At 38.1% G+C, this 212,410-nt stretch overlaps 4 protein-coding genes and 3 non-coding genes across 17 annotated transcripts; 1 reads left to right on the top strand and 6 right to left on the bottom strand.

The window, feature by feature from the left end:
• Positions 1-1,887: 1,887 nt before the first annotated feature.
• On the bottom strand, positions 1,888-92,220 carry APAF1 (apoptotic peptidase activating factor 1). 3 transcript variants are annotated; one of them, XM_045464924.1, is made up of 27 exons: positions 92,024-92,220; positions 88,195-88,369; positions 87,811-88,003; positions 86,955-87,152; positions 74,230-74,413; positions 71,255-71,367; positions 71,025-71,156; positions 68,090-68,328; positions 67,518-67,685; positions 66,673-66,804; positions 62,956-63,069; positions 61,932-62,116; positions 57,316-57,442; positions 56,311-56,436; positions 47,816-47,947; positions 42,987-43,112; positions 35,880-36,041; positions 31,635-31,763; positions 29,251-29,376; positions 26,593-26,712; positions 23,908-24,024; positions 21,511-21,636; positions 12,479-12,598; positions 11,820-11,945; positions 10,083-10,208; positions 7,735-7,881; positions 1,888-2,336 (listed from the first exon to the last, which is right to left on the bottom strand). In XM_045464924.1, the coding sequence occupies exons 2-27, from the start codon at positions 88,330-88,332 to the stop codon at positions 2,190-2,192; spliced, it is 3,753 nt and encodes a 1,250-aa protein (XP_045320880.1). In that variant the 5' UTR covers positions 88,333-88,369; positions 92,024-92,220; the 3' UTR covers positions 1,888-2,189. The 3 variants fall into 3 exon arrangements, with proteins under 3 accessions (XP_045320880.1, XP_045320882.1, XP_045320883.1); XM_045464926.1 differs by having other exon boundaries at positions 91,548-92,186; XM_045464927.1 differs by lacking the exons at positions 1,888-2,336; positions 7,735-7,881; positions 10,083-10,208; ... (9 more) ...; positions 47,816-47,947; positions 57,316-57,442 and having other exon boundaries at positions 56,312-56,436; positions 92,024-92,210.
• Positions 92,221-92,282: 62 nt separating this feature from the next.
• On the top strand, positions 92,283-113,563 carry LOC123591127 (IKBKB interacting protein). Of its 3 annotated transcripts, XM_045464930.1 has the most exons (4): positions 92,295-92,415; positions 92,605-92,826; positions 100,166-100,283; positions 105,227-107,981. In XM_045464930.1, exons 2-4 carry the CDS (start codon positions 92,651-92,653, stop codon positions 106,061-106,063), a joined length of 1,131 nt encoding a protein of 376 aa, XP_045320886.1. In that variant the 5' UTR covers positions 92,295-92,415; positions 92,605-92,650; the 3' UTR covers positions 106,064-107,981. The 3 variants fall into 3 exon arrangements, with proteins under 3 accessions (XP_045320884.1, XP_045320886.1, XP_045320885.1); XM_045464928.1 differs by having other exon boundaries at positions 92,283-92,826; XM_045464929.1 differs by lacking the exon at positions 105,227-107,981 and adding an exon at positions 112,271-113,563 and having other exon boundaries at positions 92,314-92,826.
• A 7,029-nt stretch (positions 113,564-120,592) lies between these two features.
• SLC25A3 (solute carrier family 25 member 3) lies at positions 120,593-127,667 on the bottom strand. 2 transcript variants are annotated; one of them, XM_045464922.1, is made up of 8 exons: positions 127,545-127,667; positions 127,153-127,313; positions 125,787-125,911; positions 123,247-123,426; positions 122,593-122,774; positions 121,791-121,963; positions 121,017-121,127; positions 120,593-120,933 (listed from the first exon to the last, which is right to left on the bottom strand). In XM_045464922.1, the coding sequence occupies exons 2-8, from the start codon at positions 127,307-127,309 to the stop codon at positions 120,773-120,775; spliced, it is 1,089 nt and encodes a 362-aa protein (XP_045320878.1). In that variant the 5' UTR covers positions 127,310-127,313; positions 127,545-127,667; the 3' UTR covers positions 120,593-120,772. The 2 variants fall into 2 exon arrangements, with proteins under 2 accessions (XP_045320878.1, XP_045320879.1); XM_045464923.1 differs by lacking the exon at positions 125,787-125,911 and adding an exon at positions 125,496-125,617 and having other exon boundaries at positions 127,545-127,665.
• Positions 122,035-122,286, bottom strand: LOC123592333. Its single transcript, XR_006709721.1, has one exon. It is a non-coding gene; the product is annotated as a small nucleolar RNA SNORA53 (small nucleolar RNA).
• A 38,239-nt stretch (positions 127,668-165,906) lies between the features above and the next one.
• On the bottom strand, positions 165,907-197,237 carry TMPO (thymopoietin). Of its 6 annotated transcripts, XM_045464917.1 has the most exons (9): positions 196,575-197,237; positions 187,285-187,411; positions 183,579-183,737; positions 177,771-177,868; positions 170,794-170,913; positions 170,599-170,694; positions 170,078-170,188; positions 168,928-169,016; positions 165,907-168,113 (listed from the first exon to the last, which is right to left on the bottom strand). In XM_045464917.1, exons 1-9 carry the CDS (start codon positions 196,851-196,853, stop codon positions 167,828-167,830), a joined length of 1,365 nt encoding a protein of 454 aa, XP_045320873.1. In that variant the 5' UTR covers positions 196,854-197,237; the 3' UTR covers positions 165,907-167,827. The 6 variants fall into 6 exon arrangements, with proteins under 6 accessions (XP_045320873.1, XP_045320874.1, XP_045320875.1 ...); XM_045464918.1 differs by lacking the exon at positions 170,599-170,694 and having other exon boundaries at positions 196,575-197,234; XM_045464919.1 differs by lacking the exon at positions 170,794-170,913 and having other exon boundaries at positions 196,575-197,234.
• An 11,467-nt stretch (positions 197,238-208,704) lies between these two features.
• Positions 208,705-208,776, bottom strand: TRNAW-CCA. The gene has a single exon. It is a non-coding gene; the product is annotated as a tRNA-Trp (tRNA).
• A 594-nt stretch (positions 208,777-209,370) lies between these two features.
• On the bottom strand, positions 209,371-209,442 carry TRNAD-GUC. The gene has a single exon. It is a non-coding gene; the product is annotated as a tRNA-Asp (tRNA).
• Positions 209,443-212,410: the final 2,968 nt, after the last annotated feature.

Here is a 212,410-nt window from a genome sequence, read left to right as displayed (position 1 = left end):
AAAACAAATCCTTATATATACAAAATGCAATGTAATTTCCATTACAAAAAACAAAGCAAGGGAAAATGCTTGAAAATGCTCATCTGCAAGTACAAAACAAAATCCTCCCCTTGACTGACCACTTGAGCTGCCATGAAACATATGGCTCCCTCATATTGGGTTTCTCTTCTTCCCTCAAGTTACCTTGTCTTCTCATCTTTTTGATATTGACTTTTTGTCATTACCTTTTCTTCCCATTTTTCTTTTTATTTGAAGACAAGGGCCAATCAAAGGTAAAAGCCAAATGTCTGTTCTATACTTTAACAGTCAAGTGGCTTTTAATTCCAAAAGTTAATACGTTATAGTCTGAGCTATAGTTTCTAAACATTGTATGCAAATCAAACTATGGTTTACTCTAAGTACATCATTTACATAATTTTTTTCATAAAATTAAGATCTTCACATCACATTTGCTGAAATCACAGTAAGCCTATAAATTAGTACCTCAACCCATCATAAAAAACCAAACAGCCGAACCTCCTTAACAATGTAAAAGATTGTATTCATTATACTTATGACTGCCTCAAATGCTAAATAGTAATATCTAATCTAAAATACATCCGGAGTGGTCTAGGCCCCCTATCTATACCACATCTAATACAAACCAACAACAGAAACTGGCTCACTGCTTACCTGTTAATACTAATATTCATTTGATTTACTTTCTGCTGCAATAGCAAAATTCTTGAATTTTGGTTATTCTTATGTGAACCACATCTATTAATTTATTGCCATTTCCCTTAATAATGTATTGTCAGGCAAAAATGCAGCTTTAATGCAATTAAAATTCCTAATCAGGAAGTCAAAAAAGCTAGTTACTGATGCTGATATATTTTTTCTCTGTTAAGAGCTACCGTTCCTGATTAACCTTGGAGGGAGGGAGGGAAAGAGGCAGGAAGAAAGGGAACAGAAGAGAGGAGGGAAGAATACCAGCTGGAAGACAGACCAGTTTCCAGATTCACGAAGACTCTTCTGTTACTACATAGAAAAGCATAGAGAATTCTCTCGAAATTCATCTGAGTAAACAGATGCCATTCATCTGAGTAAGCAGACTTGGAAGAAAATGATTTTTTACTATTTTATATTTCTTAGAAAAATTCTGCTAGAACATAATGAAAACTGGTCCTCTCCAATTATTCTAATTTACAAAAATTCAACTGTAAAAAAAGAAAAGAAGAAAGTTGAGGATTAAGCAACGTTGAGTTCAGGGGTGTCTGGGTGGCTCAATTGGTTAAGTGATGACTCTTGATTTCAGCTCAGATCATGATCTCACAATTCATGGGACTGAGCGCCTGCATCAGGCTCCGTGCTAAGTGTGGAGCCTGCTTGGGATTCTCTCTCTCCCTGTCTCTCTGCTCCTCCCCTACACACACACATGTGCGTACGCTCGCTGGCTCTCTCTCTCGCTCTCTCTTGAAATAAAAAAAAAAAAAATTTATAAAGGAAGGTCAAGTTCAGTCAAGTAACAAGTCTGGTTAAAAACCAGAGCAAGCAAGACAGCACCCAACTCAAAGATTAACAACTGGAGTCCAGTGGCGGCACAGGGCTGCCATTAGCTAGTGAGAAAAAGGTAGTCCTATGATTTTTGCTTCACAAGAACTTTTGAAATCCAACACTCACTTATCTAGTGAATTTAAGGAAATGCTGCAAACTATGCACACAAACATAATATTTTTAAAGCAAATTTAAGGGGTGCAAATAAGCTCCAAGATTGTAACTGGGAGAACTATACCCCTTGGGGTAATGTGGTTCAGAAAGCAGGCCTGCTACCCTGAGGCACAGCCTGCATAATAATAGCATTAAAATACATATTTCCTTCAAATTATTCTCATTAATTATGTCAACCAATTTGAATGCATCAAGAGAATTTTACCAACAGTATAACAAGGTACATATTTACATTTTCATTTGCATCTTAAGGACAAACTGTTAACAATAATGATGATGATTATGAAAAACAAGATTAAAGGTGTGTTCGTTTGGGAAAAGGCTACATTAATATTATTCACCCAACCACAAACACTTTCATAATGAATGCAGTACTGCAAAAACAATTCACAGCTTTATAAAAAGTCAAAATACAGAAGTTTCAATAGCATTTTTTTCCAATTCAAAATTAAAGAGTTCAACTACATTATTCCTTAACTACTTTACTCTAACATCTGTAAAATATATAAAATACCAAGATTATCAACAGTCACATATGTTTTGAAGTCAGGAGACACGTGTATTTTCTTAAGATTGGTTCCATTTGTGTAGAAGGTCTGTGAGGATTCCCCAGTGTCAACACTCCACCACTGTTCAGAGAAAAACAAAATTCTCATTAGACTGGTAATTACTCTGTGTGACAACTGCAGTTAGTGCCAGCCAGGTCCTTCACCCTATCATCTCCCCACTCCCAAACTTCAGCAAACTGTAGGAAAAATGTCTGAGGTTTAATATTAACAACCTAGTCACTATTTCCTGATTAATCCTGGTGACTGCCCCACAGTTATGCAACACCTAACCCCACTGCAAGGTATGCTGGAAAAACGTGCAGCCTACAGAAAGCTACAAACACAAGGCTATACAAAGTAAACTATGGCCATGACTGCACTGAACTCTGCTGCCTGCATATCTTTCTCAGTAGAATGAACAGAATAACCCTGTTTTCTTTAAAAATGCCCCTTTGCAGGGGCGCCTGGGTGGCTCAGTCGATTGAGCATCCGACTTCAGCTCAGGTCATGATCTCACAGATCGTGAGTTCAAGCCCCGCGTCAGGCTCTGTGCTGACAGTTGAGAGCCTGGAGCCTGCTTCGGATTCTGTGTCTCCCTCTCTCTCTGCCCCTCCCCCACTTGTGCTCTGTCTCTCTCAAAAAAAAATAATAAACATTAAAAAAAATTAAAAAAAATAAATAAATAAATGCCCCTTTGCAGGTGTGCCTGGGTGGCTGAGTCAGTTAAGCCTCCGACTTCGACTCAGGTCATGATCTTGCAGGTCATGAGTTCAAGCCCCGCATCAGGCTCTGTGCTGACAGTTCAGAGCCTGGAGCCTACTTCAGAATCTGTCTCCCTCTCTCTCTGCCCCTCCCCCGTTTGCACCTTGTCTCTCTCACAAATAAACATTAAAATTAAAATTAAAAAAATTAAAATGCTCCTTTGCAGACACAGACTTGTATTCTGATAGACACTGAGACTATTTCTTATTATAGGACACCAGACAGAATGTTCTCTCTACTGAATCTTCATTTTTAAATTTTTTTTAATTAAAAAAAATTTTTTTAATGTTTATTTATTTTGAGAGACAGAGAGAGACAGAGCACAAGTGGGGAAGGGGCAGAGAGAGAGGGAGACAGAATCTGAAGCAGGCTCTGAGATGTCAGCACAGAGCCCAAAGCAGGGCTCAAACTCATGAAACGTGAGATCATGACCTGAGCCAAAGTCGGAGCTTAACCGACAGAGCCACCCAGGAGCCCCAGCTTAATCTTCCTTTTAATCAGGATGATTCAAGAGCCTATGACCATGTTCCTCTATATAAGAGTCTATACATTTATTTGCTAAATAAATATTAAACATCTTAAATGCATGCAGCAGGTGCTCTGGCCAATCCTTCCTTTCTCCTCCCGATCACTGAATTTGCTCAAATTATAACAGTGCTTACAGCTATTTACCAAATGGAAATATTCATAAAGCTTACCCATGTATCTCACAGCTAAAATGAGGGTAAAAGAGACAATGAACATAAACACCTTTTGAAAAGGCGTCAGGTACATCAAGATTCAGAGTATCATGAACAAAATAATGGTGTCACTCATTTTTGTAACTGGGGGCAGTGCCTAACATTCTGTGCTTGACTGGGTAAACTATTCATGTTTCCTCAGTAATAGTAACTGGTAAAAGTATACCCCATGGACTTTAGTAAACCTCACTAAAGCAACTTGTAGTAACTTGAAATTTTCCAGAAGTGGCGATTTTGCTTTATAAAATAGCAATGTAATCAAGACTGCACAGCATACATTCCACCTACTTGAGAGAAAATTCATTACTTTCCATTCTCCTAGAAACAAATCACACAGATAGTAAGGCCCTTAAAGATCAGCTAGATCAACTGCCTCATTTACAAATACGGAAACCAGGGTTCTTAGAGAAGAAAGGCCTTGTCACCTAAGATGATACTGCTAGCAGGTGGCAGAAGCAGAACTGTTTCTGGTACCTAATCTAGTGCCACTACCTTTCCCTCTACTGAAACAAACCACTCTGCTTAGAAACATTGTATCAAGCCACTAAGTTGAATATTGCCTAAAAAACAATGACATTAAAAATAGCTAATATAGGGGCGCCTGGGTGGCTGAGTCAGTTAAGCGTCCGACTTCGGCCCAGGTCATGATCTCACAGTTCATGAGTTCGAGCCCCGCATCAGGCCCTGTGCTGACAGCTTGGAGCCTGGAGCCTGCTTCGGATTCTGTGTCTCCCTCTCTCTTTGCCCCTCCCCAGCTCATGCTTGCACTCTGTCTCTGTCAAAAATAAACAAACTTAAAAAAATTTTTTTTAATAAAAAAAATAGCTAATATAGGGAATTTTTAGGGCAATGAAACTATTCTGTATGATACTACAATGGTAGACACATGTCATTATACATTTGTCAAAATTCACAGAATGAACAACACCAAGAGTGGTACTAATGACATGCCAATGTAAGTTCATCAATTGTAACAAATGTACCACTCTCTTGATAATCTATGGACAGTGGAGGAAGCCTGTGCATGTGTGGGGGCAGGAGGTATATGAGAACTCTGTACTTTCTGCTCAATTTTGCTGTGAGCCTAAAACTGCTCTAAAAAGTAAAGTGAATTTGAGGCGCCTGGGTGGCTCAATCAGTTAAGCATCCAAGTTGGGCTCAGGTCATGATCTCCTGGCTCGTGAGTTCAAGCCCTGTGTCGGGCTCTGCGCTGACAACTCAGAGCCTGGAGCCTGCTTCAGATTCTGTGTCTCCCTCTCTCTGCCCCTCCCCTGCTTGTGCTCTGTCTCTCTCAAAAATAAATAAAACATTAAAAATTTTAAAAAAAGAAATAAAGTGAATTTTAAAAAATATCTAACATTTACTCAAGGTACACTATGTGACTCTATGTAAGAGTGCTTTACATGCATTAACTCCTTTAACCATCCCAACTCTATGAGCTAGAGTTATTATACCCATTTTTACTAATAAGAAAATCAAAGCATAGAGAGATTAAATAATCTCATGCAAAATCACAAAGCTAATGGGTGGCAGAGACAGGCTTTGACTTTGGGCAATCTGCTCTGGCTCACTCTCCTATTACATTCTCTTTCCTCTATATAATGGCACACCTGCTTTTATCACCATGTATTCCACATTTCAAACCAGCTTTCTTCTCGTAAGTGTGAATTAATGTCGATTTCCTATCATTCTAACTTATGTATTCTCTGGCATTACACAAGTAAACAGCTACATTATATTATTTTTTAACTTTATGATAGAAATAATTTTGAGGGTTGCCTGGGTGGCTTAGCTGGTTAAGTATACAACTCTTGATCTCGACTCAGGTCATGATCTCATGGTTTGTGAGATCGAACTCCGCGTTGGACTCTGGGCTGATAGTGTAGAGCCTGGTTGGGATTCTCTCTGCCCTTCTCCCTCCCACTCGTGCTCTTTCTCAAAATAAATAAAAAAAGAAAGCATTTTGAAAGTTAAGAGCTTTTTAGCTACTGGATATCTACTTTATCCTACTGACATTCGATTTATATAGCTTAGATTCTTTAGTAAACAGACTCAAAAGGCTCATTCCTTTGGACACTACAGCAGCTGTTCCTTTTTACTTCTAATTTGCTCTGTGCTTTTGATAGTCTCATTAACATGCTGAGTAGATGCAGGCTGGGCTATATCATAATCAGTTTAACCATGCTAGTAATCAAACCAGAGGGAAGAACAGCTTGACTGTCATTTAAATATACAGACTGAATGTATAGGCTATGGGTTCTTACTCCCTTAAGACATAGCCTCTACAGTACAGACATCTATTCTGTTGCTCTATTTCAAGGTTCTCCAAGAACTCTGGGAATCCTGTCATTGATTGCTATCATACCTTATAAGCCAGATTCATGATTATGTGACAGCCTTCTCTGGGACCCAGAGTATCAAATGACATGGTCTCTAGAAGCTCAGTGTCAAAGTTGAGCAGTTATGTTTTTCAACAGGTACTGGACTCAAGGCCCCCTGCTTCCAACCCAAAGATCACAATGCTGCTCCTCCAAGCATCATCCTCAGAGCAGACTAAGAGTCTCAGTTTATCTTTACATTAAAGGAAAATAGATGGTGACAGTTTCAAGATCCCTCCCAGTAACTAAATAAACTATACCAAAAAGGTATAGTTTAATGCAACATTTTATAAATAGCAGTGCATTCTCAATGCAACTCAAAAGTGTTTGTAACAAACATCCTCTCACAGAGCTAAAAACTGTCCTCTTTCTTATAAGGTACATTTTTATGTTGAGTAAAACTGTAATTATGTGGGTCTCATATAACCAAAAAATTAAATTCATTTATTCAAATATTTTTGAACACCTATACTGTGTTAGACAATTAATCAGAATCATTTCCTACACTTGGATTTTTTCAGTAAGAAATAAAAGTATTATAAGATCTAATTTATTAGGGATCTATTTTAAGTGGTCAGTACAATATATAGTATCTTCAACCCTTTCACAAGTGTACCACCATTCAAAAGACTCACTTCAAGCATCCCCCTCCCTACGAAGCCTCTGCTAACTCCATCTTTATGCATACATGTCCCAGAACCCTCCTATACTTTACAGACTATTTATTCACTATCTGCTTTCCCCAGACTATACGTCACTGAAAGGCAAAATCAAGTCTTAAAACACTGTGCCATATAGCAGTGTCTTAGCACACAGTGGGCACAGAACACATTCGTACCGAGTGGATAAATACATGCAAGCACCAAAAAAGGACCCGGAGGCACCACAACACACGCAATGAACATCAGTTTCCTCATCTATAAGCCAAGGATAATGAAATTTAAGCTTACAAAGCTGGCTTATGAGATGATGTAAGTAAAGCATTTTGTAGGCTATAAAATAAAGCAATACACTGTTGCTACTATTATTACAAATGCTACTAGTAGTACCTAAGAGATTTCACAGGGTGTCTGGGTGGCTCAGTCAGTTAACAGTCCGACTCTTGGTTTCTGCTCAGGTCATGATCTCGCAGTTCGTGAGTTCAAGCCCCACATTGGGCTTTGCAATGACAGTGTGGAGCCTGCTTGGGATTGTTTCTCTCCCTCTCAAAATAAATAAATAAACTTAAGGGGAAAAAAAGGAAATTTCACAAATTTTTTTCACAAATAATTCAAGACTTTCAACCAAAATAGTTAACCATCAGTGGAAAATAAAATTAAGTTAAACACCCAACTTTCTAGTCATTCTGATCATCTAAGTATGGGGCAGTATGAGAGCTGTGTACAGAGAACATCCCTAACACTGTCATCAAAACTTCCAAGAGAACTGAGGAAAGTAGCCTTGCAGATCTGTCTCATCTAGGCCAAATGAGGATAACAGTCACTGCCCTTCCATTCTGCTGGGTTGTATGAGGCCCAACTGAGAAACAGGAAGTGAAAATAGCTTGGAAAGTAGTACACAGGCTGTTCTTTTCTTTCACAGTCTTTGAGGAACTCTTACCTTAAGATATCCTCCAGCAGAGACAAGCATCTTGCTATCTGGTGAAAAGCAAAGGTCAGTCACCCAGCCTCCATGGGTAGCAGCTCCTTCTTCTACTGAAATCGGAGCGCATAAATGAAGCAGCTCACCATTTGAGACATTCCATATCTACACAAACAAAATACACAATGCATTAACAAGGTCACCCAGAAGTTTTATATATCTATCCGTCTAATCTGGAACATATTTGGAAATCTTTCTCAAAAATATAATTACAATTCAGTGATACCTTAGGAATTTTTTTAGATTGCATTCTCTTCTGTTCAATTTTTTAAATGCCACTCACTATAATAAAAATGTACTTATTATTATAAAATAATAAAATATTTATCATTAACCATATTCCAAAAAATAAAACAAGAGAACTTAGAACAATTGGTCAGAATACTGTGATCCTTTTCATTTAATAAGAGAATAATGGGAGAAGCAAGGAGTAAACAAAAAAGGCTTAACAAACTATTAAAAAAAAAAAACAGAATTCTAGGGCAGGATCTACCATGAAAAATGCTGACAGAGGTCATTCAAACACCTAAAGTCATTCAAACATATTTAAACACTAAGTGCCTTAAGGTTTTACGTGTGTGTGTGTGTGTGTGTGTGTGTGTGTGTGTGTGTGTGTACACATACACAAAGATACAAATATAGATAAAGATTATTTTACTAGATCCTTATGAACAACCCAATCACAGATGCTAATATTTCCATTTATTTCCAGTGATAATTAATACATGGGCAGTACTCTAATAATAAATGCACAACAGAATAAGAAAAAGAGGCATAAACAGCAAAGGAAAATGACCAAAACCATCATTTGTAAATGTTTTCCTAGAAACATTTGATCTAAGAAAATCAAATGGACAGACTCATTAGAATTTAGTAAGATAGCTAAATATCAGAGATACATATATACAGAGAGAGAAAAAAATTAACAGCTATATTTTAAATAATCAAGGAAAAAAATTTTTGTTTAATGTACTAAAGAAAAAATTTTAAATGACATGCATTTAAAGAAAGAGAATTTGGGGCAGCTAGGTGGTTCAGTGGGTTAAGTGGCCGACTACGGCTCGGGTCGTGATCTTACAGTTCTTGAATTCAAGCCCGAGCCCACATCAGGCTCTGTGCTGACAGCTCAGAGCCTGGAGGCTGCTTTGAATTCTGTGTCTCCTCTCTCTCTCTGCCCTTCCCCCAACACACGCTGTCTCTCTTTCTCTCGAAAATAAACATTAAAAAAATTTTTTAATTAAAAAAATTAAAAAATAAGTTAAAGAGAATTTGTTTCCTCAAGCGTTTCTGAAAAATGAAATACTCCTTCATAACCTGTAAAGGAGCCCTTTTCATCTAAGATGAGAGGTCAGAGCAAAATGAATGTTCCCAAAGCAGCCCTGCCACTTCAGTTGACATGGCATTTATTAGAACAGTACAGAGAAGATTGGTTACTTAGCCCTCAAGCAGGAGAATCTTAATTTTCCTGGAAAGACCATCTGATAATTCCTCTATTCCTGCAAACTGAATACTCTCTCATGAATTTTAAATCTTCCTTTGTAAAAAACGAAAAAAAAAAAGACGTTCTTCAAATACACTGGTTACTAAAACAGCCATCCCAACACCCAAATTTTTCCCATCAACTGCCCAATCCTTCTAACACAACCAGAGGCAGGCAATCCCATGAGGACTGTAATAGGCCACACTATAAATGTTGACTATCCAATGGATATAGTTCCATTAAGTGATTCTTTCAGTGCTCAAAAGAGCAGAATTTGCAATTCATTTATAATCTACTTAATGATTTATAAAATTATTTTATTCAAATTCTGCCACTATAAACAACCTTTGGTTCAGGTCCAAGAATCCCAATGAATCATTCTCAAGCTAAAAGCAGACAACCAAGTGCAAACAGCTCAGGAATTTGCATCCTCACATTCAGAGACTGTATTCTTTTTTTCTTCTTCTTTTTTTTTTAAGTAGGCTCCATGCCCAGCACAGAGCCCAACATGGGGCCTGAACTCACGACCCAAAGATCAAGACCCGAGCCAAGATCAAGATTTGGATGCTTAACTGACTGAGCCACCCAGGTGCCCCCACAAACCCTAACTCATACACTTCATTCTAACTAAAACTAATTCTTTCCTGCAGAGGAGCGCAGCTGTGAACACACTGTGCACAGGAAATAAAGCAAACAAGGTCTCACCCATCCAGAACCCCAGGGCCTGTACTTCTCAGTCACATTAACAAAGGTCCCCCATGTGGTACAGAGCACTAACCAAAGCTACAGAAAGAGCAGCGCTTTTTCATGTCAGCAAACACCCTACCCTGATTTCTCCATTGTCATCTCCAGTCGCCAACAGGGTACTGTCCACAGAGAAGGCAGAGCAGCGCACACAGCCTTTGTGGCCCCTCAGCTCATGAAGAGGGGAAAGAAGTTCAAAACTCCAAATCTGGAAAGCAATTAAGATTGTTTAAGAATAGTAAATACACTCAAAATAAGTACCTGCAAACCCTGTCTTGGGGCTGACTAGCCATAAATTCAATCATATAGAAGTTCTAACATTCAACAGTTCAATAAATTTTCATTAGAGGCCCAAGTCTCAACTTGCAACATTGTTTTTTCCTTATCTTCCCTTTAATTACTTATGTTAACTTAAGCTCAAGGACCAAAATCACAGCTTTTTTAACTTTAGACGTAAAAGGAATAGCAAATCAGTTAAGAACAGTCTACAGAGTAGAGCCAACTTGAGTGTGAGTCCTGGCTCCCTTGTACTGACAACTCATATAAGTTTCTCTAGCTTTCGTTTCTGCACCTGTACAATTGGGTAATAGTACCTATGGTGTGAAGATTAAGTGAGATAATAGTGAAATTCTAGCACAAGGCCTAATATATGACAAGTGTTCTTTAAAGATCACTATCTTACTGTCTTGGCAGCCAAAATACTGTTTTTTTCTTTCCAATATTCTCTGTGGTTCAATGTCATCACCATTTAATAAGAATGTACTGTAATTGCCATGTTCCAGACACCGTGAGCTAGTGAACTGGTGGTATAAAGATGAACTGGATACCCTCCCTGTCCTTGAAAATTCTATAATCAGGTATACAGACTTACGAATCATTATGTGAATAGTTACATGAAGTAAATGCTCTAAGAAACTGGAGTAATCTGGAACACTGAAGGTAGAGCAGCTAACCCTGCCTGACAGGCAGGAAAGGGTTCACTGAAAAGCGGACATCAAACCTACCTCTGAAAGAATGAGTCATAATGCTTCGAGGTAAAAAAAGAGAAGTTGTGTCATGCCAAAGTGAACTGAGTGCACAAAAGATGCAGGTAAAAGTAGCCTGGCACAGAAGGAACAATGCGGCAGAAAGAGACGGTCAAGGGCAAAGGAGTCTGGCATAAAAACCATCAAGTCACAGAAGGTATTTCAACAGGAGATTCAAGCAGTAGTAAGAAACATAAACTGGAGGAGGCACAGACCAAAGAAAGGTTCACCAATGAAGGAGGAGACCAAATCTTATGGAGTGGGATAAGGAGGAGAAGAATGAGCCAAGAAACACTGAGAAGTAATCAACAGAACATGAAAGACAGGACAGAGTCCAGCCAATTCCAAGGTTTGTAGTTTGGAAAAATGGGTAATGAGGTCATTAACAAAGATGGATAAAAAAGAAGAGAATGGATAGTCAATGTCCCCAACCAGGCAGCATTTCACTGGAATGTTATTTTCCAAAGTATCAACTTACATTAATTGCATAAACTTTTACAATGGATACGCAATTAAATGTAAATCCCTTTCAGTGCTTTTTCCCGCCTTTAATATATGGTAGAAATTGCATTTTATCAGTAATAGATAAAAAAGTCATTAGTAAGGCAGAAATCAAAAGTCCTCAATGTTATTCATTTAATCTATTTGACACACTAAATGTCAATGGGCATCTGTCAAAAACCCACAAAACGGGACAGGCACATAGACACTTACTATTTTATACATCATTTTGACTCATAATAAATAACCAATACCTAACTTTTATACATGCATATTTCAACTAACTGACCTACCTTTGCAGTCTTGTCAGCAGATGTAGATGAAAACTTAGTAGCATCAGGAGAAATATCACAAGAAAGTACTGTATCTTGGTGACAGACAAAATCTTTTTCTATTCTTCCAGTAATAATACTCCACACCTTCAAAAAGAAATACAGAAGTTGACACTTTTAAGAACATTTTGAGGGCACCTGGGTGTCTCAGTCGGTTAAGCATCTGACATTGGCTCAGGTCATGATCTCACAGTTCGTGAGTTTGAGCCCCGTGTCAGGCTCTGTGCTGACAGCTCAGAGCCTGGAGCCTGCTTTGGATTCTGTGTCTCCCTCTGTCTCTGACCCTCCCCTACTCACACTCTTTCTCTCTCCTTCAAAAATAAATAAACATTAAAAAAAAATTAGAAAAAGAACATTTTGTATTACTGAGCATAATCATCTAGAATATATTATCTATAAAATAAGAGCTTTAGCACAATGGTTGTTCTGACCTCTTTAAGTGCCCTTAAACACACAGATGAAGGTGATCGCAGTAAACAGAAAACAGCCATGAGAAAATAGAAATTTAAAAATTTAGGTAGTTACTTACCACCCATCTGCTTTTAGCTATCACAATATAATCATTACAATATCAGAATACTTTAAAAACAAAAACAAAAAAACCTTGTGCTTCAAATTACCTTCACTGTTCCATCAAATGACCAGGAAAGCAGTCTTGAATTTTTCAAGAGCCTAAAGTCTTTCACTGTTTCCTGATGGGCTTGTAGAAAGACATATTCCTCTGATTGCCAATTCCACACCTGATTATCAAAGAAGTAAGTCTGTTATAACCCTCTTCCCATGATATCCCATTGGAGGAGTGGGGTAGTATGTGCTCAATAGCCTAACATCTTTTATCCTCATGGCATTTCAGTAAAATAAAGAAGAATACCGCTAAGTGAAATTAGTCAGGGAAAGACAAATAAATATCATATGACTTCACTCATATGAGGACTTTAAGATACAAAACAGATGAACATAAGAGAAGGGAAGCTAAAATAATATAAAAACAGGGAAGGGGACAAAACATAAGAGACTCTTAAATATAGAGAACAAATAGGGTTGCTGGAGGGTATGTGGGAGGGGGGATGGGCTAAATGGGTAAGGGGCATTGAGGAATCTACTCCTGAAATCATTGTTACACCATATGCTAACTTAGATGTAAATTAAAAAATACATAAATTATTAATAAAAAAAGAAAACCAAAGAAGAATACCAAGAAAAAAATAGGGTGTTCCCATTTTAGAGACCGAGAAAAGCTGGGATTAATTACCTTAAGTGACAAAATAAAATACATTTCCTCCTAAATAAAACTCATTTTCCGTGACTGGGTGGCTCAGTCAGTTGAGCATCTGACTCTTGATTTCAGCTCAGGTCATCCCAGGGTCATGGGATAGAGCCCCATGTTGGACTCTGGGCTGAGTGTGGTGCCTACTTGAGATTCTCTCTCTCTCCTCCTGCCCCTCTTCCCTGTTCACACTCTCTCTAAACAAATTAAAATAAATCTTTAGAAAAAAAATCACAAAATCACTTTCTTCAGTTTCTTGGAGAGCAATTAATTACACCAGAAGATAGAGAAAAGCCGCAATATGCTAGTGAGCTCTCCATCCGATTAAATTTTCCAGAGAAAAGTATCCCCGTTACATATTCACAGTTTCCTAAGCCCCGCAAGTTAGGCCAAGACTGAAGATTATAGCTCCACTAACAAACAATCCTAAAGTATATATGGAAGCAGAAGAAGACCCAGAATAGCCAAAGCAATCTTGAAAAAGAAAACCAAAGCTGGAGGGATCACAATCTCGGACTTCAAGCTATACTACAAAGCTGTAATCATCAAGACAGTATGGTACTGGCACAAGAACAGACACTCAGATCAATGGAACAGAATAGAGAACCCAGAAATGGACCTACAAACGTATGGCCAACTAATCTTTGACAAAGCAGGAAAGAGTATCCAATGGAATAAAGACAGTCTCTTCAGCAAGTGGTGCTGGGAAAACTGGACAGTGACATGCAGAAAAATGAACCTGGACCACTCTTACACTACACACAAAAATAAACTCAAAATGGATGAAAGACCTAACTGTAAGACAGGGAGCCATCAAAATCCTCAAGGAGAAAGCAGGCAAAAACCTCTCTGACCTTGGCCACAGCAACTTCTTACTCAACACGTCTCCAGTGGCAAGGGAAACAAAAGCAAAAATGAACTATTGGGACCTCATCAAAATAAAAATCTTCTGCACAGCGAAGGAAACAATCAGCAAAACTAAAAGGCAACTGACGGAATGGGAGGAGATATTTGCAAATGACATTATCAGATAAAGGGTTAGTATCCAAACTCTATAAAGAATTTATCAAACTCAACACCCAAAAACCAAATAATCCAGAGAAGAAATGGGCAAAAGACATGAATAGACACTTCTCCAAAGAAGATATCCAGATGGCCAACCGACACATGAAAAAATGCTCAACGTCACTCATCAACGGGGAAATACAAATCAAAACCACAATGAGATACCACCTCACACCTGTCAGAATGGCTAACATCAACAACTCAGGCAACAACAGATGTTGGAGAGGATGCAGAGAAAGAGGATCTCTTTTGCGCTGCTGGTGGGAATGCAAACTGGTACAGCTACTCTGGAAAACAGTATGGAGGTTCTGGAAAAATTGAAAATAGAACTACCTTATGATCCAGCAATTGCACTACTAGGTATTTACCCAAGGGATACAGGAATGTTGTCTCAAAGGAGCACATGCACCTCAATGTTTACAGCAGCGCTATCAACAATAGCCTAAGTACGGAAAGAGCCCAAATGTCCATCGATAGATGAATGGATAAAGAAGACGTGGTATGTATATGTGTGTATACACAGGCGCACGCACACGCGCACACACACACGAATGGAGTATTACTCGGCAATCAAATAAAATCTTGCCATTTGCAACTACTTGAATGGAACTAAAGGGTATTATGCTAAGCAAAATTAGAGAAAGACAAATATCATACAACTTCATTCATATGAAGAATTTAAGACACAAAACAGATGAACATAGGGAAGGGAAGCAAAAATAATATAAAAACAAGGAGGGGGACAAAACATAAGAGACTCTTAAATATGGAGAACAGAGGGTTGCTGGAGGGATTGTGGGAGGGGGGATGGGCTAAATGGTTAAGGGGCATTAAGGAATCCAGTCCTGAAATCACTGTTGCGCTATATGCTAACTAACTTGGATGTAAATAAATACATACATACATCCATACATACATACTAGCTCCACTGAAGTTACTGAGTCCTACGGGCCCTAATGCCTGGGAAGGTCAGCTGACTAGAGCAGCTTCAAACCAAGTCACAGAATGTCTAAGTTTTAGAGATATTAAATATCCCCTTAATGCAATCCTCAAATTGACAAAGTGATACAGTACATTATTTTCCATATGGAGCTCCAGGAAGAATTCCTCAAGCACAAAAGGAAGAGAAGAAATTGAAATGATGGAGACAGTGCATTCAAAATAGGCTTGAGGTAAGGTATGTGCTGGAAGTATGATTCACAACCTGAGAAAGGCTTTTCAAATAAAGGCAATGAATGCTTAAGTTAAAGCACAGGAACAGGAAAACATGGAAAGATTATGAGGACCAGTTTATAGCTCAATCTGGCTGAAATACAGGATATGCAGAAGAATCAGAAAAATAAGGTTGGGAAGATATTAAAAAAATAATAAGTCCAGTGGGCTTGATGAAGTTGGACTTCTGAGCTGTAGGCAATCAAGTAGACTAGAACAGATTTTTCTTCTAATTTTTAACATCAGGAATAAAAAGATAAAGAAAAATCAGTAACCACCACAGGTATGCACATTAGTGATATTCTGGGTCAAGTTTTTGACTGGTGAAGGTTCAACAGTAGAAATATCTTTAGGCTTTTCCTGTCAGGCTTAGGCAAAACTATAAAAGAAATGACACTTCTCTTATCCCCTTTCTTTACTCCTTTATCCTCCACACTTAAGCAGCCACCCCGCCCCCCTCACCACCGAGCCCTGGCTCTCAGATCTCTCTCTCTTGTCTCCAAGTGCTCATTCACAGAAGGAGGATATCAGGAGCAGGGTATCTGTATGAGAGCAAGAGGACCCTAGAAGAGGAGTTAGAAATGAGAGGAATTTTAAAGAGAATGTATTAGGAATTTCAGCATTTTAAGAACTCAAGGAGACATGTTGAGGAGGAGGAATAAAGAGAGGTTTCTCTGGCTCCCCAAATCATATCAGAAAAGAAAGGCACCCTGTGTGACTAAGCATAAAATACACCTAGATCATTTCCACTAGGAACTTTCTGGGTTGCTCCTACTTTCTGGGCATTACTGCAATTGAGAATCAGTGACTACTATTAACAGCTCTTCCTCAGTGACCAGTACTGCCATTCCCAGCTGTGTCTGATTCAATGTTCAATCTTGAGTTGGGTTCTTACTGCTGCCCTCCACGTCAAGAAATCAGAGATCCTTCCTGAGCAGATAGAACAAAAAGTTTGACAATGACTGAGGAAAGATTAAGAACAGCCTTAGCGGTTTGCTGCAAAAGCTTTCTGATAAGGCAGTGATGACAGGGACACCTTTTTTACTGGACTCAAACACACTGTACTAACTGAATTACCTTATATAACAGCTAAACTTTCACCAGCATTAACCAAATGTATTGAGTTTGGGGATGTCCCTACCATGAGCTATAATTTTTGCAATGTATGTACACTACAGAATATTTTCAGCTATATAAATGGTAAAATTTAAATTTTAAAAATGCTGAAGAATCTTCTTATACCTGTAAGAATTAATATAGTGTCATAGCTCAGGTGAACATGGCTGCTACTTGGGCTATATTTATCTCAAGAAAAAGGATCAAAAACTACCAAAGGTAGACCTCAATTTTTACAACGCTAGGTGCTATAATCAATCAAGTGAATTGATTTTTAAATTTTGGAAATAACTTTGGTTCAGCTCAACAGAGATTTACTGAACTCCTGCTAAATTCTAGGCACTGGGGATACAAAAATGAATCAAATAAACCTCCAAGATGATAACTATGTGACATGTGTGGATTCATTATATAACTTGATCATTGTAATTATTTAACAATGTGTATATATCAAATCATAATGTATGTCCAAAACATATACAATTTTGTCACACCTCAACAAAGAGGGCTGGGGCATAAACTTCCAATTAATTATTTATTAAAAAGTTAAAATAAAAACCCAACCAGTCAATTCTTCAAAATACCCAGCAAGAGTTTTGTTACATGAATATATACTAAAACATTTAATTTTTTTTTAATTTTTTTTAACATTTTATTTATTTTTGAGACAGGAAGAGACACAGCATGAACAGGGAGGGTCAGAGAGAGGAAGACACAGAATCCGAAACAGGCTCCAGGCTCTGAGCTGTCAGCACAGAGCCCAACGTGGGGCTCGAACTCATGGACCATGACAAGATCATGACCTGAGCCAAAGTTGGCCACTTAACCGACTGAGCCACCCAGACGCCCCTATACTAAAACATTTTAAATGTAAGAAGTATTCTGGATAGAGCAGAAAAAGAGGATGAAACACCACTAAACTCATATTTCTAAAATAATCTAACTCTGAACCTAAAAATATTCCTAGAAATTATTTCTCTCTCTGGCTGAGAATACCTGATGTTCAAGCAGGTCATTAAACCTATGATTTTAGCTTCTGACAGAAAAAGTATACAGTATACAAGGTCTCAACAGAACCTCATCAGATGTAGTTTAGTTTCACCCATTTCAAAGCAATCTGGAGAGGAAGAAAGGTGAATATTACACTGAGTTTCATAGCTAATGCTAATAACAATATCATGGGAGCCTATAGTAACTTTCTGCACTGAAACCAAATTTCATTCCAATCATATAGAACTCACAAAGACATAACATAAAAATATTTTTTTTCAAAATAGTTTTTATTTATTTAAGTAATCTCTATCCCCGATGTAAGACTTGAACTCATGACCCCGAGATCAACAGTCACATACTCTTCCAAATGAGCCAACCAGGCACCCTGTCAAAAGAGTTTTAAATACTGTAAATATTGCTAACGCAAGAAACACATGTTAAATAAAAGAGCATACAGTAACTTCTATTGAACATATGTATTTGTATCTCCTTCACTTCTAAAACCCTACTACAATGACAAGCTAAAGGGAATAGGAACAAAAATGTTGGAGCCTGAAAAGCAGAATGATAGAACCAAGAGCAGAACCAAGAAATAGAGAATAGCAGAACCAAGAAAACAGAATCCTAAAAGCATTAGAGAAAAACCGAAGCAACAAAACTGACAGTACAGAATTCACCAATTGCTCAGAAACTTAGGTCACTGAGTACATCCAGAGGTGGGAATGAGGATGGGCATAGGACCAGAACTATTAGGAATTCTGGGAAGATGGCAACAGTGCAGGTGAGTTTTGGTTTTTTTTAATCTCCCTGAAGCCTCCATTAAAAGTGGACAAAGCAACTGCAATACCAAAACCAAAAATGCACAGACAACACTGACAACAAGACCCTGTTAACTGACAAAGTATTCCCATAAACCCCAAGATACAAGTGAGTAGGGACAAACTGAGAGCTGCAAGACTTGCATCCCAGCATCTATGTGGAAAGTATAGAGAAGTATGGAGAGTCTGACAAACCTAAAAAGAGAATTCCAAAAGAGCCAAGTACATTCACTGGAAAGCTCAGTGGACCAATGGGACAGCAGCAGCAGACACTGAATGCAAGGCAACTATGGTCCAGTCTGGAAGGGATGGAGCAGTCTGGAAGGGATGGAGCAGTCTGGGACCTATGAACGCTCAAAATTAACCAGGATAATCCTATACTAATGAGGAGAAACTGCTGGGAATAGAATCCAAATTGAGTGGAACAAGGATTTTGGCAGCAAAGGAAAGTGAAGGTGTAAAAAAAAAAAAAAACAAAAAAACAAAAGGAAGAGGATAGAGCAAAGCATGAAAACAACAGAAGGAGAAGCTGTAGAGCTATAAAGCTAGAAACGTGGGCCTTACCTACTCCTTCAAAAAGTTCAGGAAAACTAATTTTGTGTAAAAAAGAAAAGAACCATCATTGAATGAAACAAAGTTACTATGAAAAAAAAGAGAGAGAGAGAATCAAGTGTAGAAAATGCTCCTACAGACAATGGGAATAGACCAGAAAGAAGACTCTACATTAAAGGGCACCAGCACAACTGAGGACAGAATTATAGTTTTTTTTTTTTAATTTTTTTCTTTTTTCAAAGTTTTTATTTATTTTTGGGACAGAGAGAGACAGAGCATGAACGGGGGAGGGGCAGAGAGAGAGGGAGACACAGAATCGGAAACAGGCTCCAGGCTCTGAGCCATCAGCCCAGAGCCCGACGCGGGGCTCGAACTCACGGACCGCGAGATCGTGACCTGGCTGAAGTCGGACGCTTAACCGACTGCGCCACCCAGGCGCCCCCAGAATTATAGTTTTGAGAACAGAGGGATCCAGTGAAGGTTTACACACTAAATGACGAGACCCTACAGCTACCCCCTAGTTCTCCTCCCCACTTAGCTCTAAGAACCTGTCAGCCAGATTTATAACCTCCAGGCAGAAAGACCAGAAGTTTCTTCTCTAGTAATCTGACAAGTACATGACAAAACACCTAAAGATACTGACAACAAAGATTCCCCATCCAGACTACTTTTCAGAAAAGGTCTCAGTCAACATGCAGAGCTTTCAATCAGCCTTTTAGTGTCCACCTCTGGTAGCTAGTATCACCACACAGCTGAAGAAGACATTTAAAATAAGAGGCCAAAGCAACCACACAGAAAAAAAAAAAAAAAAAAAAAACAACTTGGAAGAAATAGCAACTATGCATGAAAATGCAATTTTGAGGAAAAAATTATGTGTATATATATACATACATATATATATATATACATACATATATGCATATATGTGTGTATTATATGTATAATTTGTACATTATTTATATATCCACCCATCCTCAAAGAAGGTATTACATCTCTGAAACAAGAACACAGTGCACTTCTAAAGAAATAAGAATGGACTGTTCAGCATTAAAAATAGTAGAAATAAGGAGCGCCTGGGTGGCTCAGTTGGTTGAGCATCCGACTTTGGCTCAGGTCATGATCTCGCAGTCTGTGGGTTCGAGCCCTGCGTCGGGCTCTGTGCTGACAGCTCAGAGCCTGGAACCTGCTTCCAATTCTGTGTCTCCCTCTCTCTCTGCCCCTCCCCTGCTCATGCTCTGTCTCTCTCTCTCTCTCTCTCTCTGTCAAAAATAAACATTAAAAAAAAAATAGTACACATAAAAAAGTCAATTAAAGGCCTGGAAGATAAAGCTGAAGAAAACTCAGAAAACACAGCACGGTTTAAAATCATGAAATGCAGAAAAAGAAAATTACATGATCAGTCCAGGAGATCCAATATTTGAATAATGGTTGTTAAAGAAAAAGAAAGCATATTGGGGTGGGGAGGAATCAAAGAAAAATTTAAGTTTACTTGCATTAAAAAATGTTTCCAAATTGAGAAGGGACCACAAATAGGCAAAACAATGGATAAAACAAATACACACCAAGGCACATCATCATGAAATTTCAAAATTCTAGGGACAAAGAGAAGATCCAAAAATCTTCCAGAGAGAAAGATTGGGAATCAGAATGGCTTCAGACTTCTCATATGAGCTTTGGAACCTTGGGAGAAAATGGAACGTCTTCAAAGTTTTAGGGTAAAGTAATTGCAAACTACATCCAAAGGTAGAACTGTCCTAAATTGCATTAAGGCAGGAAGCACATTCATAGTACACTCAGTCTACTTAGTTCTGATGACACTAATGACCAAAACAAAATTTTATTTTAACTGTATTAGAATAATGGGGTGATAAAAAGGGGTGTGCCTATGTCAAAGGTAGCACAGGTGGGAGAAGAAAAAAGCTACATTTTCATCTTAATTTTCAGAAGATAAGTTCTCAAACATAGAAATTAAAAACATTATAAGCTTGAGATATGGGGGCATGAAGGTAAATATCAAAAGAAGTATCTAGAAGCTAAAAGAAGTGCTTCTGGAGAATGAATAATGGGGATGTCTGTTTTCCATAATGAGCTCTGTAATACTATTTAAGTTTTAAAAGTATGTACATTGGAACTTTGATAAAAAGAAAGTTAATTTTTAAAGAACATACAATAGGCATAAGGCCTCCATATCCACAATCCTTCATTATGGCAAACTATTCTTTTTTTAAAGAATTTCATCCCTATAATATACATCTTATTCTTAAAAGAATAAAATTATTTCAGATTTTACAACTTTAAAGAAAAGAGAAACTACATAAATGTGGCAAAAAAGTTTATTTATTGATGCAAATCCAAATATAAGGCAGGTGGGAGAACTCAAATGACTCCTTGATCTTCAAATTAAACAACCTTCCAGTAGAGGGTTCCCAAGTCAAATTGCCTGCCTCACCCACAGAAAAATATGAAACGTGAATGGGTTTTATCTAAATCTATGTACATAATCTGAATGTATCCCCAAAGTAATATGATCTTAAAGAAATATTTAAAATGCACACCAGATATGAGCCACAACCAAAGTGTTCCTTTGCTAGAGTCAGCATGACATACGTTGGAAGTTAATTCTCCTCACCTGAATTGAAGAATCATCAGAGCTTGAAATAAGAGTTTTCCCATCATCTGTGAACTGGATGTGCCGTACAGTTTTCTTGTGCCCAATCCTGGATTGGAAGATTCTGTTGTTTAGGAGTTCTAAAATCTTCAAAATAGAAAACCACAGAAAATCAGCACCAAGAAATTCAGCAACACCCAGGCATTACACCCCAAAGATATTAAATTTAAATTAGATACAGAAGGGTATAGAATTTCCATCTCATAGTGCTTTCATTTTAATTAAAGACACACAAATGAAAGAACATACATATGCACAAGTGTATCCACACACACACACATGCATGCACACACACACCCTAAAATAAAACTCACTGGAATGACCAGATAGCAGTAGGAACCAGTGGTCCTTCTGAGAACTCAACTACCCAATTCATCAAACAAGTGGCAGCCTGAACTCAGCCTCCAAAAAGAAAAGGACATGTAAGATGGATGAGAGAGAAGAAAAAGTCTGGATGACTGACAACACAAGCTCTTTATAAAACACCAGAGACAAGGAAAGAGGAGGGTAATGAGAGAGACAGGAAACAGACAAGAGAATAAAGAGTAGGTTTCTAAAGTATATCAAGAACACATAAAGGATCTAAAGATGAATATGCCTAATGCAGAGATTAAAAAAGTGGTAACAGAACTCAAAAACTAATGACTATGTCAAAAAGGCTTTCAAGTGAACTGACCAAAAACAAAACAAAAAAAGTAAATATGGTTCTCTTGCCCAAATTAAAATGCCTCAAGGAAGCCTAAGGAAAATAGAAATGATGCTAATATAGGAAATGGTAGAAATTCAAGCCTAACCTGCATGTCTGATAAAATGCTCCTTTTAGAAGGCAAACGGGAACTGTGTGAGAGCGTTCCCCAATGAGCAGAACAATCTTAGCACTGCTGTAGGGAAAAGGCAGGCAAGCATCATAGCACAGCAGCTCAGAGACCAGGGCTTAAATCCTAGCTCTGCCACTTACTGATTTAATCAAAGTTATGGAAACTTGGAGTTTAGACATCTGTAAAACAGGAATAACAACATCTAACATCCAAGTATTATAATAATTCCATGAGAGAATCTGGTTGATAAATACCTAAAAATGGTAGCCTTTATTATTTGATGATACTAGACTCAACCACATGAAAATGCTATCTTACAAGTTAAATACAGTCAAATGTTGGTAATCTCATATGATTCATTTTATATTATTTATATTATTTGATGACTCTGAGGACAGGGATATGGATGAGGTACATGTGTGTTTTGTGAATTATTTCCTTAAACTAAGGTTTATTTCAAGATACTCAGATCGTAAAAACAAAAAGAATGTAGTGCTGGCTTGGCAACAAGGTAAAAATAAAAGAGGAAGCAAGGATCCTTCAAGAATGAATAATAATATACACCAGTTTGAAAGATGAGACCGAGAGGGAAGACTAAGGTGCACTCATAAATGGAGAACCATCCCTTGCTTAAAAAACATTCATAATATACTTTTTTCAAAATAGCACTCATCTTCATGATAAATAATTTTTCACAATAATGAAAAAAAACACCTTAACTCTGAATCCATGCCACAATGGCCACGACAAATATATAATAACACTGGCATCACTTTCTAAAAGCTTCTTCCTTCATTTTGTGTGTAAACATATAGTCTCCTCTTTGTGGGGCAATATGGACTAGAGAATATTTGTGTAATTCCTTATGAAAATAAATCCAAAGTAAAATAAATGTGGCTTGTGCCACAATTACTAAATTAAGAAATAATTCCAAAAAGCTTGGATGAGAAAAAGGTGAGAGAAGGAGCAAATGTTCTTTGGAAAACCATTACACAGCTAAAGACAATGTGCTTTGTGATGAAATCATTTTATTACACATTTTTGCATTTTTTAAGTTATTTGGTCTTCTTTAATAGGATTTCAGGATTTCAGGTGGTGAAGAGGTATACTTCTAATACCAAAAGAGTATCAGAAGGGTTGGTGAAACAGGTAAGCAAAGGACAACCCTGCACAGACATTTCCAAGGAACCTTATCAGTACCAAAATGGAAACTTACACCAAAGGCTGAGTTGCTAAGGAGAGAAAAAAGTGCTATTTACATGGTCAGCTAAATCTCTGACAGTGTTTGATATTCTTGGAGAATAGCAAAACAACTAGATAGACCATAAGAACACAAAAAGACAAAAAGTATGAGAAACCATAGTAAAGGCAATCTGAAAAATATATCACCAACAGGATTTTAAGATTTTAGCCTAGCAGAAGAATGACTGATATACCACAAAAAGATTTATTTAGTATAAGTCTACAATGCCAGACACACAATTTTAAATAAATAAGTCTCCTGCACAGAAGGATTCTGAAGACTAGAACAGAATAATACCTCAATGGCTCCATCTTCGCCTCCAAATGCAATGTACTCAAGATGTGGACTTAAGCAACAGCAACTAACTTGAGCTTCTGTCAGATAATCAGTCTGACCTGTTTTTCCATTAATGAGCTAATGAAAAATAAGGCACAATCAGTTGTTAGGCTGTAAGAGCAGTTTCTGTTCTTTAGAACAGAGACTTCAATTGAAAACATAAAGTGAAACAGAAAACAACCAACAAGATCTCCCAGGGGAACAACAAAGCCCTATCCTAGTCTCAGCAGCTGCATTTAGCACTTCACGCTTTCATTTCATTTCACTTTTGTGGTTCAAATACATTTTCATAAAATAAAATGAGCTTTAAAAGGTTTAAAAAGCAGCTGCTGTGCCCACCACCTGAGACACATGAATTTATAATCCCACAGCTAACTCTGCACCCTGTTTTCCATTTCTTTACAAAGCCCACTTTAGTAAGGCTATCATTTGCTAAAGTATACTTTTCTGATATTTTTCAAGGGGGCTACTGAAACGGGACTGAGATAGACATCATATAAAAAGCCAAATTCAATTTAAAATGAGTTTTAGGAGCACCTGGGTGGCTTAATCGGTTGGGCAACCGATTTTGGCTCAGGTCATGATCTCACACTTCATTGAGTTTGGGCCCCACATCGAGCTCACTGCTGTCAGTGCAGAGCCTGCTTCAGATCCTCTGTCCCTCTTTCTCGATGCCACTCCCCTGCTCATGTTCTCTGTCTCTCAAAAATAAAACATTTTTTAAAAAATCTTTAAAATGAGGTTTATATCCCCTAATCACTCACAAAACAGTTTAAATTAAGATTCTTTCCTTTGTGAAGCAGAGGAGAAGGGAGCTTTGGAGAAGAACCCATAAGCATAATATGGGTGACTGGACTTATAATGCTTAATCTAAGATTAGCTAATTTTATAATACATACCAATGCTAACAATTACTTTAAGTCTTATTAACAAAGATGGCTTATTGCTCAACTAAACCTATTTCTCAAACTTAAATCAATTGTCTGCTACCTCTCTCTCTTACAACCTAAAAGTCTTAAATCATTTTTCACCACCATGAACTAATGGTCATATTTGTTTCAGGCACAAAGATTACAGGGTATCCATCAAGGTAGCCTTTTCTTCACAATGACATTCAAAATAAAGACTGAATTGCTAAAAGCTGAATTTATCTTCTTTCTCTCAAAAATAAATTTCCATATTTTTCTAATAGTGACTAAAACATGTTTTGTTCACTTAAATGGAACTATATTTGTCAGTTTAACTATCCCCTAAACTCTCCCATAATCACTGACAGAGAATGAAACGATACTTTTATAGCTGTATGACTTCTTTCTGAAGTCTCACAGTTATGACAACTATTAAAGAAAGGTTGCACAAATTTAATAAAGGTAATATAAGCCTGAGGACACTGAACTTGACAAGAAAACTGCAACAGAAAATATCCCAAGTCTGCTAAAAATCAGTAACGAGGCATGCACATTCAATTTCACACATCAATTTATCCCAGAAATACAGGGCATTAGGAGCTCCCCATCAATATATTAAGGATGATAGTGTAGCTTGTAAAATACAGAACAAGCCATACTAATGGGTGCCTCACACCTTGACTCTGACCCCCGACAGGAGACAAGGAGAAATTACCACATGCCATAGACTGTTTACTCCCAGATATCTGTCTCCTGAATCTGGATTCCACCTTCACCCTATAACCAGCTCAGACTTCTCAAGATAAAAAGGACCATATAGATGAAGAAAGTGAGGCTCAGAGGAAGTGTATAATTTACTCAAACATCACACAACTGACAATAAAGCCTAAACTGTACGTGGGTCTCCTGAGTGAACAGTCACTGTTCTTTCCATCACATCAAGCTGGGCTTTGCAGCTCCAAAGCTTGTGAAGCTCTGTCTTACCCTCAGTCACTCCGTCTCAAGTTCTCCTCCCGGACTCCATGAAAATCAAGGAATGTGATTACAGATACCAACAGGAGAGGAATGAAGTGAGGCAAAGTTCACTTTTTAAAATTCTAAATATTAAGCATATTTAAGCCTCAGCTCAAGACCCACATATTTATTCAACTAATACTTACTGAGCACCTATTAGATATCACACATTTATGCCTGATTCCCAAATTCAAAACTGAACAAGAAAAATGTGAATTGGAAGTTCAATCAAAATTTTTTGGGGTGCCGGGGTGGCTCAGTCAGTTAAGCATCCGACTTCAGCTCAGGTAGAAAACTCATGTTCATCAGTTCGGGCCCCACATCAGGCTCTGCGCTGACAGCTCAGTTTGAAGCCTGCTTCAGATTCTCTGCTTCAGATTCTGTGTCCCCTCTCTCCACCCCTCCCCTGCTTGTGCTCTCTCTCAAAAATAAATGAATAAACAGGTCGCCTGGTTGGCTCAGTCGGTAGAGCATCCAACTTCGGCTCAGGCCATGATCTCACGGCTCATGAGTTCGAGCCCCACGTAGGGCTCTGTGCTGATGGCTCAGAGCCTAGAGCCTGCTTCAGATTCTGTGTCTCCCACTCTCTCTGCCAACCCACTCGTATTCTGTCTCTCTCTCTCTCAAAAAAAAATAATAAACATTAAAAAAATAATAATAAATGAATAAACATTAAAAAACACACACACACAATTTTTCCAATTGTTTTCTAAAAAATACTCACCTGCAGATGTCTTACATTGTCAACTGCAAGAACCATCACTTCATTTTCTTGAAACACAACATCTATTTCTTGCTTTAACACTATAGCAGAGTTCTCACATACTTTCTTTGTCTCCCAGAGCTAAATAAAAGATTAAAAAAACTAAAATAAGATAGTCATACCTTTGAAATATGTAAAGAGAAGCCTTAGTCTTAAAGCAAGATACAAACCATGCTTCACACTCAAAATACATATGATGCCAGGAAATTTTCAATTATTAGATTATAATTCAATAAATACTTATTAATTATATGCTACATGGGAATGCAAGCTGGTATAGCCACTCTGGAAAACAGTATGGAGGTTCCTCAAAAAACTAAAAATAGAACTACCCTATGACCCAGCAATTGCACTACTAGGCATTTATCCAAGGGATACAGGTGTGTTGTTTCGAAGGGACACATGCACCCCCATGTTTATAGCAGCACTATGAACAATAGCCAAAGTATGGAAAGAGCCCAAATGTCCATCAATGGATGGATGGATAAAGAAGATGTGGTATATATATACAATGGAGTTACAATGGAGTATTACTTGGCAATCAAAAAGAATGAAATCTTGCCATTTGCAACTACGTGGATGGAATTGGAGGGTATTATGCTAAGTGAAATTGGTCAGAGAAAGACAAAAATGATATGACTTCACTCATATGAGGACTTTAAGAGACAAAACATATGAACATAAGGGAAGGGAAACAAAAATAATATAAAAACAGGGAGGGGGACAAAACAGAAGAGACTCATAAATATGGAGAACTGAGGGTTACGGGAGGGGTTGTGGGAGGGGGGATGGGCCAAATGGGTAAGGGGCATTAAGGATTCTACTCCTGAAACCATTGTTGCACTATATGCTAACTAATTGAGGTGTAAATTTAAAAAAATAAAAAATGAAACAAGATAAAAAAAAATCTTTTTTCACTAAAAAAGAAAAAAAAAATTATATGCTACAGTGAGTAGTAGTTAGTATTAAGAGTAATGAGTGCCCGACCATGAATTCTAGTTCCACCTAAAGTTGTGACTTTGGGAAGGTTACTTAATACAGTGCTTCTCACAATAAGAACTCCTGCCAGTCTTCAAACTGATACCAAGATAAGGACCTGGTACTAGAATTTAAATCAACTATATCACTAACACACCATTAACAGTATGCTTAGTGATGTGACTGATCTTTTTTTTAAGAAGACTTCTTGATGAAGAAAGAGGTAAACTGATTTACATTGTGGCTCAAGTTTATTGAGACTGGCACTATAAGCAAAACTGATTTAACCTTTCTGTGACTGTTTTCTCACCTGCAAAAAGGACTGCTATCAGAACTAGCAAATATAAGAGCAGCACTTCTCACAATGTCTAGCATACAGTAAATACTAAAAAAAACTTTAGCTACAATGTATATAAAGTACTATATTAGATGCCACAGGATCCCTGGCCTCAAAGGCCTCGTAATTTAAGATGTGTAGGGGCGCCTGGGTGGCTCAGTCGGGTGAGCGTCCTACTTTGGCTCAGGTCATGGTCTCGCAGTTTGTGAATTCGAGTCCCGCGTCGGGCTCTGTGCTGACAGCTCACAGCCTGGAGCCTCCTTTGGATTCTGTGTCTCCCTCTCTCTCTGCCCCTCACATTCTCATGCTCTATCTCTCTCTGTCTCTCAATAATAAATAAATATTAAAAAAAAATTAAAAAATAATAAAAAATGTGTGAACAAGTTAGAGGAGCAGTGGAGAACTGAAGGTGAGACGTAAAGCAAATCTGTACTTAACACTCAAAGCAGAATTTGGTTAGTACCATAAGAAAAGGACATAGAGTTATATGGCATTAAAGGGAAGATACATTCTCCCAAATGGATTATTAGGAAGGGCTTTGCAGAAAGCCTGGGGGGAATGTGTAAGACTGTTAGGATTCCAACAAGGAGAGAGACAGGGAAATAGAGTATTCCAAACATAAGAAACCATAAAAGCAAAAGAAGCAAGGAACTACAGGGTGTTGGGAAAATGTGAGCAGTCCAGTATAGGTTACCTGTAGGAATAAACCAAAAGAAAGACTGGAGCAGAATGAAGCCATACTGTAGAGAATTTCAATATAAACTTAGGACTACCTACTTACTTTTAGTAGTTTTTAAGCAAAAATGACATGGCTGTATTGTACATGAGGAAAATAGCTTGGAAGCAGCATGTAGAAAACCAAGAAAGAAAAGACTGTGGCACACACTAATACATTAAGAGAGACAACATGCAATGATCACCTAAATTTGAAATGAAAAGGTAGAAACAAATGACAGAAAATGGAAAGGCAGAATCCATTAGAATTGGCAAATAACTGGATGGGGGAATTTAAGATGGAGGAAAGAGTCAAAAATTAAGTCAATGTATTATCTAGTAATATATTTTTAAATGAATCAAAATAGAGTATAATCAGTGGACTTCAACATTTGGCCCATGATAATACTCAATGAACACATATGGAATGAATGAGACTGTTATAGTCCATGTAATAGCACTTTTCAAGGATAAATATGAATCTAGTAGTTTCTTGTTTTACTGCCCCCAATACTGTCCATCAATTTTCTTAGTTTCTAGGAGGTTTATGATCAGTAAATGTCTAGAATGAAAATGTCAATATTTCTCACCCTGATTGTCTGGTCATCAGAAGATGTCAAAAATGATGATCCATCAGGAGAAAACATCACACAATGAACCCAACTTAAATGTCCTCTGCAGTCAGCCACTTTTAAACACGAGTCCATGTTCCACAACTACAGAATAAATATATAGGAAATCACATTCATAAGCATTTTGAACATATCAAGAATATTGAAAATAGCAAAAGTAAACCAGTATCCACTTCTATGAATATAGTCCAAAATAAACTAGCAAAAATACAGAATGACTTGTGTAAAAATTATTCATTGCATCTTATTTTTAAAGATTAAAAATTTGCAAAAATTGCAAACCCAAAGGATCATCAATATGGAACTGACTGGGGCGCCTGGGTGGCTCAGTCAGTTGAGTGTCCAACTCTTGATTTTGGCTCAGGTCATGATCTCATGGTTTGTGCATTCAAGCCCTGCATTAGGCTCCGCATGTCAGTCTCTGTCTCTGTCTCCCTCTTTCTCTGCCTTGCCCCTGCTCATTATCTCTAAATAAATAAACACTAAAAAAAAAAAGAGAGGACTAAATAAACTACATAATGGAATATTATATAGCTATAAAAAACACCCAGACAATGACTAGTCGCCGAGATAGATTTACAGAAAATAAGCAAAGAGCATATATACTTCTATGTAAAAAATATACATATTACACTATATATGTATATGTATATATTTACACACACACACACACACCTGGACACACACACTATACTGTGTAAGAGATGAAAAACACATACCGATATATACATGGATATAGACATGGAGATTTTGTTTGTACAAAATACATACAGATATCTGCTTATATACACAAAAAGAAACATTGGAATGTTAAACCAAAAACAAAAACAGCTACCTATTGGCAGGAGTTAGAAAAAGGGATAGGGATAGAAATGAAAACAAGACTTCTCTGAATATAGCTTATTACAAAACTTTGATTGGAACCATGCATTTTATCTATTTTTTTATGTCATCAAAAAAATAGACTATTTTCCACTGTCATCTAATTCTCATTTCAACCAATGGCAAAACCGTACAATAAATGAATACACTAATTGTACATGTACACACTTCTGTTATTCATGGTTATTATCAATTGTAAATGTCTGCCACCCTGGCTATATTTTGTCCTGAGTTCTTCTATAAATTATTCAAATATATTCCAGTCTAATGAAGTACCATATGTGCCCGAGTTCCTCTCATTACACTCTGAATGACAGACCCACTTTACGATTTCAGAATAAGCATGGACAAAACAAGTACTTCATCACATGCCCAGTGGGTTTCAATCAGTGAGTTCTATGGTTACAAATTAATTGTATGAAATTTTCTTTGCCTTATCACTAGAGTCCAAGCTCTTGTGGACATACAAAGCTAAAGGCCACAAATGAAAATGGTTCCATAACTAAGAAATCTCCATTGAAAATCCTTCCCTTTTCCCTTCTAGTTCTACCCCATCATTTATTAGAGCCCCCATTTTAGGAAAAAGGACAATGTTTCCTCGAGCTTTCTAATAGGAAAGGGTAGGGATTTTAGAAGTGACAGAAAAGGCTGAAAGAAGAGTTGCTCCTCCACTCCTCCTAAAAATCCTGACAAAAACCCACAAAGAGGAAATTTCCAACCACATCTACCTTGAGGATCTATAGATAAGGTAAAAGATATAGCACATCTGAATTTTTCAATTCAAGGACTCTGCTGACAAGAACACTGCCCACAGCACCCTACTTCTTCCCATCATTTCAAATAGGACTGGAGCCTGCCCACACTCACTGCCTCTGCTTCCAATGGGAAGATTCTTGGCAGGGAAGTTCTTCAGTGTTAGTTGCATTGCTTCTGTACTTGGAGGTAAGTAGACCTTACAGAGCTTACCCACTCACTCTCACCTATTATATCTCCATGCTGAAGATATCTCCATGCTGAAGGGCTATAGCTCAGAAACTCTCCCCAAAATCTTCACAGTAAGGGGCAAGATTGTCAAGCTCACTAAAAATTGCTGAAATAAGCACAGAACACTAAAGAAGTGCTTGCAGTAGTCAAGCTTCCTTTGAGAAGACTCTGTGAACCAAGTGGATTTGTCTATTTTCCAGATAAAAGCCCATACCCACCTTCTTAGACTGTCATCACAAGGGTCTCCAAATCACCTGATGGTAAGACCCACTCAAGAAATAAATAGTAACAAAGCTTGGAAAAACTAATCCATCTTTGGAAAACAAATATAAGGAACTCACTGTTTTTGAAAAAATTAATACAGCCACTCACTTATTTCTCAAACATCCTCAGTAGTTAATGGTTTAAGTAGCCCATTCTTTGGCATCCTTGTACCTCTGGAGACTCAAACTTCACAGAGTAAGTGAACTACTCACCTCTACACAGCACTGGGACAAAGCCACCACTGCCAAACGATTTTGTGGGGAGAAGTCACAGTACTGGATGGTGCTATGATAGCCTGTATGGATTTCTGCCAACAGGCCACTGGCATGAATGTCAAAAAGCTGTCAACATAAAATAGGTTATCTATGAAAATAAAATACTTTTAAAAATAAGCTATATTCAAACTGAATATAAATTTATAAGTCCTGACAAAACACAATTACTGATAGTTAACAGTCATAAATAAGATATAAATCAATATACACATACTTTTAAAATACTGCTCATCTTGTAACATGTTTCCTATAAAGAAAAATTTATCAGGGCACCTGCGTGGCTTAGTCAGTTAAGCATCAGACTTCAGCTCAGGTCATGATCTCATGGTTCATGAGCTTGAGCCCCACATCAGGCTCTGTGCTGACAGAAGCCTGGAGCGTGCTTCGGATTCTGTCTCTCTCTCCGTCTGCCCCTCCCCACTCGCTCAAGTTCTCTCTCTCTCTCTCTCTCTCTCAAAAATAAACATTAAAAAAATAAAAAAATAAAAAATAAACATTAAAAAAGAAAAATTTATCATGGATGATGTCTCAAGCTGGCCTAGGGAGAAATAATACCGTTGTGAATAAATGAATGGACTAGCCAAATTAACATACAGAGAAGTTCTCCTGAATGCTTGTTTATTCAAAACCATTTCTATTTCTCTTCAGTGCTATCAAATTATTCCATTTTGATCGTTTTCCCATTTTTGAATTAAAAAAAGATATTTTTGTGTAATGCTTCATTTCAACTTTTGAAAAATTTTTAAATGTTGAATATACTCTTCTGAAGTTTTTGCTAAACGACAAAAACATTCATAGCAATATACAGTATTGTGATTTAAGACCAAGGTATAGTCTTTAGGAGGGAAAAAAAAAGCTTCCAGCGGGAGTCATAAATATTCATACAGCCCTGCAAGTATGCACAGATGGTAAGCAGCACAGCATCGGGGGCCAACAACAAAAGATAGTAAACCATATTTAAAACATAGTTTTCCAGGATAGATTGTTCTTAAAAATTAATGGTGGAGGGTGACAGAGGAAACTTAGCATGTATGAAACAGGCATCTGTCCTATTACCACCAATTACTAAGTGGTAAAAAGGTAAAGCCCTAACAATTGGAATAGGCCAACAAAAGAGTTTGAAAGAAACCAGGAGGAGGAGAATGGAGAAACCAGAGAGTAAGAAATAGGGATCTACATGTAATTAAGGGTAATTTTAGGGTAGTTTTATTTTAGCAGGTAAAATAAAAACCTCGTCTAGATTTTTAAAACAAAAACATATTTCATGCAATATAAAGTTGTTTTCTTCTATCACTGGAACAGATCTTTTAAAATGTTCAAATTCTGTTTAACACCACTAGTCATTAAGGAAATGTAAGTCAAACAACCATTAGATACCACCACTTCACACCTAATAGGATGGTTATAATTTTTTAAAAAATGGAAAATAACAAGGTTTGGCAAGAAAAAAGTGGAACCCCTGTAACACTACTAGCGGGAATACAAAATGGTGCAGATAGTTTGGTGGTTCTTCAAAAAAGCTAATTTAGAATTACCCAGTAATTCTATGCCTAGGTGTGTACACAAAAGATTTGAAAGTAGAGGCTCAAACAGATACTTGTACACCATGATCACTGTATCATTATTCACAACAGCCAAAAGGTGAAAACACCCAAGTGTCCATCAACAAATGAATGCATAAACAAAATGTGGTATATCCATATGATGGAATATTATTTGACAATAAAAAGGAATGAAGTTTATATATGCTACAACATGGATGAACCTTGAAAATATTACGCTAAATGAAATGAGCCAGATACAGAAGGACCAATATTATATGATTCCACTTATATGAAATATCCAGAACAGGCAAATTCATACATTAAAGGTTACCAGGGGTTGGGGGCAGAGAGGAATGGGCAGTTACCAGTTTCTGGTTACAGAATTTGTTTGGGGGTGAAGAAAAAGTTTTGCAAACAGTGCTGAGTTACACAACACTGTGAATGTAATTAATATTACTGAATTATACATTTAAAAATGGGCTAAAGTAGCAGATTTTACATATATTTCACAACAAAAAATTTTTTAATCTTCAAATCTTATAAACGCAATGGTTCCTTTTCTGTTCCTACAAATTTTAACAAACTTTAAAAAGTTTGCTATTTTTTTCTTCAATTGCATGCTAAAGGAGTATAAACTGACATGCAACCAAGATCGAAGGGTCACAGATCAATGACTAGATCAAAAACAATATAAATGGGCCCTCAGTCAGTTTTTATGTAAATATACAGTATATTTCAGTTATATTCTTTAAAATTGTACTATCTCAGGGGATTTGAGGAGCTCTCAAGAGACTTAAGGCCTCTTCCTAAGCTAGCACTCTCACCAAGAAGAGTGCAAGATCAAGAAGAAGAAGAGTGCAAGAGTGTTCAAGTGCAAAAATCATGAAGCCCAATGGCGAGAAGCTGGACAAGTTCAAGTGCGACATCTCCCAGGCTCTCCTTGAGCTGGAGATGGACTCAGACCTCCAAGCCCAGCTAAGGTAGCTGAATATAACAGCAGCCAAGGAAATTGAAGTTAGTAGTTGCCAGAAAGCTATCATCATCTTTGTTCCTGTTCCTCAAATGAAATCTTTCCAGAAAATCTAAGTCTAGCTAGTCTGTGAATTGGAGAAAAAGTTCAGTGAGAGCACACTGTTTTTATTGCTGAGAGAATTCTACCTACGTCAACTCGAAAAAACCATATTAAAAATAAGGAAAAGTGACCCAGCAGCCACACTTTGACAGCCATGCATGACACGATCCTGGAGGACTTGATTTTCTCAATTGAAATTGTGAGCAAGAGAACCATGTGAAATTGGATGACTCATAAAGGTTCATTTGGATAAAGCACAGCAGGACAATGTGGAACACAAGGTTGAAACTTTCTCTGATGTCTATAAGAAGCTCACACGCAAGGATGTTAATTTAGAATTCCCAGAGTTTCAGTTGTAAACAAAAATGATTAAATAAAACATTCACATAAATAGATAGATAGATAGATAGATAGATAGATAGATAGATAGATAGATAGATAAATGATTAAATTGCACTATCTTGGGTGTGGAGAATAGGAAGAGGTTGGTAAAAGGATACGAACTTTCCGTTCAAGATAAATTGATCTGAGAATCTAATGTATAACACGGTAACTACAGTTGATAACACTGTATGGTATAACTGAAATTTGCTAAGAGTAGAAATTAAATGTTCTCTCACACACACACACACAGAAGGTAAATACATGAAGTGGCAGATATGTTATTTAACTCCATGTGGGGAGAATCCTTTTACAATGCATACGCATATTAATTCACACATGTATACCTTAAATATCTTACAATTTCGTCAACTGTACCTCAATAAAGCTGAAAATAGAACTGTAGTATCTCTTATCAAGTCTTTTAAAATTACTATTAGAATGAAATGTCCCTGAGCCATAAATCAGAATATCTATCTTTCCAAATCCATGGTATAACTTGGGACAAATTATTTGGCTGCTCTGAACCTCAGCTGCCTCATTATTAGCATAGGTATATTGTAATCTGCTGCATCTCTCGGACATTTATATCAAGAGAAACATGTGAGAGCACCCTGAATACAAATGTAAGCTATTACTACATTTCCTTGTCATTCACTATTTTAACATATTGTCCTCATTTACATCATAGAAATCTCACAATATTCTTCAGTTGTTAAGTTTTTCTATCACAGTCACCAAATCATAAATTTGAGGAGTAAGGAAGCACTTTGAAAATCACCTAAATCAATGTATTCAAAATTGTAACAAAAAAAAAAAGTGATACAGAAAGTATTCCATATTTTAAATCTATTTGAGAAACACTGGACTAACCAACATAAATTATTTTTGTATTATAGGACTTATGGAGGCCTTAGGTATGTTAGTATACACTGAGTGACTCTAATAAGGAAAGGAATACACATTTCTCAAACCTGTGTGACCATGGAAACCTTTCTGCACAAAGCCAATCAACATCCCCTAGAACACAATTCTGAGAACTAAGAAGTTAGGGAGCCTACCCAAAATCATATAGCTATACTTTATTATTTATATCAATAAACAGTATAAAATGCAAAAATCAATAGATGTTTTCATTTTCTTTAAATCGGGCTAATTTTGGCTTGTTAAAATACGGATACTTACAAAGATCTTATTTTTTGCTGCCACCATTATCCTAGCACCATCAGCAGACCATGAACAACATTTCACTATCACTTCCATATCCTCTTGAGGCTCCTCTGAATTTAGGAAGAATTGCTTCACATTAATGCTTTCCCTCTCGTTTGCTGATTTCACATCCCAAAGCTTCAGATTGTAAAAATTAAAAAAAAAAAAAGTTTAAGTTTGTTTTAATCTCAAATCACACATCTAGAATTCTACCGGGATTAAATGTCACACAAATTATTCACTTTTTCTAATGAACTGTTTTCACTTATGTGTGACTTTTTATAAAGCTTTCAAATTAAGTACTCCAGTTTCATTCAGCACCTTCCTAAAAAGAAAAAAAAACTAGAAGCACTGCCTGAAATGCAAAATGCAGAATGTAAAACTAAATGCTAAAAAACCCTTGCATGGTGTGGAGGAAGCTAAAGATTAGGTGGTGACAATAAGAATGAGAACAGGAAGAAAGGTGAGACTCACGACTTGCCACTGCTGCCCTCTGCTGTGCCAGGCATGAAGTTTGCTTCCCATCTATCTACTGCATGCACAACCTGGACACCACACAACGCCCAGTCTAAGCTAAGTTATAAACGTAGCAAGAGTATCCAGGGACATAAGGAAGTCCCTGAAAATAAAAACAAAGAATATGCTAAAAGGAAGCAAGGCACCTTATGTGTTTGTGGGGCCATACACTTAAGCGGCACAAAAGACAAAGGCCTTCAAGAAGACCCATCTCCACTCCCCTGGGCCTTAAACAGCAACCGAGCTTCACAGAGTGATAATGACTACCATGCCCAGACCAAGGGTTGGTCAAGGACGACAAAAAAAAAATTTTTGTTTAATTAAAAATTAAAACAAAAAAACAAAAAACCTGCTTCTTAGGCTTTAACTCAGCTTCCAAAGAACACCTCCAAAGTAAAACCAGATTTGTTTCACCAAGCACATTTTTAAAGCTCACGTTTAGAGGGGTGCCTGGGTGGCTCAGTCAGTTAAGCGTCTGACTTCAACTCAGGTCATGATCTCACGGTTTGTGAGTTCGAGCCCCATGTCGGGCTCTGTGCTGACAGCTCAGAGCCTGGAGCCTGCTTCGGATTCTGTGTCTCATTCTCTCTCTGCTCCTACCCAACTTATGCTCTGTCTCTGTTTCTCAAAAATAAATAAATGTAAAAAAAAAAAATTTAAATCTCAAGTTTAGAGGCACATTATATACACTAAGGAATATAACCAATACCAAAACCTTTACCCTTGCAACAAATGTGGATAAAGTGGATGAAGTAAAAGACATCAGATAATAAAACAGCCTTCCTTGGTACTTAAAGAGGAAAAAAAAAAGCCTATACATAAATGCCAGAAGTTTCAGTCACATCAACTACATATATGAGAAATCACATTGCTTCCCAAGCCACCACTGCCGGGATTTAAAAAAGAAAGGGGGCACCTGGGTGGCTCAGTCGGTTGAGCAACCGACTTCAGCTCAGATCATTATCTCACAGTTTGTGAGTTTGAGCCCCTGTCGGGCTCTGTGCTGACAGCTCAGAGCCTGGAGCCTGCTTCTGATTCTGTGTCTCTCTCTCTCTGCCCCTCCCCCACTCATGCTCTGTCTCTGTCTCAGAAATAAACATAAAAAAAAAGAAAAAAGAAAGAAAGTAAGAAAGAACAAACCTAACAAAACCCAATTTCATTAAACCTGTCTAAACTACATTCTGCATCTGGACCTGACTTCAGCTCCTATCCAATGAATGATGAAATTCCACACATCGAGGGACCAAGTAAATACAAGCATTTGATTTTGAGCAAGTCACTATACTGTATCAAGGGCCCATGTGCACCCTGGGCTTTGTGTGGTTTACGTGGCAATTTTAAATAAAAGTCACATTTTGAAACAGTTTATCAACAGGGCCTGAAAAACACATGCTTATCAACATGATACCCTGCAAAATGCTTAAAAGATTACAGAGCCATTTGGGGCAGGAAATAATTTTACAGTTCTTCATCCTCTCAGAAGGCAATGGCTTTGCGAAGACTTTGACCTTGAGATGCTGTTATCCAACATCATTTTACAGGACCTCTGCTTACTACACGTCACTGTATCAGCATGAACTAGCTAACGATACTGCCTTAATAGCACTGTGGGAAAGCTGCCACAAACACGGCAGTTCTCACCAAGAGTGCAATAATGTCTCTCCCCTGCTGCTACTGCTCTGTGCTCTACAATCACATTTTGAAACTCACACATGATATCAAAATCCTGTCCCTGAAGACTTTTAACACTTTTTTTTCTTTCGAGTTTGGAGAAGTCTTACTTTGATTTGAAGGGACACAAAAAAGGTTTATCATCGTGAACACATTAACCACTATGCTCATCATTTGGAAGATTACATAAATAAATCATGTATAGATACCTCTCTCTCAAGGAGTTTACAGGCCATTAAAGGAGGTAAGACAAGCCCATAAGTGACTCTAAGACAAAGTACATCGGATGTGTCATTTGAGAGGAAAAGATAAAGCACAGTGGAAACGCTAGACCCAAACTGTGGGCTTGAGGGAACAGTTTTTGCAGAGGTGGACATCTCAGTCTCCTCCCTGAAGATTAGCCTACAACTTAGGATGGAGAGATTTTCAACACTAAAAAGACAAGAGGAACACTCTATGGCCTAGACTCTAGGCTAAAGGGTCAGCATAAGCTAAAGTGACACATAAAATGGGATAACAAAGATCATGAAAAAGGAGAAAAGGTTACAGTTTGGGTGCAGCACCAGGTGCCTGAACACATCTGGACACAACCCTCATCTGTTCTCAGAGCACCTTTACCATTTCCACAGCTTGTCTATTCCCTTACCACTTTCTCCAACTGGAATTTGAACAACTTCAGGCCAGGAAATATTTCATGTTTTGTTTGTTTTTTTCTTTTTAGTATTTAAAACCCAAATGCCTCGTGCAGTGTATGACACATATTAAGTATTCCCTAAATAATCAAAAAATGCATTTTAAGTGAAAAGACAGATTCTTCTCATGTTTCAAGCATAGGTGAGTAGAAACAATAGTGTTACTGAAGGAAATAGGATTCAGATTAAAGATGTAGATAGAATACAAACATTCATCTTCATACCCTCCCAAAACCACATAAAACAACAGTAAAGAGAACTTTTCTCCATAGGCATAGTTCACAAGGCAAAGGAGAAAGGAGGAAGAGATAATAGCAACAAAACTATAAAGGGTAAAAAGCAAAAAGGCAAGCACTAAGGAGACTCCTAAATACTGAGTCCTGAGCTCACCACAGGGAAAGCCAAGAAGCAGCCCAATTCATACCACAGAACTCCTAAAAGGCGAAGGAAGTGTTGCGCTGGGTACCTTCTAAGGGTAGAGCTAAATCAAGAGAAATCACTACAAATCCCTTGAAACCCCCTCCCAAACTATGCAATCCAGGTTGCTGTGTCCCTACTTTGGCTGAAGAGCAGAGGTTTTTTCTAGACCCATCACAGTTGAGAGCAAAGTCATCATTCTGAAAATTGGGAAATTAAAAGAAAGTCTATATTCCAAATTTTGAGGTCTCTACCTCAACATCGTCTCAGAACTTGCCAACCAGACTTATACCCTAGAGGTAGGAGACTAAAGATTTTTCTCTGAATATCCAACGAGATCAAGACGAAAGATCTAAAAAGTCTGACATTAGAAGTTTCCCAGACAACCCTTCAGGGAAACTCATAATAAGCAAGGTTACAATTCCCTATCAGCTTTTTGGTGCTACACTCCTAAATAGGAGCAGGATTTATATATCTAATACATATACAGATCTTCCTCAACTTAACCATGGGGTTATATCCCAATAAACCCATCATAACTTGAAAATATCATAATTTGAAAACGCATTTAATATGCCTAACCTACTGAACACCATAGCTTAGCCTGGCCTACCTTAAATGTGCTCAGAATACTTACATTAGCCAAAAGCTGGCAAAGATCATCTAACAAAACCTATTTTATAATAAAATGTTGAATATCTCCTGTGATTTATTAAATACTGTAGAGAAAGCAAAAAAGAGAATGGCAATACAGATATAGAAAGGCTGTATCAAGTGTATCACCCTTGTTCACCCTTGTGATCTCGTGGCTGACTGGATGCTGCGGCTCCCTGTCACTGCCCAACATCACCAGTATCAGACTGCATATCGTTATCCAAGGGAAAGATTAAAATTCAAAATTCGAGGTACAGTTTCTACTGAATGTATATCACTTTTACACCATCATAAAGTAGAAAAATCCTAAGTCAACCATCGTAAGTCAGAAAACATCTGTAGCTATACCCAAGGATCAGATAGCTGACGTATACCTCTAAAATACAGACAGAAACTGAAACCAACAAAGAAAACAGCAACTATACAGGAATATGAAATTAAAAAAAATACTATTCACAAGGGCACCTGGGTGGCTCAGTTGGTTAACATCCAACTCTTGATTTCGGCTCAGGTCATGATCTCATGATTCCTGAGATTGAGCCCCACATTGGGCAGTGTGCTAACAGTGCAGGGCCTGCTTGGGATTCTCTCTCTCTCTCTGTCCCTCCACACTTGTGTACATGCTCTCTCTCTCTCTCAAAATAAACAAACTTAAAAAAAAAGATGCAGCTCTTAAAATATATATTTACAAAATAAAAAATAAAAAACTGTTAACACCACAAAAAGATTAAAGAAACTCCATCTATGACAAATATAGTATAAAATCAAAAAGGAAACTGATCATAAGAATGAGTACTTTAAGATACGACAAGAGAAATTAAAAATCCAATAGAAGGATTAGAAAATAAAGCTAGAAAATAAAGCTAAAGAAATCTTCCAGAAAGGAGGGCAAATAGACAAAGAGAAGGACAGAAAAATAAGAAAACAACCAAAAAAACAGACAGCCATTCTAAGAAGAAAAAGCAGAGAAAAATTACATCAAATAATTAAGGGAAGACTACAGAACTGAAGTATATGAATTTCCAAATTGAAAGAAGCCACCAAGTGCCAAGCACAATAAATGAAGACAAACCCACACCAACACAGCACGTTATCGTGAAATTTTTAAAAAGAAAAAATACGGGGCATAAAGAGAAGATCTTAAAAGAATCTCTCAGAAAAGGGTTGTCTTAATCCATCCAAATGTGTTCTGAAAAACCTCCTCTGATATGGATTGTCCTAAAGAAAGAGACAGTATTTAATATTTGTAGATAACATGTCATAGAGGTCAAAATCTATTTACTTGAATATTCTACCTAAGAATGCTCCCAACATCTAATAGCTAGAAAATTCTTTAAAGTAGAATTCTAACCAGAAAGGGTTCCTAGATGCCCTGAAGTAATTTCTACAAAACAAGTTATCTTCAGCCAACAAAGATAAATCAAAGATTCAACCAGAGAATCACCATCAAGAGATTTCTGTAACTTTCTGTAACTTAGGAGTTACCGATCAGCATTAACAAATCTTCTCTAGTGATTCTAACAAAATAGTGCCCAGGAGGGTTCAAGCATCTCTCTGGAAAAAAATATGTCAAGAAAATTTACTGAGTGTGTGTTTTGAGTACAATTCTGTACTATGAACTGCAGAGAGTACAAGATACAAGGTCTCTGCAGATCATAAATCTATATGCAATCTTATCAAAGACATGAAAATGATTGAACTGAACAGCACAACATATTTACAAGTGGAAATGAGAAGATCAACTGAACAGTTCCTATCAATATACATAAATATAGATAGAAAGATGGGTTGTGCACTCAGAACCAGATACATGGATGTTATAAGAGAACACTTTCTGAAGAAGTGGGTTTTTAAATTTTTAAAAAATATTTATTTATTTTTGAAAGAAAGAGACAGCGTGAGCAAGGGAGAGAGGGCCAAGAGAGGAAGACACAGAATCTGAAGCAGGCTCCAGGCTCCGAGCTGTCAGCACAGAGCCCAACACAGGGCTTGAACTCCAAACCATGAGATCATGACCTGAGCTGAAGTCGGACACTTAACCGACTGAGCCACCCAGGCATCCCTGAAGGTTTTGCATAAAGGTTTAAGGGTCATTAAAAAATATGGTTAGGGGCACCTGGGTGGCTCAGCAGGTTAAGCATCTTTCTCTCTCAAAAATAAATAAACATGTAAAAAAAGGTTTTTTTTTAATACGGTTAAATGAATTGGAGGCCAAAATTCTGCCGAAAAACTACTGAAATATATATATGAAAACAGTACCAGACATAAGCCCCCAAATTATCTTGCCCAAAACAATTAGTGTTAAGTGTATTAGAAGAAACAAACTGAACAGGAACAGAGGTGGCAGAATGATGAAAGGTAAAGAGACTCAGAGGTGCACCTGATAAGCCTGGTTTATCACAATTTATAATGTGGTACTTTTGTGTTCCAGCTTAAAGTGGCAAGATGAAAACAGAGGTAAAGTTATTCTAGCAGTTCTGTACCAGAATTAGGAGGGATGGAGAATACATCTTAGAAAGCTGCTATCAGACATAAGGAGATGACAGCATGAACCAGAGGAAACACTATAGAATGGGAGGGGGAAAAGTAGACAAAAAGATGAGGAGGTCAAATATAGATTGGACTTAAGACCAAAGGAAAAAAGGAGAATCAATAAAGAGGAGGCTAGAATGATGGTGGAGACAGGAGTAATAAAGAAAGTAGGATTTGGATCTTATTTGAGAAGGTAAAAATGTAAAGAATTTAGTTTTTTTTAGGACTATAGATTTCAGGAGGCTGAATAAACTTTTTTTCCTAGCTCTCAAAAACAGGAAAATACAAAATAAAAGGGAGACTAAAGAATAAATAAAGCAGGGCCTTTACAAATTCGACCCCACAGGTCTCAATTTTATGAAGTCTTAAATAGAATATATGCTTAAAAAATTAAGATTTCAAATTATATAAACTTTAAAGCATAAGGCAGTAAACCATTCATAAACAATCATTATGACAAGCAATTAAAGTTATATTAAATATGCTCCTGGAAATTAAAGAAGCTCTTCCTATAGAAATGAGAAAAACAGAAACCTATCTCTATAACCAAATCATAAAACTACAAAATTACAACCAATTTTAGTGATAAACAAAAGCATACCTTTAATGTTCCATCAGCTGAACAACTAGCCAAAAGCTTATCATCTGGTGAAAATCTGCAGTGATTGACTGAATTTGTGTGGCCAAACATGGTATTCCGACACTCTTTTTGGGTCAAATCCCACAGCTATTTGAGAAAGATAAAAAGATAACTACAAAACTAGTACTGAACAAGGAAGTTAGAAACCACATAACATTTTTTCTTCCCTCCCATTTAAGTTTTTTCAATTACAGAAAAATGTTCATAGTAATACAAAGGTATCAAATACAAAGGTGAATTGTGATTACCAAGTAATGGAGCCGCCCTTAGATCAGCACCTACATCTATTAAAGGACCAAAGGTTATGTAAATAACTAATCACTGCCCATTTTAACAAAGTAGTTTGGAATCATTACTATTTTTACTTAGATCTATAATAAATAATTTGTAAAATAAAATATCCCCAAACTTTTTTAGATGCTAGGTTACCCAAATGGTCATTTCTAAGATTTCCCCATGCAAACCTTGAGTATACTAGCTAGGCTAAAATCTATTAATGCTCTAAAAAATGACTAAAAAAATTCAAAGATAGCAAAGATAGACATAAATACATTTGACAGGACATGTAACAGGCTTGAAGACCAAGTAAATACCTCTAGGAAGCAACCAACCAAATTCAGAATCCACAGGACAAATGACTAAAGTTCTCATCAATGGCATAAGAAAAGAGGAGGAGAAGGGAAACTTCTACAGATAAAAAGGGATTTAAGACATAGAACAACTGGGGCGCCTGGGTGGCGCAGTCGGTTAAGCGTCTGACTTCAGCCAGGTCACGATCTCGCGGTCCGGGAGTTTGAGCCCCGCGTCAGGCTCTGGGCTGATGGCTCAGAGCCTGGAGCCTGTTTCCAATTCTGTGTCTCCCTCTCTCTCTGCCCCTCCCCCATTCATGCTCTGTCTCTCTCTGTCCCAAAAATAAATAAACATTGAAAAAAAAAATTTTTTAATAAAAAAAATAAATAAAATAAAAAAAAAAAAAGACATAGAACAACTAAATGTCACCTGAAATTTATATTTTGATTCCAACAAACTCATGGTAGAAAGGTATGTTTTTAAGAATAATGGGGAACGGGCCCCTAACTGGGTCAGTTGATCTTGGGGTTGTGAGTCCAAGCCCACACTGGGTGTTGAGATTACTAAACATAAATAAACTTAAAAAAAGAAAAGAATAATGGGGAGAAGTAAGCACAAACCAGGTATATTACAAAACCATTGTTAATGTTAGGGGTAATAATGCCATGGTATGTATGTTTAAGACCTCAGATACGCATGCTGAAGGATTTTGGGTGAAATGACATAATACCTGGGATTTGTTGCAACGTGCCCCAGCCACCACCCCCCCCCCAAAAATGGGGATGGGGGACCGGGGAGGACAATAAAATAAAATTAGCAAAATACTGATAATAGTACAGTTAGAGCTAAACAATGGATACCACAAGGGTTCATTATTGTACTCTTTCCTTTTGGATATGTTTGAAAAGTATATAAAATGTAAATTAAAAAGGGGCTCCTGGGTGGCTCAGTCGGTTGAGTGTCCAACTTCGGCTCAGGTCATGATCTTGCAGTTTGTGAGTTCGAGCCCCATGTTGGGCTCTGTGCTGACAGCTCAGAGCCTGGAGCCTCCTTCGGATTCTGTGTCTCCCTCTCTCTCTGCCCCTTCCCCGCTCATGCTCTGTCTCTGTCTCTCAAAAATGAATAAACATTAAAGAAAATGTTTCTTTTTAAATGTAAATAAGAAGGACTAGTCATCTCTGGTGATTTATGCTAACTATATTAAACACAGAAGAAGAACTCATTCATCCCCATGATTAACCTTGGTAAAAATCCTTTGCAAATGACCAGTGAGATAGGTCCTATTCTTCACATCCATCTCCATCCTAGACTCCTTTTTATCCCAGTCCTAGGTAAATCCAATTTTTCAGATAAGGCAAGTTACATGGGGGCAGCTTCAATTTTACATATAGTTTTTTAAAGATTTCATTTTTGGGGCGCCTGGGTGGCTCAGTCGGTTAAGTGGCCGACGTCGGCTCAGGTCATGATCTCGCGGTCCGTGAGTTCGAGCCCCACGTCAGGCTCTGTGCTGACAGCTCAGAGCCTGGAGCCTGTTTCAGATTCTGTGTCTCCCTCTCTCTGACCCTCCCCTGTTCATGCTCTGGCTCTCCCTGTCTCAAAAATAAATAAATGTTAAAAAATAAAAAAATAAAAAAATGAAAAAAGATTTCATTTTTAAATATTCTCTACACCCAACGTGGGGCTCAAACCCACAACCCTGAGATCAAGAGTTGCAAGCTCCACCAACTGAGCCAGCCAGGCACCCCCAGATTTACATATTTTCATTGGCTTCTCTCAGTTCAAGAGACACAAGAAGTGAGTTCTAATTGTCTACATGGTAATACAGGTGTGGTATGGCAGATCTTAAAGCATAACTTGTCCTTAATTAAAACTGTTGACTAACCAATAGACCCCATAGATCTCTCTTTGTTCTCACATCCTAGAGGTTTTTGTCTGTAATTAAAATGAGGAAATATTAACTTCTTCACCCTCTATAATATTAAAAAGAAACATCAAAAATTAGTCATAACAAAAGGTCTTAGGTTTTTAGAGCTGGGATTGTTCAAATAGAGCAAAGCTTTTCTTAAATAGTACAATAGTCTTATTTTTTAGAGGTGGGTTTATTCAGTAGGGTAAAGCATATCTGGGTAAAAATGAGCTAAGACTGTAAGACTATGTTAGTCTGTTATTTTAACCCAATCCAGTGTTTCAAACTGAGCTGTGCAGGGCCCTGGGGATTCCAGGAACGTGTCTGAAAGGAACTACTGGGGGAAATAACCTGTGGGTATAGGGGGGACAACTTTCAATATTTTCTAAAGTTGTTCAAATACCTTAAACATCAAACAGAATGTATGAGGTTTTCCAAACTGAAATGTTTTGCTGAACCTTCCCAAAAATATAATGTCCCATTACAAAGATAGTGTGACATTAAAAAAAGAAAGGGCACAGGGCACCTAGGAGGTTCAGTCAGTTAAGCGTCCAACACTTGGTTTCGGCCCAGGTCATGATCTCATGGTTCATGAGTTCAAGCCCCATGTCAAGCTCTGTGCTGACAACATGGAGTCTGCTTAGGATTCTCTCTCCCTGTCTTGCTGCCCTCTCCCCGCTCTCCCAAGCTTGTGCACTTGCTCTTTCTCACTCTCTCAAAAATAAACATCAAAAAAAAAAAAAAAAAAAAAAAAAAAAAGGGAGGAGGAGGACGAAGGGCAGAAATCAATCCAAAAAAAGACTCTAAAAGAAGTTAGTGAATCTTTCTGGGACCCCAGAAAATTCAATCTAGCTATATTTAATATGGCACTTAACAGGGGAAAAAAGAGCCTGCCTGGAATTCGCTCTCTCTCCTTTCTCTGCCCTTCCCCTGCTTGCTCGCGCATACGTGCTCTCTCTCTCTCAAAATAAACTCCAAAAAAAAGATAAAATCTTTTATAATTTATAATTATAAAGCATTACCAAACATATATGAAATGAATATGTTTTTGGTTTTAGCTTTTTTTTTTCCTGTCAGCATCTCTTTTTCTTCCTCCTAATAACAGAACCTCTCTTTTTTTTTTTATTTAAAAAAAATTTTTTTTCAATGTTTATTTATTTTTGGGACAGAGAGAGACAGAGCATGAATGGGGGAGGGGCAGAGAGAGAGGGAGACACAGAATCGGAAACAGGCTCCAGGCTCTGAGCCATCAGCCCAGAGCCTGACGCGGGGCTCGAACTCCCGGACCGCGAGATCGTGACCTGGCTGAAGTCGGACGCTTAACCGACTGCGCCACCCAGGCGCCCCCAGAACCTCTCTTTTGAATCAAGCCCCTCTTATTATAATTCAGTGGAGCTGACCTCACCTCACTTGTCCCATTTCTACATGGCTACACTTGTGATCCTTGGCCAATCCACGGATTCCATCCTACAGGCCACTAGGATTATTTAACAATGAGCATATAAGCCAAACAAAGTCAAATAGTCTCCTTTAAAATGAAATCTATGGGGGGCGCCTGGGTGGCGCAGTCGGTTAAGCGTCCGACTTCAGCCAGGTCACGATCTCGCGGTCCGTGAGTTCGAGCCCCGCGTCGGGCTCTGGGCTGATGGCTCAGAGCCTGAAGCCTGTTTCAGATTCTGTGTCTCCCTCTCTCTCTGCTCCTCCCCTGTTCATGCTCTGTCTCTCTCTGTCTCAAAAATAAATAAACATTAAAAAAAAAATTTTTTTTAATGAAATCTATGGGATCTGGGAAAGAGTAGATCCTATATGTATGTATGTATATATGTATGTATGTGTGTTGTATATATATAATACACATATGTGTATTATATATATCACGTATATAATATATATATGTGTGTGTATATATATACACATACACACACACATATATATAATATGACTTCCTCTGTGACTATAAACTATAAGACCCATGTAAGCCTGGAGGTGAGAACAGCCATATTTCCTGCCACACTGAAAGAACAACGCCTAAACCAAACAAAGAGGGAAACAAAGTCTAGAGATAAGAGGTAGAGTCTAAGAACATAATTTAAACATCTGGAATCAGCTATGCTTGAAGCCATGCTCCCTCTAGACTCTTCACTTACATAAACCAATAATATCTTTTTTTTTTTTTTTTTTTTTTGCTTAATCTAATATGGAAGTTTCTATCACTGCAACCGAAAGAACCCTGATTAATACATGAGAAAATCAAAAGAAATGTTCTAATGCATCTATCAAATTTGTCTATGTAATTCTCATTATCCACACTTACTTTGAGGAAACAGTCACTTGACGCAGTGGCTAAGAGAAGGTGATGACTGTTGTTGGTAAAGTGGCAGCAATTGACTTGCTCTGAGTGCTCATCATAGATATGTACTAGTTCCCCAGTCATAGAATTCCAAATCTAAAAAGAATAGAGAAAATAAAATTTACAACTACCCCTTATTTTCAAAGGGAGAACAGAGGAGCAAACAAACATCACCTGTTTTGTGGCAGATTTTCCCAGACATGAGGCTAATGAACACCTCTGCCTTCTCTAAAATACGTATTTTTCCAGGTTTAAAAAAAAAGTTACTTGCAAGTGTATACATGTGACCTTTCTATAGCATAATTAGAATCTCATGAAAACATTACATTCTTCAAGGGCAAGATTGCACATGTTCATATGAATGACAGCAGGCAGAGATGTAAGTGCTATAAAAACTATGGAAGGCGCACGTGGGTGGCTCAGTCATTTGAGAGTCCTACACTTGATTTCAGCTCAGATCATGATCTCATAGGTTCAGAAGATCAAGACCCAAGTTGGGCTCTGCGCTGACAGCAAAGCCTGCTTGGGATTCTCTCTCTCTCTCTCTCTCTCTCTCTCTCTGAAAATAAACAAACTTTAAATAAATAAGAAGTATAGAATAATGGACTTTAGATCAGAAGGATTAAGTCCAAGACCTGGCTCTACCATTTATTATTTGTGTGTCCTTAAGTCCTTAATTTATCTGCATCACAGTCCAATCTTCTATAAAATGAGGATACTTATACCTGTCCTACACAATTCAAGGTATCAAATGAGATAAAGGATGGGGAAAACTGAGAGCTTTCCCCTTAAGGTCAGGAACAAGACCAGGATGTCCACTCTCTCCATTGTTATTCAACATCGTTTTGGAAGTCTTAGCCTCAGCAATCAGACAACACAAAGAAACAAAAGGCATCCAAATAGGCCAGGAGGAGGTCAAACTTCCACTCTTTGCGGATGACATGATACTTTATATGAAAAACCCAAAAGATTCCACCAAAAGACTGCTAGAACCGATCCATAAATTCATCAAAGTTGCAGGATATAAAATCAATGCAGAGAAATCGGTTGCATGCCTATACACCAACAATGAAGCAAAAGGAGAATTCAAGGAATTGATCCCATTTACAACTGCATCAAAAACCATAAAATACCTAGGAATAAATCTAACCAAAGAGGTAAAAAATCTATACACTGAAAACTATAGAAAGTTTATGAGAGAAATTGAAGAAGACACAAAGAAATGGAAAAAGATTCCATGCTCCTGGATAGGAAGAACAAATAGTGTTCAAATGTCAACACTACCCAAAGCTATCTACATATTCAATGCAATACCTATCAAAATAACACCAGCATTCTTCACAGAGCTAGAACAAACAATCCTAAAATATGTATAGAACCGGAAAAGACCCTGGATAGCCAAAGCAATCTTGAAAAAGAAAACCAAAGCAGGTGGCATCACAATCCTGGACTTCAAGCTGTATTACAAAGTCGTAATCATCAGGACAGTATGGTACTGGCACAGAAAGAGACACTTAGATCAATGGAACACAATAGAAAACCCAAAAATGGATCCACAAACGTATGGCCAACTAATCTTTGACAAAGCAGGGAAGAATATCCAATGGAATAAAAACAGTCTCTTCAGCAAATGGTGCTGGGAAAACTGGACAGCAACATGCAGAAAAATGAACCTGGACCACTTTCTTATACCATACACAAAAATAAACTCAAAATGGATGAAACACCTAAATGTAAGACAGGAAGCCATCAAAATCCTCAAGGAGAAAGCAGGCAAAAAACCTCTCTGACCTTGGCCGCAGTAACTTCTTACTCAGCACGTCTCCAGTGGCAAGGGAAACAAAAGCAAAAATGAACTATTGGGACTTCATCAAAGGACCTCATCCTTTGCACAGCAAAGGAAACAATCAGCAAAACTAAAAGGCAACAGACGGAATGGGAGAAGATATTTGCAAATGACATATCAGATAAAGGGTTGGTATCCAAAATCTGTAAAGAACTTATCAAACTCAACACCCAAAAAACAAATAATCCAGTGAAGAAATGGGAAAACACATGAATAGACACTTCTCCAAAGAAGACATCCAGATGGCCAATTGACACATGAAAAAAATGCTCAACATCACTCATGATCAGGGAAATTCAAATCAAAACCACAATGAGATACCACCTCACACCTGTCAGAATGGCTAACATTAACAACACAGGCAACAACAGATGTTGGCAAGGATGTGGAAAAAGAGGATCTCTTTTGCATTGTTGGTGGGAACTCAAGCTGATGCAGCAACTCTGGAAAACAGTATGGAGGTTCCTCAAAAAATTAAAAATAGAACTAGCCTACAACACAGCAATTGCATTACTAGGTATTTATCTAAGGGATACAGGTATGCTGTTTCAAATGGGCACATGCACCCTAATGTTTTTTTTTTAATATGAAATTTATTGTCAAATTGGTTTCCATACAACACCCAGTGCTCATCCCAAAAGGTGCCCTCCTCAATACCCATCATCCACCCTCCCCTCCCTCCCACCCCCCATCAACCCTCAGTTTATTCTCCGTTTTTAAGAGTCTCTTATGGTTTGGCTCTCTCCCTCTCTAACCTTTTTTTTTTTTCTTCCCCTCCCCCATGGACTTCTGTTAAGTTTCTCAGGATCCACATGAGGGTGAAAACATATGGTATCTTTCTCTGTATGACTTATTTCACTTAGCATAACACTCTCCAGTTCCATCCACGTTGTTACAAAAGGCCTTATTTCATTCTTTCTCATTGCCACATAGTATTCCATTGTGTATATAAACCACAATTTCTTTATCCATTTGTCAGCTGATGGACATTTAGGCTCTTTCCATATTTGGCTATTGTTGAAAGCGCTGCTATAAACATTGGGGTACAAGTGCCCCTATACATCAGCACTCCTGTATCCCTTGGGTAAATTCCTAGCAGTGCTATTGCTGGGTCATAGGGTAGATCTACTTTTAATTTTTTTAGGAACCTCCACACTTTTCCAGAGCAGCTATACCAGTTTGCATTCCCAACAGTGCAAGGGGGTTCCCATTTCTCCACATCCTCTCCAGCATCTATAGTCTCCTGATTTGTTCATTTTAGCCACTCTGACTGGCATGAGGTGATATCTCAGTGTGGTTTTGATTTGTATTTCCCTGATGAGGAGTGATGATGAGCATCTTTACATGTGCCTGTTGGCCATCTGGACGTCTTCTTTAGAGAAGTGTCTATTCATGTTTTCTGCCCATTTCTTCACTGGATTATTTGTTTTTCGGGTGTGGAGTTTGGTGAGCTCTTTATAGATTTTGGATACTAGCCCTTTGTCCAATATGTCATTTGCAAATATCTTTTCCCATTCCGTTGGTTGCCTTTTAGTTTTGTTGATTGTTTCCTTTGCTGTGCAGAGGCTTTGTATCTTCACAAGGTCCCAATAGTTAATTTTTGCTTTTAATTCCCTTGCCTTTGGGGATGTATCAAGTAAGAAATTGCTACGGCTAAGGTCAGAGAGGTTTTTTCCTGCTTTCTCCTCTAGGGTTTTGATGGTTTCCTGTCTCACATTCAGGTCCTTTATCCATTTTGAGTTTATTTTTGTGAATGGTGTAAGAAACTGGTCTAGTTTCATACTTCTGCATGTTGCTGTCCAGTTCTCCCAGCACCATTTGTTAAAGAGACTGTCTTTTTTCCATTGGATATTCTTTCCCGCTTTGTCAAAGATGAGTTGGCCATACTTTTGTGGATCTAGTTCTGGGGTTTCTATTCTATTCCATTGGTCTATGTGTCTGTTTTTGTGCCAATACCATGCTGTCTTGATGATTACGGCTTTGTAGTAGAGGCTAAAGTCTGGGATTGTGATGCCTCCTGCTTTGGTCTTCTGCTTCAAAATTACTTTGGCTATTCGGGGCCTTTTGTGGTTCCATACAAATTTTAGGATTGCTTGTTCTAGCTTCGAGAAGAATGCTGGTGCAATTTTGATTGGGATTGCATTGAATGTGTAGATAGCTTTGGGTAGTATTGACATTTTAATAATATTTATTCTTCCAATCCATGAGCACGGAATATTTTTCCATTTCTTTATATTTCTTCAATTTCCTTCATAAGCTTTCTATAGTTTTCAGCATACAGATCTTTCACATCTTTGGTTAAGTTTATTCCTAGGTATTTTATGGTTCTTGGTGCAATTGCGAATGGGATCAGTTTATTTGTCTTTCTGTTGCTTCAATATCAGTGTATAAGAATGCAACTGATTTCTGTACATTGATTTTGCAGCCTGCGACTTTGCTGAATTCATGTATCAGTTCTAGCAGACTTCTGGTGTAGTCTATCGGGTTTTCCATGTATAATATCATGTCATCTGCAAAAAGTGAAAGCTTAACTTCATCTTTGCCAATTTTCATGCCTTTGATTTCCTTTTGTTGTCTGATTGCTGATGCTAGAACTCCCAACACTATGTTAAACAACCCACACGCTTCTAAAACTCAAACGGGAAGAAATAGAAAGCTTGAACACACCCATAACCAGCGCAGAAATTGAATCAGTTGTCAAAAATCTCCCAACAAATAAGAGTCCAGGACCAGATGGCTTCCCAGGGGAATTCTACCAGACATTTAAAGCAGAGATAATACCTACCCTTCTCAAGCTATTCCAAAAAATAGAAAGGGAAGGAAAACTTCCAGACTCATTCTATGAAGTCAGCATTACTTTAATTCCTAAACCAGACCTAGTAAAAAAAGAGAACTACAGGCCAATATCCCTGATGAATATGAATGCAAAAATTCTCAATAAGATACTAGCAAATCGAATTCAACAGCATATAAAAAGAATTATTCGTCATGATCAAGTGGGATTCATTCCTGGGCTGCAGGGCTGGTTCAACATTCGCAAATCAATCAATGTGATACATACATTAATAAAAAAGATAAGAACCATATGATCCTGTCAATCAACGCAGAAAAAGTATTTGACAAAATTCAGCATCCTTTCTTAATAAAAACCCTCGAAAAAGCTGGGATAGAAGGAACATACTTAAACATTATAAAAGCCATTTATGAAAAGCCCACAGCTAATATCATCCTCAATAGGGAAAAACTGACAGCTTTCTCCCTGAGATCAGGAACACAACAGGGATGTCTACTCACCGCTGTTGTTTAACATGCACCCTAATGTTTATAGCAGCACTATCAACAACAGCCAAAGTATGGAAAGAGCCCAAATGCCCATCAATGGATGAATGGATAAAGAAGATGTGGTATATACATACAACGGAGAATTACTCAGCAATCAAAAAGAATGAAATCTTGCCATTTGCAACTATGTGGATGGAACTAGAGGGTATTATGCTAAGTGAAATTCGAGAAAGACAAATCTCATATGACTTCACTCATATGAGGACTTTAAGAAACAGAACAGATGAACACAAGGGAAGGGAAGCAAAAATAATATAAAAACAGGGAGGGGGCGGGGCGCCTGGGTGGCGCAGTCGGTTAAGCGTCCGACTTCAGCCAGGTCACGATCTCGCGGTCCGGGAGTTCGAGCCCCGCGTCAGGCTCTGGGCTGATGGCTCAGAGCCTGGAGCCTGTTTCCGATTCTGTGTCTCCCTCTCTCTCTGCCCCTCCCCCGTTCATGCTCTGTCTCTCTCTGTCCCAAAAATAAATAAACGTTGAGAAAAAAAAAATTAAAAAAAAACAAAAAAAAACAGGGAGGGGGACAAAACATAAGAAACTCTTAAATATGGAGAACAAGCAGAGGGTTGGTTACTGGAGGGGTTGTGGGAGAGGAGATGGGCTAAATGGGTAAGGGGCATTAAGGAATCTACTCCTGAAATCATTGTGGCACTATATGCTAACTAACTTGGATGTAAATTTAAAAAAATTAAAAGTTTTTTTTTTTTTTTTTTCAACATTTATTTATTTTTGGGACAGAGAGAGACAGAGCATGAACGGGGGAGGGGCAGAGAGAGAGGGAGACACAGAATCGGAAACTGGCTCCAGGCTCTGAGCCATCAGCCCAGAGCCCGACGCGGGGCTCAAACTCACGGACCGCGAGATCGTGACCTGGCTGAAGTCGGACGCTTAACCGACTGCGCCACCCAGGCGCCCCAAAAAGTTTTTTTTTAATGAGATAAAGGACATGCTAAGATTTCTGACTTGAACTTATAAATAAATAAGTAAAGACAAACAGCTCAGTGAAAAAAATAAAGGCTTCTGATTCTGAGGGAAACCTAAGCTTTCAACCCTGGCTCCATTACTTATCAGTTGATGTGAGCCTGGACAAATTACTTCATCTCTGAACTTGTTGCCTCATCTGTTAAATACTTACTTTACAAGTTGTAGTGAGAAATTGATAATGTAATACAACAAAGTATTCAGTATAAAGCTTCACAAGGTGTTAAATTCCCAAGTAAAAGAATAATCATTTTAGTTACTGTGTAAGACAACCAAGCAGTGTGTTCTATCTAACAACAAATGAAAGAAATAAATTATCTAATCTTCACTGGGCTCTGGATTTTTCAGAGGTACTAATTTGCCTCTTATAGCATTTTGTTTTTAATTTTTAAGTAAGCTCCATACCCAAATAGGGCTCAAACTTACAACCCCGAGATGAAGAATCATGTGTTCTACTGATTGAGTCAGCCAGTCGCCCCACATTTTATCTTATCAAAGCACTCCCCAGAGGCCCAAAAAGTTTATTTTTATTTAATACACATTTCTGCCTCTTGTTTTGTTTTTGAGTACTTAGAAAGCAGAAACACAGTGTTATTTCCTTTTACTCCATTTGGCTCTGACTGTGGAACTACATGGAATGGCCAACTCCAAGTCTGACTCAGAGTAGAAGCTATGGAGTAAACTCACGAGTTGGTTGTAAAGCCACCTGGAGTCCATTCTATCAAGAAGTAGATTTTTCCAAGGCCTGAATTTAGTCTGAACACTCCAAAGTCTTCTTCAAGTGGATCCAGACCCTAGGAAAACTTCCAAGCCAATTTTCTTGCTCCCAGGTCCACTAAGACCCAGTTACACACCTAACCAGTTACGACATTCTTTAAAAAAAAAAAAAGAAAAAGAAAAAGAGAAAAAGAAAAAAAGAAAAAGAAAAAGACTGGGGCTTCTGGGTGGCTAAGTTAGTTAAATGTCCAACTTCGGCTCAGGTCATGACCTCACAGTTCGTGTGTTCTATGCAGACAGCTCAGAGCCTGGAGCCCGCTTCAGATTCTGTGTCTCCTTCTCTCTCTGCCCTACCTCACTCATGCTCTGTCTTTCTCTCTCTCTCAAAAATAAACATAAAAAAAATAAAATTAAATTTAAAAAAAAATTTTTTTAAAGTCTGAAGTGAGGATCCCCCTCCACTTATCAGAAAAAAACATTCCCCTGGACTTCGGTCTCTCCTAAATTCCACATAAATGCTCTAGCAGAAAGCCAAATTTAGGAACAAGAGACAAGAAAGAATAAAAAAAAAAAAAAAGAAAAAAGAAAAAAAGGAAAAAAAATAACAAAGATAAAAATTAACCTGTGTTTACTTTTTTTTCTCTATTTACTTTGTAGACTAGTAACTGAATTGCTAGTTTGTTCATGCATCTAGATTTGCAGTGAATGTAGTTCATAAAGGTTAAAAAAAATTTTTTTTTAAAAACCTGGGGGGCGCCTGGGGTGCTCAGTTGGTTAGGCGACTGACTTTGGCTCAGGTCATGATCTCACAGTTTGTGAGTTCGAGCCCCACATCGGGCTCTGTGCTGACAGCTCAGAGCCTGAAGCCTACTTCAGATTCTGTGTCTCCCCTCTTTCTATCCCTCCCCTGTTCATGCTCTGTGTCTCTCAATAATAAATAAACGTTAAAAAAAAATTTTTTTTAATTAAAAAAAAAAACCTGGGTTGCCCTTCACAGACTAAGCATTTTACAACAGGAATCCAATCTCAGACAATAATTTTGTGCAGCAACACTTCCAATCACAATGCATTCAAAGATTCCAATTGGTATTTATCCCATAGACTGATCAATAAATGGCAGACATATTCATTAATTTGTAATTGTTTCTCTTAGCTGCCTGGTAAATATCTCAGGCTGAGAAACCTAGGCATTTTGCTGGTGCTTAAAAATAAGGACTATTAGGGGCACCTGTTACACATCTGACTTCGACTCAGTTCCTGATCTCAAGATTCATGGGCTCAAGCCCCGCATCAGGCTCTGTGCCAACAGCTCAGAGCCTAGAGCCTGCTTCATATTCTGTGTCTCCTTCTCTCTGCCCCTCCCTTGCTCACGCTCTCTCAAAAATAAACAAACATTAAAAAAAAAAAAAAAAAAAAAGATTTTTTAGACAGTGTTAATTTACAGTTGAAACTGGTTTGCCTCAAGTTAGTAATCAATAGGCAAGTCTTTTATCCCTACTTACCCTAGTCCCTCTAGTATGGAAAAAGAAAATGAATTCTGTGGTAATTACAACTCGAGAGAAAAATACTTCCCTACCTTCACTTTTTTATCCACTGAGCAGGTTGCTATGAATCTGTCATCTGCAGAGAATGCACAACAAAGCACTTCATCCTCATGAGCCTTGATTTCCAGAAGTTTCTCTCCTGTTTCAGCTTTGAACACCTGCACAAGCAAAAATAAAATCTTTTTACCATAAACCACCGGCCACCATTCAATAAAAATCTTCCTTTTAAAGATCTTATTCAGTATTATTTTGCAATAGGAATGAACGTTGGCAAAAACAGTCCAAACAGCAGAAATATCCGTCAGAATTTATATGCCTGAACATAGAGAACTATCCCTTGTTAAATGTTTTTAATATCAATAAAAAGAGCTAGCAGAGTATAGCTTCAGTTCTTGAGATTAGTTTGGCAAATTCTTTTTTTTTTAAATAATGAAGTACACATATAAAAATAAGGTTTCCAGTCATAATCTTATAAAGACTAAACCTAGTCTGAAAATCAAAGTTTTAACTAATTTGATCCTGTTTCCTTCCAAACCAAAAGGTACAGTACAGATTTAAAGAAAAGCATTCATTCATGTATTCTGAAAAGAAATGAGAACTTAAGAAATTCCTTCAAACACCTTAGAAATAATCTAGTCCAATTCCTATTTACAGTCAGAAATCTATGCCTGAGCCTGTACTAAAATAGGTATTTTATTAAATAACTTTATTAATCAAAGCCCAGTTCACTATGCCAGGGAGTCCTTATGTCTTTTAACAATTTTCATTTCCTCATTACCCCTAGCTGGTACACGGATGACAGAAACTTATTGCTAGGGTAAAAGGTACTTTCATGCCACTTGGCAAATTTAAAATAATGAAAATGCACAACCCTATCTTTTAAATCTCCAGAGAAAGTTTTCATAAAATATTCCAGAGAGTTAGATTTCTCTATTTCTAATGCATAATTTTCTTCAATTTTAGTATTTAAATATATTCTAATATGCACAGTATCAGGTACATGCCTCTTCCAATTTTTCTCAAGAGATTTGTTTTACCTGTAAGGTTTTATCAACTCCACAAGAAGCTATTCTTTGACCATCCTCAGAAAAGCAAGCATGGTAAACAGCATCTGTATGGGGGCGGACAACTAAGCGGGAAAGATTCTTGTTGTTTTTTTTGTTTCTACATACAAGGAGAAAATGAACAGAAACCCAATAAGTAAAAGTAATTTTTTTCAATAATGAAGTAAACTGTCTTTTAACGTTGTGTTGCCAAAAATACAAAATTCTTAAAATTAAGTTACCAACTTGTAAATGACAGCATAGATCTCCTGAAGGAAAAAAAAGCATAACAAAAGTGGCTTTTTAAGAGAAATTCTACCCTCTATCAAGCAACCTGTCATATGTTGCAAATGACAGAGTTGGGAGAAATCTAATCAAATACATGATGTTTTCTATTTTCCTTTGATATATTAATGATAACATGTGTAGAGAAAACATTATATAAGAATACTCTCAAAAAAATCTCCATTTTTAAAAGGAAAGAAGCCATACTAAAGTACAACACTACACCCACTGTTAGGATGATGTACTTTAAAACTGTTCTTCTCTAACCACAATTAGGTATAGAGAAAAAAAGATCAAGCAATGTCGTTTTATTTATATTTTAGTCTACTGAATACTATTCCACTAGTATAGGTAGTATGTTATTTCTCATGGGCTAAAGGGGTAAAAGAACAGTGCCACAATTTCATACACATATGCCCCAGTCACCTTGAATACAATTAAATATGTTAAATGGCATCACGCTTATTTTAATAGTCAGATAAACCTAATGAATAACCCTACTTCTACTACTTATTAAGTGTGTAAACTTAAGCAAATGACCTAATACATTTCTATTTTCTCATATGTACAATGGGAGTAAGGGTACCTGCTCCAAACAGTTTCTGACACCTAAGGATGCCATTGTTATTATTCTTTAAAAAAAATTAATCACACAAAAGTTAGGCCAAATGAAATAAGGGAACACAAAAGGTAAATCAGATTTAGACCTTACTTAGAAAGTATTATAATTCAGGAGGTGCCTGGGTGGCTCAGTTGATTGAGCGTCTGACTACTGCTCAGGTCATGATCTCATGGTTCGTGGGTTCAAGCCCCACATTGGGCTCGCTGCAGTCAGCGCCCAGCCCATTTTGGATCCTCTGTCCTTCCCTCTTTCTACCCCCTTCTACTCACACTCCCTCTATCAAAAATAAACATTTGAAAAAAAGTATTATAATTTACTAGAAACAACAAAACAAGTAACTGTAATATAATAAGAAGAACTAGAGTAATGAGAACCTGGAAGAAAACCAGGTAAGTTACTAGCAAAGTTTATAGGATTAGATTAAAAATACTCTTCTCTCTCCCCTTGATCTAACTACTCAATTCCCCAAAAAAGGGTCAGAAAGTGACCTGTCCCAGTGATGGGCATATAGTGGATGGCCAAAAAGTATTAAAGAAATAACAAATGAATGCATGAACAAATGATTTCTCTGAAAGCTAAAATTAAATTAAATTTAAGCTGCTATCCACCTAAACCATTCTACAGAAAAAGAAATTTTCTAGTACAGGAATAAGGCATTCTTTAACTATGATCTGGTCAAACCCACTTAAAAAATTTAGCTATGAATGACTAACGATTCTGTGAGAGAACACCATGGGTTGAAACACAGTTGACAGAATGGGGAAAAAAACCAACAAAAATAAAACAGCAAGAAACATTAAAAAAAACAAACTCAACAACGCAAGAGAACAAGAACTAACCCTATGCCCATTTGATTATCAGACCTTGTATTAAAATTCTATTTCAACCACTCACCAAAACACCAATGCCGTCAATCCTCCACAAATTTCTAGTGCGTACCAACTATATGGGCCAGGCAAAATGCTAAATGCTATTCTTAGTAATTAACTATTAGATATTAAACACTTTCTATGAATGAGGTACTGCTCTAAGCACTGTGTGTGTGTGTGTGTGTGTGTGTGTGTGTATGCACATAGTCATTTAATCTTCTCAATAATGCTATGAAATAGCAACATTAGGTGAGAGAAGTTGAATAAAATTCCCTGGTTATATACAACTAATAAAGCAGAGCTGCATTTCATGCCCAGGCAATCTAAAGCCAAAGTCTGTTATTTTAACCTCCAAACTATTCCAGAGTACAGAATGTATGGACTAGTAACAGAGAAAAATAGGCAATCACCATAAAGTGAGACAAATGCTATGATAAAGTGTGCAAGTATTCTAGAATACGGACAGGTCTACCCTAGCCTCAATGAGTTAAGAGACTGCTTCAGAGAGAGAGTAAACTTCTTCCCAGGAAAGAATTAAAAGAATAGTTAACTCCAGGAAATGGGAAGGTGAGAAAAGATGGGGAGTCTGTCTTTTTTTTTTTTTTTTAAGTTTATTTTGAGAGAGAGCGAGTATGCGTGCAAGTGGGGGAGGGGCAGAGGGAGAGAGAAAGAATCCCAAGCAGACTCCACACTGCCAGCACAGAGCCAGATGCAGGGCTTACACTCATGAACCGTGAGATCATGACCTGAGTTGAAATCGGACGCTTCAACAACTGAGCCACCCAGGCATCCCTGACTTTTCATTTTATATCCCTCTAGTATTATTTGATTTTTAAAAAAAGCACAAACACTGATTACTTTAAAATAAAAATAAAACCAACAAAAAATTAAGATTTAATTTTAAAAACACTTTTTAATGCTTTTGTGGAAACTTCCCAGAATTCCTCACCAATCCAAGTTAATAACCCACTTCTCAGTTCTATATTATACACATTTCTGTTGTTGCACTCATCACATTATGTTTAATTATTTGCTTCAACTTTTTTCTTCATTAATAGATTATAAGCTCCTTCAAGAGAGCCTTAGCACCTAGTAACAGTGCTTAATATTAGCACATTAGACAAACTCAAATATTTGTTAAACTAAGCTGAATTAGGGCAATCACCCATGGCAATCTGACTTATTTGGAAAGAGGGCCCAGGACTAATAAATATTGCAGATCAACCTAGAGTTCTATTCAGATATAAATTATACATGTGAAAAGTCAACCATTCACATTCATTATCTCTAGCTATAAGAGAACAATGGCATATAGAAAGTGCATAGAAAATAAAATGAGACAGGGGCACCTGGGTGGCTCAGTCATTTAAGTGTCCGACTCCTGATTTCATTTCAGGTCATGATCTCACCATCGTGAGATAGAGCCCCAAGTGAGTGTACAGCCTACTTGGGATTCTCTCTCTCCCTACCCCTCCTCCACTCATGCTCACACTCTCTCTTACTCTCTAAAATAAATAAATATTAAAAAAAGAAAGCTAAACAGATCCAGGGTTTTTTTTTTATTAAATTTTTTTAATGTTTATTTTTGAGAGACAGAGATAGTGTGACAAAGTGCGAATGGGGGAGGGGCAGAGTGAGTGAGAGAGAGAGAGAGAGAGAGAGAGAGAGGGAGAGGGAGAGGGAGAGGGAGAGGGAGAGGGAGAGGGAGAGAGAGAGAGAGAGAGAGAGAGAGAGAGAAAATCCGAAGCAGGCTCCAGGCTCCAAGCTGTCAGCACAGAGCCCAACGTGGGGCTCAAACCCATGAACTGCGAGATCATGACCTGAGCCAAAGTCAGACACTTAACCAACTGAGCCATCCAGGCACCCCTAAACAGATCCAGGGTTTAAATCCCATTCAACTATCTACAGGAGCTTAATCAAGTCTCAACATCTCTGCAATTTTCTCATTTGTAAAATAGAGAATATTTATAAGGTTTGAAGATAAGTAACGTGCACATATCGTGTGTAACAGGCATTAAATAGACGATAGTTTACCCTTTCATTTTTCTAATTGGTAAGATTAAGGCAAGAGTAAAACTGAACAGCCTCTTTTAGGAATAAGAATCAAAATTCAGTGGAAGTTTTATTAGTGCTATGTGAAAAGCAAGTGTTAATCACTATATATCCAAGATCTCATTTCAATCTTCACAAAAATAATACCTCAAAAAACTGTTATCTCTATTATATATGAAAAAGAAAAGCAACCTGTAACTTATTCAAAATCACAAAAACATATCAGGTTTTATTTTTATTTTTTTTTAACGTTTATTCATTTTTGAGACAGAGAGACAGAGCATGAATGGGGGAAGGTGAGAGAGAGAGGGAGACACAGAATCTGAAACAGGCTCCAGGCTCTGAGCTGTCAGCACAGAGCCCAACGCAGGGCTCGAACTCACGGACTGCGAGATCATGACCTGAGCCGAAGTCGGACGCCCAACCGACTGAGCCACCCAGGTGCCCCAAACATATCAGGTTTTAGAACCAATGTCTGCGGTTTCAAAGCCCATATTTTTCACTAATGTACTATGTTATAGTAAGTAAACCATTTGATGTTAATATTTTGTATAACTGGTCAAAATGCCTATAGGCAAGCATCTATTTCTATGGACTCTGAAAATATGTATTTTTCCAATGCTTACTTCTCCAGAACTTTTCAGTAAGTAAGAATGCTTATTAAAAGTTCCAGCTTTTTCCAAAGTAGTTACATCTTCCTGGAGTGAACTTATTCACTACCTGAAAAATAATGACATAATTAGCACTCTGCTCCCCTTTGGTTTCTCTCCTAACCTACTTACATCCACTCCAGGTAAAGCATTCCATTATCGACCTCCTGCTTGGCCTGCAGCTTAGCTTGCTGATAAACTTCTGAAGTTTCTGGTTCACAGAGACCCAGTTGAACAATATTAGGAAATGGCTGTCGTCCAAGAAGGTGTCCATTTAATGATAAAAACTCTTGGAAATTTTCACAGACTGCATAATCCTACGAACAAACTGAAATCTCTTAGAAATATAACCAGAACCAAGATCTGACATTTTTCTGTTTCTGTGATCTTGTCAGTTTAAAAGCTTAAATGAAGATATTCTCTATATGAGCTAAAATTAAATAGCCAACCATTAGGTAATAAATACCTGGTGACCCTCTTTAAACTTTTAAACAAAGTGTAACAATGGAATACTATTTGGCAATGAGAAAGAACGAAATATGGCCTTCTGTAGCAACGTGGATGGAACTGGAGAGTGTCATGCTAAGTGAAATAAGTCATACAGAGAAAAGACAGATACCATATGTTTTCACTCTTATGTGAATCCTGAGAAACTTAACAGAAGACCATGGGGGAGGGGAAGGGAAAAAAAAAATGGTTAGAGAGGGAGAGAGCCAAACCATAAGAGACTCTTAAAAACTGAGAATAAACTGAGAGTTGATGGGGGGTGGGAGGGAGGGGGAAGTGGGTGATGGGCATTGAGGAGGACACCTGTTGGGATGAGCATTGGGTGTTGTATGGAAACCAATTTGACAATAAATTTCATATTAAAAAAATAAAATAAAGTGTAAAAATCTCATTATCCAACTATTACTTTCTTAATACATTGTTTTGTAAAAAATAGCACTGAACACTTCACTTCCCCAACTTTCAAACCTCAATCCCATCCACATTCCCAACAGGCTAGGAAGGAAGCAAAATAATTAGAATAATCAAGGATCAAAAAAAGGAAATTATCTCTGTTTGCCCCTTCTGTGCTGCTCATCCCCACTATTAAAACTAGAATTAAATGACAAAATGAGATGCCCTTTAGGGACTTATTCATACTAATTTATACCTTTTCATCCAATATATGCCTATATTCCACAAACTCATGAATCAGATGGGCAGGGCCTACGAGTTCAGTTTTTGCTTTAATCCAATCCAGGGAAAACATTAAAGCACAAAGTTCCTTTAAAAAAAAAAGTAAGAGAAGGACATTGTTAAAGACATCAAAGAATTTTAACTCTACCACTTTATAACTCTATCCTAACACTACTGAACGAAATTTAGCAGATAACTACAACTTAAGGACAAAAAAGGAAGTTTTTTAAAAAGAACCAAAGAAACATTAAAAACTTAAATATAAAATAGAAAGCCTCAAAAAATACTACAATATACAGGCAAATATTTTTGTAACCCTAGAATGAAGGAAATGGTTGTAAGCATAACACCAAAGCAAAAATACAAAAAAAAAAAGAGAGAGAGAAAGAAGTGCACTTAACTACCATAAAAATTCAAACCTTTAATATAGTTGTAAACAATATAAAGAAAATTTGACAAAAAATAAAAATATTTATTTATAACACTTATGATGAGGGCTCAATATTATTATTTTATAGAAAATTCTAATAGAATAAGATAAACACCTCACCAGAAAAATCTGGTAAAGGCAATGCACAGAATAAAAGGTCAAATGGCCAAAAACCTCACCAATAATCTAAATGAAACAACAAAGATTCAGCATTTTTTTTAAACATTTTTTTTTTTATGCTTATTTATTTTTGACACAGAGAGAGAGCATGAACAGGGAAGGGTCAGAGAGAGGGAGACACAGAATCTGAAGCAGGCTCCAGGCTCCGAGCTATCAGCACAGAGCCCGATGCGGGGATCGAACCCACGGACTGTGCGATCATGACCTGAGCCGAAGTCGGACGCTCAACCGACTGAGCCACCCAGGCACCCCAATTCAGCATTTTTTTTAATATCAAATTTCTAAAGACTAAAAGTAGTAATAAGAGGATTAGCTGGAATCAGAGGAAATGAACACTCTCACATACTGTTGGCAGTGATGTAACTCAGAGCATCCTTCTGGGGGGCAGTTTGGTAATCTACGTTAAAATTCAAACTGCAGGGGCATCTGAGTGGTTCAGTCAGTTAAATGTCCGATGTTAGCTCAGGTCATGATCTCATATACGGGTTTGAGCCCCAAACTGCGCTCTGTGCTGACAGTGCAGATACTGCTTGGGATTCTCTCTCTGTCTCTGTCCCTCCCCCACTTGTATTTTCTCTCTCAAAATAAATAAATAAACTTTAAAAAAAATACAAACTCTACATACCATTTGACCCAGAAACTATGCTTATAAAAATATGTCCTGGGTCACCTGGGTGGCTTAGTCAGTTAAGTATCCGTTCATGAGCTCACGGTTTGTGGGTTTGAGCCCTGAAAATCAGGCTCTGTGCTGACCGCTCACCTGGAGACAGCTGCAGATTCTGCGTCTCCATCTCTCTCTGCCCCTCCCTCACTCTCGCTTTCTCTCAAAAATAAACATTTAAAAAAAATTTTTTTTAAATATGTCCTAAGAAAATAATCAGATAAGTGTCTTTCGGCAATCTAATTATCTATAAGCCAATTGGTCACTATACAATGAAACAGTATGAAGCTTTAAAAATTTTGTCACTCTATGTGGCGCCTGGGTGGCTCAGTCATCCGACTTCAGCTTGAAGTTAAGCATCCGACTTCAGCTCAGGTCATGGACTTGTGGTCCGTGGGTTCGGGCCCCGCGTCAGGCTCTGTGCTGACAGCTCAGAGCCTAGAGCCTGCTTCAGATTCCGCGTATCTTTCTCTCTGCTCCTGCCCCACTCATGCTCTGTCTCAAAAATGAATAAATGTTTAAAAAAAATTTTGTCACTTACATAAATTGACATAAAAAGATGACCATGAAATGTAGGTTAGTGGAAAAAAAAAAAGATATGACTATTTCATTTTTTTTTAATGTTTACTTATTTTGAAAGAGGGAGGGAGGGAGAGAGAGTATACCAAGCAAGCTCCACACTGTCAGAGCAGAGCCCAATGTGGGGCTTGATCCCACAAGCTAAAAAAGATCATGACCTGAGCCCAAATCAAGAGTCAGATGTTCAACTGACTAGGCCACTCAGGCTCCCCAAGACTATTTCTATTATGATCCTATTTTGGTTTTAAAGAATAAGTACATGTATCTGAGCAGAACAACTTAGAAAATTATACAAAAAAGCATTAACAATTGCCATCTTCATTTTCTTTTTAGTTTTCCTAAAGTTTTCCAATGAAAAACATTAAATATTAGAAATTACCTTTAAAAATCAGGAAAAAAAGTCTAAAATGGTGAGAAAAAACTGAATCCTGTCACACTATCAGACATGCCAAATTTTAAAAAGATGCACTGACCCAATAATCCCACTTCAAAAAAATTTTTGAAGGAAATAATGTAGGTACAAAGACAAGCAAGATTGTTCATTAAAGCATCATAAAGGCAAAAATCTGAAAACGTAAATGTGCAATAATTAAAGCAAATTTGGCACAGATATTTATCAGAATATCTCCATTCCAATGCAGATTATTAAGTGTAAACTGTATTTTGCTAGGTGAAAAAAAACAGGGTACAACAATACACCCTTTTTTTAACCAAGAGATAACATACCTAAGCATAGACAAATTACTCAAAGTACATACAGTTTTCCAAAATGTTAACATTTTGAATTAGTTGAAGTAATGACTTCAAATATCATCTATGTGGTGATAATACCCAAATGTTATCCATAATGTTATGGATATGTTAAATTAAGTTATATTAAAATTATGTTAGTCTATAATTTTTCCTCAGAAATTCATATTCATATATCCAACTACATATTCATTATTTCCAGTCAGATGTCTTAAAAGTATAAGAAGCAGTATATTCAAAATGAGTTCCTAACACTCCCTTCAGCCCCTGACAGACATCCGAATCTCAGTTCATATCAACTCCATTCTTTCTGTTGTACAAGTCTGGAGTAATCTTATAATACACACCAATTCCATCAACAAATCATGATGATTCTGTACCATCACTTTCTCTTTCCATGCTTTTTTCTTTCTCTGAGCACTTACTACTCCCAAAATAGCATAAATTTATTTGTCCACTATTGGTCTCCCTAGAAAATGTAAACTCAACGAGAGCAGGGACTTTGTGCCTATGGTATATCCTCACAATGAAAAACAATAACAGTACCTAACAGGCACTCAATAAATATTTGCTGAATGAATGTACTTTCCCATTCTTCATTCCTCTCAAAGTTTAAAATCCATACTGCCCAAAAAAGATAGCTACTGGTAAGAAAAGAGTGAATTTTTAGGTGGTTCATTTACTAGATTTACTAAGGTACCTTTTTAAATCACTGTAGGTAAAAAGAGTAACAAAAACAAAAATACTTACATAGACTTTAATCTTATTTTTACAGGTAAAAGAAAATTCTAAACATAGGATGAAATAAAAGTGAGATAAAAAATAGTAATTTTTGGGGCGCCTGGGTGGCGCAGTCAGTTAAGCGTCCGACTTCAGCCAGGTCACGATCTCGCGGTCCGGGAGTTCGAGCCCCGCGTCAGGCTCTGGGCTGATGGCTCAGAGCCTGGAGCCTGTTTCCGATTCTGTGTCTCCCTCTCTCTCTGCCCCTCCCCCGTTCATGCTCTGTCTCTCTCTGTCCCAAAAATAAATAAACGTTGAAAAAAAAAAATTTAAAAAAAAAAAAATAGTAATTTTTAAGTGGGTCATCTTACTTTGTGCATGTTAGCACTAGCCATGTGGTAAGCCAGAAAATTGTACCAATACATGCAGTCCTCCTGATCTGGTGAAAGAGTATGTGGCTGGTGATGTCTCTGGAACTGAGTGATTAATTTCTTATGTAGATCCTGAAACACAAATGAAACATTTTAGAGGACAGAAACAATTTCATAACCTAAGCATCACTATAGCTTACAAAGCTATTTAAAAATGTGCAGAGAATCAACCAAGAAAATACTTAATTACAAAAGGAAAAGATAGTAGCTTTACACTGGAGAAACTAGCAGGTACCACTTTAACCAAGTGATCAACATTAACATCACTGACAATAAGACATATCGACTTCCTAATATGATGCACTGAAGACACAACATAACTTTTGTGGTATTCTTGACAAAAAAATATAACCTAAATATAGTCAGGAGAAACAATCAGACAAACCAAACTAAGAGACTCTATACAAAATAACTGAGTAGTACTCTTCAAAAGTGACCATGAAAGATAAAGAAAGCCAAGAAATTTTCATAGATTTGAGGAAACCAGGGAAACATGACAATTATTATGCAATATGGGGTCTTGATCTGAACCACAAGAAGGGCATTAGTGGGAAAGCTGGTGAAATCCAAATAAAATCTGTAGGTTAGCTAATAATATTCTGTGATTGTTAATTTTTTGGTTTTGATAACTTTATTATAGTTACGTAAGATGTTAACACTGGGGGAAGCTAGATGAAGGTATATGCATAAAACTCTCTTTAACCCTAAAGACAGTTTTGCAACTTCTATAACCCTAAAATTTCAAAGTTAAAAATTAAAAAAAAAATGCACAGAGACGCAAGTACCTGAAGGTGGTTGCGATTCTTTTCTATAAGGAAATCTACTTGAAGATCATGTAAATAATAACAAAATGATTTTCCATTCCGATCACAGAATAAGAGAGACTTATTAACAAACTCCTGCAGTATGTCTTCAACTTCTTCAGTTTCCATGTCCCAGAGAATACATAACACCTGGGGATCATTTTAAGCATTTAATGTATCACAAAAATACAATTACCAGGATTGCAGATAAAATGTTAACACACATAAACATACCCACAAATCATATCATAAAGCCCTGAATAACAGCATCTCAATTTCATATGAAGAAGCTCAACTATTTGTCAAGATAGAAAAGAGAGATAACAAAGTCAGATGCTTCTCCAGCTTCACTAGAACTGAGAAATAGGAAACTAATCTGAGTCCAACACCAACCTCTTGATGGAGACTAAGAGCAGTAGGATTTTTACATTCCCCACACCTCCTCAGTGACATGGGTCTTAACCTTCCAATATCCTCTATAACATCCTTGGTACTATATCAAAAGTTCCATGTCAAAAATACCCAATGATGAGGATTGCTGGTCCTTCTATTACCTTTGTAGGCACCTTAACATCCTTCTGAAGGATGGAAAGATCTGTATAATAATCTTTGATGTCCTCTCTGAGCATTTCAACGCTTATAGACATGGCTTCATCCAGAGCCTCATAATCATAAAATGAAGATTTCCTTATTCTCTTAAATTGCTTATTCTGAAGTTGCCTAAGGTAGTAATCCCAACGGTTGGGAAAATCACGTAAAAGTGCACCAATCAAAGACACTACAAGAGGAGAACCTAAAAATAAAACAAAACAAAAAACAAAGTCACTGGGTTAATACTGTGTCATTTCAAAATTACCACTAAGAGTCACATTATTCTTAGAAAACAATTTCTGCTGCATGTTACCCAAAGCCTTAAAATATTTATAAAACTTGGATTCACTTTATGTATTTATTCTAAAGAAGGCATTAGAAATAAGAAATATTTCCTTTAAGGATATCCATCACAGCATTATTTATTTATTTTTTATGTTTCTAATGTTTATTTTTGAGAGAGAGACAGAGTGTGAGCAGAAGGGGGGGGGGGGGACGGCAGAGACAGAGGAAGACGCAGAACTCAAAGCAAGCTCCAGGCTCCTCGCTGTCAACACAGAGCCCGATGCAAAGGCTTTGAACTCACAAACCATGAGATCGTGACCTGAGCTGAAGTTGGACATTTAACCAACTGAGCCACCCAGGTGTCCCTCAACATAGCATTCTTTAAAATAGTGAAAAATCTGGGGGCGCCTGGGTGGCGCAGTCGGTTAAGCGTCCGACTTCAGCCAGGTCACGATCTAGCGGTCCGTGAGTTCGAGCCCCGCGTTAGGCTCTGGGCTGATGGCTCAGAGCCTGGAGCCTGTTTCCGATTCTGTGTCTCCCTCTCTCTCTGCCCCTCCCCCGTTCATGCTCTGTCTCTCTCTGTCCCAAAAATAAATAAACGTTGAAAAAAAAAAAAAAATTTTTTTAAATAGTGAAAAATCTGGGGCGCCTGGGTGGCTCAGTCGGTTAAACTCACGGATTGTGAGTTTGGGTCTCGCATCAGGCTCTGTGCTAACAGCTCAGGGCCTAGAGCCTGCCTCTGATTCTGTGTCTCCCTCCTCTCAGCTCCTCCCCTGCCCACACTCTATCTCTCTCTCAAAAATAAAGATTTAAAAAAAAATTTTTTAATACTGAAAAATCTTTTTTTTTAAATGTATTTATTTATTTGTGGGGGGCAAGGAGGAAGAGAATCCCAAGAAGGCTCCCTCCGCACTATCAGTGCATGCAGCAGATGTGGGACTTGAACTCACAAACCATGAGATAAAGACCTGAGCCGAAATCAAGAGTTGGTCACCTACCCAAATGAGCCACCCAGGTGCCCCTGAAATAGTGAAAAATCTTAAACAACAATAGAGAAATGACTGAATAAATTGAAGTTATCACAATATTATGCCACTAATAACTTTTTTAAAACATACTTAATGACATAATATTCAAGATTTGTTATATGAAAAAAGACAAGATTCAAATTATGTATACCATTGTAATCTGAATATTTTTTTCAAAGTTTTATATGTCCTACAAGACTGAAATACTCTTGTGATGATAATAATTATCAGGTTTATGGATAATTTCTCTTTTTTCTTTATCATTTCACACATCTTTTAAATGTTTCAAAATAGGGGCGCCTGGATGACTCAGTTGGCTGAGCATCCGACTTGGGCTCAGATCATGATCTCGCAGCTTGTGAGTTCAAGCCCCGCATCAGGCTCTGTGCTGACAGCTCAGAGCCTGGAGCCTGCTTCAGATTCTGTGTCTCCCTCTCTCTCTGCCCCTCCCCTGTTCATGCTCTGTCTCTCTCTGTCTCAAAAATAAATAAATGTTAAAAAAAAAAATTAAAAAAAAAATTTTTTTTAAAGTCTTGAAAAAAATTTAAAAAATAATAAATGTTTCAAAATGGACAAACATCACCTTCACAATTAGAATACAAATGAAGTATTCTTTTCTAAGATATTTTTTAAAAGTCAATTAGCTCAGGGGCACCTGGGTGACTCAGTCGGTTGAGCGCCCAAATTCGGCTCAGGTCATGATCTCACAGCTTGTGAGTTCGAGCCCCGTGTCAGGCTCTGTGCTGACAGCTCGGAGCCTGCAGCCTGCTTAGGATTCTGTGTCTCCCTCTCTCTCTGCCCCTCCCCTGCTCATGCTCTGTCTCTCTCTCTCTCAAAAATAAATAAACATTCAAAAAAAAATTTTTTTTAAGTCGATTAGCTCAAAACGAACTATCTGATGGCAGAATGAAAAAACAAGGTCTGTTGAAGCATTAACAACAGTGGAAGAAATAATCTTAATAACTGATAGGACTATTTAAAATTTTAAATTTCTGTATGTCAAATAAAATACTACAAATGAAATTAAAAAGCAGACAAAAAACTGGGGAAAGTATTTACAAAAAATGGCAAAGAGCTAATAGCTTCAATAGAGTGCCAAAAGTCAATTAAAAATCTGCTATCACAAAGAAAAGTAGTCAAGGATAATTTCTTAAAATGCAAATATTCAATAAACAAGTAAAAAGTTTAACTTCACTTAACTTCATAAAAAATGCAAATTAAGAGAACACCATGTTACATACAAAATTAGAATACTATTTTTATAAAATCAACCAAAAAAAATTAAAAGTCTGATTCTCATATTTTTTTATTCTTTGACAAAAGTCATGTCTTTATCTAACGTCTCCCACTAACATATCATGGGTGTTCATTAAATATTATTTTAATGAATAAATGAATACCAAAATATTATTATCTATTTAGGGTATCAAAGAGAAACCTAAAATACTCTAGGTTCTAGAATACAATATTCTAGTAAAGTTTCTGGATGTTCATGTGCTAAATTGTCATACTTATTAGCTTAATTTACAAAAGGATAAAATTATTATCTCTACAACCCTCTCATACACAAAATAAATAACCATACCTTTACATTCTTTTATAATACTGTGAGCTTGTTCTGGCAAATCTGCTTTCTTCATATTAACAAAAAGGGATAAAATTTCAAGTCCTTTTTCTTTTCCTAAGCCACTCTCCACAGAGACTACATATTTAGGACCTGTAACAAAATCACACGATATAAGTAATTTGGTTAAAATATATATAAATCTAATTGAATTAAAACATAAAGGTAGTAAAAAGCATATTAACCCTTACCCATTACTGAATCTGTAACACTCTTGTCTCTGGTTGTAATAAGAATCTGACACTGATTGTCAAAAGCTTTTAATACCCAAGGATCCCAAACATCATCCAAGATCAACAGAGACCTAATTTTAAAAAAACAGAAACTTGTATTAAGTCACTAATGACATTTATTTAAAGCTTCCTTCTAATGTCTTTTAAAATTTACAAAATAAAAGATATGTATTTCATGGCTCTTCCCCTTTGCTATATTCGTTTCACAATATACTGATACAAATAAGGAAAAAAAATTAGACTTTCCTCTCTTCCAACCCAAAACAATGAATGCATTTTATTATTTTCTTAAGTTTACTTATTTATTTTGAGAGAGAGAGAGAGTGTGTGTGCACAGGGGAGAAGGAGAGGCAGAGAGAGGGAGAGAATCCCAAGCAGGCCCCACACTGGCAGGCTCAGTCTCATGAACTGTGAGATCATGACCTGAGCCAAAATCAAGAGTTGGAAACTTAACTGAGCCATGCAGGCACCCCAATGAATGTATATTAAAGTTAAGAAACCTATAAAAACAGAACCGTGTAGGTATTAAAAAGTGGTTACCAGGTGCCTTAAAAGAAGTTTCCAAGTAATGAGGTTTTTCTTTTTTTTTAATGTTTTTTTATTTATTTTTGAGACAGAGAGAGACAGAGCATGAACGGGGGAGGGGCAGAGAGAGGAAACACAGAATCTGAAACAGGCTCCAGGCTCTGAGCTGTCAGCACAGAGCCCGACGCGGGGCTCGAACTCACGGGCCTCGAGATCGTGACCTGAGCTGAAGTCGGCCGCTCAACCGACTGAGCCACCCAGGCGCCCCGGTAATGAGGTTTTTCTAATTTAGTCTTTAAGTACCAAAACCAAATGAGAAATGAGCTCAAGGTTAGCATTAGAATCAATCATATAACAATGACCATTTTAGCCTTTTTTTTACCTATGAAACTAGCAATTTCATATGTTCTAACATAATGCACTAGCAAGAATATTACCTTTCATTTGGTACACTAGTGGGGGTCTTTTCCATCTATAAGTCAGTTTGTTTATTCCTAATGAATCTCTGTGCCAATTCTTAATTGGTTTCTCCAAAAACTTTTTTGAACTCAGCAGAACATACAGAGAAAAAAATACAACTAAAAGCTGATAGGGTAATTATACACTAGCATTTTTATACTAATGGCACATCACTTCTGTGCATTACAAAAAAAGACTCTGGGTACACACACAGCCTGGCAAATTGCCAAAGTATAAACCACAATGACGTTGATAAACAAAACGAATGACAGGGTGCCTGGGTGTCTCAGTCAGTTAAGCATCCTACACTTGATTTCAGCTTAGACCATGATCTCTCAGTTGGTGAGACTGAGCCTCATGTCAGTCTCTGCACTCACAGTGCAGATCCTGGTTGGGATTCTCTCTCTCTCTGCCCCTCCCCCACTCATACACATCCACACACACACTTTCTAAAAATTAAATTAAAAAACAAATTTTAAAACAATTTAAAAAATAAAACAAAATGAATGACTTTATAAGCTATGGCCTGATACAGGTGTTAGCATTTACAGTATTCCTAAACAGAAATCACTTTTACTTTCATAGGGAAGGGAAGCAGGACTAGGGAGAAGTTACTACACAAGAAAAGAGTATTAGTTAGTGGTCTCAATCCCATTTCCTCCAGGAAAATAGATACCAGTGACTATCAAGGGAAGAGGGCAATAACAGAGGGATCTGGAAGAGAAAGAAGCCAGAGAGAAGGGAGCTTGTCCTCTGTATTATGCATCCATTAAGAATCAACTACGAGGCTTTTCCCAAATTACTACTCTCAATATTCTGATATTAATCCCCTTACCAATTTAAGAATCACTGCCATACTCACCACTGTTACATATGAAAGTGTACTGCATCATCAGCTACACTGCAGCATTAAAAAAAAGTTCAGAGCCATTACCTAATTCTCACCCAATTTACTGCTGAACTCTCAAGGAAGGCTTTATTCATCATTGTATTTGCAACACTTGACCCGGAACCTGGCAGAACACTCAATGTTGGTTAAATGAACCAATGAAAGAATGGTTGTTAGATCAGGGAAATCAAAGTGATGACTGAATCCCAGCTGGTTAACTATTGATGATTATATTGTTAACATAAGCAGCAACCAAGCTATTGTCTCCCTTCTGGCTAATGAAAATTGCAAAACAGTTGATAACAGCGCCTGGCACATAATTATAATCTTATTTATTGAATGAATTATTTAAATAAACAAACAAAACACATTCTTGAAGTACATGGAAGTAGAAAAGTTAGATATACATATATCCAAAAATTAATACAACACAACAGAAGGGTCCCATTAAATAAATAACCCTTTTACCAGGTGCCTGTATTTATTCGGTCTCTTGTTCAATGTTATCCATCAGAAACAACAGATTCAGGAGCACCTGGGTAGCTCAGCTGGTTAAGCTTCTGACTCTTGATTTCAGCTCAGGTCATGATGTCATAGTCATGAGATCAAGCCCTGCATCTGGCTCTGTGCTGGGTGTGGAGCCTGCTTGGGATTCTCTCTCTTTCCCTCCCTCCCCCTCTCATTGCCCCTCCCCTGCTGGCACACACACTGGTGCACACATATGCTCGCTCTCTAAAAATAAACATAAAAAAATAAAAAGACTGGATTCAAGGTAAGAAGCTTGCATTTTCTAGCAAAGATCACTAACCAACTCACCTTCTTAAGAAATACTTCTTGAGCACCCCAGTGGTAGATAAGAGACATAGGTAGAATGCAAAGAAAAGTAGCAATTTTTGCCCAGTGGCAGCCACTTTTGTTTTAATACAAGACAAAGAACAGCAGAAAAGCAACGGTTCATTCTTAGATCTCTACTGAAGAGCAAGAAAAGGGTATGATGTTTTCAAACTGTCAGCAGTTAAGTCTCATTGGGACTTCATACATTAAATTTGTCTATCTGTACCGTGGGTGTTTACGCAGCATCAGAATGCGAAGGCGGTCTTTAGCCTCTTCAATATTGAGTGGAAGCCTCTGGGAGAAACTCTCATCCTGATCCAACCGTGCACAAAGATTCTGCAGTTTCATCAGAAGCCCAGACTTGTCTTGTTTCCCAACTGAAACCCAGTGCACACCCCCTGGGAAACAACCTAGGAAAATAAATAATAATAATAAACTTAAGGCCTTTGAACAGGTGTCCTCCTTTGAAAGATTTTGGTGATTAGATTTGCTCCAATTTCAACCTCATCCTATCTTTAATTTCTCTTGATTCAGTGTACACATTTCATTTGTAGAGTACTGTCGAGCTTTATAACCTGAATCTAAGAAGAGCTGAAGATGTGAAGAAACTGAAGTATGAAATAAATCTGTTTATCGGTAAAATCTTACCAAACTAAAATTTAGTTTTTGTCCTATGTCATCAATGATCACTGTAAAACATAATTTCTCAAACTCAGTACTTTTGACATTTTGGGCCAGATAATTCTTTATTGTAAGGAACTTTCCTGCGCATTGTAGGATGTTTAACAGTCTCCCTGGCCTCTACCCACTATATGCTAGTAGCATTCCCCCTCCCTGATTATGACAACCAAAGATATCTCCAAACATTGTCAAATGTCCCCCTGGGGGCAAAATTGCCTCTGACTGAGAACCACAGATATCCAGGAACACATAACTCACTCATTATGGTTCTCGTATAGAAACTTAAAGTAAGAAGTTAGGTTCAAGTCTGGCTCTACTGCTTACTAGCTATGCTATCTTTAGCAAATCACTTAACCTCACTTTCATTTGTTATACTGATGTACACTAAGGTATTATTTACCTTACCTATTTCAGAGTTACACTGAGAAATTAATAACATGTAAATTTGCTATATTGTTAACCATAAGGTATTATAACAGACAGGATTACTAGTGATATGGATCTGAGAGCACCCTGCAAATATTAAGCTTTGAAGTAGTAGGCACCATATAAGAATGGAAATTATTATTACTGTTACTTTCAACTGTTAACATCATTATCATTGTTAATTAAGCCACAGTATATCTTACAATACATATTTTTACTTACATAGGTATCAGGAGCCAAAAATCTTAAGCCTTCATAGACTATACTTAATCAGCTCCGTGTATAGATTAAAAAAAAAAAAAAAATGCAAGAAGGGTCCCTATGTGTAAAATATGGTGAGCAGTAGCATTAGACCATACCAGTGGCATTAACCATAAAGATTTATATTAGGTAATCATACATAGTATAAGAAAATACAAAAAATAGATAAAGATTAATAAGTTATAACATACCAAAGGGCAATTTTTGTTTACTGGTATTTACAAATAATTAAGTACAAAAATCACTATTATAAAACCTTAATCATCCAAAAGAAAGATCTGTATAAATGCAAAGACCTACTTATGACAGATATTCTAAGGGTTCTACATATTAATCTATTTTTAATCCACATCATAAACTATCAGGAAGATACTTATTTTCCCCATTTTATAGATAAGGAAACTGAGGTATAGGAAGATTGAGTAGTTTGTCCAAAGTTACACAGGTTAATAAAGTAGAGCTGGGATTCAAACCTCCAGCACCACTGCTCATTCTAAACTATTCCGCCTCAAGGATATTTACTGCAGCACTATTTTCAACAGAAAAAAGCTGGAAACAACCTGCAATGTCCACCCTAACCACCTCTTCCCAAGCCTGAGGCAGGACCAACTGAGGAAAGAGAAAACCTTACATATAAATGAAGTTTGGAATATTAAATAGGCCTTGATATTTTAATTATTGAAATTAGATTGCTGGAATGCAAACTGGTGCAGCCACTATGGAAAACAGTATGGAGATTCCTCAAAAAGTTAAAAACAGAACTATCCCATGGTCCAGCAATGGCACTGAGTATTTACCCAAAAAATACAGAAACACTAATTCAAAGGGATACATAGCAGCATTATCTACAATACCCAAATTATGGAAGCAGCTCAAGTACCCATCGATTAATGAATGGATAAAGATGTATATATACACAATGGAATATTATTCAACCACAAAAAAAGAATGAAATCTTGGCATATGCAATGACACGGATGAAGCTAGAGAGTATAATGCTAAGAGAAATAAATCAGAGAAAAACAAATACCATAGGATTTCACTCATGTGGAATTTAAGAAACAAAACAAATGAGCACAGGGAAAAAGAGAGGTAAACCAAGAAACAGATTCTTAACTATAGAGAACAAACTGATGGTTACCAGAGGAGAGGTGGGAGGGGGGATGGGTTAAATAGGTGATGGGATTTATTTGGGATGATGTATGGAACTGTTGAATCACTATACTGCATACCTGAAATAAATATAACCTTGTAAAGAATAAAGTTAGTTACTTAAAAAAAAATTAAAAAAAAAGTACACTTGTGATGAGCACCAGATGATGCAGAATTGTTGAATAGCTGTATCATATACCTGAAACTAATCCAACACTGTATGCTACCTAACTGGAATTAAAATAAAAACTTAAAAAAAAATTAGATTGTTTTTAAAATTTGAAGTGACCTGGGGACTCTGAACCTGTACAAGGTGAGGGAAAGAATCAGTCCCAAGGAAGTTTTGAACAGGCAACACGGGAAAAAAGTTGTTTTTTGATTACACCCTATAAACTTCAATGCAATAATTACACATCCACTAACTAAACCTAGCAAAATTGCCAAGGTTTATTGTTGGGTGATTTTCTTCAGCAAAGAGGAAGGAAATTATGGTCTGGATGAAGCAATGTGGAATAAGCAAGTAACTGTCTGGATGAAGCAATGGGGAGTAAGCAATTAGATCCCATCTCCTAGCAGAGAAGAAGCAATCAGCTTTTACCCAAGTAAGGAGAAACTAAAGAGCCAAGAGCATGTGCTGTGAAGCAACTGAATAATGGGCAATAAAAACCTAGGTCTGAGCCTAGGAGGGTGCTAATGGGATAAATAGTGAGGATATTATGGAATCAAAAAGAAATAAGTCTTGATAGATCAGAAAACTGTAGTAGTGAACTTGAAGAACAGAATAGGTGGAGGTGGGCAAAGGGTAGAACAGGTTTAACGTTAAGATTTCAAAAGTAGTATCATTTCCGGTATTGGCAAGGACAAGGGTCCAGTCTGTGATCAAAGAAGCAAATGGCTAAAGGAAAATAAAGACAACGGTCACTGCAGATAAAGAAATCAAGAAACTGAGAGGCCAAGGTTTTGGATGACTCATCTATATAAATGTCAACTGATCTTACTAAGAGTGTCAACAGAAGAAGAGCTTAAATTTATAATTAAGAACTCCAATCATCAATGAATGAGAACAATATCATAACTGGGAAGGATCAGAGAAATGAACTTCAAAGGACAAAGACTTTAGCTGGAAAAGGGAGTATTAATGGTCTGGATGAGGCAACAGAAAGCAAGGACAACATCAAACACTTCCTAGTGCTTAAGTATATAGGGTGTAAAGGGAAAAAAGTTGCCAAACCATGGAAGGTAGCTATGGAGAATGTGGTATTGGGGGGGGGGGGAGGGGGGGAGCAGTGGGGGAATGCCCAATTTTAGATAAGGCAAGGAAATGAACATTCTCAGAACAGGTTGATAAGAGAGAAGAGTTTCCTGATCACAGAGGAGAAAACCTAGGGGATAAGACAGAAAAGCTTGGGAATGAGAGGAGGAAACCTAGATCAGAATTGGCAATGTACTAACTAGTAACCGCATGAGAATCTAAAAGATAACAAATGACCGGGAGATAGAGAATTCTGCAGGGAACTAGGGTAAAGACAGTGCTGTGAAGCATGGTTTGATTATCAGTGAAAGCTTCTGCAAGCTTCCTTAGACTTCCCTCAGTATAAGGCTACATTTATGAAATAGTAAATTCCTGAGGTTTTCCTTAGTGTTACAGCTGCATTCTGTGTGTGCACAGGTTTGTAAATGTACAGGAAAAAAGTTTTGGAAAACTTCACTGTAAACTGTTAACCACAATTACCTCTGCTAAAGGATTTAGAATTTAGGAGAAAGGAAAAAAAAGCAAGTGAAAAGAATTTTTACTCCTTTTTAAATGAAAATACTACTTTTGTAATTTTTTTAAAGATTTTATTTGTAAGTAATCTCTACACCCCATGTGGGGCTCAAACTTACAACCCCAAGATCAAGCATTACATGCTCTACTGACTGAGCCAGCCAGGCACCCCTACTTTTGTAACATTTAAAACAGATTTTAAACTACCTGTTGCTCCTAAGGTTTTATGTTTTGTTTTTTTTTTTAATGTGTGCATTCCATTTAAAATTTCTTAAAAATCGAGGCACCTGAGTGGTTTAGTTGGTTCAGCGGCCGACTCTTTATTTCAGCTCAGGCCATGATCTCAAAGTCCACACTGTCAGCACAGAGCCTACTTGGGATTCATTCATTCTCTCTCTCTCTCTCTCTCTCTCTCTCTCTCTCCCCGCACCCCTCCCCCCCACGTTGTGTACATGCACACTCTCCCTCTCTGTCTCTCTCTCAGAATAAAGGAACTTAGGGGGAAAAAAAAGTCATCCCAGAGTAAAAGACAATGGAAAGTGTCCAGATGTAACTAGCTAATAAATTCCTCAGATTTAAATTTAAGTACCTATTACCTAGACCAAAGGTCTTTCTCTCCTAAAGACAAATACCATATGATATCATGTAAATGTAGAATCTAAAAAACAAACAAAAAGCACAAACAGACCCATAAATACAGAGAACAAACTCATAGAAGGGAGGGGAGTGGAGACACTGGGCAAAATGGATGACAGGGAGTGGGAGGTACAGGCTTCCAGTTATGGAATGAGTAAGTCAAGGAGATGAAAGGTACAGCATAGGGAATACAGGGAATGGTATTATAATAGCACTGTATGGTGACAGATGGTAGCTATACTTGGGGTGATAGATAATGTGTAGAGTCCTCAAATCACTATGTTGTATACCTGAACCTAATGTAACATTGTGTCAACTATACTTCAATTAAAAACAAAGTTTTTAAAAAATAAAGGCACAATATGTTCAAAAGCAAAAAAAAAAAAATCTTTCTCTCCTAAATTTAAAACAAAAACATTAGGGCATTAGAAACATATCCAAGGGGCCCCTGGCTGGCTTAGTCAGTAGAACATGTGACTCTTGATCTCAGGGTCATGAGTTCAAGCCCCATGCTGGGTACAGAGTTTAATTAAAAAGAGAGAGAGAGAGAGAGAGAGAGAGGCTTAAAAAAAAAAAAAAGAAACACATACAAGAAAAAATAAAACACTGCTAGCTTTACAAAGAAAAACAAAGAGACCAGATGACCAACTCATCTGCAAATCTCCTACCATCATGGTATAACAGTATTAATTCCACATTTCAGAAAGAATGTAAACATCTTGACTATGGGCACAAGAGGGAGCAAGTCAGCCTTGAATGAGGCTTACACCTGTAATTCATTCAGGGGAACTTATTCACAAAAACACTGCCTTTAATCAGAGAAAAGTAACCCCATCCTACTTTCACATGTGATTTGTCCTGGTAGCAATTAAAAATCTAATAGCATCAAAGAAATCTTAGGAAGGACAGAACGAACAGTAGACAGCCTCCAGATAAAACTTCCATGCTTTAAAAACTCAGCATATATACACAGCGATATCAATGGTTTATAAACATGTTAACTCCTCCAGGCACCTGGGTAGCTCGGTAGGTTAAACGTCCGATTCTTGATTTCAGCTCAGGTCATGATCTCACAGTTTGTGAGTTCAAGCACCACAGAGTCTGCTTGGGATTCTCTCTCTCCCCCTCTCTCTGTTCCTTGCTCTATCACATATGCTCTCTCTACCTCTCTCTCTCTCAAAATAAATAAATAAACATTAAAAAAAAAAAAAAAGGGGGCACCTGGGTGGCTCAGTCGGTTGGGCATCCGACTTCAACTCAGGTCATGATCTCACAGCTTGTGAGTTCAAGCCCTGCATTGGGCTCTGTGCTGACAGCTCAGAGCCTGAAGCCTGCTTTGGATTCTGTGTCTCCCTCACTCTCTGCCCTTCCCAGCTCACACTTTGTCCCCCTCCCTCTCCCTCTCAAAAATAAACATTAAAAAAAATTTTTTAAAAACACCTGTGAACTCCTATTTTCCTACCCACACCCAAAATAAATAAAGGGTTGAACATTCGAAAGGAAACTGGGTTACTCAGGGCACCTTGAGTGGTTCAGTTAACCAACTGACTCTTGATTTTGGCTCAGGTCATGATCTCACAGTTGGTGAGTTTAAGCCCCCTGTCAGCCCCCTGTACTGACAGTGCAGGGGCCTGCTTGGGATTCTCCCTCTCTCTCCCTCTCCCTCTCTCTCTCCTCTCTCTTCTCTCTCTCTTTCCCTCCCCTACTCAAGCTCTCCCAAAATAAATAAACTTTAAAAAAAGGAAATTGGGTTACCTAAAAATGTATAGGCATAAATAGTTAAGAATCTAATATTCTTTATTAATTTTAATAATTTCTTTAAACACCACCTTATAGACAACAAAAAGTCTATAAGAACCAGTTTTTTTTTTTAATTTTTTAATGTTTGTTTATTTTGTGACAGAGAGAGAGCATGAGCAAGCATGACCAGGTGAGGGGCAGAGAGGGAGACACAGAATCCAAAGCAGGCTCCCAACTCTGAGCTGTCAGCACAGAGCCCGACATGGGGCTCAAACCCATGAACTGTGAGATCATGACCTGAGCCAAAGTCGGACACTTAGCCAACTGAGCCACCCAGGTGCCCCCAGAACCACAGTGTTAATAAAGTTTGTAAACTTTACAGCTATCGACACTTACAAAAGGAAAAAAAAAAGGTTTCATACTACAATTAAATGGCAAAAATCCAAGATTCCTATATTTTAGAATGGAAATGAACTCCAGTGACTAAAATTTATCTTCAGTAAAGTATCTACTCTTGAATTAGTGGATATACTAAAGCAGACTCCAAAAACATTAATGAACTAAATCTGAATAATAATACCGTATTAGAAGTACTTAAGCAAAATTCAAGAAGCACAAATTAAAAGACACAAAAATTCATTAATTTGACTATATCAGAATTAAAGATTTCTGTTAAAGACATCCAGGGCAAAGTTAATACAGACAAATAAAAAGAAGATATTTACATAATCTAAAACCAACGGCATCAAATATCTAGAATATAAAAGAAACTCCTAGAGAGCAAAGAGAAAAAGAAATCTCAATGGAAAAACAGACAAATGATACAAACAAAATTAAAAAAAGGAAACCCAAAAAGCTAAAAAGCTTCCTTAGAAATAGTCAAACTCAAGTTATCAGAGAAATGCAAATTAAAAGATTATACTTGCTGACCTAGCAAAAAATTATAAATCTAGATGATACCTAGTGTCAATAAGGAAGTGAGATTATAGGATCCCTCCTACACTACTGGTGGGAACATACAGATTGGAGGGCAATCAAATCTGATGTCACCATTTTCCATAATTTAGTGATTCTGCTCCTAGATACATACACTCAAAAAATTCTCACTTCTGTAAAAGTTCAGCCCAGCTTTAGTGGGGCTGCAAAGAGTTGGAGACCATCTATGTATCTATTAACTAGGGGAATAAACAATAAAATGTCCTAGATGCACCCCATGTAGGATAGCAATCAGGTGTAACAAATAAGATATATACCCAGCAACAAAGATAAATCTTAAAAACAGTGTCAAGAGAGGTAAGAAATAGAATAATTAACACTATAACATTTACGCAAATTTAAAATACCTGCCTACAAACAACACGTTTTACAAGAAAACATACATTACAAATATGCTTACAAAGAACATACGTTAAATACACTGGAAGGATCACCTATGGGGAGGTGTGATCGCCTATGGGGAGGTGATACAGTGATCAATATATTTGGTCTTCATCACTGTTCCTGGCACATAGCTGTAAAACCCTTGTAATTTCCCAAATAAGAGCCATAGGGACACCTTTTATAATATTTAGTTTTGTTCCCAGTTCCTGAAATAATGCCAGAGGTATAAAAGTGAAAATTATTCATATAACACACTTTCAACCACACCTGAGTTTGTTAATAAAATTACTTTCTTTTTTTTTTTTTTTTTTAATTTTTTTTTTTCAACGTTTATTTATTTTTGGGACAGAGAGAGACAGAGCATGAACGGGGGAGGGGCAGAGAGAGAGGGAGACACAGAATCGGAAGCAGGCTCCAGGCTCTGAGCCATCGGCCCAGAGCCTGACGCGGGGCTCGAACTCACGGACCGCGAGATCGGACCGCGAGATCGTGACCTGGCTGAAGTCGGACGCTTAACCGACTGCGCCACCTAGGCGCCCCAATAAAATTACTTTCGAAAAGGCTCAATATAATGGAAAAATGGGGACTGCTGCCAGGGAACCAACCATATAGAGGGTTGGAACTTCCAGCCCCATGCCCCAGATCTTCCAGACCTCTAGAGAGGGAAGAGAGGCTGGAAATTGAACTCAATCACTAATGGCCAATGATTTAATCACCTTCATTTTAATGAAGCCTCCCAAAAGGGGGGTATAGACAGCCTGTGCAATGAAGGTATAGACAGAGTGGTATACTAGAGTTGTCAGGGAAGCTCAACACCCCTTCCCACATACCTTGCCCCTACTGCATCTCTTCCATCTGGCGGTTCCTCTTTTGTATGCTTTTATAATAAACAAGTAATCTAGTACATAAAATGTTTTCCTTTGAAGCTACACTAGGGACACCTGGGTGGCTCAATCGGTTAAGCATCCAACTTCAGCTCAGGTCATGATCTCACAGTTCATGAGTTTGAGCCTCGAGTGGGACTCTGTGCTGACAGCTCAGAGCTGGGGCCTACTTCAGATCTGTGTCACCCTCTCTCTCAGAAATAAACATTAAAAATATATATATACTGAAAGTCACTCTAGCAAATTAATCAAATCCAAGAAGAGGGAAAGTCCAATCTATAGCCATTTGGTCAGATGCACAGCTAACAACCTGGACTTGTGATTAGCATCTGAAGGATGGGAGGGATGGCAGGAGGGCAGTCTTGCAAGATTAAGCCCTTAACCTGTGGGATCTGCCACTATCTCCAGGTACATAGTGTCAGAATTGAGTTAAATTGTAGAACACCCAGCTGGTCTTAAAGAATTACTGTGGAGATGAAACAGAAGAGGAGACACAATGGAAAAGTGTGTATTAAAGGAATGGGCGGAAAATGAGAATGGGAATTTTTTTTTAATATATGAAATTTATTGTCAAATTGGTTTCCATACAACACCCAGTGCTCATCCCAAAAGATGCCCTCTTCAATGCCCATCACCTACCCTTCCCTCCCTCCCACCCCCCCACCAACCCTCAGTTTGTTCTCAGTTTTTAAGAGTCTCTTATGCTTTGGCTCTCTCCCACTCTAACCTTTTTTTTTTTTTTTTTTTCCTTCCCCTCCCCCATGGGTTTCTGTTAAGTTTCTCAGGATCCACCTAAGAGTGAACACATACGGTATCTGTATTTCTCTGTATGGCTTATTTCACTTAGCATCACACTCTCCAGTTCCATCCACGGTGCTACAAAGGGCCATATTTCATTCTTTCTCATTGCCACATAGTACTCCATTGTGTAAATAAACCAATTTCTTTATCGAGAATGGGAAATTTTTAAAAGAAAACAAACATAGTAGCTAAGAGCTGTCTTATACCAAAAAAAAAAGAAAGAAAAAGAAAATAAAGAAAAGAAAAAGCTAAGTCTTACACAGACCCAATATGAAAACAGGTGTGAACTAAACAATGATTAATTCAATCCTCTATACATTAACATGAAATCTCAAAAAAGTATATGAAAGATATTAACTACATTATACACTGGACTATTGCCAGTATCTTTGACATTTTCTCAAAACAAGGTGGTTAAAACTCTGAGACCACAATTTATACCATCTGATTCCTGGGTAATTAATTCCATAAGTTATTGGTCAATTTTAACCCCTAAAATTGAAAATTCACTTCAGTAATCTAGAGTGATTTAAACTGAGTTGAGCGGCATACTTCTAACCTTTAAATTAGTAAACTATAAATATGTTTTTAAAGGAAATTCATCATAATATTGTAAGGAAAATGCATTTCTTCACACTAAAAGAACTTAAACCAATTTTTACTCTGAAATACCCTTAGTGATCAACTTTGCAGTAGAGTGAGCAAATGAATAAATAAGTATTCAAATAAAACCTTAGCCATAAGACTTGGATGGAACTGAATCCCACAAACTTCTCTCTAATGACAACAGGGAAAAACCAAGGAATTGGGCATTTTTCTAACAAAAGAAGATCAATACTGCTGACAAGGGCTGTGAAGTATACACCAAAGCAGGGTGAGTACAACAGATGTGCCCTAGCCTTCATCTTTCTAAATCTCTTAAAGGCTTACTATTTATTCCATCATTAATTTTGTCATCTCATCATAAACTCTTTTAACTGCTTATTATGTATTATAAACAAAAAGGTTATTAACAACTAGAAGTCAAGAACCATCTTTAAATTCCAATTGAAGTCACTAATGAATGAAGGCAACCAAAGACTGATGGAGCTGTCTAACTATGAATACCTTGAGAACCCACCAGATTCATTAAGGTCAGCAGTACACCTGCGACATGTCCTAAACACTCTTCTGCACAGTATGCCCTTCCCCAGTCTATTCAATACCTTCGCTACTCTCCCAACCCTACCTAGTCTACCTAGCAAACTTCTATTATTCCTCCAAACTCCAGCTAAAATGTCATGTCATTAGAGGAGCCTGTCCTGTTCATCCTCTTCCCCCAGAGAGATAATACTTCCTTCGTTTGTTCTAACTTTGTATCACATACTTGTTTCTACTGCTCCGTTTGTCACATATAATTTGTTTACGTGTCTGTCTCCCCTACTTGACTGTGAAAAAATTTCTTAGATGCACAGACTGGACCTTCCTTTTTGCCAAGCTCCATAGTAGGCTCTCAAACATTTGCTGAATACATGAATACCTGAAGCAAGAAGTCAATCACTAGATATCAAATGAATCTATAAAGCCTATCCACAGGGGCACCTAGCTGGCTCAGTGAGTCGAGCATGGGACTCTTGTATTTATTTTATTTTTGAGAGAGACAGAGTGCGAGTGGGGGAGGGCAGAGAGGGAGACACAGAATCCAAAGCAGGCCCCAGTCACTGAGCTGTCAGCACAGAGCCTGATGCAGGGCCCAAACTTGTGACCAGTGAGATCGTGACCTGAGCCAAAGTTGGACGCCCAACTGACTGAGTCACCAAGGTGCCCCATGGGACTCTTGATCTCAAGGTTGTGAGTTCAAGCCCCACACTGAGTGTAGTGATTTCTTAAAAAAAAAAAAACCTAGGGGTGCCTGGTGGCTCAGTCCGTGAAGCATCTGACATCAGCTCAGGTCACGATCTCATGGTTTATGAATTCAAGCCCCACATGAGGCTCTCTTGCTTTCAGCACGGAACCTGCTTCAGATCCTCTGTCTCCCTCTCTGTCTACCTCTCTCTCTCAAAAATAAATAACATTTTTAAAAATAAAAAAAAAAGCAAATTAAAAAAAAGACCTATCTGCAAAAACCCATTGGTTGCCATAGTCAATTCCCATTTTTTTCTTTTTCTTGGGGATTACATATAAAGTAGACAAGTTACTAAAAATTTTTTTCTTAAGAGAAGCCAGGATTTTTTTTTTCCCCTCAAGATTTTTTAAGTAATCTCTATATCGAAAATCCAATATAGGATTCAAACTCCCAACCCTGAGATCTAGAGTTGCATGCTCTACTGACTAAGCCAGCCAGGCGCCCCTAAAGATTTTTAAAGATAGACCACTGATGGAAGTAATTACAGAAATGGAATTAATAGTTTAATATAGGATGCCAAATACATGGGAGAATCACCACTAGGAGAATCATTAATGGAAATGAGTTTCCAAAACTCTCCTTCTCTATAGCACTCAACTGACAGGAACGTGTAAGTCCAATACTGCTTAAAAGACAGGGATATAAAGTGGACAACCTTTCAAAATCCTTTTTCAACTCTACAATCCCCTCAATTATTAAGATACAAGGGAACTAGATTCAATCCAGTAATAATAAGTGCCATCTAATAATGAATTTATTAGACTGGTTAGCCAAGCCTCTTTGGCTGGCTATTGGAGAATATTGGCCTGGAATTGGAGAATAACAGCTTCTCCAAGATGTTCACATCCTAACCTACAGAACTTGTAATCATAGTACCTTAAATGGCAAAAAAGGACTTTGCAGATGCAATTAAACTAAGGATTTGGGGATGATATTATTCTGGATCATCCAAGGGCCCCTAGAAGAGGGAGGCAAAAAGGTGAGAGTCAGAGAAAGAGAGGCAGTGACAGAAGCAAAGATCATAAAGAGAGAAAAAGATCTGAAGATGCTATGTACCACCAGCTTTGAAAATGGAAGAAGGAACCATGAGTCCAGGCCACCTCTAGAAGCTGGAAAATGCAAGGGAAAGGATTTTCCCTAGAGCCTCCAAAAGAAACTCAGCCCTGCTGACACCATGACTTTAGCCCAGTAAGAACTACTTTAGACTTCTCACTTCCAGAACTGTACAATAATAAATTTGTGTTGTTTTATGCCACCAAAGTTCTGGTAATTTGCTACAGCAGCAACGGGAAACTAATACCATGCTTCCTTAGCCAGCAACACATGGTAATCAAACTTACCATCTAAGAAAGAATGATCTCGAACAGTTTCTGCAGCTAAAACAGACTTCCCACAACCTGCCATTCCGTATATGATGACCCATCCTGGTTCACCATTTAGTTTGAAGAGGTTCTGCTGAATTGAGTTCACCAGTTTCTTCCTAGTAACAAAGACCACCGGCCTCTGTGGCACTCCACCTTCACACAGGACTGTCCTTACTGAAATCCAAAACAAAACAAGTATGAATGAACAGAACTTTGAAATGGTTACTCAGGTCATACCATAAAAGCCAAAGAAAGCAAGGCTGGGGCTTTAACCTCAGAACTTCCAAGAGAAGATGTAGCTAGCATACTAACCTCAATGTTCTGATTTCTCAGAACATAACAAAAACAAACATAGGCCTTTCAAGATGACTACAGATAATGGAAAGCTCCATCTGCATCTGCCCTTATACACCCTATTCCTCCTTAACTCTCCAATCTCTTTTTCTCATATTAAAGACTGGAAAGGATGGTGTAAAGGAATATGGAGTTCCTTTCAAGAACATAGATTTCTAAAGATTCTTATTCTTTCCTATGCATGAGCTCAATAAACACAGAACTGGAGAAGAGCTTAAATAAAAGCCTAAAAATTGTCTTTTTAATCCCTAAAAATGTGTATTGTTCCCTCAGCAGTAGACAGCTCCCTGGGCAAGAGGAAAATGTGAGTTAACATAGGTACAAGTAAATATATTTAAATTGGAAAACCTAACTATAATTTTTTCACATGCATTTTCAGTGAACCAGTCTCTTCAACAGACTCCATTTAAAATACGATAAAACTGCAGCAATGTAGCACTGTCATAGCAACGTGATATAAGATATAATGAATACAAACCATATGAAGTTATTCCACCAACTGAATCTTTGCCACCATTCGAAGAAGAGATGATAGGAATGCCACCATGAAGAAGGCCAGCAAGATCTTTATACCCTTCATGTATTAGAGCATTGTAGAATGATATGTAGGAATAATTATCTTTTTTAAGTATCATTTTAATTAGGAGAGCTGCTCGTTGCTGCTGAGTGGGCTAAAAAAAAAAGTAGTTTAGTATACTACAAAGAGTATGTCTGCAACATAAATTAGTGGAGACCAGTGCAAGTTCTGAAATAAATTTAAGAAAACTTTTTAAAGTCATCAAATAATTATATCAAACATTTTAAATAAAAATTGGAAAGAAAAAAAAAACTTTATAGCAAAGACTGCTTCAGAGGGCTTTACCTCATTTTTTACTTTTTCCTCCTCTGATACTGTTAAAACTCCATCATTAATCATACAATCCATGATGTAGGACGTTTTAATGTCCTTTTCCAGGGCTTCTCTATGTTGAAGCAAACAGTTTCGAGCTTTTGCATCCATCCTCTCTCAAATTTTTCTCTAAGCTGTCAACCATCAGCTATGGACAAAACATCAAAATTTTTGTCAGGTCAATAAAGATATGAAAAGATGTGCAACATTACTGGTAATCAAGAAATAAAAGATTTTTTTGGCAAAGATTTTTAAAACTGGACAAAACCCAACACTTTCAAAGGTGTGAAAAAATGAGTTTTCATATGCACCACTTGAGGAGAGTACAAAATGGATATAACTTTTCTGGAAGGCGATAAGATATAAAAGCATTTAAGGTGAGTATTGTCTCTAACCCAAAAATCTCACTTCCAGAAATTTACCTTAAGGAGACATTTACATACCTATGCAAAGATATCAAAAAAAAACCAAAAAAACCAAAAAAAAACACAAAACAAAAAAGAGTTAACAGAGCTGTGAGTTCAAGCCACAAATTGGGTGTGGAGCCTACTTAAAAAAAAAAGTTAAGAGAGAATGTTTGGGTAAGAAAAAAACATGAAAACAAAACAAAATTAAAAACAAAAAAGATGAGGGGCACCTGGGTGACTCAGCTGGTTAGACGTCTAAATCCTTGATTTCCACTCAGGTCACGATCTCACAGTTTGTGAGATTGAGCTCTGTGTCAGGTTCTGTGCTGACAGCAAGAAGCCTACTTGGGATTCTCCGTCTCCCTTTCTCTCTACCACTCCCCAACTCGTACTCTCCCTTTCTCTCAAAATAAATAAACATTTTAATAGACACACCAAAAAAATGAAAACAACCTAAATGCCCACCAAGAATGGATTTAAAAAATTAGAGTATGTATATAAAGTGGAATATTATACAACCATTTAAAACAAAACACATCTCTATGGAGTACCTGGGCGGCTGAGTTGGTTAAGAATTGGACTCTTGATTTCAGCTCAGGTCATGATCTCACAGCTTGTAAGTTCAAGCCCAGCCACCGGCTCCACATTGACAACACAGATGCTGCTTGGGATTCTCTGTCTCCCTCTCTCTCTGCCCCTCCCCTGCTCTTTGTCTCAAAATAAATAAACATTTAAAAACAAAAAACAAGACACATCTTCACGCACTGACATGTAAAGATGTTCACCACAAACTGATTAAAAAAATGAGAAACATGATCCCCAAAACAGCACAAAATATGTGTTGGTATCATATAAACATATTGGGAGATGTTAGGAAGTCTACTCAACGAAAAACATTTTGGGTTACTTCCAAGTAGCAAGATTTGGTGTGTTTCCCCTTTTTCTTTTTTGTACTTTTCTATATAGTCTTAATTTTTTCAATACACATTATCTATCATTTTTACAATTTAAAAAACTTCTTAAAAGGTGCCTGGGTGGCTCAGGTCATGGTCTTGCAGTTCGTGGGCTTGAGACCCACGTCAGGCTCTGTGCTGAAAGTTCAGAGCCTGAAATCTGCTTCAGATTCTGTCTCCCTCTCTGCCCTTCCCCTGCTTGAACTGTCTCAAAAATAAAAATAAAACATTTAAAAAAAGTTAAAAAAAAAAAACTTCTTATGATTTTTATAAACAGTGATCATACTAAAATCCTAATGTTTAGAAACTTGTATTAAACATTAAGACTAACCACAGCATTGTTGGTATTGAGCATTAGTTCTCACTCAAGGTGAGTGTCAGCTCTAGATCTTCATCTAAAACATATTTCTCACATGCTTACTCCACTGATGTTTTGGCTGTGCTAAGTATGACAAAGCAACAGAAAACATTCTTTGGTGTCATTCCTTGGAGTAAGAGGACACAAAAAAAGAATATTCTTTACAGTATAATATTCTAAGTTCCTACCAACTTTATTTCAGATACAACACAAATTTTTCCATGGGTATAAAATCCAGATCAGAATGTTTGCAAGTTTTTAAAACATTAACAGAACTCTATCCAAAGTAATACAGTGAGTGTCTAAATATATTAATTTATTCATTCAGTAAACATTTGAGCCCCTATGTGCCAAGCCCTGAAGTCTACAGAGATTAAATCATATCCCTGAAGGAATTCACAATCTAGTGGGAGAGAAAAATTTAAAGAGATAATTAAAAGACTCACAGAAGTTTTTTTTATTTTTTATGTTTTTAATGTTTATTTCTGAGACAGAGCACGAGTGGGGAGGGGCAGAGAGAGAGGAAGACACAGAATCCGAAGCAGGCTCCAGGCTCTGAGCTGTCAGCACAGAGCCTGACACGGGGCTCCAACTCATGGAATGCGAGATCATGACCTGAGCCGGGTCGGTCGCTCAACCGACTGAGCCACCCAGGCGCCCCTTAAAGAGATAATTAGAATGTGATGTTCTAAGTGCAAAAATACAGGTAAGTACAAATCATTTGGGGTGCACAGAGAGGAGGGATAATCATTAAGTGTCAACAATGACTATATAAAGTCACAACTGTGGCACTTGCAACATAGGGAAATAGAGCATGTGCCTATACTTGGCAAGGTTCACCTTGACATCACATGTCCAGCATGCTAATGTCCAGTATTAGCATGAAACTGAATGATAATACAAAGTTATGATTGCAATAAAGCTATGATATTTTTTAAACATTAATAACATTTTATGATCTCAATTTAAACAAAAACGTCCCCTCTGGGGCCTGGGTGGCTTAATCGGTTAAGCCTCCGACTCTTAGTTTTACCTCAGGTCATGATCTCTCGATTTGTTAGTTCGAGCCCTCATCCAACTCCACACAGACAATACAGAACCTGCCTGGGATTCTCTCTCTCCCTCCCTCTCTCTCTCCGCCCCTCCCCTGTGTTCTCTCTCTCTCTCTCAATAAATAAACTTTAAAAAATTTTTGAACATAAAACGTCCCTTAATTTTTAGTTAATTTTTTAGGTTATTTCGAATTGCTAAGCAAATTGGCAACCTGAAACTAATTTCCAACTTTACCCATCCCCATTATGTAAATTTTAAACACGTTTTTAAACTGTGCACAAATCATAATATTCTGAAAAAATTCAGTGTCCCACTTTTGTAACCGTATCAAAATGTAAAAACAAACTCTTCAAAGATGTTAAATAGAAAGTAAAGGGCAATTTCATCCAGGAAACTTGTAATAGTTGGCTATTTCCTCTCTCAGTAATCTCTCTTCCTGGTACAGGAGCAGGATGGTTACTAATTATTCCTTGTCCCAGTATTCTGCGTCCCTGAAATCGGCTACTGAACCTCCAAAGAACCCAGCTCGGGAAGAAAAGCGAGGCACAAACTTACCCAAACCTGTGTACCATGGTCTTACTGGAAAGAGCAGCCCTGCGGGGACAGACTGGGAAGTCAAGGTGGGGGTGGCGATCCAGGGAGGGAAGCAATGGGGGCTTCCTAAAAGGAATGTAGGGCGCGGCGCGCAGCCCCGGGGCAAGTCCGGGCCTCACAGGTGCCTACCAGAGCCTCCGTAGCCCGGGGCGCCTGAACGAATTTTCTCCCCCCCCCCCGCCCCCGCCCCCGCCCCTCCCCGGGGACCTCTGACTGGCGGAAAGGTAGATGTCACCCCCGCAGGCCGACCACACAGGCCCGGGGCGCCGAGGTGAACCCGGGTCCGAGGGCCGCCCTCTGGGTGGACCCCACCCCAGACACAAAGGGAGGAGGGCCACTCGGGCAGTCGCTCTTTCCCTTCAGCGGAGCCTGGCGTCCCTCCGGACGCCGCCGCGGCTTCAAGTCCTCGAGGGTCGCTGATGGCCGAGACTCCTCACCTTCTGCTCCCTCGCCCCTTCAGGCCAGAAATACAGCATCAGCGTCCACTTGATAACTCCTCCTCTTCGCCTCAGAACCGCGGAGCAGTCAAAGCCCGCTCCGCCCGCCCAGCCCGGACAGCGCGCGCCCGCGCATGCAAATAAATAACACTCCGAGCGCCCAGGACAGTACGCCTCCGCGCGCGCTCCAGCGGCTGCTAGTGGCCGCGCGCGCCTAAGGATGCGTCCTCCGCCCCACCCCACGGCGGGGGCGTGGCTAAGCCACGGGGGCGCGCCACCGCCCTCCCTTGACAGGGGAGGGCGGCGGCGCGCTCCACGTGGCGCGCGCTGCCCCTTCCCGCCCCCTCCCTTCGGGGCGCGCCGCGCGCGCCCGGAATCCACGATTTCTTCAGGTTTGTGGCATTAATGCTGAGGAAAGGGGAAATAAGGTCATCAGGTGCCTTAGCTGGAGGAACTAGGGGGCGGGAGGCTGGAGAAGTCTGTGAAGCTGGAGAACTGCCGGGAAAGGAGGGGACAGGTTTCTGGGCGGCGCTAAGTCCAGGAGGGGGCGCGGTCACCGCTGAGGCGTCCCGCTCACCCAGGGTGAAGCTACCTTCTCTGGGTTTGTCGTCCTCCGGACCTCCAGACATGTTCGAGGTGAAGAGCCGGAAGAAGTCGGGACCCAAGGGAGCCCCCTCAGAGCCGGGGAAGCGGAGCGACGGTGGGAAGAACCCCGAGGCCCGGGGCGGTGGAGGCGGGGGCTGGGTGGACCCCCGGACCGGCGTGAGCCTGCTGTCGCTGGGGACGTGCCTGGGCCTGGCCTGGTAAGTGGACGCGAGTCCGCCTGGGCCCTGGGTCCGGCCTCCGACGGTCGCCCCGCTCTTCCCTGGGCGCCGCGCGGTTCAGCATCCCGCTGACCTCCAAACCTCAGACCTGCGGCTTCGGTTCCTCTGCCTCAAAAAAAGGACAGCCCAACTTTTTTTTTTTTTTTTTTTTTTTTCCTTTTCGCTCGTTTCTTCCAACTCATTTTTACTTTGTATTAGTAATGTACCCTGATCACTCAACTGGAGTTGAAACTAAGGCCTGGGAACCAGTCGGCCATTTCTTAAGAGATGCAGATTTGGCCAAACTTTATTAAGCGCCTGCTATGCGTCGAAAGCTTTTCCGTTCGTGTAACCCACCATTTCCTGTCCGCTGTACATTTATTTGTCTTGGACGCCGTTGCCCCACCTTCACCCCATAACTGCCTAATGGGCAGGGTTTGCAACCGTTAAAGAAGTTATTATGATCTCAGGGCAACAAGCGGTTAATGATAACCTCAGAGTTTGGAGGATTTCTCATGTGTTGATCATCGTTCATGCGTTATGAATTTAAGGTGTCTTCCTAAATTCCAGATTGAATTTTACTACTGTGAAATGACAAAAGTGTAGTTCTGGTGTTCACCGAAAACTGAACATCTATAGTTTTTAAACCAAGCAAATAGCCATACATTGTTATAAGAAAAATGAATATTAGAAATAACCTTAAAACCAACTTATTAATTGTATTTTCCCCATTTTCTTGAGGAATAACCTGTTTCATCTTAATAACAGGACTGATGCTTTAAATTAAAATTTCCTCCACTTTTAATTGATTTTTAAAGTATTTAGAAGATAGTTATTCATCTTCAAGAGTAAAAGAATTCTAGAAGGGACCCTAGATGTCCTTTAGACCATTTTTGATGGTACTAAATTTTGAATTATACTCTACTGGTGACTGAGTTGAAGTTAAAAGATTTGTTACAATAAACTGAATGTTATTGAATGTGCTCTTTAAAAAAAAGACATTCATCTTAGCAATATGATATTTTGTTTATGTAATATTTTGATTTTAAAGACTAAATTTACTCTTGTAAATAAACTGCTCTTATGTCTTAAAATACATGACTCTCCCGCGCCTGGGTGGCTCAGTCAGTTGGGCTTCTGACCACCACTCAGGTCGTGATCCCCCAGACGGTGGGTTCGAGCCCCAGCGTTGGACTCTGCTGGCAGCTCAGAGCCTACTTTGGATTCTGTGTCCCCTTTCTCTGTGCTCCTCCTCTCTCTCTCTCTCTCTCTCTCTCTCTCTCAAAAATAAAAACATTAAAAAAAATTTTTTAGGGGCGCCTGGGTGGCTCAGTCGGTTAAGCGTCCGACTTCAGCTCAGGTCACGATCTTGCGGTCCGTGAGTTCGAGCCCCGCGTCAGGCTCTGGGCTGATGGCTCAGAGCCTGGAGCCTGTTTCCGATTCTGTGTCTCCCTCTCTCTCTGCCCCTCCCCCGTTCATGCTCTGTCTTTCTGTCCCCAAAATAAATAAACGTTGAAAAAAAAAAAATTAAAAAAAAAAAAAGAATCCTTTTTTACTGAGAAAGCTATTCAGTAATAGGCTAAAAGATACAGATCTTTCTTGACTTAGGATGGGATTACTTCCCAGTGAGCTCATGATAAATTGAAAATATAATAAGATGAAAATGCATTTAATGCACCTCACCTACCAAGTATTATAGTTTAGCCTAGCCTGCCTTAAATGTGTTCAGAATGCTTAACATCAGCAGACACTTGAGCAAAATCATCTAACAAGCCTTTTTTATAAGGAAGAATTGAATATCTTATATAACTTAATACTGAAAGTGAAAAAACACAATGGTTGTACTTGAATCAGTTGTATACTCTCTTAGTCACATGGCAGACAGGGAACTAAGGCTGCCACTGCCTAGCATCAGGAGAGAGGATCCTACCAAGTCGAGGATCAGGATCACATTGCTAGCCCAGGAAAAGGTCAAAATTCAAAGTACAGTTTGTATTGAATGACCAAAAAGTCAAAAAAATTTAAGTCAAACCATTTTAAGTTGGGGATCATCTGTACATGTTGCTTCCTTCTCTCTGAAACCTAATACAATTGGTTTTAGTTACTGAATTTATTCTCATTAATTATCCAAAGACCCATATTCATATAAGACAAATTACATCATAAAATGTTCAACTTTTCAGTAATTTGGTTACTATTCTGGGAAAACACACTAACAAATCTATAAAGGAAAACTTGAAAGGTAGACACTTTAGTGCAGGAACTTACTGTCAGTGCTCACAATAAAGACACAAGTTACATTCAAAATTTTCACTAACCTCATTTTTCATCTTTTTTCCGTTGTTTCTTGTTAGTGAAGTTTTATCTGAAAGGGTTATGCTTTAAATGCCTTGATTTTCAAAAATCGAATATGGTTACTATTTTCCTGAACATTCAGTATTGTGCCTGAAAATGAAGCTGTAGTATGAAACAGAAGGCTAAGTGGATACTGACCTTAGTGGCCCTGGAACTCCCTTTCTTGCATAAGGTCCGTTATAACAGCTTCCTTTGCTTATTTGCCTCTTTTTCATTACTAAGTTGAAACAGAGCCAGAGAAACCCTGTAAGTCCTCAGTCAGCTATCTGCCACCATCTAAGATTACTAAAGGAGCTACATAGGATCAACACCCTAAGGAAATGAACACTGTTTTGTGCTACTGGGCCCTGAATCTGAGGTGTCTGTAGACAACAATAGATAGATGAAGGAGTTGAAGAACCCTTTTGTAAGGCCAACACTAAAGTAGCCAATTAACCTGGGTCCCTTTCTTCTGTATCTTTTCCTATATGATAATGAGAAGAGGCCGAAAAACAGTAAGGGTGTTCTTCTCTTCCTGTAAGGGGTCTAATCCATCCATTCCATCTTTCATTTACTATAAACCCAACCCTGGTTTCAACAGTGAACAGATGTGGAACTTCCATCAACCGTAAGCAGTGGAGAAAGCTGATCCTTTGTACTACTATAGGCTTGTCATAGGGATGAAAAGCAGCTCCACAAAGCAGTCTGAAAGAAAGGGCCAGCATATAAGAGAATAGCTGAGAGAATGCAGTAGTGTCCTAACTGCATAAATTTGTAGAGATTAAATTCTCTACAACCTTATGAAGTCACTTTACAGATGAGACTGTAACAAAGATAAATAACTTGCCCAAGATGATTATACAGCTAGTAAATAGCACAGCCAAAGTTGCTCAGCTCCATACCTTTTTTTTTTTTTCTCTGAGAGAGAGAGCATGTGTAATCAGGGGAGGGGCAGAGGAGAGGAAGAATCCCAAGCAGCTCTGCCAAGCCTGACATGGGGCTCGAACTCATGAACTGTGAGATCGTGACCTGACCCAAAATCAAAAGCCAGACACTCAACCAACTGAGCTACTGAACCAGCTAGGTGCCCCTCAGCTCCATACTTTTAACCAGTATGATATGCTTCCTCCCTTTGATACTAATCCTTAAGAGGCCAAGATCCTAGAAATAAAAATCCCTAGTCCAGAACTATTTATAGTCCTTTTCTGACTAGAAGCTATAGCCCTTAGTAGACCCTGTCTGTCTCATCTAAACTGAGGAAGATTGGGAATAAGGGGGCCTTGAACTTCTGTTAGAATACGCCTCTGACAAAGCCCTTTGGACACTACTCTGGATGCCAATTTCAAAAATTTAGTTTTTCAGGATTGAAGCTACTTTCTGTCAGCATTGACTTCTAGAAAATCATCCTTCTCCTTAATGTTAAAATAAGTTAATATTTATAAATCATTTTAAATTTTTTAATGTTTTTGTTTTTTGGTTTTTTTGAGAGACAGACAGAGTACAAGTTAGGGAGGGGCAGATAGAGAGGGAGACAGAATCTGAAGCAGGCTTCAGGCTCTGAGCTGTCAACACAGAGCCCGATGCAGGGCTCAAACTCATGAACTATGATATCATGGCCTAAGCCAGTCAGATGCTGAACCAACTGGGCCATCCAGGCACCCCTATGAATCATTTTAGAATAGTGCCTGGCACATCTAAGTGAAAAATAAAATAAATGTATTTTAACTCAGCACCATTCAAACCACTTTTCATTTTTTTCATTACTAGCACAAAATCAGCTTAAAAAATTTTTTTTATGTTTTTATTAATTTTTGAAAGAGAGAAACAGCATGAGTGGGGGAGGAACAGAGAGAGAGGGAGACACAGAATTCGAGGCAGGCTCCAGGCTCTAAGCTGTCAGCACAGAGCCCGATGCAGGGCTCAAACTCACGAACTGTGAGATCATGACCTGAGCTGAAGTCGGACGCTTAACCAACTGAGCCACCCAGGTGCCCCATCTTTATGCTTGTTTTTACTTACATGCATTATTATTCATATGTAGCAATGGTCTTTTTTTTTTAATCCGTTGAAAAGCTAGCCATGAAAAAAAAAACTACAAATTATCATCAGAGATATTTGCACTAACATGACATAGTTTTCTCCAAGGTTTTGCTTAATATTTTAATGTTAAAGAGAAGTCCAGAAATAGCCAGCGTTAAAAGTTTTAATAAAATGAAAAGTGCTATAATGTGTTATAGTAGTGGATCAACCTTCACAAAAGTCTCTTATAATGATTTTATTCTGAATAAACACATGGATCTACAGGATAAACCCCTGTAGTAACACTGGAGTAAAGGATGATAAAACTAATCTCTGAAATTAGACTTATTTCATTAGTGTATTCTCCATCCTTGGTCTCTGTCTGATCTCAGTAAGCCTATACTCTGAAAAGAATCTCTTAAAATCCAAGAATGAAACAGCCAATATAAAAAAGAAGTCTATACATTCATCTTTGAAAATTAGGATAATGGCATTTTCTAATAACCAGAAATTTATTTAAGTCATACTGGGGGGGTGGGGCGCCTGGGTGGCTCAGTCGGTTAAGCGTCCGACTTCGGCTCAGGTCATGATCTTACAGTCTGTGGGTTCGAGCCCCGCATCGGGCTCTATGCTGACAGCTCAGAGCCTGGAGCCTGCTTCCAATTCTGTGTCTCCCTCTCTCTCTGCCCCTCCCCTGCTCATGCTCTGTCTCTCTCTGTCGCAAAAATAAATAAAAACATTATAAAAAAATTAAAAAAAAATGATAAGTCATACTAGGGGGGTGCCTGGGTGGCTTAGTTGGTTAAGCGTCCAACTTCAGCTCAGGTCATCTCATAGTTTGTGAGTTGGAGCCTCACAAACAGAAAGCAGGCTTTCTGCTCTCCCAGTCCATTTTGGATCCTCTGTCCCCTTCTCTCTGCCCCTCCCCCCCATAAACATTTAAATAAATATCATATTAGGGACACTTGGATGGCTCAGTCGGTTGAGCAACCTGCTCTTGATTTCGGCTTAGGTCAGGATCTTACAGTTTCACGGGTTCCAGCCCCATGTTAGGCTCTGCACTGACAGCATGGAGCCTGCTTGGGAGTCTGCCTCTCCTCTGCCCCTCCCTTGCTCGTGCTCTCTCTGGCTCTCTCAAAATAAATAAAAACTTTAAAAAAATAAAAATCATATTAGCACATAGGAGAAAAGTCAATCTATGTAACCTGGGCTTACTCAATTCACTGTTATCTCATAGGACAGAGATTAGCCATCATCAAAAGAAACTTATTTCATTCAGTATTGTAAACATTTGTTCAAAAAGCAAAAAGTTCATTTTAGTTTTGGACAGTTTTATAGCAAGTTAGCCTAATAATGACATTTATGAGTCTGAAACATCACCTTAGCAATGGTATGCAAACCTCAGAAGTCTTTCATCTTTGTTTCGAGTTTTGGGATCTTTAAATGTTTGTCTTTCAATGGAAGTCAATTTCATAAAACACTATCAATTAGTAGTTCTCAGCTTGACTGAATACTCAGATAATCTGGGGAGCTTTGAAGATTTCTGATATCCAAGTCACATCCTACACCACATAAGTCAGAATTTCTGTGGGTGGGATCCAGGCATGAGACTTTTTAAAAGCAGACAAGTGACTCCAATATGTAGCAAAGCTTTTGAACCACTGGTCTATGTACTATGATTTAAGTACTTTCTTCATATGGTTCTGCTCCACTGCTTTTTGATGACTCAATAAATAACACAAAGAATTTTAACCGCTGCTTTTTCTGAGCCCAAAGAATTGAGTCAAAGTAGATGAACCAAAATGGTATTAGATCCAAAGCATTTCTTTTGTGTTTGCTTATTTCAAGTCCTATACAAACTCTATTTATTGTTTTTAAGATTTGGATAACTTTTTTATGCTTCTACCCTTTGCTACTTTTATCAGATGAAGAATACAATCTAATTTTAAAATGGCATCTATCTAAAGTACACTTATGTAGAAAATAAAGTACACCTATATGACTCGTAGTGTTGAGTGTAATTAGTTGTAGAGCTTATACTCCTGGCATTGCGTTATATCACCACTTTGACAATGACTTCTGTTTTCATAGTTTTAACTATTGTTATTTTGCGACTTCTAATCATCATCTCTCTGTCCTATTCCAATTTTATTTTCTTTTCTACATTTTAGTTTAAAAATACCTTTTTGGGGGTTTGTCTGGGTGGCTCAGTCGGTTAAGCGTCCAACTTCAGCTCAGGTCATGATCTCACAGTTCATGAACTCGAGCCCCACGTCGGGCTCTGTGCTGATAGCTGAGAGCCTGGAGCCTGCTTCAGGTTCTGTGTCTGCCTCTCTCTCTGCCCCTCCCCTGTTCACTCTCTTTCTCTCTCAAAAATAAACATTAAAAAAAAAATTTAATACTTTTTTTATACAGGTAACTCTTCTACATTTCAGTATGAAAACACTTACTTTCTAGATATTACCCATATATAGCCTTGAGAAAAATAGTAGGGATCCCATATCTTGTTCTAGATAATTCATCGTTTCTTCCTCCAAAATATTTCTTGTGCATACAACTATCACACCATCTCACTCCTGAACTTAGACTTGAACAGGAATAGTTTTCACTTTCTATTAATTTGTTGAAATAAACTACTAAAGGCTGTCACCACTCATACCAGAATTTATGTTGTCCTTACTGGAAGTATAAAATGTTCCTTCAAAATTCAAACTTGGGGGCCTGGGTGGCTCAGTCAGTTAAGCATACAACTCTTGATATCAGCTCAGATCATGATCTCAGGGTTCATGGGATCAAGCCCCAAGTCAGGCTCTGACTTGTATGTGCTGACAGTACGGAGCCTACTTGGGATTCTCTCTAACCCTCTCTCTCTCTGCCCCTCCCTCACTTGTGCACACACTCACAATAAATAAATAAACTTTTTTAAAAAATTATAACTTACATGGATATAAATTAGGAGGTAGTGAATTTTTTTTTTCTTTTCCAGGTTTGTATTTCAGCAGTCGGAAAAGTTTGCAAAGGTGGAAAGCCAATACCAGTTACTGAAAATAGAAACCAACAAGTTCCAAGGACTTCAAAGTAAAATCAGTTTAATTTCAGAAAAGGTAATTATTAATTGGCTTATTTGGGAAGATTTTCCCATTTTTCTTCCCTACTACCACACTTCTACCCCAGTTCATAATTTCCTTTTTCCTGCCTTTTAGACCATTACTGTCTTAACTCTCACTGGTTTTCCTACATCTTTACATTCTCCCCTTCAATCCAATTTAGACTCAGATTATTTTGAAAGGAAAGGATTTTTTTTAATGTAATATATGTTACTGTTTAAAAAGACGAATATTCTCATATTGATATGACTCCAAATTTCTATTTAAGTGTCTAGGGCACTGAAAATATAATTGTTCTTTAGGTAGGTACAAAATTAGAATAGGAATGGACTTTTTGGGCAAAGATCCATCAGTTGCTTTTTTTTTTTCTTCACTTTCCAGCTCGTAAATTTACATACATCTGCATATAATAATGACTAATATAAAAATAAATATTGATTCTGTAGCCAAATGAAAATTAAAATCCATGTGTATGTTGTGTTTCTTAAACCTGCAAATGCAGATGCATTATTGCTGGAATTCTTAGATATGTGAGACAGATAAAAAAATTTTAACTGCCATGCTTCTCAGGAGAAGTCAGCTGCAACCAATAAAGCATCTTGGAGGTCTTGTCTGGCTAACAGAAATCAAGCTATCACTGGGAAACATGCCTTCTTTGTTCATTTATTCATTCACTAAACCTTTACTCATGTCATAAGGTAGACAAGGACTTGTGCTTGGCACCAAGGTGAACAAGGATTTACAAAATAGACAAATGAAATGGAGGGTCTGAGTTCCTGCAGCCTCATGCACAGAATTAGTATATAATCCCCCAGAAGAGAAAAGCCATGGATGAAAATTATACACCTCTCACATAGGTCAGGGGATTCCGTAGAGGGTAACTTAGGGGCCTTGGAAAGAAGCTGCATAGGACAGCAAGAATGGGTGTTTTGACATAGGGCTCAAGTTGGAATCTGGTTGTACTTGTTGGGGCTATAAAATTATAAAATATGTAATGGGGCTCGAAACCACGAACTGTGATATCATGACTTGAGCCAAAACCAATTAGATGCTCAACCAACTGAGCCACCCAGGCGCCCCTGAAAATTTTATTTTTAAGTAATGTCTACACCCAATGTGGGACTCGAACTTACAACCCCGGGATCGAGAGTTGCATGCTCTATATATGTATATATATATGTATACACACACACACGCACACACACACACACATATATATATTTATAGAAAACAATTAGAAAAATTATGGGGAAAAAAATCCCAGGAGATAGGAACTCCGTGTACTTAAAAGCTATTGAAAATAAATTTTGAAGAAAGACTTCCTTTTTAAGTGAAAAATTTGGTGGCAATTAAAATGCATTTTGAGGCAAATTTTTAAAATATCATCATGGGATCCAAGAAATATTCAGTCTTCGCAAAACTCTTTCTCTCCCAGTCTTCCCTAGGAGTAGTTCAACAATAGCTGCCTTTTCGCAAAGCTGGTCCTAAAGGCCAGCATAATCAGTAGGAGGGGAAAACAACTAGATGTGGGCTGTCATCACAACTGTGTGACCTTGGAAAAATCACTTTAACTTCTCTTGGCCTCTATTTCATCTACTCTCATTAAATGAGAATAACAGGATTTTTATGAGGATCAGATGTGATATAATGTATATGCAAACTTTTTGAAAACTTTAAATAGTAATAAATTTAAGGTATTAAGCCCTTTTTCAAAAAATATGAAAAAACTATTAGGATACATTGACAGCCTCTAAATGCAAATTATTGTAGCATGCTAAATCTTGAGACCTTTACTATGGTGAAAAGTTGATCTTGTACTTGTTTGGGGTCTACTGGGATATAGTGCGTCCAGATTACAATGATGGTCTGATAAACAGCCTAAATAGGAAATTACCTTCGGTGAAGATAAGCTTACCTCTTCAAAATGCTGATATTAAGACAACTAACAGTATTACTGATGTACAAATATTTCTCAGAATTAATTTCTTGGGGCACCTGGGTGGCTCAGTTGGTTAAGTGTCCGACTTCGACTCAGGTCATGATCTTGCGGTTTGTGAGTTCGAGCCGCGCATCGGGCTCTGTGCTGACAGCTCAGAGCCTGGAGCCTGCTTCGGATTCTGTGTCTCCCTCTCTCTCCGCCCCTCCCGACAGCTCAGTCTCTGTCTCTCAAAAAATGAATAAATGTTAAAAAAAATTAAAAAAAATTTTTCTAAAGGATCTTGTATTATAGCTACATGTGTACATTAAAAATAATTTTTTAAAGATCTTATTTTTTTTTTAAGTTTATTTATTTTGAGATAGAGCATGTGAGCAACGAAGGGGCAGGGAGAGAGGATCCCAAGCAGGTTGTACACTGCCAGCACAAGAGTCCAACATGGGCCTCGAACCCACGAACCGTGATACCGTGACTTGAGCCGAAACCAATTAGATGCTCAACCAACTGAACCACCCAAGCACCCCTGAAGATTTTATTTTATTTTTATTTATTTATTTATTTTTTAATGTTTATTTATTTTTGAGACCGAGAGAGACAGAGCATGAACGGGGGAGGGTCAGAGAGAAAGGGAGACACAGAATCCAAAGCAGGCTCTAGGCTCCGAGCTGTCAGCACAGAGCTCGACGCGGGGCTCGAACTCACAGACTGTGAGATCATAACCTGAACTGAAGTCGGACACTTAACCAACTGAGCCACCCAGGCGCCCCTGAAAATTTTATTTTTAAGTAATGTCTACACTCAATGTGGGACTCGAACTTACAACCCTGGGATCAATAGTTGCATGCTCTATTGACTGAACCAGCCAGGCACCCATAAAAATAATTTTTAAACAAGGCTTCAGAATGGTTTTATTATATTTGGTCACACATTGTTCCTAGCTTTCACCTGGGATTGCTTCAGATCTTGACTGGGTAGGCCTAGAAGGTTTATGGCCATTCTTCCTAAATATCAACAAACATGTTTTTTATACCATAAGTTACAGGGGCTACAAAAAAGCATTAGACATGCTCTCTTCCCCAAGGAATTTAGAAGTTTTCGTATCTTCACCTAATAACATCAGTCTGTTGAAGAGTCAGATATCGGAGTCACTTCTAAGCCTTTCCTCATTTCAGACTGCTGATCTCCCCTCAAAGCATCCATTCTCCCCATGCTAATTCTGTCATGACACGAATCATAATCTATTGTCAGTTTTTGTTGTCATTAATTTGCCTCCTTTACTGCTTTTTAGAGCCAACACTGTGTTTTTTATCTCTATACCCCTGATGCCTAATAATGGAACAGAGGATAATCAAGAAATCTTTTATTTTTTAAGTTTATTTATTTATTTTGAGAGAAAGACAGCATGAGCAGGGGAGGAGTAGAGAGAGAGAGAGAGAGAGAGAGAGAGAGAGAGAGAGAGAAAATCCCAAGCAGGCTCCGCACTGTCAGCGCAGAGCCCAACGCAGGGCTGAAACTCACAAAACTGTGAGATCATGAGAGCCAAAACTGAGAGTCGGACGCCTAACCGACTGAGGCACCCCGAGGATCAATAAGTCTTAATAGATCTCCAGAATGTGATGTAAAAGATCCAAAGTGCTGTCTCCTCTGTCCTGTTATAAAGTCAGGAACCATATTATGTCTATATTTTCATACCTAGTGTGTAGCACGAGGTCTGGCACAGAGCGAACGCTCAAAAATTCTTGAATTATGTGTGCTAAGTACCAAACAGGTGTCAAATTACACAACACAATAGGTGCTCCCGGAGTTTGGGCTGTCAGGGCTAGGGCTGTGGAGGAATGCTGCACTGAGGGGTGAGATCTGGTCTGAACCTTAAAGGAAAGACAGAACTTAGCTAAGCAACAAGGAGGGAAGAATAGCATATAGAGATAAATATAGGACTTTATCATATTAAAAGTATTAGGAAACATTGTGGGTTTTTTAATGTTGTACCGTCATGTTCATGGCAGTTTTTAAAAGCTTAATTTGGCTCTAGTGTGTAGGATGATTTAAAAAAGTAACTAGAAGCAGACATTAGATAATACTTCTGGAATATTTTCCTTGATCATTGAAGTCTGGTTTTGGTGCCCCATGTAAGTGCTTCCATAATTCTTCCCCTGTCATAACACACGTAGACTTGGCTTTCTCCTCAATTAAACTAAGCTGCCTAAGGGCAGAACCATGTCTTTTATAGTATTATGTCTTCAACACTATGCTGAAATATTTAATAAGTTAATGATCATTCTAGACCTTCCTGTAGTCTCTAAGGCTGTTATCTATACGTAAGTTTAGACTAAAAGAGGTCTACAGCTTGACCCGTCTCTATTCTAGGCACATATGAGGAGATGCCAGAAACTTTACCGCAATATAGATACTTATTAGCACAGATTACTATTTGATGTGAGTTGCCTCACTGAACATGATTTTTATTCATTTTTGCCTTTGTTATAGCTATAAGATCTGATTCTGGTACCTTCTCTGTAAGAGGTCAGTGAAGAAATTTTCAGGCACAAACTCTTCCAGAATCATAGAACTTAAGAAATAAATCTATGATTAACTAGAATTCTATGATTAACTAGAATTCTGTGATTAACTAGAATTAACTAGGTTACAGTTTCTAAAAAAAGCCAAATAACTTATAAAAATGACAACTAGGTTGCTCTCCATTGGAGTAAGAAAAGAAGGAAATGTGATATACTTCAGGCTTCTTTGACATTATTTCTTTCTTGAATATCCTTCCATGAAAATGTGCAAATATTTAGATTTATAAATTCAGGTGTATGTTTTTCTACCATAGTGCTAATCTATCGCATTTATTTAAAATGTTTTTCTGTCATTATGCTTCTGATATAATTGGATATCTTAGACATATTCAGAATTTGAACTGGGGGTGTGATTGTTAAAGTGTGTTTCCCTAATATAATAGTTATTAAGTAGCTTTGGGAATTGTTTTGTGTTATAAATACAGCTTGAGTCTACTGAAAGTATCCTGCAGGAAGCTACATCATCCATGTCCTTGGTGACCCAGTTTGAGCAGGAAGTATCCAGCCTGCAAAGTACCATGCATGACATTCAAAATAGTGAAGAGCTGCTCACCCAAAAGATGCAAAGCCTTAATGAGAAATTCCAGAATGTTTCAGATTTCTGGAAAAGAAGCCTAGATGAAATGAATGTTAATACAGACACTTTCAAATCAGAATCAAAACACATACATTCTCAAGTTACTGTCCAAATTAACTCAGCTGAACAAGAAATAAAATTGCTCACTGAAAAGCTAAAAGATTTGGAAGATAGCACACTAAGAAATATTAGAACAGTAAAAAGACAAGAAGAAGAGGATCTTCTGCGAGTAGAAGAGCAGCTTGGCTCTGATACAAAAGCAGTTGAAAAGTTAGAAGAGGAACAGCATGCTCTCTTTGCCAGAGATGAAGACCTGACTCATAAGCTTTCCAGCTATGAACCCAAAGTTGAAGAATGCAAGACACATTTGCCAGCAATTGAAAGTGCTATTCGCTCTGTTCTCAGGGTCTCTCAGGATCTGATAGGGACAGAAAAAAAAATAGAAGACTTGACTACTCAGATGTTTAATATGGAAGATGATATGCTGAAAGCAGTATCTGAAATAATGGAGATGCAGAAAACCCTTGAAGGAATTCAGTATGATAATAGCATATTAAAGATGCAAAATGAACTGGATGTTCTAAAAGGAAAAGTTCATGATTTTATGGTATATTCAAATACAAGAGAAAAGGGAACTTTAGAAGAATATAATCTAGAAAATAAAGGAATTGATAATGATTTTTAAATGCACTACATTTATTTTGATGACCATATTGTTATACGTAAACTTATTGTTTCCATGCTTTTATGTTATTTTGATATGCCTCACTTTATCCTACATTACCAGCAAGTAAGTGAGATATTCACACTTGGATTATCCAGATAATCAAAGCTTACCCTTTTAAGCAATAAAATTTATTTCATTTTGGCCATTTTAAATAGAAATATTTCCAAAATAACTTCTCTACTTTTTTAAAGCAATATACTTAATATTTTTAAATGTTTTTCTAATAATTAATGGGCATTACTATGAATTTCACCTATTATATTGGACCCAAATATATTAACATAGCTAGAAGCTATTGAGGAGTATTTCCCTTCTCACTAAATGACCCTAGTTTGCTATATTTTCAAACCTTATGTCTATTTTTTATACCTTTATTACCACCTAAAGATGCGACCCACTGGCCCGAGGTTGGGTGGGAATGTGCCTGCCCTAATCAGTTCTGCATTTCCTTTGTAATTTACTGCAAGCCAAGATCCAGACCACCAAGTGCATAGGGAATTTGTCTAAAATGAAAAATAAGATGCCCAAGGAGGAACTTAAGGTGCTTTGCTATGGATTAATACGTACTTTTTGAAAACTATGGAGCCTGGGAAACATTTTTACTTTTTATTAAGGTTCTAAAATATGTTACAGATACTTGTAAGAATTTTTAAATAAAAGTAAATATGGGGGTGCCTGGCTGGTTAAGTCCATAGAGTATACAACTCTTGATCTCAAGGTCATGAGTTTAAGCCCCATGTTGGGCATAGGGATTATTTACATTTTTTTTTAATTAAAAAAAAAAAGTAAAGATGTTTCTATTGAAGTTTTTACCCTATGAATTAAGTGTGTATCCTCTGAAGTATGGACTGTTGGAATATCTTTGTATACCTGGGCTTTGTTTTTTCAAAGGTTCTATCTGTGTTACAGACTCTTGAGTTTGCTAGATACGTGGTCTCTAGATAAATTATTTTATCTACAATAAAAATATACCAATACACCTGTGGCCTATTTTAAAGAGGAAAAAGCAACATAATGAGAAATTATGGTAACTATAAGGTAATTAAGCATATGTCATTGTTTTAAAGAGCTCCCAAACTACCCATGCCAATTTGTTTTACATAGTGATTTTATTTTATTCTAACTCATATAATGGAGTCATAAGGAATAAGATGTAGACATACTGAGATGTGATTAAGGGGAGATCTAGTCAGATTTTTCAAATAATGATAATCGGAAAATGTTCAAGGTTGGGGAAACACATAAGACTCTTATTGGTGACTGATGTATCAAAGTGTCCAAGCTTGGCATTGAAAACTGAGTCAATTGCATATGGAAGGAAGTACTATTCTTACTTGTGTATTCTTGCCAATAACCAACTATAGTCCCAGTTTTATTATGTAATATCAGTGGAATTAAACACAACTTGAGGGCACCTGGCTGGCTCACTTGAAAGAGCATGTGACTGTTGATCTCGGGATTGCGAGTTTGAGCCCCATGTTTGGTGTAGAGATTTTTTAATTAAAATATTAAATAAATTTTAAAAAATAAGTTTAAATGCATGATCATAGTTATAAAAAATAAACACAAAGAACTTGAAAGCAGTCAATTGTGAAAAGTAGTTGTGGTCAGGTAGTTTTATTATGTAAATTTGCACATTTTTTTAAAAATCCCAAACAAGTTCTATTTTGAGTTTAGGAGGTCCTATGGTAGACAGCCATGGGTCATAAAGATAAGCCTGAAAGAATGCTACTATTAAAAGCATAGCATTAATTTCTGGAATCTTAACATTAAATCCCTTGACTTCTGAATGTCTTAAGTTCTTATCTGTGTGCACTGACAAAATTGTTTTTGTTTACTTTTATTTTAATGCTAATAAAATAGATTCTGAACTTCACTAGAACTTTGTTATTTCAGCTTCCAACCCAACATGTCAGATGTGATCTTCACTTTTATTTATTTATTTGGGCTATTACCATATTTGATACATCATTATTAACTTGTATATACCATAGTACTGGTTACAGAAAATGAATGGAAACAAGATGGCCATTCTGTTCTATAGTGACAGTTACAAGGGAATCAAAAACTGCCTTTCTCTAAGTATTTCACGAGAAAACTATTGGGTACATGTACATGCATATTATGTACATGTGCATATGTATATTTTCCTTTATTCAGTTTTTCCTATAAAAACCTGTCAGATTTAGATGTACCTGATTTGTCTTCTGTTTCTTACATTCATTTATATAACACAGATCCTTGAAATTTCAAGAACTTCCTGTGTATCAAATATTAAATTATACTGTTAGTCTTTCCTTTAAGGAAGATTACCATATTCTAAAACACATTTTTGTATCTTTGTAATTGATAACAAATTTTATATCAGTTAATTTCTGATAGAGTACTGGGTCCATTTTTTTAATTTAGTACAAGTAAATCACTTTTACAAAACAAACACCTAATTTTTTTAACTTCTGGATGCAAAGTTTAAAAATCTATTTATGGAGTGCCTGGACAATTCAGTAGGTTAAGCGTCCAACTCTTGGTTTCAGCTCAAGGTGTAATCTCATGGTTCATGAGTTCGAGTCCCCTGTTGGGCTCTGTGCTGGCAGTGCAGAACCTGCTTGGGATTCCCGCTCTCCCTCTCTCTCTGCCCTTCCCTCACTTGTGTGTGCTATGTCTGTCTCTCAAAATAAATAAACTTAAAAGAATCTATTTATGTTGGTTAAGCATCCAACTTTGGCTCAGGTCATGATCTCACAGTCCATGAGTTCGAGCCCTGCGTCGGGCTCTGTGCTGACAGCTCAGAGCCTGGAGCCTACTTCAGATTCTGTATCTCCCTCTCTCTACCCCTCCCCCATTCATGCTCTGTCTCTGTCTCAAAAATAAATAAACGTCAAAGAAAAAATTAAAAAATATATATTTCCTTAAATTTTGCCTAATGATTGTAAGCTGTTGACTAAGTGTACTTTTATATTTTATAACGAAAAATAAAAATGTTGATTTATTATCCATATGGCTTAATGGAAAACTAGTAAGATACAAAGTCAATGGCATTATTTTTCATCTTAACCTGATTACCTTTCTATGAATCTATAATCGTGATCCAAGATTAATATGTCATTAAAAATAATGATACTGCAAATTCACCAAACACATGAAAAAAACTCATTTCTCTATATACTTACTTCATATTTGCACAGGTGGCAAAAGCTCTGCAAATTTGCCCATCATCTGTTTTGTTTTGTTTTTTTTTAGTTCAGCTATAAAGTATTAATTTAATATGAATCAAAATGCTCCATCGCAGCTTTCACAGCAAGGGAGGAGAGAACTAGCATTTTGAGTCTATTATGTGTCAAACGCTGCTAGGAAGTCTATGTTCATCATTGTCAACAGTAACAGCTCTGTGTATTGAGTACCTACCATGACCCATATTATCACTACTTCCCACTACAACTTTGCTAGCCTTGACACCCATTATTCAAATGAGGAAATTGGGGCTTACCAAGGTTAGAAAACTTGTAGTCACACTGCTACGTCTGTCTAACTCCAGAGGCTACTGACCTCCCACTATACAATGCAACCTGCTACTGTTCAATCATGGGGAGAAAATCACAAGAAATCTGCTATCAATAGAACCATCTTGAGAATTCAAAAAACTAATTCTGCCAAATGTGTCTCTTCCATGTCACCGTTAAACAAGACTGTAAGTCACCCAAAGGTTGTAACTATGACCTAAAATTGTTTGGGCCTTGGGCATAAGAAGGAACTGATAAATGTTTAGGCAAGAGTGGGAAAGCGAGATGGAGAAAAAGCCTTCGGCCAGAATCTTCCAATCTAGGCTCTGCCACTAACTGTGTGTTCTTGGGCACTTTATTTGGGGGCTCAGTTTTTTAATTTGTAAAATGAGGGAATTATATCAAAAAATCTCTGGGGCGCCTGGGTGGCTCAGTCGGCTGAGCGTCAGACTTCGGCTCAGGTCATGATCTCACAGCTCATGAGTTCGAGCCCCGCGTCGGGCTCTGTGCTGACAGCTCAGAGCCTGGAGCCTGCTTCTGCTTCTGCTTCTGTGTCTCCCTCTCTCTCTGCCCCAAACCACTTGCATTCTGTCTCTGTCTCTCTCAAAAATAAATAAACATTAAAAAAAAATTTTTTTTTAATCTCTAAAACCCCTTCTGGCTTTACATGGTTTTAAATTTTAGAGATTAATAAAATTTCCAGGTCCTTTAGTTACAGTTCAAAGATCTTTTATCAAAGTTTTTGGAAAACCAGTTGGACCCACATCATTCCCTTGAACCATGTTGCTCCACTTGCAGATTGAGATAATACTGACCATTACAGGACAGCATCTAGCTTAGTACCTTGCATATATGATAGGAATTTGGTAAATATTTAAATTTCTGACTGAATCTTGTGAATCTTTTTGGTAGACTCTCCAACTCTTCTGTCCATTCTAGGCAAATAATTTAAACAAGCCCTAAGTAATTCTAAAAACAATTTGGTGACACAATTTCAAGACTATTCCTACACTGTGTTCAGTTAATGTTAGTAAAGATCAATAGAAGTTCATGATAAATTGCTTTTATAAGCTATCAAGTGAAAGAGAGCCTTTCTAGCAGTTTCTTAATGATCTGATCCTTATAAAAATAAAGTTCTGGAGCGTCTGGGTGGCTCAGTGGGTTAAGCATTTGACTCCTGATTTTAACTCAAGTCATGATCTCATGGGCTCCTGAATTTGAGCCCCATGTGGAGCCCCTAGGTGGGCTCTTCCCTCACAGGGTGGAGCCTGCTTGGAATTCTCTCTCCCCTCACTCTCTCAAAAATAAATAAATAATTAAAAAATAAAGTAGGCTCTTTCTGAGGACTCTTAACTGTGTAATGCTGGTAAGCTACATTTACTCTACCAGAGTAGATATGTTAATAAATAATAACCTAATAATGAAATAGAAGAAATAAGCCATCTACTTTCTTCACCCTTTGGAGGCTCTGTTTCAGCAAATACACTTGCAAAACCTTTCCCTTAAAAAAAAAAACAGTGCTTTTGCAATCACTACTTGATTTCCTTCCGGTTTGTGGTTACTCTTTAATGGCACACCAATAATAACATGTTCACATTCTAACTTCACTACCAAAAAATATTTTGGGCCACCTCTCCCCACCATTAAATAACATAGCATAAACCTACTGAGGAGAAAAGTCCTAAAATATGTTTTGAAATCAAACATATGGGCAAGGAAGGGGAATCACTACTATGAGTTAACTATTCTACATTTCAGCTTGTCATAGCTGCCAGGCAGTTATGTGGCTCAAAATGTTCATCAACTAGGGGTTGGATGGGATGGGGAAAAAATGTTCAGCAACTAATGTATCCAAGTTACACCAAAATGACAATTTATAGATATCAGTATTACAATGGATGGTGGGGAGGGAGGATGGCATGGAAATATACAAAAGTTGAGAACCACTTGTATTTGAAATCACAGGATTTTAGAACTTTGGAGATAGTTTTTTTATTCTCTGGTTGTTTTGCTTTTTACATATCTATCCTCTGCTAAACTGAGTTGAGGTCACAACCCAAGCTGTACTCATCTTTATGTCCCTCACACTTGGTATGCCTAAAATACTAGGAATTTAAGAATTAGTTAATTGAATTATTCATGGATAGATACCCCAGGAAATTATTCATAAAAGTAATAGGAGAGGGGAACCTGGCTTTTTCAGTTGGTAGAGCATGTGACTTGATCTCTGGGTTGTAAGTCCAACCCATGTTGGGTGTGGAAATTACTTAAAAATAAAATCTTTAAATGTAATAGGACAATAAAGATATGCATATGGAGTCTTGGGCATTGGTCCTTCATTCTAGCACTTGAAATAGCTACAAACTTATGTTTCAAAAATTATGGAGGCACATGGATGGGTAGCTCAGTCAGTTAAGCATCTGACTTTAGCTCAGATCATGATCTCGTATTTGGTGAGTTCAAGTCCCGCATAGGGCTCTGTGCTGGGCGTGGAGCCTGCTTCAAATTCTGTGTCTCCCTCTCTGCCCATCCTCACCTCTCTCTCTGTCTCTCAAAAATGAATAAACATTAAAAAACAAAATAAATAGCACCTAAAATTTAAGTTGAATTTTAAATATTAAGCTTTTAATCAAGTTAATTATTGTGGTGTTATATTTTCTTATAGTGTCAGAAGTCTGAAGCTATCGTGGAACAGTGGAAGTCTTTTCAAATAATTGCCCATCTAAAGCGTCTACAGGAGGAAATTTATGAAGTGAAAACTTGGTCCAACAGGATAACTGAAAAACAAAATATACTGAACAACAATTTGACAACTCTTTCTCAAGATGTAACAAAAGTACACCAAAGTACAACTTCCATGGCAAAAGATGTTGGTCTCAAGATTACAACTGTAAAAACAGATATACGACGTATTTCAGGTTTAGTAACTGATGCAACATCATTGACAGATTCTGTGCAAGAATTAGAAAATAAAATAGAAAAAATAGAAAAAGATACAGTAAAAAACATAGGTGATGTTCTTTCAAGTAGCATCGATCGAACAGCAATGCTCCGGAAGACAGCATCTGAAAATTCACAAAAAATTAACTCTATTAAGAAGATACTTTCAGAGCTAAAGAATAATTTCAACAAGCACACAGATAGGTTTTTAAGCTTAGAAAGTGACAGAGCTAAAGTTATGAAGACCGTGACTTTTGCAAATGATCTAAAACCAAAGGTGTATAATCTAAAGAAGGACTTTTCCCGTTTGGAACCATTGGTAAATGATTTAACACTACGCATTGGAAGATTGGTTACTGACTTACTACAACGAGAGAAAGAAATTGCTTTCTTAAATGAAAAAATATCTAATTTAACAATAGTCCGAGCTGAGATTAAGGATATGAAAGATGAAATAACACACATTTCAGATATGGATTAGTTTGAAATTATTTAGATTAAACTGAAATAACTTTTTTAATAACATGACCTTAGTCATGTCATAAAAATACTTATGACTCAGAAATAATGAAATTTTGGAGCAAATATCATTTTGTATTTGATTTGTGAAACTCAATAAAGGAAACCTCATTTAAATGGAGTTGAGAGGCCAGAAGGGGGAGTTCTCATGCCGTACAACTCCTTGCAGCCCTTTGCCAAACAGGAAGAAGCCTATACTTGACTACCCCAGCAGGAGGAAGGAACATTTTCTCCCTGAGGCAGCAGCCCAGCCAGTGAGAGACTGTCACAACTCAATCAATGAGAAGCCACCACATTTCAAACTCCCAGGTTACTCCAATGGACTATTTGTTTATAACAATCCCTCCCAACAGCCCCCCTTCCTCTATAAAAAGTAGTCCTCTCCTTTGTTCTCCAGGATTGCCTACCGTTTTGCCATAGCTTGCATGTCCCAAATTGCAATTGTTATTCCTGAATAAACCCATTTTGCTGGTGAAATAGCCGGTTGTTTTAAGGTTAATGGATTGTTTTGTACAGTAAAAACAAAATATTTTAAAGGGTTGAGCACTTGATTTTCCAAAATTAATATGCTAATACATATACTTGCAACTTTATATAGCAAGAACCCTATGCATACCCAACACGCGTGCGCCCACACATACACACACATTCAGACAAGTGGGGAGAAAGGATCTGCCAATCTACCACTGGGAAATCTAGATGGGGCAGGATCTGAACCCCACTTGCCCTCATTGACCTTTGACTGCCAGGGAGCATACTATGTATGGTTTGGGCCCTAACTGGAGAACTGCCTATCAGGATCAGAACTGTAGCATTCATTATCCATTTAGAAGGGAAACTAGAAAGGTCATAGCCAGCGAGCTTCAGGAAAAGAATCATGTAAGCCTTCCTGGGTCTTTCATGGCTTTAAGAAACAAGTAAAGATTATCTAAGATAGAGTAGGGAAGTGGCAGCTAGAGCAGTTTAAGGGAGAGGCATCACAGATTGCAGGGGGTCTGCCAAGCCTCAGATGGAGAGTGCTCCAAAGGAACACAACTCATATGGTGATGATGTGACCAGAGCAGCCTAAGCAGAGAAGAAAATTCTAACATTTAAAACAGCATTATGTAACTCTACTTATATGAAATTCTAGAAAATGCAAACTATAAAGGCAGAAAATAGATCAGTGGTTGCTTAGGGATGGTGAGAGGTACAGATCACAAAGAGGCACAAAGAAATCTTAAGGAGTAAAGGGTATTTATTATGATGATGGTTTCACGGGTATATACATGTGTCAAAATTCATCAAATTGTATTCTTTAAATATGTGTTTATTCTACATTATTCCTCAATAAAGTTGTGAAATAAAGTACAATAATCTTTAAAAAAAAAAAAAACTCACATACCATTAGTCCCAGTTTCAAATGCCTGGCATGAAAGGTGTGCAGATGCACAGAACTAGTCAGAGTATGTAGCTAACTTCCATGACAAAAAAGCCCAAGGCACAGGGACCAGCCATTCTAGGATAAGAATTCATAAACTCTGAGTTGACTAGCTCATGTCTGATTTAATTTAGTAGAAACATATACAGTAGAAACATAATAGAAATATAGTAGAAACAACATGAGACTTTGAAATCAGAGAGATCTGGGGTCCAATCTTGGCTCTATCACCACAGAGCTCTGTGGCTTTAAATAAATTTAGTGTATATGAACTTTAATTTCTTCATCTGTAAGTAAAGACAACAATTTCTGCTTCACAAGACTGCTGTGAATATTACCATTAACATACCTTTTTTAAAAGATGTTATTCCTTTTTTTAAGTTTATTTTATTTTGAGAGAGAGAGAAAGAAACACAGGGGAGGTGGGGGAGAGGGAGAGAGAAAGAGAACCCCAAGCAGGCTTCATGCTCAGCACGGAGCCTGATGCAGGGCTTGATCCCATGACCGCAAGATCATCACCTGAGCCGATTATCAAAAGTCAGATGCTTAACCAACTGACCCACCCAGGAGCCCCACCATTAACGTATCTGAAGTGCCTGGCACATCTAATAAAGGACAAAGCCATTAACTAATACAACAAAAGTTACATGGTATGGAACTATTTTTTTGGAAATAGCTCTACACCCCACAGGGTATCACAATAGTACATCCTAATGCAGTACAATACATATTACTTACAAAATATATGTTGACTGTTTCAATAAGGCTTCCTGTCAACAGTAGGGTACTACTAGTTAAGTTTTGGGGAAGTCAAAGCTGTATATGGGATTTTGACAGTGTATGTATGGCGGGGGTGGGGGTGTGGTGGAAATCAGCACCCCTAATACCACCACCCTGAGTTGTTCAATGGTCAACTGTATATAATTTCTTATGCTAAAGAAACAGTATGCAATTCCTAATTTAGCAGCAAGACTGCTATGCACCATGAACATTTTGGACATTTTTTCCATCCCAAAAATGGTATCCCAGAAATGTTAAACTCATTTTTCTAAGTTTCTTTTTTTTTTTTTAATTTTAAATTTTTGTTTAAATCCAAGTGGATTAACACAGTGTAATAGTGATTTCAGGAGAATTTAGTGATTCATCATTTACATATAACACCCAGTGCTCATCCCAACAAGTGCTCTCCTTAATGCCCATCACCTATTTAGCCCGTCCCCCTACCCACATCCCTCCAGCAACCTTTTTTCTCTGTATTTACGAGTCTCTGGTTTGCCTCTTTTTATCTTATTTTTCCTTCCCTTTCCCTATGTTCATTTTTTTCTTAAATTCCACATGAGTGAAATCATACATGTATCTTTCTCTGACTTATTTCACTTAGCATAATACACTCTAGTTCCATCCACGTTGTTGCAATGGCAAGATTTCTTTTCAATGTCCGAGTAATATTCCATTGTGTATATATGCCACATCTTCTTTATCCATTTGTCGTCAGTCGATAGACATTTTGGCTCTTTCCATAATTTGTCTATTGTTGATAGTGCTGCTATACACGTCAGGGTGCATGTGCCCCTTCGAATCAGCATTTTTGTATTTTTTGGATAAATAGCTGGCAGTACAATTGCTGGGTCATAGGGTATTCCTATTTTTAATTTTTTGAAGAACCTCCATACTGTTTTCCAGAGTGGCTGCACCAGTTTGCATTCCCACCAACAGTGCAAGAGCGTTTCCCTTTCTCTGCATCCTCGCCAACACCTGTTGTTTCTTGTGTTGTTAATTTTAGCAATTCTGACAGCTGTGAGGTGGTATCTTATTGTAGTTTTGATTTGTATTTCCCTGATGATAAATGATGTTGAGCATCTTTGTGTGTGTCTCTTAGTCACCTGGATGTCTTCTTTGGAAAAGTGTCCATGTCTTTTGCCCATTTTTTCACTGGATTGTTTTTTGGGTGTTTACTTTGATAAGTTCTTCATAAATTTTGGATAACCTTTTATCAGATGTCATTCGCAAAGTCATTTGCAAATATCTTCTCCTATTCTGTCAGTTGCATTTTAGTTTTGTTGTTTCCTTCACTGTGCAGAAGCTTTTTACCTTGATGAGGACCCAATAGTTCATTTTTGCTTTTATTTCCCTTGCCTCCAGAGACAGGTCTACTAAGAAGTTGCTGTGGCCAAGGTTAAAGAGGTGGTTGCCTGTTTTCTCCTCTAGGATTTTGGTGGTTTCCTGTCTTACATTTAGGTCTTTCATCCATGTTGAGTTTATTTTTGCGTATGGCATAAGAAAGTGGTCCAGTTTTCCCAACACCATTTGTTAAAGAGACTTTATTCCATTGCATGCTCTTCCTTGCTTTGTAAAAGATTAGTTGGCTATACATTTGTGCGTCCATTTCTGGGTTCTCTATTGTTCCATTGATCTATGTGTCGTTTTGTGCCAGTACCATACTATCTTGATGATTACAGCTTTGTAATACAGCTTGAAGACCAGAATTGTGATGTCTCCAACTTTGGCTTTCTTTTCTAACATTACTTTGGCATTTGGGGTCTTTTCTGGTTCCATACAAATTTTAGAATTCTTTGTTCTAGCTCTGTGAAAAATGCTGGTGTTATTTTGGTAGGGACTAGTAAACTTGTTTTAAAACATGGTGAAACGTTTCAAGCTTTCACACAATAAAGATGACTTGATTCAGCTGTTACTTCTTCTGTTCAATTTTGTTGTGTCATAAGGTATTCATAATTTAGCAAAAATCAAGTTTTCTCAGTTTTAATTGCTTTTAAAGACAATTTGAAACATATCTGACCCTCCTGGGAACTACTAGGCAATTCTATCTTGTCCTAGCATTACAACATAATTCTATTAAACTAATCACATATACTCATTCCACTGAGTTCTGCTTTATGGAGTGGACATTTTCTTAAACCAAATGTGAAAAACAATGCTCTTAAAATGTCATATTACTTCAGTATAATAAATTTTAAAATGTAAAATGAGAATCACAAAACTTTAAGTGGGCATTTTTCTTGAATTTCTAGGCTGAAATGGCTTTCTCTCAGAAATAGCTTTGAAATATATCTCTATACAGATAACAAGTGACTCTTGACAAGTTGAACACAGTACACTTGTAAATACCCTCAAATAAAATGTCTTTCTTGAAAATAAAACTCTTGTGGTGCCTGGGTGGCTGTCGGTGAAGCGTCCGACTTTGGTTCAGGTCATGATCTCAGTTCATGAGTTTGAGCCCCACATCCGGCTGTCATCGTGGTTCTCACTTTGGATCCTATCTCCCTCTCTCTCTGCTCCTCTCCTGCTCACGCTCTCTCCCTCTCAAAAATAAACATTAAAAAAATAATAATAAAATAATAAATAAGGGGCGCCTGCGTGGCTCAGTCAGTAAGTGTCTGTCTTTGGCTCAGGTCATGGTCTCACAGTTCGTAGGTTCAAGTCCCGCGTTGGGCTCTGTGCAGCTCAGAGCCTGGAGCCTGCTTCAGATTCTGTGTCTCCCTCTCTGCCCCTGCCCTGCTCATGCTCTCTCAAAATAATCAAACATTGAAAAAAATGTATTTTTAGTAAATAAAAATAAAACTCTTACAGGGAGAGCTGGCTGAACTGCATATCCTGTTTTCAAGTCCAGTCTATCTTTGGATTGGCTTAAAATATGTGTATTTCCATCCCTACAGGTTCTTCTTACATGATTGACACTCCTCCCAACAGGAGAAGTTCCTTTCCCCTGAAGCTGGGATTTAGTCTTCTGAGACTTCTGATGTCATGACAGAGTATAGTGAAGTGATGCTATGACTTCCACAGTGCTAAGTACTAAAGAAGATCCAGGTTCTGCCCGGCTCCACCTCAAAGCCCTGAAATTATGTCCAAATGCCCTGGAGCCACCATGCTGTAGATCTTAAGGAAACACTGAGCCAATAAGAGAGAGATGATGCTTAGAATAGCTCTATAGCCCAGATAAGTTAAAAAAAAATTTTTTGGGGGGGGGGGGGGCACCTAGGTGGCTCAGTCAGTTGAGCATCCAACTTCGACTCAGGTCATGATCTCACGGTTCAAGCTCTGCGTCGGGCTCTGTGCTGACAGCTCGGGGCCTGGAGCCTTCTTCAGATGGAAGCTCTCTGCTCCTCCCCTGTTCACACTCTGTCTCTCAAAAATAAAGATTAAAAAAATTAAAAAGGAAAAAAATTTTTTAAAGCTCTACATCCAATGTGGGGCTTTAACTCACAACCCTGGGATCACGAGTTGTATGCTCTACACCATTTGCAACTACATGGATGGAACTAGAGGGTATTATGCTAAGGGAAATTAGTCAAAGACAAATATGACTTTGCTCATATGAGGACTTAAGATACAAAAGATAAACATAAGGGAAGGGAAGCAAAAATAATATAAAAACAGGGAGGGGGAAAAAACATAAGAGACTCTTAAATATGGAGAACAGGTGAACTGGAGGGATTGTGGGGAGGGTGGATGGGCTAAATGGGTTTGGGGCATTAAGGAATCTACTCCTGAAATCATTGTTGCACTATATGCTGATTTGGATGTAAATTTTAAAAACATATTAAAAAAAAAAAAAAAAAGTTGTATGCTCTACCAAGCCAGCCGGTGTTCAGCGTTAAAGCTTTTAAAAAGGACCTCAGAGCTACCACCTGACTATTTAACTTTGTAAGACCCAAAGCAAAGAGTCCAGCAGAGATGCTCCTGAATTCCTGACCTGAGATTTTAAATCTGAAGCCATTAGATTTCAGCTGATTTGTTACACAGCAATACTAACACACACTGGTGAGGCCAGTTATGTGGGTTCAGACTACACCTGTACCTTTTAAGTCTGGCTCACACTGCACCCACAACCCTTTCTCTCTGCAACATTGGTAGAGTAAGTCTATAATCTTAAACAAGTGATGACATAGAGAAGTTAACACACAACTCAATGTATCTGGTTCCTAACTTAGTTCACTCACCTTACAACATGGGTTTGTAGTGAAAACATCTCTCTCCCTCAAGACTCCTTATAAGTTTTTTCCTAGGCCCCATCTATATACTTTACACAAGCGTTGTCAACTCAATCCAGATACTGGAAGCCCCAAGGTAAATTATAATCAGACTTGAAAAATGTTAGATTGGGCTGTTAACCCTTCCTAACCAAATATAAGCGGAACCTGAACAGTGGCTTACTTTCTAGGTGCTTTTACAGCTACATATTTTGTAATTTAGAAAGTCAGGTTTGTATGAAGAGAATTGTTACCTCAAGTAGTTTTGGCTTTCACGTACTTTGGTCCTTTTAAAAACTATCATTTTAGGGGTGCCTGGCTGGCTCAGTCAGTAGAGCATGTGACTCTTGATCTTGCAGTTGTAAATTTGAGCCCCACACTGGGTGTGGGATTAGAGACTACTTCCAAAAAATAAAATCTTGAAATAAAATTACAAAAAATAACTATCATTCTAACAATCAGTCTAATTTAGATTACTTTCTACACCCAATGTAGGGCTCAAACTCACAACCACTCCTCCAACTCCCCGCCAGGGGCCCCTAGATTTACAAATGAGGATTAGTTGGGGTGCCTGGGTGGCTCAACAGTTAAGCTTCCTAACTCTTGATTTTGGCTCAGATCATGATCTCAGTCATGAGACTGAGCCCTGTGACAGACTCAGGGGCTGAGCTTAGAGCCTGCTTAAAATTCTCTCTCCCTCTCCCTTTCCTTGCTCACTTGTACTCTCTCTCCCAAATAAGATAAATAAATAATAAAATAAAAACAAATGATATTAGCAAACCCATTAGGAATTTTTAAAGTATAGTACGTGTTGCAAAAATCTGATTATATGCTGAAATTTACTTCTCAAAATATAACCACAAATATTTATCCATATTTCAATTTAACTACAACTAAATCAAGTTTTTTGAAAATTCAGGTATGTTTCTTAAAAATATAGGAACTCTCTTGTTTGACAAAACTTGAAACACATGACAATTTATGAGTAGGGATCAGAGTACTAAACAAACAGTGGTTAATTTGCATTTTTTTCCTTGAGGTTTTAACACTTAATCCTTTCCATTTTAGCATTAAATCTTTAGAAACTAGTTTTCAAAATAACCATCAAGTCACAAACAAATCATGAACAGCTGGGTTTATTTCAACAGTAAGTTTGAAACTCTTGCCTTAGGCAAGAGTACTACAGTAATTCTATCAGGAATAGACAATTTCCTACACTGTCAAATATATAAAAGTTTCTCTTGCACTTTCCTCAACACTGATCAACAAGCAGATCCAGTCCACATTTGCTTTGATCAATCTACTGAGTTAACCCGAGCTTCTTCTTCAGAGACTCTGGCATCTCAGGTGGAGGAGGGCGAGGGAGCCTGAAGTAGACCTTCACAGAGTCATAGATGAACCACTGTAGCGCAGTCAGAGTGCCAATCATGATGATACGGGCAAAGAGTCCCTTCCATACACCTGGTTGAAACATAACACATGAATGAGAAATGAAATATACCTAAGTGTTACTCTTGGTTTAGAGGAGCAAAAAAGAATCCTACCTTTAAATCCAAGTCTCTGGAGGACTTGAGAAGCACTGCTACCTTTCTCTTTATTCAACACAGATACCACAGAATCAGCAGGGTGGGAAACAATTGCACAGAAGACTCCAGCTGAAAAAAGTCAAGATAAATAATCCAGCATGGATCAATTTAAAAAATTCATTAAGACAACCAACAACCTTTTCCTAATTTTTAGTTATTTAAAAAAAAAATGAAATTTAGAGTGAGACTGACAAAAGTTATATGGCAGTCTACCCCATGCAAAACAATCCTCCAAAAGTCTTTATATTCACATTTTAATCAACACTTTCTTTGTGTTAAAAATGTATTCTTGAGGGGCACCTGGATGGCTCAGTCAGTTGAAAGTCTGACTCTAGATTTCAGCTCAGGTCATGATCTCGTGGTTCCTGAGATCAAGCCACACGTAGGGCTCTGCATTAGCAGTGTGGAGCCTGCTTGGGATTCGGACTCTCTCTCTCTCTCTCTGCCCCTCCCCCGCTCACACTCTCTCAAAAAAAAAAAAAAAAAGTATTCTTGAAAAACAGACCAAAAACCCAAATGATGAGGGAGTGAAATCAATACATGCCAAAACTTAAGACATGCAAACGAGAAAACAGTTCTTTCAGAAGCTAACAAGCATTTATGAATCCTAGAAGGCATATAAAATGCTATGGGAAGACTTCTTTGGAATACTTTTTTCCTCACAAAAAGAGGCCAATAATGGAAATGATTATTTGTTCTTAATTTCATAAACATGCTCTAAATAATTCATACCTATGTAACCTGCCACAAATGTTACAACCAGTTGCTCTGGCTTTGAACATTCACTTCGGGGCTTGGGAACCACAAACTTGTACAATGCTTCAACAGTACGTTCAAAGCACGCAAATTTCATCATGGTGTATGGTATCTGTCTCATCCAGAGAGGAGCAACTCCCTTGTAGAATCTAGGAAATCAGGAGACTTATTTTACTCAGCTGTCTTTATTCACCTAGCAGAGATTTTCATTATTAACAGAAGTGTCCGCACGCCAGTCAAGTCCTGATAGCAAAAAAAAAATGGCAGCACAATTGCATGTCATTTCTATCAGAACCTAGGACTAACATGCAGGTATATTTATCTCACATGCCAATGACTCAAGCACCTTTGACTATACAACCGAAGAAGTTGCTGGATGTTTCTCTGACTGGAACTACAAGAAACAGAAAGTTTACAAGTAGAACTCAGTTCAAGATTAGCATCCACAAAGGTGGATCTAAGGAAGCATGTTGTGGCCAGACTATATGCCAATTCTTAGCTGGTAAACACAGATGACAATTCTAACAAGCTCTTCCCAGAAGTTAACAGTTAATGTCAAATATCGAGTTATCTGCAGACTGACCAGTTCTTTCTTAAGAAAAACCTGTAATTCAGGGCTCATGCTATGTATCAACTTGTCCTTGCCCCTGTTACGTTCTACTTAAGGAAGAAACAAACATTAAATAACATAATAGTTTAAAAAAAAAGTTTGGTAGGTTTACTGCTAACAAAAGCACTTCCCTTCTTATACTATAACTTTAGACAAATGTTTACTTACGCTTTTAAACCTTCTTCTTTATACATTTTGGGAGCTGCATCCCTCAAAGTGTTGGCATAACCTGGTTGGGTTTGAATTCGAACCTTAGCAGCTTCCATAGGAGCCAGGGCAATGTCAGCAAAGAATTCAGCACTGGCAGAGGCAGCCAAATACAGTGATGTGCGCCAGAGATAGGCATTCTCCTAATTGAAAAGCGTAAGAAGGAACATGTACTGCTGCTGCATTGGCTGTTTTCAATTAAGGGACAATTCAAGGAAATAGTTACATTTCAGGATGAGACTGAAAGTTTATAATCTCTCATAACCTTATCAACCATAGTACAATGTGAATTATTCTTTGAACATCTAGGTGCCAACATCTAGTTGGCCCTTGAACTACACAAGGAATCCGAGACCTCTTTAAAAAACTCAAAATCCAACTTACTTGGGAATGAGCACAGTAGAATAAAAACAGCACTGAAATTTTAAAAAATGTATTTTTTCTCATTCGGTCTCTCCTGATTTAAAGCATGTTGCTTACCCTTTTTGAGACCATTTCTTCAGTTCTAAAATAAGGTGAGCAAGACAAAAAAAAAACAAAAAACAAAAAGATCCTTTTCGGTCTTAAACTTTAAGTTAAAGCTTAGGACTTCAATTTCAAAGTTAAATTACATACCTCTCCAAGCATGTTGCTATACAAGACTTTGAAAACTTCATAAAAGCCAAACTTGCAGAGCCCCTGCATAGAGTAGCCAATGAAAGTCGGAGCCCATCCTTTAGCCAAACCACGAACACCATCCTCTTTCAGTGTAACTGAGAATCCATTAAATATGCCCTTGTACTTTTGGGGGTCCACCTTTATTTAAAACAAGAAGAAAAAAATTAATTTAACCAAAGAGCTATCACTTCTCATAAATATTAAATTTTGCTATTATTAGTCTTTCCTTTCGGTTCTATAATAAACTTCAGTAACTACACAAAAGATAGATAAATACAAGTTCACTGCATGGTATCAACTGAATATCTAGAATTATCTTTGCAAATGTAACTTTATTCATTAAGGTCTTTCAGTCAGAATTAATTTGGAGGGTTACTTAAGATGGTAAAATTCCTAGGGGCGCCTGGGTGGCGCAGTAGGTTAAACGTCCGACTTCAGCCAGGTCACGATCTCGCGGTCCGTGAGTTCAAGCCCCGCGTCGGGCTCTGGGCTGATGGCTCAGAGCCTGGAGCCTGTTTCCGATTCTGTGTCTCCCTCCCTCTCTCTGCCCCTCCCCCGTTCATGCTCTGTCTCTCTCTGTTCCAAAAATAAACGTTGAAAAAAAAAAATTAAAAAAAAAAAAAAAAAAAGATGGTAAAATTCCTAGAAAAATACATAAAACTGACTCAGATTTTTCACCATCCAACTCTACCACTTTAAAAAATTTAGTTTTAAAGCTACTGCCTAGGTAATAAGTTAAGTCTATATCCCTAATGTATGTTAGCCTGTTAAGCAGTTTATACTACGAAGTTTTATGAAGTTAAGACAAATTTAAAAAATACAAGCTGAGGGGCGCCTGGGTGGCTCAGTGGGTTAAGCATCCGACTTCAGCTCAGGTCACGATCTCGCGGTCCGTGAGTTCGAGCCCAGCGTCGGGCTCTGGGTTGATGGCTCAGAGCCTGGAGCCTGCTTCCGATTCTGTGTCTCCCTCTCTCTCTGCCCCTCCCCCTGTTCATGCTCTGTCTCTCTCTGTCTCAAAAATAAATAAACGTTAAAAAAATAAAAAATAAAAAAAAAAAAATACAAGCTGAGAAGGTACATGGACATAATGAGAATTTATCTTTTGACTTAAGAAATTAAATTCACTTCAAGAGACGTGCGTTAAGTTTCAGCAAAGGTATATTTCATATCCATTCTATTAACTAATGAGAAAAGAAAAAAAAAATCTTATTTCACTATATCTGCCAGTACTAAAATGGCTGGTATACATCACCTTCCTGCCTGCTAACATTATTTCACTTTCCTTTACTTCACCTTCCTCTCTCTTTTAGGTAAGTGGACTTCTAATCCTGTTTGGGACAAATAAATTTTTGACGTTTGATTATTTTTTTTCAATAATCCTAATTTAAAATATTCTAATTGCAAAAAACTTTTATGTAAATATACAAGAAGCTATGCCTACATAATTTTAACACTAAAATAATGAGTATTTTTTTAATGTACATAATGTTCTGCCCTGATCTTATCAGTAAACAGGGACATGAAGTTCAAAAATACACAAATGATTACCCACTCTGTCATGTAACTGCTTATAAAATGACAATTTGGGAGCATAAAGAACCGGCAGGCCTTGAAGAGGAACTCTAATCAAAACAGTCCAGAGCAGCAAAAAAAAAAAAAAAAAACAACATTTATAGCCAGGGTTTGGGATCCAAAAATCTGCCTACAATTTTATTTTTCAAAGAGAGGCATTCCAGGGCATCTGGCTGGCTTAGCCTATGGAGCATGCAACTAACTCTTCATTGCAGGGTTAAGTTTGAGCCTCATGTTGGAGGTTACTTAAAAATAAAATCTTGAGGCACACCCGGGTGGCTCAGTCAGTTAAGTGTCTGACTCTTGGTTTTGGCTCAGGTCATGATCTCATAGTTTCACGGGTTCAAGCCTCACATCGGTTTCTGTGCTGGCAGTGTGGAGCCTGCTTGGGATTCTCTCTCCCTCCTCTGCCCCCCACCCCCTGACTCAAGCAGTCTCTGTCTCTCTCAAAAAATAAACAAAACAAAAAAAAACAAAACCAATTAAAATAAAGATCACGAGTTAAGAAAATTTGGGTTTGGTTTCCTGAAGTTTCTAGCAGTTGTAATGTCTTCAAATTTGTGAAGCTCTTTAAAAGTATTTGCAATTAAATCACACACGGAAGATACATTCAATGTTGCCGTCTCAATACAAACCTGCATACGGCATTTCACTAAATCCAGAGGAACGACAGCAGTGTGTGTCAGACCACAACTTAAGACCCCACCAAAGCCACACAGTGCATAAAACTTCATGGAGCCATATTCGCAACTGTACTCTGTAGTAAAACAAGACACACCATGCATTTCAATATAAATCTCATGTTACTGGTTATCAACTTACCTCCTGGACAGTTAGGTTTCCACGCAGCTTGTTAGATGCTTATGTTTTACAACTTAAAAGCCATGCTTCAAAAATACACTTTTAGTCCAGCATGCAAAACAAACCTGCATTCTGCATTTAACCAGATCTAGAGGAACCAATGCTGTATGTGTTGTGCCACAGCTAATAATTCCTCCAAGTCCACAAAGGATAAAGAATCTGCCAGATCCATAGTCACAGCTATACTGCTCTGTTTGGTTGAAAAAAAAAATCAGGTAAACATTTCTTCAGAGATGACTAAGGCCATGGGAATGAAAGAGAACTAAGATTCCCTGGGAGATAATGGTATCACAACTGAACAACTTTGGCCACTGTTTACAATTAAGTTGAAAGATAATTTTCCACCTAGTTTAACAAGACATTTACTACCAAAATCAAAGAATCATTTAGATTATGAAGGTACTATGAGACATTACCTATTACCTATTTTGCCATACTAAATGTTTCCTACAACATTAATAGCTCTTCCAATTAAAATTAAACTTCAAGTTATTAAGTGCTAATAAAAACACATTTCAGAGTACAAACTCAGAGCACTGGACAAGTAAAAAGCTTGCAAACTTCTAAGTATACCCCAGCCACTAACCAATACTATCTCCACCTATGGATTCATATAAGTATAAAACGAAACAAATTCCTGCAGTCAAATACATTTACTACTACGCAACAGTATAAGGACTTTTTTATCCACACTGAAGACATAACGAAACACATAAAGGATTTAAAAAGTTTAGATTTTACAGGCACATGATATAGATAACATCTACAGGACTCCTATAATTTGGTGTTTGGATTCCTCTGTACATTACACTCCACTGGGATTCAAAACACACAATTAAGCTAAAGTTGAGTCTAACCAAAAAGAATCCGGAGAGAGAAGACTAAAGGGATCCCTACTATGGCCTTTTAATAGCCTATCTGGGGCTGCTGTCACCTCCTCTACCAATTACATTAAAACAAGAGACCCAATTATCTCTTACACCTTGGGTCAAGGAATATTAGACTCTGGGAATACTTATGAGAGGAAGGAGTATTTTTAATAACCAAAGTCAAATCAAGTAACAGACAACACAATTAGAAAGAACTGCAGGTGGCCTGCAGCTACGAAGGAGAGTTCACCCAATACTTAGCCCGCTGACCAGGCAGGTTACTGAGAAGATAAGACGCTAGTGACGGCCTCTATAGCTTTACTTTCTCGAGGACGTGGAGGTCACAGAGGGAACTGTGCCTAGGCCGTTCCACGCCCTTGAGAGAGGGCCAAGGATCCGACACACGGCCTAGGGCGGAAAGGGCTGACATCCTAGGGCAAGCAACTGGGCGCCGTCCTGTGGTGCAGAAAACCAAGTGTGTCCTTCTCCGTCCTCTAGGCCACTAAAGCCGAATGAGCCACGAGGAACATAACGACCGAATCGGGCTAGGGTCTAAACTCACCTTCCACAGCGGCTGCTGCCAGATTGCGGGAGCGGCGGGGCGGACCCGGAGGCCCCGCGGGGCTGCTGCGGGGGCCCGCGAGGCCATCGTGTACCAGCTGCAGGTGGGGCGCGTTGAAGGGGTTTGCCCGCGCCAGATGCGCCACAGACGAGAACATCTTCCTAAGGGAACAGGGAGCAGCGGTCAGAAGAAAGGCAAAGAGACCCGTCAGACCGCCAAAGTCACCGGCACCCTAGGACCCCGACACGGGCCTTCCTTCTGCCCGCCTCCGCGCCCTTGAGGAGGTCATGGCGGCTTCCACAAGGGAGGAGGTCGACCAGGCCTGCAGTCTAAGCAGCTCCCCACAGGGATTCCATTCCCCGCACCCACTGGAGGGAACCCGGCACACTCACTTCCTAAGATGGCGAACACACAACCGCTCCTTCGGAAAGGCTGCGGCTCACAGAGGCCGAACGTCCTCCTGGCCCTTAGATCTGTGCCCTTCGCGCGTCGTCAGCGTGACGCACGTTATGCGTCACTACAGCTGGGACACCCATTGGCGGAGAAGAGCGCCGGTGCCGTGGCGTCATCACGTTCACCTAGCAACCGTATCCCCGCCCCCGCCTGCCCCGGCACTTCCGGCCCGGCTTCTGCGCCGGAGGATTCGTTCTGCGCAGGCGCACATTCCGGGGCCGGGTTTTTGAGTGGTGTTCGGTAGTGCTCGGTGACCTCCTGTTTTTGTCTGCCTTCACCTTCAAGAGTCTTTCTTTGACGCAGGAATTCCAGACTTTTACATTTAGATGAGTCCCAGGGTGGTAGTCATTTAAACAAACAGAGAAAAAAAACCCTGAATGCTTGATGATCCATTATTTCGGTGTTGCTGTTAGAATGTTACTGCAGTATTTTGTGTTAACAACGTCTGCCATTAAGGTACTTTTTTTTTAAGTTCCATACATTGACATTACACATAGACATGTCTGCATTTTTCAATAGACTACAGGAAAGTATTTCAAAAGAAAATGTGCAACAAGAACTCTTTAGACAAGACAGCTTGGGGGTTCATCACAATAGTTTATATGACATACTAAAACATTCAATAAATTCATTTTAACACTACTTGATAAACCAGATTGAAAGTGATTGGCAGAAGATTTGTTCAATAAATTTAGAAAACCATCATTAGACTCAGTTAACTGGGGGAGTTTAGTAGTTTAAACTCCTGTTAGAATTCTGGCTCTGACCTTGTCCTGGCTCTTGATAAAGTAACTTTGGGAATTCACTTGATCTCTATAGACCTGTTTCTTAAAAAAAAAAAAAAAAAAAAAAATTTTTTTCAACGTTTACTTATTTTTGAGAGACAGAGAGAGACAACACATAAGGAGGGGAGGGGCAGAGAGAGAGGGAGACACAGAATCCAAAGCAGGCTCCAGGCTTTAAGCTGTCAGCACAGAGCCCAATGCAGGGCTTGAACCCACAAACCATGAGATCATGACCCAGGCTGAAATCAGACATTTAACTGACTGAGCCACCCAGGCACCCCTGAACTTGCTTCTTCAAAGTAGCAAGGAAGCAGGGAGCAGCCCCATCGGCTTGTACCGTTGTAGAGAGCCTGTGCTTGATTTAATGCTCTGTTGTCACCATTTTGGAATTCTTAATAATTTGTGAACAAGAGGCCTTCATTTTGCACTGAAATTACAAATTACAGATTACCTGGTCCTGGGATGAGAGTAACATCCATCTTGCAGAGTTTATGAGAACTCAATGAGACAATGTCTAAATGTGGGGATTTTAGCCAAGAAGCAGAGCTGGTGAAGGGATCACTGGATGGTAAGTTACTAAGAAGGTAGGGGAAATCTTGCTAAATTGACCTAACAGGATTCTTACTGAAGGCAGGCCAAGATAATCAGATATTACTTGGGGGATGATGAATTTGATAAGGTATTGAGGGTGATCAGATATCATGCCTAGGTGGGGTGCCTGGCTGGCTCAGTTGATGGAGCATGTGACTCTTGATCTCAGGGTTGTAAGTTCATTCCCCATATAGAGTGTAGAGATTACTAAAAGAATAAGAAAATTAAATAGATAACAAGGTTGGGAGATTTTTTGCTAACCTAAGTTACTAAGGTGACAATTCTTTTTTTTCCCTCCATTTTATTTATTTATTTATTCTTCATCATGGTAAGTGTACTCTTTTAAACCCCATCCCTTTTTCACCCATCCCCACACACACCTCCCCTCTGGTAACCATCTGTTTGTTCTCTGATGTTAAGAGTCTATTTCTTGGTTGTCCCTCTCTCTCTCTCTTTTTTTTCCTTTGCTGATTTGTTTTGTTTCTTAAATTCCACATATGAGTGAAATCCTATGGTATTTGTCTTTCTCTGACTTATTTTGCTTAGCATTATACTCTCCAGCTCCACCCATGTTGTTGCAAATGGAAAGATTTCATTCTTTTTGACAGAATTCTTGCTATAGGTGGGCTCTTGGAGGACATGTCCAAGGACAGTCCTAATCGAAAAGGAAGCTCAGAGGAGCCTAACTAAGGTCTGGTCAAGGAGAGAATCTTTGTCAACACTTTCCTATTCAGGGAGCACCTGGCTGACTCAGTTGGTAGAGCATGTGACTCTTGATGTCAGAATCATGAGTTTGAACCCCACCTTGTGCAAGGAGCCTGCTTATAAAAGAATAATAATTTAAAAAAAAACCTTTCCTATTCAGTGTACCAAGTCTGGCATTTTAATTTCATTTAATATGAGCTACCAGTGAATTTAAATTTCAGCTAAACTGTCAAAGTCCCTCTCAGCAATTTGAGCTAAAACGATGGACTGAGACACTGTTTACTGTACCCATATCAGTAAGTTTGGCTTGGTCTGGGTGCCTGGGTGGCTCAGTTGATTGAGCGTCTGACTTCGGCTCAGGCCATGACCTCACAGTTCATGAGTTTGAGCCCCACATTGGGCTCATTGCTGATAGCCCGGAGCCCGCTTCCGATCCTCTGACCCCCTCTCTCTGTTCCTCCCCCACTTGCGATCTCTCTCAAAAATAAATAAACACTTAAAAAATAAATAAAGTGGGCTTTATCTACCATTATATTCATTCTGTTCCATTTTAGTTATGACTACATATAAAATTGTCTCCAAATTTAAGAGCATAAAACAATAAACAATTATTATCTCACATTTTCTGAGGGTCAGGAATCTGGGAGAGGCTCAACTGGATGGCCTGGCTCAGGGTGTGTCATGGGTTCGCTGTCAAGTGTTGGTTGGGACTGTGGTCTCTAGGGCTGGAAGACGTGATTCCAAGCCCCCTAACTTGGCCATTGGCAGGACACTCCAGTCCTTTGTCAAATGGACCTCTCCATAGAGCTGCTTATGTCATGGCTCCCCCAGAGTGAGTAATTCAAGGAAGACAGTAGGAACCAAGAGAGAAGCTGCAGTGACCTTTATAACCTAATCTCAGAAATGACACACCAGCACTTCTGTATTTTATTGATCACAGACCAATCCAGATACAATGTGGTAGTGTGGTAGGCATCTTTGGGCCATCCTGGAGGGTGACTACCATGCAGCCAACCCAGCATTCTTTGTCTCCATCCCCATACATGTTGCCCAGGTTTCTGTCAATATAAATTTTGCATACTATTTATCTTCTAGGATCTCCTGCAATGGGTATAAAAGCTGTGAGAGGTGCTGATAATAAGTCTTGAGGAGGATCACCAGACCCTACAAGGCAACTAACTACCTCAGGATGGGTCATTACAGATTTTACAGGTAAGGAGAGACTAAACTCCTCAAGCAAAGGAGGAAGGGCTGTTAATGGCAAAAGAGGTCAGCAAATGTAGAAGTTCACGATCTTAGTGTCATCAATCTGCCCATAGGTGCCCATTACCATTCCAATATTCAGGCTCCCACTGCTGCTCAAAAACAAAAACAAAAACTAATTTTAACATGAGACCTTCAAGATTGGAAATTCAGTTGTAAATCAGGATTAGATTTTGGATTTGGTAAGATTTCTGATCCTTTACTAGAACTGAACATTTAAAGCCCTAAGCTCATCATTTCTTTTCCCGCAGTTATCCAACATAATTAGGATAAACCAACCAACTCCATTGTGTTTCTTATTTTTGTTTAAAAATTTATAGAAGCATCTACATGGTTATCCAAAGCCTTGCCTTATTTAAGCACTTGATTACAGTTGTCCATCACCATAGGTGATGATTTAAGAAACTGTTTTTCTTTTTTTTCTTTTTTTTTTTTTAAATTTTTTTTAACATTTATTTATTTTTGAGACAGAGAGAGACAGAGCATGAACGGGGGAGGGTCAGAGAGAGAGGGAGACACAGAATCTGAAACAGCCTCCAGGCTCTGAGCCATCAGCACAGAGCCTGACGCGGGGTTTGAACCCATGAACCGCGAGATCATGACCTGAGCCGAAGTCGGATGCTCAACCGACTGAGCCACCCAGGCGCCCCGAAACTGTTTTTCGTAATGAATCCCATGCACAACCAGTGTCACCTTTATCATTGACAACTGGTCATCAGAGCCTTTAAATCCAATCAGATCAGATAACCCAGAACAAATTCATAGAACCCATTTTGAAGGTTTAGTTTTTCTGGAATTACTTCCAATACCATTGTCTGTATCGGAGTTTGACCAGAGAAGCATAATCACTATGAGTCATATGAAATAAGGTTTATTTTAGGGACTAGGTCTTTAAAATTGTGGGAGCTGGAGAAGAAGTTTCCTCTGTGTCTGGGGTTTCATCTGAAATTGCAATAAATCGATAGAGCGTACAATCAGGCAGGAAAGCTGGACATGAAGTGAGGATGAGCAGGGACAAACTGGAACCCACAAAGACAAACTGGATCTCAAGAGGATAAACTAGACCATGCATCTGTTTCTTACTACCTACAATGTCAAAAATGCAGGTACCTGCAGGAGCCATGCTGCAAGTGCTCATAGGAGCCAAGGTGCTTCACATGCATCTGGGCCAGGGCTCAGAGAAATTGAAGAAGGTCCTGGAGTTGCTGAAAGAGTTCCTCATTTGGCCACTGCTCCACTCCCTGGTAACCCAGCAGATCAACATCTGTGTGCGTGGGCTGCTGTAGCGCCTCACATCTTACACTGACCTTCAGAGCGTAAGTGCTTCACTTCTGCCTTTGAAATCCTGCACAGATTTCCCTTGTGGCCAATTCTAACACAGAACCATATTTGAGAGATAAACAGAATTGGAGATGCTAGAGAAATAGGACATTCAAGTAGAACTTTCCAACAGGCGTTTGTAAACTTACTAGAGGTTAACACTTATCGATTTGAGGATCATCGCTGCATGGGCAAATCACAGAAAATCCTTACATAATTCCTACCACAGCCATCTAATAGAGGGATATAATAAATTTTGCAAGGTAGACTGAAGTTCGTTTTCCTAAAAAAGGGAAAAAAACAAGTAATATCCTCAAGCACCTTAGATATTGTCTTTTTTATTAGAAAAATTTTTTAATTTTTTAATGTTTATTTATTTTTGAGAGACAGAGACAGAACACGAGCAGGGGAGGGGCAGATAGAAAGGGAGACACAGAATCTGAAGCAGGCTCCAGGCTCTGAGCTGTCAGCACAGAGCCCAACACAGGGCTCAAAATCACGAACCCCGAGATCATTACCTGAGTCAAAGTCAGACGCTTAATTGACTGAGCCACCCACGTGCTCCTGATTAGAAATCTTGTTTGTTTATTTTCATGTCTCCATAAAGAGAATAGGGAGAAATTTATCTTTTTCTATCTGAAATAAGATAAAATGGACTTCACAATGGGGCTGTAATTTCCATTCTGAAAAGTTTTAAAAGTTCCAGTGATCACCATCCTTCTTTGGAAGGGTATCCTAGGTTGAGCCTAGAGTACCGTGGTGTAAGACTGGGGGCTATCCCTTTACCAAAGTACATCCCAAGAGTACAAAGTGGGCCCTGAGCTCTGGCGCCCAGGTAAAGACACTTGAAGTTACCCATCTTGGTGCAGGGGAATGAAAACTGTGGCAGTTCTATCTGCATATTCAGGGATATTGTATTTTATAGGAAATAAAGGCAGGGGAATACTCTTACCTAGTCTTTATCTCTTGATATTTTGAAATTTCCTTCTTTCTGCAATTAAAAGCATAAAATATGTTTTACCTCAGAGGAGAAGCATACCTAGATATGTCAGACCCTAAAATAGTCCTCATAGAAATTGCACATATAGATGGCAACTTTATTTTTTTTTTCAACGTTTATTTATTTTTGGGACAGAGAGAGACAGAGCATGAACGGGGGAGGGGCAGAGAGAGAGGGAGACACAGAATCGGAAACAGGCTCCAGGCTCTGAGCCATCAGCCCAGAGCCTGATGCGGGGCTCGAACTCACGGACCGCGAGATCGTGACCTGGCTGAAGTCGGACGCTCAACCGACTGCGCCACCCAGGCGCCCCAATAGATGGCAACTTTAGTCACTCAGTGGCTATAATCTACTACCCTGACAACTTTTTAAAAACTTTTTTTTAAAGTTTATTTTTGAGAGAGAGAGAGAGAGAGCCACAAGCAGGGGAGTGGAGGGGCAGAAAGAGAGGGAGAGAGAGAGAATCCCAAGCAGGCTCAGCATGGAGCCTACTGCAGGGCTTGAACTCACGAACCAACTCGTGAACCATGAGATCATGACCTGAGCTGAAATCAAGAGTTGGAGGCCTAACTGACTGAGCCACCCAGGTGCCCCTACCCTCACAGCTTTTAAAGTTTATTTATTTTGCAAGAGAGAGAAAGTGCAGGAGCCTGAGCAGGGGAGGGGAGAGGGAGCATGAGAAGAGGAGGGGAGGGGCAGAGGGAGAGAATCTTAAGCAGTCTCCTCATGGTCACCGCAGAGCCCAGCGCAGGGCTTGAACACACAAATCCTGAGGTCATGACCTGAGCTGAAATCAAGAGTTGGACGCTAAACGGACTGAGCCACCCAGGTGCCTCCACCCTGACAACTTTTAAGTGAGGCCTTGCGGTCACAGGTTAGAAGTTCCCAAATATGGTTTCTCATCAATGCACCTGGGGGGCTTTTTAGACACAGATGTTCTCAGACCTCAAAAGATTCTACTTACTAAGTCAGATGAGGAGTCCTGGAATCTGCCATTTTTTTAAGATCCCCAGGTGATTCCTATAAACAGCCAGGTTTAGGAACCAATAATCTAAGGAACTCAAAGCATGAGCCCATAGAACGAGTCTGACACAAGTTTCCTATCCCTAAAATGAGAGAACATCCTGAGTTACCTGGTTTGCCATGGATGTAAAGTGCTCAGTTACTACAAGGGAATCTCCGTTGATCTGGTTTGCTTCAAACTGTTCACGTTGTTGTCACACGCACAAGAACCACGTGCACAGTTGTGGTGTATACCATCAGTGCACCATACAAAATGGGGCAACTGCTTAAGTATAAAAGGAGACAGGGCATATCAGTGGTTCAAAAATGGACAATAGCCACAGGCTTAGTAACAATACAAGAAATTTTAGAGAGAAATATATATACTCAAAGGACAGCAAATATGAAAAGTAGTGAATAGGGGCGCCTGGGTGGCTCAGTTTGTTGGGCCTCCGGCTTTGGCTCAGGTCATGATCTGACAATCTGTGAGTTTGAGCCCCACATCTGGCTGTGTGCTGGCAGCTCAGAGCCTGGAGCCTGCTTCGGATTCTATGTCTCCCTCCCTCTCTCTCTGCCCCCCTCCCCCTCATACTCTGTCTGTGTGTCTCAGGAATGAATAAACGTTAAAAAAATTAATAAAAAAAGTAATGAATATAAAATGAAGGAATTAAGCTTTACTGAAAGGAGTAGAAATAGTTCCATTCAGCCTTAGAGATGTAGGACAGAGTATACTTAACACCTAAGTTTATGCAGTGGGTCATCATGAACTGAAATGTGTTGTAGTTTTGTTGTAATTCAAACCTCATGTCGCTGATGAAATATTTTTGCTCTAGATAACTAAGGGGCCTATTCACAAATGAGTACAGTTGCATTGTAGTCAACCCTAAATGAAATTAACCTAATGTCAACCCCTAAATGAAATTAAAATTTGTAAACATAAAGAAAGTTCAGGGAAAATTCTATTATATCTCTAAACTTGGAAGGGAGTCCATTGGGAATAGCTTTAGGGAATCAAACACATTGTTTAGAGAGCCATAACTTCAAATGTTAGTGGAATTAACTGACTGACTTTATTCTTCTGAAAGAAACCAAATGTTGCTGACTGTTAACACAATTACAGTTAACTTACATAACACTAGCAATTACTCAAATTTTCTATCATTTGTGTTGCTTGGAAATGTGGGAAAGAAACTTTTTTCCTTCTTTTGATTTCAAGAATGTCAATTTGAAAAATATTTAAATCATCTATCACTTAAATTACAAAGTAGGAGAAAATCAAAATAGGGTTTTGTCAACTGCCTAATTTACTTACCTAGGAAATTTATATGGTGGAATAATTTGTTCCTGGGTGTTTGATCAGACTAGATGTCTGAATTAAATAATCAATATTATTCACTTCATTATTTAAGTGGTATGGCTGAAGCTTAGGAACCGACTTTTTATTTTTAAAAAAAATATGATAGGGGCACCTGGGTAGTTCAGTCGGTTAAGCGTCCTACTCTTGGTTTCAGCTCAGGTCATGATCTCACAGTTTGAGAGTTCAAGCACCATGTCGGGTTCTGTGATGGTAGCACGGAGCCTGCTTGGAACCCTCTCTCTCCCCTTCTCTCTCTGTCCTACCCTGCACTCTCTCTCTCAAAATAAATAAATAAACATTTTTTTTTAAATATGAAAAACACCTGAAGTCTGTGTACATAGAAATATAATTACTCTTAAAAATTTTTTAACTTATTTATTCTTTAAAAATTTACTTATTTATTTGGAGACATGGAAAGAGAAGTGGGGGGAGCAGCAGAGAGAGGGAGGGAGAGGGAAAGAGAGAGAATCCCAGGCAGGCTCCGAACCATCAACCCAGAGCCTGAGCCCGATTTGGGCTCAATCTTACAAACAGTGAGATTATGACCTAAGCCGAAATCAAGAGTCAGACACTTACCTGATTAAGCCACCCAGGTGCACCAAATGGTGATTTCCTAACTCTATCAGTCCTATATTTATTATTCTACAGTAAGGAAGTGCTTTACTTCCTCTTCATTTATTCAATTATTTATTTATATTTCTTTCATTTATTTAATTATTTATTTATATCAGTGTGGACTAATGGATTCCTGTCATATTCAATGAGTTATAATCTAATACAAACATTCTTTTGGTGTTTATATTAACACAGATTTGGCCTATAAAACCCCTTTAAGCTGATCCTGTATTCTTTTGATAAGTCCCCATCAGTTTTTGAATACTTTGTTACTTTGTGGTACAGCAAGTGTACCAGATTCCTCCTATTTATTTATTTATTTACATTAAAAAATACTATTTTTAAGTTTTTACTTAAATTCCAGTTAGTTAACAGTGTAATATTAGTTTCTGGTGTACATTATAGTGATTCAACACTTTTATACCATGCCTGGTGCTTATCACAACAAGTACACGTCTTAATCCCCATCACCTATTTCACCCATCCTTCCACCCCTTCCCCCAGACTCATCTACTTTTTTCTCCCCCAGCTCTGGAATCAGCCTTTTCTCCAAAGAGCTCTGGTTCTCTTTAGAGGAGAATAACATTGGATCCGAGACCAAAATGTGCTTATTGCTCTGGGATGTTATTGCTTCTAGGCTCTCTCAGCATATATACATACACACACAAACACATTTAAATCAATCTATCGTATTTTCTTTTAAAACCATGAGTTCATGCTAATATCTCCAATTCCAAACCAGAATACCACAGGATTCATTCTAGCCTTTTTTCCTTTCCACATTTATAATTCCCTTCTCTGATAGAGATGAAACTGGTTTTCATTATCTTCAGTATATTGCCTCTTATTCGCTCATTCCCCCGAATGTAACCAACTTTCCAGTCCTCCCGGCCGCCTCCTTGGCATCAACCTTACAAATCCTGTTGACCCTGGCTATATGAAGTGAAGAAAACACACACACACACACACACACACACACAATTTTATTTATTTTTTTTTTGAGAGAGAGAGAGAGAAAGGGCGTGTGGAGGAGAGGGTCAGAGGGAGAGAGACTGAGAATCTTAAGCAGGCGCCACACTCAGCAAAGAGCCTGACACAGGGCTCTATCCCATGATGCTGGAATCATGACCTGAGTTGAAATCAAGAGTCCAGCGCTTAACTGAGTGAGCCACCCATGTGCCCCTTGCTGCAACCACTTTGTTTCTTTTTAATCTATCTATCCATCTATTGATGCCTCTGTCCATCCATTCATCTATATAATCTGAGCCATTTCAGAGTAATTTGCAGACTTATGTTTTACCTCTAATACTTCAGAATACATTTCTTTTTAAAGTTTACTTATTAATTTTGAGAGGGAGTGTGTATGCACACACACACAAGCCAGGGAGGAGCAGAGAGAGGAAGAGAGAATCTCAAGCCTGTGTGGAGCCCAACTCAGGACTCAAACCCACAGACTGTTACATCATGACCTGAGCTAAAACGAAAAGTTTGGACGCTTAACTGACTGAGCCTCCCAGAAGCCCCCCAAATGGATATTTTCTAAATCCTTGTTCCTTCACATTTTTTGTGGTTGACCATTCCATTCTAACAATGAGCTTTCCTTGTTTATTTATTTACTATTTGTTTTTTGTTGGTTTATTATCAGTGTAGACTCTGGATTCTATTACCATGGATTCTGGTTATAACACATTACTGTTATTTTGATGTTCAGATTATCCCAGTGAGGGCCCCTCCAACCTGGCTTTTGTGTTCTTTTAACATGTTCCATCACTTTCTGAGTACATCTTTACTTTCTGATGCAACGTATTCCTGGCTCACTTGTTCATTTTATGCCCTAGTCCTGGAGTTAGTCATTCCTCCTTGAATCCTACTTATTTTGGGCATTCTCAACTGCAGAACTGAACTCGTTCCATTTGCTGAGGCTGAGAAAGCATTTACCTACTTTACATTGTCTATGAGCTCATACGTTCTACAAGGGTCTGTTTTGCTCATCAGTGGATTCTCCACACCTAGAGCACCAGCTGTGCATATAAAAAGTGTTCATAAATATTTGCTGAACAGTTTACATGCTGCCAAGCCTGTCTTAGAGAAATCTATTAGAGATATGGTTTCAATTTTAAGTTCAAGGATCACTACAGAGTAGTCACATTCTTTGCATTCATTTGTTATAACCACTTGTCATGCGACAGATTCATAGCTTAAAATAGATTATGTGTCTTGCCATTTACCTTGATGTTTTTATATTATTTTTAGAAGCCAACAGTTCAGTCTACAAAAATTTTTCATTGTCCCTTTTTCAAGACTGTCCTGTTTTCAAGATTTTCTAGATAGCTAGGAGTGATTTCAATAAATGTCATTCCTTTTACTGAGAATGAGGCAGTATGGACATTTTATAAAGACTGAAGTGTTCATTCAAAGTGGATGGTTGAGTATTTTATGCTTGTTTTCCTTGATGAACTGAAACTACATTTTATCATTAAAAAAAACCCACATGAGTTATTTTAACAGAATATTTAATATGGGAATTGGTTAAACAGGCACCGGAGAACTGAAAAGGCACAAAAACACCGAAGTCACAGATAATAACCACAGAAAGCATTTACTACCCCTGCTGCTGGAGGAACACAGGAAAGAGGCAGGGGATATTAGAACTTAGCAGGCCTTCTGGAATTGGGACCCAAACCTCTGAGAAGGCACTGCCTGACTGCTGCTGGTGTCTCTGAGGGGACTCAATAAGGCTGGTTCTGGAAATGCTAGAAAAAACTGCGGACAGGAAATAACTGTTGCTGTCAGAGTGAAGGAGTGAAGATGTGAAGGATTCTAACGGGAACAACAGCAAACTCCCAACTCCCTAGTCCTGCCTTTCATTCTGTTCTAGCACCCCCTACTGGTGGAACATAAAATAGTTTTTTGCTCCTGTCAGTACTAGGGCTGAGTGAGTGTAGAGAAGTGGATTTAGAGCCAAGAGACAATCACTTGGTAGCACAACAGTTATAGAATCATATTGATACACTTATACTCTGAAATGCTATGCTATCTATAGAACATTTGAATGTGTACTTGATGGATTTTACATATATATTTAAGTAATCTCTATACCCAAAGTGGGGCTAGGCTAGAACTCACGATCAAGAGTTGCCATGCTCAGGGCGCCTGGGTGATTCAGTCGGTTAAGCGTCCAGCTTCGGCTCAGGTCATGATCTTGCAGTTTGTGAATTTGAGCCCCCATCGGGTTTTCTGCTGTCAGCTGAGGAGCCCACTTGGGATCCTCTGTCTCCCTCTCTCTGCCCTTCCCTTGCTCATACATGCATGCACTCTTTTTCTCTCTCAAAAATAAACATTAAAAAATCATAAAAATAAAAAAGTAAGGTGAATTGATAATCACTGGCTGTTTTTTAAAAAGAAGAATCGCATGCCCTTACGACTGAGGCAGCCAGGCACCCCAATTTGATGTATTTTTAAACTCAACTCTTTGTGTTTAACAATTGTTAAAGTCACGTCAAGATATATATGGATAATTTAGAAAGAATATTAAGATATAGAGCTGTCTTACTGTGAAGGAACTACATATAAAAAATCTGAATAACTCAGATTACAGATTCAAAAAGAATGTAGAATTCTGATCTCTGATTTGAGAAACAAATTATAAAGTTAGTGAATATAGTTTGATCTTGACAGAAACCTAATAAACTTGGAGACTTGCTTTTTAAGCTGCTGAAAGATTAGAAGTGAGAATAGGAGGGGGCAACAGAGAAGCTGTTATACAAGTCAGTTGACAACTACAAGGAGGGACAAATGACAAATAATAGGTAATAAAGGGAAGAACTAGAATAAAACCCATAAACTAAAAATATACAGCTGGCTCCAGTCCCACTTAAGATTAAATGCCTTTGCATGGTACATGGTTACACATACAGTTTGACCCTTGAACAATGTTGGGGTTGGGAATGCTGACCCCACACACAATCTAAAATGAGAGTATAACTTGTAACTCCCCCAAAACTTAACTACTAATAGCCTTCTGTTGACCAGAAGCCTTACCAATAAAATAGTCATTTAACACATACTTTGTATATGTATTATATACTATCTTCTTACAATAAAGTAAGCTAGAGAAAATATTAAGAAAATTGTAAGGAAGAGAAAGTATATTTACAATACTACCCTGTATTTATTGAAAAAAAAATCCTCTAAGTAGACTTGAGCAGTTTAAACCCGTGTTGCTGAAGGGTCAATTGTATTTTTGTTTATCTCACAGACATACTACTGAAAGGAGGTGCAGAGAGAGAGAGAGGAAGAATACCTTAGCTATCAAGACATATCCTGACAATGTCCATCTATTAAAAATCACAAATGCATCTACCTTTTAGTCCAGTCACCTCACTTCTAGGAACAAAACAATGTATGCAATAAGATGATTCATTGTGTTATTAGTTATAACTACAACAGATTGGAAACAACGCATAAGTCCACCAATAGGGTTAAATAAATTCAGGTACAGCCATACATGGAATACTGTGCAACTGTGGATGAATGGAGGGATAGATAGATAGATAGATAGATAGATAGATAGATAGAACTGGAAACTTTTGTACTGATGTAGAAAGATCTCCAAAATACTGTCAAATGAAAAAGTAAGATATATACACAATAACACAATATAGTATCATTTGTGTTAAAGAGGGGTAATTGTGTGTGTGTGTGTATAATGTCTCTGCAAAGATATACACACAGAAACTAATAACATTGGTTGCCTATACAGTAGAAAATTGAATAGCTGGAGGTCATGAGCAAGAGGGAAGCTTTTCACTATATCTTTTTTTTATATATTTAAACTTTTGAACCATTTATATGTATTAGTTTTTTAAATCTTTAATTTTTTTTTAGAAAAAAGAAACAAAAAAAAATGATTACCCTGATGTTTTGGATATTCCAGGATTTACTATATGTAAGTTAGTAATGTAAATGGCTCTGGTTACAGTACACTACTGTATTAATCGAAAAAAAATCCTGTAAGCAGACCTGCGCAGTTCAAACCTGTGTTGTTCAAGGGTCAATTGTATTTTTGTTTATCTCACACCCTAAAAGGGGGTGCAGAGAGGAAAGAGGAAGAATACTTTAGCTATCAAGACATATTGTCCTGGGCCGCTTGGGTGGCTCAGTCAGTTAGGCGACGACTTTGGCTCAGGTCATGATCTCTCAGTTTGTGAGTTTGAGCCCCGTGTTGGGCTCTGTGCTGACAGCTCGGAGCCTGGAGCCTGGAGCCTGCTTCGGATTCTGGGTCTCCTTCTTTCTCTGCCCCTCCCCCACTTGTGCTCTGTTTCTATCAAAAATAAATAAATAAATAAATAAATAAATAAATAAATAAATAAATAAATAAAGACATATTGTCCTGATAATGTCCATCTGTCAAAAATCACAAACATAATAAAAGAGTTATGCTGTCATTAGTAAATTATCCTAAATTGATTTTAAAATCTTGATAATCAAGTTATATTATATTGGAAACTATAAGGCATCATTAAGGCTGCTTATTTCCTATTAACTGACTTTCTATTAGTCTACCTTTATGCTCATTTTAGTGTAATGATAATGAACATAATGATTGGAATGTAATAGGTTTGTAAGAAAATTTTAAGTAAATTCCATGCCACAGGTGGGGCTCAAACTCACAACCCCAAGATCAAGACTTGCATGCTCTACTGACTGAGCCAGCCAGGAACTCCCTAACATATTTTTAATCCAGCATGGAATAATAGCAACTCAACATTGTTTTTAAAATCTTATTTTTGGGGCGCCTTGGTGGCCCAGTCGGTTAAGCGTCCGACTTCAGCTCAGGTCACGATCTCACAGACCGTGAGTTTGAGCCCCGCATCGGGCTCTGGGCTGATGGCTCAGAGTCTGGAGCCTGCTTCCGGTTCTGTGTCTCCCTCTCTGTCTGCCCTTCCCCCGTTCATGCTCTGTCTCTCTCTGTCTCAAAAATAAACGTAAAAAAAAAAAAAAATTTTTTTTAAATCTTATTTTTAAGTAATCTCTACACCCAATGTAAAACTCAAACTTACAAACCAGAGATCAAGAGTCACATGCTTTACCAACTGAGCCAGCCAGGAACCCCTAGCAAATCAACATTTTAAGTGTTATTTACAAGTGACAGACTCTACTTAGTAAAGTTCTCCAATAGTAAGAAATACAGGTTTCCTCCTCTACCCAAAAGTTTGCTTTAGGCCACTTTGCTTTTACAAAATACCTGCCTTTGTGCCTGGTTTTCCCTAGTCAAAAGAAATCCAAAGGGGATTTCTGTTTTTACAAAATGGTAATGGCTTCTTCACTTTAAGCCATAATGGTTTATGAAAGGTTTGATAGGAAACCTTTTGGATGGGGTTGGTGGCGTTCAGGGGGCAGGGCAGGGACCTGTATTACAAACTACAGTGAGTTCCACAGCAACATCTAGTGTGTCCTTCTTGTAAAATTGCTTAGCCTTGCATATTTCTGATAGAGTAGCTTGTGGCCATATGACTAGGCACTATTTTTGAAGTCTTGAAGGAAACAGCCTAACGAAAGTCTGTTTATTAATCCTTATTATCATTTTTTAGATTATAGTACAGAATGTGGTATTGTTTGGGGTTCTCATGGTACATATTGTAGCTGGACTAGAATTTACTACAGCAGGTGACACTACAGTGTAAAAGTTATATTTGATTGTTTTACAAATTTACTGTAAAATTTACATAGTTTATTGGGAAAAAATTAAAGAAGTTTTAATCCATCTGTAAATGTTTAAATTATTAAGAACTGTTCAGTTCAGGGGCGCCTGGGTGGTGCAGTCGGTTAAGCGTCCAACTTCAGCCAGGTCACGATCTCGCGGTCCGTGAGTTCGAGCCCCGCGTCAGGCTCTGGACTGATGGCTCAGAGCCTGGAGCCTGTTTCCGATTCTGTGTCTCCCTCTCTCTCTGCCCTTCCCCCGTTCATGCTCTGTCTCTCTCTGTCCCAAAAATAAATAAACGTTGAAAAAAAAATGAAAAAAAAAAAAAAAAAAAGAACTGTTCAGTTCAAAGCTGCCTCATTCAAGATACTGTAATAGGAAAATGTTATAAAAGGGACCTCTGTACATTCAACAAAAATTCTATTTGTAGGGGCTCCTGACTGGCTTAGTCAGTGGAGCATGTGACTCTTGATCTCGGGGTTGTGAGTTTGAGCCCCCTGTTAGGTGTGGAAATTACTTAAAAATATATGTTTATATATATTATATATATAATATATATAAATTCAATTTGTAGAATGTTGAGAAGCTTCTAAGAAATCACCTGAGTGACTAATAAAGGAGTAACAGACAGTAATAGATGTATGCCTTGGCAGTACTAACGTTCTATTTAGTATGATAAAAAGGTCCAAATAGGTCCAAAGTGATTCGTTTACAAAGACAAAATGATCCATCAATGACTATTTACTGATAATGCCATATAACTTTTTCCTGTTATAGTTATTTGGAATTGTCTTAGGAAAAGTGTCGCTGTTACTATGGTAACTGAAAAACGAATACCTTAGTGTTATGTGTCCAATCCAATTTAACTGAACAAACTTCCCTTGAAGCCCTTCTGCCCCCTTAACCAAAGAGAAAATTGGATTTATTCTGTTATCTGATTATGGCGGCCCTCATTCTATTAATCAAAGCTATCTACCAAATCCTCACTTAACTAAGGAATTGAGTCTGAATGTTTGGAGTTACTTGGTTGTGCCTGGTTGAACATTCCTTCGTTGTTATCACAAGTAAAAATATAAACCCTTTGGTTAGATTCGCTTTCAAAACTTCAGTCTTGATTAGTAGCTATGTGGCCTCTTGATAATTACTTACTCCATTTGGGCTATAGTTTTCTCAGCAGCTAAATGAGGATTTAATCAGCTTTCCTAGAGATCAACAAGTAGTGATGACAGTAAGCATTCTTATTTAGTTCCTAAAGTAACTATTTAGAAACTATTTTTTAGTTCCTATTGTTTTACTTTTAAGTGTAGTATTTCACTGTGGGTTTTTGTAGGCTTTTGATAGTTAACCTTTATCAGTTAAGGACCCTCCCTTCTTTTGCTAGATTGAAAATTTGTTTTGTTTTTTAAAGTTTTGTTTTTTTTTTAATTTACTTCTGTGGGGGAAGGGGCAGAGAGAGGTAGAGAGAGAGAATCCCAAGCAGGCTCCACGCTGTGAGGGCAGAAACTGATGCAGGGCTCGACCTCACAAACCATGAGATCATGACCTGAGCTGAAATCCAGAGTTGGACACTTAAATGATTGAGCCACCTGTCTCCCCTGGTTTTTGTTTTTTTAAATAATGAGTGGGCATTGAATTTTATTGAATGGTTTTTCTGTATCTTTTGAGATTGCATAGTTGAAATTATAAGGAGCAACATGCTTAAAAAGATACAGGATTATGAGTTCATGCTTTTTTGGACCAAATAAAAACAACTCACAAAACCGGCCAAACTTTGAAAACATGGTATATCATTTGTAATTAGAACAAAGATTGCACAATTAGCACAGAATAACAAAAGAATATTAAAATAACATCTTCTATGCTTGCCCCACTCATTTTCCTTAGGACACAATTTCAACATTCATTGATTCAGATGCAACTAATTTAGTTTTTTAGAATTTTAATTGTGGTAAAAAAAAACCCCACATATTTGTGATCTTTTTTTATTTTAGTTTTATTTTTTAAAACCTAACAAGTAGTACTTTTATAATTTTTTTAATGTTTTATTTTTATGTTTTTGAGAGGAGGTTTGGAACAGAGGATCTGAAGCAGGCTCCACGCTGACAGCAGAGAGCCCTATGAGGGGCTCGAACTCATGAACTGTGAGATCATGACCTGAGCCAAAGTCAGATGGTTAACCGACTGAACCACCCAGTGCCCCTTAACCATTTTTAAATGTACAGTTCTGTAGTGTTAGGTATATTCACATTGTTGTGCAATGCATCTTCAAAACTGTTTTGTCTTGCAAAATTCTGTATCTGTTAAATAAGTCTTCATTACCCTCTCCCCCAAGCAGCTTCTGCAACCACCGTTCTACTTTCTGTTTCTATTAATTTGGCTACTTCAGATACCTCATGTAAGTGGAATCATACAGTATTTGTCTTTTTGTGACTGGCTTACTTCACTTTGTACAATGTCCTCAAGTTTCATCCATGTTGTAGCATGTGATGGGATTTCTGGGCTTTTCAAGGTTGAATAATATTCCACTGTATGTACATCACATTTTGTTTATCTATTCATCTATTTTTCTGGATATTTGGGTTGCCCTCTTCTCAAGGCTATTGTGAATAATGCTGTTATGAACATGGGTGTGCAAATATCTTTTCAAGATCCTGCTTTCAATTCTTTTCAATATGTATCCAAAGGTGTTTAGATCATATGGTTAATTCTATTTTTAACTTTATGAGGAATATCCATACTGTTCCATAGTGGTTGTACTATTTTACATTCCTATCAATAGTATACAAGGGTACCAACTTCTCCAAACCCTCACCAACACTTATTACTGTTTTGTTTTCATTTTATTAAGTTTAAAATTTTTTTAATGTTTATTTTTGAGAGAGAGAGACAGAGAATGAATAGGGGAGGAGCAGAGAGAGAGGGAGACACAGAATCTAAAGTGAGTTCTAGGCTCTGTGCTGTCAGCACAGAGCCCAGAGAGGGGCTTGAACAGTGAGATTATGACCTGAACGAAGTCGGACGCTTAACTAACTGCCTGAGCCACCCAGGCACCCCTAATTTTAAGTTTTTTAATTTTAATGCTAGTATAATTAACATACAGTGTCATATTTGTTTCAGGTGTACAATATAGTGATCCAACAGTTCTATACATTCATTACTCAATACTCATCATGATTAGTGTACTCTTTAATCCCATAACCCTCCCACCTCCTAAACCATCTGTTTGTTCTGTATGGTTAAGAGTCTGTTTCTTGGTTGTCTTTTTCTCCTTTGTTTGTTTGTTTCTTTTTGTTTGTTTTTAAAGTAGTCTCCACGCCCAATGTGGGGATCAAACTCATGCCCCTGAGATTAAGAGTGGTACGCTCTACCAACTGAGCCAGCCAGCTGCCCCCGGTTGTTTTGTTTCTTAAATTCCACACTTAATGAAATCATATGGTATTTGTCTTCCTCTGACTATTCTATTTAGGATTATACTTTCTACATCCATCCATGTTGTTGCAAATGGCAAGATTTCAGTCTTTTTTTACGGCTGAATAATATTCCATCATACATATATACCACCTCTTTTTTATCCACTCATTAATAGAGGAACACTTGGGCTGCTGCTATATCTTGGCTATTGTAAATAATGCTGCTGTAAACATAGGGATGCATATATCCTTTCAAATTAATGTTTTCATATGTTTTGAGTAAATACCCGATAGTGTGATACCATGTCATAAGGTAGTTGTATTTTAAAACTTTTGAGGAACCTCCATACTGTCTTCCACAGTGGCCACAATAGTTTGCATTCCCATCAACAGTGCACAAGGCTTCCTTTTTTTTCTACATTCATGCCAATACTTGTTATTTTACATAGTGGGGTTTTTTTTTAATATATTTTTTAAAATATTTATTTATTTTTGAGAAAGAGAGAGACAGACGTGAGCTGGGGAAGGTGAGAGAGAGAGAGGAAGACACAGAATCCAGAGCAGACTCCAGGCTCCGAGCTGTCAGCATGGAGTCCAACATGGGGCTTGAACTCACAAACTATGAGGTCATCAGCTGAGCCAAAGTCAGACGCTTAACCGACTGAGCCCCCCAACATAGTGGGGTTTTTTTGATAATGCTCATCCTGATGGGTGAGAGCTGATATCTCATTAGATTTGCATTTCTGTAGTGATTAGTGATATTGAGCATCTTTTCATATGCTTCTTGTCCATTTATATATCTTTTTTGGAGAAATATCTATTCAAGTTCTTTTCATTTTTAAATTGGGTTACTTGGGGTTTTTTGTTGCTGTTGAGTTGTAGGAGTTTTAAAGATATATATTTTGGACCTTAACTTCTTTCTTTTTATTTTTTTTTAATGTTTTATTTTATTTTGTGAAAGACAGAGACAGAGTGTGAGCAGGGGAGGGGCAGAGAGAAAGGGAGACACAGATTCCAAAGTAGGCTCCAGGCTCTGAGCTGTCAGCACAGAGCCCGACGCGGGGCTCGAACCCATGAATGTGAGATCATGACCTGGGTCGAAGTCAGATGCTCAACTGACTGAGCCACCCAGGCACCCTGGACATTAACTTCTTATTAGATGTATGATTGGCAAATATTTTCTCCCATTCTGTAGGCTGCATTTTTACTCTGTTGATTATATCCTTTTGTTTTGTTTTGTTTTGTTTTGTTTGGAACTGCACCTCTAAAAGACATTGAGATGTTGTTTATTTATTTTTTTTTTTAACATTTATTCATTTTTGAGAGAGAGAGAAAGAATGCGAGCAGGGGAGGGCAGAGAGGGAAAGAGAATTCCAAGCAACTTCCACGCTGTCAGAGCAGAGCCCAACATGGGACTCAAACTCATGAACCATGAGATCATGACCTGAGCCAAAGTCAGATGCTTAACTGCGTGAGCCACCCAGGTGCCCCTGATTATATCCTTTGATGCATAGAAGTTTGAAAGTTTGGTTTAGTCCCATTTGTATGTTTTTGCCTGTGTTGCCTGTGGTTTTTGGTGTCATTTCCAAGAAATAATTGCTAAATCCAATGTCATGAAGGCTTTCCCATATGTTCTCTTCTAGGATTTTTACAGTTTTATATCTTACATTTAAGTATTTATTTTGAATTATTTTTTATATATGGTGTAAGGTAAGGGTACACCTTCATTCTTCAGTCATGTGGATACCCAGTTTTCCAAACTCTATTTATTGAAAGGATTTTCACCACTGAGTCGTCTTGGCAACCTTGTTGGCGATAATTTAACTATATGTGTGAGGATTCACTACTGGACTCTACTCTATTCCATTGGTCCATATGTCTGGCTTATGTGGATACCACACTGTTTTAATTATTGTAGCTTTGTAGTATATTTTGAAACCAGCAAGCATGAGACCTCCAACTTTGTTTTTTTTTCAAGATTTTGTTCAGGGTCTAAATTTTAAAAAACCAAGTATGTAACATTTATAATTGCTAAAATCACTTTCTCATGTTTATGATCTCCAGCACTTTTCTTTTTTTTTTTTTTTTTTTTTTTAATTTTTTTTTTTTTTTCAACGTTTATTTATTTTTGGGACGGAGAGAGACAGAGCATGAACGGGGGAGGGGCAGAGAGAGAGGGAGACACAGAATCAGAAACAGGCTCCAGGCTCTGAGCCATCAGCCCAGAGCCCGACGCGGGGCTCGAACTCACGGACCGCGAGATCGTGACCTGGCTGAAGTCGGACGCTTAACCGACTGCGCCACCCAGGCGCCCCAGCACTTTTCTTTTTTAATGTTTTATTTATTTTGTTGGTGGGGGGGGGGGGGCAGAGAGAAGAGAATCCCAAGCAGGCTCCATGCTGTTAGCACAGAGCCCAGAGCAGGGCTTGATCTCATGAACTGTGAGATCATGACCTGAGCCAAAATCAAGAGTCAGACACTAAACTGACTGAGCCACCCAGACGCCCTGATCTCTACCACTTTTTAGCTGACTTTGGAAAGCTTTTTGGACTTAAAAGAATATGAACTATACCGTAAAGAAGGTACATACAATAAATAAACAATTTCATGACCATAAAACCACCATCCTCATCAAGAAATACAACACTACCCCCAATTGCTTCCCTGCCTCTGTGTTCTTTCTGGATCACAATCCCCTCCTTCCATAGGAGGTTACCACTATTCAGCCTTTCCTGAAAATTATTTCCTTCCCCTTATAGTTTTAAGACTTAAATATACATCTTTAAACAATGTAATTTTACCTGTTTTTGAACTTTAATTTGAATCATATTATGTATTATTTTAACTTGCATTTTGTATATAAAATTTTTTCTCATTTATTTGAGAGGGAGAGAGAGACAGAGACAGTGTAAGCAGAGGAGAGAAGAAGAGGGAGAGAGAGAGAGAGAGAGAGAGAGAGAGAGAGAGAGAGAGAGAGAATCTTAAGCAGGTTCCAAGTTTGGTTTGGAGCCCGAAGCTGGGCTTGATCTCACGACCCTGGGACCATGACCTGAGCTGAAATCAAGAGTCAGAAGCTCAATGAACTGAGCTACCGAAGCACCCCTTAACTTGCATTTTTGGCTCAACATCGTGAAATTCTTCTGTGCTGTCTAGCTATAGTTCATACATTATAATATTCCATTATATAAATATACCACAATGTATCCATCTATTTTACTACTGACAGACAATTTTATTGAGTTTCCAGTTTTTGGTAATTACTCTCAGTATTATTTATACACCTTTTTTTTTTTTATTTTTTTTTAACGTTTATTTATTTTTGAGACAGAGAGAGACAGAGCGTGAACGGTGGAGGGGCAGAGAGAGAGGGAGACACAGAATCGGAAGCAGGCTCCAGGCTCTGAGCCATCAGCCCAGAGCCCGACGCGGGGCTCGAACTCACGGACCGCGAGATCGTGACCTGAGCTGAAGTTGGACGCTCAACCGACTGAGCCACCCAGGCGCCCCTATACACCTTCTTTACATGTATCTTTTTTTTTTTTTTTTAAGTAATCTCTATGCCCACCATGAGTCTTGAACTCACAACCCCAAGATCAAGAGTTGCATGCATTACTGACTAAGCCAGCCAGGCACCCCTTCATGCATCTTGATGCTCAAGTGTAAGAGTCTATCCAGGGTATATATTTGAGTAGATTGCTCATTCTTAGGGTACATGTATATTCAACATATGTCAGCTTGTTTTTCAAAGTTGTACCAACTTACAGTCTCATCAGTAGCTCATGGACATTCCCATTATTTCACATGCTTTTTTGGTGTAACACTATTTAATTTTTGGCAGATTGGTGAATGTGTAATAGTATCTGTGGTTTTGCTTTACACGAACCTAATTACTTACCAATGATGCCAAACATCTTTTTATGTTTATTGCTGATGTGTGAACTCCCTGTTAAAGACTTTTGCTCATTTTTGGCAAAAGATGGTCTTTTAATTTATTTGTAGGAATTCTTTATGTTCAGGATTGCCTTTTGTTACCCATGTATGTTGTAAATATTTTCTTTCATGTTTTGTGCTTTCTCTGTTTATGAGGTCTTCTCATGAAATGAAAGTCTTTATTTTAATGTAGTCAAAATTATGTCTTTTTGTTTATGGTTAAAGTCTATATATATATATATATATATATATATATAGTCAATATATATATTAAGTCTTAACACACACACACACACACACATAGGAAATTTGGGCATATTGCCTTGTGAAATGCTTGTATTTTGCCCATTTTTTTATTGGTTGCTTTTTTAAATTTTAATTTTTTTAAAGTTTATTTATTTTGAGAGAGAGAAAGAGAGAGTGCAGGTGGTGTGTGCAAGGAGGGGCAGAGAGAGGGAATCCCAGGCTAACAGTGTGGAGCTCAGTGCAGGGCTCAAACTCACCAACTGTGAGATCATGACTTGAGCTGAAATCAAGAGTCCAATGCTTAACTGACTGAGCTACCAAGGCACCCCTTGGCTGCTTCTTTTATCTTTTTTTTTTTTTTTTAACGTTTATTTATTTTTGAGACGGAGAGAGGCAGAGCATGAACGGGGGAGGGTCAGAGAGAGAGGGAGACACAGAATCGGAAGCAGGCTCCAGGCTCTGGGCCATCATCAGCCCAGAGCCCGACGCGGGGCTCAAACTCACGGACCGTGAGATCGTGACCTGAGCTGAAGTCGGACGCTTAACCGACTGAGCCACCCAGGCGCCCCTGGCTGCTTCTTTTAAAGATAGATCTTTAGGAGCCACCTGGATGACTCAGTCAGCTGAGCGTCTGACTTCAGTTCAGGTCATGATCTTGCAGTTTGCGAGATCAAGCCCCACATCAGGCTCGCTGCTGGCAGCCTGTTAGCATAGAGCCCACTTCAGATCCGCTGTCCCCCTCTCTGCCCCTCCCCTGCTTGTGCTCTCCCAAAAATAAATAAATATTAAAAAATGTTAAAGGTATGGGAATGCAAGCTGGTGCAGCCACTCTGGAAAACAGTATGGAAGTTCCTCAAAAAACTAAAAATAGAACTACCCTACGACCCAGCAATTGCACTACTAGGTGTTTATCCAAAGGATACAGGTGTGCTGTTTCAAAGGGACACAGGCACCCCCATGTTTATAGCAGCACTATCAACAATAGCCAAAGTATGGAAAGAGCCCAGATGTCCATTGATGGATGAATGGATAAAGAAGATGCTGTATGTGTATACATATACATACATATATGTATACATACATACACATATATATACACATATATGTATATATATACATAATGGAGTATTACTCGGCAATCAAAAAGAATGAAATCTTGCCATTTACAACTACATGGATGGAACTGGAGGGTATTATCCTAAGTGAAATTAGTCAGAGAAAGACAAATATCATATGACTTCACTCATATGAGGACTTTAAGAGACAAAACAGATGAACATAAGGGAAGGGAAACAAAAATAATATAAAAACAGGGAGGGAGGGGCGCCTGGGTGGCGCAGTCGGTTAAGCGTCCGACTTCAGCCAGGTCACGATCTCGCGGTCTGGGAGTTCGAGCCCTGCGTCAGGCTCTGGGCTGATGGCTCAGAGCCTGGAGCCTGTTTCCGATTCTGTGTCTCCCTCTCTCTCTGCCCCTCCCCCGTTCATGCTCTGTCTCTCTCTGTCCCAAAAATAAATAAACGTTGAAAAAAAAAATTTAAAAAAAAACAGGGAGGGAGACAAAGCATAAAAGATTCATAAATATGGAGAACAAACAGAGGGTTACTGGAGGGGTGTGCGAGGGGGGATGGGCTAAATGGGTAAGGAGCACTAAGGAATCTACTCCTGAAATCATTGTTGCACTATATGCTAACTAATTTGGATGTAAATTTAAAAAATAAAATTAATAAAAATTATATATGTATATTTAAAATGATATATTTAATGTATATAAAATTTCTATGTATATATAAAATACTAAAAAAAATTTTAAGGTAGATCTTTAGAAATTCTTCATATACTCCAGATACGAATCTTTATCAGATGCACATACAGCAAATATATCTTCCACCATTCTCTGGCTTGCCTTTGCCCTCTCTTAATAATGTCTTTTGGTGAACAGAAGTTTTTAATTTTACTAGAGTTCAATTTATCAATTATTTTGTTTATGGTTGGTGCTTTTTATGTCTTATTTAAGAAAGCTTTACCTACTCAAAGTTCATAAATATATTTCCCTATACTTTCTTTTAAAATCTTTATTGCTTTATCTTTCTAATTTTAAGGATAACCCATCTAGAATTTTTATAGATTGTGAGGTAGGGATTAAGTTTAATGTTTTTTCCATATGGATAGTCAGTTGACCCATACTAAAAAGACCGTCCTTTCTGCACTACACAGCAAAATATAGTCTTTGTCATCTATCAGGTGACTCTACTCAACCTGTCTGTGAACTCTGTTCTGTTCCATTGACTTATCTGTCCATTGTTGGAACAAAACCACATGTCTAAATACCCACAGTTTTTATAATATGCTATATATATATATATATATATATATATATATATATATATATTTTATAATATAACTGTTATTTAGCCGTGTGGTTGTTCAGCTTTGTTCTTCTTTGAAATTGCCATAGCTCTTCTTAGCTCTTTGCATTGCCGTCTAAATATTACAATCAGTGAAATCAAAATTTTGTGTCAATTCTCATATCAAAAAATCTGCTGGGATTTTGAATGGGAGTATATTGAATCTATAGATGAGTTGGGGAAGAACATCTTTGTGTTAACTCTTCCAATCTATGAGCATGGTATTTACTTGGACTTCTATTTAATTTCTCTTAAATAGAGAAGTTAGTAGTTTCCAGTGAAAGGTCTTTTACATTACTTGTTAGATCAAGTTCCATGTTTTTTGATGCTTTCTGTATTATTATAAGTAGCATTTTTTCAAAATTTCATTTTCAATTTTTTTCTTGCTGATATACAGCAACACAACTGATCTCAGTGCAATAACATTATATTCAGAGGTGTTGTTAAATGAACCTATTAATTCTAATTGTTTTGGTTTTTCTACAATCATGTCATCTGTAAGTAGTTTTCTTTCTTTCCAACTTTCCCTTTTTATTTATTGTCTTCTTGTTATTTAAGAACTCCAGTGCAATGATGAATAAAGATGATGATGGTAGACATTGTCTTAATTCTTGGTTTCAAATGGAAAGCTTTCAAAATTTTACCTAATCACTGATTATACCTCACAAGTTTTCCTAGTTATATCTTTAACATCACTCAGGTCAAAAATTTTCTAATTTCTATTGTACCCTTTTTTGATTCATAAGTTATTTGAAAGTACATTGTTTAATTTCCAATAACAGATTTTCTCAGTACTGTTCTTTATTGATTTCTAGCTCAAACGCACTATAGTCAGAGAATATGCTATGAAATATTTCAGTCTTTTAAAACTTTGAGGTTTTTTTGTTTTATGGCCCAGCATTATGGTCAATTTTGATTAATGTTCCAGTTCCAGTTGAAAAGAACATGTACAATAGGCAAAATTTTGACTCCTCCTTCACCTCCTCGTGTTAATTTGTGGATATGTTACATTATATGACAAAGGGACTTTGAAGATATAATGATTAAAATAGGGAGATCATCCTGAATTATCCAAATAGGCCTATCATCACATGAGCCCTTGAAAGCAGAACAAGGCAGAGTCAAAATGTGAGGACTCAGCAGTCTTTGCTGGCTTGAGGATGAAGAGGGGCCAGGTGCAAAGCGTAAGAAATTGAATCCTGCCACAATCTTGAAGGTATTTGGATGTGGATTCTTCCCCAGAGACTTCCCCTACTGAATCCTTGATTTTGGTGTTCTGAGACCCTAAGCAGAGAACTCAGCCTGGGCCACACTGTGCCCATACTTCTGACTCATGGACACTGAAATAATAAATGGCTATTTTTGTTTAAGTTATCTCTGCATCCAACGTGGGGCTCGAACTCATGACCTGAGATCAAGAGTCACATGCTCTATGGACTGAGCCAGCGGTGCTCAATAGCTATTGTTTTAAGTTGTTTAAACAATAGCTATTGTTTTAAGTTGCTAAATTTATGGTTATTTGTTATGGTAGCAATAGAAAATTAAAGCAACATGCATTCTGTCTTTGTTGTAATGAGGTGTTCTATACATATCAGTTATCAACTGTTATACGGTAAAAGAAATATAAAACTTAGTTGCTTAAAACAACATAGGGAAGCATTGAGAATACATAAACAGCTCCTACAACTCAGTAAGAAAACAATCCCCCAAATGGGCAAAAGATTTAAACAAACAGTTCATAAAAGAATATACAAATGCCCAGTAAGAACATCTCATCACACGTGTAGATGTGTCGACTCATCACTGCAGTCAAGAAACATTGGTATTCCATCACCACAGATATCTTCCTTGAGCCTTCAGTCACACTCACTCACTCTCCCCCAGCAGTCTCCCCAACACTAGGTGACTACTAACCTATTTTCCATCTCTACAGTTTTGTCATTTATAGTGTTATATAAGTTGAATCACATAGTATAAGACCTTTTGAGATTGTCTTTTCACTCAGCATGATCTCTTGAGTTCCATACAAATTGTGCAATAGTCTGTATTTTTTTCTTGCCAAGGATTCCGTGGTATGAATGGTTTAACCATTCACATATTAAGGGAGTCCCAGGCTTGTTCCATTCAACATGATGTCTGGGCCATTCATCCACATTGTTACATGAAACTGTAGATTACTTATTGCTATCTGATAGTCCACTATGTGCATTCTACATTTACCTATTCTCTGTTGACAGACATGTGAACTATATCCTAGGGGAGATATTATGAATAAAAACTATTACAGGCATCTACCAATGAAGCTAGTATTTTTTGGTGGATGTTTTCATGCTTCATGGGTAAATACCTGAATGGAATTGCTACATTATTTATTAATTTTTTCTTACTTTCATTTAAAATGAAAATAGAGGTGCCTGGGTGGCTCAGTCAGTTGTGTGTCTGACTTCGGCTCAGGTCATGATCTCACGGTTCGTGAGTTCAGGCCCCACATCGGGCCCTGTGCTGACAGCTCAGAGCCTGGAGCCTGTTTCAGATTCTGTCTCCCTCTCTCACTGCCCCTCCCCCACTGGTGCTCTGTCTCTCTGTCTCTCTCTCAAAAATAAAAGAATTTTAAATGAAAAGATTGTTTTTGAAAATAGATTAATACCCGTGAAAAATGTAATAGAGTATAATCATTTAGATTGTTCACTTTACTGATAAGAAAAAATTTCAGTAAGAAACTTGGCACATTGTTTTTCACCTGCTAAAATGTTATCATCTGGGCACATCTGAAATGCTGGCAGATAGGTGGGCTATAAAGGGTCTATTGGCCAGGGATCTTCATCACTGTCATAGAGGATTTGCAAGAACAGAAGGACAGTATAGGCTGGGAAGAGAGTGTGAACAAAAAGTGAATGGAGAAACACCATGTAGTTTAGAGAGGGAGTGAAGTTGGGAAACTCAAAGAAAGGGAACCAAGAGGCTGACAGAGGCCTTATTTCCCCTAGCTGGGCCTTGGTAGTTGTCCTGAGAACAGCAAGGAGCCACTGCGGGTTATTGAGCAAGAGATTTATCACTTTAGTAGCTAGTGTCAGGGAAGGGAAGATTGCCCTGCCCTGGTTAGCCGTTAAGTCCTAGATACCTCTGTCCCTGAGGCTCGTGGCCCCCATGTAGTATCCACTATCCTCAAGCTATCAGGTATGGGTAGGTGGGGTGTCTGAAGATCAAGGATCAAGAAGGAAAACTGGTCCCTGCTACCCTCTGTCCCCTGCCCACCAGCCCCAAGCTGAATATAATTGTCCTCGATGAGCCATCATCCTCGTCTTCACCTACCTCCGGGCAGACCCCCTTTCCTGTCCTGGGCAGCAGGCAGTGCTGGTAGCTGGCACAGTATTTGTGGCAGAGGTGGCACTTGGCAGCAAGTGAAACGAGAGGACCACAACCCCCAGCACACCTACCAGCATAGGTCATGGCCAGGCTCTGAGGGTCCCACGATGCCTTGGTTTGCCTCACTCATGGAGGCAGCTGAAGACATCAGTGAGCCTCAGCTTCTACCAGAACAGCTTTAGCTCCAAGGAGACCCCCAGATGCCAGGCAGCCCTGGAGCAGAGTCCTGTCAAAAGAATAGCTAGCGCTGGAGATGATCTGCACCTGAACCAGAGGAGTACCTGGGGAGGAGTGTCCAGGCTAGAAAAGCACCTGTAGGAGCTGTGCAGTCCATGGAGGAAACTTCCAGCTCTGGAACTGCTACATCATTTAGCATTATACGGTACTACCAGATAGCATGCCAAATAGTCATTGTGCTGCAGTTCTAGTTGCTCCATTAGCGGTCTCACACTTGATGTCGTCAGCCTTCAACATTTTCAAATGCTTATTTGGATATTCCTTTTTTAAGGGATTTTCAAGTTTTGTTAGTTTTCATTTGGGTTGTCTTTTTCTTACTGATTTGTGGGACTTTTAAATACATGTATCCAGAACATCTTCTGCCATTTCTTTCATTCGTTTACTTTTTAGCAAGGTCTTTTTGATTTATACTTCTTAAATTGGTCAGTGCTTTTTGGATCCTATTTTTAAAATGTTTGCCAACTCTAAGGTCAAGATGTTACCTTTTTTTTTTTTTTTTTTTTTTTTTTTTTTTTTTTTTTTTTGGAGCTTGACTTAACTTTCACATTTAGGTCAATGATCCACCTCAAATTAATTTTTTGTGCATAATAGGAGTTAGGGGTTAAGTTTTTCCTATGTAGAGACCTTATTTCTCTGACACTGTTTTTTTGTTTTTGTTTTTTTTTACTTGGCAATGATTAGCTTGTATTTACTGAAATAGCATAATGGGCATGTAGGACCAGCCAACTGAACTTCAGAAGCATAAAACTACACTGCATGTCTGGGTCTGTTTTTGTGAATACTTTCAATGACTCTAACAGAAGTGTTAAAAGGCTTTGTGATGTGCTGAACACAATGCCATGTGGTTCTGTTGATGCTTGGGTGAGAGAATATTTTATTGTATCTGAAATCCCACTGGGGAACTTTCTTCTAAGGCATGTTTTTTATAGTTGACACAGCATTACATTAGTTTTAGGTGTACAACACAAGTCCATATGTATGCTAAGTTAGCTCAAGTGTAGCTACTGTCTGTCATCATACAACACTATTACAATGTCACTGACTATTCCCTATATTTGTTATTTTTTAAAAAATGTTTATTGGGGCACCTGGGTGGCTCAGTCGATTGAGCGTCAGACTTTGGCTCAGGTCATGATCTCACCGTTCGTGCGTTCGAGCACTGTGTTGGGCTCTATGCTGACACCTCGGAGCCTGGAGCCTGCTTCGGATTCTGTGTCTCCCTCTTTCTCTGCCCCTCCCCTTCTCGTTCTCTTTCTCTGTCTCTCAAAAATAAACATTAAAAAAAATTTTTTTTAAGCGTTTATTTTGAGAGAGAGAGAGAGAGAGAGAGAGAGCACGTGAGTGAGCAGGGGAGGGGCAGATAGGGAGACAGCGAATCCCAAGCAGTCTCTGCACTGACAGCATGGAGCCCGACTCGGGGCTCAATCCCACAAACCATGATATCATGACCTGAGCTGAAATCAAGAGTTGGATGCTTAACCGACTGAGCCACCAGGTGCCCCCTCTATATTTATTTTTAAAAACCATCCTTTCACTGACAAATGCATGAATGAATTATGAAGTGATACATACATTTCTGCTGCAATTGCCATATCCATATTATCTCAAAATTCTTGTTACCTTTTCAGTTACCTAACTTATAATTTTATGACTGGTTAGTAATTTTTTTAGAAGTAATTTCTGTCCCCAATGTGGGGCTCAAACTCACAACCCTGAGATCAAGAGTCACAAACTCTACTGAGATAGCCAGGTGCCTCTGGTTAGTCATTCTTTAAATTATTTCTGTTCAAATAACTGATGTCATTTCTGCCTCCTGACTAGAATCTGGTATGCTGACAAAGGGCTAGTATCCAGAACATTTAAGAACTACAAATCAATATGAAAGTTGTCATTGGCACATAAGCAGACTCTATAACCCAATAGACAGAAATACATATATATGTATCCACCAAAGGATACAAAGAAATGTTCATGGCAGAATTTTTTGGTAATAGCCAAAACCTTGGAACAAGCCAAATACCCATTAAAAGTTAAATGGATAAATTATACTGTATCCATACAATGAAATGCAACAACCTACCACTACATATAATTATATGGATTAATCTCACAATGTTAAGTGAAATCCAAAGGAGTACATATAATTAATGTATGACTTTATTTACAAAGCAACAACAAAAAAATCCATGTTGTTAGCACAGTGGTTACTCTAGGTGGGGTGTTGGGGAGGCATAGAAACTAGAAGGGAGAGGAGTCTGTGTGTGTGTGTGTGGGGGGGGGTGGGATTGGTAATACTGTTTCTTGAACTGTGTGGGGCTGTATAGTCTCATTTTAGGCACAAACCAAAGCCCTTCCTTAACATATTGCCAAATCTCAAGCCACTGCCCACTATTCTTAGAACTATCTACACTTCTGCTCCTGCCATAACACTGAAATTTTCACCAAAGTCATCTGATGGTAAATTTAGTAGACATCATTTCTCTGCCCATATTTACTCCACATTACTATGGACCTACTCTTCTTAAAATGCTCTCTTCAGATTCTTAAATCAAACTGAACATTGCTGGAGGGGTGAACACTGGGTGTTATATGTAAGTGATGAATCACTAAATTCTCCTGAAACGATTACTACACTATATGTTAACTAACTTGGATTTAAATAAAAATTTTAAAAAATGCTCTTTTCAGTGACAACTGCATGCTCCTAGTCTTCCTTCATCATTCATTCCATTCCTTAAATATGGATAATCATCCTTAGCTCTTTCACACTTCCACATCTGTGGATATTACATTCCCATCACTTGGAATTTATCACTTTCTTTTCTTTTTAAAATTTTTTTAGCATTTATTCAATTTTGAAAGACGAAGAGAGACAGAGCATGAGCAGGGGTGACGCAGACATAGGATCTGAAGCAGGCTCCAGACTCTGAGCTGTCGGCACAAAGCCCAACGCGGGACTCGAACTCACAGACCAAGAGATCGTGACCTGAGCCAAAGTCGGACGCTCAACCGACCGAGCCACCCAGGTGCCCCAGAATTTATCACTTTCTATGGACCCCCAACTATTCCTAATTTCTCTAAGCTTCAGATCCTAACTGCCAACAGATGATCTTCATCTAGATTTATTCCTATAGTATCTGAGTGCTTACTACGTGTCAAGTATTGTGTTAGATGCTAGTATTTCTCATAGGGTTATCAAATTCAGTATATTCAAACCCAAAATCTATCTTCTTCCTATATTTAGTGTTCTTTTAGAATTCTTTCAGTGACTGGCACCACCTTCCACTAGGCCAACCAAGTAAAACATTTCTAGGTAATTTTAGTCCTCTCTGACCATCTTATTAATCAAGTCTATTGAATTTACCTCTGAGTGATAAATCTACTCTCTCCAGTCTTATTGCTATTCATTCAATTTTATAATCAATTTTTGGAATGATGAACATATGAAACTGAACAAAGAAGACGTCAATATGAATTCCAAAGCAGTATTTAACAGTCTCCAAATGACCAAGTTAAATATTCATATAACTTGTCAGTTTAAGATAGTTGTGGTAGCCAAACCATACAGGATGCACCCTAATCACCCCTGCCTCTTGGTCCTCACTCTTTTGTTAATACTTTCTCTGTATTTTCACTTCTCTGTAAGACCAACAGAATATATAGAAAAAAGTGATGGTGTGTCATTTCCAAGACTAGGTTATGTAAATACTGTGGTTTCAATCATGGGTGCACTGTCTCTCTTGGATTGCTCTGGGAGAAGTCAGCGGCCACAGCACGAGGGCACTCAGGTAACCTTTGATGTCTCCACCCAACAGCTGGAGGAACTCAGTAAGGAACCTCAGGCCTACCCACTATCCTGTGAGCTTGAGTAAGATTCTGCCCTAATCAAGCTTTTAGATGATACTGCAGCTCTAACTACAAAGTCATGAAACCACACAACCAAGTCACTCCCTGATTTCTGACCCATACAAATGGCAAAAATTGTCTTAAGTTGCTAAGTCTTGAGGTTACATACTAACAGACAACTTATTTCTTCTAATTAAGCCATAACCATGATATGCTAATTTCTGTTACTAAGACAAAACAGATACATTTTACACTGCCTCACAATTTCAAATTATTCAGTCACAAGATCAATATGTTAAATCCTGGACAATAAAGTCCATAGTGATTTAGTATAAAAACATTTGATTAGAATTCTATTTTCTTAGGGGTACCTGGGTGGCTCAGTGAGTTAAGCTTCCGACTTTGGCTCAGGTCATGATCTTGCAGTCTGTGAGTTCAAGCCCCACGTCGGGCTCTGTGCCGACAGCTCAGAGCCTGGAGCCTGCTTTGGATTCTGTGTCTCCCTCTCTCTCTGCCCTACCACTCTTGCACTCTCTTTCTCTCTCAAAAAATAAACATTAAAAATAATGAAAAAAAAAAAAAAAAGAATTGTATTTTCATAATTTATTCCCAATAAGCTCTGACAAATTTTTGGTCCTTTGACTTACAAAGGTTAAACATTACTAATGTCCTTCAATTAGGTAAAGAAAATAGGCAATAATATTGAAACTGCTGATAAACCTATATTGCTATTAGTTGAAACAGTCAAATGGTTTTTTTTCTTCTTTTTTAAAACTACTTTTCTGGGTGCCAGAGTGGTTCAGTTGGTTAAGTAGCTGGCTTTGGCTCAGGTCATGATCTTGTGGTTTGTGAGTTTGAGCCCCGCATCAGGCTCTGTGCTGACAGCTCAGAGGCTGGAGCCTGCTTCAGATTCTATGTCTCCCTCTCTCTCTGCCCCTCTCCCACTCATGCTGTCTTTGTCTCTCAAAAAAAAAAAAAAATAAATAAATTAAAACATTAAAAAAAACCCTACTTCTCATAAGAGTGCCTAAGACAAGTTCAAAGACATTTCTAAAACTGCATCCTGCAAGCCAAAAATTATACCCGACACAGAGGCATCAAATAAATATTTGCTGAAGTAGGTGATAAAATTTTACAATCAATTTAAAAACACTGTGAATGCTGGGGCACCTGGGTGGCTCAGTTGGTTAAGCATCTGACTTCGGCTCAGGTCATGATCTCATGGTTCATGAGTTCCAGCCCTGCATCAGGCTCTGTGCTGACAGCTCAGAGCCTGGAGCCTGCTTCCGATTCTGTGTCTCCCTCTCTCTCTCAAAAATAAACAAACATGAAACAACAACAACAAAAAACCCACTGTGCATGTAGCATAAATGCCATCAAATGTCAGTTAAACTCACGATTTTATACCAGAACAAAACAGAATTGATCTGTTGGGAGTCACCCTGCACTCAAAACTCGGGGTCTCCTTCTCTACCTCCTTCCCAAATCTTTGTGAGAGTAAGATGGTATATAAACTTTGAAAAGCACTCTGTGACTGCTAATTCAAGGTGAAAGACTGATCAAGTTGCCACTTTCTGTTGAGACTCTATTACTGAAGGGAATTTAAAAATGTTTACAATGATGAAAACCGGGAGAAGTGAGATGTCAAAGACAATATATTTCAAAACCCAGTATGAAAATGGAAAAGATTAAGAAATAGAAAATCTTCAACAAAAAAGGCAAAAATATGCAATGGGAAAAAGTCTCAACAAATAGTGCTGGGAAAACGGGATAGTCATATGCAAAAGAATAAAACTGGACCACTTTCTTACCCTGTACATAAACTCAAAATGGATTAAGGACCTAACTGTGAAACCTGAAGCCATAAAAATCCTAGAAGAGAGCACAAGCAGTTAATTTCACTGACATCAGCCACAGAAACACTTTTCTAGGTGTCTCCTGAGGCAAGGGAAACAAAAGCAAAAATAAACTATTGGGACAACAAAATAAAAAGCTTCTGCACAACAGAAGAAACAATCAACAAAAGACAACCTACTGATAGAAGATATTTGCAAATGACATTACCTGATAAAGGGTTAGCATCAAAAATATATAAAGAGCTTATACAACTCATTATGAAAAAAAACCCCAAGTAATCTAATTAAAAATGGGCAGAAGACATGAACAGACATCTCTTCAAAGACATAGACAACAGACACATGAAAAGATGCTCATCATCACTCACTCATCATCACAGAAAGGCATCCCAAACCACAATGAGATAGCACTTCACACCTGTCCGAATGGCTAAATCAAAAACTCAGTGGGGTGCCTGAGCGGCTCAGTTGGTTGAGTGTCTGACTCTTGGTTTTACCTTAGATCGTGATCTCACAGTTTGTGGGTTCATGAGTTTAAGCCCCAAGTGGGGCTGCAGTGACAGTGCAGAGTCTGCTTGGGATTCATTCTTTCCACCTCTCGCTCCTTGCCCCTTCCCTGCTAGTGCTCTCTCTCTCTCAAAATAAATAAACTTAAAGGGTAGAGGGAGAGAATCTTAATCGGGCTCCACGCTCAGCTCAGCACAGAGCCCAATGTGGGGCTCAATCATGACCAAGAGATCATGACCTGAGCTGAAATCAAGAGTTGGACACTTAACCAACTGAGCACCCAGGCACCCCACAACATGACTTACAATAGTCACATTATGGAAGCAGCCCAAGTGTCCACTGATACATAAATGGATAAAGAAGATGTGGTGTGTATATATATGTAGTGTGTGCACACGCACACACACACACACTGGAATATTATTCAACCATAGAAAAGAATGAAATCTTAACATTTGCAACAAACGGATGGATCTAGAGTATAATGCTATGTCAAAGTCAAAAATGTGAAAAAAGTGAATGTCAAAAAATACTAAATGAAAGTCAAAGATAAATACCATAGGATTTCATTCATATGTGGAATTTAGGAAATCAACAAGGGAAAAATAAACCAAAAATTAGACTCTTAACCACAGAGAACAAGCAGATGGTTCCCAGAGTGGGTGGGTAGGGGATGGGTGAAATAGGTGAAAGGAATTAAGAGTACACTGATATTTCCCAAGCAGGCTCCACGCCGTCAGCACAGAGCCTGACATGGGGCTCAACCCTACAAAGCACAAGATCATGACCTGAGCTATAATCAAGTTGGATGCTTAACTGAACCACCCAGGAACTCCATGAGTAAACTTATCTTGATGACCACTGAGAAGGCATAAAACTATCAAATCACTATATTGTACACCTGAAACTATTAACTATACCATAATTAAAATTAAAACAAAAAAGAAAAGAAAATGTGGGTGCCTGGGTGGTTCAGTCAGTTAACTGTCCAACTTTTGGCTCAGGTCATGCTCTTATGGTTCGTGGGTTCGAGTCCCATGTCGGGCTCTGTGCTGACGGCTCAGAGCCTGGAGCCTCTTCAGATTCTGTGTCTCCCTCTTTCTCTGCCCCTCCCCTGCTCTCTCTCTTTCAAAACTAAATATTGGGGCACCTAGGTGACTCAGTTAAGCATCCCACTTTGGCTGAAATCATGATCTCGCAGTTTATGGGTTTGAGCCCATCAGACTCTGCTGACAGCTCAGAGCCTGGAGCCTGCTTCAGATTCTGCATCTCCTTCTCTCTCTACTCCTCCCCCACTTGTGCACTCTCTCTCAAAAATAATAAACAATTAATTTAAAAAAATGTGGGCCCCTGGGTGGTTCAGGTGGTTAAGCGTCTGACTTCGGCTCAGGTCATGATCTCAGTTCATGAGTTTGAGCCCCACACTGATGGTACAGAGCTTGCTTGGAATTCTATCTCCCTCTCTCTGCCTCTTCCATGCTCTCCCTCTCCAAAATAAATAAATAAACTAAAAAAAAAAAAAATAGAAGGGGTGTCTGGGTGGCTCAGTCTTGGTTAAGTGTCAGACTTTGGCTCAGGTTGTGGTCTCACGGTCGTGATTGAGCCCACACTATCAGTGTGGAGCCTGCTTGGTATTGTCTCTCTTTCCCTCCACCCCACCCATCCTCGCTTTCTCTCTCTCAAATACATAAAACCTAAAAAAAACAAAAAACAAGAAAATGAAACTTAAAAAATGGGGTGTGCAAATAAATATAAATCAGAAAATATGTAAGGAAATTAATATAATTTAATCGCAAGAGTTATTTTGAAGTCTTTAAAAAAAGTCTTTTATTTGAAGTCTTAAGTTTATTTATTTAAGTAATCTGTACATTCAACATGGAGCTTGAGCTCACAACCCCTGAGATCGAGTCACATGCAATTCCAACTGAGCCAGTCAGGCACCCCTGAGATCTTTGTTTTATTTAAGGAGAAAGTGCAATTAAAAGTTGGTATACAATTCATGATAAGATAAGGTGATACTGATCAATGTATTTTAAGGTACTATGATTATGATGCCAAACTAAAAATAATTTTCAGCAAACTTTGGACTTTGAATAGAGATTCTATTATTTATGAAGAGTGCTTGGTCTTCAGTATAAACAACCATATTGCACCATAATTACATAATGTGATAAATCACTACAACAGCAAGCATATTACAATATATAAATGTATAAAAATAACACATACACATTAAATTTATACAATGTATTATGTCAAATTTATTTTTTTTTAAAGTAAAAGGGAATGAAACTTAAATGGCTGCAGAGAAAGATTAAAACTAGAAGTGAAGCTTAAAGAATCCCTAATGAAGTTTGCAACTTAGAGGCACCAAAACTGTAGAAGTAAGGCTGAACAAGAAAACTGGTATACAGTGTGTATGTAGAGTGTTAGTCTTTCATATCCCCTCTGCCATATTATATGTAATCAGACCAATTATCATATGTAATCACATCCCAGCTGTTCAAACTTCAGCAAATTTCTTAACCCCTCTGAGCATTAATTTCTTCATTTGTAATGAGAGAGTAAGAAAATATCTACTTCATAGGATTACCATAAAGATTAAGTCAATATCTTTCAAGTGCATAAAGCAGTATCTAGCACATGGTATGCATCTAATAAGCATGGTAAGCCTTTAATGCTATGTACTAATTACAGTATGTATATGTATGTGTGTGTATATTACTTTAAAAATCACTAAATAAAATCACCTTTGGGGAACACATGAATGGAGAGAGAACTTTCATCTTATGATCATAGCTCCATGCTAACTACACCTTGGCAACATCTTTGCTTCATCTCAAAGCAAGACTAACAATGAGTGTCAGAGATTTAAGTACTAACTTAGAAAAGGATGTTATATTGTTCTATATCACTATATTGTAGAGTTGGGGAGGTGCCTCTGGAAGCTTCCCTGTATCATTCTGAGTATAATGGCTATACACTGCTTACCCGTGAACAAACGAGGAGCTGATTATGAAATGATTAGAAGCAAAACATTAAGGAGCAAACTGAAACAAGAACTAAAACTCGACAATCCATAAACATCACATAAGAAATGTTATCAGGCATCTTATAGTTTGTGCTATCTAAAAAGCATTTATTACAATGACAAAACTAGAGGTTAATTACTTTTTTATTATTGAATTATATTGTAAAGTCTACATCTACAATTTAATCAGGAAGAAATGCTTTGCATTTATATCAAGGACACATTTATTCTAGTGGAATAAAACAGACACAGACAAAAGACCAAGTACACATTAAAAAAAAAAAAAAAAAAAAAAAGACTAAATATTTTACCTGGTCCTACTTTTTACTATTTTGGACCATACCTTTCCTATTAGAAAATTGATCTTACACACATATAAGTTTGATTATCTTCCCATATTTTTAATCATTAAATGTAGTTTCTCACAATTTCTAATAATAAAAAAAAGATTGAAAACTATATGGGAAGCAAAGTTTAGAAACAAGAAAAACTAGACTGCTATTATTGTACTGTAGAAAAGATGAGTAAAATGTGCCCCCTCTGTGGCTCATTTCAAAGAAACACTTTTACTCAAAGAGGCAAGCATTTCTGATCTAGGAGTAAGTTTTCCACTCCCCTGTGGGACCAGACCTACCAAATGTTTCCGATCAACTGTAAAGTAAGTGAAAAATGTCTACAAAATATTTAGAAGCTAAATATCAGAATACATATAATGAAATCAAAATTGTGTGGTCTAAATATACATATTAAGCTTTTTACTTTAAAAGTATCTTTTTATTCCAGATGATATTTAAAATAACTTACATCTTTAGTGTGCTTTATGGTCAATGACTGTGAAGTTGAAATTCAAATGAATTTTTGTTTACTTGATTCTACTAAAATTTCAATTACCTACTATTTTACTTAACCAAGTTATACATGAGGTAAGTTTTAGCTAAAAAATAAAATAAGTCAACCACAAAGATAAGTTAACCATTTCAAGAGTATACAAAAATCATAATGCCCACTTCATATTCAAAGTTTACAAATTTATGTATTAACTACTTTGTATCTAAGAAAAGTTTACTATGTCATTTCAAAGTAAATACTTTCTGCACTTAAATCAAATTTTGTTGGGAAATATTGGGCAAAAAAAACCAGGCAAATTTTGTTTTTGGTTAACAGAAGACAATGCAATAATAAACCCAAATGGAACCTAAGACCAGTGTTTAAAGTTTCTAACTTCTAAACAGACACACACTTATTTATCTAAGAAATATTTGGACAGAATGCCTCGCTGTAAATAAAAAGTACAGGTTTCCAATTACAGCCTTATAGCTAGCTAAACAGTTTCTAAAAACATGTACAGCCAGCTAACAGTTCTCTAAAACGTGTATGTTGAGCTAAAGATCCCTGCTAAAATATCAACAGCATTTAAATGGGTCTTACTGAAGTAGGACATTCATGATACTAGAAATCTTTTAAAAAGTGAGTACAATAGGGCTATAATAATTACTATTAATAAAAGTTACAGAAGAGATTATTGCTGTATGTTCCCCCATAAACACTTCAAACCTGTGGCAATTACAAAAAGTACAACCCAAGTTATGTTTTTTCTTACCAAATTTCATGTTTCACATTATCTCTAAAGTTTTTATACAGCAGAGAATTCTTAAAATCTTTTCTGTAAGAATTCAAAGTATTTAAATGTGTAGCTTCACATTATACTATGTTTTGCCCTTCTTGTTTCCCAAATACACAAAAACAATATACATTTTTCTCAAAAGTGAAATAAGATGTCCACATTAAAAAAATAAAGCCTACAAAAAAGTTCCAGAGCTAAAAAAGATTATATGGCACGAGGTGATCTCCTACTAGTCCAAAGTCCAAAACATTTAAATGAAGTCCATTTATATATCCTGCTTTGCTTTTCAATGGAATACTACATTTATTCAGGTGAAATCACATTATTTTTAGTTCTCAAGTCAACAAGTATACACAAATTTTTTTTTATACAGTTATTAGAAAAAATAAGGAGACCAAATTGAGTGTGCCAAAGAGATATCATTCAGTTGGATTTTCCAGAGCTATTAGAAAGAAAATTAATGAACGGATTTCCTTGGTTGGTTTCCATAGCTTGATAGACCAAAAACAAAAAAATGGCCACAATAACAAACAGCAAAATTTTTATCCACATGGGAATAGAGCGTCCCTTTTTTGTCTTTTCTGACTTGACATCTGCCAAGGGAACATATTTAGGAATATATTTAGATGAAAAAGATTCTTCCATCCTGAAATCACTGAGTTCTAATGGCCGGCCGGCAGCCCCTTTGATTGGTCTGCGGCAACTAGCACTGTTGGGAGTAAAAGCAGGAAGAAAAAAATAAATTTAGATAAAAGTCATGATTCTGATATGTAATATAAAATCTCATTACCACTTCCTAATTTCAAACACATTTCTTGAGATAAGAGTAGAAAACGGTCACATGTAAACAGGTCAGTCAGCCTATTTAAAATTTCTGTACATTTTTCATTTAAAATGTTGGATGTTCATTCTATTAGAAAATATTCAGAACACTGATATTCACTAAACTTGTTTCCTTAAAGGCTTTTCAGAGCCAATATATTTAGAGGATGAGAGGAAAAAAATAAGGTACTTTGGTGTGATTTGTTCAGTTAGGAAATAATTCAGGAGTTCTCTAAACACAGCCTTTTCAACTAGAAAAGGGAAACTTTTTTACTTCCTTCGAGGTTTCTGTTTATATAACAAACTGAGAATTAGAAAAAGGAGAATTAGATAGTAGGCAAATTATTTATAATACTTCAGCTTATCAAAGTTAATTCTGAAACTGACTCAACTTTCAAGAATATGAACTGGTGACTTGGAATTACACTGCTCTCAAAAGAACAGTTTACTTCTGAAAACATGGGTACAATAACCTTGTGAAGAATAAAAATCATAATTTCCCTATTATATGCTAGCCATATTTCAATTAAAAATAAAAGGTTAAAATTCTTGTAGGTGCATATGAAATAATCATGTTGTACATCCTAAGTAGATATAACTTTTATGTCAATTGCACCTCAATAAAGGTGGGAATAAATAAGTAAATAAATAAAAATACCCTAGTAGAATACACTAATAATTGTTTTAATGTATCTGAATACCTAATTCCTGTTGGTGTAGATGCTTCAAAGGGAAACATTTCCTTAAGAATATCCCTTTCTATTCTTCTTTCCTCTGTTTTTTCTCCCACCTAATAAGAAACAGACAACCACAAGTTAACAGTGTAAATGTGCAATTAAAACACAATTTAAAAAAGAAGTTTCAGAGAACAGAATGCATTCAAGTCTGCCCCAGCTTTTATCACTCCCCTTTCTAAATCCATCATTGCTCAAGTATCCATACACTTCCAAAGCTCTCCTCAAATTTCTTCACTGTGGAGATATGTTAATGTGGTAATGGGGGCGGGGGACTGCCACACATTCAAGCTAACAAAACAACAACCCCAAACCACCCTCAAACTAAAATCCAGTATAGTTAATATGGCAGCGTTAAGTTCCCCCCAATGGATTTCCCATGCTTTTCATTAATATTAAGAGTACACTGTTTCTTCTTCCGTTAAGAATTTTGTAATAAAATAACCGATGAAATACAGAAGATATCAAATTAACGTGGATCCTTAAAAGTTTTAGTATATGTGAGTCGATTCAATCTTCCTAACTTAAAAAACACAAAATGATTTTTTAAATTACCTGCTTATTTTGCTGTTTACCTTTATGCCCAGATCAGAACCACCTTCAGTACAAATTCATTAAAATTATAATGCATCATGCAGTTAGTACTTCAAAGCTTAAGTATACAGGAGTTAATCAATTCAAGCATCATACAAAGTCACTTAAAAGTCCCATTATTTGACCTTTCAGTGAAAAGATAGAATAGCCTCCCCAACAGCCCAGAAACACTTTCAACCCACATCCATAACAAAGAGAACACATTAGAAGCAGCACAAAAATGAATACTCCCTTGAAAGGTAGAACTTAAGAGGCACATGGTAGCAAGCTGATAGTATTAGCATATCATACTATATTAGTTACTTTCGACTGTCACTAATAAAAGTATGTCTTTAAAATAATATATGCATATATATATGTATATATATGTATATATATATATATATATATACACACATACACATACACACACACACCCACCCAATTAAGAAAGCTCTGCTCCCTCCCACTGCAAAAGACAAATATAAAAAATTTCCTCTTTAAAAGATCAATGATAGCATCGATCTAAATTTTATGCATTTACTTCAGCTCTTGTCAATGGTTTCTTTGGTGTTCTTCTGGGTATGTCTGAGAATTCAGTGATTGGCAGAATAGGAGCTGCATGCTTGAAATTTCCAGTCACCCTATTGACAACCTGCCAAGATTCAAATTATTCAGACTCAGAATTATCCAAACATAACAAAGACACGTAAAAAGAAAAAGATACTCTATTTCTGTAATATTCAATACTTTCTCTTAATAAAAATTTAGGCAAAAGAACCTAGAAATGAACATATTCAATGCTTCACATGTGAAGCCTTAGCACTTTTTAAATATTTTAGCAAAAAAGTTTCCTTATAATACTTAGGTAGGATTCTTGTACAAATTGATATATTTAAATTGACTATATTGAAAAATTCTAAAATTCAGAATGGGGAAAATGAGTTTAAAATATAATGTTTAAAAACACAAATTTGAGATCTGCCAAATTTACCACCTCCCCAGTTCTAATTAAAGGGTAATTTACAAAGAATACCACTTGTATAGTTTATGAAACATATTTACTAAGGTTTCGTTGCTTGAAGCCATTATAGTTTCAGCTATGGGAGTACTCTCTGAAATTATTGCACCATCTATACGAAAATGCTCTGAAGTTTCCACCTGTTAGTTTGAAAACAAAACAAAAACAATAAATATAAAATAATCACTAAAGCCCTACCAATCTGAAAACCCAATTCTAAGCAATAAGCCTTGCATCACCCTTTTCCTTGGAGTTCTTCTTGACCCTCTTGTGGATTCCCTAGTTAATGCCTGCAGAGGTCCGCCTTTTGAAGATCCACTTGTCCATTCAGTCTCAGTTATTCCAGCTTGAGAATAGCTCTATTCAAGTATCGACACATTAAAAAGTCATATTCTAACATCAAACACCTTAATAATGGCCACATTACCTAGCACAGTGAGAAGTCATGAAAAATCTCCAAATGCCAGCATTTGCAAACAATGCTATGCCCTCAACATATTTCTAAACGTACTGACTAAACCACCAATATGTAGGCATTGGAAAATGCTAAAAAGTATGGTAAAATACATTAAAGCATCCAACTACAGGAGCTTACAAATTGTAATATGAGAGGGAGAAAAGCACATAATTTTATCACTGCTCCTTCTGTGACTTGCTGTTTGCTATTTGGTTCTTGTTTCATAACTGCACCTCTTTGGCTGTCTAAACAAAAAGCAGGCTGATCATGACTATAATAAAGTCATTTATTATAACAAGCCCATTTCCTTTTAAAACAAAATAAAATTTTATAATTGTTAGCATAAATTAAACATTGTCCTTTTCAAGTAGGATTATTTAAAGGTTCAGTTTAAATTATAATCCACACACAACTATCTGAACGTAAAAGTTCCCAGGTGTCAAACTTTTCTTAGAAACAGATACTAAAATTGAGCAAGAAGAACCTGGTGGTAAGTTACCTCTTACACAAACACACAAGCCTATAATGTCAAGTGCCAAACCTACACTTCCCACTATAGAGATAGCAGTAGTGATGGACCACTGGTACCTTCCAGTCCCAGATTCCTTTCTCCCTGAAAAGCCAATTGATTTTTCCTCATTTAAAAAATAATTTAGTAGTTCTTACATAATAGTTTGAAAACCACTAGACTAGTACTTCTCAAACTAATGTGCATATCCATCACCTGGAGCTTTTGTTAAAATACAGATTATTGATTCAGCAGCTCTGGGGCAGGACCTGAGATTCTGCATTCCAAGTAGCAACTTACTCAACTTTGAAGCCACAATTACCAGATGATTCTTTTAAATTAACCAGAGAACATCTATCAATGGTTAGTATTATACTAAAGTGTACTTATATTGTCACTTCTGCTTTCAAGCTAATATTTTATCTAGATAACTGAGGTTTTTATATCCAACTCAGTGCCTATTAATTTTATTTTTTTTTTAATTAATTTTTTTTTTTAACGTTTATTTATTTTTGAGACAGAGAGAGAGACAGAGCATGAACGGGGGAGGAGCAGAGAGAGAGGGAGACACAGAATGGGAAGCAGGCTCCAGGCTCTGAGCCATCAGCCCAGAGCCCGACGCGGGGCTCGAACTCACGGACCGCAAGATCGTGAGATCGTGACCTGAGCTGAAGTTGGACGCTTAACCAACTGAGCCACCCAGGCGCCCCAGTGCCTATTAATTTTAAAGACAGATGTATTTTACTCTCATCCTGAGACAAGGGCGCTCATCCAGTAAGCATGCTTATTTAGCTGGAAACATTACTACCTAAACCCCACAAGGTACAAACATAGTCTCCTATCTAATTTTTTATTTATCTATATTTAGGATTAGTATTAAAGAGTTTCTCTTTGACTCATAATTAGAAACTCTGGGTTCCTTTTCGTGCTATCAGAAAATATGTGCTGAATGCAAACTTAAGATTGATCAAAAGACAAATGCGTAAACAAATTACACACAAATATGATAAATGTTTATTAACAGTTAAATTCCTGATTATTTGAATAGAAGGGAACAATAGTTTTAATCTGAGGTTCTCAATCCTGGCAGCATAGTATCAAGTGGGGAGCTTCTAAGAGATATCAAATGCCCCCAACCCCACCTTAGTCTAATTAAGTCAGAATCTCTTCTAGAAGGGGCTTGGGCATAGTTAATTTTTACAGCTCCTGAGGGGATTCTAATGTGCAGCCAGGGTTGAGGACACCCGGTTTAAGATACTCTAACTGACTTATGATGCTATCTCAAAGTATTTTCTTAAAACTACTTTCAATAATGCTTCCTCTTTAATAGTCAATTGCTCAATGCCAATAAAATTAGAACCAGTATTTTAAAAATATTATGGTTTGAGAGTGTATCTGGTATTATCAGTGTATATTAACTATTTTAAAACTCCCCAAAGAATTAAAAATTACATTTCTTGAAAGGGCTAATAAAACTGATAAAATATAAAGACCAGATATCTTATCTACAGCCATGAAGGTGGCATGTGGAAAAATATCCCCTTTCCTTAAAATTGGTTGTCTCCCAAATTCCAGGATTTTCCATTTGTTATATTTTGAACTGAAATAATTTATCAAAAATTTTACCAACATCTACTGAAACTTCTATGGTTAATAAAAAAAAAATTACATGTTTACATTTCTATAGTTATCCTTGAATTAAAGGTCAAGTTCCATTTAAATATTCTTTATATTCTTCTGTGGAAAGAAACACAAGAAACACCTTGGTTGCCTGTGGGAACAGCTGGAAAGGGGTGGGAATAGCTGGAAAGGGGTGGGAAAGACACTTCTCACTATAAATCATATATACTTCCTTTTGTCCAGGTTTATTAAATTCTTTGGTTGAGGACTATCAACTAATTTTATTAGTTCTTTGACTATCATCATCTAATTCAGAATTAATCATCTTCACAGAAACCTAATGGAGAACTCTTCACACACCAGAAAAAATATTCTGAAGATTTTTTCTATCAGAATCCACTAAAAACAAGTGACGATTACTGACTGAAAAGAATGAAAAACATTCCTATGTAAAATTAGTAGTTAACGTGATTGCTGTATACTGTTGCCAAAATACTAACTGCAACTTTCATCTACTTTCAGCAAGATGTTCTCCAGCAACTCCTGAATTTATCAGGAGAAAAACAGGAGACAGAAACAAAAACCTTACATTGCCTTTCAATATGCTATCAGGCAAAAAGTTATTTGGAAGACAGTAGGCAGTTGAGGCACAAAAGAATGCAGGAGCTGGGCTATAAAAAAAAGGCTATAGATCTGTCAGTAAAAATACAAGCTCTAAGCAAAAATTTACACAAAACGAAGTTATAAAAAGAAATAGTATTAATTAAAAGCCACCCTACTCTGAATAGCTATTAATTTAGGTGAAATATGAGTAATATGGTTACTCATATTAATTTTTAAAAAAAACACAGAATCCTATTCCTCCATTAGAGAAAGGTACTCTCATACAATGCTGGTGGGAGTGTGAAATGTTTTAACTCTTATGGGGGAGATTTGATAACATCGAGCAAAATTACCCAGTAACTTTACTTCTAGATTTCCCCAAGATAAATTGGCTAAAATATGAAATGATATGTGTAAGGCTGTTCATCAGTTCATCTTTGTATTATCGAAACAGCATAACTGAAAATAATCCAAATATCCACCAAAAGTAAAGTGGCTGAATAAATCCCAGTACATCTATAAAATGCAGTAACATGCAGTGGTACAGAGCAATGAGGACGATGGCCATACTGTATTCTGATATGGAGTGATCCCCAGGATATGTGTTTAGATTAACAGTAGAAATGTGCAAAATTCACTGCCTTTTATGTAAGAAGAGGAGCAAAAATAAATGTATACATCTATACAGTAGGCTTCATGCCTAGCATGGAGCCCTATGCGGGGCTTGAACTCACGACCCTGAAATCAAGACCTGAGCTAAGATCAAGAGTTGGAAGCTTACCCTACTTAGCCACCCAGGCGCTCCCTTAATATTTTCAAAAAGAAAATATTAACCAAAAGTTAACAGAAATAGCTACTTATAAATAAAAGGAACAAAGATAAAGTCCAGATTTCTGACTCTCTTATTTATGCCTAAATAAAACCATATACATTTAAAAATCTGTATAAAAGAAAAAAAATTCACTCGTGACTTTAAGCACAATATTTTGATTTTATGCCCTAATGACAAGAAAAACTGCCAAAACAAACAAACAAACAAACAAACAAACAAACCAAAAACCCAAACTACGTTTTACCTGCCTTATTGCTCCTCCTAGTAAAAAGGGCTGAAAGCAATGACAACCCAGCAGAAATGCACAACCTAGCATCCACTGTAGGTAGCTTCCAAATGTTTTCAATGAGAAAGATTAGGGTTCTTTGGAAAAAATGTCTGATTTGGTAAAAGGCAGGAAATATACATGAGCCTGGGACATCTTTCTGTGCTAGAAAACAAACTATCAAAGACAAACAGCGTCAATAAAAGGACACAGAAACCAACTCAGTAATTCCCACTGAATAAGGATGACACAATTTGAACATGGAAAAAGAATGATGAGTGTAACTGATTCATAAATGAAATATATGAAAACCATGCTAGTTAAGAAATATTTTATTGATCACCTCTCAAAGTGACTAGGGCGCTTTAATTTGAAAGTTGGCAAAGTATGCTGGCTCTCTTGTGTGAATTTTATTTCAAGGTAACTATGCAGGTCATGAAAGAAGTTTTTTTTGTTTTTGTTTTTTAAGTTTATTTGAGAGACAGCTTGAGTGGGGGAGGGGCAGAGAAAGAGCGAGAGAGAGAATCCCAAGCAGGCTCTGCACTACCAGTACAGAGCCCAACACAGGGCTCGAACCCACAAAGAGGCTAGATCATGACCTGAGCTGAAACCAAGAGTCAAGACGCTTAACCGACTGAGCCACCCAGGAGCCCCATAAAAGTTCTTTATAAAAGAATTCCAGTTTATAGATGTAAAGGAATAAGAGAATAAGAAAAATCACTACCTTATAACCTCAAACAACATAGTGGTTCTAGGCAATAATCATAAATGGCTATCATAACCATTAAATGAAAGGGTGATGTGGAACTTTAAAATGGATGGGTCATGCTTTCAACATCTGAACCTATTACTTATTTAGCATTGTTTTCCTTCTGAAATGATGCAGTATGACAGCCACACCATTTATGAAGTATTCTGGTCAAAGAAACTAAACCTGAATCTATCCAATCCTCTAGTTTGATGCTGTGCAATATGGTAACCACCAGCCACATGTGGCTATTTAAATTTCAGTTAAATAAAATTAAAATTTTAGTTTCTCAATTGCACAAGCCACATTCCAAGTATTCAATAGCCACATGTGGCCAATGGCTACCCCAACAGACAAGAGATATAAAAAACATTTCCATCATCACAGAAAGCCTAGTACACAGCTCTACCACAGGTCTAACTTCCAGTCTACAGGACATATAGGGTTACAGAACAGGAAATTAAATGACAACTGAAGAAGCAATCTGCCAAACCCAGAATATGGGAAATTCTGGAGAACTGACTTGGTTTCTTCACCAAATTAATAGAGGGGAGTGGAGATAGCTACAGGCTTGTGAGATCAAAACAAAACAAAACAAAAATCACCAAATGGTATGTGTAGCTTACTTGGATCCTGATTTGAGTAATTTAATCATAAAAGAGGTATTTCTGAAACTGGAGAAATTTGAACAGATATGAAAAAGTTAATGACTTTATTAGGTGTGATAGTATCAGTGTTATATATGTATATATGAAACAGCTATCTTTTCAAGATACATACTGAAAGTACTGACATTTTAACGTACAAAATTATGTTAGAGATTCACTTTAATATATTACAGTAAAAGCAAAATAAAACCAAAAGGAATTTAAAAAGCTAGAGGGTACACGGGAAGATGAACAAAACTGGTAAAACGCTTAAAACAAGTGACACTCTGAGTACAGGGTCCTTAAACACTTCCCTCCAATTTTCTTGATGTTTTGAATTTTGTAGAAGGCCACTACCATCTCCTAAATTTACTCTGTATTTATCCTGTCCCTCAGTTTAGATTCTCCAACTCAATTAAACCATACTTAATACCATCCTCCAACCTGCCTTTTACCTATTATCTGACCAGTCAAGCATTCTTGATGGCACTATACCATCCTGCCTTTATACTGAGAACCAAAATTCTCCATGCTGGTCTATTTCATTGTCTGTCACCAGATTCTTCCTAATTTCTCTTTTCATGTTATTTCCTTATTCTTCAGCATGTCCTTGCTGCTAAATAAAAGGGCAATAACATGTTTATTCCAGTACTGGTTTTGTATTAAAGAAAATCCTTCATTGAGTGCTCTATACATTCTCTGCAATCCCCAAGCTTATTTCTAACAAATAGTTCTGAAATTCAACTTATCAAGTACATCAAACCAAGACAGACATAGCTTAAGCAATCAAGAACTTCCTCTGAGGATGTGTGACTTTAAAATGCCAAAGAGAAGATGGAAAAGTTAAATAACCAACTAGACAAATCTTCCAGCTAGACAAATTAAGGATAAGGAAAATGACTCTACGGATAGCTATCTTGTAAAGGTCAGCCAAATCAATGCAAGATTAGAGTCAATAATTTGTTCTCTGTTAGTTCAGTTATACCTGTGCTTATTAGTTCTCTCTTTAGTTTCCTACATTTTCCTTTTGAAAAACTGTACCCTGCCTCACCCACAAGTGAAAAAGAATTTTCACCTCAAATAAGGAAAGAAAAGTATAGTTTTAGGAACTGACTAGCTTCAGAGTTGAGGGAAAAGCCACAGAAGACCAGCAAAAGTAGAAGCAAAATTAGAAATCTAGACAAAGATACAATATAAAATCCATCCTTTCCTTTAAAAAAAAAAATGCTTAGGCATTTCCAACCTTTTAAAATATTTCCCTTGAAAGTATGACTGGCTTTGAATCACACTTAGCACGGAATAAAACACAAATGAGACATTTATTAAACACTTGGCTCTTGCAGTTAAGTACAGGCTACGCTACTGACAAAAAACATGAAGTTTAGATTTCTAAGGCCATTTAATGAACAATGGAATGAACACCTCATTGAGGGCTGGAATTTGGGTGTCAACTATTAACCAAAGGCGAGGACATAAGCAAATTAGTGCTGTCAGATTATTTATACCTGAACACAGCGATCAGAAAACTAAAGATACCTGATTGTGTTCAACTCTTCTTTGCTTGAGTGTTACTGGAGTCTTTGCTCTGCCCTTTAGTGGTTCTCTCTTCTCAAGCTTGAGCTCTATTTTAGAGTCTGGAAATAACATCGGAGAAACATTACTCTCGGAACTACACAATAAACTACAACGTCATCCTCACTACTCTGGAACCTTCGTTTTAGACATTCTTATGTAAAACAAGTTTACCTACTGGTTATTACCTCAATAGACTACAACTGTTCAACTGTAATTTCTGTCTTTAAAAAGTTTACTTCCCCATTCATATTTTATTCATATTTATCTCCCCCACTCCTTACGATTTATTCTCCTCTCCTTTTTCTGGATCTAGTAGCCTAAAACATAAAGTGAATTCAAACTGCCCATGGAGGCTTTTCACTCAAAACAGCTTGGATGTGGGAAAAGGACATTAAAACACAGTTGTTACCATTCTTTTGTCCATACGGTGAAAACTACTATATGTATAAAGGTTAGCTATTAAAATTTGAAATATGGAAGAACAAAAGCTATAGGGAATTTTAAGCCTGAAAATACCTGCATGGTATCAAGCCTCTAATAATAATAAATAGATGTGGTGACATTAATACTTTAGGGCAGTTTAAAAGTCCTCCCTTCTAGGGGCGCCTGGGTGGCGCAGTCGGTTAAGCGTCCGACTTCAGCCAGGTCACGATCTCGTGGTCCGTGAGTTCGAGCCCCGCGTCGGGCTCTGGGCTGATGGCTCAGAGCCTGGAGCCTGTTTCCGATTCTGGTCTCCCTCTCTCTGTGCCCCTCCCCCGTTCATGCTCTGTCTCTCTCTGTCCCAAAAATGAATAAACGTTGAAAAAAATAAAAATAAAAAAATAAAAGTCCTCCCTTCTGATTTGATGTGATTATAAAAAACCTGGGTACAACTGAGGTTAGAAGAATCCCACTTACATAAAATAAAACTCACAGGTCATTTCTCCTCCTCTCCATAATAAAAAACATTTCTTTGAAGAGAAGCTAGTGCATATATATTAGTTAGCATATCACCACGATGCCAACAACTCAAATATATCTTTTATAGTCTTCAATGGTCCATTCACCTAGCCTTCGTTTTTTGTCACCATTTGAAGAGCTAGATTTTTTAAGTTTTATTTATTTAAATAATGTCTACACCCAACATGGGGCTTGAACTCATGACCCCAAGAGTCGCATGCTCTTCCAACTGAGCCAGCCAGGTGCCTCAGAAGAGCTAGACTTTTAAAGACTTGTAAAAATTTTAGTTAACTTCCACATTTTGTGGCCATTTATCAAAGTATAGCAAAATCAATGTCACTGTTACTACTAAAACTTCTATTACCAAAAATTTAAGTTAGATTATTTTCCTACCAGAAACAGAAATGGGAGTCAATTCTTAAACAAAAAGCTTAGTTTTGCATGAACCCAATGCACTGGTGCTAAAAAAGTAGTCAGGATAGGTATGTTTTTGCTAATTATCTAGTCTGGTACTAGTCACTCCACAGTCTACTTGCAAGTCTCCCCAAAAATAAACAGTGATTTTTACCATCTTAGCTCAAATAGTTCAATCTTTACTTAGGATTAAGGTACCAACACTACCCCCCAACCCCAAACTTCTATTAAATGGACTTATTAATATATTTATGTTTAGGATAATCCTTAGCATTATAAACCTTATATTTTATTAACTCAGAATCTAAAAATTAGAAATCACAAAGTAACGAACCCAGTAGTAGTTGAGCAGAAATGGATAAAACAATGAAGGTATCTGGTCACAGAGTAATTCTTCTCACAAATTTAAATTCTAACAGCCAATAAAAACATAGTGTTTAACAGAAGAAAAACCACAAAACAATACTTAGAATATTTTCAACTATACCACTGGAATCTCAAGAGAGTTTCAATGAAGAAATGGAAAAGGGATGTTCATCCACAAATACCTAACTTGTTGCAACTCTGAGAATAAAACACACATACAACATGTTTCTGGAGACCACACAATACTGTTCAAATTACAACTTTATTGAATTTGCAGAAGCATTCTACAGTAATACATTAAAAAAAATCACATTGCACTTAGTAGGTACATGTATACATGTACATTCCAGAAGAGAAACAAACAAAATTACTCCCAAGAAGCTGCAAAGATGGACACGTATAATAAGAATATAGTAATGGCTAGGAGTACCAAAGGGACTATACTTTGCTGATACTTAATACTACTATTTTCAATAAGAATACAAAGAAATTTGATTATCAAATGCCTCTACAGTTAGACTCATCTTACAATCATAAAAATGAAAACAGAATATACTGCTTTATACAAACAAAGTATAATATGATTTCTTATAAAAGTTTTTAAAAACTAGTAACAAATTTGCTTTCAAAATTTAGATTAAGTCTAATCATCCATGAACCACAACATAACTTGAAAGTGTTATTTAAAAAAAAAAGCGCCCCACTTTTCCAGTGTCTAGTTCATCTGACAAACTAGTGATAGTGAGAATGTACTCTTTTAGAGTTTTATTGTTTAGAGCAGTATTTTTAAAAAATGTTTAGTTTTGAAGGAGAGAGTAACAAAGCATGAATGGGGGAAGGGCAGAGAGAGGGAGACACAGAATCTGAGCGGCCCCCAGGCTCTGAGCTGTTAGCACAGACCCTGATACAGGGCTTGAACTCACAAACTGTGAAATCACAACCTGAGCCAAAGCTGGACACTTAACCAACTGAGCCACCCAGTCACCCTGTTTATAGCAGTATTTTGCAAAGCATGGTCCATGAACTGTTTACCACCAGTCCTTCATAGAAATGAGACACTTGCACTGGAATGTAAATTGGCACACTGTTTCATCAATAAAATTTTGCCACAAAAATAAACCCTGTCATTGATCTAAAAAGTGCCTCTAGATCCAAATTCTGGTGCATACTTATCTTGTCTGTAGATCAGTGACTGTCTGCAGACTGGCACTTTGAATTGCACTGATCTAGAATATTATGAAGGAATACAGAAGTAAAAAAAACAAAAGTGAGAAATAAAAAAAAAATGTGGACAAGTTCCAGAAAGTGAAAAGATATTTAGTAATATTTAAATCTGTGAAGACTCCACTTATATTCTATTTAGTGGAATTTCCTTAGTTTTGGAGAATTATAAAATCTTAAGTAAAACAGGAGAGAGTGAACTATATGAGGCAAAGATTCTTTAAATTGTTTATATCAGGCTTTTTCTATCACAGCAACTTAAAAAATAAAAAAGGCAGTACTATGTAGACAATTTTATACTGTAATTTGATAGGCAGAAGTTTGACTTTGAAAACAGCCCAATCTGGAGACTAAAAAGATCTTTAAAGAAAATCCTGGCAAAAAGCAATTAAAAGTACTTGAACTTCTTAGAAAAGCTGCTATGTTCCCCATATTAGAGATCAAATAAGGTGTCTTTATTCTTAACTTTATTAGTGTTTATTTCCACGCTTTTTAATTACTTTGTATACTTCTCCTCCAAATAATGTTCCACCTTTAAAAGGAGTAACAGCCAGCTTATTCTTAGAAGCTGGATTAATTTTACAGTCCTTCAGCCAGAGATATCGGCGACCTAAAGTGGCAGATCCCATGCTATGGGCAGCCATCTTTACTTCATCAAATGCAGCCTCACAAAGAAATGAGGCTGCATCATATGTTTTGCTCAGAATCCCAAGTGCCTGCTGCATATGACTAGGATCTGAACTAAGGATTTGTGCAGCCTGACTGATGTCTGCCTGCAGAGCCCGAACTACAAAGGCAGTATGGGTTGCAATCTGCAATGCTGATGCTGCAGCTTCATATGTTCTACAAAGTACTAAGTCCAACTGTTTATCACAAGACTCAGTAGAAGCTGCCTGAATACCTACGGGTGGAGCAGCTTCAGAAATAAGCCCCAGTATTTCATCATCTACTTTTGGAACTGATAATATCTGTGCTGCCTCTCTGGAGGAAATTGGATACTTGCATGCCAATGAAGGCAGTTGCCTGTCAATTTGCTGCCACTCCTCTTCAATTACTTTTAAAATAGATTCATGGAAGGGAAAAGATAGTTCTGGGGCATCTATTTTCTCATGTTGTGACTGCTTAGACATTTCTATGCCTAAAGTAGTGAGTGAGTGAGAGACAACAGTTTTGGCAAAAGAAGACATAACTTCAGATCCAGGTGTATTTTGAAATGCCACAAAGGAACCTGAATCCTTTTCCTCTACTGACTTTTCACTGAGTCTAGGGAATTTTCGTGGAGGAGACAGAGATTCAGTTTCTTGAAAATCAGATCGATCAATTCTCTTCCATCTGTTTTCTACATCCAGTGGGGGTGTAGAGTTTGAAGTCCCAGGCAAACTCCCTACCCCACCCTGGGCCAACAGAGAATTGACATAATCTCTGATTGCCTGAGCAAGTGGTGGAGAAATTACTTGTGAGCTCCCAGACTCTTCTAGTGCTTTCCTTTCACTGGAGAGAACTGACTGATCTGAAACATGGGACCTCTCAGGACACAATGGTTGAATTCCACTTTTCTCACCATGGTAAATATTTTCTACTATATCTTTATAGCAAGTAGTGGTGGTTTCTTTAATCAGTGAAGGAGAAGCTGCAGCAGAGACCAACATGGCAGCGAGTTCATGCTGAAATGATGCCGAAGAACTTTTCTCTAAACATCTATCATGGCTAGACTTGGAGGAAGTAAACAAATTCCCTCCAGAGGCTAACTTCTGCAACTGTTCCCTGCCAGGCAAGGTTGTGGCAATAAGAGGTTCCCTAGGTGGGTCTCCCTTAGAAGTATGAACTTTCTTAGCTGCCTGTAGTTCAGTCCTGCCCAAAGGAGGACGGGTGGAGATTTCAGGAAAAGAAATACCCTGAAAAAATCCACCAGAGGGAGCAGTTGGAAGTTCAGAAAAAGGAACAAAATCCCTAGTGGACTTCACTTTCTTGTGTTCTTTCTTCTTTCCTGTAGAGGCAAAAGAGGCAGGAAGTTTAAGCATTACTTGTGTTTAAGCTGATTTATTTTTTTGCCTCTTTGCTAACATAGTGCTGTTGAAGGAAAAAACTATATTTCATATTCTGAACAACCAATCTGACACTCTGTGCCCTGGCAGGCAATGCTTATGGAGATATAAGCAATTTGGGTCAAATTAAATAATCATGAAACTGACGAACAAGTCATATGAATTAAAACTTTATAAATATCAAGTTGTTCTTATTATAGAAAGGTCACTGTTTCATGTACTAGTTAAAAAAAATACTTACTATGGTCAAATTTTCTTAAAATAGTCTAATAACATGTCAAAATGTTTGCTTTTCATAGTTGCCCTGAGATCACATTATCTAGCAAAAACTATAAATTTAAATGCCTACCAATAGAAAACAGAGATTGTATTGTAAATACTACCACTATATATTAATTGCAAGAAATAAAATGGACATATAAGTAATAAATTAGTAAGATGAGATCTCAATAGTATAACAGAATGGAGAAAAGCAAGTAATAAGATTTAGCATTATATTTATATACATTTTTAAAAGTTCAAAATAATATCATGTTATTAGATACATATGAAAAAGTATTTAAAAATAGGTTGGAAAGATAAACACCAAATTAATGATAGCGGTTGCTTCTGTGTTGATAATACTTGGAAAGGGTAAGTGGGAAAACTTCACTGTTATTTTTAATACTTAATTCTTAGAAAAATGAAATAAGCAAAAAAATAATTTTATCTTCTTCATGGTTACTGTATCTTAGGAGTCTGAAAAAAATTACATACATTCGATTAATATCATTTAAAATTTTACCTTCTTCATTGTCACTGTATCTGTCCGAGTCATTACTTCCATTCTGTCTCATATTTTCTGCTGATGAAGAAATCGTTGGCAGAGGAGTTGACGATCTTGACTCTGTTCCCTGTTCCCTCAGTTTCAACAGTTTTTTCTCATATAGCTTTCTGGTTGTTCCTGTATGAAGGCAGAACTTGCTTTAATATCTGTATTTTCTTATTTAAGATCTTGCTTATCATATTTACCAACATTAAAATGTTGCATTCATGCTTAACTTTTTTTTTTTTTAACGTTTATTCACTTTTGAGAGACAGAGATAGAGTGAGTGGGGGAGGGGTAGAGAGGGAGGGAGACACAAAATCCAAAGCAGGCTTCAGGCTCTGAGCTACCAGCAGAGCCCGACGTGGGGCTCAAACCCAGGGACCGTGAAATCACGACCCAAGCTGAAGTTGGACGCTCAACCGACTGAGCCACCCAGGTGCCCCAACACTTTACTTTTCTAAACTTAAGTGATTAAAAATACCATATAAAGGATTCTTTTCTAAAATAGGTGTTTTGCCGAGATTTTAATACATACATGATTATGTTTCTTTTAGTAGCATGGAATACACAGATTGATATAAATCTTTTTTTTTTTTTTTTTAAGTTTGAGAGTAAGCACACATGTGTGGGGGGGGGGTGGGGAGAGAGAGAGAGGGAGGGAGAGAGGGAGGGAGGGAGGGGAGAGAGAATCCCCAACAGACTCCACACTGTCATGGTAGAGCCTGTCAAACTCACAAACAGTAAGATCATGACCTGAGCCAAAATAAAGAGTCAGACACTTAACTGACTGAGCCACCAGGCATCCCTGGTATAATCTTATTATAGATCACCTACTAAAGAGCCATGTATGACTGAGTATTTTTGATTGAAAAGCTTTAGACTTTGTACATTTTCCAGTACTATGTAAATAGCATTTGCCTTATAGAAAAAAATCATTTTTATAAACAGACTGCATTCCTCTCAATACTATGATAAAAATCCCACAAATCTCAGAGATTAATATGCCTATAAAGAGCCATTCAGTTATGGGTAAAGAAAAGTCATCTACAGTTTTTTAGTCGAATATATTTTCATATAACATTGTGTAAATTTAAGGTGTTAAATCACATTTAGATATAAGTACTTTGTGATCAAATGACCTTTTATAGAAAATGTGTGCCACAAAATAGAAATTGTATACCAATTAGACAGCAAAGTAAAATTGATTACGAACACATTTTTAACATTTCAACATGAATGACAATTTAAAGCCAAAAACAGCTTTTATTTTCTATTTTACACTAACTGTATGTCCCTCTGGTTTCTTTTTCTTTTTTAATGTTTATTTATTTTTGAGAGAGAGAAAGAGCGCGAGTGGGGGAGGGACAGAGAGAGAAGGCAACACAGAATCCGAAGAAGGCTCTAAAATCTGAGCTGTCAGCAGAGTCCGACACAAGGCTCGAACCCACGGACTATGAGATCATGACCCGAGCCAAAGCTGGACACTTAACTGACTGAGCCACCCAGGCACCCCTCTGTGGTTTCTAGAAGATGAACAAAATGATGGGGTGCCTGAGTAGCTCAGTTGGTTGAGCCTCTGGCTCTGTTTCAGCTCAGGTCATGATCTCATGGTTCATGGGACTGAGCCCTGCATCGGGCTCCTCACTGATAGTGTGGAACCTGCTTGGAATTCCCTCTCTCCCACTCTGCCCCTCCCCCACGCATGTGCGCACACTCATGCTCTCTCCCTCAAAACAAAGAAATAAACTTAAAAAAAAAAAAAAAAGATGATTAAAATGATAATACACTTTTTTTTTTTTAAAGAAACAACACAGATCTCAAAATGTTACATAAGTAGCTGCAAGATGAACAGCTAGGGAGGGGAAAGTGGAAAGATGTTGTCAAAGGGTACAAAATTTCTGCAAGATGACTAAGTTCTGCAAATCTAATGTACAGAATGGGCTATAGTTAAGAATACACCTGAAACTTGTGAAAAATGTAGACCTTAAGTGCTCTCACTACACATTCAGACACAAAATAAAACAGTGAGGTGATGGATGTTAATTGGCTTGATCATGCTGATCATTTCACAACATATACGTCTACAAAAACATCAACTTAAACACACACACCAGATAATACAACTTTTGTCAAGTATACCTCAATAAAGCTGGGAAACAATGAACAGCTGGTATACCAATATATATAATACGTATATTGATACACAATACACATATTTGCAGCATCTCCCTTTTGGAATTTTAAATGAAAAAATTAAGTATCAAATATCTGTTAGTAGTTATATTCACAGGCTTATTACCAGCTATGTGGAAGTACTATGTTAAATAAAACAAAAGAAAAACATTCTAAATTCTTGTTTGCAACTTTACCTATAGAAAAAAAAAAAAAAAAAATCTAGAGGCACCTGGGTGGCTCAGACTCTTGATTTCAGCTCAGGTCATAATCTCATGGGTTTGTGTGATAGAGGCCTGTGTTGGGCTCTACACTAACAGCATGGAGCCTGCTTGGGATTCTTTCCTCTCTCTCCTTCTGCCCCTCCCCTGCTTGCACACATGCTCTCTCGCTTGCTCCAAAAAAATTAAATTAAAAAAAAATTCAAATTTCCAGTGTACAAAACTTTACATAACTTAGAAGACCAAAATACACCTTTCTCATCTTGAGGTTACTGTCAAGACCCTCCAGAATTAAAGCAAAACCAGCCTTGCAAAATCACTGACAGTAACCAAATGATGGAAATCCAGTATATTATATTAAGTTCCAAGTTTTCTTTTAGTTTGTTCTTTAAGGGATCATTCTTGAATTCCAGTCAAAACAAGACTTTAAAAATGTTATTTAAAAAAAAATTTTTTTTTAAGGTTTATTCATTTTTCAGAGACAGAGTGTGAGAGGGGGAAGGGCAGAGAGAGAGGGAGACACAGAATCTGAAACAGGCTCCAGACTCTGAGCTATCAGCACAGAGCCCGACGTGGGGCCCGAACTCACCGACAGCGAGTTCATGACCTGAGCTGAAGTTGGACGTTTAACTGAGCCACCCAGGCGCCCCTAAAAATGTTAATTTTAATGATAACTGAAAATGGGTACTATGCTAGGAATTGATGGAGTTCCTTTTTTTTTTTTTTAAATGTTTATTTATTTTTGAGAGAGAGAGACGGTGGGAACTGGGGAACTGGGGAGAGGCAAAGAGAGGGAGACACAGAATCCGAAGCAGGCTCCAGGCTCCGAGCTGTCAGCACAGAGCCCGATGTGGGGCTGGAACTCATGAACGGTGGTGAGACTGTGACCTAAGCTGAAGTCGGATGTCTAACCAAACTAAACCACCCAGGCATCCCTAACTTGAGTTCTATTAACAAGTCTGTCACTAATTTATTAACTTGGATGAATTTGGCCAGCTGTGTCACTTCAAACTTTCCTCAATTGTCATGTAAGACTCCTATGTCTCATGAGGTAGCTGTGACATGAGCACAATATGAAACAATTTCAACAACAGAGGTAATCTTGGAGATTATCTAAGTTCATTTCTCTCATTTTATTTTCCTTATTTATAGTTAAAGAAATTGTGTCCGGTCATATAAATGATTAATGACACACTGGTCCTTAGAACCCAAACTCTAACTGCTAGACAAGACAGGAAAACAATTTGGGGCACTTACAGAAAAGATAACTTGAAATTTTACCAACTTACCCACAATAGGACCAGGATTCACTCCATATTTCACAAGCTGATCCAAAAGATCTTCATTAGTGAGCTCTGTTACATCTAGATCATCTTTATCTTCTAGTCTGGGTTTATCAGTTTTCTTTGTGGCTTTCTGTAAACAAAGTCCGGTTATCATTTCCACATGAATTAAAGTGTTCACCTATTTTATAAGTCACACTGTATACAATATAAACATGCAAATTCACCCTCCAATTTATAGCTTTATTAGGCCTTAGCAATTTTATTAAGAGCAACTCATTACTTGAAGATATTTTTTAAGTTTAATTGTAACAACTCAAATTTGTAAACATTACTATTAAAAACAGTTTTGGCTAACCTATCTAAAGAGGAGGTGGTGTCATCAAAAATTCAAGAGTAAACAGCAAGGGTTTAAAGACTTTCACCCAGATAATCAAAGATCCAATTTACTACTACTGACCACTTAAATAATCCTTAAAAATTTAAATTATTCTATAAGAGCTTACGACTTTACCATAAACATATTTCTTAGTTATATTTAAAAATGATTTCCTTTAGGGCGCCTGGGTGGCGCAGTCGGTTAAGCGTCCGACTTCAGCCAGGTCACGATCTCGCGGTCCGTGAGTTCGAGCCCCGCGTCGGGCTCTGGGCTGATGGCTCAGAGCCTGGAGCCTGTTTCCGATTCTGTGTTTCCCTCTCTCTCTGCCCCTCCCCCGTTCATGCTCTGTCTCTCTCTGTCCCGAAAATAAATAAACGTTGAAAAAAAAAAGTTTTTAAAATGATTTCCTTTAATTTAAACAAGCATATCAGAATCTATGAAACCCAGGTGAATATTCAGTAGCTTTAGTAGCCAGTGTCTGACCACGAAGGAAGTCAAACTTTTTGACTATCACCTCTTGGTACAGCTCTGTCAGCACATTTAGTTCTATATGGCTATTTCACTTAGAAAAGTTCAGAGAACATGGAACAAGCTTTGAGAGAAATTTCAAAGGAAGTTTTCAGCATAACTTAAGCAATGGCAGTATTTGCTGGAAAAATATAAACATTCCAAGGTTAAACAAGAGAAGAAAGCAGAAGTGTGGGTGTCTTCTAGGGTTATGGCAAATAGCCCTACAAAATGCCTCAGTAACCCCAGAAAGCCTCAGAGAATTGAACAAAAAATAGCTGTTTGAATAATGGCTACAAGTATCAAAGTCAGTTTAGGCCCAAATTTCTATTTTAGGCAAATGAGTCAATACTGTGTCTTTCAACTGCCTGACTCAGGCAGAATATGTGACTCTTGTTCACGGGGTTGTGAGTTCGAGCCCCACAGTGGGTATAGAGATTAATTAAAAGAAAAAATAATGCATTCTAGAAATATTTTATGCAAAATGGTGAAAACCATAGTTGTATGGACTGCTTACTTTCAATGATGCTGAGGGGGAGAAAGAAAAATCAGGCATGATTTGGCCATGTATTAGAATTTCCATTTTGGGGGTGCCTGGATGGCTCAGTTGGTTGAGTGGCAGACTTTGGCTCAGGTCTTGATCTCATGGTTTTTGAGTTTGAGGCCCACATCAGGCTCTCCGCTGTCAAGACGGAGACTGCTTTGGATCTCCTCTCCCCCTCTCTCTACCCCTCCCCGCTTGTGCTCTGGCACTCTATCTCAAAAATAAACAAACATTAAAAAATAAAAGAATTTCTGAATGAAATCTTGCCATTTGTAACAACATGGATGGAACTAGGATATTATGTTAAGTGAAATAAGTCAGTCAGAGAAAAAGTATCCCATATTTTCAATCATATGTGGAATTTGAAAAACTTAACAGAAGACCATGGGGGAAGGGAAAGGGAAAAAATAATTTCAAACAGAGAGGGAGGCAAACCATAAGAAGACTGTTAAATACAGAGAACTGAGGGTTGATGGAGGAGAGGCAGGGGAGACAGGAAAATGGGTGATGGGTATTGAGGAGGGCACTTGTTGGGAGGAGCACTGGGTGTTGTAGTAAGTGATGAATCATGGGAATCTACTCCTGAAGTCAAGCGCACACTGTGTATTACCTAACTTCACAATAAATTATATTTAAAAATAAATAAAAAAATAAAAAAATAAAGTTACAGGATTTCCAAAAAGTAATTTTTTAGCAAAATTAAAATTTGAAATATTTTATATAAAGCAAGATTATGAGAAATTACTTTTTAAAGATAACTGCTAATAAGAATAATGATATCGATTCAAGAGAAATCTTTTAACTAAAAAATGGCTGTGAAACTGATGGTACTTTCAGAAAGCTTTAATACACATATTGTGCTAGTTTAGGATCAGGCTCAAATCTTTAAGCAACTTACACATTGATATCAAAAGTTGCCAAGAATCTAAGAGTTTATACATCATAGCCTTGCATTCTTTAAACACTTTTTAAAAATCAAATAGACCAAATCTTGTGTTAGTGACCTACTTGAATTTTCCAAAAAAGTGTGGACAGGTTGGGAAGAAAAACTTCTTTGTATAACATACTTTTAAATAAAAGAAAATCACCTCCCACTCTAAGAATGTTCAAATTCTACTATCAACAAAACATTCAAAAATTTTATTTCTTACAGAAGCCTGAGGTTTTCAAGAAATCTCTTTCTTTGGCACTCACCAGTTCTACCTATTTGGTTTTTTTTTTTAACGTTTATTTATTTTTGAGACAAAGAGAGACAGAGCATGAACGGGGGAAGGGCAGAGAGAGAGAGAGAGAGAGAGACACACACACACAGAATCAGAAGCAGGCTCCAGGTTCTGAGCTATCAGCCCAGAGCCCGACTCGAACTCACAGACCGCGAGATCGTGACCTGAGCTGAAGTCAGATGCTCAACCGACTGAGGCACCCAGGCGTCCCAGTTCCACCTATTTGTAAACATACTTTATCTTCTCCAGAAAAACTCCTTGAGCAATAGTCCCTAAATCTGGCTTGTTATCAAAACCTCAAAACTTCTGGAAGTTACCCCTATTTTAAAAAGTCTTAACCCCATTCTGAGATCTAATCTTGGGCCTGAGAATCTGTATTTTAATGTGTATCTCAGGTGTTCTGGATGCAGCATTTAAGAGGGTAGCAGAAAGAAGAGGCACTGTCATATTCATAATGTATCCCAAGCATCTAAAATTTAAAAAGGACTGACAAAGGAGTAGGTAGTTGATAGCTGTTTTCTTGAATGAATTAATGAGTGTCATCTGGTGAGGGAAAAATAGGTCATTCTTAAAAACCCATTTCTAATTAAGAAATAACAAAGACTTGGGGTGCTTGGGTGGCTCAGTCGGTTGGGCACCTGGGTGGCTCAGTTAAGTGTCCAACTTGGGCTCAGGTCATGATCTCACAATTTATGGGTTCGGGCCCCGTGTTGGGCTCTGCGCTGACAGCTCAGAGCCTACAGCCTGCTTTGCATTCTGTGTCTCCCTCTCTGTCTCTCCCCTGCTTGTGCTCTCTCTCAAAAATAAATAAACATTAAAAAAATTTTAACAAGGGCTTATCAAATCAAGCAGAAAACCAACTCTTAATATTTTCTTAAAACATAATGAAAGATTACAGCTGTACAAAGAAATCTTGAGGCCAACAAACCAGCTTATGCTAAGTCAAGCAAAGCAGGAGTTCATAACAGGCTACCTGATTTTTATTTTTATTTTTGTTTATTTTTTTTTTTTAATTTTTTTTTTCAACGTTTATTTATTTTTGGGACAGAGAGAGACAGAGCATGAACGGGGGAGGGGCAGAGAGAGAGGGAGACACAGAATTAGAAACAGGCTCCAGGCTCTGAGCCATCAGCCCAGAGCCTGACACGGGGCTCGAACTCACGGACTGCGAGATCGTGACCTGGCTGAAGTCGGACACTTAACCGACTGCGCCACCCAGGCGCCCCCTGATTTTTATTTTTAATTTGTAGGGAGAAAAGTTCCAGAAATGTAATGCCATTTAGAAAAAAAAAAAAATTTTTTTTTAAACATTTATTCATTTTTGAGAGACTGAGCGCAAGCAGCGGAGGGCAGAGAGAGAGGGAGACACAGAATCCAAAGCAGACTCCAGGCTCTGAGCTGTCAGCACAGAGCCAGATGCGGGGCTCGAACTCACAAACCATGAGACTATGAGAATTTTATTCCTTTAAGTAAAATCACATACTCTTAGTTTCATTCAGTTAAAAATACTAGGTACCTAGTATGTGCCAGGCACTGTTCTCCAGTTTCTTCCCAACTACCAGATGATCTCTAACATCTTTTTCAACTTTAAAATCCAACAGTTCTTTGATATCACCTATGAGCTACTATTATTTTCATTTTTTTAAGTTTTAAGTACGCTCTGTGAGCAACGAAGGGCTTGAACACATGACCCTGAGATTAATAAGAGTTGCATGCCCTACTGACTGACCCAGCCCGGAGCCCCCAGCTACTCCTATTTTTAAATTTCTACCATTAGTAGCAAGATTAGTATAACAATAATTATTTTTATAAAATAGATTCTACGGAGCACTTAGTATGTACCAAATTGTGTTCTGAGTACCTTCCTTACATGTATTATAGAATCCTAAAGATCCTATGAAATAGATACTAACACCCCCATTTTACAAGAGAGGACACTGAAGTTCAAAGATGCACAGCTAACTCTAGCAATATAGTAACATTTGAACAAAGTATGCATACATCACTTTCACAAAGTTACCTCATCCAATTCTGAAAAAAAATATTATGGTAACATTGTATTGCTCTGGCGCTAAGTAAACAAAAAATTTCAGAAATCACATGTTTTAATAGGGATCAACTGCTGAGCACTAGACACCTTAACAAATTATCTCTTGTAATCCTCAATTAAGTAGCTACTAGTAGTTACTAGATTATTCCTATTTTCCAGGTGAAAATTGATCTGATAGGCAATGTTCATCGTTCAAGAAGGTCCCCTGAATAAGTGTCAGAGCTGGAAATTTAATGTACTATATAACTCTGATTCAGAAGTCCACACTTAACACCTTATTGTAGACTATGGTAGTCACTTTATGATTTAATTAACATACTTTTTACTGTTGTCCTCCATGTCTTTAAATATTTCTTAAGAATTCATGATCCACTTGATCAGACCATTCAAGAATGCTATGCTCCATTAGATTCTAAATAGCTACAACTGCTTTGCACCTTAGAACAAAAAGGCAGATTGCCAACTTTTTGAATGTTTATTTTTCTGTCGGCAATCCAGGTAATTTTAACACCTAAAAATGCTAGTGTCATCAAGATGCATAAAATAAAAAGTTTAAAAGAAAACTAAAACCAAAAACCAAATTTTGAATATGCAAATATTTTTGTCATATCACACCAAATGAATCTAAGAAACCATGGCTATGGCTGAAATGGAAAGGGGTTCTCCTTTAATTAAAAATATTCTGGGGCCCCTGGGTGGCTCAGTCAGTCAGGCATCTGACTCTTGATTTTGGCTCAGGTCATGATCTCTCAGTTCGGTGAGTTTGAGCCCTGTGTTAAGTTCTGTGCTGACACTGCAGAACCTGTTTGGGATTCTCTCTCTCTGCCTCTCGCTGTTCTTCCCCCACTTGTGTGTGCTCTCACAGTCACAGGATGGAGAACCATGTAGGGCTCCACTCTGGGCATGGAGCCTGCCTGGAATTCTCTCTCCCTCTGCCCCTCTCCCCCACTAGCATTCTGTCTCTTAAAAGAAATGAACATTAAGAAAGAAAAGAAAAAAAAAACAAACAAACAAACAAAAAAAAAACAAAAAAAAAAAACTCCTCATAAACCCATGTTTAAATGGAAGGCAACTGCTACATCTTTGGTCAAATCCACAGTAATGTTTGATTTATTTTTAAAATGTTAAAAGCTGGGGCACCTGGCTGAAAAAATAAATAAATAAATAAATAAAAACAAAAAATAATTAAAAAAAAAAAAAAAAAAAAAAAAAAAAAAAAAAAAACAGGTCACGATCTCACGGTCCGTGAGTTCGAGCCCCGCGTCAGGCTCTGGGCTGATGGCTCAGAGCCTGGAGCCTGTTTCCGATTCTGTGTCTCCCTCTCTCTCTGCCCCTCCCCCGTTCATGCTCTGTCTCTCTCTGTCCCAAAAATAAATAAACATTGAAAAAAAAAATAATTTAAAAAAAAAAATGTTAAAAGCTGGGGCACCTGGCTGGCTCAGCCAGTGGAGCACATGACTCAATCTCAGGGTCATGAGTTCAAGCCCCACATGGGGCGGGAGCCTACTTAAAAAAAAAAAAAAAAAAAAGTTAAAAATTTACCACTTAGGGGCACCTGGGTGGCTCAATCGGTTAAGCATCCAACTCTTGGTTTCAGCTCAGGTTCTGATCTTGCAGTTCATGGGTTTGAGCCTCACACCAGGCTCTGCACTGACTAAGGAGTGGGCTTGGGATCCTCTTTCTGCTTCTCCCATTCTCTCTCTCAAAAACTAAATAAACTAAAAAAAATTTAGCACTTAAAAAATCTGCCTAATCTACAACTCTCCAACATAATTTGACTTTCTCCTAGGTTATACTCTTTAAAAAATGTAACTATATTGTTATTACATATAAAGCTAACAATTGCCATGATATAAAATATTGTACACATAAGAGGAATGTGCCATGGAGAATAATTTCATCTATTATTATAGATACCCTAAGATTCTTTTCCTCTCAACTCAAGATATTTTTCCTATGCCTGGTAAAGTCTATCAGATTCCTAAGTTAAATTATAAGTCACTTTTACTTAATGTGCTTTAAAGCAGAAAACGATGCTACTGACCAAATAATCACTATTAACTTTTTCAATTTGTTCATGCCATTAAGCCTGGCCAAGGCTTGGGTATTTGAGCTTCAAATACCTAAGGCAGAGAAGACTATGGCTTCTATGCCTATGAAATAGTTTTCCTCTATACAGACTAAAACATTAAATGAAATATAAAGGGCTTAGCATGCCACTGGACATTGTAGATTCTATTAAAATGTTAATTCCTTTCACCCAGAATTTATTTGCATGGTGCTGATCAACTCTGATAACATGAGAAATTTGTTGAGATAAAATGTGTAAATAACAAACATGACATGATCGATTAACATACCAAAAAAAAAACCCCAACAAATTTAAATAATTATATGGTTATGGTTGGCAGGGTCTGCAGAAATCAATCTCTGGCTGTTAGAGCACTTGGTAGGAACTCAAAAGTGTTGGATAACTGAAATTTTTACACCCCCAAGAAAACAGGGTAGATTGGGACATACTTAAAAAAATTTTTTTTTAAGGATTATTTATTTTGGAGAGAGAAAGAGGCACAGTGCAAGCAGGGAGGGGCAGAGAGAGAGGGAGAGACAGAATCTGAAGCAGGCTCCAGGCTCTGAGCTGTCAGCACAGATCCCAATGTGGGGCTTGAACCCACGAACCATGAGATCATGACTGAGCCACCCAGGCGGGACATGCTTTTTTAAAAAACTGAAGTATAACTAACGTGGTATTATATTAGTTGGGAAATATTCTCTAAACATCAAAACCAAGATGATGTTTTCTGTTTAAAATGAATCCTAAAAATAAGAACAGGGGTGCCTGGGTGGCTCGGTCAGTTGGGCGTCCAACTTCGGATTGGGTCAGGATCTCAGTTTGTGGGTTCAGCCCCACATCGGGCTCTCTGTTGTCAGCACAGAGTCCGCTTGGAGCCTCTCTCTCTCTTTTTCTCTAAAATAAACATTAAAAAAAAAGAATGAATAATCCTATCATAAACACAACCAAGTACTTCCATGGCTCAAGAATACGTTTGCACAGAGACGCCATAGAGTTCTACAGAAGACTTTTTTAAGTGTGCTGATTTAAATGGAAAAGATTGCACTTCCAACAAAATCTTGACTAAAGTCATTTGAATATCTTTTCCAGAGGGGTTAGAGAAAAACGAGACAATGGATATGCTTTACTTTGAAAGTAAATTTCTCTTTATTATGGAGAAGTTGGCTTTCTTCAAATCCACAAAAACAGACATCTGAAGCAGTAAGATGCAGTTGGTCTTTTATTTAATGAATAAATATTTGACACTACTACGTGCCAGGCACTGACTTAAGACATAAGATTTTCAATTTCTCTAGAGTCCAGGCTAAGATTTTCAGTTAAACCTACATCTATTACATCTTTCTCATTCCCACCTGGGCAGTCCAGAAAAACACATCAGAGTTTTAAAAACTAAAGTTAAACAACACAACTTCGAAAGAAGCAGTACTTTTGAGTTATCAAAACTCGACACCTCTAAACTCCACAATGTCTTACAAAATTACATCCAATCACTAGTTTCAACTACACTCTCATCATGATTTGAAATGTGAGAAGTAGGCAGTTCACACAAAGCAGCATATAAAAACTCACAGAAAAGCAATTCTGAAAAGCAATTCTGAAACAAAACATGAGTCTGCCAGAACCAATCTGAGATTTACCTAGATTTAGATATTCCAAATTGCAGTTACTGACATATCAGAATGCCAAGAAATAAGTATCTCCTGGTTCTGAAATCTCTCCTTTTCTCATGCAAAATTTACCAAAAAGGGAAAAAAATACAAAATCCAAGCCCTTAGAAACTAGAATTTCCAAACATCTGAGTGTTTGTAACTGCTTAAAGATGTTAAGTGTTCATTTCAATTTAGAGTAACACTGCCCCGCCAAAAGACGCCCTGTTGCTGGACAAACAGTAACAAAAAAGAAAAACAAAAACCGTTCAAAAAGCCCTCCATATGCAAAACCATAAAAAGGCGGGAATTTCATTATTTCAAATTTTGGTTAGAAATGAATATGTCACAAATTGCCCTCCAGGGAGCGCTCTGGGCCTCGGTTACCAGTCATTTCAGTTAATAAAGCGGGAAAACGTTCGAACGTAACCTACAGCAGTTTCAGGCTGACCCTCAAGGGCTTTCGAATCCGGCACAGAAGTCGCCGTCGAAATACCACTCTTGGCGGTCAAGGAACACCGAGGTACCCGCGCGCACCAATCACCCCCGTCACAGAAGAGCAAACGCCAACTTCACACCTTCCAGACACACAGCCGCGAGCCCCGCGACCCCAACTTCGCGACTCTCCCCTCCAGCGACCTCCCCTTCCAGAGCCTGCAAGCCCGCGGCGAAGGAGGCAAAGGAGCCGAACCCTGCGTCCGCAGACCCAAAGGCCAGCCTCCCGGTTGGGCGCGGGGGCAGCCCCGCCGCCGAGGAGGCCCGAGGGGGCGCCAAGGAGGGAGGGCGGCGAGCGCGCGCGGGCGGCGGAGGTGGGGGGAGGAGGGCGACAACCGCCAATCGCCCGCCTTTGTGGCCCCGGCCGGGCGTCCTTACCCTGCCGACGGCGGCCCGGCTGCGGCCTGCGACCGCGGCTCCGGAGCCGAGGACTGGGGTGGGCTCGCGCTCCTCGTCGCTGGAGAAGTCCGGAGGCCCCTTGCTGTTGGCGCCCGCGGCGAGCGGCGGCCGGTTGCGCGCCGTGAGGTGCTGCAGGTAGAGCTGCACGTATACGTCTTTGCGCTGCTCCCCGACCGGGAGCGTCACATTGTTGGCGACCAACTCACTCTTCAACTTCTCTTTCGTCAGGACCGAGGGGTCCTCCAGGAACTCCGGCATCTCCGCGACGAATCCCTTTCCCCGCAGCCTTCACACCCGCCGCTCACGCCGGCGCGCTTGCTCCTTGCCCGGGGGCGGGGGGGACCGCGCTGTCGCCTCTGAGCCTCACGGCTCCCGCCCGGGAGGAGCGCCGCAGAGCAAAGCAAAAACTCCCACACACAAAGCAAAGCAAAAGCCGGACACAAAAGCCCACCGAGCCAAAGTGCGGACCAAGTGCGGCTAAGATAAGAGCTCCCACTAACCCCAGCCCACACACTACACAAGCGAGGAGAGAGCAGCTTGTTTCGCCCACGCCCCAAGAACGCGCGCCGCCATTGGCCCGCGGTGGGAGGAAGCCGAGCGGTGATTGGTGGGAGCCCTCGCGCGGGTTCCATTAGCCACGGCACGGTGCGAGAGGTGGTAGAAACGCAGTTTAAAAGCCGCTCGGGCGGGAGCCCTGGAGGCTTGGCCCGTTTCTGTTTCCCTTTTCTCCACCCTTCCCCTAAGACGCTGATAAGGGACAAGTAGTACTCTTCTGTGTGCGGTTTCCTTCCCCCGCCCTGCTTGAGAAGAACCTTTCCTCTCTAGGGTCGATCGCCTTCGAAGGGGCCGAGTTTCACGCCAGCTGCGAGGACCAGGGGCTGGGCCTTTCTGAATCGTAGGACACTGATTTACAGAAGAATGACCGCAGCCTTTCCTTCCCCATACACTCGCCCTGAAGGGAAAGAAAAGGAGCGACGCGTGCTCTTCGGCACTCCTCTTCCTTGATCTGTTTTACCTGTGGGGAGCGAAGGGGAGAGCAAGCAGTTAAATCCCTCTCTCTGCTTGCGAAGGCTTCTTTTGTTCCTGAAATCCAGGAAAAGCAAAAGCTTGACTCCTGGGCACTTTAAAATGCCCCCGAATTTGTGACAAAATTGTATCGTCAGATATTCTATTTGCTTCTTAGCCTACAGGTTGGGACGTTTATAAATTATTTAATTTTGAACAGATGGGGCACAACTGCATTTTTGTTGAGAGCATCTCTGGATTAGATCCTTATACCCATAAGTATCTTACCATAACTTAAACCTAATGTTAAATAATACAGCAAGACGAAGCGAAACATCTAGGAATACTTTAATGGGCAACTTAAGATAACGGAGATGGTGCATACCTAGATTTTAATCACAGAGGACCCTGGTGAGCTATAATCAGGACGGGAATCCTAATCAAACCCATGTTACTGATCCATATAAAAAGTCTCAAATTTCATGAAGTTAAAATGTCTTCCTGAAAGCAAATGCCACTGATGACAAATACTTGTGTTTCTTACGAATATGGATGTTCCAAGATGCTTTCTTCCAAGAAAGAAACTGACCTGAATCATTTCCCTAGAATTCTGACCTCCAGACTGCTTTATAAGCTGCTTAAAAAAATTTTTTTAAATGTTTATCTGATTTCTGCATGGTTGTTTAAATTTGGGTAAGTTTTTTAAAAATGCCTTCACTAAAAATGTTCCCTGTGAGTTAAGTCATTTTATTTTGCTCAAATTGAGGAGACATTGTTTAATGATGGATTCTTTAGCTAGGGGCAATTTTATATTTATTTTCTAAAACTCAGTTTTTACAGATATTTAAGCAATAGTAATAAGCTCAGTAATACAAATTAAAACATTTTAACTAGCAATTTATTTTGTACATTTTTAGGATGTTTTGTGAAAGTTATCTCATTTTCTCCCCATGGCTTCCCTGGGCACATAAGCAATTGCATTTATCTTCATAGGCGAAACTGAACTGAGAGGCAAAGGACCATGAGTTTGCACTGACTGGTAACCCCACAAATTAATTAATGCACGTGGGACAGTCCCAGTCTGCATAATCTCAGCAATGATGGGTCTATTCTACCCTAATTGAATTAGCAAATTATCCTGCTATATTGTTAACTTGCTAGGGGAAAAATTTGGCTCTGGCCTGACTGTACTAATAGTTTTTAAGAGGTAGGTTTTGCTGCTGTACCTGAAAAGGGTCAGAGTTACCAGGGCTATATAGGATGTGACCAGGGTGGGACATAGAAGAGTTCTGGGCTCTGACTGCTGCCCTGTCGTCTGAGGATACCTGAGCAGCTTGGTCCCTGAAATAGATCCTTAGAGAAGGAGGCATCACTGATCCCTGAAGATAATATTCTACCTAAATTTTTATGTGAGTAGAATACAATGCTGAAGTCACAGAACCACCTGAGAATGGGGCAATGGCTTTTTTCATAGGGTCCTTGCACCAGATATTTTTCCATTTTCTACGCAGTTTAATCCTTGGAAACAATAATTTTTCCTGCTTTGCAACCACAAACCAAAAAAAAAAAAAAAAAAAAAAAAAAAACCCACAAAAAAATCTCCTGTTGAGTCTGCAAGGTGTTTGTGTTTTCAAGTTGTTTTAAATAGACACAATACTATGCCTTACAGGCCAACATTAAAGAATGTAATCTCAAAGAACTGCATTCTAGGGGGCATGTGACTCTTGATCTCAGGGCTGTAAATTCAAGCCCAGCGTTGGGTATAGAGATTACTTTAAGAAACAATCTTTAAACAAACAAACAAACAAACAAAAAAACCCACTACATTCCAGATGCTTGAAATGAATATTCCTTGAGCAAAAACAATTTTCATTCCTTTCATTAATTAACTCTTCTTTCTTATCTCTAGACACTATCAATTGGCGGTTACTTGCAGATTCTACAACCATGTCAGTAGACATGGTTGATATCGTAAGCTATCAGACAGTGAGATTGCCTTTCTACATCACAAAGTCATGACTTGTCAAATTCAGACTTGGAATTGTCCTACACACATCAGGTATATCCCCAGAACTATTAATTTTTTAGTGATGAAGGTAGCTTTTGCTTTTACTCTGCTGTAGGGCTCCTAAGTAGAAGTTATTTTTTTCTTCATACTCCATGTATCTTAAGACCAAGAGGACAGAGCCTGGGTGGCCTCTCTGTTCCCAATGACTACTTCAAAACTATTTCTCCTCTTTCTTCCTTCAAAAACATTTGAAGTTTATACACCTGACTAAATCACCCTTTACCATCTTTATCATTTATCAACCTGACCACTCTCCCTCAGATATTATAGGCTGTTTTTCCTTGCTCTAGGTTTCTCCACCATACCTGTCTATATTCTCTGTGAATTTAACATTTTTACAGATGGACCATGCAACCAGCATTTGGCCTTTTATTTTTATTTATTTTAAGTTTATTTATTTATTTAAGTAATCTCTATATCCAACATGGGGCTCAAACTCATGACCCCAAGCTCAAGAGTCACATGCTCTTCCAACTGAGCCAGCCAGGCACTCCTAGCACTTGGCCTTTCAGATCTTTGACCTCTTCATCTCCAACAATTTGTTCCTCTATTCTATTTCATCCATCCACTCCAAGTGGTAATATTCTGAACAGTGTCATCAATAACTCTTTTACCTTCTAACTGTCCATTTCAAGCATCCCAGTTGTCAATCACTAGACTTTTCCCCTCAGCTCATTTAATATACTCTCACTGACCTATTAACACCCTCAATCCATTAAGCCCAACACTTAAACTAAAGTCTATTAATATGCTTCTGACATCATCAATACTTCCAACTCACCCAACGTAGAGTCGTTGATCAATCCTTGTAATCGCTCTTTTGCAAACATTTTCAACTCTCTTACCCCAATGTCTCTATCTTTCTCACTTGGAGGAACCTCAAAGTAGAAACCCAGTCTTGCTTGGACTAAGCCCTGCTGAAACAAACTTTTCCATTCCATTGCTTGCATCCAAGTAGCAAAGATTGCTATAGAAAAATCATACGAAAGGACTGACTGGTTTTAATTTATGACCTCATACCTCACGGGAGCACTTCAACTGGCTGGCAAAACTATTCATTCTCTGGATGAATCATTCATACTTTGACTTCTCTACTTACATCTCTCATATCCTTTCCCCCACCTGTCCTCATTTTCAGCCAGAGAACTTGCATCATATTTGAGAAACTAGAAACCATCTACAGGGAATGCCTCAACTTCAGAAGGTCACATCTGTACCCATTTGCTCTTGCATTTTTCTTGTTTCTTTTTTTTAATTTTCTTTTTTTATTTTTTAAAATTTACATACAATTAGTTAGCTTATAGTGAAACAATGATTTCAGGAGTAGATTCCTTAATGCCCCTTACCCATTTAGTCCATCCCCCCTCCCACAACCCCTCCAAGCAACCCTCAATTTGTTCTCTATATATATGAGTCTCTTCTATTTTGTCCCCTCCCTGTTTTTATATTATTTTTGTTTCCCTTCCCTTATGTTCATCTGTTTTGTCTCTTAAAGTCCTCATATGAGTGAAGTCATATGATTTTTGTCTTTCTCTGACTAATTCCACTTAGCATAAAACCCTCCAGTTCCATCCACGTAGTTGCAAATAGCAAGATTTCATTCTTTTTGATTGCGAGTAATACTCCATTGTATATATATACCACATCTTTATCCATTCATCCATCGATGGACATCTGGGCTCTTTCCGTACTTTGGCTATTGTTCATAGTGCTGCTATAAACATGGGGGTGCATGTGTCCCTTCGAAACAGCACACCTGCATCCCATGGATAAATGCCTAGTAGTGCAATTGCTGGGTTGTAGGGTAGTTCTATTTTTAGTTTTTTGAGGAACCTCCATACTGTTTTCCAGAGTGGCTGCACCAGCTTGTATTGCCACCAACAATGCAAAAGAGATCCTCTTTCTCCACATCCTCACCAACATCTGTTGTTGCCTGCGTTGTTAATGTTAGCCATTCTGACAGGTGTAAGGTGGTATCGCCTCATGGTTTTGATTTGTATTTCCCTGATGATGAGTGATGTTGAGCATTTTTTCATGTGTCGGTTGGCCATCTGGATGTCTTCCTTGGAGAAGTGTCTATTCATGTCTTTTGCCCATTTCTTCACTGGATTATTTGTTTTTTGGGTGTTGAGTTTGAGAAGTTCTGTATAGATTTTGGATGCTAACCCTTTATCTGATATGTCATTTGCAAATATCTTCTCCCATTATGTCAGTTGCCTTTTAGTTTTGCTGATTGTTTCCTTTGCTGTGCAGAAGCTTTTTATTTTGATGAGGTCCCAGTAGTTCATTTTTGTTTTTGTTTCCCTTGCCTCCGGAGATGTGTTGAGTAAGAAGTTGCTGTGGCCAAGATCAAAGAGGTTTTTGCCTGCTTTCTCCTCAAGGATTTTGATGGCTTCCTGTCTTACATTTAGGTCTTTCATCCATTTTGAGTTTATTTTTGTGTATGGTGTAAGAAAGTGGTCCAGGTTCATTCTTCTGCATGTTGCTGTCCAGTTTTCCCAGCACCATTTGCTGAAGAGACTGTCTTCATTCCATTGGATATTCTTTCCTGCTTTGTCAAAGATTAGTTGGCCATACGTTTGTGGGTCCATTTCTGGGTTCTCTATTCTGTTCCATTGATCTGAGTGTCTGTTCTTGTGCCAGTACCATACTGTCTTGATGATTACAGCTTTGTAGTATAGCTTGAGGTCTGGGATTGTGATGCCTCCTGCTTTGGTTTTCTTTTTCAAGATTGCTTTGGCTATTCGGGGTCTTTGTGGTTCCATACAAATGCATTTTTCTTGTTTCAATGGAAGAGAGAACTATCAGAGAGAACTCTGTCACTTTTACTCTGGATCTCATCCTTCTCTCCTGCTCAAGGTATTGATTTGTTGAGTCATCATCTGTGAAATTTCTTACTTTTTTTTTTTTTTTTTAATTTTAAATAGGCTCCATGACCAACATGGGGCTTGAACTCACAACTCTGAGATCAAGAGTCACATGCTGTACTGCCCTGTGAAATTTCTTAATTGGGGAAAAAAAAAAAAGACTTGGCATTTTATTTTGTTTTATTCATACAATATAAAAATTTTTTATATTATATTTTCTGTTGAAATTGGTATTAGGTTTTATTTATTTATTTATTTATTATCTTGGTATAGATTACAAAAAATCTTTAAAATTATAGCATTGATACCCAAAACCTACGGAAACAGGAAATATATTCCTATGTGAAGCCACAGCTTAAAAAATAAATCAGTGGAATTACTTTGTCAGAAAACTGTTCTGAAACTTATGATTTTTTCATAAATCACTTGCGTAACTAACTGCCTTCATTTCCCATTTTGAACTTCTTAATGTTATTAACATAGAGCTGACTTTTTTGTTCTTCATTATCTCGTTTTGCTTGGTTCTGAATTTAAAAGTGTCACCTCAAACAAAGCAGATGACAAACATTATTGACTTTTTTTAATAATATGAGAGGATGAGGTGCCTGGGTGGTTCAGTCAGTTGAGTGTCTGACTTTGGTTCAGGTCACAATCTCATGGTTTGTGAGTTTGAGCCCCGCATCGGGCTCTGTGCTGACAGCTCAGAGCCTGGAGCCTGCTTTGGACCCTGTGTCTCCCTCTCTCTCTGTGCCTCCCTGCTCATGCTCTGTCTCTCTCTCTCTCTCAAAAGTAAAAATAAAAACATTTAAAAAATATATAAGAGGATGTTCACAATACCACATTAAGTAGAAAATAAGTAGAAAAAAGTAGAGAACCATATCAGAGTAAGATCTCAGTTCTATAGAAACTGAAGTGTGTAGGGATATGTGTATATTTAAAAATATACACATAGAAAAAAACCTAAATGAATATAGACCAAAAAAAATTTTTTTAATATTTATTTTTGAGAGCGAGAGAGAGAGCGAGCATGGGGGAGGGGCAGAGAGAGGGAGAGACACAGAATCTGAAGCAGGCTCCAGGCTCTGAGCTGTCAGCACAGAACCCGATGCAGGGTTCGAACTTGCAAACTGTGAGATCATGACCTGAGCTGAAGTCAGACACTTAATCAGCTGAGCCACCCAGGCACCCCTAGACCAAAATTGTTTTTAATGTTTATTTATTTTTGAGAGAGAGAGATAGAGCACACGCACAGGGGAGGGGTAGAGAGACAAAGAATCCCAAGCAGGCTCTGCGCTGTCAGTGCAGTGCCCAATGCAGGATGTGAACTCACCAGCCACAAGATCATGACCTGAGCCAAAACCAAGAGTCAGATGTGTAACCGATTGAGCTACCTGAGCTGAAACCAAGAGTTAGATGCTTAACTGACCGAGCCACCCAGGCACCCCTGGACCAAAATGTTTGTGGTAATTTCATCTAGGTGTTGGGGCACAAATGATTTTTATTTTCTTTCTTATTTTTTCTGTGTTTCTCAAGATTTCCACATGAACACATGATTTTTATAAACATAAGTACTTTTCTTTTTGAATTAGTTTGAGAAATTGGAAAATCCCTTGGCTTATCAGAATTCAGAGTCTTTCAGTTTTGTATTTCCAAAGGCTCCATTTTATCAGTTCATCTAGAGTACATGAGTCTTAGGAAACTGATTAAAAACAGTCTCGGGGTGCCTGGGTGGCTCAGTCGGTTGAGCATCAGACTCTTGATTTCAGCTCAGGTCATGGTCTCAGGGTCATGAGATCAAGCCTTGTGTCAGGCTCCATGCTGACGGTGGAGCCTGCTTGAGATTCTCACCCCGACCCCCTCTGCTACTTTCCCCTGCTCACATTCTCTCTAGGAAAAAAAAAAATCTCAAAAGAGAAACCTAATTTATTAAACAGGTGAAATAAATGCTCGGAGCATTCTATGCCAGTGGATAAATTCATTTGGAAGGATAAATGACTGGAACATTTCTAGTGAAACAGAACAAAATCACAGGTCTATTAAGTGGGAATTCAAATATGGATCTGTATTTCAGAGCCTCTTTCCTGACATCATCCCTATCTAATGGTTGTAGAAGTTAAAATGAAGTGTTCAACTACATGGTCAACTAATCTTTGACAAAGCAGGGAAGACTTCCAATGGAAAAAAAGACAGTCTCTTCAACAAATGGTGTTGGGAAAACTGGACACAACATGCAGAAGATTGCAACTGGACTACTTTCTTATACCATACACAAAAATAAATGTAAAATGGATTAAAGACCTAAATGTGAGAAAGGAAACCATCAAAATCCTAGAGGAGAACACAGGCAGCGACCTCTTTTACCTTGGCAGGAGCAGTTTCTTACTAGACATGTTGCTGCAGGCAAGGGAAACAAAAGCAAACATGAACTACAGGGACTTCATCAAGATAAAGAGCTTCTGCCAAAAAAAAATATAAATAAATAAATAAATAAATAAATAAATAAATAAATAAAAGAAAAAAATCTGCACACTGAAGGAAATAATCAACAAAACTAAAAGGTAGCCTACAGAATGGGAGAAGATATTTGCAAATGACATATCTGATAAAGGATTAGTATCCAAAATCTACAAAGAACTTCTCAAATTCAACACTCAAAAAACAAACAACCCAGTTAAGAAATGGGCAGAAGACACAAACGCTTTTCCAAAAGAAGACATCCAGATGGCTAACGGACACATAAAAGATGCTCAACATCACTCATCATCAAGGAAATACAGATCAAAATCACGAGATACCACCTCACACCTGTCAGAATTGCTAAAATTAACACAAGAAACAACAGGTGTTGGCGAGGATGCAGAGAAAGGGAAACCCTCTTGCACTATTGGTGGGAATGCAAACTGGTGCAGCCACTCTGGAAAACAGTATGAAAGTTCCTCAAAAAACTAAAAATAGAACTACCTTATGATCAGCAATTGCACTATTCGCTCTATACCCAAAGGATATAAAAATACAGATTTGAAGGGGTATGTGTACCCTGATATTTATAGCAGCATTGTCAACACTAGCCAAACTATGGAGAGAGCCCAAATATCGGTGGTATATATATTTACAATGGAATATTACTCGGTGATCAAAAAGAATGAAATCTTGCCATTGGCAATGATGTGGGTGGAGCTAGAATATATTAGCTAAGCAAAATAAGAGAAAGACAAATACCATATGATGTCACTCATATGTGGAATTTAAGAAACAAAACAGATGAGTATATGGGAAGGAGGGGGAAAAGAGAAGAAAGCTAAACAAACCGCAAGAGACTATTAACGATAGAGAACAAACTGAGGGTTGATGGAGGGAGGTGGGTGGGGGATGGGCTAGATGGGTGATGGGTATTAAGGAGGGCACTTCTTGTGGTGAGCACTGGGTGTCATAAGTGATGAATAACTAAATTCTATTCCTGAAACCAATATTGCACTGTATGTTAACTAACTAAAATTTAAATTAAAAAAATAAAGTGTTGGATTTTAAGTTGTTTCAAGGTTATAGCAAGTTAGCAAATGGGCTATTCTAAGAAAGTACAGACGTCCAAACTTGGAAAGAAGCTGGAACCTGTGAAGTGACTGCTTTAGAGCTGTAGCAGTATAAATAATGACGTATATGTACTGCTTTACAATATTTTTCTGTATTTTATCTCATTTGATTATTTTTAAAAATATTTTTGAGTATAGGTGACACACAGTGTTACATTAGTTTCAGGCGTACAACACAGTGACTCAACTTCTCTTATACCTTATGCTATGCTCACCACAAATGTAGCTACCATCTGTCACCATACAATGCTGTTGTAATATCGCTGACCATATTCCCTATGCTGTGCTTTATTTGATTCTCTTAACAACTCTGTGAGGTAAGTGGGACCTCCATTCTGGCCTTGCTGTATAGGCCAGTGGTTCTTAAACTTTAGCTGGGATCAGAAGGCCTGGAAGGCCTGGTTAACACTGGTGGTTAAATGCTAGGCCCTGTCCCCGGATTTTTCTGAATCTGTAGGTATGGGGTGGGGCCAGAATATTTGCATTTCTAACTTATTCATAGGAAACTGTCTGGAAATAACAGCTCTAAGCCACCTTTTTGGTTTTTTTTTTTCACTCTTTGTAAAACCAGAGCTGGTCACAGTCTTGAATAATAGCTTTGCATTGCCCTCAGAATAAAATCTAAATTAGAAGGTTCTGAGTGATCTGACTCCTATTTACCTCTATAGCTTTCTGTCTCTCTCCAGCCATACTAGAGAACTAGCAGTTCTCCAAAGAAGCTGTATCAGTTTGCTAGGGCTGCCATAACAAAATGATTAGCAGGTAACATTACACGTTCACCTTTCAAGAGTATGATTTTGTACAAATAAGATAACATGCTTGATCCAAGCTAAGATCAAGCAAGTCTTGTTACAGATATATGATATGTATGCAAAGGTTGCTGGGGGAGAGGGAACATAACTTCTATTATGGACTGAATTGTATACCCTCAAAATTCATATGTTGAAGCCCTAACCCCCAGTACCTCAAAATGTGACGATATTTGGAGACAAGGACTGTTAACAGGTAATTAAATTAAAATGAGGTCATTAGAGCAGGCCCTAATCCAAACTGACTAGTTTACTTATAAAAGAAAACTTGAACATAGACATCATCAGAGGTGTGCACATGCAGAGGTATGATCATTGAGGACACAGTGAGAAGGTGGCCATCTATAAGCCAAGAACAGGTCTCAGAAGAAAACAGCCCTGCTGTCACTTCGATCTTGAACTCCTAGGCAGTCCTAGCAAACTCATATAAACCTCAGGTTGAAAAAACCAGATCTGAGGGACATTATGGACAGTGCTCAACTTATAGAAGGCATTCAAATATGTCTACTGGATAAATGTCTTAAAGTCACAAAGGAAAATTTTATTTTTCAAGGTCCTCCTTTATGAGGCTTTCTTGAGCTACTAACCAAGGCAGAGTTAATGTCCCTATTTTAGCATCTCCATACTACTCTGTTCTTATTTTCAGGGTACTTAGCCCAACATATTATAGTATTTGGGTACTTCACTCAGTGTATCCTTTTCCTCAGTGCTGAGCACAGTATTAGGCTCATCATAGTTGGTGGGCCATATCTGTTGAAATGGATGGTCTAATCTTAATCCATCCAAATAGGAGGAAGAACAAACTACACAAAGTGAAAATATAATGTCCAGCTATACTGGCTACATTAGGTTAAATCATAAGAAATTAGTATTTGATGTTTTCAAAACATTGAACAGAAAAACTCCGGGACTTTTATGGAACATAGCCAATAAAAATCTAAAAATATTTCTCATCTTGCTATTCATTTTTTTTGTACAACAAATGTTTGACATATGCCTGTAAGGCACTATTCAGTACTAAGAGTGCTGGAACTTACAAAGGTGAATAATTAAGCTTTGCTCCTTATTAAAAAGATTAATAGTTGAAAGTTGAATATCTGACTTTTGTCCCCACTCACCTGAATTAGTGAAAATATAAAGGGGCATCAATACGTCACTTAAGTCCAATGGTTTCTAGCACATTCTCTGGACATTTTTTCCACCTTCATTATAAAACATTTAGTAAAGACAAGGATATGCAGCCAGTCTTGTCTGGAAACTTTGGTGACCCTTGGCAGGTCCCTATTCCTGCGTGTGCCAGTTTGTAATAGTAGGATACTAATCACACGTCGTAAGATTGTTTATTGGCACACAGGCTAAGACATATAAACTGCCATGATATTCAAAGTTAGAAAATTTTACTCTATTGTACTTGCTTTCGAAAGGCAAAGGATCTAATACCGTTTTGGGAAAAATGGCTTGTTCATTTCTTGTGAAGGCCGTTGGGCTGATACACCCACTAATGCACAGTAGTAATGGTCCATACATACATTTCTATGCATCATGCACATTAAATGACAGAAAACTCACTTTACAAAGCAAAACAGTACAAAGCCACTAGCCTTAAGGCTCTATAATATAAAGACAGATTTGTCTTTTCGCAGACTAAGGATTACTAGGGTAACATTTGAAGGAAGAAGATTTAATCTTAAAATTAAAGGCATTTTTAAAAAATGGCGGGAATAATCCTAGGTCTCTAGAGGTTAGTGGCTTAAAAGAGTAAAAGCCTCATGACCCCGACGTGATTCGAACACGCAGCCTTCTGATCTGGAGTCAGACGCGCTACCGTTGCGCCACGAGGTCCTGCTGGGCTGTGGCTCGCGCAGTTTCTTAGGACTCAAGTATCATGGCGCTTCTCCCGGACGCATTTTTTTTCTTCACGTCTCTCCTTGCCCCTCCACCCAGTACAGATTGGAACTGGAGACTGATCCTTTTGGCACCCAAATTTTACTGACCTAACTTTTCCTCTACCTAACTTGGGGAGGAACCAAAGGAAGCGGGAGAACGTAGTTTCCCTTTCAGTCGAGTCCCCAGGGTCAAGGGAAACTGTTCCTTCCTCTTCTATAGCAAGCAATTTCCGTTCTTCCCCGCCCCTTTAGGCGCGGAACTCCGCCTTCCCTCTCCCCTCCCCCCCGGGTTGCGCGCGCGGAGTTCGTGACCTCCAGTTGGAATTTGTCGGGCGTTTCTGCGCAAGCGCACGTCTTTGCCAGCTAGCCCCTGGTAGCTAGCGCCAGTTGTATAAAGCATTGCTCTCAGGGTATAGTTTTATTTCACCGTGAGTGTTAAGCTTAAAAGTACCATTTTTAAAAGATGCGCTTACAGAGGATATTATGTATTGTACATGTCAGCAGGTTTGCACCTCATAGTTGAGCAGTTGGATTAATAAAATTTGCTGGTCTCCCCGTCGGGGAATTGAACCCCGGTCTCCCGCGTGACAGGCGGGGATACTAACCACTATACTAACGAGGAGCTGTCTGTTTTGTTCTTCCCAAATATCCCTTCAAAAGTAGAAAAGATTCCCTCCCTAGGCCACTTTCCTTTCCGCTTGCCACCCGGAAGTGTGACAATCCGGACACCTGGACCTTTGCCTGCTCTCTATCCCGTTTGGGCACCTTGGACTCTTCGTCCATGGAAAGAGTAAATTATTTAGAATAAGTGAAACAAAATGCGCTTCCAGTTTTAGTGGTGGTGAATTGTTGAAAATAATTTTCCGGAGCTCTTTATACTTTCCAGATGACTTAGGTTTCTTGTTGGAGTTTTTTATTTAATAGTGACCAAGAGGATGTGAGTTGAAGCAGAACTTTACCTTCACTTACTTATATTTTCATTCTGAAGTCGAAGTCCAAGGATATCATATGGTTGCCAGATGTCCAGGGCTGCCAGGGTTGTCCCACAGTACAGTGCCTCCTCAAACAATTTGTAAGCTTTTGTTACACCAAAGGGCTCATGCATTGGACCAGCTGAGGCCAGATGAAATCCTGTTAGCTGATTTTTTTTTTTTTTCTGTATTTCGGTCTCTTTCCTGAGGCGTCTACAGTTTACTCGAAAATGACAAACACGTAAGTGGTAAAATAATAATACATTTAAGTAATTCAAAACAAGGATGTGCCATTAATTGAACATAGGGTTAGGAAGGTGTGCTAATTTGTACCGTCTTTAGCTTGTTCATAAACAGGATCAAACCTGTTCTGAGGAGGACCTTACACATAAACTTTTGACATTATCTTTAATGCAAATTCACAGAGTCTCAGACATGACTGAAAGTTTTCATTGTAGAACTTAAGCTTACATGTCTTAAGGAATCCATTCCTTGTAGTGTACTATGAATTACTACTTTTTTTTTTTTTTTTTTTTTTTTGGTCATAGGTTACAGGGTGTTTTCCATCTGATGAAAGGGATTATTTAATCCAGCGTTTTGAAAAATAGCAATTTCTGAGGCCTGTTTTGGCATATTTTTTCCACTTTTAAATACACCAAAGGCCTCAAAAAACTTCCGCGGTCTGTGGCCTCCTCCTACTTCTGATTTCAAATAACTTTTGTGAAGTCCAAAGGGCACTGTGATAACTATGCTGACGGCTTTTTCCTTGTAAGATTGAAGGGATTTGTCCCAGGTCTCTCAGTTGGCAAAACCGCCTGTCTTCACCCCTCCCCCACCTGGTAGGAGAAGAGGCTTAATCCTGTCCCTTCAGAAGAGACATCATCCTCTCCACCTAAGCTGTGATAAAGCTAGGCCAGTGTTCACACATTGTGTTCTTACTTTTTTTTTTCCTCCCTAGGGAAATGAAGAAGCAGCCTGAGCCAGCAGAGATCATGGAGCAGGAAACTCAGCACCTGCTGTCCATTTCCCTAAAATGGAAAGGAAGAGAGAATAATTAACCTGAACAGGGTAAGGGAGCTCAGAGATTCCTCACTGTCAGCACTGGTGAAAGTAAAGGTTAAAATCTGACTGGCAGTAGAGAGAGCATAGAACTCTCAGGAGGTGAATAGTATGATGACAATCGATGTTATTGAATGTTTCAAATCTTGATCCACCTAAATAACTGGTTGTCTAGCTTATCACAGCTTGTAGAACCATTTGTATTCATCTCTTCAACAGTCCTGTGAGGTCAATAAGGCAGGTGTTTTATCCCTATTTTACAGGTGGATAAAGAGAATTTTGTAGAGTCACACAGATAGGAAGTGGTAATAGGCTAGGAATCACCCAAGCCTTGACAGCAAATCTTGTGCAAAACTCATCCTGCTGCATAGTTCCACATAGTTGTATGTTAATAAATAAGTGTTATGGAGAGAAAATCTTACCACTAGTGTCAACATATGTGTCATGCTTGTTCCTGTATTAATATTCACTAATCTCTAATTGCTTAGGCACTGTGGTTACTCATTTACTATTGAACCTAAAATGTGCCAGACATTGTTTTAGACATATGGGCAGGTTTTAATGGATAAATGTTGTTCTTGGGGAGCTTATATCCTAATAGAAGGAAGACAATAAACAATGAATGTAATGAATGAATATGCTATATGGTGACAAGAGTGTAAATAGAAAAAAAATATCATTATAAGATGGTCAAGAGAGGGCAAATTAAATACAATGGTCAAACAGGCCTCCTTTTAATAAGGTAGCATTCGAACAGACTTGAAGTAAGGGGTGTAGTCATATAGCTAGCTACAATGATTGTAGGACCTGAAAGGTTGTTGTAAAGACTTTGGCTTTTATTCTGGGGAGAAATGAGCTGCTGTCGGGTTTTGAACAGAGAAGTGACCTGTTCTGATTTATGTTTTAAAGAGTTTTTGCCTACTGGGTTGAGAATAGACTGTAGGGGGCTAAGAGCAGAAGCAGGGAGACCAGTGAGGTCTATTGCAATAACCAATGTGGGAGGTGAGGTAGTTGAAGCCAGTGTGGGAGTCGTGGAGAATGGGACAGGTGCTGATAGATTTTGAAAGTGGAGCCTGTAGAACTTCCTGACACCATGAATTTGAGGTGTAAGAGTAAAAGATGAATCAAAGACGCTTCTAAACTTTTTGGCTTGAGCAATTGGAAGAACAGAGTTGCCATCAACTGAAGTGGAGAATAGTGCACAATTTCAGAGGGCACCATATTCATAGTCCACGTGAAGGAAGCAAGAATTCCTCGCCCTTTTAAGGCTCTTCTAGGTAGACCAAGAATCAACTTGACATGAGACATATTAATAGGAAAAAATAAAATTTAATAGCACACACAGGGAATCCATACAGACGTGGAAATTCCAAAGACAGACAAAATGAGGTATATATGTCATTATGAACTGAGGTGAAGGGGGTAAGGGTCTTGGACTTCAAAGAGAAGGGATACATTCTTCAGGAAGCATGAAAAACAGTAAATATTTGGAAAAAGAGAAAACATTTGGTAAACAAATGTTCGCTGGGCCACTCAGAAACAATGGGACAAAGAGAAGAC

The sequence above is a fragment of the Leopardus geoffroyi genome, chromosome B4 (assembly GCF_018350155.1).
Source record: "Leopardus geoffroyi isolate Oge1 chromosome B4, O.geoffroyi_Oge1_pat1.0, whole genome shotgun sequence".
Classification (NCBI taxonomy): domain Eukaryota; kingdom Metazoa; phylum Chordata; class Mammalia; order Carnivora; family Felidae; genus Leopardus; species Leopardus geoffroyi.
The sequence above is the reverse complement of the archived record's forward strand: the minus strand, read 5'-3'. Positions and strand labels throughout refer to the sequence as shown.

Coding starts and splice junctions, on each gene's coding strand:
- APAF1 (XM_045464924.1), bottom strand. CDS start 88,332: ATGGATGCAAAAGCTCGAAACTGTTTGCTTCAACATAGAGAAGCCCTG. Junction 68,329..71,024: donor TATTATAAAAGAATGTAAAG/GTATGGTTATTT, acceptor TTTTATTTTTAG/GTTCTCCTCTTGTAGTGTCT. Junction 36,042..42,986: donor CAGCTGATGGAACATTAAAG/GTATGCTTTTGT, acceptor TACAATCTGAAG/CTTTGGGATGTGAAATCAGC.
- LOC123591127 (XM_045464928.1), top strand. CDS start 92,429: ATGCTGAGGAAAGGGGAAATAAGGTCATCAGGTGCCTTAGCTGGAGGA. Junction 92,827..100,165: donor ACGTGCCTGGGCCTGGCCTG/GTAAGTGGACGC, acceptor TTTCTTTTCCAG/GTTTGTATTTCAGCAGTCGG. Junction 100,284..105,226: donor TCAGTTTAATTTCAGAAAAG/GTAATTATTAAT, acceptor TTATAAATACAG/CTTGAGTCTACTGAAAGTAT.
- SLC25A3 (XM_045464922.1), bottom strand. CDS start 127,309: ATGTTCTCGTCTGTGGCGCATCTGGCGCGGGCAAACCCCTTCAACGCG. Junction 123,427..125,786: donor TGGTTAAATGCAGAATGCAG/GTTTGTTTTGCA, acceptor TTTTAAATAAAG/GTGGACCCCCAAAAGTACAA. Junction 121,128..121,790: donor ATTTGTGGCAGGTTACATAG/GTATGAATTATT, acceptor GACTTTTTTCAG/CTGGAGTCTTCTGTGCAATT.
- TMPO (XM_045464916.1), bottom strand. CDS start 196,853: ATGCCGGAGTTCCTGGAGGACCCCTCGGTCCTGACGAAAGAGAAGTTG. Junction 187,412..196,574: donor GCCGGGCCGCCGTCGGCAGG/GTAAGGACGCCC, acceptor CTTTGTTTACAG/AAAGCCACAAAGAAAACTGA. Junction 183,738..187,284: donor GAATCCTGGTCCTATTGTGG/GTAAGTTGGTAA, acceptor GCCTTCATACAG/GAACAACCAGAAAGCTATAT.